This window comes from Carettochelys insculpta, chromosome 13 (assembly GCF_033958435.1).
Source record: "Carettochelys insculpta isolate YL-2023 chromosome 13, ASM3395843v1, whole genome shotgun sequence".
NCBI lineage: Eukaryota > Metazoa > Chordata > Testudines > Carettochelyidae > Carettochelys > Carettochelys insculpta.
Window position 1 is genome coordinate 3,858,491 of NC_134149.1, and position 278,962 is coordinate 4,137,452.

A 278,962-nucleotide genomic window follows, 5' to 3' on the forward strand; every position below is an offset into this window, starting at 1 on the left:
ACTGGAAGACGGCCAATATAACACCAATATTTAAAAAAGGCTCTAGAGGAGATCCTGGCAATTATAGACCGATAAGTTTAACATCAGTACCAGGTAAATTAGTAGAAACACTAGTAAAGAGTAAAATTGCAAGGCACATAGAAGAGCACGAATTGTTGGGCAAAAGTCAGCATGGTTTCTGCAGAGGGAAGTCGTGTCTGTCTAATCTATTAGAATTCTTTGAAGGGGTTAATAAACATGCGGACAAGGGGCACCCAGTGGACATAATATACCTAGATTTCCAGAAAGCCTTTGACACGGTCCCACACCAAAGGCTTTTATGTAAATTAGGTGGTCATGGGATAGGAGGAAAGGTCCTTTCATGGATCGGAAATTGGTTAAAAGACAGAAAACAAAGGGTTGGAATAAATGGTAAATTTTCACAATGGAGGGGGGTAACTAGTGGTGTTCCCCAGGGCTCAGTCCTGGGACCGATCCTGTTCAACTTGTTCATCAATGATCTAGAAAATGAGGTAAGCAGTGAGGTGGCAAAGTTTGCAGATGACACCAAGTTGTTCAGGACAGTCAAAAGCAAAAGGGATTGTGAAGAACTACAAGGAGATCTCAGCAAACTGAGTGATTGGGCAGCAAAATGGCAAATGAAATTTAATGTGGGTAAGTGTAAGGTAATGCATGTTGGAAAAAATAACCCAAATTACACGTACTACATGATGGGGTCAAATTTAGCTACGACAGATCAGGAAAGGGATCTTGGAGTTATAGTGGATAGTTCTCTGAAGACATCCACGCAGTGTGCAGCGGCAGTTAGTAAGGCAAATAGGATGTTAGGAATTATTAAAAAAGGGATCGATAATAAGACAAAAGATATCATACTTCCCCTATATAAAACTATGGTACGCCCACATCTCGAGTACTGCGTGCAGATGTGGTCTCCTCACCTCAAAAAAGATATATTGGCATTAGAAAAGGTTCAGAAAAGGGCGACTAAGATGATTAGGGGCTTGGAAAGGGTCCCATATGGGGAGAGGCTAGAGAGACTGGGACTTTTGAGTTTGGAAAAGAGGCGATTGAGGGGCGATATGATAGAGGTATATAAAATCATGAATGGTGTGGAGAAAGTGAATATAGAAAAATTATTTACCTTTTCCCATAATACAAGAACTAGGGGACACCAAATGAAATTGATGGGTAGTAGGTTCAAAACTAATAAAAGGAAATTTTTCTTCACACAGCGCACAGTCAACCTGTGGAACTCCTTGCCCGAGGAGGCTGTGAAGGCCAGGACTCTATTAGGGTTTAAAAAAGAGCTTGATAAATTTTTGCAGGTCAGGTCCATAAATGGCTATTAGCCAGGGATAAAGTATGGTGCCCTAGCCTTCATAACAAGGGCAGGAGATGGATGGCAGGAGATAAATCACTTGTCTTCTGTTCTCCTTCTCTGGGGCACCTGGCATTGGCCACCGTCGGCAGATGGGATGCTGGGCTTGATGGACCTTTGGTCTGATCCAGTATGGCCATTCTTATGTTCTTATGTTCTTATGTTCTAACACAAATAGAAATAAAGAGTTTTGCTGATTAATCTTGAACCATGTTCTTACTTTCCTTCGCTTGTCACAGGGTCCAAAAATTATGACTCATCCCTTTTGTGTCCCGTAATTCCAACGACAACAAAGGAGTTCTTCATTTTGCGGAATTCTTTTCAGGGCTGGCTTCAATGGACTTACTGGAGTTGTCCACTGGCTTAAGATCTAGAATTAGCCCTAACGTAAAAAACAGTGGGTATTGTTAAAAAAGGTGCAGGAAGCTGCAGCTGTGTTGGTGCTAACAGAAGCAGTGGTTGCTTAGTCACTTCTGAAAAGCAGGACAAAAAATCTTCACCACAGTTCAAAACCTCACTGAGGCCAGGTCTACAGTAGACATTAAAGATGATTGTAGATACACGAGTCTTGCTACGGCAATTGCTAGAATTGACTCACAGAGAGAGGTCAACAGGAGAAACTTTTTTTGTTGATCTCCCTTACTCCTTATAATATTGAGGCATACAGGGACTGACTGTCAACCCCAGACAGTTCAATTTCGTGCATTCTTACCAGGCATGCGAAATTGAACCCTAGAAGATTGACTCTGACCGGGTCAATCTCACACATAGTGAAGACATACCCTTAGTACAGGAAGTAGTGGGGCCTGGAGTTTGGAATATTTTTCGAAAAGGCCATAACTTCAATATCCCACGCTTAGCTCTTATTGTCTACTTCATTCTTTTCAAAATTACCACTGTCTCTTAATGACACAATTCCCAATGAGTGTTCACAGACAAAGAAAAAATGACCTAAAAGTAAAGATTTAATTAAATTTTATTTATTGGTTCTATTGTTAAATTACACAATCGAAGTCAGTAGATCAGTTTGTAAATCTACACAAGAAGACAGCAATCTACAGTGGAAATCAGTAGAATTTATATGTTTATGACAAAATCTTATAGTCTTATAGTCATACGTCCCCTATATACAATGAACAGTATACACAAAGAAAATGCAACTAGTTTTTGTAAATCATGCACACCACAGCATAAAAATGAAATGAATCTTCTGCAGCAGGCCCTCCGACCGGCTTCAGTGTATGCCCTGTTCACAGAAATGCCTTTCGGTTTCAGGAGTGGATTATTTTCCCCCTTCAAAACCAAAATACATTTGACACACCATATTGGCGAGTGGACTTCTGCATAAAAAGAATGCACTGCATGTGAAGTTATTTTATTCCCCACATGGCTACGATAATTCATTTTATTCTTCTCCAGTTTTCTCAGTCAACACCTCCACCAGAATGTCTGATGTAACAGGACCTCTCGACAACTCAGGCATGGCGCCCCAGAGGTGAGCTGTAAAGCCTTCGAATTTCATGTCTCCTACCTTACTGGGACATCTAACATTACAGATGAGAGGATATAACAGAAATCAGCATTGGGTGCATCATACATATTGGAACAAGGCAGGCCATGTTCGGACAGCTTCCCTCTCTCAGCAATAGCCAAGGCACAGGGGCCGAGGGTGGGGCTTGGTGGGGGGTCAGTTGAGTTAACACAAGATTACACAAAATATAACAAGCACATAAATTGAAATTGCCAGTTAGTACAATGCTTGAGAGCATGGTGGTCTACACATAAAATTTCTAAGCTTGCCTAATTTATAACTTGAATCTTTACAGTTGTTTTGCATAGAGATTTGTACGATCAAATCACATTTCTTGTCCTTACCCCTGACGTCGTCACCCTGTGGCTTCCAAGTTAAAGCTAGGTGCTATTGCCAATAAAAGGCACCCTCTAGGCCTGATCCAGATGAGACTGGGTGACAGGAGTACTTTCAGAATGATCTTGAAACCAAGAGCCTCAGCAACATCTTTCTTGAGTCAGGTACTCATCCCATTTTACTGCACAACCTTCTTTTACTGTATAACTATGGCTATATACTCATATTTGTTGCAATCTCTTATAATTGTCTGCAGTCTGTCAGCACTAAAAAGGGCTCTAAACCATTAGAAAAAAAGAGCCTGATTTTTACATTCCATAGTAAAGAATTATTAAAAAGCAAGTTCAAGTGTACATCTACGTCAATTGCTCACGAATAGCCAAAGCAATTATTTGAAAAATGTTGCCAGGATTTGAAATGGTTTTATTTTTGTTTAGACAGACACCATAGAAACATTCACAAGATAATTTTTAGACAGACTCTTCCGCCTTAAATTACCAAATATTCAATAGCAGTTGGCAAATGCAACAACATGTATTCCAAGGGTCAAGAAAAACATTTATATCTCAATACTATACAGAAGTACCATTGTGAGAAACTACATGAAACGAAGATATGCCATAATTTTTCAGAATGTCTAAAATTATACTGCCATGAAAAATTCTTAAAATAGTGCCCTTAACACTGACTTTCCATTCAGAAAAGTGTAGTGTTGCTTTTCTAACATGAGACAGACCCGAGTTTAAAACTCTTAGTGGCAGGTAGAAAAAGTTTAAAATATTAATTATATGTATAACTAGATAAAATTATTTCTATTCTTTTTAAAAGCCAATATTACGCACAAAAGGAGTAAATATTTTCCTCTAAAACTTTATTCATTTCAAATATTTCTTTATTCATTTATTTATTTCAGTTTATTTCACTGTTTTGTAACTTGGTAAATATTGCAAGAAGTTGGGGGCCTTAAAAATACATAATTAAACTTACAGAGGAAAGGTTTCGCACATACGCTTTACTATGTGTGTGCATTAATCACTTATTACTAGAAAATCAGCTTGCTTCCAAGGGAGGTTTAGGAATGCATCACGTTGGATACCAACACCCCATTTTTACCCACGATTAATTTAAGAACTTTTATTTCCACATGTCCAAGCGACAATTCTCAGAGAGCTCACCTGTCTTTTGTGTTTCATAAATAATCCAACAAACCTAAAAAGGACAATTTAATTATACGTTAAATTTAAGTTTTCCACATACAGTACAACATTTAATGCAAAGGCAACATTTTAACCTCTTTTGCTTCAGATATTTAAGAAGCATAATTTGTTTGGACTAACATTGTCTTCTATGATTCGTATGGTTTTTGTTTATGGTATTCAACTAGTCTAACTTAAAAGAGTTCAGTGCCCATTACCGCCACTGCTCCACATTCCCTATGTAATCAGTCGTTGAATTGTCCTCACTCTGTTCTTTATTGTGGGCTTGTTTTGCCTTCAGGATCTTCCGTTGCTCCTGGCGCTTCCGTCGGGCTTCCTGGTGTTCCTTCTGTCTCATGTACTGATACCTTTGCAAAAAAAGGTCTTTTGCATAATCGTACAACTCCATGTCTAAAAAATTGAGGGTCTCGATCTGTTTTTGAGTCTGCTCATCGATTTCCACACTAGAGGCCCTTGTACTATTATACTGTGTGAATGGCGCAATGAAGTTCATGTTAAAAGTTTTTTCAAACAGATACTGAGTCTTCCTCTGAAACTCTGTAAGGCCAAAGAAAGCCATACGTTTCAGGTTCTCCTTTGCACTGTCTAGGAGAACCTTGTTTCTTTGCTCCTCTGGCATGACAGACAAGTTGTAACATCCAACCAAGCTCAGGTCAGACAGCATGCGGACCTGCCGATTATTGGCCAGATTGTACGGACAATCCATAAATTCCTTAAGAGAACAGCCTGACCAGTCGTCCCCTGTGTAGCAACTTGGTAACTCTTCAGTAGTTGGCGATCTTCCATCACACACGTGTAAGGAAGCCTTCCACGTTGCTCCTCTCTGGACATGTCTCCATTCACTCAAATATCGGGACACGGGGTCACGCAGGATTGTAATGTAGTAAAAGTTCCTGAGAAGGAGGGGAAAAAAAGAAAAGGTGTTTAACTCGGTGGATCTCTGGAGACATTGCTTTAACAGCCACAATCTAGGGACGTTCGAATAGCTAGTTAATAAACTTCAGAAATTCTAAGGAAAAGTGTTTTGCAAAACAATAAACCTAAATCCCTGATGGGAATGTAAAAGCTACACGGAAGCTCTTCTCTCCACCTAATCTCCCTACTTACTATGAGGTTCGTATTTAGAGACAAAGTATAATTTATTCTGACTTTACAAACAGTGCTGGATGGCCCAGATGCTAAATTCCTTTTTGTCGTCCACCGACACACAGCAAAATGTGCCTCTTCCCTGACTGGAGGGGAGCATTTACTACGTCTGTGTCTACACTAGGGATTGATACCCAAGAATGGCTGCTAGTGGGCAGGCCTGCGGAGAGCAATTTCAGGCCCCGGGGCAGGACAGTCAATGGGCCCCCATGCACACACAAGCCAGGCCTGCACAGACACAGCCTGCCTCACATTTGGGCTGTCCATGCTCTGCTGAGTGCGCTCTTCTGGTGCAGCCAGGGCTTCTGCATGCCTGTCTGGTAGGGCCGCCAGCTCTTTGTGCAAACACAAAGCCACTTCCCTGCCCCTGCCCCCTTTCCTGAGGCCACATCCCTGTTCCAGCCCTTCTACGAGGCCGCACCCCCCCTCATTCCACCCCTTCTCTCCGTTGCTCACTCTCGCCCATCTGCTTTCCATCAGGCTTGGGGTTGGGATGTGGAGGCAGGTGCCGGCGCTGGGAGGGTGTCTGTGGGGGGAAGGGGAGAATGGGGAGATGCAGGCTCTGGAGTGAGGCCAGGGTTAGGGTGTAGGCGGTGGGCGGCACTTACTTCAGGCGACGAGTGACTGTCACACCCCTCTGGCAACATCTCCTAGGCAGAGAGGCCAGGGAGTCATTAGCTTGCCACTGCCCACAGGCAGTGCCTCCGCAGCTCCCATTGTCTATAGTTACTGTCCAATCACAGCTGCTGAGTCAGCACTTGGGTAGGGGCAACACATGGTGCGCCACCTGCTGGGCCACAGGTCATGCCAGCCACTTCCAGGAGTGTCGTGCAGCAGGGGCGGGCAGGAAGCCTGCACTGCTGGTGCCAGTGGCAGCTGGGGGCTCCCAGGCCCTTTTAAATCATCCAAACCCCTAGGCAATTCTTCACAACTCCCCTTGGTGCACCTGCTGCTGGGAGCCATAGTGTAGACAGCACTCTGGGTGAGTCCCGTGTTTTCCACCACTGTGTCAAAATGGCTCGCTTCAGCACAGCAGGCCCCTGTGCAGAAAGGGGTGTAGCAGCTGGCATATCTCCCCTGTGCACAGCGCTTCTGGAGCCATCCTAGGGGTGCCTCCCAGAAAGCTCAATGGCTCTTGATGCCAGTCGCAACTTCCTGGAACTAAGTAAGAACTGATCAGACTCTCAACCCAAGTCACCTTCATTCAGTCCTGGAGGAACATGTATAACCTCTAACTGGAGTCTTGCTGCCTGGGCTGTGTGGGAGTGTGTCTAACTTGTCTGGCCATGTGTCTTTCACTGGGGCTTCTGCTGCCCTCACACCACCCATCCTCAGTGGAGCAATACATTCTGGGAGCTGACTTTTCTGATGAGGGGAATTGCGGCTGATTCTGATGTGGGACACCAGGAGCCAGTCAGAGCCTGACAGAAACCTGGGAGCCAAAGGGAGACTCCAGCACAGTCAGAGAAGAACCAAAAAGGCTTTGGGGCTCATCTGAGCCCAACGTCCAAACCTTCTAAGATTCCAACACTGGAGGAAAGGGTCAGACCCTCCCCTGATCAGTACCTTGGTACCTTGGCTCCCCAGAGTGGAGCAGGCACCAGCAAATGCGATATTCAGTGCCTTACTCTGCAGTGTTTGCACACAAGAAGATGTGTTTGGGATCATTACAGACAAACATGCAGTTTGGGGAAGACGTTAAATTAAGTTTTAATGTTTAGTAGCTTAGTGCTTTCTTTAATACTGTCAAATATCGGAGGGGTAGCCGTGTTAGTCTGGATCTGTAACAGCAACGAAGGGTCCTGTGGCACCTTATAGACTAACAGAAAAGTTCTGACCATGAGCTTTCGTGAGCACAGACTCACTTCATCCATGTGCTCACGAAAGCTCATGGTCAGAACTTTTCTGTTAGTCTATAAGGTGCCACAGGACCCTTCGTTGCTCTTTAATACTGAGTGCCCTCGTTCATGTGCTCTGGTGCAGGCAAGCCATTCATTCATCTCAAATAACTACATACCTGTGACGGACTAATAAATTGAATCCTTTCAATTCAAATAAATGTGTTCCTTGTACAACAGTGACATCTTCTGGTATGACGGAGGTCAGCTGTAGCCAGCTGGGTCGCAGGATATTAAAAGTGAGGTTGTATCTTGTGTTGGATCTCCTTCTGTTGGTGAGAGAGAGGGAAGATTTCAAATCACACAGAGTGAAAGAAGAGCTCTGTGTGGCTTGAAAGCTTGCATCTCTCGCCAGCAGAAGATGGTCTGCTAAAAGATACAACCTCACCCGCCTGGCCTCTCTAATCTTCTGATCTTGTAAGTTATAGTCCACAAGATGCTGCCACAGACACAAGCCTTTAATTTCACTGGAGTGAAATAAGCTGACAGGCAAGGCTTCAACAAAGGAGTCATTGCACGATATATTTATTTTGGTCTAATACCAGTGCACCAAAAGGAAACAGGAAAAAAGATAAGTAGAGGAAATTAAATGATGCATTATATTGCTCTGGAACAAAAGGATTTTCGGCCGCAGCACTGGTTTCTGTCTTGAGCACCACAATAATGATTATGTGCAGAAAAAGAATTGTTCATAAGAAGCACGAGCTCCTGCTTAAACATATATTTTGTTAAGCAGTAAAAAGAATGGTGTAAATAGCATGAAAGCACAGTTTTATGTGCTGCGCTGTAACAGCAGCAACCAGAAAGTGCTACAGGCTGGATTTACAGGCCACTATATCTATGGGACACTTTAAAACTGAGTGGGAAGAGAGGTTTTTCTAGTTGGCCTATGATAGATATGTCATTGCCCCCACGGAAGCGCACAGGGTGGAATTTAAGCTGTGAAGCTTCAGGGACAAGCTACGCACAGTATCGACTTATGTACTGAGATGTCAACGATAACGGTAGAGGAGGAACAGTTGTGCTTTACAACAGAGACACAAAGAGGCACAGCAGAGCAGGCAGCATAGTGAACCCTGTGCCCAGAGCCCGGCTAGCATTAAAACCAGGCCCCTTTTCATATACTAATGGGCTATACCCTGGGTAGCATGCTTAGGACTCGGCACAAAATGCCGTAGCAAGCTCTGATTCAAGCTGGGCTGTAGCCAAGGTAAATAATCTTCTTTTGCTTAATGGCTGGTGTCCTTCCTGTCAAACAATTATCCCTTCCCTCTTCCTTTTGCTTTTTGCTTGAGCAAACCAGAGGCTGCAAAGACAGAACATTAGCCAGGACTAGCCAAGGAAGGAGCTAAGGAAAAAGGACAACACGATTAGGCAGCCTGCATGTATTGAGTAATGCCCTGGTTGTTTTAGTTCATAGCACCTCATCCAGGGGCATGTCCACAAGAGTTCCTCAGCAGCAGGAATCCTTCTTGGAAAGGACATCTTGAGTGGACTTCAGTGTGAAATGGGTAAAGAGTAACACTGCCTAGAGGCTTCAGAGTAAGCTTTTTCTAAAGCCAAACCAATGAGCTATTAGGGAGCTGAGCAATGGCACTATGACTAGTGTAAGGTCTGGCATGGGCTGGCACATTGGCCGGGGGTAATGAATACCAAGTGTTACCTGACCATCATCCTCTCTGGTGGAGTTAGGAGTGGGAGTGCCAGATCCAAAGAGAGAGTCATCTAGTCTGAAGGGTGTTCTAGGCCTGGCACATACGGCAATCGGTGTGTGCCCTGTTCTCAGTGCTGGTTTTACCATTAAATCAGTCAACCCCTCAAGCTAAAAAATACTAATGCTGTGTACACACACCCCACATCTATATCTGCATTACCATAAAACAGGACAAGCAGGAATTAACCCTACAATGGCTAAGCTGCTAAAAGCCAGCAAGATTAGCAAAAGTACAAGAAGGTACAAGGGCAAGGGTTGATACAAGCTGACCGGCCAAAGGCAATATTTGTACCAATCCTGGAGACAGGAGATGCTGCCAATCAGAATAATTAGAAATACAAGATTACCAGCAGCACCAGGAGAAATCATGTCAACAAATTAAAGCCAGTTGTAAAGGGGGTAGTAGCCAAGTTCAAACAAAGGCAAAGTTATATTGATCAGAACTTCATGCTCTGACAGTTGAGGGGTAAAAAGTCAGAATGGAGTTTAAAGATTTGGTATGGTGGGCACCTTTATGGAAAGCAGTAAGATCACAAGGAATTTCAGATAAAATAAATGCAATGGCTCCTGATGGACCATAAGAACCGGTAAAACATGCTTCAACTGGTTAAACTCAAAGTTTGATGTGAGAGAAAGGGGCATGGAATCACCACCACTTTCGTCATGTTCTTAAGATGGGACATTAAGAATACTATAGACTAGCTGGAAGCCAGGAGGCTGGATGGTCTAGAGTTAAGCTCCTTAGTTGATGCAGATGACATATATTGACAGCCATGTTGGAATTAACGACGATACTCTCTGCTACCTTGGAAAACTGGTGTAGTCAACTTGGACTCACAATAAATGCCAAGATGAAGCGGTTGCATCTTGGCAAAGGGATAATAGATGAAGTCTTGACATGTAGCAGTGAATTCCTGAAACAAGTAGAATCTTAGTTACCTGTAGGAAGATTGATCAGTGCTGATAGTTCCATCAAGGACAAGTATAAAAGGAAAGGAGCCTTAGTGCTCCACAGAAATGGATGAAATTATGGCCTGATAAAACATTGACTGTATTGCTCTGTGGGCTGGAAGTACCTGCATTAAACAAAACAGACATCAGAAGACTGGAGGGCAAGAGAGAAGACAGATGTTCAGAAGGGAGTAGCTGTAAAATGACACAATTTCAAGACAAATGAAAAAAGTTAAAAGTACAGGAGGTGATATCAGGATGTGGGAATCAGCTACAATCAAAAAGATGATGGTGAAGACACCGAAGAAGACAAACAGAGGGAAGGGATGTCAAAGAATATAATGGAAGCACAACTATTGTCACTAGAAGCTGACAACTGACTGGATGGTAGGACACCATAGGCAGAGACGTGACAAAGTTTGGCTTAATGGAAGAACAAGCATAGACCCAAATGAATGGCAATGATACACTTCTGCTTGTGTCCAGAAAGATGTTCTGGTTTGAGAAAGAGGATATATAAATATTACAAAAATATTTTTCAGTGAAAATGGTATGTCATACTTCAGAGTAGAGAGACCATGTAGATCAGGTGATATCCTTTATAGGACCAACTTCTACTGATGAAAGAGACAAGCTCTGGAACTACTGATAGCTCTTCTGAGCACTGTTTAGCAAAATAAGTGCTCTGTGTAGCTGGAAATTTTGCCTCTTTTATAATCAGAAGTTGATCCCAACTTGCTTGCCTTTTCTCTCTGATATTCTCATGCTAACAAGCTATAATACTGCCTCAAACAGCATATTTTATAGTAAAATATGAGCTTTTCTACATACTGAATCCATATTCTCAATTCCAATAATATAGGGTGGTACGAAAATACTATGGATTGCAAATTAAAACACATCATTCTAAACACTGTTTTTCACTTTCACCACTTTGGGCCCACAACTAACTGCTCACAGCCACGGAATTGTCTGCACATTTTTGCAAGAGTACTGGGTTCATGATAGTCGGCAGTGACACCAGAGAGACATTTTCAGCGTGCTCTGTTTAAGGAACTGAAGGCATTTTCTAAGTAAACAAAAGTTAATGTCACGGATTTCTGCTCCTTCAGGACTGAACAAACAGTAGCAATCATTCCATAACTCTCCTATCCCCACTTCACTACTGATGCTTATTTTACTTCTCCACCACAATACTGTAATACTGTCATCTTTCCAACTGGCATCCTTGCTGCTATCAGTATGTGGGATATTAATTTGTTCTTAAGGTTCTAACAGTACAGCTTGATAAACAACAACTAGCCTGTTATTTCTCATTGTTTCCCACAGAAGAAAAGCCACTAGGTGTCATTGTTTTACAGACAATGGCCGGATACAAAAAGTCTGAGGCAGAGTAAGGCTGGAGAAAAAGCATGGACTATGATATTCTTCTTGTTTAAAAATACACATTTAAAAGGAGGGACAAAAATAAAATTAAAAATTTACAGAAACAGAAAAATTAGCAAGTAAAGCAAGAGACCACAGGGAGACCAAAACAGCATCTGATTTCTGGAGTGGAGCAGGAGAAAGGGTTCTGTAGGCAATTAGTCTTTGTCAGGCTTTCCCCTGTTTAAAGTATAGTAAGCGCTAGACGCCTCAGTTACAACAATAACAACAAGAAGTCCTGTGGCACCTTATAGACTAACAGATATCATACTAGCCACAACAATGTCATCTCACTGAAATAGCTGATACTTCCAGAACTGAACCAAAGGTCTTGCAACAGGACCGAGGAATATAGTTTTGCTAGTTCTGGTGTCAAATACATTCATGAATTGCAGCAAGAATAAAAATGTAATCTTTAAATCACAGATGCAAAGCGCAGCCAAACAGCCACATTGCCCATTACAATGATAGCAGGAACTTTTCTCTGGTGACTCTGTATACTTCAAAGGAGCCCCCAGGACCTCCATAATCACCATCATGACAGTGTTAGGGAGCATGCTGTACAAAGCAGCCCCTTCGAAGTATCATTCTGTAAATCCTAATCTGTAGAACAATAATATCCTCTTGGATTGTGTGTGCCGTCATTGTATGCAAAGTTATGAAGCATGACTTCTATGCGTCACTGAAATAGGCTGTGAGACTGCAAGATTCCCACAGCCAATCCTACAGGTACAACAAAGGACCACCCAGAGATGTGCTGATGGTCCTTTAAAGGGACCTCCACTCCTGACCACCATCCCATAGACTTAGGCAATGGAGAATGCCTGACCAATGGGACTCCCCAAGCCTCACATCACAGCAGGGATAGAAAAGAGAGGAAGTGACATCAATTGACCTCTCCCCGTCTCCCAAACCTGGAGGACGACCACTTTGAATGGGGGAAATATGGTTCCAGGCTGGAATGTAGTCCCAGCCTGTGTCCTGAGTAACTGTCACCTGCATGTATCATCTGTCAGGGTGAAATCCAGCTTGATTCAAATCCCTGCAGTGTGTGTACAACTTAGGCTACACCTCTATTATTTCATAAGTAACCAGCTTTGATCTCTGCACTTGCTTCATAGAATCATTTAAAACCTGTCTGTCTGTAGCGAACAGACCCAGTTTATATTTTATCCAAAACAGTGCATTTTGGCTGAAGTGCTTGAGAAATTTCAGCTCAGTTTACAAGGGCTAGTGGGTCTCCTCTCCACCCTGAGGGAGCTACTTCCCTAAACTATTTCATGAACTTGCACTGCCCAGGAGGCCTGGTGTAGCACAAGATGGTACAGTCCTGGGGTATAGGACTGAAGCTATGGGAATTGGCTGGAGCCTCACTACTGTTGGTTCACGAGTGGCTGGGAGATCATTCATGTAACTCAGTTGGGTGTGTCCCTGCCTGTGGATGGCCAAGTTCAGTACCTGTTTGCAGCTTACATCAGAATCACCATGTGAGGATTGCCAACAGCCAGGCTGGTGGGTGCTGGAGGGCTCAGCAGGCCCACAGTGCAGGTTCCACCCTGGGGTCCCCATTACACTGCCTGACTGGCTAATTGAGCATATTGCTGCTCCATAATAAAAGGCTGATTACTTTGGAGAACTTCCTATTCTCCTGGCAGGCAAGGAACTTTCCAATCTGCCATTCCCCTAAAATTGGCCATTTCCCTATGTTGGCTTGGAAGAATTGAGTGTTTACTTTTATAGATAATATCAATCGAGGTTTATTTTTAAGCCCTTTCCTCAATGTTTACCTATTTGAATTTTCGCTCACGCAGGAAATTATGAGGGAGCCAGCTGTCAGGGTGTGTGTGTTTGTGTCCAACTAATTATATAATGAGGGTAGATGCTAAGATTCAAAACACAAGTTGTCAACATCACATATCAAAAGACAGAAAATATCCTTAAATCAAATCTGAACTTCTCAAGCAGCATTTCTCTCTCTTTGCTTCTTTGTAAATTTCTGTCTTCACTGGTGGAAATATTTTTTCATCTGTTTGTGTGAAAATGGCATTGCTTGCTGACATTTGTTGATAAAAATCTAATCCTTCCAACCCTACTGATGATGCACAGTTGTGTTTACAAACTCTAGAGGGCTGGCAAAAATATATTCAAATGGTGGAAAATTGTCAAACTGGTGAATTTGCTTCCTTTTGTGTAGGACTGGAAAATAGTTGTGAATTTATCAAAACCATTTTAATCAACAAAAATTACATGGAAAATTAAAATTCTCTTTTGTTTAATCTGTGTGTAAAGTTAAGTCAATAGTTTTTTGTTTTGTTTTGTTTTGCTAGCACTACCTTCCTATCACATGAAAATGCCTTGTTTGAGGAACAACAGATGTATTTAATGTTAACCAATACCATTATTATGAGTAAAAGCAAAAAAAAAACCTAAATATAAACAGTACGCATTGAATTCATTTGGGGGAAATACGTCCAAACAAACATTGAAATGTGGACCCCTGGGGTGTTTTGAGTTTTACTCAACATCTGTAGAGTCTGGAAACTTAAGGGTTATCCGTCTGCCGAAGGGAACTCCAAATGTTTGTTCAGATGGAATGATATTATGGGCCTCAGCTGCATTACACACATCTCTCTCCAGTCTCCTGCTTATCTCTGCCTAGTTTTTCTCTTACACGTGGTCCTGCTTGGGCTTCCTAGGCACATCACCCACTGAAGACAAGGAATGGAAGGTCATCTTGTTAAACAGCAACCAGACCCAATCCCAAATATTTTGCAGATTTTTTCGAAACCCTAGTTTACCTGTGAAAACTTTACTGAAGAAAAAAAAAAAGTAGACCAGTTACTGGGTCACCACAAACTCCTTTTGTTGACATAAAACCTTTTTACTCCCTACACCAACTAGACATGGGTTGATGCTGGTGTCTGGGAACGATCTACTACAACTAGTAAGACATTTCAGTGCTTTGTGATTATTTTTATTACTGTACACAACAGCTTGTTCCTTCAGCTCATCTCTACGAGAACATCAAGCTTTTGAACTTTGAACTGCAATGATGTATGTATCTTACTCCCTCCAACTCAAGAAAGAAACCTACCCTCATGGTAACAACAGGTATTCAAGATGCTCCTGGTTTGCATGAGTATAAACAAAGAACAAAGAAGCTCACAGGTAGCTAAGGTGACCATATCTCCCAAGATCACCTAGGGGACGAGGGTGGAGGCCAGCGCTTCCCCCCTGCTTCTTTGAGCCTCAGGAAAGCAGCAGGGAGGGGGCAGCTGCAGCGCTTCCCACCCACCCCTCTCGACCCTTGGGGAAGTGGCAGGGACCGGGCAGCGGCAGTGCTTGCCCCGCTTTCACCAAGCCTGAAAGAAGGCAAAAGCAAGCAAACCTACTGGCTCCCTTTGTTGCAGACAGCACGTACTGTGCTCTCAGGACAGCGGATGTGCCTGAGCAGCAAATATGGGACAATTAGACCCTTTTATAAAATAAGCTGGGATGCCTTTTTGGCATCCCAAATACGGGACCGTCCCACTGAAAACGGGATGGATGGTCACCCCACGGGTAGCCTACGGACAAGGCTAATTCTGTGGCCAGTAAGTGCCAAGAGCTGGGTTTGACATTCATTTGTTCTTGACAATTCCCTGTGAGTAATTGCACCCTGGAGTAAAGCTGGGGGTTGAATGGTTTAACTGGGGGGAGAGGGAGAAAGAGAGAGCACCAATTCGACACCAGTTGTTCCACTTACCACATGATTTCAAGGTTAAGTATGTTCATTGTGGTACATGGGTGACTTGCTCATGCACTACATCTTACCATAGACAGAACCACCAGAGGGTGGGAGGCTGATTTCAGACTGACATACAGCAGTTTGGATGCTTATTCACACTGCTGGAATCTGCAGCACAGGATTGGATATCACACAATAAACTCTTGGGACTAGGTCTGTCTTTACTTCGCATTCATTCAGTGCACGTAAAGTGGCCCTGATGCCTGCTACCTTGACGTACTGCCACAGTACAAAGAAGTCAACACAATCAGAAATGGCTCTGTGCTGGTTGGAAAGACGGCATAAACAACCCCTCTTGGTATCCAGGTGCTTCCTCCCACGGACAGAGCCAAGAAGCACCTCAATAACTCTCTCAGGGTGTGGCAGCCTAGCCAAGTCAATTTGCTGGGGTGAATGTTGGCTAAGCACTCTGCTACACGGATGTTGTTGGGGATGTAAAATCCCATGTAACGTGGTAACTGGGTAAAAGTTAAGCTTAACCTGTTAACTGATTAAATGAGGCGGCAGGGGGCCTGGCTGACCAGGGGTGTCCCCTTTCACTGAGGCAGGCTGGAGAGACCCTGCCTGCATCCAACCCCGCCCCACTGGTAAATTGTAAGTGGTAAGCCTCAGCCATTTAGGGGGAGGCTTAGCAGTTAACCAGTTAGCAATTAACATCCATAGATGCTGGAGGTAAATGGAGAACTGCCATCACCAGGGCTATCAATTCTGCCTGGGGGTTAAAAGACAGACATTTTTGAAACTCAGGTTGGAATCCAGGATGTCGGTACACAGAGCCCAGTGACACGGCTAACGGGAAGGAGATGTGGCACACAGTCCTCCCTCTGTGTTAGCAAAGCTGTCGTCATCAGTGCAGAGACACAAGCATGCTCTGAGCCCCCAGTGTCTACTACTTAATATGTTATTCAGCTGGGCAGACTGAGCCAGGAGGCGCCTCCTGCAGCGACTTTCTCTGCTAAGCAGACACTGTCTGGTCTTTGAGCTAAGGCCGAGGAAGGACGGGGCTTCTGGCTGCATGTGAGGACAGTGATGTAAGCCAAAAGTTGACTTCTTTGTCTGAGGAGGAGATAGAAGAATGACCGTGCTGGCAGTGACCGCTGGCAGTAAAAAAGACTGCTGCTTGAATGATTGTCCCTTTGGAAAACTGGAAAGCCCCATTAGCTCCCTGGCACAGAGAAACTCAAAAGGACACATTTATCCAAGAGATTGGTTGAGATGAAACCAATCTGCTGCATTCTGAAAGAAGAGTCCGTGGTCACAGATTCCATCCACATCCCACTGCTCTAGCTCAGTGCAGAGATATGGCCCCGAGGTGGGAGTGTGAGGGCAGGGGGTGCGGGGCAGGGCAGACTCTGAATCTTCTTAACTTACAAATTTGAAAAAAAATGGTATTTTTGCTAAACTTTTAAAGTCAGTACACATATAGAAATGGAAGTCTGCAAATGTCTGCACATGGCATAAACCCCCAAGTGATTCTGGTCCTACCTAGAGTTAAGGAGCTCTTGAAAAACTCAGTGACTCAATATAGGATGCAGAAAATGTCAAGTGACTCCTCTTTGTTTATACTAATCTCCTGGTCCCAGATGCAGGAGTCCGCCCCTCTGCAGCAAAGTCTGGTCTTAACTAGGACTTCAGCATGGGCTCAAGTGCTTTGATAAATAGGGACGGGCTTCAGCAGGGACTTAAGTGTTTTGCTGAATTGGGAGCGGGCAGCTGGTTCCTTTGCTTAATGGAATCTATCAGAATTCTTCAGACTTAAGGTCCCGCACCATGGTTGCCTGATTGAGAGACATCTGGATACTGGTGACGTAAGGGTTAGGGTCCGACTCATTGGCATGGCATCTGAGCAAGGCTGAGAGCTCCTGACATGCCGATGGCTTCTCTTCCATTGAAAGGAATGGTCTTCTGAGAGAGTTAGCCATATGAGGACAGTTGGGCAAACTCAGCTCCAGGGTAAGCAGGAATGACTCTACTGGCTTTGATGGTGCTGCATCTGCTCATTTCAAGGCTGGAATCAGCCCTGTCTTTGTAGGCAGTGCTCTAAACAAAGCCCTGCGCACAGACTGCTGGCTTGGCATTGCCGTATATGTTGACACAGCGCTAACAAAGTTTGTTGGATTATACCACAGCTGAATCTCGCTCTGTGCATTTAAACCTCAGCAGGTCAAAAGTCCTCTTGGTGCCAGAGCAGAAGAGTACCGGTCCCTGGCACAGGCGAGAGGGCAGCTGTGCTGCTCAATAGCTCTTGGAAGGATCAGCTGCCATCCAGTAAAGGTGCGAGGCCTTTCATCTTAAACTCGCGCTTGATGGAGCTGTGAGCCAAGGCACTGAGAGACTGAAGCTGAGAACTAAGCACGCACCGTCCACGAATGTCCAAGTCTGTCAGTGAACGGGGTGCTAGCCTCCTTTCCCTGGGGGCAACGGTCCCTCTAATCTTTTCCATCCATGGGCAGATTTTTTCCATCCACCTGTGGAATATAAACTTACATGCGCAGAGGCATGTACACATACACCACCAACGGAAACCAAGGCCTAGCTACAGGCGCTCGGCTCATCAACCGGATGGTGCTGGAATTTCTCCTGGGCTGCTGCCCAAGCAGCCAGCGCACAGGCAACGCTGCTCTCGGGTTATTGGAAAAGAAGCTAAAGCACCTACAATGGCCAATGACAGCATGGCAGGCCACAGCCATGTTCTTAAGAGATATTTAAGAAGAGGTTGGTTAGATGGCTTTCAGGGATGGTCTAGAAAGCGCTTGGTCCTGCCATGAGGGCAGGGGGCTGGACTCGATGGCCTCTCGAGGTCCCTTCCAGTCCTACTCTTCTATGATTCTATGATTCTTCTGCTTTCTTCTTTTCCTCAGATGGATGGGGGGTGGGGTGTAATGGGGTCCACACACTTGTGAGTGCCCCTCTGAGGCAAAAGGGTGCTGGGTAAGGTCTCTTCCTGGTCATCTGGCTCTTTCCTCTCTCCCTAGGTCATTTCCTCTGGATGCTCCTTTGTCTGGTCTTGTTCAGGGTTCTGAGGCTAGGAGCTGACTAGCCCTGTCCGCAGTGCTATCGGTTCTTGTGTTAGGCTCATGGCCAGTCTTCAGGCACTGGACCTGGGCCATATCCAGCTCTTAGCAAAGCTAGAACTCAGAGCTGTCCCTAGCTGTGCTGGTCTCCCAGTCAGTATATAGACCTGCTGGGGTTGAGCTCCTGTGAGGTACTGCCAGAGCCTAGCCCAGCAGCTTCTTTTATACCAGCCCGCTGGGTCCTGATTGGTTGCTGCAGAGACAGACACTCTATCCTGCCTGGAGGACCTCTTTTCTGTTCCTCTCACTGGGATGGGGTGTGGCTAGACCTCTGGCCTCCTGTAGGGAGCACTGGAGTTTAATCTACCCCATCACAAGGGGTACCAAGTACAGACTTCTGTGGGTGCTGCCACAGCTTTTCCCAGCTCACACCTTCGGTGACTGCACTGCCTTGCTTCTCACTCAGCCAATACAGCAGTTCCGGAAGATAAGGGAGAAAAAAGAGTAAGAGAAAATAAAAACAGCGTCCTCCTGTACCACAGGGTTGATTCCACCCATCCTCATGAACATGGGAGGAGTGAGGGAGCAACGACAGGCAGTGCATGGTAGGCCAAGGATGCAGCCTGGGGAATATTCTCTGGCAGGGATCCCCATGAGGGGGGGAAACCCCCAGGGAGGGAGGGGGAGCACCCCAGCTGCAGGACTCCCCATGCCTTAGCTTGGATTGTATCTTCTTGCTAGCCCGGAGAGCGGCAAGCCTAGCACTTGAGAACTGCTTGGTGCTCTAACACAACCTTTTCACTAGTGCAGACCCCCAACTGACTCCCCAGTCAACCCCCCAACCATTTGCAGCCCCCCCATCAAAGCCAATTCTAGCTTCTCTGTACACTTCATTAAATGAAAAAGGAAACTGCAGCTTAGATTTTCAGACCGCAGTTAATAACATTATTGGAAGACGTTCAATTTAAAAATAATTGTTTGTAACTTTGCAATTGATTTAAAACTTATTTTCTATGATCATTTTTATTTATTTTTTTCATCAAGGACTCACTGCAATATCCTTGCAGATGCCCAGGGGTTCATGGACCCTGGGTTGGGAAGCACTTGTCTAACAGACAGGCAAGGAAGCCCCACACCTCGGAGCAGGCAAAAGGACATGGGATCCACACTCCGCAAGGACAAGCATGGAGTCAGAAGACACAATTGCTTTATTAGCCATCCCCATGACAAGAGTGTCTATTGTGTCTGGAAGGGAGGAAACAAGAAAAGCAGCCTGCGGAGAAGAGGAAGCAAGTCACACAGTATATTAGAATGGGTCGGAGGGACAAGTATTTTATTTCCCTGACCAAGTTGGTCCTGCCTGACCTTCATGGAGCTTCTACCCTAGGATAGACAGTGGGAGAGGAGCAGAAATACAGCTGAGGAGTATGAGTACAGTTTGAACTTCTCTCGTCCGGCACCCTTGGGACCTGACTGCTGCTGAAGAAGAGAATTTGCCGGGCTGGGGGAAGGTCAGTATTGTCTAACAGCTTTACCAACACTTCCACTGCTCACTGGGCTCTTTGAAGACATTTAGGGGTAAATTACAGCTAAAAAACAGCACAGAACACTGAGAGCCAGGACTGGTGGCTGGAAACAAACTTTATGGGACCACGGGAAACTTGGGCACACCCTTGATAAGTGGTCATCTCGCTAACTACGCTTATGCTGGATTATGGGTTTTGCTGGATGAGACCATTCCAAGTTGAGAGGTTCAAACTACAGTTCTTCTTTTCATTAAATTAGTGCCCAGAGGCCCTCACCAGGAACAAGGCCCAACTGATCTGTGTGCATCACAAATCTAGATGACAACATGGCCTTTGTTCTGAAGAGTCAGACCAATTAAAAGTTCATAGCTGGAGCATGTGAATTTTCCTGAGTGTGTGCGTAGGTGTAGGAGTGGGGCTGACGTATTATAAGCTCCTGAGGAAGATGCTGTCAGGCACAGGGGACCATGCACCAGGAGAGAGAGCTCTTTACGTAACCAAAAGGATCCTTTCAGGAACGGGGAATTCAGCTAGAATTGCCCAGTGGTCTAATTAAGAGGGGAGAATCAGCAGCCTTCGCATAAACAGCTGAAGGAACTTCTCCGCACTGTCATCAGCAGGAACCATGCAGGGATGGCATCAGTCTCACAGCTAGTTTAAGGCTGTCCTCTAACCAGACACTGGAAACTGATATTTAAATGTACTCGAACCAAGGTTTTGTACCAATGATACTCTGAGTTACAGCCACAGAGACTACATATGATTTCAAGTGTTCTTGCTCCTTGAAGGGCAGGTGCTGAAGCAGAGAGGGACTGATTGACAGAAAGACAGACCCTTCCTGAAACAGCCAGGCAGTCTGTCAGGGGTTCAGAATTCCTGAGACGTGGCTGAAATGAAAGCAGTGCTTTGGGGACCTAGGGACAGGAATTACAGGAGTTGAAGAATTAGTAGAGTCAGAAAAAACAGATGGTTGATGACCAAACATCAGAAATTCTACTCTCGACAGGGCACAATCACTCCCAATCTACTATGTCAAACTGATACCATAGTCTTAGGACAGTAAGCTGTTGCCTCGCATAACTCTAAATGTCAGGTATGCCAACTGGCCCTAGCCCAAGATGAAGACAGCCTTGTTTACATGCAGCACTGACTTCTGTTCTGTTTACCACATACAATTTCTTCAAGCACCAAATGAGCAGCCTTTTTGCTTCCCAATCTCTATGCTCTGTCCTAAACTCCATCTCTTTGTCTAGTTTACACAAACTTAGTGAATAAACTGAAACAGTCAGGAACGTGGAGGTACCTATTCTAATAGCAACACATTGTAAATGAGACTATCAGCTCCCTCTGTGGGCCTTCTAAACCTGCACTAATATCTGAAAGTGAAAAGCTCAGATTAAAATTATGCCTGACTCCCATGGCCCAAGAATGCAAACCTAGTGCAGACAGTCAAAGGAGACCAACGATAGTGCGTGTCCCCCACACCAAGCATTCTTACTTGATGACGAGCCATCAAACTCAGCTATGTCATACAAGCAGCCTGCAGTGTTTCAGTCCCAGTAGATGAGGTTAATTCCCACAGACAGTGACCCACAGAGAATTTGGTTTGTTAATTCTATAAATTATTCCTAAAAAAGCAACACCCTGAGGCCTTTTAGAGGGAGGCGCCTGTTTGGCTATTACCGAAAGCAGGAAGTAATGGTCTTTTAAAAAAAAGTTCACAAAAAACTTTATCACCCAGAGACACAATTAAAAGGACTGAGAATGGGACTGTGGAGTTCTAATCCCCATAGATTTCTTTGCATTTCCCCAGGCAGGTCATAACTAATCTGCCTCAGTTTCCCGTCTTGTAAAACGGAAATACTATTTGCTCACAGGGCTGGGCAGGATAGTTTGAAGGGTCTGGGCCTAAGGAGGTACCTAGAGGGTTTACAAGGCACTGAGAATAAGATGTCAGTACCACCACATTTCCCACAAACATGTTACAAGGTCTTGTATGCATTATGCAGAGGGAATTTCCAATAAAAGAGGGAGCACCATGCTCACAGACTACACTTGCAACTTCCAGTCTGTCTCCTTGTCCACCTGGAGGCAGAGACTGGGAAGATGCTGTTCTAATGATGCCTGTGGCAGATCAGACCAGCAGTCCTAGAGTCGAGGGGCACGGTGAGAACAGATTATTATTGAGGCTCTGTTGCTGGCCTGGAGGGATCTGACATGCAGAGTAGAGCGTACTAAGGGTGCCAGAGAGTGGTGCCCCCACAGAGCTCCCTGTGGTGTTAGAAGAGTGGTATTTTAACTACTGAATGGCACGCAACCCGCACAGCCCAGCTAGTTTACAGGAAGGGCAGCCTTACAGAACAAGAGACCGGTCCTTGACCTCCATTTTATTGGCAGAAATCAGGTGCCACTGTTGTAAGGGGGACCAGAATCAGGCCCAACGACGGCTGAAACAACCCTGCTCAGACTCCATCATAAATGTGGATTTCTCACAGTATCTCTTCACACTGGCTTTTCTGCAAATGCTGAAAATTGAAAAAAAAAAAACCCAACCCCTTTTCAAAAAATTCCTTAAAGCACCCTTGAGGGCTCTTTTTAATACAGAAGCTATCTAGTAACACGCTTTCAGAAGAAGGCACATCACCCTCCCCCACAAGTTAAGGCAAAACATGGTTATCCATAAATTAGAGGATATCATAATTGTAAGCATTTAAATTAAATTCAGCTGCGAGACCCATTTCACTCTTTAAATCAAAATTAGGCTGAGCTGAATCATAGAATCCCTGGGCTAGAAGGGACCTCAGAGGTCATCCAGTCCAGCCCCCTGCCTAAAGCAGGACCAATCCCAACTAAATCATCCCAGCAAGGACTTTGTCAAGCTGGGACTTAAAAACCTCTAGGGATGAAGATTCCACCACCTCTCTAGGAAATGCACTCCACTTCCCTGGTGAAACAGTTTTTCCCAATATCCAACCTAGACCTCCCAGTCTGTAACTTGAGACCACTCCTCATTGTTCTGCCATCCGTCACCACTGAGAACAGCCTCAGAAACTTTCCACCTGCAACTATCCCAAGGAACAGAATTCAGGGCCACATGGTGCCCTTAGTTACATTGGAACAAACCCAAAGACACCAGAGGGCTTGTCTGGCAGTAGAGGAGGGTGGAATACAGATTCTGGAAATTAAGGCCTAAACCCTGCAAGATGCCAACAATTACTTGTATTTCTGTAGTGCTGAGCAATGTTCCCTCTAATTTTTCCATTCATGTGTGGAATATATTTTATGTGTACTGCAGCATAACAAACAGAAACACACGCTGCTGGCTGTGGGTGTTTGCTAATCAGCCGTGTGGCATTTGAATTTCTTCTGGGCAATTGCCCAAGTGCGCAGTTTACAGGGAACATGGGTGCTGACAAGTGGACATGCGTTCTATCTACCCCATTGTGCTAGGTACTGTACAAACATACAGTAAGTGAGAATTTCTCCCCCTATAACTCCCATCTTAAGAACACCTTTCAACTCCATTGATTTCTAAGAGAGGTGCAGGTATGCAGCATCTCGCAGGGTTGGTATCAAAATCTGGATAAGAGCTTCCCTAGAAGTAACACTCCCTTTCTCAGATTTATTGAAAAGTATCTTGCTTCTCCTGAAGCAGCAAGGAAAACGCCATTAGGCTGCTGCAAAACAGCCACAGTCCCTGCTATAAATCAGAGGATATTTACCCCATCAGAGTAAACAGAGTTGCTGGAATTGTTTTTGACTGGTAAGGGATAATTGCGCGGCATACAAAGTCTACACTCCATAAACAGTGGTTTACAGTGATGGGAATTGTGGCAATTTTTCATCTTTCAGAGTCTATTCACCCTTCCAAGAATCCTAATGCCTCATTGATTCATAATATGGCACATAAAGATTTCATTTTTCTTGCACACAGTGATATATTGTGGAGGCAATCCAGGTTGCCACTGAAGAGTTTGCTTAGTAGAAAAATTTGGAGTTTTGACATGTAGGAAATAACCATAATCTGTAAAACACAACTCGTATGCCAAGGCCAACAGTTACTTCGTATCTATGGAACCAGAATTACTATGCTAAAATAGACATTATGCTCTACAACCATATATTTAGTTTAAAAATAATCTGTATTACAGCCCTCTGTATTTTAGCTCTGTCTCCAATGTGTCATGCAAAGCCAGTTATTATGTAGTGGCCAGAGGAAAATACTCAATAACTTTAATACAACCAGTGGTTCAACACACTTCCTGGTTTGCCCTGTAGTTTTCCACTAGAAGACACGTGGTTGAATATAAGAGCATACTCAGTGCCATTAAAATGGAATAAAATATAAGACTGGGCTTTCCTCTCTGCACACGTACATCTTCTGATCAGGTTTAGTGTTCCTGATATGTTCATCTGCCTGCTTCTTTGAGCTAACATGCTAGGATGGGGCAACTGCCCGAGGATCAAATAAAATAAAATGACTTGTAGGCACATATTGTTGAACTGGAGTGAACAATATAAATATATTAAGTTTCTAGGTTTTTTCCAAGCTGCCTAATGCAGCAGAAATTTTTTTGCCAACCTGGACTAGCAACCATACAAACATCTCTGATCTCAGCTTGCTACCCACATCTCTCTCTTTAAGATAATTATGCGAATAGGAACTTATAGAGGGTGAGGTAACCCCTTTTCCCGAGCACTTGTAATCACTTCATGGTCACTTACTCAAATCTTTACCAAAAATAAAATGGTACAGCTATAAATGCCCAACCTATTAAAAAAATTCTACCACCACCATTCTAGTAATACTGCAGCTAGAAATTAATCATATATGTTAACCTAAAAATTGTTTCACAGTACACTACTGGGACTTCTGTCAAGTCAATATTTATTAAACCCTTTGTTTCTATTTCAAAAGTAAATCAATTCTGTTTCATAATATATGAAAGAAAGTTTGGATTGAGTTATAAACTGTAATACTGATATTAATTTATTTTCAAATCATTTGCACAGAGAACTTCATCTTCTGGCACCAACTCTCACACGAGGCAATAACATTCATCAGTTTTGCTGTCAAAAATAAACACACAAAATGATTTAAAGAATGTTTTAAAAAGCCACATCAAGTATGTGATGCTGCTACATAAAGAATTACAAATAAATGCATACTTTTTGTAACCTATGGAAACCTACAGGAATCTGTTTACCCGATCTCTAAAATATTGTCATTGGAAAAAAACTCAATGATTAAAAATGTGTTGGCATTAGTAATTAATGCATTAAAGCTAATACATTCTCAGCCTGATGCTGGAAAATGGATTGAGTTATGGATGAAATATTTACAACAGCAGTCTGCTGCAATTTTCATTAAAGCACCCTTTGATTTCATTTAACACAGCATGATTACATAATGAAGCCTGTTTGACCTGAGAGAGCCAAGTTTATTCTTTTTCCCACCAAGGCTCTTTGATGATACCAAGTAATGGAAAGGTATTCTCATTTAACCAAATTGGAAATGGAATGTATATTAGCTAAGTCAACCAAATCAGGACAATAAAATTAAAACAGGGCACTTAAAACTACACGGATTAAGTCACTTGCAAATATTTTTCTAATCATCACTTGAGGGTTGTGGTTCTGATGATATAAACTCACTTCTCTCCTCCAGGGGAACAAAGTCAGAATTTTATCACAGATAATTAGAAAATTTATGCCATGCTGGATTTGGCAAAGCATTCCTGTTGTCAATAACAAGCTTCAAGAGAAGACTGATCATGCAGTGAGATGCTCACGCTGAATACTTCAACATGCACCTTGTTACAAAATTGGATTTAAATCTTAAAACTGTCCGAAACAGGTTTCACTTGCTGGTAATTCTGAAGAATCCACAGCTTTCACCTTTAATCCTGACTGAGTACAGGTTGAACTTCTCTAGTCTGACATCCTCGGGACCTGACTGGCATCGGCCAAGAGAATCTGCAGGACCATGGGAGGTCAATGCTGTCTTGTAGCATTACCAACACTTCCACTGCCTACTGGGCTCTTAGAAGACATTTAGGGGTAAATTAGAGCTAAACAGCAGCACAGAACACTGAGAGCCAGAACTGGTGGCTGGAAACAACTTTATGGGACCTTGGGGAACTTGATCATAAGCACAGTACATGGGTATCTGGCTAACTAAAATCATGTCAGATTACGGATGCTGCTGGATGAGAGTGTTTCGGGTTAGAGAAGTTTTCAACCTGTATTGTTACAGCACATTGTGAAGCTGTGAGCTTTAAACACCTCCTGCTCATCCAGCGTTCTAGAAAGTTCAGCTACCTCCCCCCACATACATGTACCATCACTGGCTTTCATTTGTGTAGAATAGTAAACTGTGTTTCTAATAAAAATTTCCTCTATGTATTTGCCGTGCAAAATCTAACCTGCACAAGCTTTTATTTGGGACAAGGAAACAAGCCTGTGCAAGTGATCTGAGAACAAGGACACACACAGATTCCCTCACTACTGAATGTTCATCTCATTCATTTGGCAAAGGCATCCCATTTTTTTCTATCCGCTTCTGATCCATTTACCTTGGCCCAGCAGACTTATCAAAAGAGAAAAATAAACCCTTCATCTCAAAAAACATAGGATTAAAGATGGGGACCAGCGGATTGGCTTGTAACCAGATCTCTTTTCTTTCCTAAGTGCAGGAGTTGCACCAGATTGGAATCTGCACTTCTCATGCACACAGTAAACAGGAACTTAGCCAAATACTTCCCCGGTATTCTGGGAATACTTGGGAAAGCAGATGCTCCCACTGACGCACGGGATAAAGAGGGGTAGCAGATTGCACCTGTGTCAGCATCTGATCCTCGGCATTAAGGTTCAAATGATGATTGAGGTCACAAGTGAGAATGAGTTCAACTGCTGCACCCGTCACAGGCCACAAAACTAACCAGTTCAGCACTATCCAGCCTCTCCGCTGCAGACAGCCACGGACCCAACAGCAGCAGAGATCATGGCATTCAGGAGGCTGCCCACCCTACACGTCCCCCTCTGCTTCTCGCGTTGAGAGGCAGAGGCTCAGAACTAGCACAGCTGCCAGAGGCTCTCACAAAGCCCCCCGTGCAAGGGCTGATCCCTGACTTTAATTTCCCTGTAAGACCTCACTGCGTCGAGACCCATCAAAACACCGGACCCTCTCACAAGTGAGACAGCTCAGTCCGCTCCACACAGCCCACAGATCCCAGGTGCCCAGGGGTCACTCAGGCCCTATCTCTGCTCCACCCACACTGTTGCTACTTTACACCACTTCTTCAGACTGCCTCTGCTCTGCCCATCTCCTGAACCCTAGCCTGGGATGCTACCAGCTGAGCCCAGCTCCTTGGCTTGGCTGCACTGCACCCCACACTGGACCATTCTCCAGTGCCCTCTTCCAGCAAGGCTAGAAGACAGCCCATCCAGCATGGGCCAGCCACGCTGAGGTGAGACAGGCTCCTGCCTGGCCTCCCGCATGCCATGAGACCCCATGATGCGACTGGAGAGGCGGATGACAGGGGTTGGCCTCCGTTGTGTTTTCCTCCATCTCGGCCCATGCATCAGTAGACGTTTATGTGCTATTGGTTGGCACTGCACAGGCAATGGGGGCAGGTGCCCTTGAGACACCAAGAGTCCTTCCAGTAACTTCACGGGGCTTTGGAGAAGCCCCGTATGCAGTGCTGCACCCAGCCGTGTCTCCTCTACACCCCTTGTCGTAGGGTCCCCGGCTCCTGACTTCACCCACCTCTGGAGCTGTGTGGGAAGGGGGGGAGGAGGGAGTCCCAAGCCTCAGCCCCCCAGCAGAAGCTGCCTGGGTGGGGGAGAGGGAAGAAGCAGGCCCACAGCAAGAGCCATGTTGGGGGAGGGAAGTCCCAGGCCCCTGGCAGGAGCTGCACGGGGCAGGCTGTCCTCAGTTGTGCCCTCCATAATTTGCAAGGACAGCCCTGAAGCCTCTGTCAGAGGAGGACTCCTCACTCAGGGGGGCAGACAGTAAAATGTTCCATTGTACTGATGGGGAACTGACAGAGGAGGGGAAGTACCCCAAAAGTTACTTGAGTAAAAGTGCAGCTGCTTCCTGGGGTGTACTTAAGTGCAAGTTACTGGTGTCCCTCTGGAAAACTACTTGAGTACAAGTACACGTGCATGCATGCACACACAGGCACGTCGCATCTAGACCGTACTCAAGTATCCAGAAGTGAAAGCAGGTGTGCTTTTACTCAAGTAAGTTTCCTGGGTACTTTCTCCACCTCTGGAAACCCAGGACAATGGGAGATAAAGTCCAAATTTTTCCAAAACTGCCCAGGAACCCTGAGGCGCACACAGTCTGTCAGAGGAGCTGTCCTTCCTTCAAAGCCACGTCCGGCACAAGCAACCTGCCCTGTTAGCCTGGGCCAGAGCCAGGCAGGGAATCCAGTTCACCTGCAAGTGTTGTACTCTAACCCTTAGGACTCACAGTCACTGCACTGGATTTACAGTGCGTCAAGAGACTCTAAGTAGCAGAGACCCCCATATGTAAGTAGGGATGTTGTTTTCATCAATCCACTGTGTACATATGGACAAGGATTGTCTCCTGTACCTGGTATTTGTTCACATAATTCCAGCACGTATCCTTCATGTTGCTTACAGGAGATGACCGTGCTCCTGCTAATTTAGCTCTAGTGGAGTGGAACTACAAGCTCAGAAATCCAAGTTTTATTTTTTTGGGAGGGGGGCAGGGGAGGTGGATTGGTAGCACTAGTGTATGTAGTTTGAGGTCTCTCAGGAAGAGCTCCTATTTCAAAAGAGAACAGCTTTGGAGCAGAAAAATCTTTTCATGCTATATGGCGATCTTAAAACGAGCTGATTGCAGCCACTGATTTTGAACCTCACCTACAACCAGTAAAACGGAACTACATACCTCCTGGGGAGTGGGCCACTGCATGCCAGCCCCATGGTAATTCTACCCATCTGCAAAATTAAGGACACATGGACAACAACCAACAAACTCCAAAAAGGTGTAATTTCAGCATCTTGCTTTGTTCAATTCTTAAGGGTCTAATTGCTCCACGGACACATCTCCTACAGAGGCTAATGGAGGAAAGACAGGACTATCTAATGATACATGGTCCCCATCTGTTACAGGGCTTTTTTTTTTTTTTTTTTCACATTTCCTATAATGTCCGGAATGAGACCAATGACACTACACCCAATTAACTGAAAAATGCTGGGGTTAGGGCAACAGAATTTACAGCTTCTTCCAGAAGAATTCAGAGTTGCCCCTTTTTTAAAAAAAAAAAAAAATGATAGGAAAGAATTTGTAAATGCTCTGCTTGCATGAAGCAGCAGGAAATGTTTCACAATAACAATGCGCTTGCTTATTTGTAACCATCTTTAAAATGATTTTAAAAGGCCCATGAACAGAGACATGTGCTGTCCTTGCATGGATTATTCTGACTAAAAACGTGTATGACATTTTAATTGTCAAGTACAAATGTTACTGCAAGCAACAAAACAGATGGTGTCCTGAATTTTACAGCGTAGCCAGCATATTCCAGATGAAATTTACAGTTTACTCATCAGAACAGTTCAACTCTTGCCTTGTGTTGTATTCTTCCAAGACCTAATTCAAGCACGACAACCAAAGATACAGGATTGGTATCTTTGGAAGTCAAAATAAAATCCACTCATGAGTCGCTTCTTTTCCTACATGAGCAGACACTGTGCAGTTTGCAAGTGAAATGAAATTCAGCCACTCTCACTACATGAGAAAGTCACGAAGAGTGAGGGAACATGGTTTCTTAGGAGAAAGGATTAAGATATGAAAGTTGGCTAAGGTGGCTCCTGACTTTGACCCCAGAAGATGTGATGATCTGGTGCTTTCATCCCAGTGAAAGGCTTCATAAGTGCAGTTGTTTATTGCACTGCTTTCCTCAAGAGATCCTCCATGTACCAGTGGTAATCCTGAAAGTTCCTTCATTTTCTCTTGTCACAATCTCTCGTCCCTACCCTGGGAGCCCCATGTCCCCTGGCTGGATGGGTTGCCCTCTGGGGCCCATCAAGGCAGCTCCTTTGATCACTAGGAGATCCCCCAGGAACAATGCCAGGCACTTTTCCATTGCCTTGAGACTTCGCATTCTGCTGCTCTGCCAGAAACAGTTCCAGCAGCAGGACACCAATCTCTCTTACGTATTGCCCTTTCCTTTGCTGAGGCAAAATAATTTAGAAACAACAACGTGAGAGCCACTTAACAGGTACTGCATAATTCTCCTTCGTGCACACTCTGTGGGAAGAGGGAGATGCTGAACTCCTGCTCCCATGAACAGGAAATACAAGGGAGAGAGTGTCAAAACGGGTATATTCTGAGCAGGGGGAAAGGAACCCCAGTTGCCATAACACCACCGCTGAAAAACCCCTCAGAGCTGGTATATTTCAGTCACAAGCAGTAGTGGCAGTGTGTGGTCAATGCCCCTGTCCAAATGTTAGCGCCCTCTCCCCGCAGTCAGGAATTCTCCTGCGTGATATTGTTAGACAAAAACCTGCAGGATTCTGCAACTGAAAGCTCACCCTGGCAACAACTGACTCTTGTTTAATGTTTAATATTTACGGTGGTATAACAAGACAAGACGTTCCTCGTGCAAACCACGTGTAAAATATGGATGCTATCCTACCACATTAATGGCCTAATTTAGATAGCTGGATAAGAGATGGCTAACAACAGGAGTGAGCTCCAACAATTACATAACAAAGTTTACTAGGCTCCAGGGAGCATTAAGGAAACAAAGGGGATGACTTCCATGCTGTCACTTGAACTTTCCCTGGGAGGCTATCAAATAACCACTGCCCTCACTGAATGGGGGATGGGAAAATTTAACCTCTGCAAGCTTTCACGATTCATTTCTTCATCCAGCATCACCACTGCAAGCATCAATGCAAAGGAGAACCCCTGTCTAGACCTGTGGTGTCATTTCTGTAATTACGCCAAGAAAACTTTTGGACACACATCCTGGTGTATGATACACTGAACATTTCTGCTCACTGCTCTTAGCATACGGCAGCAATAGCTTCTCTCAGTGTCAGCACAAGCTGCACAGCCAGTTGCATCATCTGAAAACGCTCATGTTTTTCCTTTATGCCATATGAAATGCCCCATTTCCTACAATACAGCATGGAGAGTAACAGCTTAGAATCTGTAGCAGCATCTGAAGAAGTGAGTTAACTCACGAAAGCTCATGCTCTAAACTTTTCTGTTAGTCTATAAGGTGCCACAGGACCCTTCGTTGCTGCTACAGATCCAGACTAACACGGCTACCCCTCTGATACTTGAGCTTAGAATCTGGAATCAAGTTTAGTTGATCGGCTGAGCTATTTAACCTAGGGACCGTCATAACCACTGTACACCTGCAGATTACCCAGTTTAATAAAAAAAGTCCTTTTTTTTAAAACCATCTTCACAGGAGGGCTATGAAGCTTGATTGCCGTGATGAGCAGTTACAAAAGCCCCTGGAGACCTTTGGGCGCTAGGCATCAAAAAAGACTGAAATACGGTAATTGAGAGATTTCTCTCCCCAGTTACCTGCTTGTAGAAAGCAATCTGGAACTTGAAAGCACTTACAAAATGGAGAGCAAGGATGTGATCTGAAAAACCACTGGGGCCAAAACAGCACCACCTCAATCACTTGAGCATCCAAACCAAACATCCCAACCGCTACCAGGTTATGAGATAAACATCTGTCAGGGATGATTTAGATGGAGCCTGGTTCTGCTGCAAGGGCAGGACTGGACTCAATGACCTCTTGAGGTCCCTTCCAGTTCCAGTGTTCTATGATTCTATCCACTCGGCTCAGAAATACCACATGCAACAGAAACTTCCTGGGAAGACGTTCTAAGGCCAGTCCCTGGACTCACAAAGACATCTGCTGCTGCTCTGAAACTTCTTAATCCTTCTAGGCTACAGAGCATTCTTCAACTGAGCTCTGCTGCATGCCTGAGGATTATCTGGCAGCATATTTAATCTACTCTGGAGTTTTCTACCCCTGACAGATGAGAAGTTGCAAGAACCATCTAAATCCTTCCAATAAAACGGAATCCAGGAATAAACTGTGGCTTTATTCTTTCTGTTTATATTATTACTCTAAAGCATTGTTGCCATCAATGTTTTTTTTTTATTAAACCAAGAGAGCCCTTCACCATTCTCCAAGAAGCCGCTTTTCCCGCTAAATAACAGCTTGATTGTGGACTCATTCTGGCTGATGGCCCTTAGAGTTGTACTTTGGGGATAACAGAGCTGAAACTTGGATCCAGGTGCCTCCCCAAATGTTTGCTCCAGGAGTGCAGGTGAGTAGTTCTTGCCTTTCCCTAAGGTTGGGTGGGAGACACTCTTATGATGTAGGCTTCCATCACAGTTCCCTCCTATAAGACCTGGATTTGCAGCAGACTCTCTCTCCAATCCTGGGCTGTGCAATGAACACATTTTAGGAGTAAAGAACTCAGAGACTGGTATAAAACAAGCATCCTCTGCCCTCTCCTGCTGCTCTGAAGAGATTTTAATTCCAGGGCACAAACACTTCTTTCCAGTTAGGAATGTCCAAGCAGACAGGATCCAGCATGGCATGACTCCTTCGGCCCTCCACACCACAGGATTTCCACTGCAAAGCAGAGGAGGATGCTAAGGCGCCTTCATGGAGCAGGAACTCCGACAGAATCCACCTTCCGTGCTGCTACTGCACAGCTGCAAAGGGATTCGATCAACTCCAGCATTGCTTCCTCTGGAGCCACGTTACAGGGGCAGGGGACTGGCTGAGCATGATGGCACCACGTGGCTGGGATCAAGGCACCCATCCGTGCTGATTCACTACAGGCCTGACCCAAAGCCAAAGGTCAATGGGTGGAGAACCATTTTCAGGTCCGGGGTCACCGACCAATAGACAAGTCAGCCAGGAGCCAAACAAGTGGGAACCTTACTGCTGTGGTTCCTGACTGTTTGGGGGCCAGGACTATGGGGTCTGAGCAGGAGGGAGGGTGTAGGAGTGAGCTGGGAATGGGTGGGCTGGGCTGGGCAACAGTGGGTTAAAGGAGTGGGCTGAGGGTGGGGGGCCTGGGCAGAAGGGGGTGTAGAAGCAGGCTGGAGGTGTGGGTCTAGGTGGCAGAAAGGGTGTGGAAAGGTTTGCAGTGTGGGGTCCAGAACCAGGGTTCAGGGTGGGGGAGGGGTTTGTAAGGGAGGGTGCAGGAGCAGGGTGTGAGTGGGGTGTCTGGGCAGAAGGGGGTGAAGGGTCTGGGGTGCAGGGTCAGGGAGGGAGGGTGCAGGGGTGGGGTTGAAGGGTCAGGGTGCAGGGTTTGGGAGGGTGCAGGGGTGGGGGTGAAGGGTTTGGGGTGCAAAGTCTGGAAGGGAGGGTGCAGGAGAGGGTGAGGGGTGGGGTGCGGGTGAAGGGTTTGGGATGCAGGGTCTGGGGGGGTGCAGGAGTGGGAGGGTGGGGGGTCTGGGCAGGAGGGGTGTGCTTACCTGCTCACCCCCAGATGCACATGGCTCTGCTCCCTCTCCTTCCGATCCCAGACACCGCCATCAGCTGATCTGATTGGCCGGAATTCTGGCTAATCAGAGCAGCGGTACCAAGCCTCCGGGCAGGCTGTCGAAGACGCTGTGGCTCCCGCTACTTCCCCCAGCTGGGGCGGGGGGGACAGCAGAGAGTAGCAACGGTGTGGCCCCCTACCCTCCGGCAGAGTCCATGACCTGGAGCCAGACACAGTTTGCCTGACCTGGCCCATGAGGCTCAGGGCTCCAATCTCCCCACCCTACCACGGGCAGGAAGCTATGGAGGGGAGCCCTGAGCCTTTGTGTCTAGATCCGGACAAGCCATGGTCCGTACCCAGGCTGGGGGTTCCCCACCCCTGCTAGGATTTGCAGACTCAAGCCAGGTCTGCTCTGGTGCCTTCCAAACACTCTCGATAAGGAGTGAAGGTCTTGAGAAGCTCCAAGTTTCTGGTCCCATCTAGCCTCTGCTTTCAGACTTCTCTGAGGATGAGAGAGGCTGGCCGTGAGACATTATTACTCCTACTTTCTGGGTTTAATTGCAAGGAATGCCCAGGCTGTGCAGACATTAATTCCACTCAATCACAGCTGGGTAGTTTGGAGAACCCTGCCACAGAGACTGCTGAGTTAGCTTTGCCTTTACTTCTTACCCACCTGCCGCCTTGTGTAAAGCAACACTGAAAATGCCCAGATCTCTGTATTACAATGGATCTCAGTATGGAAGTGCTCAGACCAACGAATTATGAAAACACTGACTTGTAATTAAACTATAACCATACCACAAGACGTGCTTCATAGGTTGGTGAATACAGTGTTGACATTCACTCTAAGTTTACTAATACGTTTAGTAGGTGACAAACAGTAGTTAAATGACACTCGTGTCCATATGCTTGGAAGACAGGCTATGGTAAACATGTATATAGATCCCTCAACATACATGCATTCAGCATGTATGTATTTTGTGTTTATGCAAGAGGGGTGTGGGGTGGAGTACTGCGGGGGGGTAGGGAGACCCCACAGCCCCTCGGCTGGAGCAGAGCCAGCCACAAGGTCCCTGGCTGGGAGGTGGGGAGACGGGCAGCCCTGTGGCTGGAAGCCAGTTGTGCAGCACCCGGCCAGATCAGCCAGCTGTGGAGTCCCTGGGCAGGGGATGGGGAGACCTGTAGCACCATGGCTGGAAGCCAGCTGGGTAGCGCTCAGCCAGCAGAGCCAGCCATGGGGTCCCCAGCTGGGAGGCGGGGAAACCCACAGCCCTGTGGCTAGAGCCTTCACCCTCCCTTCCCCCAGCTGCACGACTGTCTGACAGCCACAGGGCTGGTGGAAGGGAGGCAGAAGGCTCTTAGCCTAGTTCCCAGCTCTCCGCTTGCGGGAACCAGGGACCAAGCAGCAGCCTGGTTCCTGGCTCCCTTGTACTGGGAAACTAACCATCCATGAGCTGATCAGTTTCCTGGGTCCCGCAAGCAGCAGGGAGCCAGGAACCAGGCTGCCCCTGTTTCCTGACTCCTCACCTCTCCGGGAGCCAGGCACCAGGCTGCAGCTTGGTTCCCAGCTCCCCTCAATGTGTATGAAAACTCGAGTTACGCGGGGTGTGCGTGTGTGCAGGAATGCAACCCCCACATAACTCGAGGGTCTGCTGTATAGCTCAGAGTGCTGAGTGAGAATGTAATGGAGAAGTATTTTACATTGCATTTGAGAAAGGTGGAGGAAGAGAACTGAGGAGGTTCCCAAAAATCAAACCTTTCCTTGGAGTGTAGGCTGTATCTTCACACACATTTCCTGAGTTACAGCCCTAGTAGTGTGACTGCACATACCAGAGGGAGGAATTTTTTTTTCTATGCCTGCAGATAATGCAGAATTGCAGCTAGCACTGCTGCTGAATGGTGTAGATTTCCGGTTTCAGTAAATCTCTGCTCCTTCATTCTAACACAGAGTATGGGTGCTCCAACCAGCGACAGGCCATACACATAAAGGCTCATATTTTGCTGTCACCTGGGGCTATGTAGTGCTCGGGCAAACCAACAAACCTTACAATCAACTCATTTACCCATTGAGACACTACATTATCTTCCAAGGTTTCCCTAACTGGCTAATCTAAGGCAATCTAATTTCCTCCCCAATTGCATGAAATCCAATAACTAGCGGGTAACAGTATCTTTTCCCATAAAGCAGATTAAGAGAACACAGTATTAGCTAAACAACTCATTAATGCAAATTACACTGAGCTTTGAATATGATGTTGAAACAGCGTATGAGGTAACGTCCTCTGCTACAGAGCACGAGGTTGGACTAGTGCAAATCCAAGTAAAATACGCTAATTTATTTCCCTAATGTATATAGTCTTCTAACTAATAGTCCAGTAAAAGGATGCTGCAGTGCGGTAGAAGGCAAAGAAGGCATGCTAGTAGAACAGAAAATGGCTCCGATAGCAAAGACCAGACAAAGTGACAGTGCCCCCCAGTACATCGAAGAAAGGCAGCTGCCAACTACAGGTAGAAACTCTCTAGTCCGGCACCATTGGGACATGACCAGTGCTGAATGAGAGAATTTGCTGGACCATGGGAGTTCAATATTGTCCAGCAGCATTATCAACACTTCCCCTGCTCACTGGGCTCTTATACAGCTAAACAACAGGACAGAACACAGAGCCAGGACTAGTGGCTGTAAGCAAACATATTGGACCACAGGAAACTCGGCCACACCCAGGATAAGTGATCGTCTGGCTAATTATAACCATGCCAGATTATGTACGTTGCTGGATGAGAGTGTTCCAGATTAGAGAGGTTCAACTTGCTGTAGAATTCAGATGTGAACATGCTGACGCTTTATGTAACGTGGCTTTCAGCAAAACGGCGCTTCCCCCTGAAATTTAAATGCATCCTACTGTCATCTTTATGTGAAAGGGGTGTTGGATGGGTCAGTATCTTGAAACCGTTTGCCCAGACTGGCTGCTGTCTCTCTCTCCTCATCTATATTTCTAGAGAGGAAAAGGCTGTATGATGTCAGCTACTGAATCTCTCAGCATGTGTGTGCGCCAGTGCCTGCATACACCCACACTGATCTTCTAACCCAGAGCATTATTAAAACCCTCTATGTCGATAATAAAACGATTACAGAAGTAGATATTTCTCTAGTTATACCTAGCTGCAGTAAAGATTATAGAACACTGAAACTGGAAGGAATCTCAAGAGGTCACCAAGTCCAGTCCCCTGCACTAGTGGCAGGACTCATCACCATCATCTCCAACAGATGTCTGTCTAACTTGCTCTTAAAAATTTGCAATAATAGAGACTCCACTATCTCCCTTGGCAATTTACTCCAGGGCTTAACCACCTGGACAGTTAGGAAGTTTTTCCTAACGTCCAACCTAAACCTCCCTTGCTGCAATTTAAACCCATTGCTTCTTTTCATATCATCAGAGGTTAGAGAGAATATTTTTTCTCCCTTTTCCTTGTAATAGCCTTTTACATACTTGAAAACGGTTATTGTGTCTCCTCTCAGTCTTCTCTTTTCCAGACCAAACATAGAAGCATAGAATCCTAGGGCTGGAAGGTACCTCAGGAGGTCATCACGCCCAGCCCCCTGCCTAAAGCAGGATCAACCCCAACTGAATCATCCCAGACAGGGCTATGTCAAGCTGGGACTTAAAAACCTCTAGGGATGGAGCTTCTACCACTTCTCTAGGTGATGCATTCCAGTGCTTCACCCCCCTGGTCATGAAACAGCTCTTCCTAATGTCTAACCTGCACTTCCTGCTCTGTAACTTTTATATATATATATACACATATACACACACACACACACACACACCTTATAGAGCTGGAAGGGGCCTTGGGAGTTCATGGAGTCCGGTCCCCTGCTCTCTTGACAGGATCAAGCACCATTCCCCGCCCCATTTTTTTTAAATCTATTTACCCCAGATCCCTAAATGGCCCCCTCAAGGATTGAGCTCACAACCCCAGGTTTAGCAGGCCAATGCTCAAACCACTGAACTATCCTTTTCACAGAAAAATGGAATATCCTCACAATTCTGCCAACTGCTCCCTCTCAGATATGTTCAGCAGTCCACCTTCAAATTCCACTAATGCCACATTTATCCCAACTGATAGCTAAGGCACTGTGGAAGTCCTCTGTTCATATGTTGATCTAGATGTCGCTTGGTCCTGGTCTCAGTGCACTCACGAGCTCCCATCCAGTCTGGTATTCTATGACTCTGTGTAATACTGCATCCATAAAAACAGCGCTATCAGTGACTAGAACACCATTCGCAGTCTGGGGTTCGGCAGACATGTCTCCACTAAAGCTGTCTTTTACTATTTATAGAAATTTTAAGTCTGAGTCCATGTTCTAAAATTATCTTTAGATATTTAGACGGCTCTTGGGCAACGGGTGCACCGAGCTCACTGCCTTTTAATTTCCACGGTAGAATCTTTATCATGTGTTTTAAAGATTAATAATTTAAAACAAGTTGTAATGGGTAAGATTTAGCCTTATGTTTTCATCACTGCCTTATATTCTCATAAATATCCAACATTCCACTTTAGAGGGAAGCCTGAAATGGTATTCAGGAGACAAACTGCAACCAATATATCTTTAATTTATGGGACCGAATATAAGCTCATATTCAAAGGACAGCATTTACTGCCTATTTTTGAATATATAAAATGTTGCCCCATTACAAATTCATCGTTCATTGCAAAGCTTTGTTCTTGTAGTGATGTAACTTATTGCCAGATTAGAGTTCTTAGCACAGCTGAACCATTTTCCATCTCCTCCATTCCCACAAATACGACCCAGAGACAGGTCATGCTATCAATATTGTGCTTACCACACAGTAATATTGCAACATGTCCCATTACAGGTTATGCCTGCAGAGACTTCGTGGAAGCTGGGTTGCCAGCACCTCTTAATAGAATTAGATAATTGGAGGCATGTCATGTAAATCTGAACAAATTGGATTCCCTTGTCATGCACTACTGAATCAAATGGAAAAGAATATTCAATGCTGTTATCTATGGTAAACCAAAGACAGCATCACTAATATTTTGATAATGCAATGTTTAGAAAAAACATTTCATGTAGAACATGGTGCATGTGAAAATTAGCTAATCAAAATACCATTCCAGGCGCAATACGATGCTAACAGTTCAGGTTTTTGATGCAGTAACACCACGCCATTCAAAATTATGATTTGCTGTGCCTTCCACACAAAGTAAGTAACTATGTGTAGGGTGTTAACATTAATACATTAAGCCAAATTCAATAGTGCTTAACGGGACAGAACTCTGTAATTTGGCCTTTAATACGTAAAAGCATTTTGTGTCACATAACATGGGAGAACTCATCAAGTGGAAGTTGTGAAAAAATTGTAACGTGAGAACCATAGCTCTGAGGTTCCTGGCTTGTGCGCTCAGGGCACAGCCAGATCTTCCAGATGTGAGTGATTTGTGAGTCTTACAGCATAAGAGGTGGCATCGATCAGTTGGATACTATGCTCTTTCCTGTGTGGACCAGGTTAACTCTGGCAGCAAAAGCAGAGGGTGTGTTTTTTCTTTTCTTAAAGCGACTCGGGAAACCTCATCTATAATGTTTTATTCATGCACATGATTCAGTTCTTGTCCAAAAAGCTACCAACAAAACACCGATCCTTTGAACTGACTGTGCAGTTGTTACTTCAAATAACTGCAGTCCCTTCTCCTCTCTGTCCACGCCCCCAACACGTATGGATTTGCACCCATACCCGTAGGAATCTGCGGTACAGAGGGTACTGCAGCATCCCTAATTTTGGGGCATCCTGGCCACATGTCCCTGCTTCCCTGCCACCATCCCTGCACCCCTGCTGCCCGGGGTTTCTCCTGCCAGGTCTGCTGAGGATCAGGGCCTTTGCTTCTGGCCTCGGTTCTTGCTTGGCTGCCAGCCCATTGCACAGGGGCTCAGCTACTGTCTCCATCTCTAAGGGGCACTGAGAAGTGCAGACAGAGGTAAGGGGAGTGCAGTTCAGCACCCCGCCCCCAGTCCAAAAATTGTTCCCACACCACTGTTTGCATCATTGGGATACTTGAACTCCAATGGAAAAAAACATCTTCTTCCCACTGCCAAAGCAAAGCTTAGCACACCTGAGAGTCCCTGCTTCACACACATTCAGCCATCCAGGTGAAGGCATACATGTTTGAGAGCATGCCTCAGCATTTGCTCTTTCCTTGACACACTGCTGTCCAATTTTCCTGCTCTCTTCTTCCTTGGCATCCCCTCACCAGGAGCTTCAGTCAGCTCTTTGTGGCTAGGCAACACCAAAAGAGGACCCAGTTCTGCCCGGAATCACAGCCGCAGACTGCCTGACAGAGGTCAGCATGGTCATTGTTATTCATTCAGCTGTAATGCTTTGCCAAGTCAGTCCCAGAGCCTGTAATGCCTGAACATCTTTGGGTCAAATTTTCAGCTGATGGTACTCATTGATGCTAAGGGAGATGGGAGTTATACCCATTAAGATATTGCCCTAAACTAAGGGTATATCTTCTCTTCTGACCATTCATACCTCATTTCCAAAGACTGATGACTTGTGCTAATACCAATTGATTTGAAAAGCCTTTGGGAGATATTATGTGGTGGCTTAAATATTTCCCATACACCATATAAACACAGGAAGGCCGTGCATGCTGATATTCTTCTTGCAGAAGCACAACTGTTTGCTAGATAAATATATTTAAAGTCCCCCTCGCCCCGGAATGTATGTTAAATCTTCGGAGCAGTTGCTAAATAAATCACAAAAGGCAGCCTGCCTTGTCTCAAGAAGTTAGTAGTGTCACAGCTGAATTAAGGGTGTGGGACGAAGGTGTAATTGATTCCTTTATTCCCTCTCCTTTATCAGACTATCTGGTCATTATCTTCAACCTGAGCAGGTCTGCCATGAAGTTACTTTGCTTCCATCTGCAGAAGCCAAGTTCTCCTACTTGGAGATATCGGATTTTTTTTTTTCATTTAAGATTCTTTTGAGTGAATTCTCTGATTAATGTCAGGTTTTCTAAGGGCTCCAATCAGCCCCAAAATGATACTACACGGAACACCTCTCAGCACCAGCTGACAGCAAATCTTGGGTGCAGAGCCCAGCACAAGTCGTCTCTGCCTACTTGTTAACTTGAGTCCATCCTGTGGCCCAGTCTCTGGAGTCAGTACACAAACAGTGTTGCTGTGACATCACTGAGGCTACTAGATGAATGGCCAGTAAGGTCACTCAAAGCATAAATGTCTCTGTGTTCCGCTACAAAGCCAAAGCTCCCTTATGGAGGATACAAATCTGTTGCCTCCCTCAATGGATTGGGAACAAAGGGGATCTATGACACAAATTTACCAGGGCTCACAACCTGCACTATTCCAACCATGTCCTGCTGCAGCAAACATTTCATAGGCCTCCAAATTTATTCCAGGACTCACCAGCGTACGACTACCCAGCTTGTGGAGTACAGCCTCCGGCTATGTCTAGACTGCAGGCTTCTGTTGAGAGAGTGCGTGTCCAGACGGCAGATCTGTCAGAAGAGATCTGCCAGTCAGGAATGTTCTGAAAAATCCCTGTACACCTCGTTCCATGAGGAAGAAGAGATGTCTCCACAGGCCAAATGTCAGAAAAGCCTCTACGTAAATTGTGGACACTCAACCTGAACAACTGCAGTGGAATTATCTGGACGGAAGAAATGCTAACCGGCGTGAGCAAAGGTTACAGATTGGGCCCATCTGGCTAAATTCTTCTCGGAGACAGTGCCAGAACCCGTGTGTCTACTGTGAACCACGACACAGAGGACAACACAGAGGGAGATCAAGTGAGAAGCAGCAATACTGTACCACAAAACCACTGTGGACATTGCAAGAAAGCTAGTTCAATACCCCAGGGCAGCATTTCCCAGGTATGGGGCAGCGTCCCTGCATAGGCAGGCTCATGTGGAGGGGGATGCAAAGATCTGCCCATTTGCCTCCAGAATTGCATTAGCGATGGGAAGGGTTTAGCTCTTATGAGTGCGACGGACGGAACCCTTCCAAACACACCTGTGTGGAGCAGACAACAAGGATGTTTGCCTGGGTTTGCAGATAAACTGAAATGGTTGCTGACATGACCAGGCACCTCTGTTTCAATGGGAGCAGACTCAGGAGCCTGTGATGGTACACGAAACATCAAGAGAGCTAGGTGAAAACACACAGCAAAGGAGAAGTGGCAGCCCACGAAACTCCACAAGGCCAATGAGTTCTGTGGCACAGCTGGTAAAGCTCCCTCTGCTGGACACACTCTAGCCCAGGGTTCTGGGCTCGCGCACTGAGCTCAGCAGAGCCCAGAGTTTTGGGCCTCTAGGCAAACTTAGGGTGGAGACCCCGTGAGCCAGCTGCCTAGCCCCTTAATCAGTGCACCTCCCCCAGGCACCTCCATTTTTTTAAAGCATCTCCAAACACACAGATCTGACCCAGCAAACTCACTCAGATGGCACTTCCCCATCTCTTTTTCCTCACCACTCTGCAGAGTTCCTGGGACTATGGTCAGAACCTCTTTCCCTTCCCTGCTGCACGACTTTGCCACTGGACAGGGAGTATCTGCTCACTCCGCAGCCGTTCTTCTGCTCATCTCCCTTTCCCCTACAAGGGCTGGTGAGAGAGACTATTTTACAATCTCAAGTCCCCTTTGTCAGGGATTCCCCCGATCAGCCTCACCAAGTGAGCTGTTGCTTAGTTGAAAAACGACTTTGCTCTGTATGGTAGTCAATTCCTTTGTCCAAGAGGGGGACTTTCATGTGAAAAGAACCACCAAGGGTTACAAGAAGTTCTGTGGCACCTTATAGACTAACATATTTTGGAGCATAAGCTTTTGTGGGCAAAGACCCACTTCATCATCTTGTATCTGACGAAGTGGGTCTTCACCCACAAAAGCTTATGCTCCAAAATATCTGTTAGTCTATAAGGTGCCACAAGACTTCTTGTTCTCGAAGACACAGACTGACATGGCTATCTCTCTGATACTTGTCACCAAGGGTTAATGACCTTCCATCTCTAGCTTTGGAATTTCAGTTCAATGTGGGGGTCAAAAGACAACAGGGAAGGCAGACACGCTCCCTGTCCCTGGGGAGTTTGCAGTCTGCTACAGATGAACAACTTCCAAGCAATTCACAACTCATGCATCGGCTGATTCCCCAAACCAACAGCGGCATTTAAAAAAGCTACTTAAATTCACTTAATTATGCATCTAACATATGGGCCAGCTTTTACCACATGGCAGGACTTCCTGGGCCTTGTGGAGAGAGATGTACGAGGGTGCTTTAATTTTTCTGGAGCGGGCTTTAGGTTTCCAAGTGTTGCGCAGGCCTACCAGTCCAAAATGCAATATATCATCAGACCACGTACCAAGGGAAAGTTGAATGCAGAGTGGAATGGTATCATTTGCTGGATATGAACTGAACTACTTCCACCGTAACTGAATGCGTATCTGTGGAAAAAAACTAACGTTACAATTTTAAGCAAGAATTCTAAATCAAAGGTTTGACAGCAAGCAATTTGTGATGTTGTACTGTCTATTCAGTACAAACAAGAGATTCATCACATAATAAAACACTACTTTAGAAGAAAAACACAATTAGGTTATAATTATGACCGCTCTAATCTTATGAGGGCAAGAAACCTTCCTACCTCCATAGAATCGTAATCAAGACTCATCAAAGTTCTGTAAGGCAAATAATGTATGCTCTCGGCAGGATGAGTTAATTAATAGGGGAGGGCTCTTTTGCATGTCTCTGCAGCTGTCAGTCTACATGTATTAAATACAGTTATTTCCAAATGCTCAGTAAAAGGATCTAGCACCACTGCAGTAAAAGCCAGTCAGAGAGGTTGAAGCAATTTCACCTGTATTGTATTAGGAGATGTGGATGGTGGTAAAACTACTTTGTAACTGGAATAGAGTTTTGTGCATTTAAAACCAAGCAAGCACAATCAAATCTGCTCTAATCTGGATCCTTATTGCTATCAAATGAGGGAAAATGCCTCAGTGGCTCAAGAAGTGAGAGGCAGCTAACGTTCTGGTATATATACAAACTAATGTAGAGAGAACACAGTGATCTATTTTCCATTGCTGTTGCAACATACCAGTAAGTCCTGGGTTACATTTGATGTGTTAATGTAAGTACTGTATTCAACAACAGATATGGCTCACATGAGCTTTTCTTAATAAAATAAACTATTCAGGCTACCTGTACGCCTCCACATAGCCAGCGTGTTAAGCTTGACTCAATACCATCTCAGACTCTTCCAAGACATATGGCATTCCCTGCAATTGACTGAGCATGTCTGCCTTTTTCAGTGGGACCTTTACTAACCAGGGAAGAGCAGAAGGGACCTCCATTTTTAAAGATACCCTGGCACCTTGGTAAGAATAGGCGCTTGTACAAGGGGGAGGATTATGGCCAAGAACATGAGATGACCAGAGTTAGGTCTGTGTGTGCATGAGAGAGATAGAAAAGTGCTTTGGGGTGGAAGACACAGTCAAGAGGTAAATACTTTTTATATCCCCTTTTTTCAAAATGGAACGGACACCCAGGGGAAACAGATGCAAACCATTCTGGATACCTTCCACTTTCTCTGAAATTCTCTTTCCAGTTGCTCCCTTGATGCCAAGCTCACATAGAAACTTGCTCCACATTCTAAACTTGGACCCCATGGTAAAAACTGTTGACTTTTTATATTGCAACAGCCGCTCATGCACACAGACACTGCACTATACTATCTGATAGGGCAGATCTATAAGGTAGTTCTTGCTTGCTTGGTCCAATGTTTAATCTTACCAGGCAATTTTCCCTGAAATCATCGCTCTCCCCCCTGCCCGCCCCCCTCCCCCCCCAAAAAAAGCTCTCACTTGATATTTTTTGAGACAGGACAGAATTTCTTCACAACTACTGGCAGATGAATGAGGGAAAAGCTTGAAAAGCATCATTGCTCCATGGAATTATAGCAATAATCTCGGCTATTTCTAGGCAGACATATGCATGTATATTGCACGCCCAAGCAGCTCCCATCTTGACCAGGTCCTTGCTGAGAGAAGGTCACATTCCACCTGCAATGAAGGATCGAGCATAGCATGAAGGCAGGAGGACTGCCTGCACATTTCTGAAGATCAACGTGGGAGGATTAAAAGAGGAAAAAGGAGGCGGGGGTTGGGAAGGAATATGGTGAAGAGGATGAGAAGCCAGGCACCTGGGAATAGGATGATTTCTCCAAGCACAAGAAAAGGCAGGACACCCACAAAAGAGAGCTGAAATGCAGCAGGTTAGAAGAGGCCATAGGCAACAAAATCAGGGTTAGGGATATAAAATTAGATTTAGTTAATTAATGGGTTAAATGTTAAATTTAATCAGTTAACCAATTAAATGGAGGGGGGAGCCTTGGGGGTGGTGGGGTGGGGCTGCTCCAGGCCAGCTATGGCTCTTAACTCTCCTATGGACTAAATGATATTCAATCCCATGGCTGGAGTCAGTGGAAGAGGAGTGGCACATGCGCTCTGCAGTCCACCAGGTCTGGTTCCATCAGCAGTGTCACAATAATGGAAACCTATCAGTGAGATACTCAGGGAGCAGCATGCAGCTGCTGCTGCTGCTTGCAGAGCCAAGTCCCTGGACAGATTCATTACAATGCAATGTTCTTTGCAGCAGGACACGGCTCAAAGGCACCCTACGTGGGCGGGGCCATTCCCGGTCCACAGGTGGATGAATTCACAAACAGCACGCTCTACAAAATGTATGTTTGGTGAGGGGTTTCTTGGGAAAGGGCTTTGCCTTTTAAAGGCAGCCAGCCCTCTGGCTGAAAGCTGTGAGCTCTTCAGGGAGCATGGAAAGGCAGGTACTGTGCAAAGGCACAGAGATATTTCTTCCCAGCCAGCTCTCTTCCTGGCCTCTTTTCTTTTCCATTCTCCTCTTCCAGCTTTGAAATGGCGCATTCCCAAGGACATTACACATAACTGTACTGAGCACAGAAAAGCCTGGTAAAGAGAGGCACGGTTTGTTTGTCGCTCTGTAGAGTACAAGACAGAAGGGCACTTCCTGCTACTTTGCTGCCGTTATGCTATTTAGCACCCTCTAACGGGCCTTGTTTTGAACACTGCTTTGGCAGCCTTGTTCATCGGTTGAGACTCACTAGTTACCTGACCAGCAGGAACCCTGGATGTGCGGAAAGAGCTTCAGATTGTCTACAAACACCTGATTCAGAGCGCAAACCGTACTTCAAGGTAAGTCCCTGTCAGAATGGGCGGGAAATGAGTGGCTACATTCAGTTGCGCTGTTATCTGCCTTATTGGGCACTGAGTGTTAGGGCAGCAGAGAGCACTCGTCCATGCAGCAAAAATAGTGTTGTAGAACTACTCTGCAGACCATCGGTTGCTGTTCTCTGGCTGCAACAGAAATTTACACACGCCACTGTAGACAAGTCTGCAGTGTTAGCAACCTAGCGCGCAGCAGGAGAGTACCTCCTAGGCATGCTACACACCGTCCCATTAGCAGCCTTGTATTTACGTGGGACAGATTGTGCTGCGACTTCATTGCTTACAACTGATGGCAGAACAGACAGCTTTGTGCATTCCAGAGATCCTGAATCCCCCCAGGGCCGCTTTCAAGAGGAACGCTGCCCATCAGGCGTTACATTAGGTTTATGATTCAGAACAGATGAAAAGCTCCAAATGGTTCTGCGTGCATGAGTGAGTCTACATACGCACCCACAGAAGCCCATTCGGGGCCAAGAACTACCTTTTTATAAGACTTTAGAACACAGTGGACTTTCCAACCTTCAAGACATACTGAAAAGCTCATTGTACCTGTTTCTTTCCTCTAGTTGCTGAGGATGCAGTGGGCTGAGGGGATGCAAATGGCTATATTTAGGGAAAAATTTTGAGTATGTGTGTTAGTGGTTATGTTTAACTCAGTGTTTGTTAAACAATGTTATGCGAACAACCCACAAGTGTGCCATGAGAGATTGGAAAAATAATTCAAAGTATATATTTTCTGTGATTAAAACCAGATACAAACTTACTTCTTCATTGGCATGGTGCCTGATTAAACTACTTCATTTTGGTTTTGCTGTATATGTTGCTCTTTGTTTTGTTTTTTGTTTGGTCTGATAATTTTTTTGAAGAAAATGTTAGTAAGTGCTCCACATAAATATATTATTGTTCAGTGTTCTGTGGCCTCAAAAAGTTTAAGAAATGCTGTTTTAACCTATGGAATAGATGCCCATAACTTGAGATAGGCCCTTGTAGCTATATTTTATCCATACACAGGAAAATATAAAGGTTAGTTTTCCCTAATGCATGGTTGGTTTTATTTCAACGATAAAGATCACTAGAATTCTAAGTGTGGTCTTCTAACTACATCTGGGAAGATGGGCCAGGTCTGAGTTTTTGAACCAGGAGAGAGGAGGTTAGTTCTTCCTACTTTCCCGTACCTCATCCATTATGAAAATCTGGAAGAACAGTAGCTGAAAGGAAAAGACAGGAGGAGGGTGAGTTAGGTTGGCTGACGGGTGGTGGCAGATTGGCTAAATCTCACTGATTTCAGCTGAGGACTCTCAGGGCCAGGGGCGTTAATGTCTAACAGGTAAGCCTCATCCTAAACAGATGAGTCTTACTGGTTATGGCTAACTGGTAGACGTTGGAGGGGGCCACTGCAGCTGGTGGCACTCCAGTCTGGCTGGAACAGTCCCCATCCACAGTGGTAAAGGGGAGGAAAAGGCATGGCTGTAGCATCCCCCCTGCTGTGGACAGGGGCTACTCCAGTCTGGCTGGAGTGCCCCTGCCTGCCGGGGACTGGGACTGCGCTGGTTGTCTGGAGCGTCCCTGCCTGTGTCATGCCATGTCGCGCCATGGGCTGTGGCTACCATTTAACTGATTAACCAATTAAACAGGATTTTACATCCCTAGTCAGGGCTTTGTACACAAACTGTTCTCTGGCCTGTGGGACGCTTCCCACAAACCCGACTAGCAAAGGATCCGTTTCTTGGCGTATTCTTATTGGGAACTAAAATAGGAATGCCGCCGCGCGTATGGACAGCCGTTACCTATGCTTTGTGAGCCTGCAAGCTGAACAGCACTGATAGTACATGGAAGAGAAACTAAGTCTGCCAGCTCAGCTGTTAGCAGCTGAGCCAAAAGGTAGCTGGCTTCCAGCCCAGAGAGGAGCTGTGCTCAGCTGGCAGTAAATGGGGATGGAAACCACACACTGCACAAGAGGTGCAGTGTGGAATGGAGTCAGCACCCAGGTTACCGCCTCGGGCTGCCGTTCCAACCACGGATAAATGCTCAGCTCATGGCAAGTGGTTTTGAACCGAGGCAGAGACCGGGCTGCTGGCATTCCATGCGAGCACAGAGCGCGCCAGCAAGTCCCTTCCGATCACTCTAGAGTGGCTGATCTTGTCACCGGCCGGGGGATCGCACCTTGGATAATGCACAGGAATCAGTGCTAACTGCATCAATAAAACCCCGGGGAGAAGACTGCCAGCCTGTGCGCACCCATCTCAGGGGGTTACGGCCTGCCTCGGGTGTGCCTCTTAGCTCATTCAGAGGTGGATTATACCTGGCCCTTGAGCGAATGGACGGAAGATATTGAACTGTCCTGAAAGAAACCTGCTTTACCACAGATCACAGAGCTGGTCAGGTGCACGCCCTCAAAAGGGAAAAATTCAAGGCTGAGGTCGTAGTTGTGCCCCTTTCCATGCAAGGGAGATGGGGAGGGAGGCTCACGGGGTCTCCCTGCCTTTGGGATGGGGTGGTTTCACATCCAGGGCCACATGCAGCTAAAAGAGACAGGCCCTTAAAATCCTAACCCTGCCCTAAGAATTGTCACTTTACTGAGCAGTCACGCAGAAATACTGCCCTCAATAAAGCGAAGAGGTGACTCCATCATGGTCTACACAGAGGCGAGGAGCCTCTGGCCTGAGGTTTGTCAGGATCTGAACCGCGAGGCTTGGGGTTAACCCCCTCCTTCTCTCCCTCACCCCCGCAGCAGGGAGTCTGGGCTGACACCCCAACCCCACGGCTGCTCCCACTCCCCCGCCCAGTGAGGCTGCAGTGTGAATGCTGGCTCCCCACTGCAGTGGGGAATCCCACGCCTCATGGGCAAAAGCCAGGCAAGCCGGGGCTGGATCATGCCGACAAGCTCTGCCTGCACAGGGGAAGAAGCGCGGTGCATGCTGATGTTCCTGCCTCCCACCCAGACCCCCCACTCACCTTCAGCCTGACCCTGCACCCTTCTTCCTACCCAGACCCCCCTCACCCACTGCCGCCTCCTGCATGCTTCCCACACACCCACAGCCCACACCCCCATCTTGCTCCTTGGCAGCTCCCCTTTCTGCACAAAATCCTTAATTTTTGACTCGCCTCAGGCCCCATAAGAGTTCATGTGGCCTGAGGGTAAGCCCTGAACCTCGGCCCCTGCTTACCCACTCCCTTCCCTGTGGAGCTGGAGTGTGAGGGGAGTGACGTGTTTGTTGGGTCACCTTTTTTTGGGGGGGAAGGAGGGGACTCACTTGTGTGCCCTCCACACCCCCCTACTGAGTTTTTTCTGTAGGTCAGTGGCCCTGACTCACAACAGGTTCCCCCCCCGGCCTGAGTTTCCCACCCCCGCCCGGTCTACATGGGGCAAGGATGTCTATCAGCAGAGGGGTTTTTAATTTAGCCAAAAAAAGATATAATGACATCTAATGGATGGAAACTGTCTTAGCAAATTCAAACTAGAGATAAGGGGCAAGTTTTTCCAAAGTGAGGGGAATTCACAGGTGGAACCTCTCCCCTGGGAGATGACAGATTCTCCATCACTTTGAAGTCCTTAAATCAAAAGCATGTGCCTTTCGAAAACGTCTGCCAGCACTTGGCTGGAAATTTATGCTCTTCAGGTAGGAAATCCAGGGGAGGGATTGATGGCTGTGTTATGCAGGCGACAGATTCAGATGATGTCACCACAATGGTCCTTCCGGGGCTGCAAATAGATTCAGCAAGCCTAAGGGCTCAAAATCCAAGGGTGGAGGGATTGCACGGCTGGCTCTTGAGAACGACCCTCTCAAATGAACCAGCGACAGAGTTCAGTAGGTGCCTCTACTGCACATTGCCAAATTCCAGCAGTAGTTTTCAAATAGGCACTTGTGGTAGGAGATGCCTTACGGGACAGAGCTGTAGTCAGGTGAAGACGTGCTTCCGCAGAGAGCACTGAGAGCCTTCAGCCAGGACCAGTCTTAGGGATCTGGAAGGGGAGATAGGCGGCTTTTTGCGGGGCTCCCTCAGATGGGATGAGCCACGAGCACCGAGCCCAACTCACTAACCACTTGCCACGTGTGGTTATTTTGGCAACTGAGCGTGGCTCATTGGCTTGAACAACAAACATATTTTCAGAATAATGTGGCTAGTTTGCTAGAGTGGTAGCACCTAGAGCTGCTACTGCTTCAGAACGGGTTGGACACTATGGCAGTAGAGGCACCAGCTAGGAGGGAGCTAGGTGAGCAGCACTATGCTCACCCCTCCTAAAATTCAAAGGGGCCTTAGGCAGCGTTCCTGGCAAGCTGAGTGCTTGGGCAGCTGCCCAGAAGAGATTCAGATGCCGCCCAGCTGAGTAGCAGAGCGCCCACAGGCATCCACAGCCAGCAGCACGTTCCTTCTGGTGGTGTGCATCCACACATGCGTTGGTGCACATAACATTTATTTCACCCGTTGATGGGAAAAAAAATAGATGGAACCCTGGTGATAGGTCCTTTATGGCTAACACTTGCAAACTTGCATTCTGATTGAACACTTGAGAACACTTGCTCGGAGCCAGGAGAGGTCAAAGGCCTCACAAAGCTGTGTCTCCGGAAGAGAGAAACTGTACTTTTGCTTAAGATGCAAGTCCCTGGAGCTCAGAGAATTGTCTCGTTATGGAAAAGGAAGAAAATTTCTCACTTGTAATCATTTCAAAGAAAATATTTTTCAAGGGGTCGACATTTCTCCCAGCCTCTGACTTTCAGCTGGGTTAAGTGTCTCTATCTTTATGCCAAAGGCAGGCTAAGAGAACAGGAAATGCCATAGACATTCATCTCGCGCAAGTCTCATCTTTCCTGTGGATTTGGCAGTTACTGCAAACAACACAGGATGAGCTCCAGAGCAGATGAGTGAAAAATTGACTCTGACAGCACTAATTGAGGCTGAAGTCCCATTTACTGAAAATAATCTGGCATAATTAAAAATTCACAACTGGGGACTAGTTGTGGTGAATACTATACATTATGGGTTCTCTAAAACACTCGAGGAAATGCATACTCTCTGAACTCCAGACCTGTAGCCACAACAGCGAGCGCCGTATTGACAGGGTAATTCCAGCAGAACAGCAATCGAGGAAACCAGCAAAAACTCTACAAATAATGAAAAATGAGACTTACTTGCTAGAAACACCAAGCTTCATAAAAGAGCGCAGGTTGATTCATATCTAATCCAGGATCTTACTTCTGGTAGTCCATTATATAATGTTTCAAAGGAAGATGGATAAAGTCATACTGGCCGTGGTTTATGCAGGATTGTACGCATGAGAAACCAAATCCTGTGATTAGGATCTAGGCCTAGAGAAACTGGATTTCTTTTCACTACCATTTTAACTTACATAGCTACAGTGTTAATTAAAACAACCCACTCATGTTAAGAATCTAAGCACCTTCCCTCTTGCTCCTGTCTGAATTCTGAGCTTGACTTCATAGCTTTAGTGCTGCAGCTTTTCAAGTTGCTCCACAAAGTCTCCCTCAGAGACCGCACCCCCTGGGGAGCAGGGTTGTCTCTGGAGTAACACTCCATAGAAGCTGTACTTCCCAAATTCCCTGTTTCCCTTCATCACTCTCCTGCTTGGTTCTGTTTCCGTATCTCTGAACCATAATGATCTTTGACACTTCCAACATGGAGGCAGTTCCTCAGCTGGTGTGAACTTGCACCACTCCTTGGACATCAGTGGGAATACACCGATTCACACCCAAGAAGGATCTGGCCCACGGTGGTTTTTCTCTATTTCTGCTTCCTTTTCATCGAATTCCTCATGGGTTTGAAATCCCTTACAAAGGCCATGTTTGCTGCTTTACTCTTAGAGCAATTGCTTTATCATGACACTAAACTTCGTCGTCCAGGGATGCCAGTTATCCAGCCCACACCCCGCTTTGGGTTATCCTACAAGGCTCTCAAGAGACTATGCCTCTCTCGTAGGCCCCATAAGATCAGCTCAGAAATGTGATATTTAAAGTGCTTCTCCTCACTGCTGCTGTTCAGCAACTTCAACAACTACTCTCTTCACCTGCAGTTTCTCTAGTGCAAAGCCTGTATGCATAATTTGGGATCCATTTTTCCCCCTACATGTAAGGCAAGTTAGGAGCCAACTTAGGACTCCATCTGCCTGTGAGTCTAACTTAACCTAAACTAATCCAGAGGAAAAAGTCCACTGGCAAATGTTTTCCTTGCTGTTTTATCAGTCACCCATTTGAGATTTCTTTTTAAATGAAAGATTTTAATAAATAGGCTCCAACCTCTGGTAGGGAGGATGTGGGAAGCTGCTTGTGCCTTAGCATGAGATGTGCTCACAGGGGAACAAAAATCTTAATAAGGGAAAGAAAGCTGTGTTCCATACACACGCACACTCATCACTGATAAATTACAGGCCCAAGATCGTTTAGAGTAGCTCACAACTTTCCCGCTAGAAGTGTTTTTAATAACCGTGCTTGTCAAACAGGGGAGATTTAACGGAACTGGAGACTGAAGGTATTAATCTCACGCTCCATCAAAGCACCTCATCCCTGACAGGGCGAACACTTATGGGAGCAAAAGGATAATTATTTAATCATTAGCCACTCTGAGGGCCAATGTATCTCCTGCGGTAAGATTATTTGGATCTCGGCTGCTACCCTGAACTCAGCACTTACTCCTCAAGACCACAAAGGACGTTCCACGCCGATCCAGCTAGACGGTGCATGGCAAGCTGCTGGCCTGCCGTTCGCTGACCAGCCAGCGAGCACACTAAGTTCCCACCAGTGGGGCTGACAGCCACCGCAGGGGTAAGCGGTGTGTGTGTGGGGGGGAGGGCGGGCTTCACATCCCAGGAAGGGGCGGAGCCTCCTGCAGAAGGAGCAGAGCAAAGGGCTGTCAGCCTTTAGCAGCGCCTGAAACACTGGGCCCCTGTGCATTTGATCCCAGGCTTCCCCTTCCTTCACTGGTGGGCCTGGTTCACAATGTTTGAAAGAGGAGCACACTACATCCAAATGCACTAGGGACCTTGCAGTGCATGGTATAGCAGGCTCTTCCAGCCAGCAAGTGTGCAGCAGAGTCACATGGCAGCTTGGTGTGCACCAGCCAGGCCTGGAGACAAGTGCTCAGGTGGTGGATTTCATGCTGAAGGAGGGATCTGTTACTGAAAAGCTCTCCCTTCCCTGCATACCAAACTCTGGGCAGGCCTCATGGATGTGCCTGCCACAAACACTACTTCATATTGCCTTTGTGTTATCCTGTGCCAGAGTTCACCGGCCCCAGCACAGCCATTACGCCTCACCAACACCTGGAGCAGAAGGCCAGCCCACCACAAAGTAAGCCATCAAGAACACAACACAGGAGACCATCAAACGAGACAGGCCCACAGCTGACAAACAGAAGCATCTGCAGCATGCTGAGGCCGCATTCATTCAGATAGCAAAATAAATTCTTCTGGCAGAGGGTGAGCCCAAATTCTCTCAGTCCAAGTACACATTAAAAGGCTGCCTAGTCTCCCTGAACGTAAACCGTAGCGGTATCACGGGAACTGGACGGAACCAAGCCACTCGCCGGGAAGTTGATGGACGTTCAAGAGCAGGACGGAGCCTTAACTTAGCGGCTTCAGGCCCTGATCTGGCAAATGCTTAACTTTAAGCAGAGACTTGAAAAGAAGTACCCGCTTCCATGCTTTGCATAAAACCAATGCATCTGACAAAGTGATTTTTACCTATGAAAGCTTACACCCAAATGGATCTATTAGTCTTTCAGGTGCCACCGGCCTCCGCATTTTTTCTTGGGATTTTCTGGGGTCTTTAAAATGTCCCTTCTCCTCAAATGGACTGTGATTACTGCCCTTAGTTCAGCTCTCACACTGCCCTTTATGGTGTCAGGGAAAGCAGAAAATTCTCATAGGATCCCATACAACTTATCCTTATAAATTAATGGCAAGGATGCTTCGAAGTTTGCCTAGGAAGCATCTTGCTTCAGATAAATCCATATTTATAGGCTCCCCATATATTTTGTGGTGCAGACTTATTTATTACAAGAAAGGCCAATAAAACAAGAAAATATATTTCCACACCTATACTTGAGGCATCGAGCAACAGAATTTGCATAACCTTGAGGCATAATCTCCCAAAGCAACAACTAATCTGCTAGTGATTACCCTGCTGTTTTGCTTTTCGCATTGTACGCTAAAATGAGGTGGTCATTATTGCTCTCTGAGGTTTTCTTAATTGCAAAGTCATATTCCAGCTAAAATAATCATCAGCTCACTTAGCCATGTGTTTAAGGAAACCCATGCTTTTTATTTAACTAAAAGAAGAGAATTATTCTGATTTGTGAAAAACACAGTTGCTCCTTCCAAATACATTTTATAGCCTTGAAACAGCACTTCTGAGATTCTTCCCAATCAACTGAGAGGCTTTCTATCTAACAAACGTTCCATAACAGTTCAGATAAGACAAGCCCCATAACAGTTCAGATAAGACAAGCTGCCACTTCTCCAGCCAATGGAACAACAAGCTAATTGTAAATTCTCTTAGACAGTGTTGAGATTCAAATGCCACCCAGCTGATTAGCAGAGCACCCTCAGCCAGTATCGTTTCTCCTGATGGTGCATACCCACATGTGCCTCAGCGTCCATAACATTTATTTTGCTCTTGGATGGAAAAAAATTAGAAGGGAACATTGCTCTCAGAGTCTTCTACTTGTTGCATAGAGTTGGGAATGTAAAATGGAGAAGGCACAAACAAAACAAACCCCACAAACCCTATCAGACTACAGGATGAAACTCTTCTGCCCAGCAACATCTGCAATCCGGCATGATTTTAGTTAGCTGGATGACCACTTAAGGGTGTGGCCATATTTCCTGCAGTCCCACAAAGTTTGTTTACAGCCATTAGCCCTGGCTCCATGTTCCATGCTGTTACTTAGCTGTTATTTACCCCTAAATGCCTTCTAAGAGCCCGGTAAGCAGTGGAAGAGTTGATAACGTGCTAGACAATATTGACCTTCCAAGGTCCGGCAAATTTCCTCACTTGGCATGACTCAGGTCCCGAGGGTGCAGGACTAGAGAGCTTCAACCTGTAGATTTGCTCTGCATAAGACAAGACTTCACTGCCAGGTGGTGCAGACACTGTTTTATGGAGAGTTAGGCATCAGATTTCCACACTTATCCCTCCGAGCACTTAACATTTCGATTTTTTTTAATTGAAAATGGTGGAATGGCCATCCAGATAATTAGGCCAAAGACACATGACCAAGAGGGTCACAGACAGCATTGCAAGTTCAGATATCTACAGTCCTGTACCCAGCTCTGGCAGCGACTAGCCAGTTCAGCGATCAGTGTGGGCCTGACTTTTCCCCCCTCTAGAAAACAGGGATGTTATAATTATCAAATTACATCTCAGGGATCCAATGTGGCTTACTTGGTACAGAGCTTTGAGAGGTGATCAATAAGAGCTGGCAAATTGGTGTCCATTTCCTTTGGGAACCCCAGGCCCACGTCAGCCTCACAACTTGCTTACAACCCCATGTAATTCAGAATATTTAGGTTGTTAAAGGTGGTAAATCAAAACTGCATTATCATGGAAATGCAATACCAACAAGATTTTAAATTTAATCTTTGCACACAAGATACCACATGTCAACGTTCCACAACACTTTTTGTTTCCATCTCAAGCTGCCAACTTTCCTATATAGGTGTGAAACTGCTAATCAGTATAAAATATGTTATTAAACAGCATGCTTCCTGAAAAAGGCCTGCTAGCTCATATGCGTCAGCTCATTTTTGAAGAGCAAATTATAATAAAGATTCTCCTATAATTTGATTCAGAATTATATGATCATGTACGAGAGTTCAACTAATTTAAAACATGTGAGTGGCTGATTTGTATTATGGTAATCTCTAAGGACTCCAGCTGAGACCAAAGCACCACTGCGGAAACCACCGTACAGACACATCAGGAGTCAGTTCCCGCTCCAAAGAGCTTCTGAGCTAAATAGGCAATCAACAAAAGGTGTCAGGAGAGTCAGAGTGGTGAACTGATTTGCCCAAGGTCACACAGCAGGTCAGTAGCAGATAGGAAGTGAAGTCTCCTCCTGACTTCCTGTCAAGTGCTGTAACCTAAGACTCACGCTATCCCTGTAAAAATTTACAGAATTTTAGTTATCTACTCCAGATCTAAGAGACTCCTTTTTATAATGTACGAACAGAAAACAAACTTCCTTTCCAGTAAGTGTGCAAGCCACACAAAAACCCTTTAGGCCAAAGCAGGGGGAACAAAAGAGAAAATTCATTCCTGCCATAGCAAGGGACACACCCTGGCCTTTAACCAAGAAGAACTGTTAGCATTACAAATTACAATTACCAAAGGTAATTAATGCCAAAGGACAATCAGCTGGCATCAACAAGTACTCATAATGGAACCACATTTGGCACTTTTTGAGCATGGAAACTCTGACCTTTCAAGCCAGATGCTCCCAGGAGGCCAATGGAGGAATCACATCAATCTAGTGCTACAACGTAAGCATTTTAAACAGTGCTAGAACAAGATTTTTTGTTGGACAGGCAGCGGGGATGTCATCACAGACAATTCATGGTACTAGTAATTTTTAGGAAACCAGCTCCATGTTAACCATATACAGAGAGGCAGCAAGAATAGCTGAAATGCTGCCTTTCTAACTAGGAAGTGTATTACAGCAAAATGTAAACCAGTGATATTACTACTAAACATAGTGCCAAAGTAACTCCTGCATCTGCAGTCGGGACATGTGGGTGCCTGCACGGGGCAGGACAAGCCACGCAAATGTCACAGCAACCCTTTTGGAGCCCATCTGAACCACATGCAGCTCAGCTGAAAACACTAACAATAGCAGAGCACTGAGACAGATTCTATAAAGAACAAGGAAGCAAGTGAGAAAGGACAGACATAGGATCATTAGTGATCTGATGCCAAGGAATAGGGATAGGTGTAAAGGGTCTCACTGCTTACACTGCCGAAGGTGCGAGGGTACCTTAGGGTACCTCTATACTTACTGCAGAATCAACGCTTAAGAGATTGTTCTTCTGGGGTTCCATTTAGCACTTCTGGTAGGGACGCACTACACTGAATACTGACGGCAACCCCAACCCCACTGACCCGGGTACTTCTCGCAAGGGAATTTGCCGGGAGAGTTTTTTCTGTTACCTTTCTGCTCCAGGAATCGTGGGGAAAGTCGACCTATGGTACATCGACTCCAGGTAGGCTATTTTTGTAGCTGAAGTTGTGTATCTAAGGTCAACCTTCTCCACTAGTCTAGGCTAAGGCCTGCCCTTAGAGACAGAGAGATTACATGACAATGCGCTTTGGGATAAAGACACACAATTTTAACTCTGTCCTGCAGTTCTCAAGAGGGGAACAAAGGAAGAAATGCATCTGTCTGTAAAGGTAAGTTTCATCATAACCTAACTCTCAAATACTACAATGTCGTAATGATCACGGCTAATTATTTCATGAGGTTATTACAGGGCAAACTTAAGCCTGTTCAGTGCCTTGACTGCATTTCTACACTTTAAATAGTTTGTATTACTTTTAGGTTTAAAAATTACTTTGAATTCCTTTGGTTTGTAAGTCTCGGTGTTTGGCTAACTGCAGCATTCTTGTAATTTTTGTTTTTTTAAATAACTGAAATGTTACTGACACGTGGGTTCAACTTAACTAGCTTCATTGGGACTTTTCCTCTAAAAAATAATTGCGCATATTAGTTGGAGAGAATGTGATGATTCCTTGAGCAACCTCTGATGTCACAATGGCCTCATTTCAGTGTGACCTCAGCTACTGACCTATGTCCATTACTCTACCATGTGACAAGCAGATACCACAAAACAGCTTAGATTAATTCCACCCAAGTTTAACCAACTGTTGCCTCTGAAGTCAACACGCCAGGCAGGGTAGTTTTGTGATACAAACACTGGACTGAGACTCCGGAAAGCTGGGTTAAATTCCTGCCTCTACCACAGGCTCCCTATGTCAGTGGGGACAAATCATGTAATCGGTCTTATTTTTCCCCGTCAAACGCCGAAGCACATCATAGAAGGGTACAGACTTGGGCACTTGAGGAGAAGCAGAGCCAGCTATATGACTCTCTGGCTGCTGTAGTACCACTGATATTCTCCAACTATGCCCTCGTTCAGGCAGTCAGCGAGCCAATTAAACAGAGAAGGGGGTGGCCATAAGCTGCAGTGATCTAGAAGGATCTCCAGACCTACTGGAGCCTTCCCCATTTTCTCACAGGAGACAATGGTTTACACTGGTTGCCCACCTGCAGATGAAAGAAGTGGGGCTGTGTCCGATGACGGTCCCCATCACCAGCTCGCCCAGAGAGGTATGAACTCCCTAGATCAGCAGTCCTCAAACTTTAGCCACCTGAGGAACCAGAGATCCCAGCATGCACTGTGCTGGGCAGCTGCCCAGAGAGAGTCCAAAGCTGCCTGGGCTGTGGGTGCTCTGCTAATCAGCTCTGGTTTTGGTTTCTGCTGCTGGTGCCTGGTCACACTTGTCTCTACGCACGTAAAAATGTATTCTGCACATGGATGGAAAAATCCACAAGTGGATGGAAAAGATCAGAGGGAACCTTGCCGAGGATCCCCATGAAGATTTAAAAATCTTCGTAGCTCCCCAAAGCCCGTCCCCCGCTCAGCCTGCATGGCCCCAGCTCTGAGGTCATTTGTCCCCTGCTCAGCCTGAGGCCCTACCACCACTCCGTGCCTGCTTCCTTCTGCTCCCTCGCTGCTCCCCCTGCAGGGACAGCTGTTCTGTAGCATGCTGGAGGCACAGGGAGGATGGGGGAGAAGTGGATCAGTGGGACCAGCAGACGCCCGCTGTATGCGGGCAGGTCCCCAGGGGTCTGCAGACCCCAGTTAGAGAAACGCTGCCCTAGAGCAGCATTGCCAAGCACCTCCCCACCATGTGTCTGAGCGGGGACAGTGGCAGTTCTGCCCCCATGTCCTCTCTTCACATCCAGCTTCCCTGGTGCTTGTCTTTGAGGGTAAGCGGTGCCAGGCCTGTCTGCTGCCCCCTCCTTCCTGTGTGAAGAGACAGCTCCCGCCCCTCCGAGGTGCCGCCGGGGAGTTCTGAACGGTGCTCACATCACACAGCTGACTTTTCCAGTTTAAAATCAGGTGAGGAGGGAGCAGGGGACATCCTTATTTGCATACCTCCTTGCTGCTTTGTTCCTGGCACACTCTGCAATTGAAATGCAGGCCCTGAGAGTTAACTCCTGTGTGGCCCCATCTCTGGGGTCACTCATCACCTCCCACCACAGCAGCCACCCAGACACTGGGTGCATTTATTCCAGGCCCGCTCTCCCAGCAGTCAGACAAGACAGAAAGCCGATTGCCACTCTGCACGATCCGCCGCCCCAGTGGGGCTCACTCAGTTGTCACACTCGGTATCACAGGCAAATGTCCTCACTCAGCTCCTCAGCAATCTCCTCCTCACTATGCTGAGCAGCAAATGCAGCCCGTAAAGGCCTCCAGACGTTTGCCTGGGTTCACAAACTCGAAATGGAATTCCCTCCATGCTAAAGACGGCTCATGTCATCCCATCTTCCACGGTTATTGGAGCAAGACTGCATAAACTCGGCGGAAGTTGCTTGGAACATGGCTTAGCAAATGAAACGGGTTAAGCAAGGTGCTGCGGTGACCCAGCCGAAACATGTCATGAGTGACAGCGCACCAGGACAGCATATGGTGGCTCACGAGCAGGATGGTGGAAGGCTGTGAGCACCACCAGGTCCCACAGACAGCAAAGAGCCTGCGATGAGAGACATAACGGGGAGCGCAAGACAAACACGTACAGTTACATCCCTCCTCCCCGCAGACAAAAAGCCAAAGTGGAAAGGAATTTGCCAAGTCAAAGTCAGCAAATGCAGCAAGGAGTGCTACTGAAGAGCTAACCCTGGCGTGGCCCTCAGGTTATTTAAACTACATAGTCACTTGTACCACTGGTACTTCGGGGCTGGCCACTGTGATTTCTCTGGGTACAGACAAAATTCAGCTTATAGCCCATGGCTCCTAACGCTGCCATTCCTTCAGTTTGTCCTGGCCCGGGGGCCACCTACCACCTCGCTGCCTGCAAGAAAGCAGCACCTATGCCTAGGTACTACCTGGCAGGTTCTGTGGGGTAACAAAACCACTAACCCAGGCAGACGGGACATGCAAGTGCTTTGAGAGGAGGGTATGTCCTCCACTCAGCCAACCAATCAGATCCCAAATGCCTCGGAGCACTAAATAAACAGAGCTACATAAAACCCATCCCTTACAAAGGATTAGGGAGCAACTACTCCAACAGTGACTTGTACCGGTGCAACTAACAAGCTGTCCTATAGCACCTTTGAGACTAACACATTTGTTTATTAGGTGATGAGCTTTCAGAAGTAAGACCCACTTCCTACTCCACATCTGAGGAAGTGGGTCACCTCACAAGAGCTCATTACCTAATAAATACATTTGTTAGTTTCAAAGGTGCTACAGGACAGCTTGTTACTTGCAAAGCTGCAGAGTAACACAACCACATCAGTGTCTATTGTCCATGTACAGCATGGCTGACAGGGAGCCATCACTTCGCCACGAGCAACTGTGAGGTGCGAGTCACATTTGGAGCACACAACCACTCAAAGACCTAGTGTAAACCACAGCAAAGGGGCTTGTCAGACGTTATTAACCTGAACGGGGGTGGGGGAGAGTTGCTTTGTGTTTTTATTTAAAACCCAAACCAGGTGCTCTACACTGCAATGTAATGAATGTTTTACAAACTGCTTCTCTTTGATGTCAACCTGTGTTGTGACAAGCATCAAACTAGCATATTGCTTGGGCATTCCCATGGTATCCCAGCACAGCTGGAGCAGACACAGTCGCTGGAGCATTAAATTATTATTTTAATAGGCTCTCAATGCCCAGGTGTTAATTTAAAAACAATGTGCAAAGAAGGGGCAAATAGACTGCAGGTTTATTTGTTAAAATGACTGTTTCTAATTTCCCCTCTATTTCAGAAACTCTTTATCCAGCTCCTGAGGACAGAAGTCAATAGACAATGATGTGAAGTGCTTGAGTAGATTTCTGTAGCCTTTTCAAAACATACTCAACACTGTACTCTCCCTTTGCCAGGCCAGGAAACAAAGGCTGTATGTTGGGATAACATTTCTTCATCCAACCTAAATCACAAAAACCATAATGTAAAAATCACGTACTATACACCAGTGTGAATAAGTCCTCTGAGTTCTGATGATCCCCTTTTATTCATTACTATTTGAAAGGTCAAAAGTTTGGCTCCTTTGCTATTATTCCTTGTGTTACTCCCAAATCCTGTAAGATCAAAGCAGCACCTGACATTGGAGAAATACCTGGCTTAGAGCTCACCCGAGGCCTTTGGCATCTGCAGACTCATAAGGATAAAGAATTAATAGATTTTGGGAGGGGGCAGGCAATACAGGGAGAACCTTGGTGAGATGAGACACAGGCTTATGAGGCTCATTATAAGCATACTGCAGGAGTGACCTTCAGCAGGCTGCAAAGGAAAGCAGGATTTACTGTTCATGTCAACAGCGTAATGAAACAACTCAGGGGAAGGCCAGCCTCATCCGCAACTTTCATCCTGTGGAAGAACTTGCCAAGCAAGGCCAATGAGAGGGAGTAGCAGAGAAGACTTTAAAAAAAAAAAATAAAAAACCTTCAGCCTTTTTATTCTGAACTCCCACTTTACTTAAGAAGTCAAATAAGCCAGCAAAACATTTTGTTAAATTAAAGTTACCAGAGGAAATAATTCTCAGAGTTTCACCTTCAGCTTTCTAGTAGCGCCCACGCAGCTGAAAAAATGTTCCCAGAAGCAAACGAACACAGACAAATCTTTCTTTGAGGCCTGGCTGGAGGAACACACATTGAATTCAGCTCAGCATGACTGAAAGGATCAACCACTACAGAAGTCCACCAAAACTATCTAGTGTTGAAAACTAATCTCCTGTCGGCTAGCCTGGATATTGAAAACAAGACAAGTGATGGTTAAAATGGCTGTTCTTCTAGATTTTGAGTTCATGAGACAAGAGAGGTGCACACCCATGTCAAGTTGAAAGGCAGTGGGTGAGAAATGTTTAAATAAGATAAGCGAAAATCTATTTCCAAAGTCCAAAATTAACTACCTTGCCTGATTCTGAACACTCACCAGGCCTTAGTACAACATAACTAATGACGCTGTGCTTGACTTACTTCAGGGTAAGTGTTTGTCTTCTTGGAAATAACCCAGAATAGCTACTCCAGAATAATTATTTTGGATAAAGCCCACATGGACATGCTTATTCTAGAGAAAGGGTGCCTTCTTCTCATTTGGTTTATCCATTTTGAAAGTGGAGAAGCACCAAATGACAACCCTTTCTTCTTCTGTCCAAAGGTGATTGCTACATCACACACAATGGACAAGCAAGGCCTGACAGACAAACAATGAAAAATGGGGTACGGCCTACTGGGGCACTGTTACATCTTCTTCCAAGCAGTCTTCTAGCATGTTGACGTGACTGCTCCCTGCTTGTGTTCAATGTTGCAGCTAACATACCAGACAAGTGTTTGGTGCGTCTTCCCACACCATCTGGGTAATAACACTGAAGTGAGCAATGCAATGCTCTCCAAACTAGTTTAAGTTATTGACAGCAAATGAAAGAGATTAGACTCATGCAGATGTGGGTTTTATATTTAGGGTTAGCGAGGCTGACAACAAGGAAAGGAAGGGGTCAGGTATCTTACCTCATTCTCCACACGTGAGCACATTTTCCCCTCCTTTTGATTCATATCTATAGTGTCCATTTCAGAGAATCATAAAATACTAGAAGGGGAAAGAACCTCCAGAGGTCATCAAGTCCAGTCTCCAGCACGCATGACAGGACCAGGCACCGTCTAAATGCTCCCAGACAGCTATTTGTCTAACTTGTTCTTAAAAATCTCTAATGATGGAGATTCTACAACCTCCATTGACAATTTATTTCGTATTTAACCACCGTGACACATAGGGAGTTTTTCCTAATGTCAAACTAAACTTCCCTTGCTGCAGTTTGACTCCATTGCTTTTTGTCATATCCTCAGAGGTTAAAGAGAATAATTTTCCTCCCTCTTCCTTGTAGCAATCTTTTAGGTACATGAAAGCTGCGATCATGTCTCCTCTCAGTCTATTCTTTTCCAGGTAAACAAATCCAATTCTTTCAATCTTCAAGCTAAGTATGAGTCAACATTGTGTAGCTATTGCAAAAAAAAAAAAAAAGCAAACAAGATTCATTTGCATTAACAGGAATATCATGACCAAGACACAAGAAGTCATTTTTGCTCTATTCTAAGCTGTTTCGGCTTCAATTGGAGTACTGTGTCCAGTTCTGGGCACCACATTTCCAGAAAGATGTCAAGAAATTGGAGAAGAATGACTAAAGAATAATCAAAATAATAGGTTCAGCTACTGGATATATTTGGAACTTTTAAGTTGTTGAAGGCTGACCCCAAAGATGTAAAGATCACCCAGATTGTTGGCCAAATCCTGCCATTGATTTTTACCCAACATTTAAAGACTCTGTTAGGAGATCTGTGAGTAGAACTACACTGGATATGGGTCCTTTGCCTCACCGTGGATGAAAGGTCAATACATCAGAAAAGTTCAATAAAAACTGAAGTCCTAATAGCCACATAACATGTTGATCTCCCCACAAAGTCATACATGAATAACACAGCGACAATCCATGGGACCACGTAAGAACGTGGATATTCTGCAAGCAGCTGTTGACTGTAAGAGTTCACTGTGTGCTCCAGTGGTGAAAATAAGGATTTCAGATCTCACCTTGCCAGAGATTCTGGTGCACGAGGAAGGGTTACATTTGCACGCTTCTCTTTTAACTATTCTCTTTCATCTCCCACTGAAGTGCAAAGAGCTGCCTCCCCCGTGACAAGCAGGCACAAAAGCAGGGCTGCTCAGTGCTATTTCTGTCTGGCAAGGTGAACTTTCCTCCAGGCATACCCAATCCTCTTCCCGTTTATTTAAACTCTTTGCTGATGCTTCTACATATGGCCAAATCAGTAACCAGGTCAAAGCAGGGAAAGACTGGTTCCTGATAACAGAGAGAGAGGTGAGATGGACCAAAAATCTCACCTGCCTGAAGCTAGATTTTCTCTCACTTCCCTATTCAACCACAGGCCTATGCCTACCTTTTGTTGGTTTCACTGACCCAGTCCTCACTTTTCCCTTCAGGATAATGAGATTCCTCTTTGCTAAACCTGCACTGGGTATCTGCAGAATGAGCTGACTTTGATGCACCAGCTAATCGTCTGTAAAGGTTCCATTGTCCCTTCCCTGGAACTGCTAAAGCACCTTTACTGCCACATAAAAGAAAACAGGCGTTCCATTCCCAGTACACACCAATATCACTCTCTATAACAACAGCCACGTTACAGGGTTTAAGCCACCCCTAAAGATCTGGTGCTCACCTTAGCACATGTGAAATGTTGTGCTTGCTTTATAGACAAATGCAGTGATCTAATTTATGTCCCACTTTCAGTCTGATTAATGTGCTCTTATCCAATTAATACAGCATCACAAAACAAAACCGAACAAAAAAATTCCCCACTGCTTACTAATCTGGCTTTGAAACAGTGAAACTTCCAGACAGAGCCACCAGAAAAAGACACTTTAGTTTTCAGTGCTCATTAAAAGCCTGATCCAAAGTCTACTGAAGTCAGCAGAAAGACATATAGCTCAGTGATCAAGCCCTTGAGAGCAAATACAACAGATCCACACCAACTGCAATGACAACAGGACATTAAATTGTATGATTACTGAATGTTGTGAATTATGCCGTAAAAGAACAAGGACACACCACACTACAAGGAGGCCTTGCTACACCGCTGCCTCAGCTCCTGAATCCTGTGAAACAGGGAGAGGCTGTCAGTGATTTGGAGAGCATTATGGTTAAGAGGGAGTGACCCATAAAACATGAATTTGGCTGGGTCCTCTAAGGCGTTTGACAAAGTTCGGACAAAAACAGGACTCCCACCGTTACAATCTTCCAATGCTGCTCCTTTCATGCTGTTTTCTTCATGCAATGCAGTGAACCTGTAGAACTCCTTGCCAGAGGATGCTGCGAGGAACAAGACTTGAACAGGGTTCAAAAAAGAATTAAATAAATTCATGGAGGTTAGGTCCATCAATGGCTATTAGCCAGGACTGGTAGAAATGGTGTCACTAGCCTGTTTGTCAGAGGCTGGAAATGGATAATAGGAGAGGGATCACTCAATTACTACCTGTTCTGTTCACTCCTCTAGGACATCTGGCATTGGCCACTGTCAGAAGACAGGATACTGGGCTAGATGGACCTTTGGTCTGACCCATTATGGCTGTTCTTACATTATGACATGTTCTATATTTGGACCCTTGCAACTGTTAGCAATGCTGTCCTCATAGCACTATGCACATATCCTAGTGCTGTCTCTAGATTGCTGAGAGCTGTCAGAAAAAGATTCGCAAAATGTGCAACGCATTTGCATATCTTTTGCTGACAGTTCTGTCTGGAGAGGCTTTTCCGACATTTGGCCCGTCATGCAAATTCCCTTCCATTATAGAAGCAGGATGATTTTTTTCTAGCTCAAGTGTTAAATTACTTCTCTATAGATCAGCTTGATATCTACACAGAATGCAGGTTTAAAAAAAAGAAGTATGAAAGTAAATTGAAAGCTACTGAAACAAAATGTTATGGATAAAGTTTAAATACTTGGCTAGTTTAACAATATTCATCTAACTCCTACCTATATTTATGATTCCTCAGGCTTCAGTTAACTATTTCCTTAGAATTAAGTAACACTGATTTAAATCTAGTTCAACAGGAAATTGCCTAAGGAAGCAGAATGGAATATGTAAAAGACAAGAAAATTAACAGTGTTACTTGGGGTACAAACACTAGAGATCACATTTTCTTAGATCCATATCTATCTGTCTTTTGATAGACACACACATTCTCACCCACAGCAAATTCCAAGGGGTCTCTTACATGGATTTTTGTAACAAGTCAGTGCACGTTGCTTTACTGTGTGCCTAATTCTTCCTTAAACAGCTGAACTAAGCAAGATGCAACTTTGTAGATCTTCCCTGAAAGCTGGTCTCTGGCCAGGGCGTTTTAAGATTCTGTTGAGGTAAAAATTACAATACAATCAGGTAAAAGGAACATTAATTAGATTGCAAAGTCAAGCATCCTAAAGCTAGGAAACACCAAGTGTATGCTTGCCCATCCCATTCCCGTGCACCGAATGAGGCATGGGTTCTGTGGAGAAAAATAATATGCAGTCATATAATTAAAGCCTGTACCATAATGCATGCACATCAGGAGGCCAGTGTTCCCTCTAAGCTGTGTGCTGTGGAGGCTGGCCAGGAGAGACTCAAGTGCTGACCAGCTGATTAGCACTGTGTCCACAGCTGGCAGCATAAGCCTCTACTGGTGGTGCACATATGCCTCAGTGCACATAAAATTTATTCTGCCTGTGGATGGTAAAAAATTAGAGGGAGCATTGCAGCGGGCTGAATTCTGGTTGCAAAGTTAAATATAAATGTGGAGCTCCCTAACATCTGAGGGCTTGACTTTAAAACCAAAATAAAGTTTGTCTAGCACTGTAAGTAAATTCCCTAGGATTTTTGTAAAGGAAAAAAAGATAAGAACCAATTTCTATTATGTAGTAGTGTAACAACCACCCTCACATCTCAGAGGTATCTGAACCCTTGAACTTCAGCAATGTAGGACAGAATACCACTACGTGGGCTACAGTGCTATGTTAAATGGCAGCAAAGGAAGGCTGTTTAAAGACCAACAAAATGATTTACTCGGTGATGAGCTTCCATGGGACAGACCCACTATATCAGATCAATCTAATTCCCAATGCAGACTGACATTTAATAAGTACAGAGGACCAAAAAAAAAAGGATGTGGGGGGGATGAGTTTTTAATTGCAATTTTTTTTTTGGTCCTCTGTACTGATAAAAGTCAGGCTGTATTGGAAATGAGATTGGTCTGATGAAGTGGATGTGTCCCACGAAAGCTCATCACTGAATAAATCATTTTGTTAGTCTGTAAAGTGCTACATTTCTGCTGTTTTGTTTTGTTGGAGTACAGACTAGCACAGCTAGCTCTCTGTTACTATTCAGCAAAAGAAGGCTGTTATCAAACAGTCAAAATTTTCCATGAGGAAAAAAAATTGCAGTTTCCAAACAACTCTAGTTAAGATCACTTTGGGGAACAGCTGCACATACATCTTTTCACCTTACGGTGTTTACAACTGTATCCTCAATATTACATTATGAAAAAACTTGTATTTCATTATCATTCACTATTAAACTACATTCCATTTAACCTCTCTAAAGAGGCCAGAGTTAGAGGAACTCTAGAGAGGAGGAGGGAAAAGGCATTCCACTAAGAACACTAGTCAGAAGCCTACAAGCTTGCCAACCAGGTCCTAGACATGTCCTGGATTTTATTCTTCCCATTGCCAGCAAATCCCAAATATTTTTATAAAAAAATTTAAAAAAGTTATACTTTAAACTTTCACTGTTCCGCACATGAACATATTACTTGCCCTTCCCTTTATGCTGTCAGACTCAGCTGCGCAAAGGATACCACGGGGTTGTAAATGGCAGGTCTGAGCAGTTATGTGCTTCTTCCATCTCCTTTTAGAAGCAATTAATCAAAAATTCTCCTAATTTCTTTGTTAAACGACGCCATCGGCCAGTTTAGGTCCCACAGCTATCCCTGCACACTCAGGGATGCATATTTTGATATCTTGGAACGGAGGTCTCTCCAGGTGACATTTCAGCTGCATGCAGTCAAGAGCTTCAGGGTGTCCTCTGAATGCTGAACAGCTCCTAGGTAGGATACTGGAGAGACACCACACTAACTCCACTAGGGCAGCTGCAATAAGGAACCAAACCTTTGGTAACAGAGCTAGCATCTCTGTAAGAAGCAGATCAGATCACTCCCAAAAAGCTCCAATGAGAGGGTTCCATTAAAAACCCCAATGAGGAGCAACAGTAAGTGCTTATCTTCTTCTCCAGGAAGGGGAACTATATTAGGCAAACAAAAACATTTCAGTTTGGTCCAGAAACTGGCCTTTCTCTTACACAGATATTTGAACAGGGCCCAAATCCAGCCATCCTTCCCCAAATCACTGTGTAAGGATTTCAGGAGCTTAACCCACACCATGTAAGCATCTCAGGAATTTTTCTGGCCCCAAATACAGAGACAATACAAAAAGAAGCCCTTAAAACAAAAAAGCACATCACAGGGTTTAAAACTGAAAAATGCCCTCCTGTCCAATAGTAACAGAGAGGTCGCTGTGTTAATCTGCTCCTCTCCAATAGTTCTACTAGAGAAAAGAGTGGCATGGATAGGCAGAACCATCTATTTGCCACCACAACAAACACCCTACTGATTCATTACCCCCTACTTTGCTGATTAAGATGCCAACTGGCATCAGAATTCCCTTTACCTTCTGCAGTTCACTGCCAATTGAATGCACCTCAGGAAACAGAAGATAGACCCATTTACGCTGCTTCACACTTTGCGCCTCTAGAAAGCATTACTGATAGCCTCGCACTCACCCTTTAATAAGTGCGGATGGGATTAAAACACCATTAATAGTTCTTATTTTATTAGCAGGCACGAGCTGTGTTGAAGATACTCATAGGAGTAAGTAAATCATGCAGATGCAACTCTGTGAGCTCACTGAGATTTCACGCACACTAAATATTAAAATCATCCAGTTCTTAATTGATGTGGTACTGCAGACTTCCGGCACGTTCTCTCACACAGCCTTTTTCACCAGTTTTGGGTCCAAGCATTAGAGCTCCAGTTTAAGAGACAGAATTAAAACCCATGAAAAACGCTCTGGGGCTTTGGGTTGGGCTGCAGGAGGGGGTGAAAGGTGCAGGCTCTAGCCAAGCGGTGATTACCTCAGATGGCTCCCAGAAGCCACCAGCAGAACCCTGCATTTCCTAGGCAGAGAGGCCACGAGGCTCTACTTAATGTCTGACCCTGCAGCTCCCATTGGCCAGACTTTCCAGCCTATGGGAACTGCAGAGCCAGCACATGGGGCGAGGGCAGTGCACAGAGACTTCCTGGATGGCTCTGCACCAAGTGGTTGCAGGGACATGCCAGCTGCTTCTGGGAGCAGCATCGCGGCCAGACATACATGGAGTCTGCATTAGCCCCACTGCACTGCCAATCAGACTTTTAGTTAGGGATATTAACGTGTAACCACTTCACCCTAAATGAATGAGGCTTGGTGGTTATGGTTAATTGGCACGGGCTGGAGGAGTCCCCGGACCCCAGACATGGGAAGGGTTGTTCCAGCCCTGTGTGGACCACCACACCCATCCCTCCACCCCACTCCGCATTTAACCAGTTAACTAATTAAATGGGATTTTACAGCCCTGCTTTTAACGGTCCAGTCAGCACCATCAGGATCTCTTTTCAACCCGGTGTTTTTCGTCAGATGGAACACACTTCAATTTTCAATAGCCCCGTCAAAGGGACCTTGTGCAAAAGGCAGGATAAACCTACTTTACAGAATGGATGCTTCCCACAGAACAGAACTCATGCCCTAGCTGGCGTAAGTTAAAGCAACAAGTAATGCTCTAATGACTGACATTTCCAGCCATTGTTTAGATGGCCTTTCTACCAGGGCTTCAGTTAATCTAAGCAAGTGGGAATGATCACAATAAATCGTTCTCCCTTTCCTTTGAATTTCACTTTGCAGTGTTCAACGGCATCCTGTAGTGACAAAGATTTACACACACACACACACACACAATAAAGATTAGGACTTTTGTAACCCACAAAATTTCCCTTCTCAATCTGCTTCATGTTGGGGGAAATCCTGCACAAACCAAGGTGCCTTACACCATGGGAATCAATAGGGCAGGCTCTCCTACGAACTCTGACACAATTTCACTCTCATTCACACCAATGTAATTTCATTAGCTTCACTAGAGTTACTGCTGGTTTACAAAGGTACGGGATCAGGCTCAGATCTTGTCCCCATTTGCCTGGATGTTCAAACAGAGACTGATCAAAGAGTGTCAGCTGAACTCAAGTGTCATGCCTATAACATAGGCAAGAATTTCCAGTGTGTCCAGGTTCGTAGGAGACTCACAGATGAACACCACAACTTGCACTTGAATTGGAAGATGACTTTTTTTTATGCCAATTACTGTTTCCACTCAAATTTTTCATGAACCTGTCTTATGCACATTGCACAACCATTATGAACTGATAAATTGCGGTCCACATTTGCAAAAAACCATACACACCCCTTGCACAGAAATTCCTCCTTACAGGCATGTTTACTCATCTAACCAGATGCCGATCAAAGATACGAACTGCTAAATCACCAGGAAAAGCTGGGAATCCCCAACATCCTTAGAATGAAAACCAGGCAGGCTTGTCATATAGTGATAAGAACTTCTCTAAAGGAAAACAGGGTTTAGTTTGTAAAGGACTTCAAAATTTTTACACTTGGAACCACTGCATAAACTTTCCAGAACCTGTAACTTTTTGAGAAATTGGGAAACTTGTTGGATATTTCCTGAATTAATTGCTATAAACCACTACAATAAAAAAGGATTTAAATGAAAAAATTTTCCATAATCAACAGAAAGATGCTTTGGACGCTCACCTTAGCCAAGTATTTTCATCAATTCTTCTTGAGCTAGAGGTCTCTGTGCAACTGAAAACTATTATATAATTCCAGGACTAAAAAAATTCTCCATTTCCTCCATTTAAATAAAACATCTAGTTCAAATATACTATTTTAATTGAAAAAAACTCAACCGAACAGTATTTTTATGGCCAAAGTCTGCCAAGTAAATAATGAAGATCCCTTAAATGATCATTTGGAAAGTTACACAGACTTGCATCAAAAACAGAATGAAAAAACAGAATGCTTTTTTCATGCTTTTAAAAGTGTGAGAGGGCAATTCTGGATTTGTATTTGGATCTAGTCACACTTTCTTCTGCAAGGTTTGAATGAGCTGGCAAGGTGTCTGTTGTCACTCCGTCAGTTTACTAGATTTAAACACTTGTATTGATAGTTATTCCAGACTGGCTTAAAAACTGCACTTGTATTAGCTGACACTACTGTATTGCCTTGCATACATGAATATTAATTGTAACTGCATGGGGGAACAGAACAATTTCTGGGTATAACAGTTCTTGGTCCTCCAAGGTGCCAGATCTTGTAACTTAACTAGCAGGAGTTATTTCAGAATTTGAATTTAGATGGTCAGTGAGTGAAATCATACAGGAGAGGTCATAAGTATCAGAGGGGTAGTCGTGTTAGTCTGTATCCACAAAAAATGAGACATGCATCTGACAAAGTGGATCTTTGCTCACGAAAGCTTATGGTCCAAAAAATCTGTTAGTCTATAAGGTGCCACAAGACTACTTGGTTTTTCAGTAGAGGTCATGTGATTGGGATAAGAAAAAACCCCTGTAAGATCAGTGTTCTTACTGTCTTATTTGTTTTAAACCCATGATTTGCTTGAGCACCTAGGATGTTGTTACTTACTGATCTGACACACATTCTATAGGGGAATATTACATTCCAGTACACACAGCGACATAACCCCCCCCCCCCCCAACATACCGGACAGATTCATATTAAATTTTCTGTAAGTATATCCAAGAATGTTATTCTGCAAGTTACAATGAAAATGACACACTGGGTGCATCTACACTTGCATTCCTCTTTTGAAAGAGGTATGCAAATGAGGCAAATAAAAATGCAAATGAGGTATACATTTGCATATTTGACACTCATTAGGAAGAAGGATTCTTTCAAAGATGGGGTTTACTTTTGAAAGAGCAGCGTCTACACTGGCTTTCTCTTTTTGAAAAAAGCTCTTTTGAAATTAGAACGTGCAAATGAGGTGTCAAATATGCAAATTTACACCTAATTTGCATTTCTGATTCACCTCATTTGCATGCCTTTCAAGAAAGGAATGCAAGTGTAGACACACCCACTGAGTTTTACGAGTGAATCCATGCTCAGGCTTCCTCTACACTACACAGCTTTTAGCAATGCAGCCACAGCAGTGCAAGTCTCACACAGCATCCACACCTCTTTCTGGCACTGGCCCACTTTTAAAAAAAAAAAAAAAAAAAAAGGCAGTACTCCTCCCCCCCACCCCGAATGGCTTGTGCTTTGCTGGCACAAACCACTGTTTACACCAGCACTTGTCCAGCAAAGCTTTTGCGGTTCAGGACTTGTATTGGTTTTGTCTGAAGCACCCTGTGAACGACAAAAGCTTTGCCCCTCAATTGCCAGCCCAGGCAATGCCTAACTCTCATGTCAGTGCTGAGAGGGGTGGCTAACAGAGCTCCTCCTAGACTTGAAGTGACACGAGGGTGAGGGGCTATGCAGTGTTGCGTCTACTCCAAATCCAATGTATGGTTAGTACTGAGCATGCTCAGTAACATCTGTGGAAGCAGCTGCCCTCACTGTGTCCCCTCCCACCACCACTGGCCCCCAGGCAAATTGGGGGGGGTGGCGGCACCATGCACTGGAAGGGGTGGAGCCAAGGGTGGAAGGGGCGGAGCTTAGGGCCGTCAGCCCTGGGCTCTCAGAGTCAAGTGCAGAGCAGTGGCACAGTCCTCGATGGAGTTTCAGAGAGGCCCGTAGCTCCGGTCACAGCTGCTAACAAAGTAGAGCGGATGGTAACCAGAACTCCAGGCCTCTTTGCAACACCAGCCCAAGGGGCAACTGCTCCCTTTCCCCCTCCTCCCTCTTTGGTGGGCCTGCCCCCACCTATTGGCAAGTATGGATTTGTGTCTGGCTCACACTACAACACATAACAATGCAATGGCACAGACATCTCTCGACTGGAAAATTCAACTTCTGCGCCTCCTGGCTGGATGAATGCTGCAGTACAAAGCATAACTCATTTCAGAACTGCTAAATCTTTTGTAGCCATTGCACAAGTTTGCAGCATAGACCTTCAACTGCCTGGAACATTAACTGAACCAGTCCATATCTCAAGTGGTCCTAGGACTCCTTCAATATACCCCTGTATCAGGATGAATTAAGAGAGGTGGATTCGAAAGGCAATCAGAAAAGTTTCCATTCAACTGCTCCAGTTCAGCCTTTCCATATTGGCATATCAGAAAAATAAAATTAACAGAAAACTAATGCACACATGCAAACTTACTCGAAACCAGCTACACACATTCACCAATTTAAATGCTGATTAATTTTCCGTCCTCGCCCACGAGAATATAATTAAGCTGGAGGTTTGGAAATAGGGTTTCACAATAGAGGACATAGTTTTTCCAAGTTTCTGTCTAAGATAGAAAACACACCACAAGCGATACATAGCAAATATAATCTGCTTACAACTCACTGCAGGCCTTATGATACTGCTGGTTATAGGGGAGAAGAAAGGAGACAGTCACCCTGAGAATTAATATTCCTCCAGTCTATAGAGAAACAAATGAGTTTCTGGTGCTGAACAATTAGTATTGCTGTTAATTATGCATGTGGGTCAGAACTAACACCAGCCATTTGGGACAGCTTCCATTTCAATTGTTTTCTTTCTGTTTTGGATAACACAATATATATTCAGACAGCTAAATAAATCCTTCAAAATGCTGATGGGACTTCTTGTTCATGGCAAGTAGTTATGCAAATTGCTAATTACAAGGTAGAGATAATCATAATCTCACACATTTATGCAATCGCGTGTACAACAGGGATAGCCAAAGCAATAGTTACCTTATTGTTTTGGTAGCAATTTGTTAAAATCCGGACACTGGGATATTTCATGCGCAGTAATGCAGCCTGACACAGTAGACAACACAGCTCAAGAAAAACTCTGTCAAGTGTTTTAGAAAGTCCAAATACATACCCAAAGGTATTTAAAGGCTTAAAAGATCATAATTCTAAGAATAAACAGCCATTTCAGGCACCCTCTTGCTTCTGGGAGAAAGAAATACATGTCCCAAAGTAGTTCCATCATTTATAGATTGCTCATTTAAAAAAAAATACAACCACCTCTCCCCCAAATGCACCCAGCAAATGCAACTAAAGCAGCTCTGTGCCCATATTACTGACTTTCCTCAAGAGGCAGGGCCTAGCCATCTGATCACAGGGCCCTCTGCTAGGACCTCCTGAGTTCTAACCTCTGTTCTGAGCTCCCTTTGGGACCTTCAGCAAATTGCAGCTTCTTGGCCTCAGTCTCCCCAAACTTTGTCGACAACACCATTCGCCACCCTCCACCCCACCCCCCAGATAGGAATATTCAGATCACCCACTGCCAGTGAGGCCGACAGCCAGTGTGGGAGACCTGGCTCCCCACCCCACAGAAGGGATGAAGCCTCAGGAGGAAGGGGAGGAGCAAAGGGCAGTAAGCCCCTACTCCACAACTTTAAAGTCCACTTACTGGCTGTAACACAGCTCGTATCTCAGAACACGCAGCCAAAAGGGCTGAGAGAGATTTAGCAAATGCAGTCTACCCTGGCACACTGGAGCCCAGCTGCCGTCTGCGGGGGCTCCATAAAAACACCAAGCGACTGGTTCAGAGTAACTCTCTGCAAAAAAGTACACACAGACGGGCATGTGCCCAAATCCACTCTTCTCGCTCCCTGGCAGGCCAGCAGTTCCCCTGGCAGGTCAGCAATCCTGGATAGGAATTCCAGGCCCCAGGGAAGACTGGCAAACAGGCCCCCAGCATAACCAAGCTGCACCCACATGGATGTGGTCTGATGGACATTTGGGTGGTGCTGTGCCAGCACTGGCTGGTGTCCAGCAAGCTGCCAGCTGCACAGCCGGTGCCTACTTAGCTGCTGGCTGTTCTGCTAGGCATGCTTCAGACAGCATGGCACGGCTCGGACTTCCACGTGCCCCTCTGGTAAGGTTGCCAGCTGTCTGAAGCAGATTTAGTTACGCGGCTCCAGTTTTTGCTCAGGGATGCTCTTGTGTCAGTTTAAACCAGGCTGTTCCCTTGTTTAGCTTGTGCTTGTAAATTCACAGGAACGAGGTAGGAGGTCATATTACGCTCACCATTATTAGCCTCATCAGCTGTTGGGAGGCCATATTCTGACTCACAGTAGAAACTGTCCACAGCACCAAAAGCAGGTTCCTTAGTTTTAACTAACATTTGTTCTGAACTACAGAGATATTTCTGCTTTCTATAAAACACACAAAAAGAGAGAACATCCCCATTATCTTTTTTAATTACTACGTTCATAGGCCGAGATAGATATGAGCGTTCCTTTCCTCCGCATCCTTCATCAGCCCCAGAACGATTCAGCTTTCAGACTGGAGGGTAATGTATGCTCTCACATCCCGTACAAGTAAAACCGGAGACCACTTTCAGGACAGACAACAGGGTCATTTCTTGGACACAAAAGCCAGAATGATGCCACACTCTTGGGCTGCAGCAGTGCATTAGGCTGGTACTTGAATCTCATTTCTGAGCACCTCTACTGTGCTGGTGTATACTGTATGCCTTGTCATTTTAATAAAAAGCTGCAATTTTAAAGACCTCACATTGCTTTTTTATGGCAGCAGAAATGAGGACAGGTTTGCCTCTAAGATTAGAGCTGCCTAAATGACCAAAGGCAGGCTTAGAACGTGTGTGTTTTGCTGCAGTCACAGTACAATGTTAGTTCATTTGTTCTGAACCGATGCACACTTGCTTTGCTATTTTTGTCTTGTTTCCAGGGCCCACTATTACAGCTCAGTAAAAGCAGCATCGTATTATCACTTCCAGCTAAGGCTCTGAGTGCTGAAGCTTCTACCACCTCCTAATGAACCAGCCTCACATCACACAAGGACTATTTCGCCTGGGAGCAGGGCTTCCTTTGACACCGAGGCTGGATATCCTCAAACGCTGCAAGGCGGAGATCTCCATGAAGCAGTCCTGCTCTTGCCCTAATTAGCTAGTGATTCAGTAGAAGGGTCCCAACTAGGCGCACTCATTCTCCATCCCCATGCTGATCGGGAAAGCTCCGAATGGGCTCTGAACTGGAAATGATGGATGCCGCTTGCTTGCACTGTAATTAAATCTCCTTTCACGGAGAACAGCAATCTGCATTCTGACGGGAAAACCTGCCGCATCATGGAAATGGACAAGATGGATTGAATGGACCTGGGAGGACTTGTCAGGGAATTTTTCAGACTACCAATGAGATAGGAAAATGCCGACAAAGAGAGAAGCACAGCTGGGCTAAACCAGGCTGCTTCTGCTCAGCAAGTGACTCGGAACTCAAAAGACACACTGAGAAATGAGGAAGCAAACAGCCTGCACCAGACAGGATTGGTTGAGTCGGACCCTCCTGTTTGGGCTCTTAGGTACAGAGAATCAAAGTTAGATGAGTAACTTACTTAACACCCTTAGCTACCCGCTAGTAGTAAGCCTGGTAGTATAACACGCCCAAAGCGAAGTCCCGCAAGTCTAGCTACTGATCTGACAGCAGAGAACTACACCAGAGCTCATCTACATTGCAAGAAACAAAGCCTGCAGCAGCAAGTGTCAGAGCCCAGGGCAACGGCTTCAGGCTCACGCCATGGGGCTAAAACTAGCACAGTAGATGTTCCTACTCCGCCCACAGCCTGGGCATCTACACCACAGTGCCAGTGCAGACAGACCCTTCGCTCCAATCCAACATGGCAGAGCAGCACAAGCCTGTTTCTTAGCAGTACTGCCCCCTCCCTCCAACTGGGTTCACAGGCCTAAGTACCTTGTGAAATTAGGGCTACATCTGGTCAAAAATTTTCCATCCAAACTGTTTCTCAGGGGAAAGCTGGGTTTGCAGCTACCCAACATTGTTCACTAGATGCGTTTGCTGTCCCCCACGAACCCACATATGTCAGTCTGCCACAGTGCCTCATGGGAATTGCACTCCAGTTGGTTCTACCTGAGCCTGAGGCCCTGTCTGTACTTACTGGGAGACTGACGTGCTGGTGGTGGATCTTGTGGGGTTTGATTTAGGGCGCCACTGGAGGCAGGCAGCCCACCACTGAGCTACCATATTTGTTTTAACTCTATGGCACAGGCCTCTAAATTCAGACCAATCCAACTGATTACAGCATAACCACAAAGATCTGGAAACCAGCGTCACAGGCTGACTGTTCCACTGGACCCCATGTGAGAACACAAGTAACCAAACAGGCAGCAGCAAGGACCCCGTCCTCCCCCAAAATAAAATAAGTACTATATTGCATTTACAGATAGGCACATCGGGGCTGCCTGTCCCCACCCCAGCCCTGCCCCTGCTCCCCAGTCTCAGGGACGCCACTTACAGCAAGACACTGGGGTTTCAGCCCAAGGCAGCTGGAGCCAGCAGAGCAGGAGCAGGGGTGGGCTCTGGACAACTGCTGCTCACCCCCATGCTGGGGTGCACTGTTTTTATCCTCCCTCCCCCACACTCTCTCTGCTCTGGAGCAGGACAGAGCTTAAGAAGGGAGCTGAGCTGATGCAGACTCCTGGCCCCAAGTGGCATTTCAGAGCTAGAGACCATCTCCATTCTGGAGGTGCCACAGTATGTCATGGATTGATAGAGTCCGGCCTTCTCCCCCGGGGGGCAAATTGTTCTCCTATTCTCTGAATTCGTGCAGTAAAGCTGGTCCCAAGAGACAGGTTCAAGTATTGTTGGCAGAAATAGGCTTACCTTCAAGATGATATTTCCAGAGTATTGGGGAATCATTGCGATAAAAAATTGAAGACCGCAGAAGTCCAATCATTGACACATGATGAGCACATGTGAGCAGGGAATATGTGGAAAGAAACAGAAGATACTGGTTGGCAACCTGAACACAGTTTTAGGAACATAATTTGATTACACTAAAGGCAAATCTCTTCCATTCTAATTTCTTAAGTTAGAAATGTTGAGGGGTCACTTTAAAATGAAAATATCGATTTACAATGTTTTTCATATGATCAGATCTCCTCTTGCAGTCATAACTTGGGCAAAGTTACCTCTCAAGTCAACTGAAACCTGAACAAGTCCATGGGTGTTCTGTCTGCTGGATCAGGTCCAACAGCTGAGAATATTTCCAAGAAAGAACTATTAACACTTCAACTATAATTTATGCCCTCTAGCAAGCTGGGCTTCCAGTTCAGAGTTTGCTTTGCTTTTAATAAGATTTCTGTCTGCAGCTAGAAGGCACATTTCAAATCCATTCTTTTTCCTTGTGGAAATCAAAACAAGGCCATAAGAACTTCATTTCAACGCCAGTCTGTTTGTTGCCCATATAACTTTATGTGATCAAGCTGCACACAACTGTAATAAAAACTACTCTGTAAAGCACTGTTTTATAATACTTGAGTACTCATTTAAACAGCCAAGGAGTTTCTCTAACCAAACTGAGTGCAGTGTTTTCCCATCTATTCCTAGAGGCTGACAATCAGAGACAGCTTTCACAGCCCCTTTGTGACTCACATTTTTCCCCAGAGGTGAGTTGGAAGCTCAAGGGCAGTAGATATAAACATTACCTAGCCAACAGATAAGAGCTATTGTGCTTGGAGTAATAAGAGCAATCTTCCTTTGCGATGAATCCTAGATAATGGCTCTTTTGGCTTTTCAAATGTCTGCCTAGAATTTTTAGGTTTTATACATTTTTTTAAAACCCTGATTTTCATTCCTTTCTCTCTTTCAAACACTAAATACATTGCAATGAAATTAACTTCTACAGAGGAAAAAAAATCACCCCCATAAAAATACATGCAGTTCCTTAGAGTGTTGCCATCTCTCACAATTTCACTGCAAGTCTCAATATATTTGGAATTTTTCTTAAGACCACTGCTCACAAAATCATGGCTCAAGGCTCAAAAAAAAAAATCCTACAGGTACATAGAAAGCACCCTGAATTGTGTGTGCTTAAGTACATGCTCAATTTTAAGCAATCCATGGAACTGATTGTGACTCAGGTGTGACTCAGAGTTTTTTCAATGCATGAGACTGGAAGTACGGTGATGGAATACCTACCAGACCGGGGTGGGCAATAATTTTCACAGCGGGGAGGGGGTGCACCCCATGAATTTTGGTACTGGTTGTGGGCTGGCTCTGGACCCCCTGGAAAGGACAGGAGGTGGGCCTTGGAAGAAGGGTTGGGGCTGGGGGCTACAGAGAGAGAGTGTCCATGCGAAAGAGGAACACTGTGTGTGAGAGACTGTGACAGATTGTGTGTGCTGCAGTGTGTATGACGGTGATTGTGCGTGTGTGGCACAGACTGGGTATGTGTGGCTGTGTGTGTGCCAGCTGCTGCTAGTTAAGTTTCTGAGACAAATCTGTCCTGCTTCTGCTGCTCTGCACTCCTGAGCGAGTCACTTACCATCCAGGCTTCACACTGGAGCAGCTCCACTGTGACAACTCCCCTGCCCCTCAGAGATGGGGTACAGGGGCAGGGAACACGCTGCCCTCTTCACAGCTCGCAGGAGAGCCCCATGAGCAGCTTGGCTACTGACAGAACAAAGTCAGGGCAGGGGCAGCCGAGCACCTGCTGCTGGCTGTAAGTGTGCACGCTCTGCTCATTAGCAGGGTAGACTGGAGAAAAATGTTTGGCCATCCCTGATTTTGCCCACCCCTCTAGTAGACGGTCCAAGCCTCTGCTATCCCACAGCCATTGCTGTAGCCACCTTCTGCAAGTACGAACTAGAAAAGCTCAGGGTCATCTAGTATTTTCTAAATATTCTTTCCCCCCTCCCAGCACTTGCTGAGGGAGGGGGAGAACAAATGCTGAATTTAATAGAGAACAATGACCTTTCTTCAGAAAATAATAGAGAACTGTAGCCTTGCTCGAGTAATCTACAGGTTGCTTAAAAACTGGAGGGTATTATTTTGACTAGTTTCAGGCACAGAATCCCATTAGTTTCTTGCCTAGTATCTACAGAGTGCTGTGGGCCACATTTGTTCATGGTGTTATAGTCATTAAGTCAGCAGAGCTCCATCTTCTGCATTAATTCGGTCCCACAAGTGGAAAAGACAAGACATGTATGTGCTCCAGAGTCTAAAAGTAATACTGACACCTTCCACTGGTGGTACTATGGGGCGTAACATGGCTGTAACACCTGCGTGCCCTGTGTGTTCTGAATCTCACAGTGTTTGGCCTTAGCGTTACGTGTACAAACCTGATGTAGAAATGTGGGCAGTCTAAGGTTGTTTCCTGAGAGAGGTAGTGGGATCGTTGCCTATATTCTCCAACAAATTTGTTAACTGTGCAGATTTCTTTATCACTTCAGGGACACACACACCTTTACCCAATCCCTACGGCTCAAGGCACGACCCTGTTAAACTCCTACCCTTACCCAATTCCTAGGGCTCAGAGCATAATTCCCTGTGGGTCTGCAGGATCTGTGCCACTGAAAGAGCCTGACACAATAATACCCTTATTCTCTAACTATTTACAATTATCAAGAAAGCAGAACACAAGACTGGGACTTCAGGAACTCTGTGAGCAGTTCCCACCGATGGCAGGGTGACGTAGTGGCTAGGCTCCCTTGCCAGGGCCTACGGGCCTGGGGTGTGGGTCTTCAGCCCTCATCCTAGAGGCTGAAGGATAAATTTGGGGCATGGCCCTGGGAATCTAGTTTCCCCTCTGGCGGGAGAGGGGTTCCCTGGGGGGGGGGCTCCTCCCATTGTGCCTGGGAGAGGTTCTGAGGCTCTGCCCTCCAGCAGCTGATCCAGTAGTAGCTCTGGCTTGGGCCCTGCTTGCCTCAGAGCCAGCTCCTGCCTCTTGTCTGGTCAGCCGTGAACTGGGCTGACCTCCCTCCTTTTATGCTCCTTCAGGCCTGACAGCGCCTGCAAGGGAGCCGGGGTGGGGCTGATTGGACAAACAAGCTCTGTTTAACCCCTGCTCTGCCTGGCCTTCCTCTCACACCCTGACAGACACACATACCTTTACCCAATCCCGAAGGCTCAAGGCGTGACCCTGTTACTTCAAAATCCCACCCTTAATACCATATTGCTTGTACGGAAGCCTCTACACGAGCACCAGCCACCATTAACTGTGGACCTGCTAGTCACATCCTCACATTCTGTCTAAATTTCATTACAACAGTGCCACACCTAAGGTGACCATCTGTCCTGTTTTTGGGACACCAAAAAGGCATCCCTACTTATTTTAGAAAAGGGACCAATTGTCCCTTATTTTCCGCCGGCAGCCACGGTTGCCCTGTTCCAGCCCTCCTTGGGGAGCTGGGGGAAGCGCCAGGGCTGCCCTGTCCCTGCAGCTTTCTTGGGGCTCACGGGAGCACAGGGGCTGCTGCAGCCTGGGGCTCGGGGAGGGCGGGTAGCTGTCTCCTCTTTCCTGACTCCCTGGGGCTTGGAGGAGCCGCCCCACCCACCATATATCCCTGTCCCAAATACTGTCCTATAGCCATGCCGGACTGCAAAGAAGGAGACCACATCCAAATGCCCTCCACTGTCACCAAATAAAAGAAAGCAGCTCTCAAAATGAGTAAAGAAAAGTTAGTTAACAGCATTCTGTCTGGCAAGAAACTGCTTATCAATAACTGAGGTTGTGGAATCCCCATTCTATCATTGTCTTCACTTTTCTACTGTTTTCTGTCTGATCTCTGTCTGGTTTGTGATGGTTCCCATCTGCTGATTGATTAATTTTGCTAGGTGTAAATCAATTAATCTGGTGGGGCATTATGGTTTGGTAATTCTGTTATAGCAGGCTATGAATGGCTAGTAAAATTATATTCAAATGATTGGTCAAGGTTTAGCTAAGCAGGGCTCAAGTTTCACTATTTAAACTGGAGTCCAAGAGTAGGGGAGCTATAACCCTCATATCCACACCAACATACTCCTTTGATCATGCATTGAAATTGGAGCATTGATGGTACTCGGCAGTTTGCAGAATCACCCTCTTTTTATAGTCAGACTGGAGTATCTGGTTCCTGTTCCTGCTACAGCTCCATTTGCTGTATTTGGGGAGGAGTTTCCAACCTAGCAAAGGAAAGTTTAAAAGTACACACCCCCACCTCCACCCCTGCCCCACCAAAAGACAATGCCAAACTGTCCTTTTTTTTTTTTTTAACTGAAAATATTTCTGATCACTTCCAGCTTTTTAAAAGGCTGAAAAATTGAAAAGAACAATAAGTCCAAACCTGAACTCACTAATATTAACCTGCAAGTATGTACATCTGTGCTTTTGTGCTTTCTTCCTTAACTAGTAGAGCCTCAATGTAACTCGGGGATATGGATCAGTGTTACATGGCACTTCCCATCAGTATCCAGCATGGACCAGAGAACCTAATGATCTAACCAGTGGATCTGGCCATGAAGATCTTGGTCATGTGCTACCTTGAACCAAGTTGTGCAAAATTAAGAAGAACCGTAACCTTGAAAAGGACAATACTGTTATCAGTCTCCCACTTTGCCAAGGAGAATAATTACACAGATTTCACTTACAAAAGAGTCCAATGGTGTGCCATGAAGAAAAGTAGCAATGTGCCAAGTAATGTTTTAAATAAACATACCTATTCTCACTTATTAGTGAGACTAAATAATATGTGAATGCTTTGGGATTTCATTAATAAAGACAGCTTATTTCTTTTCAGAACAAGAAGTCTTGTGACACCTTATAGACTAACAGATATTTTGGGGGCAAAGAAGCAGGTCTTTGCCCACAAAAGCTTATGCTCCAAACTATCTGTTAGTCTATAAGGTGCCACAAGACTTCTTGTTGTTCTCAAAGCTACAGACTAATACGGCTACCTCTCTGATATTTCTTTTCACACGCGTTGAACATTACTCTCCTCAAAACTGCCAGGCTTCTGATGACAGCTCAATGGTTTTCCATCTCCAGAGAGTCACTTTAAGTGGACGACTGACAATAGAAAAAAAAAAAATCAATGGCTTACTCAAATTTTCTTCTGAAAACAAATGAACAAAATCAGCAAGACAGAGACAGAACTGTCCTACAGAAGTGAAAAGCTGCGATTCCGAGGCTATTGCACAGGTAACGAGGACCCTTCCCCCATTGTCTGACCTGCACCCTTTTTAAAAGACTTGGAGGAGACTGGAGTTCCTGGTGGAGCAAATGAAAGAGGCTATGCTGCAAGAAAAATAATGAAACTGACATCACATAAAGGAGCAAAGGAAAAAGGCTGAATACAATTTTACGATGGAGGCATCCTAAAATGGGTCTGTGTCAATAACTGAAATGCACTGAACTTCTGTTACAGCTTATGTATATTTACCCTGGAGGTTGCACTCAGAACTAGGAGAGAAGAAATACTTGAAGAACCACTAACAAAACTAAAGTATTTGCAATGCTGACTTTCTAGTAGCTCTTAAAATTATAAACACAGATTTGCCAACGCTCATTTCTCATGTATTTTCCTGAAGAAATGTTTTTACTGCTTGATTTCAAAGATAAACATAAGTGGTTCTGCTATTCCTTCCATTTACTTCCGGAAAGGATGTATATTCCTGCAGAAATAATTTCAAACAAAGGCACCAATCGTATTTTTTAAACTCAGTGAATTTTTGCATGAGAACTGCTCACCAATATTAGGTAAATGCTTATCATTCTGCTTTGGCTGCTGATATACAATCCTCTGAAAGTATTTTCTTCTCTGTACGTATAGATTTAGTTATAATACTGCCAATTGTGAATTAGCTCAAGAAAATCTGGCCATTTCAATACTGTAATGGTGCCCTCTAGCGTTGTTTTAGTTAAAGGCCTATTAGTATTTGCATTGCAGACAGCGATACTAATGGCTGCAAAAATATTCTTCCATGAATCTTCACAAAGATTAAAAAGCCTCATCTTATGAGCTTTTCATTTATTATTATTTTTAAACTTGCCACTCAAAAAAGAAATATGCTAAGTGACAAATCTGTGATTTACCCCCACCATATCTGGTATCGAGAACTTCCAAAGAACTTGTGTTTACGTTAGCAAGGATGGCACTTCCCAAATTGGTTTGATTATTCAGTAACTTATGTCTGTAGAGATTTGTTAGAGATGAAACACACAATCCACATACATAGTGCACACATTGCAATTATACCTATGAAAGATGGAAAAAATATTACAGAGGACTAAATCTTCCCTTAACACTAACAGGAACTCTCCAAAGAAAAAACAAACAGGAAAACTAAAACATCTGAATCGTGTAAGAACCAAGAAAATTGAAAGGATGGGATCAATTTAAACACATCCAAAACACTTTTTAAACTCATGTGATAACACCCAAGATGACTATGACAGAGATGAAGTTTCTCCTGTCTCCCAGTATTTTTACAGGTTTATTTTGGCAGCATTTGAAGTTCTGTCACTTTCACTCTTTCTGATTCCCCTGTGGTGTAGATTTTTCACTCCACAAGAATGGAAACAACAAAGAGAATCTCAAGGTAAAGGGAGACAAGGGAAATTAGCAGGAAAACTCAGGAAAGTGGGTATTATATCCAAAAGTACTTTTGAAAAACCGAACAGATTTCAAAATTTCTCTAATACCCAGGTTGCTGCAAGATTGTGGGGAATTTCTCCCATTTCTCCAAAGAAACCCTAGACTGAGTGGACCAAGAGATGAGCCTTCCCCGGACTCGGATTTTAGAATGTTGCTGGCAGCTTTCCTTTTTTGGCCAAGCCCATTAAGGTTGTTCTGGTGTGCACTATTTTGTGTTACTAAGCCCAACTGATTTGCGAGAAGAAATATTTCAGCCCTACACTCAGTTCTGCAAAGGGCTACTGCCCACTTGCAGCTGTAAGTTTTTATGCTGACACTTTAGACAGCAGATGGCAAACTGCCAGTGGTGGATACAACTGCTTCTCTCAATACAGAAAGGCAGTCCAGGAGCACTTTAAAGACTAACAAAAAATTTTTTTTAGGTGGTGAGCTTTCGTGGGATAGACCCACTTCTTCAGACCATCGCTATACCAGAGCAGACTCAATATTTGAGACACAGAGAACCAAAAATAGTAATCAAGGTTGACAAATCCAAAAAACTGTAATCAATGCGGGCAAATCAGAAGAGCAGAGGGGCAGTAGGAATGAGGGAAGTCAAGAGTCGGATAAAGCAAAGTATGCAAAAGAGTCCATATAACAACCCAGGTGGGGTGTATGGCGTGTCCAGGGAGGGGTAGCACCTCTGGTCGGGGGACTTGTCATGTATCTTCGGTGCAGTTCATGTACCTTTGGTCCCCACCTGGCACCCAGCTCTCACCTGTGGCTCCAAGAAGCTGTAGCATGCAGCAGCCACACCCTGATAAACCGCTTCACAGTCGGGATAAACCAAGTGAGGGTAGCTGGCAGGTCTGAAGCCTGCAGTGAGATAGGGAATTGCCTGTCCCAGCATGCAAAGTCGGCCCCGGCAAACTGGGCGGATGAGATCAACAGCAAGATCCAATGACCAGGAAGGCAGTTCTGCAGCACTCTGTGGAGAGCGAAGGGCATGACAAGGCACCGAAGACGGCATGGCCATCCACTGCAGCCTAGGAAGTCCCAGCCGTGACGACTTTTCGTACCACTGGAACCAGGCTTCTGCTTGGACTCTTCAGTCACATGCGAGTCCACAACCAATGAGCCTGTGAAAGCTCGAGACATCGTCCGACACGACAGACTACCTACATAATGACCCAGGTAACTGGCATCCCAGTTCAAACCACGTGTTAATGTGTCAGATTTGAATATGAGAGAGACTTCGGCACTCTCTCTTTGTTTCTCTGAATGTTATGGTTGAGGCAGTGGGGGTAAGGGACAAAAGGTGTTTTTAAACATAAGAGGAGAAAACAATGTGGATGTGTTGGCCATATCTGCAATTAAAAATAAACTGACTCTAAACCTCCTTCTTCCCCACTTTTAAAGACCTGGCTTTATTCACATTGCCAAATCCAGCCTGAGGCTATTTGCAAAACAAAAGGCAAGGTTAAGAGAATATTTAACATGCCAGCAGAACCATTCACATTCTCCTCTCATCCCTTCACAGGATGGAGAAGAGCTCAGGACGTACTCTGGGGCATAAATAATGACCAGCTCAGGGATATTGTTAAAATATGCCAGCAGTGCCTGGGCTCCCTCCCGATTCCCAAGATAAATGGGTTTTCGGGTGCTTTGGTCAATGCTGACTTGGAGATAAGCACGAAGCTGATTTAGACGTACTGCCTGACTACAGATTCAAAATGCCTATCGCTTCAAGGAGGAAATTTTCTAGGGAGACAGATTTAACAAGGGCACTATCAACTTGGGATGTTATTCAACTACCCTGTATGCATTCTGCTTCGAGTACAGGTTGAAATTCCCCGAAGTGGCACTCTCTGGTCTGCCAACATCATACTGGACCAGAGACACCAGGGTGGGAGGCTAGTAGGGAGAGCCTGGCTGCCTTGGACAGGGAAGCCCAGGAGGGCTTGTGTGCCTGGCCAGAGGCACAGTAGCTGGAACTGGCCTCGGCGGGGACGGGGCCAGAGCCAGAGCCAGAGCCAGCAGCTTGGCTGGGGCCAGAGTTGGTCTCTGTGGGGCTGGGGCCACAACAGCAACCTGGCCTGCGTCACAGCCAGCCAGTAGCCCAGTTGGGGCTGAGCTGGCGCCAGGTGGCTGTGGCTGCATCTGGAGCTGGTGCCCCCAGGGCCTGGGACGTGTCTGGCAGGCTGGCTGGGGCTGGTGCAATCTCCGTGGCCAGCAGCCCAAAGTGGCCAGATCAGTGTCGGCCCAGCAGGGGCCAAGGTCCAGGTAAGGGGGCCCTGGGACTGGAGTTGCGGTGAGGGGGGGGAAAGAGCTGACAGCAGACAGGGTGACTAGAGCAGGAGACCTCCCTTCATCTGGCAAACTCCCTCATCTGGGAGCAGTCAGGTCCTGAGGGTGTTGGATGAGGGAGGTGGAACCTGTAGTTCCTAACAAGCCACAGATGCGCATTTCATCTTGCTGCTTCCATAACAGGAGCTAGTACCAGGGTTGCTGTTCATGTACAGAAGCTCGATTTTAAATCTTTCATCCAGTGAGTGTTCAGGGAGGCTGAATTCCCACCAGGCCTAGGCCAAGGAATCAGGACCTAGATGAGTGCCCAGCACTGGAATACTGAAGACTTGCAAATGTTTGGTGCATCTCAGTCCAACACTGCTTTGGCATCTGACTAATTCCCCTCTCTCCATTAAGGCTTGATTCTCACTTCCTTCTCACTCCCAGCTCAGGGCCAACTTTGCAAGCAGCACAAATGCTCTGCGACTTCAAATCTCCAGGACTTTGCGAGGACTGAGCACAAATGTTGCTTATGCAAATCTTCACTTTCCCAGGTTTAAACTAGCTCATTTGCTTCTAATCATTAGGGAAACGCCCCTACATATAACAGCTTTCCAACTCGGGGAAAGCTTACAAGGCTTTGCTTGCTGGGGTGCCAAGCACTGAACTATGGGGAACGTCACAATGGTAACACTCACAAGGTTGGACTGGTAATATGGACTTAGCATGGAGAATGAGTGCCAACATCACCCTGGATTTGTTCCCTAATTGTCAGCTCAAAAATAGAAACTTCATTCCCCCGCCTGCAGTGATTTCAGAGCTGGCTTGCAAGCCAACTGGGGAAAAGTGGTGAGCACAATGCAGCAGCACCAGCTGTGGAAGGAAGATACTACAAAAGCAGGCAGTGCATTTACATCTGAAAGAAGTACGTTGAAGAGGACTTAGAAGGATCAGAAGCATAGCACTGACTCTCTGCCTCCGAGGGTTAGGGATCATGTGGCTTTAAAAATGCCAGTCACCAGAAACAAACAGCCAAACACAAAAACCCAGCAGCTACTTCATCGCTCCAATGTCATCCTCCCAAAGTTTGAAACAGGTGAGTGTGTCAATCTACGAGTGAAATGATGTCTCCTGCCAGTGATGTCACTAGACACATGTAGAAAGCAGAACAGGCTGGGGGTGGGGTGGAAGTTCACCACCTCTGAAGTGACGGAGAGACTGCCTTTCACACCTCAGTGAGGCCTAGCAGGACCTGAGCGTGGGGAAGAGGGGCAGGGTGTAGCTGTGGCTGGCTAGAAAGAACCAGTGAGCAGAAATATCAAGGGCAAGGCGGCTGTAAATGCACTAGTGTCTGTGCCTATGGCAGGTCCCAGGATTTAATGCATTTCCAAAGCAGGCCTGGGTCTGTCGAAAGTTATTGTGCTGCTGCCCCAGCATCAGCCGGAATTTGGCCCTCCTGCTCCCCTCCCAAAACTAAAGCACTTTTCCCTGTAGGAAAGATAACAGAAACATGTTCTCTCTCTCTCTCTCTCTCACACACACACACACACACACACACACTCTCTCTCTCTCTCTCTCAATGGATCATCAACAGCAAGTGTCCTTGTATCCATAAGTATCTACTGGAAGATGCATTGCTATTGTTCTTCGGACAGCTTTCTTTCTACTTTCTCCAATGTCTAGTCTACTGTAGTTTGGTTTTATGCTGTGCTATCTAACGGCCATGTGAGTGGATAGCTCTCCGCCATGTCTAAGTCCTCACTCCCATCCATGAATGACATATCAGGTAACATACTAGGCTGAACCGTCTGACATTGCTCTCTGCCAAAACAAGCGCTCTGGCAGCTCACATAAGGGACTTGAAAACCTAAACTGAGAAAGGAGGTGGTTTTCTTTTCCCTTGAGAACTAGCTTTGGGAAGAAGGTATCCAAGAAATGCCAATTGCAAACCTCTTTTGTTCCTGTGACAGTTTTTATTAGAGATGTGAAGAACATCCTGTAAATATTCAAAACTAACTCCCTGCCCTCCAAAAAGTAAAACCACCAGAATGTACGACAACCTAATCAATCACAAAATCCCAAAACATTAACCTGGCAGCCAAGTGTCCCCAGATTAAACAATGCATATGGAAGATGAAACAAAGGGTACATTTCTTTTGTTTTCAAAATGCAAGGAATCAATTAATTTCACCAGATTCCCTTGTAGTGCAATAAAGCCCAGCACAGGGAGAGTTGAAAGAGCACTTTTGAAAGTGCACATTCACAGACTGGGGATTTATTCCCTTCCTGCTTTGTCAAGACTTGGACGAAAGGAGACAGGCTGGAAGTACTGTCAACTTAAACACTGCGTGTGTGTATCAAACTGCTCTGAAAGCAGCAGGGTACACGGTTCAAAGGAAGGGAATAACTGCAACTCCTCATTCTTCTACATCATGGGACAACTAAAGCAAGTGGGAAAGACACTAAACCATGGGCCTGCAACCTGAGGCTCTGGAGCCACATGTGGCTCTTTAAGGACTTCTTTGTGGCTCCCAATGCTATAACTGCAAAATAAAAATGCCCCGCCTTTTTAATTGATAAATGGTGAATGTCTAAAAGCCCAACAATAAACATCTAATATCTAAATAGCAAATGATGTGTGACCTGGAAGCATTGGATAACTCCCCCTTTAATATGTGCAGCGTTTTGTAGGATATGATACCGTACCTGTGTTTTGATCATGTTGCTAATAAAGTCTTGATTTTGAAAAGGGAAAGGAAGTTTGTAGCATTCCTGCTGTGAAGGGCAACACGCATTTTAAGAAAGAAAACAAACTAAATGGGTGTGTCTACACGTGCATTCCTCTTTTGAAAGAGGCATGCAAATGAGGTATAACTTTGCATATTTGGCACCTCGTTTGCATATTCTAATTTCAAAAGAGCTTCTTTCGAAAGAAGAAAGCCAGTGTAAAGGCTGCTCTTTCGAAAGTAAACCCATCTTCGAAAGAATCCTTCTTCCCATTAAATAAAGGGAAGAAGGATTCTTTCGAAGATGGGTTTACTTTCGAAAGAGCAGCCTTTACACTGGCTTTCTTCTTTCGAAAGAAGCTCTTTTGAAATTAGAATATGCAAACGAGGTGCCAAATATGCAAAGTTATACCTCATTTGCATTTTTGATTTACCTCATTTGCATACCTCTTTCAAAAGAGGTATGCAAGTTCAGACGCACCCAGTGTAAGGTAAAATTGGCTTAATTAAAATGGATTTGTGAGTGAAAGTCAGGAAGATAGTAGTACAAACGTGCATGTAAATTGTGAGGAAATAGAATATGTAAAAACTTTGTGAATGCCTTGCAGTAAACATGTATTCCATTACAAACCATTGTGTGTGCGCTGTTCTGAAAACAGGGGTTGCAAAAAGTCTGGTTTAACATCATTAAATAAGAACTTTCTTGTATTCACATGCATCACTGCTCTTGAATTGAGGTTTGTTTGTTTTTTTTTACCAAATTAAAAAAGAAAAAAAAAGGTGGTTCTTGCTTTTGGTTGTTGACCCCTGCACTAAACAGTATTTTCTGGCTCCAGCTACCAGGCAGAGATCAGAATTCCAAAGGGATAACACACCTCACCACGCAGCAGGTGTCATGTGGCATCAATATCAGTGGTTATGATACATCATCTGTGAATACCTTGGTTGTTTCTTTTCAAATCCAAAACTAAATGTTGGAAACCCAGAACGGAGCCTGCTGGTTTGCAAAGGTTGATTCTGCCAAACAAAACACCACACTAAAGGGCCAGAGGTTTATTAGAATAAATTCCAGCCACAGGAAGGACTTAACTTTTAATTAAACCTCTTAAGGCCCTTGTACATAACTAAATATAGAAGTTCTCCAAGCTTAATGCCAGTTTAAATTGCAGTACACAAAAATATGTAATTTGTTTGCATGTCCAATGAACAAACCATTTATTGTAGGTTTCAAAGAAGCCAGGTCATGCATAAGCTGTCTTTACCACAGCTAAAAGTTCAAGCAAAGCAGACTCAAGACTACAGTATAGCAGAAAGAAAAGAAAGGGAACTTCTTGATTTTCCTCCACTTAAAATCCACCAGTCCTTTAGTTTCCAATGCCACCTAACAAAGTTTGAGGTATAAGCACAATCACATACTTCCAGATTCATTTGCATCTGTGGAAAGTGGCCTAGCAAAATGAATGCATCATACGCATATTTGATGGGGCAATTCATCTAAAACTTGCAATTGCAATCCCCGGAGGTCACTTAAAGTGACACTGATTATGATCCAGAGCCAGGAGAGCTCACTAAAACAGCTGCAAAATCAACAACTCCTCTTTCTCATTTGTTCGAATTACAAGTGATTGCCAAATGGCAGCTCATTAAAATAACCAACTGGTAACTTTGTGACAAATTCAGATGGGGAGATCTGAAGAAGTGGGTCTGCCCCACAAATGCTCATTGCCTAATAAATTGTTTTGTTAGTCTTTAAAGTGCTACCTGACTGCTTTTTTGTTTTGTGAAGATACAGACTGAAACGGCTACCTCTCCGTAACTACGCACAGTGAGGCGTAATGTCACCCCCGCCCCACCTTTGTCATAAGAACATAAGAACATAAGAATGGCCATACTGGGTCAGACCAAAGGTCCATCAAGCCCAGCATCCCATCTGCCGACGGTGGCCAATGCCAGGTGCCCCAGAGAAGGAGAACAGAAGACAATGATCAAATGATTTATCTCCTGCCATCCATCTCCTGCCCTTGTTATGAAGGCTAGGGCACCATACTTTATCCCTGGCTAATAGCCATTTATGGACCTAACCTGCAAAAATTTATCAAGCTCTTTTTTAAACCCTAATAGAGTCCTGGCCTTCACAGACTCCTCGGGCAAGGAGTTCCACAGGTTGACTGTGCGCTGTGTGAAGAAAAATTTCCTTTTATTAGTTTTGAACCTACTACCCATCAATTTCATTCTTCTCCTAGTTGAGCAGCTCTGCTCTCTGAAGGCCTCCTCATGAGCAGATGACTGCCCATAGCACCATGTGTGACAACAGCATGTCCATCAAGTAGACAATGGCTTGGTAGGACTGACAGACAGACAGACAAGGCTAGCTTATTATTACTGTGGATAACCCAAGTGGAACCCTCTTGACCAGTCACACAACCTTCTCTCCCAGTTTTGACTCTCAGAGGATAACACGACCATGCTGACATCCACTGACAATTACTAGCACAGGCCAGTGAACTGGGGGTTAATAAAACTTAAGAACCAACCCAATCCACCTACCCTCCCTCCCTCCCTTCAAGAAAGAGCAAATAATTCCTCTCACACAAATCTTTCAAAGCCCTCATTTACTTGTGGTTATTAAATTATTCTGTAAGGTCATGAACACTTTGCATCTATAGGGTCTGTAGAGGGAAATCAGGAAAGGCCAATGAGGTAGATTCACACTCCATAAAAACATTGCCTCTCTTGGTGGAATATCTGCTAACATGAGTTGATTCTTACGGATGGGGAACAGGAATTTAGGGAAGCAGGTCTGGTGGAGGAAGAGGCCAGGATTTCTTTAGATTGTGAGGAGACACACCCCAGGCAGTTCACTTAATTGACAACTATACGTTAGAGGTTGTCCACAAGTTCGTTTACCTCAGGTCCACCATCACTGACACCCTGTCATTGGACACTGAGCTAAATAGGAGGATCAGAAAAGCGACCACAACTCTGTCCAGACTCAGCAAGTGTGTGGAATAACAACAAGCTGTACACTCACACCAAAATGCAAGTCTACAGAGCCTGCATCCTCAGCACCCTCCTTTATGGCAGCGAGACTTGGACCCTGTATGCCCGCCAGGAAAAGAGGCTGAACGTCTTCCACTTGCGCTGCCTCAGGCGCATCCTTGGAATATCATGGAAGGACAGAGTGACCAACACCGCCGTCCTCGAGCAAGCTGGAATCCCAACCATGCACACCCTCCTCAGGCAGCGTCGGCTCCGCTGGCTTGGCCACGTCCACATGATGAATGATGGAAGGATTCCAAAAGACATCCTGTATGGTGAGCTAGCCTCTGGCAAAAGACCTCCCGGACGCCCCCAGTTGCGCTACAAAGATGTCTGCAAGAGAGACCTCAGAGAGGTAGACATCAAGCTGGACAACTGGGAAGAACTAGCAGATGACCGCAGCAGATGGAGGCAGGGGTTACACAAGGGCCTTCAGAAGGGCGAGATGAGGATCAGACAGGTAGCAGAGGAGAAGGGAGCGCACAGAAAGCACACTAAGGACTTGCCAGACACCCACCACATCTGCAAGAGATGCAGCAAGGACTGTTACTCTCATGTGGGCCTTCATAGTCACAGTAGACGCTGTAAATGAAGTCCTCAATTGAAACTATAAAGGGCGCGATTCATAGTCTATGCAGACTGAAGGATGCCTACTACTACTACTATTCAACTCCCAACTTCAAGGCGGAGTTCAGTCAACCATTTTCAGCCATCAGTAGGCACAGCTACTTCCTTCTGCATTAAACATACCACTCTAAATGGAAGAGTTACTCTGTAAAAACAGCCTCATGAAGGTATTGCCTCAGAATGATTTCCAGTGGAACATGCTTGGGTTACAAGCAAAGAGCTTTTCTTTATTGTAGCCAGACGGTTCTGAGAACATAGCCTAGGCCTGTGGGTGTGTTTGTTTAGTTAGCATCCTCAGTAATAACAGAGATTCTGGAAGTTTAATGTTGTATTGCGTTACACTTCTGCAGCTTGATGAAACTCAGGATATTGTCCTCACTGAGAGGCAGAGGTCTGATTATGTGTCTAAAATGAAGACATTAGGGCAGACTTGAAATTGGACCTTAACAATTTTGTTGATTTGCAAGTGTGCAAAAATTCATTTCACTCTCTAAGTATGAGGCTTCTACGCAGCTGTCAGTAATAAAAGTAGTAAAGTCTTACTAGTTTTTACTTAGTCTCAAAGGGGTAGCCGTGTCAGTCTGTATCTTCTCAAAATGAAGCAAGCAGTTCTGTAGCACCTTAAAGACTTGCAGTTTTATTTATTAGGTAATGAGCTTTCGTGGGTAAGATCCACTTCAACATCCACAATCTGTTGATTTCGGGGGTCTTACCCACGAAAGCTCATTACCTAATAAATAAAACTGCAAGTCTTTAAAGCGCTACAGGACTGCTAGCTTCGTTTTTACTTAAGAAAACCAACATGATTGCGAGTGTCCCAGGGGAGCAGGTCACCTGTGAAAGGTGCAGGTATGTCATTCCTACATGGTCATTTTCCAGATCAGAGCCGCTTTATAACTGAATGCCTCTGATTAGTCACGTAACAAGTTCTAGACCCCTGCGCCTGCCTAGAGTGCCATCTGCAGATGTTTAAGGTGGATCTCTCAGCTCTTAACTCTTCCTGTTCTGACAAGTCACTCGCACTGGCAAGTCTCCCGCGGTCCAATTACTAACAGCTTGAGAAACAAAAGCAATCTGAGGAATACTGCACCAGTTTGCATTTTGCCAAGTAGTTAGTGCAACTGGGAATGAAACATCGCAGCATTTTTTCTCATTACCTACAGACTTCTAGAAACCTCCTATGCACAGCTGCACAATCGCAAGAGATCAATTTTCCCCCTTAACATAACACAGAGGCTGTAACTCTGCTCCCCAGCCCACCCTCCTCTGATGCTGCAAAATTTTTAGCTATGCATGCTGGGCCCTGAAAAGTGAGTTCTGACTGCCTGAACCTCCAGTGGTCTATGCAAGGTGGAAAAAAAGAAAAAAAAACCCCGACTGCTGCCCACTCAGTGCCAATGTTCCCTGAAAGCTCAGCACTTGGGGAGCTGCCCAGGAGAGATTCAAATGCTGCCAGCTGCTTAGCAGAGCACCCGGAGCTGGCAGCCTGTGTTTCTACTGGTGGTGCACAGCTGCACATGCCTCAGTGCTCACAGCAAAATTTATTCCACGCATGGATGGAAAAATTAGAGGGAACATTGCTCATCACACACCTTTGAGTCACACTTTGCATTCTGAAGCACTGAAAAGAAATCCAAAGATTTGCTAAAGGCGAGCTTAGCACCATCAACATTAGGGATATTAATGGTTAGCCAGTAAGCCCCATCCTAAAGGGATGGGGCTTACTGGTATGGTTAATTGGTGGGGGCTGGAGCAGCCTTCCCCCCAGCCATGGACAGGGAGCTGCTCCAGCTTCACTGTGGTAAGGGGCACTCCAGCCCAGCCACAGCAGCCCCCATCTGCAGCAGGTGGGACAGGACAGCCCAGCCCAGCCAGGCTGGAGTTCTCCCCCTCCCCACATTTAATCAGTTAACCAGTTAAACTTAATATTTAACCATTTACATTATTAAATGGCATTTTACGTCCCTCATCAACAACATCTCTTCTTTGGGGAAAGCTCGAGAAAAACAGAAGAGAGCAATTCTTCAGTTTGACTGCTGCAAAGCCTTTCCGGACCCACACATACCTACTCATAGGCTTTGACTTTCCATGCAGCACAATGAATACCCTGGATCCATCGCATTAATTAAAGTGTGCATGGGCACGTTTGCGGGTATTCATAAGAGAAATGTTTTATACAAAGTCACACTCGTGAATTTTGGTGGCAGAGGGAATCTCTTAGTTTGCACAATAAACAAGGAGCAGTAACAAGCCTTTATGAAAAGGGAACTTTTGACCCTAGCTGCACACTAGACTTAAGGTCTATAGGGACCATTAGCTCACCTAGTCTGCCTGCGTAACAGAGCACATCAAATTTACAGGGACAATCTATGACCCCTGAATCCTTTCCAGAAGGATATCTTCCATGATACATTCCTGCATTCTGTAGGTCTGATCAGCCTTCCTGCCCTCCCTCCTCCTGGATGTACACAACTTTGCATCTGGCAGTTTGTTAGAATAAGTCCGGGCAGTCAAAGTGATCCACCTCCCTGTGTGTGACAGGCCTACCCCCAGAATTATTCACTTTTCTTACAAGCTTTTTGTCATCCACTAACATGACCAACAGCGGTGCCACACGGTCATGTTAGGAGTTCAGGGCTTAGTGCTATCAACATTAGGGATGTTAATGGTTAGCCAGTCAGCCCCATCCTTAAAGGGATGAGGCACACAAGGGGATGGAAATACACGAAAACAATGACAGGCTCAGCCAATTAAGGAAACAGATCACCTTATGGGAGCAGCTGGGTGAGATACAGGCAGGCTTTCCATTCAGGTTGCTTAAGGGAGCCCTTAAATGACCCTTTGTTTAGTGATAGCAGAAACCATGGGAAACTGCGCTTGAAGAACTACAGTGCCCACAACCCTCGGCAGTGGCTGGCCCATGTAATCAGGAGGGCTTCCAGGTCACTGGTTATATTCCCTTTTTAAAGGTCTCCATCACTCCACATCCATCATGACTGTCTGTATCTGTACCTGCTTTCCATTTATTCCAAAAAGCTAACGAGCTCATCGTTACCAGGAGGAGAGCCACTTGCCCCTTTGGAATACCAGCATAAGAGCTGCTCTCTTCCAGTCTTCTGCAGATTTCCTAGGATGCCAAAATTCAGCGGACCATCAGTCTCTGCAGACAACTTCTTAGGCGTCTCGGGTGCAAGTTATCTGGGCCTGACTTACATTTTGTTTTATCCTGAAGAGAGACTGTGTAGCAGGGCAGCCCTCACACTGAAGCACAGAGCTGATCTCTGCACTCATTTTCTGCATGGCTGACAGACCATACAAATGTAGCTCCTCTCAGAGAAAATGAGTCTGAATAGCTTACGTTAAACATTTTTTCCTTTGCCTGTAAAGCTCCATAAAGGCACATAATGGGGGCAAAATACATGAAAACAATATGGTAGGCTCAGCCAACTAAGGAAACAGCTAATAACATGTGACTGATCCCAGCAAATCAGCCCAAGAGAAATTTGAAAATGTAAAATATGCTGAAACATTTTTACATGCCAATGCCAAAAATAAACAAACAAATAAATAAATAAAAAAGTTGCCTAATAAACTGTATCAAAAGCTTCTACATTTCCTCACATGCTTCCAATTTCATGAATGTTTTGCAAGCTTGAAAAAGTAAGCACATTTTGACCCGCAAAAATGCTTTGCTACAAATATAGCGTCCTGCTTTAATACATAACTTTGCGACAAACACCTCTGGAGAGAGGAAAAGAACGGCCACGCTGGGTCAGAGCAATGGTCCAAGTAGCCTTCACCCCCTCCCACAAAGGTGAGTTCCACAGAGCGACTGTACACTGTGTGAAGAATTATTTCCTTATGTCTTTTTAATCTTCCCTCACATGGAAGCTGTTCCACATGCCTAATTATTTTTGCTGACCTTCTATGTACTTTTTTCAGTTCTAATGTATCTTTTCTGAGAAGAGAGAACCAGAACATCATGCAGTTTTGAAGGGGTGTGTATACTATGGATTTAAAGAGCGGCATGATGGTATTTTCTTTCCTATTACAGGCTGAACCTGTCGTCTGGACCCGACCGGTGCTGGATGAGAGAAATTTGCTAGCCCACAGGAGATCAATGTTGTCCAGCACATTACCAGCCCTTCCACTGCTTACTGGGCTCTGGGAAGACATTTAGGGGTAAATTACAGCTAAATGACAGCACAGAACACTGAGTGTCAGGACTGGTGGCTGGAAGCAAACTTTATGGGACCACAGGAAACTTGGCCATGCCCATGCTAAGTGGCCGTCCAGCTAACTAAAATCACGCCAGATCATGGATGTTGCCAGAAGGGAGAGTTCCAGATTAGAGAGGTTCAAACTGTATTTTCTACCGGTTTTCTTTCTAATGGTTCCTAACATTGTGAGCTTTGTTTTGATTTGAGGTGTTTTGTTTCGTTTTGTTATTTGAGGGTTTTTTTTGGTCTGAGAGTGCACAATAACTTCAAGATCTCTTTCTCAACTGGTAACAACTAATTTGGACTCCAACACTTGTACGTAGAGCTGGAGTTATGTTTTCCAATATGTATTACTTTGTACTTCTCAACTTGGAGTTTCATCCGCCATTCTGTTGTGTAGTTGCCCAATTTTGCAAGATCCTTTTCTACCCTTTGCAGTCAGCTTCTGACTTATAAAATTACTGAAGACAGCTGTCATCTGCAAACTTCACCACCTCACTGTTTACTTCTCTTCCAGACCATTTATGAATGTGTATTTAAAAGCAGAAGGGTAAAGAAATGACTCAATAATATATAATCCATAGAGAACAAGCAAACAAGAAAGCAGTCCTGCAGGTCTCTGGGAATGACATTGTTCACAAATTAACTCCTTTGATGTGGCGAAGTCACAAATATCACTGCTGACAACCACTGTTAGTTAATTCCAGGTCTGTGTAAATCTTACTGAAGTACCATATTAGATACATTTTAACGTGCTATACAAGCCAATCAGCTTTACAGAGCATCACAGGCACTTCATCCCAAAAAGGGTAGCCGCATTAATGTAGTTTGTTATTGTTACAAATTTGTTTTGACAATGAGTAGCAAATATTCTTGAATACAAAATTGAGGCTATCTGCTCCTTATTTTGTGTGTGTGTGTGTGTGTGTGTGTGTGTGTGTGTGTGTGTGTGTGTGTGTGTGTGTATAAAAACACAGGGCAGTCAATGTGTCAGTGTTAGACTACAAATAATTGAACAGCTAACGATTTGATTAAAGATGGACCAAATGGGATGAACTGACTAACATGAAGCTATAACAAACTTGCATTTCTGGTTCTCCTGCCCTAGCACAAGGCAATGATCCTTGGGACCCAATGCTGCAAGGGCATCTTAAACCCAGTATCAAGTCATGAAACACATTCTGATCCTCTACATTACATCCTAAGTAAGGAGCAGTGCAGAACTGAGTTACAACCTCTTGCACAGTGTATGAAGTTATTTACTCCAGCCCTCAAAAGGGCAGTTCACTTTCCTGGGCACCCAACCATTTCTGCCCGACTCCATCCCCTTCTGGCCCACTGTCAAGAGTTAGCCAGAGAGCTACACTAATCTGGCACCAACATCTGCAGAGGTCTGGCACAGAGGCACAGGAAAAAACTTCCCACACCTTTGTGTTTGTTGATTATGACCAGAAGACAACATAGCCCTATGACTGAAGAGGTCATCTGGCTAAGACTCAGGTCCCAATGGCCAGTGTGCTGCTCAGTGAGCTTCAGTCAACAATATTAGGACTCCAGGGCCATATCGACACTACAGCATTATTCTGGAATAGCTTATTCCAGAGTTAATGTTCCAAAATAAACTATTCTGGAATAACACATCCAGACTACAGAGAAGCCCCAAAATAAAGGCAACTTGTTCGAAAATAGGGTGTCCACACACAACAGAGCTTATTTTGGATTACAGCCCCTACAAACACTCTACTGCTATGTGTACAATGCAGTGTTCTTTTGGAATAAACTATTCTGCAATAGCTTATTTCAAAATAGCCCCTATTCCAAAATACCTAGTTCTGAATAGACGCTATTCCTCATAGAATGAGATTTACAGAATTCAAAATAAGACGTCCGTTATTTCAAAATTATTTCGCAATAGCAGTTTTGCTGTTTAAACACTTCCCAAGCTATTTCAGAATAACAACCGCTGTTCCAAAATAACTGTGTTGCGTAGACACACCCCAGATGCTTTCTTGGGGAGCACAACACTTTCAGAGAAGGGCAGCTTTGGACATTTTGGAGCTTAGGCTTGATGAGGTTGAAATTCAAGTTGCGACTCCCTGGATGCAGAATGCCGTGTAATAACACCCATTTATAGATGGAAAAATCTAATTGCCCCAAAGAAGCTTTCACAGTTTCACTCCTTTTCACAGTGCTTTTGCAATTGTCTGCACCATCAACTATTTGTCATGCCACCAATTATATACTATTGACTTAACACCCAGGAGGTTATGGTGACAAGTGCAATATTTTTAGCGCTGAGGTGGTCATACTTGCTGACTTGTCACTAGGAAACCAGCCACCCTCCACAACAGGTCTGAACAAAATGCTTTACATGCACAAAGACTTTCAGAAGTCTGCACGCTAACTCGGAGGTATAGGAATCAGCACGATAAGTTTGAGTCAGGTTTTCATAAAGCTTCCCTTTTCTGAGGATGCCCTGGAGAATCTACCTCCTCGTAAGGTGGCCTGGCATGCCCTTACCTGATCATCTGGAGGTGGGGAAATAGAAACAGGAACGAGATAACTGACAGCCACCCCGGAAATGCCATATTGCGAGATCAACCACTAATCTACTGTGCCACATTTCTTAGAGAACTCAATGAAATGCAGTAACTGCACTGAAATTGGAGCTGAGGAGCAAAGTGATTCTGCAGAGCAAATAACTCTCTCATACTGGCTGTTTCTATGCCCTATTGAACAACCAGCAGTTTATGAAAACAAAGTTTCATAAATATATTTTCAGGCTTCCCACTAGACATTTTCATCATGTGCAATAACAGGGGAAAAAATCACTGGGTTGACTAAACTTGTCTGAAACCCTTTCGCAGGGCATAACTCACACTCCATCTCCTGCTTGTGTTGTACTACAGCTATAGGAATGTGACAGTAAGGCTATGTCTACACTGCAGGGCTTTTCAGAAATAACTCATTTCACTGTTGTTATAATGTCAAAACAAGTTATTTCTGAAAAGAGCGTACACTCTGACAGAGCATTTCAAAACTGAGCGTTCACACTAAAGAGCCCCATTTCAGAATAAGAGCAATGATGGGAGGCTGCCCTGGAGGCCAATTAAGCCATGATTACCTCTGCTTAGTACACACTGAGTCAATTTCGAAATGGGGTTGGGGGCAGTTGGTGAAAGTCACTCCTGTTGGTGGAGTTACTATTCCGACTTAAATGCCCTGTTATTCCAGCACAACAAGCTTTGCAGTGTGGGCACAAGGGTTTTTCTGGAAAAACAAAAACAAAAAACAAAACACACCCCCCCCCGTTCATGTAGCCAAGTCCCTAGGTAAGTTTGTTCTATGGCTGTGCCAAGCTGAAGGGGGTTTAGAGAAGAGTGACAAAACAGACAGGAGGCGATGACCAGCACGTTGTAGACTCAAGCCCTGAAGTGGTGTGTGAATGGAATGTACTCAGCTGCTTTCTTCACGTTCACGCCCAATGAGCCCCTGGACAGCACAGCCAGCAGCCTTTGGGCAGCCCAGAGGGAATGAGCAACTACTATCCTATGGACTGAGGCTGCCTGATGGACAAAGCTGGGGGAACCATGGACTCCAAAAGCTGGGATTCTCTCCCCTTATTTGAGGCCAGTGACATATCCCACCATATGCCTGCAAAGGTCAACTAAGCGGTCAGAGAGGCAGGGCGGGGAATAGCTTTTCCCGTACAGACATCTAATCTGATATGCTTAAAAAAAAGGGGAAAAAATTTTCTTGCATCTTCTGGAGGGTAGAAAGGACAGCTACCATTAATAATTAACAAGTACAGACAGAAGGTCGCATGGGTGTTACATTTGATCCATATCGCTATGCAGGTGGATGGATGGTCGTTTCTTATTTTCCAAAGATGACTTCAAGGGACTCACACTAATGGTGAGAACACTCCTGGCGGCATCTCCTGCTGGTCACTCTGGGAATTAGCTCTGACCCTCAGCAGGGTGCCACCTTCTGGCTGGTGTTCCGTCTGTCACACACAATTAATTGTCCAATCTTATCATCAAAAGTCAAGCAATGGAGCGCTCATGGAAAAAAACGGGGCCTCCTTTCAGCTGCCATCCTGCAGTGAGCTCAGTGCAGGTGAATTCCCATCCCCATGTAGAATCATAGAATACTAGAACTGGATGGGACATCAAGAGGTCATCAAGTCCAGTCTCTTACCCTCACGGCAGGTCCAAGCACCATCTAGATCATCCCTCTTAACTAGTTATCCAACCTCTTCTTAAATATCTCCAATTATGGAGATTCTACCACTATCCCTGCAATTTATTCCAGTCAAAGCATAAATAATAGGGGTCAAAGTCAGGGCCTAAGTCACCAATACAAAGGAAGGAATTCATACAACCTATTTATCTGCACTGAGCAAAGGTACTCTGTTTCATTTATGGTTTTAACTCAGTCTCAGGCAGTCATACCAATAAACACGGACAGTTTTTTTGTAAATAGCAGTAGAATATTTGTACCTTTTAACTAAGGCTTTCTTTCCTACTAGCAAGCATCAAGCTTTTACGCAAAGTTTTGACACCCATCTATTTCTTTGCAAAGCCGCTGTATTTCCTTGTTCTCATGACAACTATCCTGGCTTACCACCTCCCCTCTCCTGCACCAGGCACCTTTCCCAGAGTTGCAGAAGTTTCTGCCTTCTTAGGAAGTGAAACAAGACACCAAATTGTGGGTATCACACTCCTCTCCAGCAGAACACATTACCTGCCTCCATGACTCATCTACTGTCTGGCATGGGAGTAAACTTGACTTTCCTCACGATAGCAGGATTCTTGCCTAGCAGCACACAGCACCAGTACTAGGAAGACTATTTTTAACATTCCCATCTCTTTCTTCAAGTTAAATTCCAGTGAATCGGAGTAAATTAGTTGCTGTTCTGCCTGAGTCGGGGCCAAATGCTTATTAAACAAGCAAATATTCCCATCACCCTGCTACAGCTCAACAAGAAAACAAACAATTCATAATTTTAACAGCTATTTTAGGGCCTTTCAGGATATTAAAATCTCTTTTAATTGGATCTCTATGAAAAGTGATTTAAGAAAGAGGTCAGAATTCGGTAAGCAATAATTATTCTGAACTAGCCTGCACACATTTTAAATAACTTCTGGCCAAAACAGAAATCTGGGATAAAGAATTATGTTAATTTCATCGTGTATTAATGTTCTGAATTCAGTTTTCTGCCGAAGGAAAACCTGACCTAAGCATCATTGGGATCTGAAGGTAAATACAGATCCCTGAGAAACCTCCAAGATAGAGAGAGACATACTTGGGGTTATGAAAGACAATTGCTAGCAACACAGGGCCACCAAACATAAGGTATCTAGGAAGAGGAAGGATGGTCATAACACTACACTTCTCTATGGAAAAAAAAATACACAACCATCTAAATCCTACATGCCACAAGGGCTCACACCAGAGGCAACATTTGACTCTCCCAATAATACTATTAGTCTATTCAGCTACACACTTGGCCTGGCAGAAAAGTCTGTCCTGTCTCAGGAACTCTTTTTCTGCCCTACCATCCTGCACACGATAAAGTGCTGGAGTGACCTTGAAGCCTACGTCCACCATCTTCAACTCAGGGAATATTTCCACCACACCACTGAATGCCACACTAACTCCAGAGACCACTCTACCAATGCTAAAGAAGGACTCTGTTTGGAGTCCACCTGTCAGTTGAAACAACAGACTGGGTTTCCACATCGAGTGCTTCTGCTGATCTGAACAAGCTGAAGTTGTGGACAAGAAGCATCACTTTCCCCATAGCACGATGCCACCCATAGTCTCAGAAACAACTCTGGCAATGTAATTAAAGAGTCTCACAAAGCAGGTGCTGTAGTCACCATGGATAGATCAGATTACAAACTGGAGGCTGATAGACAACTGTCCAACTCTACCTTCTACAAACCACTGTGATCCTCCTAAGTACCATCAAAGGAAACTATACCGTCTGCTCAAGAAACTACCTGATGAAGCACAGGAACAAATCTTCACAGACACACCCAGAGCTCCAAAGTGAAGAAACAAATTGACAGAGCCAGGCAGATATCCAGAAGTCATCTACTACAGGGCAGACTCAACGAAGGACAGAACAGAATGCTACTGGTCATTTCTTACAGCCCCCAGTTAAAACCTCCACAACACATCAAGTATGTACAACCCATCCTAGATGACAATCCCTTCTTCTCACAGACCTTGGGAGGCAGGACAGTCCTGTCTTACAGACAGCGCTCCAATCCCCTTACAGACACACTAGCTCAGGAACCAATCCCTGCAAAACCCCATTGCCAACTCTATCCATGTACCTACCCTAGTGACACCATCATAGAAGCTAATCACATCAGCCATACCATCAAAGACTCATTCACCTGCACATCTACTAACATGATACATGCCTTCATGAGCCAGCAATGCCCCTCTGCCAGGCACATTGGATAAACTGGACTGTCTCTATGCAACAGAATAAATGGACATAATTCAGACATCAGGAAGGGTAACAAAACCAGACATCAAGAATGGTAACAAAACAGTGGGAGAACTTTTTTTACCACTCTGAACATCCAGGTACAAACTTGGAAGTTGCCATCCTGAAGCAAAAGCCTTCCAAAACAGGTCCCCTGACTGAAGGAATTAAGAGTATTGGTAATCCCTTAAATCTCTTTTTCAGATGTTTCTCTCCTTGGTGCTGCAGATTCCTAATGCAGTTCTACTCATTGCTCTTAGTATTCTGCTTCTCTCCCCCAGGATAAATGGTTCCTTCTGTCTATCACTAGTGTTATGGAATCTGTCATAATTTGACTTGGGAACAAAGTATATTAAGATAAGAGTCTATGTCCAATGAGGGCAATGGAAGGACACTTAAAGCCCATTAGGCCATTAAATCAAGCTCTTATAGCTGTTGAGAAGAACCAGCTCTACAAAATACACCCGGTCCAGTTGCACACCCCTGAATCCTTTGATTTATTAAATTAGATTTCTGTGGAGACAGATGGGTTAAGAACGTGTAGCTGATGGATCAAAAGTAGGAACTGCTTCCAAAGAGAAAATAAAAATCTCCCTTCGCTGAGGATTTTCAAGCTTGCCACCCTTGCAAATGTCGTTGTTCAAGATTTCTTATCTGCTTAATGTTTTTAAGGCATCATCCCAAAGCAGGGATGGTTTCTGCAATACAAAGGCAATGCCAGCAGGCAAGGAGTTAGCCAAATCATTTTTGCATCTAGTTAACAGAGCCAAACACTCAGAAGACAAGGGTGAGTTAATATCAAGCTCTGGAAATTTCAGCTTCACTCAGAAATGCAGTATGGAATAGCTCTGGTAGGTAGCCTGTGTGGGCATACTTAGTTCTTACTCCACTCCATTCTCCAAATGCCCCACTTATAGCAACAGGTATCAGTTTGAATAAGGATGGAATAAAGTGGAGTAACGACTGAGTAAAGACCTAAGGATTTGACATTAAGAGATTACCCTAGGTCGTAAGATCTCTCGGCCAGGGAGCAATATTGTTACTCTCTCTCAGGGTATGCCTACACAGTACCTTCATTCCAGAATAGCTTATGCTGAAATAATGCTGCTACCCACAAAAATGCATTCCAAAATAGCACTTAGCTATTTAAAAATAAATTGTCTGAACACATAAAGCTTATTTCAAAATACAGCCACTGGATGCACTATGGCTTATTTTGAAATAGGCCCTATTCACTGTCTACACAACACCTATTTCCAAATAGCTACTTCAAAATAGGTCGTAATAGGCATTATTCCTCATGGAACGAGGTTTACCTATTTCAAAATAAGCCAACTGCTATTTCAAAACAGCAGCTGCATTGTGTAGATTCTCACAAAGCTATTTTGAAATAAGGGCTGATACTTTGAATTTTGCTGTGTAGACAAACCCTCATATAATACAAAGGGAATAACAAGTGGGATTCAACGGGAGTCAGTTCTGTTCAATATCTTCACCAATGATTTAAATAATGGTTTTGTTTTTTCATGTAAGCCCAAACAGTGGTTGGTCCTACAAGGATATGTGGCCATGCCGCCTGGTGCCGAAATCCATCTTGAATTTGGTATTTTTCCATTGGGATGGGGAAGGTTAAACAAAGACTCACAGTCCTGGGGAAATTCTATTGAAGGAATGGGAAGCAATCAACGATTGTCTTCAACTGGCTTTTGAAAACTGCCTCCCCACTCCAAGACAATACAAAAGAAACTGTTAGACCTAGAGCAGAGAAAAGATCAGCTTTGACTTGAATGAAGTTATCTAAAGCAGGAAGAACAATGAGAAATATATTGGTAATGAGCTCTCTTGGGCTACATCTACACTGCATTCCCCTTTTGGAAGAGCAATGTAAATGAGGGAGATCAAAAAATGCAAATGAAGTGCTGATTTACAAATCTCATGCAATCATGTTTCCAAAAGAGGCTTCTCCAAAAACAAGAACAGCCGTGTAGACAGGGTTCTTTCAAAAATGGCATTTTTTTCTCCACCTATAAGTCTGTTTTTGTTTTTGGAAAAGCCTCTTCTGGAAACGCAGGCATGAGATTATGCAAATAAAGCATGATATTTGTAAATCAGCATAGCGTTTGCATTTTTGATATCCCTCATCTGCATTCCTCCTCTGAAAGGGGAATGCAGTGTAGATGTAGCCTTAGTGTTTTAGGCTTCCTTGACATATTTTGTTTATTTTAGCTTAGTAACCCACTCAGATCCACCTAATTTATCAAGCCTCGTGTGAATAACTGTTAACTGGGGTGGATGGAGCAACCACTGTGCATGTCTCTCTTTCATTGATCAAGGCAGTGACCCTTAGGAGCTCTCTCTTTGTAAAACTGTCATACAGAGTGAGGTGGATTTATCTGGGGATCTGGTCCCTTTTGAGGGCTCTCCTCTCGGGTGCTGATAAATCCCTAGAACTGAGCTGAGCTGGTCTAACATCTGTGTTGCTCTGCTAGGAGGCTGTAACCCCACGTCTCTGCCTTGGCTGGGCAAGATCAGAGCTTCTGGCCCAGCAGGACAGGGGGGTGAGGTGCCCCAGAGGATGGGTAAGTGGGCTCAACGGCATGACTAGCACACCGGGTAACACTCTCAAGGGGATCACACCTTGTGATCACACCCATCACATTTGCATCCTTCCAATCACTCTATCCAAATCAGCACATGCACTTGCAAGTGCCTGAAAGCCTTTGCTTTCTCCTCATGGTAAGATCAAGTGAATCTCTTACACTACTGCAAAACTCTGCATTCCCTGAGACAGTGCACTGACACAGCCCCAAGGAAGCTACTGATTAAGACAAATATCGTTGAAGATCTCTGGTGGAACTGCAGTAGCCACCAGCCAATGAACCCTGCTGAACAAACCCAGAATGCTTTGTTTTATGTCAGATTGTATGACAAGCCAGGCTCCGAACACTCCATCCACTGAATGCAGTTTGCTTGGTTTTTTTGATGAAACAGAAGGTGAGACAAGGGACAAATTAGGGATTCTGTCAGAAAATTGACTTCATCAGGCTGACCCTTTGATGTTACTGAGGCAATTTTAAGGATATGATAAAGATCAGGACTAAACTACGCGGCGTCACTTGAAAAGTCCAGCGGTGTGGCTACCTGAACATTCAATTTTCCAGTTAAATTTGGGGTTGATTCTTTATGTCAGACCAGGCTCTAATGAACAAAGGCTTCTCCCACAAAGGTGCTACACTCCCTTCTCCAGAATCACGTGTTTGTTGATGGCACGGATAGAATTAATTTCAGAAGACCTGTCCCCTTGTTTAATGTCACGGTATTAACTCCATATCCATTGTCAGAGCGCAAGTTCAGTGAACGGAATGCATGGTATGAGGTTCTTTATTCTGGTATTTTGCACGTCAGAGACAAAAAAAAAAAAAGCATGCTTCTCTTTGAAGACATGCTTCCCATGGAACGAATGCTAATTTGCTTATCTTGTGCTGCACGAAGAAAGCAAGGGGAGAGAAAAGTTCATAAGCAAACAACGGGACGGCTGAGCAACCTCAACTATCAGGATTTGAATCAAATCCCCCTTTGTGCCAGAAGAACGAATATAAAATGAAACAGTCAAGGCACTGTAGTAATGCACATCCCTCTGCAATGGGCATGTACATTACTTATTAAGAAGCACAATATTTGATGGCTAAACAGCTTTCATTGTGGAAAGACACAGGGTGCCATCAATAGTAGCATTAAGGGAAAAAAATACACATCGATGTCAGCTTATCAACTACAAAGCTGCAATTAAAAGCTGCCAATCAAGAAAAAACTCAAAATGTTACATCTGCTCAAACACATATTGCATTGCCTTTGAAGGGTTCACTTTTTTCGCTTCACCCTTTGCTCAGTTTCACTGGTTTTTCAAGTTACTTGTAAGCATTTTGACCATCTCCAGAACTCAGCATATTTCCATATCACCTGAGCTTAGCATTAAAAGAACTACAGTAAAACCAAAACCAACATAGTAGCCCTGCATCCCCTTCACACTTCAATGCTAGTCCTGAAATTTAGAAGACTTACGTACAGTCATATGGTTTTGAGGAGGAGAAAAAGGAAATGGCACAATCCTATTAATTAACAGAAACAGAGTGACTAACTACTACGGGGACAAATGCTTCCATGAATTGCCAGGGCAAAAGATCCCTAACTGCACAGTATTTCTTTCTCAGGCCTGACGTTGCTGATTTCCTTTCTTGACTTTGGTAAGGACTAGACAGGTGTAAGTTTGACATCCTTTGCAGTCAGCAGTGCAAAATGGAATTTTGAAAGGCAAATGCAGACTCCAGAGGTATGTATGCAGGCATCTAGGCGCGCGCGCGTGCGCGCGCACACACACACACACACACACGGCAGCTGGGGTGATGTGCTTTGTAAGCGGTTGGCCCTAACACAAGTTCACGTGTTCTTTGGGGGCTGTCTTTCGCTAGCACCTGTCGGAGGTGACATTAAACATCAGTTGAACACTACAGGCGTGCATCAGGCCAGGATATGCAAATAAAGGTGATTAGCCATGGGGTGGCTGTGTTAACTATTAATAAATGTGCATTACAAGGGTGCTGAAGGCCACAATAGGGCCCAGCAGCCTAGGTACTGGACAAATAAAAATAGATAGCTCCTTGCTCCCTACCCCCAATGAAGCACCTCTAACACTGTGAACTCATTCATATGGTTTCAAGCCCTCATTACAGATTATTTTGCAGTAGCATTTAGAGACCCCAATAATAATAGACCCCATTGTGCTAGGCAAACAGTACTCACCCACAATGATGGTTGGGCCCAGCCTTACAGCTGACGCATCCATCTCCTGACATAGGCACCAGAGATAACACACCTGGGTAACATCAAAAGCACCTGCATTTGCGTCCTAGGCAGTGGCTCAGCACACTTGTTCCGAAGTTTCCCATGAACATGATCAGGATCACTATCCGTGAAGAGAGACCAAAAGTGGACAGACTGATGGGAGCTCAAATGGATGTGTGTGTGTACGAAATGGGAACACCTGACCCAATCTCAAGCACTGTGCTAGGGAGCTAATGGAAGCCGCTTTAGCAACAATTAAAAGCCGTTTTGAAGAGCTAATTAGCTGCATGCTGGGGCTTGTATCAGCCAGTTCTGCTTCGATTTCATTTACTGCTCTTTGCAACTACTGATGCAACCAAAACAAACCATAAAATTTAATTAATTAAAAACACGAGCGGGTAAGGCAAAAGGGCACAGACCTGTCTGTGAAGTATTTCGGCAGCTCTAATTACCAGAATAGGGAGGAAAGAAAAATTCATCTTAGCCATTTCCCCTCCCCCCACCAAAATAAAAGCCCAGGGAAAAGCAAGTGTGAACACCATCAAAGCTTTCCACATACAGCTTCGGGATCGCTGAGAACATGGAAGATACAGATCCTCTGAAATCTGAGAGTAATTAAAGGGCAGGGGACTAGACTAAAAACACTCAAGAAATAACAGACCACTGATCAAGGGAACACAGATAACACAGCCCACAGGGGCGAACTGTGGAATTCTTAGAAGGAAAAACAGGCCAGATCTTCCAAGGAGCTACACAAAATTCGTATCAGCTGAAGTCGTCCAAGTTAGCCTAAGGCTCTGTCCCCAAAGAAACAACTGAAGAAAACGCCACACTGCTGGCAAGGGAACAAACAGAACACGGCCGCAACGAGCTAAGTTCCACTCCTTGCTACCCTGCTCTGAAATCCAGGGGGGCTGCACTGCTGTAAAGACTTAGGACAGAATTCGACCCACTAGTTATCAGTCAGGTGGCAGAGATCCCAGGGAACTTGCTCTCGCGAGAGAGGCAGACACTAACCGAGTACAAGGCCAGCTGAGAGTCTCCAGAGTCCAGGCACTGGATGTCCTTCCTACAGGACCAACCTCGCGAGGAGCTACAAGCAGGCAGGGCTGCGGGCTGGGAAGGGCTCTGTGCGTGGGTGGGGGTAGATTTATTTTTCCTGCTGGCTCTGGCTGCCACGCTGGCCTGCAGCGGGTAGGTTTGCTTGCTGGCTCAGTCTCTGCTTTGCCGCCATGTTGGTGGGGCTGTCCAGGAGCGTGCCCCCACAACAGGCTTGCATGTGGCTTGCTGATTTTAGCAGGTAAAGAAGGGGAGGGAACTGTTTGCCCGTGGATATGGGTCTGCTTGCCAGCCTGCCATGTAGCAGCACTGGTGCTGGCTCAGCGTGGGGTCTGCCTGCTGGCTCTGGCTCCGCTCTGCCATTGGTGGTGGGGTAGGGGCAGGCCTGGTATGTGCCTTGCAATATATTCTTCACACTTCGGCCCTTTCCTCCAGTTAGCCATAGGCTCCTCGTAACCTCAGTCCAACCCTAGGTCCAGGACAAGTTTCTAATGCACCTTTTGGTGCAGACGCTACACGATTGCCAGACGAAATAACGGAGGGGCTCGGCTTTTGTTCTCAGAGGAGCTCTTCTGAAGTGAGGCTTGTCTGAGGTTATTTGGTGGGTGTGAGCAGTGCCAACCAAAAGGGAACCTGGCTTGTTGGTCAGCTGGTGTTGCGGAGCCAAACAGGAGGGGCACATTTTGGGTTCGGTTTGAAATGGGCTCCACTTGGTTTTTTCAGCTCGTTTTACTCTTTAATCCCATGAGAGCTGTCACGCCAGGAACCCGACCAGGCGCTGCTGCACCTCACTCCCAGGGGCTTGGAGGAGGAGGGAGGACCGGGGGAAGCCCTTCAGCCCTGGGAAGCCAGGCGCCAGGCACAGCAGCACCTGTTCTGTTTCCTGGCTCCCGCAAGCTGCAGGGAGCAGGGAAACTGACCAGGCGCTGTTGTACCTTTCTCCCAGCTCCCTGCAGCTGAGTGGGAGCCTAGAAAGTGACCAGACACTGCTTAGCCTGGCTCTAAGCTCCCAGGGTCTTGCAGGAGGAGGGTGCCCCTCCCCACAACTTACACAAAATTTGAGTTACATGGGGGTTGCGAGGAATACAACCCCCATGTAACCCGGGGGATTACTGTACAATTAGCAGTGCACTAACATTCAGTGCCTGGAAAAAAAAATAAGAGACTAAAATGACTGGATTCCATTTCTACAACCTGTGTTGAGAAGGCTTCTGAATTTGATATTGTACCAATCACTTTTTTTAATGACTGTAATATGGTTGCAGCAATATGTCTGGTTATGAAAAAAATTAGCAGGCACAACATAATACTTGAGTGTTTATATCATTTCTGCTTTTTTTCTTAAACAATTAGGTCTATACTGGCTGTTCCAAATTACCACCATTAACAAACGTCTATTATTACTTTTCTATGACCTGCCACATCTTATTTGCAACTCCGCGGCAACAATTTGAATATCAGCCCATGATTCATGCAGGGCCTTACCGGTGACTGTTCTCACTCAGTGTCCGTCAGTGCTGTGGTACCGTCCAAGGAGCTGGGCCCGAGCAGAACTGTTCACATGCTGGTGTGTACAGGGTTCCCGGTCAGACAGCAGCTCTGGTATTGCTGGGATTGCCCAGCAGCTGTGTGCTCTGGGGAAAGGCTCTGAAGAGGGTTGGGGGTCTGGAGCGCACCTGCTGCTAACCAGTAACGTAAATTAAGAGCTGACTGCCAGGTGGGAAGCGTTCGGGAGTTGGCACCTAAGTCAGCACATGCAAGTCTCTTTCCCTCTGGAAGCTGGGGCTTGCGGGGGGACAGGGTTGGCAAAGGTGACCAAGTGCTGGGCACCCCTAAAACCACCACACACACCAGTTCTAAGTGGGGCTGTACATGGCCGGGGCTGTTGTCAATGGGGGGATCCACAGGGGGAAGCTGCCCAGTGGCCCAGAGACATAAAAGGGGCTGGGCCGGGCCAGGCCACCAGGAGAGCCCCGGCCCCGGGCTCTTTAAATTGCTGCCGGAGCCCTGCCTGCAATGGTCCAGGAGGTGTTGAGGGCTGTGGGGGAAGCCTAGGCCTAGCCTGGCCCTTTCTGCCTGCAGCCCAGCCCCTTCTGGGGAGCCGGAGCTGACCCCTCCCCTCCACCTTGCCCACCACCCACTGTCACCAGCCCTGGACTTGACGCAGGGTCTCCACGTGCTGTCTGTTGCCATTGTTACTTGCACGTGAGCTTGCGCATGAGCTGGGGAGTCCCACCAGGAGCTCCCAGTGCAGGCCCAGCTTTAGTCTCATGCCACCCCTTTGCAGAGGTGTGTTGGCCCTACCTGCCCAGCAGCACTACACAGAGCAGCCGACAAGGACGTGGGGGTTTGATTACACCCAGCCCGTTCCAGCATGGTGCCTGGAGGCATGGCTGCCCTGGGTAATGCGCCCAGCACATGGTGCGCTGGCACCAGGCTCCTCAGGCTGCAGTGACTGGGGGCCACTGGGGAGAAGAGAGCGCTGATATTTCACTTTTGCCAACAGAAAAACTGATCCTGGATGCTGGGCATCAAAGAGATGATCTTCAAAAAAAGCCAAGACACATGAAGATTGATCCCAGCCCGGATCATAAGCTCACTCCTCCCAGCAATCGCAAGGGGAGACACATCTGGAGAAGTGAGGTCCAGAAACTATCCGTTTGGCAAAGCCAGCCATTTCGATTCCATCTCTGCCAGCGTTCTCACAATCATCATCAGTTGCAGCTTCCGGGCTGTTTTTTCCAGTTCCCATTCAGCACCGAGCAAGAACCACCACTGAGATCAAAATGTTGCTGCAACAGCTCCCAAACCTGATTCTTCTGCCTGTGTCCTGATGACTTCTGAAGGAACCCTCATAACCCTTATCCGTGCTGTTCTCATCAATGCGCCTTCTATGTGCTAACGCCTGGTATTGAACACATTTATTTATAGCAACTGTACTGTGCCACCCATTTAAACACATCCACATTTGTGAATAAAAGGCACACTTTGAAGCATCAGCCTCAAAGTATGAGGCCAGAAAAGCAATGCAAAGCCAAGTCAATGTAATCCGTCATTGTCCCTTTGCCCCTGGTACTTGCCCTACATTCATAGAAAACTTCAAAAACACTTTCTTCCAAACACTCCTATCAGCAACAGAAATGAATCCTGTATTTTTTGGCTTCCACTCATTGACCAGCAGTGGAACAATAATGTGAAAACACATTTAAATATTTGTTTCATTGACTAAATTTCAAGTACTATCCCCTATCCTTGAACTCCCTTGCCAATATTTGGAGAGTTTACTGCCAAGTTTTCCCTTTATAAATATTAATAATAGCTAATTTCTCTTTTTGCCAAAAATGCCATACAAAAATGGAGGAGCCAAGAAATCACAATACAGAAGAAACTCTCAATGCAAACAATAAACCAACAGAAAAAAAGAGAAAATATTCTCCAATTTCTTTCCACTGCAGCAATCTGTTAATGCAACTATAATAAATTAAAAACAACCCAGGCTGACAACATCCCATTCATGTTATAAAACTATCACTAAAGCTCATCTTGTGCCCATGGTCTTTTGGGCATGCGCCTAACTAATCTCAAACATCATATGCGAATGCAAATCAACACAGATATTTTTACACTGGATGAAACAAAGAGGAAGCTCCATTTAACATACTTGTTGGCTGTTTCTGTCCTGGAAAGCCCTCTGTAGCAAATCCAGGAGATTAATTTGTATGCTTTATCTCAAAGAAAAATGTTAACGTATAATTTTAAGAATAATCCACTGATAACCATGACTTTGATGTAGTATTTTTAAGATTCCTTTTGTCTTCTAGTTATTGACTTAAGGTACACTTGGGGGGGTCAAGTTTTCAAGTTTTTCTTTGCACTCATGAATGTTTGAAACTTATTTTTAAATGAAAACATGGTGACATTCTCATGACTCCAGAAACTGGGACTTTTTGTGATTTTTTATTTTTATGGAGTTGTCAGCCCTGCAGACGAGGCCTGATTCTGCACTGCCTTGCAATTTTTGAATGTGTGAGCCATTGATTCTGAGTTAATTTGCAAAGTGGAACACCAGCATGACATGGAGAATTTGAGAATTCTGTGTTGATGAATATTTGAAATGCGAGTTGATTGGCTCCTCGTTATGTACAGGTGATTTAAAAGTTGACTTTCTTGTATGTGCTATTTTGGGCGACCTGACTCAGGATATTTTAACTTCTGGGGCTGGCAATGCCATGCAAGTTTATTATTCATATCTGTTACTATTGCAATTTCATCCAAATCCCAAATAATTACAACTGCAGTTTTCTTTATGACCAGCCCAAGGGTTCAGCTGAATAAACCCCAAATTTTAAAACAAGCCACTAACACAAAATCAAAATGATTACTATGGACATGATTCCACAATCCTTCCTCACAACGAATAAAGCTTAAAGCCATAGAATTTCAACAGATGCATTCCCTGGAATGGTTATGCTTAGAACAAGAGTTTGCAGAGTATGCTGACGGTATTTGACATTGTATTATGCTGCATAAACACACCGTGGGTGCATATTTTTTGGACAAAATGTTGGATCAGTATGACCCAAAGGATAGAGAAAAATACTCCATAACAAAATAAGCTTAAATTTTGACCTCTCCTTGTGTATTCAGTTTCCCAGGGGAGCTAGGAAAGGTAATGACTGAAGTAACAAATATCAAAAGCCATGGAGGTGTTATATCTAGGGAGAACTGCAACATTGGCCTTACCCTTTCCCTGCAGCAAGCACAGGACTGGTGTGTCATAAGCCTTACATAGAGGCAAGGAACACTTTATTGGGATAAATCTCTGAACATAAACTCAGCATAATGATAACATACATAACTGTGGCATTTGATCAAGTACATCTCATGTTTATTCTGCAGGAAAACCTAACGGCTGTGCTACCTATCTTGGTTACGTGGACAGGCTGTGGGATAGAAAAGCAGGTGGGTGTTTTTCCTTCCATAGCCCCTTAAAAGGATCACTTTTCTTTTCAGACCCTAAGATCAAGACATAGCTGGAAGCTCACCCCATTTAACAAAAATCCTGCATTCAGCTTGTTAATTACAAGAAGGAATAACCTCCTCATAGCCCATAAGAAGTGATGAATTGCTATGCTGCAAGGCAGACAGATTGTCAGGAGCAATCTTATATCTGCAGCTTGCTTTACAGCCATAGATACTTCAGGTGAGTACTTTTGTTTTCTCAATGAGCAACTTTCCACTGAACTATGCCAAACTTGCCCCCTCCCCACCTGCCCCCAAAATAAATGCAGCACTCTTCCCTTGAGTATCCCACCCAGAAATGAACAACACTGTCTTCAGGCCCTCACCTAGTGTACTCAGCAATGCACATCCTGTGCTTTTAAAATGAATGCTGCTCCGTGTCCTCAGATAGCCCCACACGTCGGTGGCAAAGCTCAGCTGCCCACCAGAACGATACCTATTGCTTATCAATGGAGAACTTGTCTGAGGGAGTTTCTGGCGTGGAGAAATGTCCTGCTCTGACCTAGTGGATGCACACAATGGAAAGGCAGATGGTGCCGTCTGCTACTTTCTGCATTTTCAGTAGCTTGTGAAGCCAAACAGCACGTACCCCACTGGGGCTGGGGACCCGGGAAAAGCTCGTACAGCCCCAGCACTTTCAGAGGTAGTTATTTCTGTTGCAGTTGTGCCAAGAAGCCTTGGCCATCGTGCTGGGCACTGAGTGTGTAACCCACACACCTCCTGGTTTGGCTCACTGTCCCATGTAGTGGTGCTTACACAAAGACCGACTGAGTGTCCTCTACAGCCTCAGCTGAGAGCCAGCTGGCTCTGAGCTAACACGGTAGAGGTCGCTACACTAAGCTCTGAGCAGCCCCAGGTTCAAGTTGGCCTGTTGGTGATTACACAGGCACACACACACTGAGCGCGTGCCTGGCCCTTCTTGAGCTAAAAAACGGACAAGATGGGCAACGGGCTGGAGGGAAGAGGAAAGCGCTCCCAGCCGCAATGGCTCACGCAGGGCCACCAGCCGGACAGGAGACGCTGGGACCAGAATCCAGGTCTCCTGACTCCCAGCCCTGTGTATTATCCTGGGCCTATGCACACAGGTGATGGGCCAAAGTCAGCAGCCAGGCTGCCTGACAAAGTTCACTCAGGGGGAAGAGGCAGCACATGCTGTCTGCAAGCCCCATGGGGCCAGTTTTTGCAGTTGGGCACCTCAGGAGCCCAGCCCAGACTGTAAAGCCACAGCAGAAGCACGATGGGGGACTGGGGATCTGGGTTCGGCACCAGCTCTGCCATAGCTTCTGTGAGTGACCATGGGCAGGTCATTTAATCTCCCAGTGGCACGGCTGGCTCTGGGGATAATGCCCCTCTCACTGGAGCGGTGCTTGGAAGAGAAATGTGTGAACTCTTTGTAGGAGTCCGGGGCAGAGGTAGTGGGGCACCCGACTCCTGCTGACTTCTCCTGACGCTCCTTGCAGCCTCCCAAGAGACGCCTAAGTACCAATCTTCTACACACTCCTTGACTCTGCCGGGAAAAGATGGGCCTGATGGCGCAAGTTACACAGAAGCGGTGATGAGACAGAGCAGCTGCCGGCAGAGACAGCACTAAGATCTCAAAAAGGCAGAAAAATCATGGCAAAGTGGATGTGTCACAACGTCAAAGAACCAGGCAGTAAAATCAGTCAAGGCACAGGGCCAGTCACCCAGCAAAGGGGAGTTGGCAGCAGAGCCCTTGGATTAAGCAGGGTGCACAGCAGCCATGTACCCCTGGGGCCAGCACAGGATGGCCTTTCTCCAGGACACAGCACCTTGAGTCCAAACAACTGCCAGGCACACGACGGCGACGACCAGGCTCTCTTTGGCAGCCAGCTCAGCTCTTCCTTCACATCTGTGCACCAAACGCTCCAGGCAGGCTGGGCTGGAATGAACACAAGCAGCACTAGTGACCTCGGGGAGCACAGGGGGGCAAGCGTGTTACCTTCACCTACGTCTATACTACCACTTTTGCCAGCGTATTGCTGGGGGGTGGGCATAAGGCACCCCCCACTGATGCCAGTCGCATGGGCGGCGCTGTCAATGAAGACCTACTCCTGCCAATGCAGCAGCCGCCATATGCTGGGGAGGACTGAGCGCGTCGACAGGAGAGCATTCTGCAGTCGGCATCGAGCATGAACACTGGAGCGCTTCTGGCAGCTGCATCGCTGCAGCCTCGGCATCATTCCAGCCAGGCAGCACGTTCGGAAGCACCGAGGGAATGTCCTCACTGCTGAGTTACCGGCCCAGGCTAGCCCAGCCCACATGTGAGCGGCCATACTGCCAAGCCCTGGCACACTTCCAGTGCCCTCATGGGCACTGTGCTCACCCTGCGCGGGTCGCAAAGACTGCCAGGGTGCAACCCCTGGTCCTGGTGCTGCAGGAAGCTGAGCTGCTAATTCTTCCTCAGGGAATTGTGAGCAATCACCCGTCCTGGGTACACCAGGGAATTGTGGAAAGGCACTGATACAATCACCCTTCAGCGATGCAGTCTGTGGGCCACCTCAGCCAAGCAGCCACTCCCCCCAGAGAGCTGAGCCGACTCACCCCGAGCGGTTGGTGTGCACGACCGAGGAGCCTCAAGAATCACGTGGACAGAAGAGAGAGGGAGCAAACTCTGCAGTGAAGAGACACAACTCTCTCTCTTTAGCGTTTCCGTCTGCAGAGTCCAACACCCCCGGCCTCTGACACAGCCACTTCCCCTAGAACTCGGCCAGCCGTCTCTCCGCAGCTCATGGGAAAGTTGCCTCGGGCGTGCCAGCAGAGGGCAAGGAGAGAAGCAGGTTACCAGTGGTGCTTCCTGACATCTGAGCACGTTACCTACAGCCTCAGCTTTGAAGTTCCCGGCCCTGGGGTAAGAAGCGCCAGTACGTGCAGCTGAACTTGGCCTCACCCTTTCAACTTTGATTCAGACTGACAGACTTTCTGCACTGATCGACTCCCTCTGCTGCTAGGCTGGTAAAATTCTCCCAGGTCTGTTTCATGGACACAGAAGGGTTTAGCGGCAGCGCAGGGCCAGCTGCTGAGTCAGGTCACCAGGCCCAGCCACAGCAGCCTGTTAGTGAGGGAGAGATTGTTTGAATGAGGGATGCGTGGGGCTCAGCCGTCACTGTTTCACAGCTCACGCTTCAAGCTTCCCCTTTCCGAGAGATCTGACAGCTTCTTTTCAGTCTGAACGGGACCAGTTTTCCCACACAGTTATTTTTAAACAAAGACAAGCTGCCACTGTCAAAATAAAAGTGCGCCCCCCACCACCTCCCCTGTGCTGTACGTTCTCTAGCCAACGGCCCCGTTTTCACATCTCGGCTGAAACCTGGAAACCTGTTTCTCCAAGGCATGCCTGTGCTCGTTTCACTGGGATGGCTCCTGCGCCCAACCCTGGCTAGTCCCCGGTGAGTGGGGGGCAGAATTTGGATGGAGTTACCACGTTACAAACCCTTCTCCTTCCTCCTCACAGAACTCTGGAAGGTAAAGAGCCAAACTTGTGTACGAATAGACAGCACAGGTGTTGCCAAAACTGTCCAGAGCAGCGTTGGGGAGGGGTCTCATGTTGGTGCAGAGTGGCAAGGGCAGGGAGCAAAGCTAGTTATGCTCTGGTGTCAATCTGCATAAATCTGCTACGCTTCACCCTCCCTTGAGAACTTCTGCCCTCCCCATCCCCACCCAGGCCCTCTTGGCTGGCATGTGAGCGTGAGCCTTCTGCTAATTACACCATCTATTTCAAAGCTTCCCTGCTGCTCTGACACCTCTCTGGCTGAGCAAAGACGGTGTCAGTAAGGGAGAGAGCAGGCTGCCACTGCTAATGGCTTTGGGAACAGAACTGCAGCAGCCCCTGGGGTGCAAGCCCCACCCTCAGCCTGGAGACTATATTACACTTCCACTTGTTACCTATCAAAGCCCAGAGTGCCAGCTCCCCGCTGGAGGAGAAACAGCAGTTGTCTAGTTCAGTAACACAGGATCTGGGTGCCTGTTCCCAAACACAGGATTTATGCAGGATCACTGGATTTCCACCAGGTGCTGCTTCCAAAAGACCCCACTTCACCCCCTGCACTGTTAGGGCAAAAGTCACCCACAAGCGAAGAGCCTAGACTTCAGCAGTGCCCAGATTGCTCTGAACGTGGGTAAGAAAGGTCAGCCAGGACTCTGCAGGTGGGTCCAGAGCTAGACAAAGATGGGCTGGAGATACTGCTTGTCCAAAGAGAGTGTCTCATTGGCAGTGTGGGCCTTTTGGAGATCAGAGCAGTGCCCCATTTCCCAGGGGGGATCTGACCACTTAGCCATCTGCAATCCTGGTCAGCGGGTGAGGAGGGGAGCTGGGAGCAGGCACCCAAGCACGGATGGGAAGGGTAGAGCAGCACGACTTAGCATGAAGTGTGCCCCAGTAAAATATCAATGCACACCCTGCCGCAGCTAATTGCTGCATCAGACATCTGAGCAAACAATGCTAATCACCTCAATAAACAATTACAATTAATGCTACGCGGATGAGCAAAGCACCATGTTACTTCCAGCAACAAAGCACCTATCTTTGCACAGAGCTTGGTGCAATGACCCCACAGAGCTGGGCTTGAACCTGGGAGCTTCAGCACAAGCATCAATCAAGCTGCCCATGCTACCGGCAGCCCTGCTAGCAAGGAGCAATAGTAGGTTCTTATCTGTTAAGATACACAGGTCCCTGAAAAGGGGAAGTGACACATGCTGGTGCCGTGTGCGTATTTTCCAGCTGGCTTAGTACACAAACGGGGAGGAAACTGTTGTTGGCGAGTTTAGGTTTTTTTTCCCCCACTTTTGAAATGTGCTTCTTATGTCCAGAGTTCAGGCAGGAAGGAGGGAGGGGGACGCACTTTGGCTGTCACCATTTTAGGACTGAACATCTCCAGCAATGTTCCATCTACATCTTCTGTTCGTGCATGGAATAAATTTTGTTATGTGCACCAACGCATGTGCGGATGTGCCCCCCCCAATAGAAACACATGCTGCCAGCTGTGGCGGGTGCTCTGCTAAGCAGCTGGGCAGCATTTGATTCTCTCCTGGGCATCCACCTAACTGCTCAGCTTACAGGGAACAGCGGAAAAGGCACAGCGATGGGGAAGTGACACACACACTGATGGCCTGAGCCGGGCCCCTGCTATGGGGGGTGAGCACTTTCATCTGTCCATGGAATGAGCTAGTCCACAAACCCAAGGCGGGAGCAAAACATCACGATTGTGTCTGCAGAGCTGGGGATGCTGTCCTCTCCCTAGTTTTGCACAGACCTTGGTGGCCCAGAGCAACTCCCCCTGGAAAGGCCCAAGAGAGGTGGCCTGGTCAGGAAACCCACAGTGCAGCCAGGAATTTTACCCTGTTTTGAAAACACTGTTTTCTGTTACAAGGCCCTGTTAAATCAAACATTTTGTGTTGCACTGAATTTCCACACACAGGGAATCAATAGGGTTTTGATTTAGTAATAATGAGAACGACAGCACTGCTCGCTACCTGTCAGACTTGTAACAAACGGTTGTCGTTTGCTCTCAGCTCTGACAAGGAGACATCTTAAGTCAGCAGTGGCCTGCTACCACAGTGAGACCTGCCATGAGCTGGGGAACAGGACAGCATGATCTAATAGGTGGGACTCAGAACCAGACACCTAGAGACCTGGGGTCTGTTCTCACCTCTGGCATTGATGTTCTGTGAGACCTTTGGCAAGTCTCTTAAGCCATCCATGACTCAGCTTCCCCTTTGTGACATGGCCATAACACATGTGGTCAGACATTGAGTCGAGGGAGGAGGCGGGTGCTCAGCTGAAAAGCACTGCTTATGCGCCTGGGTACACCCATCCATTAGGAAGAGCCCTTGCCCATCTGCAATGAGATGGCAGAGACAAGGGAACAAGTCTCTTCCTGCAGCAGAGAAGACAGCTCTGCCAGTCTGTCTGTTGGGAGACAGCCCTGCACCAGCAGTGTGGAGGGCAGAACCAACTGGAGAGCTTGCCCGCCATAATTTCCTTGGCAAGAGGCTGTAGCTCAATAGGAGGAGGGATGGGGTTCCATGGACAAGGTAACAGCCCAGGCTGTGCACCATCCCCAGCCTCGGCTCTGTCCCCTCCCTTGGCGCACGATGCTCCCTGTAGAGCAAAGCCTGGGGTGACCGGGTCAGTACTTCAGAAGGGGCCAATGGAACAGAACCACCTAAGCATGGAGGATCCCTTTAGCAATGGGCTCTAGGGAGGTTGATCTGATCCATTCTCACCACCAGACTCACTCCACTCTGTCACCTCTCTCCCTCACCACAGCTCACGCTCCAGAACCTGCTCCCCAGCTGACTGGCACTACTTACACCAAGAGGTTTTACAGACTAGACACACATGGCAGCAACATGCACCCAGCTCTGTGGAGCTTGCAGTTGGAACAATACTCTGCACCGCACTGTGAGGGTGAGGGAAGGAAATTCTGGCTGAGGACACCCACTGTGCATTTTAAAATTGTCACCCTTCACAGCAAACAGGAAAGTCTGGAATGATGGAGGCCAAGCATAAGCTAGAGGTCAGGTCATTTACACATTTACTCTCTCTCTCTCTCTCTCTCTCTCTCTCACTCCCCCCCCCCAAAAAAAAAGGGGATGCTGACAAAAATAAGACACACACACACACACTCTTAACAAAAAAGGGATGATGATAAAAAGAAAAGCAGGGCGTCACAGGCACACACTCTATATGAAGTGTCAAACCCCACACCCACCTCTGCACCTCTTATCAGCTGCTGGCATTGTACGTCTGCAACAAGCAGTATGCGATTTAAGAAAACCTAGTAACGAAGCTGCAAAACAATGGGTTCTGCACTGAGAGATTCATCTGGTTCTTCATGAAACGACACCAGACAGCTTAATACAGACCGATGAGGGCAAGACAACTCAATAAGGAGGCTCCTGGAAGAGACTTCTGCATTAATTAAACAAGAGTGACAGTGCTGTAATTTGAACTGCGCTCAAGCCCTTGCAGACGTCATACAGCAGGTTGCTTGGGGAGCACAGGATGGATACATGATCAATCAAGCTGTGGAAAAGCGTAAGGAAGGTTTGGATTCCAGCTGAGGGACATGAAGTCTTCTCTGTGGGATCGTCTCATTAGCAGGACAAAGAATGGCTCCTGTACGCTAACAAGCCATTCTCCCCTGCTCGTCTGTGAAGAGACACAATTTCCCAGGCACCAGAGCTTAGCATGCAGCCACTTCTGGTCACTGGAGGCATTTACTGGTTAGTTCATTGTTTATCCATGTGTTAAACTTTCCACATGCAAATCAGCACTCCTAGCTGGGGGATTATAATGGGGCAGCCCCCACCACTTGGGTGCGTCTCCTCTGGCTGAGTGGGTGCACCTCCACTCTCTCCTGTCTGAAGCCCCTTCGGCAACTCAGCCCTCCAGAGGAGTCACACACACCCTGTGTGCAAAGGACACAGACCCCGTCTGGGATACACCTTTAATGGGTGCACTCTGAAGTGTTCCCCTTCAGGCTGTCCCCCACTTTAGCAGAGAGCTTATACTTCCCCTCCTGGAGGCACTGTTCTCAGCCTCACCTAAGGGCTTTATCTCAGAGTCCCAGAACAGTCCAGCTGTCCCCAGTAAGCTCACCACACAGAGCTATCCGTGGTGCTGCTGCTGTGTCAGCCAGCCAGTGACCTGGCCTGCACATATTGAAGTCTATAGAGGAACTGGCTGCTGCTCTATTCCCCAGCTCCTTTTATAAGTCCTTTCTGGCCCCTGGTTGGCTGCTTCCTCCATTGCCACTCTAGCCTACTTGGAGGACCTCTCTATTGCCTTTTCTGCGAGCGGGCGCAGCAAAGCCACCAGCCTCCAGCATGGGGGCCTCAGGGCCTGGTCCATCCTGTCACAAGGCTGCTTAAACCTCCCTGACAGAGTAGTGTTGTGATGGGGCGTGCAAACCCTAAATACAACAGGAATGGGAAATGAGCTGCTGGGGACCCAATCAGCCCTGCCCCTACTCCCCCCCATAAAACTGAAGCAGGTTTCAGTCTACGAGTGAGGAGCTAGGAGGAGAGAGCAGATCCTGAGTACCCACTGCAGAAGAGAAGATGTTTGGAGCAGGAGCTAGACCAAAAGGCTGCCTCTATCACACCTTCTATAAGGGAAGTTTATCTTTCTTCACATTGATTTTGAGTTTGGATAACCTGGCATGGTGGGACCATTGGGCAATCCTCCCCAGGAGGCTACCCAGAAGGTGTTAGCATTGAGAACAGCTGAAGACCAGGAGGGAAACAGAGGCAAAGTCACTGCTACTCTGATTCACACCACGAGGGGGGTGAATGGCCACAGGAGCACTGGCCGTTTTGCTTAATTGCATTTCACATGGTAGAACTTCAAAGGAAAAACAGATAGATGGGGCCGGGGGTGGGGGGGAGAGGAAAGACTCAGACCAGCTCCTTCTCCAACACCCAAAGCGATTTCCAAATTAAATCTGTTCATCATGGGCGACATGGCAACTTCTGGTTCATTCATTTCTAATTAATTACATATTATTTTACTCAGATCAGGTGAACAATGTTTGACTTTATATACACAAAAAGCCAAGTACCAGACTCCCAAGATTAGCACAGGACTTTTTAAAAGCTGTTGCCTCTTTCGTTTTATGGCTCAACTCTAGCATTTCCTAGACAGAGAAGAGCCCCAATATATCCTAGAGCCTGGTGCTCAATTAGCATCAACAAAAACAAGAATCTCAAGTGTGTGCTTGAGGAAGTCCCTATGGCGTGATATACCAGGTATCTCAGGATTCTGATCTCATTAACATGCTTCCCCCAGTACAGCCTGGGTACATCCAGAGTGCGACATCTGACAAAGCCATAGGCCAACCCAACTGGACTTTTGCTGTCTCTTCCACTTACATTTTCCCTCCCTCTACAAACCCCAAAGAGCCCACCCTCTTCTCTGGTTCATTGGGGCAGACAGCCAAGGCAGCCGTTTTGGTAAATTCAACCAATGCTATTATTTTCCCTTGGACTGAGCTGCGTGTTTGCTCTCCATGCTGCTGCTGCTGCAAAGGATCACATGGAGGAAATAAAAACAAAGCGGGTGGAAAAATGGGTTTTAACACTGAGACTGGAAAAAAGGAGGTATAAACACTGCAGATGGCCACATGAGTCTTACATCATGATGCTCTGTTGCCTTCTCCAGACACCTTGGGAGCTTCCGGGGAAGCGGGAGGAGGAGTGTGGACAATCATACAATGCTCTATGCCAGAGCCTACGTCAGTGCTAAAAATGGGTATCTATTTTCCTGGCACAAATAAGGCCTATTAACTAACGCAGCATCGCCATCAGAGTAGCAGTAAGAACACATCTTTAAAGAGACAGCCACTAGAGGGCAACATGGCTCACATCTGAGAAGATCAACTATCCCATCCGGTTCGGAGCAGAGGAACCTCACGCTGTGGCATGTTGTACTAGAACAGGTGGTGACCGTTCGCTGTGTTAATCAGGGCAGTATTACTCCAGGAAGAAGGCTGTGTCTTAGGCAGTGTCCCCTGTAAGCTGAGCACTTGGGTGGCTGCCCAGGAGAGATTCAGGGGCCACCCAACTGATTAGCAGAGCACCCACAGCCACCCACACTGGGTAGTATGCGTTTCTGTCGGTGGTGCACATGCAATTTTTATTCCACCCATGGATTAAAAAAAGAGAGGGGACGCTGGTTTTAGGTTTCAGCAGGCAGGTAATCAAAGCCAGGCTGACAAAGCGTCAGGACATCCAGACACACAAGTGGCAGTACCGGAAGGGAGAGATTATGATTGACACCCCACCTCCCTAAAGGCAAAACTGTTGATGCTATTTGTGTGTGTAAAGAGGCAGACAGCTGCCGGTTGGGACTTGCAAAAGCACCTGAGCAGGTTAGATGCCTGTCACTGACTTCACAACGACCACATGGGTGACCCTGGCACAAAAGTCAACTTCTCGTTGGCCTCCTTTGCACCACCTACTTCACAGGCATGTTCTGGGCCCTAGCTAATTAATGAAAGGGTGCCAAGTGCTTTGCGCTCCCGAGATGGAAGGCTCGTAGCATAACCTAGAAGAAAACAACAGAGGCGATCACTGTGTAATTGTGCAGAGGTCTGTGAAGTCCAGATCCTGGCATGCAAAACAAGCTAGCTTTAAAAAAGACTGAGAACAAAAGGCTGAAATCATTAACTTACAAACAGACAGGGAAGGCTCAGAAGCATAAATCATAAGGAAGAATAGCATGGATGAAAATATGCACCCAAAGCCAACAGCGACGCATTCAGCACATTAAAAGATGGAGCACAGTCATCAGTTCAAAAGAGGCTCACGAAGCGACAGAGTAATTACTGCTGCTTAACCACACAAGTTCTCCTGTATATCTATCCACACAGGATGGATATTAAACATCACCTACACCTCTTCCTGCCACCACCAGAGACTAGAAGCATTGGAATCATCCTGCTGAGCACGAGGTGCTTCTATCAAATCCCTGCTCACAAATTATCCTTTCTGCAATGGCTCTCAAAGCTCCTGCACCTTCTCCCCTGCCCACACCCCTACCCACACCCTGCTCCTACACTCTCTCCCTGACCCAGACCCCCACCTGCCACTCCCGCACCCTCTCCCCTGCCCACACCCCAGAGCCCCACCCTCTCTCCCTTCCCGATCCCCCCCCCCCACTCTCCCACTTTCCACACACTCAACCCCTCGTTTCTGGCCCCACCCCACACCCCTGGGGAGGTCCCATAAAAATCTACTAGCCGCAAGCTCCTGAAAGAAGTATATCCAGTCCTGGGGGTAAGCCCTGAGCCTGGGCACCTCTCGCCTACTCTCCACTCCCAAAGGGCTGGAGCTCGAGGGAGTGAGATTAATGTCTTTTCCCTGCTTCGCAGTTGGGGGCCACACTGTGAGGAGTTTTTTCTTCTTTTCCCTTGGGGGCCAGGTCAGTGAGGCCTTGGTAAGTTTTGCTTCTCATTTGTGTGTGGCCCACAACTGATTCTTCTGCAGGCCAGTGGCCCTTGACACAAGTTTCCCTGCCCCTATTTTAGGCCTTAACGCCATCTATCAGGGATTACGGAAAAACTATCACAAGGGGCAACTCACCCCACGCTTGCCTACTCTGGCGCCATTCCAGTAACTCCACAACACAGCAGCTGGCCAGGACGCCACACCACTTTCTTTTTAGCATCATTATAATCATCAGGGCTCAACGTCTGCAACAAGAGGCACGGTCACATCGGCATTCTCTGTGCTTCCTTCACAGAATCACAGAAGGTGAGGAGGTCACCTAGTCCAATCCCTGCTCAAAGCAGGACCAGAGCCAACTCAATCATCCCAGCCAGGGCTGACAAAGCAGCAGCATCAGCCCAACCAGCCGCACTTGGAGGGGCTGCTGCTCACTCCTCCATAGCAACACAATGGTGACAATAGCAGCCCCATTCCCTCCCACAAATGGCTCCGTGACAGCAACTGAGGTTATGTTTGAGTCCAATTAAGAGACATGCCCCCAGAAACACACTAAATCAATTTGTGTGGAAATATTCCTGGGGTCAAGCCCTAATCGTGAGGCTCATTTTCAAAAGTACAGCTGTGGACGTGACCTTCACAGCAACTCCCCTCTGCCAACCACCTCGCAAGAAGTGACAAACTTACACACTTCTAATTTTAAAAATTTAATTTGGAAGGACCACGCCCCAAAAGGTAAAGAAAACAAAGTCCCAGGGTCAAATTTCTACAAGTGAAGGATAATCACAGAGCAAATGTAAAGGCATTTGTTTAGTTTGGCCTGCTTGACTGTGCTGAGTTCATGCCTTCACACTTAGACCCTTGCTGTCAAGGCAATTTTTGTTCCAGTGATACTGGTTATAAATATGGCAATTTTTAAGAACAATTTTTAAAATGCTCAAGTTTTGTGGGCAGTAAAAGACACTGCAGCTCTCCTTTTCCTTCTACGTAACCCACAGAGCACGACCGAAATGTTCTCGTGGTACGATTGGGCCTGAGTTTCAATCTGCTGCCAGGGTCCCCCTTTTGACCTGCGGCACTAAGATGACAGAAGTGGAAAGAACTGCTGAAGCATGAAATTGGTTTAAAATGGCGAATGGAAGAGCCATTGTTGTCCCCCACCCCCACCGATCAAATAACATCTAAAAACACTGACAGTCAGTCTGCAAAGCACCCCTGAAATCTGATCTGCACCATGGTTTCTCATTTGTTAATTTCCTGTGCAGAAGCAGACACTGTAGGGCAGTATAAGGTTGCCTGCAAAGCTTTCATTGAACTGAAATGTCCATGGCCAGCTTGGCAATCCTCCTTGCAAGGGAAGGGACGATACCAGATATCTTTCGTTACATCTGCAGCATCGAAGAATGAAACGTCAGTGCTGACGTTTTGGAAACACCTTGCAATGCTGTTCTGTGCAAGGGCCCGTTCAAATGAGAAGGGAAGAACGGCAGCCTAACAACCAGTGCTCATTGATGTTGGTGCTGAACTTCCATTCCCAGCAATGTTCCACTCATTCCACCCACACCTGCACAATTTCTTAGATTTGAACGAGACAGCAAGAATACCAGCTGCTTACTTGCAGGAAGAGTAGTGGGACTTTGAGGAGTAAAGGGACTTTGAAGTACCCGGCGGTAAGCCACGGTGACATGTAAGCCAGCACTTCGAAGTTGCAGGGGAGAATTAGCTTAATGAAGTAATGCATACGCAGCGCAGCACTTTATTAATAATCTCCTGACACCCTACTTACCATGCTCCCTTCGAAGTTGGGAGCTAGTATAGACACAGCCCTAGCGCACTAAACAGGAATATGCTTCATAGATCTAACTTCACATACAGGAATCACACACACACACACACACACACACACACACACATTCAGGGGATCACAAGCTATTGAATGATAGGTCGCAGGCCCTGATTTGCATAAAGCATATTCAAGTTATACATATTTATATTCTAACACACTTCCATAAAACTATGCAGGACGATACTTCACCACAATCCACCTTTTGTATAACGGGGGCCAGAGGATTTTCCCCAAGATCATTCCTGGGCCAGATCTTTCAGAAGAACACCTAGTCTTGATTCAAAAATGGTCATCAATGAAGAATCCAGCCTGACCCTCAGTATATCATTCCAATGGTTAATTACCTTCACTGTTACAGATTTATGCTTTATTTCCAGGTCTGAATTTGCCTAGCTGAAATGTCCAGGCACTGGATCGTGTTACAACTTTCTTTGTGAGACAAAAGTGATGGAGCAGGCTCAGCCACATCTCAAGAGCACCCACCGTTGCTTTTTGCATTATTAAAACACACACATACAATCAACTCCTCCAAGCAGTACAGAAAAGGTCCTTCCTGCCATCCAAGACTTTAATGAAGTTTGACTTGTTTGCAGTGGTCTTTGTTTATAAATAGTCCAAACTCATAAATAACTTAAAGCCAGATAATGTTTGGCGCAATTCAATTACAGCTGCAGCATTTAATGCATTACCACTCTTTAGCTTGTTTCAACCAAGTACTGTCTCGTAACCTGATAATACGCACTCCCACTGGGAACAGAAACCTTGTGCTCCAAAGAACAAGCAGGATTTTGCTAAAATAGAAGAGGTTTTCATACCAAGTTACTGCATAAATAAGAAATAACCCGGAATGGTCAGAAAGAGCAGACTACACTGCTGATGGTTGTGCTTTGTAGCTAGTCCACCAGGACCCAAACTCATCTGTCTGATAGTGTGATCAGCTGCTAGAACACAAGATGTCTGGAGAACTGTGAGCTTCTTCAGAACATAAAAAACTTACAAGTAACCACATCCATCAAGTTATGTCTAATCACACCATTATGCAGTAATTAAGAGACCCTGCTGAAGTGAAGGTTTCTAATAGTTTAATTATCTTTGCAATATATAATGCCAGGTTAAATGCTCCACAGCAGAGGCTCCAACAAGGCACTTACCTGCATCTTCAGATACTTAAATATCGTCGAAAATGTGGCCTATAGCCTTCAATTTCTTGTATTTACTAGATCTCTCACTGTTGCCCATCTGGTTTTCAGCAGCAGACTGAAAGAAAGCTCTGAATGAATTAGTCCAAATGAAGAAAATATTATCTCTGTATCTGTTAGCTAAGCTGAACCCACAAGTAATTAAGGCAATTTCTTTTCCTTTTGCAGACAACAGAAAGTACTTACTTCTGGAAAAATGTAAATAGCCAAAAGTTATGCCATTGTGAAGACTATAAAGACAGGATATTGTGACATATGTATAAAGCTTGTGTTGACCTCAAAAGGTGAAGATATTTTCATCCCGATTCAGTAGACAGGTTTAAAAGACATGCTTTTAATGTATTAATATTTGAGGAGGGCAAATTTTTTTAATATAAATTGCTCTAATAGATTATAGTAGTTTAACCCCCGTCATAACTTCAAATTTTGAGCAGATTTCTTTTTTAAAAAATAAAAACAGATTTAAATAACTAATTTAAAGAAAATATCTATTACTTTAAAGCAATTTTACCTACACTGGATAGGAACAGCCACATGATTCTGAATCTTCTGGCTACTATCACTTTAAGCTAGGCCCTTGCTATTTTTAAATTCACTGGTGAATTGATACTCATGAGTATTTAAAAGTGAAACCTCAGAAAAGCTGTATTGGAAAAAAAAAAGTTCAGAAACTTGTAATAGCAAATTCATCAAATGGTGGCTGCCAGACCAAGCATTGCCCTGCTAAAAATTCTGCTATTGTTCTTTTCTGTTCAGTTGGAGAGACAATGCTATTGTTAAGAAGGAACTAATTAAGATTCCTATGCTGGTTTCAGAGTTCCTCTTCCAAACACAGCGAATGCTGAATCCGCGGCTTTTATAGAACCAAGATGGGTTCTGCTTATGTATTTTTAACTCCAGTATATTCTGCCACTCAGTCTTTTTTTCATCAGAACTCAGTTTAAACGGGAAGATCTCTTGCCAAGAACACGTTCCTGTACCGTTACAATCTGACGGCATGTTCTACTGCTTCTCCCTCACCTCCGCTTGGAAGCTGATTTGCCAAGCATTCACCCTATTATATTTGCACATCGTGAAAATTATTGTTTTTCACTGATTGTTTGTCTGCAGGGGCTTAGCTACTGTAAGACAACCTGTCTATTTAATGCCTTTCAAAGCAGTTCTATTCACTGTATTATCACCATGGAGGTTTGGACAGTATCCAAGGGCGACTTAAGTTTAGCTACAAAACCGGCTCACAAATTAATAGTCTCATTATTTTAAAATAGCTGTTTGCACCATGCCTAAGATGTAGCCTCCAGCCTGTACTTGTCACATTAAGAGCTCTGGTTCACATGGCACAGGGAGAAATGCCCCAGCCCACAGTAGAAGACACTGGCCACGTCCTTCCCTGACTTTCCTCTACCAATCCTGAGCCCCTGGGCTCCCAAGACGTTCCTCTATACGGTGTACTTGCCTCCTGCTTTCTAACTGGGTAAATAACCATAATTTCCCTACATCCTATCCGCCAGGAAGACCTTGTGACGAATCCAGACGTCTGTGAGGCTGTCTGAACACACATGCAGTCTTCAGCAGGTGTGGCTGGGGTGACCCCACGAAGCCACAGTATCAAGTAAGGTGTGCAAGCAGAAACCCATGGAGTTTCCAAGCCCTCTTGTGAGGAATCATGTGGGCCTCTCGGGCTCTCTCCCTATTCACTCTCTTTCCATCCTCAGTCATCCTTCTCCCCTCTCTGAGCTCCCCGTCAGTGGCCGCCCAGCAAGAAGAAAGAGAAACTGCAGAGGATCGGAATGGTTCCCTCAGCAGGCACCACCAGAGCACAGCACAGGTGCTGGGTATGGCTGAACATGAGACCTGTGAATTCTGGCTGCTGTGATTCAGCTTTGAAACCTCTGAGCCGGTGCTCCAGGTAGCTACACTGTGCAAAGCCTGTCAGTGTAACAATGGGGGTGATCGTTTATCCTGCTATTAAGCCTGGAGTGTCAGCCATTGTGCTTACTCCTCTGTTTTCCAGGGCTCCCAAGGGGTGAGGCCCCCAGTAACATTCACCAGAGCTGTACTTAGTCTTCATGCACAATAAAATATTTACAGCCTAATCCCACAGGGGTATCTCTGCCTTCCTTCGGCAACTTTCCAACGCACTTGAGAAACTTAGGCCAGAATATAAAAAAGAGGAAAAAACACCACCAAAGCCTTGGGGGAAAATTTAGCAGGACATCAAAAAAAAAAAAATCATGCTGGCATTGGCTTGACAAGAAAGTAGCAGCCCATTTGCACCCTGGTCTTCCCCCTTGAGGCTGAAGTGCATCAAACCAGGTTTGATCTTTTGTCCAGCACACGACTCCCCCAGCTCCTGATGATTGGTGCAGTCTCTAGAGAGGGCTGCGCTGCTGCCTGCATGATTTTAACATAGTGATTTACTGGCGGGCCAACCCAAATGACCTGCAATCCACTTCCCTGGGGCTGAGAGGTCATTTAGTCACATGACAAATTGGAATAGTAGTAAAAGCTTTCAGAAAACCCCTTCCTGTAGCTGCCATAAGAAGATCCCAGTTCCACTGTCAGACTTCAGGGGCAATATTCTCATGCAGAGAAATTTTCCACCCTACTACGTCATCCGAAATAACCACCAGCTACCAGACAACAATATGAAATCAAAGATCAAGTGTCGTTAAGACCTCTCTTATTAAAAAAGAATCTTGCAGAGCTGAACCCAGATGAAACTAACAGGGGTATACACACATGGGTCTTCAAATGCACAGGTTCTTACACGTATCTTTTGTAGGTCCCTACTCACAGGGGCTGGGTCTACACGGCACTCCACCCAGTGCCGCTGCCGGCAGAGCTATGCATAATGAGCTTCTATACTCCCGAAGCTCATTACCACAGTCCCGCGAGAGTTTGGTGTTGGCAGAAGGGGGCGCTGGCACTGCAGAGGCCATGTGGATGTGCTGCTGCCAGCTAAAGCCCCCTGTCGCCAGTCCCTTATGCCTTGAGGCCACACGGCCTCTGCAGTGCCAGCACCCCCTTCTGCTGATGCCGTTTGCAATCCCGAGAAGCTCACTTTGCAGAGCTCTGCTTGCAGCGGCACTGGGTGGAGCACCGTGTAGACATAGCCAGGATATCTTTTGTAAGGAATTTGAAAATCAACCTATAAAATTTAATAGAGGATCATTTTCCTGCTAACAAAGTCTTCAAGCTGGTAAAACAACACACCAGAGAGGTTATTAGACTACATTAAATCCTATAGAATTTTCCATAAGGGGTTTATTGCATTGAAAATAAGGTGAATTTTCTAGGCTTTATCTGCACAAAGAGCAGCTGAAGTATTAATTCGGCAGCAAGTACTGCTCTTATGATTCTTTAATGAGATTAAATTAGTTAAGGAGTGTCAAAGACACCTAGTTCTATTGTGACTCATGTGTGACCCTGCCAAAGGGTTTAGGTAATTCACATCATGATCAAGTCCTTGATCCATGGTCCTGGGATCTTCCTTGTTGTCCAATTAAATAAAAGTGTCTTGTGTCTTTCAAATCCTGGCACTTAGGTACTAGCTCACCTAAGCAACTTCTCTAGTTCAAAGTAACAGATCCTGGCTTTAGAAAATCGTGCATTTCTTTGCATGCTGCAAAACATACCATAGAAATGTTGCTTTCCTAGACACTTTACAGAAATAGATTTCATTTGATTGGATGATTTAGGGCCATAGCTCATAATGTATTTATCTTTTACACAGATCATCTCTGAAAGGCAAATTGAATCTTATAGCATTGCAATTTGATTTGCAACCATAAATAGTCTCTCTCTTTATAATAATTAGAAAATATATTCAATTTACTACTTTCATCTTAGGGCAATTACAACTGTTTATTAGTTACAATGCACATTCTTTTGGAGCCATGAGTCTCATTTCATGCTAATCATCACTGTTGTTTGGGTGTTCTCTTCTCAAAACAAAAGACAGCAATACATAAACCCGTAAACAGCAATGCTAAAGGAGAAAAAGCAAATGAAGAGGCTCATCAGAACAAGATAAAAAATGAAGATGATCTTCCACAGGCTAAATGCTTTCTACAAAGCACCAATTGTAAGAATTTATCCCTAGGACTAATGTCACGCTGTTAATAAGAATTTGCCAGGCACTTCTTGGAAGCTGCTCAAAAGAAATGAGCAAGCCTGGTGGGATTTCACAGATGGGCTGGCTGTATGAAAGAGGGCATCTTTGCACAGCAATTCTGCATGACGTGGCTGGATGTGACTGTAGGGTGTCGGAGCATTAGGATTTGTGTTTAGCAGAGACCTGCTTCCCACGGGTGGTTTGTTCCTTGGTTTAAGAGGTGGAAGGATGCTGGGTACATAGAGAAATGGGATTTCAACAAATGAATTCCTTGTCAATCTATTTGCTCCCTCTCAAGCTACAAAGAGAGATCGTTTTGTGTTTGTACCCCACCAAGCACACTATGGTCCTGGTTCACCACTGGGAAGACTAGTGCTACTCCAGTAGCAATAATAAAGAATACACTTACTTTAATTTCTAGCACACACTCTTCCTTAAGCCCATTATAGTCTTTCCACCTCTTTGCCATCTCACCTATCATTTTACCTTCCATTCTTGCTCACTCCTCCTTGATTAGAATTTCCTTTATCAAACACAGTACCAGAAGTGGACATGGCCCTTGTAGAACAGAAATGAGACTCAACTCAGGGAGTTTACAGCCTGAGGCAGGGATGAGCTGACTTTTTACACCCCTGCAATTAGCAGGGCCCCTGCAACCTGTCTACTGTAATCCAAATTGACATGAAATTTTGGTTCTGTTCATATAAAAAAAACACACCCTTTTGACATGTGTAAGAAAATAAGTCTGTCAAATGTACCAACTTTATTAATGGGTATATCCGTGTGAATATACACCCACAAAATCAGGAATGTATTTCCAACATTTTAAATGCGAGGGATGAGCCTAAGGCTCAGCAGCTGATTGTGCTGCACCCCCCATTATGAAATGTCACGCCCCCTGAGGGAGCCAGCCCCATCCTTTGCACACCTCTGGTTTAAGGCATAAAAATATTAAGCACCCAAAGTCAGACAAGGCACAGGACAAAGGCCTTCAGAGACTATAAGGAATGAGAATGGAGAGGACAAATTCCTGGAAGTCAGAAGTCCTAAAGAGAAGTGCAGTTAGTCACATCTAACTACTTAATATTGGTAGGTGCAAACAAGCATTTAAATATCCACTGGTGTTTGCACTGACTGAGAACTCCAATTATAAGAACAGGGTAGCGTTATCAGGTGCAAAATGAGCTCTGTGTATTTGTAACTCCCCTCTTCATAACTAGTGGGAGCCGAATTCCAGCTTAATTCAATGTTTTCTGCTAAATTAAAATCAATGTTCCCCTTTGATCAATGCCTGGTTGTTTCACAGTGGGGATAGAACCTGTGAATTTATTTAACTGATCCATACATTTAAACTACCCAAAGCCCATTGCAAGAAGCCCAGCAAAACCTTTGATAAAAGCCACGTCCCCTGAAGGCTGACCTGCTTTTCTGCATGCGCTGCCATCCATCTTTGCTCAATGTCCTTTTTTCCCTCTCCAGCCCACTGAGGTTACAGCAAATCCTTCACTATTCACAGCTTGAAAAATAGGACAACTTCTCTCACTACACGCAAGGTCTCCGAGAGGCTGCAGGCTGACTAAGATTTTAACCCCACAAAGGTGCAGGTCCCCTGGAAAGCGCCATTCCACTCCGGACCCCAGGCAATGCAACACACGCCAGGTAGCAGAGGCTAAGCAAACATACCACCTCGAGTTTAGTTATAATCCTCAAGAGGGTCAGTGGTAGTTGAGGAGGTGAGGAGACCGCAAAGCTCTGACAGCTTTTGGGGCTAAATCTCAGGGGTTACACCAGAGCCCTTCATGAGGGTGTCCTGGAAACACCCCACCTCTCCATAGGGAGACCCAGTCCCAAGCTAACTTAACCTCATCCATGCACCATTCTACATGTGCACCATGTATTGGCCACTGGCGTCCCCACCCCAGTGTACTGAACCAGGTCTGTAGGCCACTGTGGAGTTAGGATGGGGCTTGGTTCCACCTCCTCCCTCTTTTGGGCAAGCTGCTCCCTGGAGAAAGACCATGTAAACCCTCACTCCCTGGCACGCAGGCCCTCGCCCAGTCATGCAGGATTTGTGAGGGTGGTTTTTTGCTAACAGCCTGGGCTCTGGCACACATACTCCCTTTAACCCCATGGTGTCCAACCCATTTGGAAGCAGCCGCCAGCACAGTGGTTACTGCTCTAGCAAACGGCTCATATTATTCTGAAAAATATATTTATTGTTCAAGCCGACCAGCCACGCTCAAATCGGCCAAATAGCTATGTTGGACCCCCTGGCTTTAAGCCCAGGCACGGGGAGGAATGCTATTAAGCACAACCAAGTTTCCATCTTTTTGGTCAGGATGAAAGGCAGCCCTCTTCCGACCTCATCTGCCTAAAGCAGGGGTCAGCAACCCCTGGCACGGGCACCAAGAGTAGCAGACAGGTGAATTTTCATCAGCACGTGAGGTGGGAGCTCAGCCTCACCTCTTCTGCCCCATGCAGCCAGGAGCTGGCTCAAAGCCAGGCCACCAGTGGATTAACAAAAGACCAGCTAATGCGACCAACCGCCAGCTGAAGGGTAGAGCTCTGCATCTTCGTTTCCTTATTAATGAAGTCATTGTGCATAGGACTACTAGTGACTTTAAAATATCACCAGTGCGCCCACCGTGCACAGAGGCCAAAAGGTCAAATTTGGGCACTGCGCCTGGGAAAGGTTTCTGACCCCTGATCTAAAGCATCTGTACAATGCTTAGTCCAGTTTCACTCCAAATGAGAAGCACGTCCTGAGCAGACAAGGAGGCAGCGGCTCAGATGCCAGGACGACCCCACCGTCCAGAATCAGTCCTTGCAATGCGCGTAATATAGGAACCAATCCATGGGTAGCGAGGTAGCTGCTGCTCCGAGGCATGCCCCAGCGGCTCCGCTGGCCTCCACAGGAAGAGATGTCCTGCAGAGTCGGGCGCCTGAGGTCCAGGGAACACGCCATTACCTAGCAACCAAAAAGGTTCTGCCACAAACCACCAGGCAATCCTGGTTCTTTCTGAAGGGCAGCTGCCTGCACATTTGCATGAACCCATGAGGTTCGTTACGAGACATTTAATACGTTCTCCATATTCATATACACTTGAACCTCTGTGCTTTGGGCGCACCCAATCCAGACACCTGTGGTACAGACCCTACCAGGAGGAGGGAGCGGCTCTCGCTGCCCCTGGCAGCGCAACCACACACTTCTCCTGAGGTTTTATCCCTCTGCTCCCATAGCAGCAGGTGGTGGTGGTGAGTGGACCCACATGTGGCCTCAAGAGCAGGACAGCAGGTTAAGTGCCCCAACCCCATGCTCCTGGCAACCAGATCCCGCGGCACCGCCCCAGCCTGGAAAATTCTTTAATCTGTCACACCGTTTCCCAGTCTTGCCAGATTAAAGAGGTTCAAGTGTCTTTTCAGAAGAACGGGCTGATCCTCCACTCTAATTCGCCCAACAATTGGACCGCTTGCTTTTCCCCCACCACTACAGAATCCCAGGGAGTGCTGAAGTGCTGCACATATAGAAAGGGACAAAATATCCGTGTACACGATAACCCTGGGAATCGGATACAGTCATGCTTATCCTAGCACAGAGAGTTATCCGCCTACAGCTCCCCTCCCCCGCCGCTGCACAAAACCTCTTCAGCTTAACAGCAAGACGCATCTCATTCTAGAGATGAGAAACTAAAAGATCACATGGGAATTGTTTCCATTAGGGAGGTCGTAACACCTCCTGAGGGGAAACAGAACAAAGAAAATATAAGCAGCGGAAAACAAGACAAATGCAATCCACATGTTTTTAGTGATTGAGATAGGTAACATCCACTGACTAGACTAGCAGCACACGCGGCCAGATGTGCACATGGGAAATCAAAGGTGCAGCCAATATGCCCACACCTGGTGAGCTGTACCTTGGGGGAAGAAATATTGGTCTTTAGCTATGTTACCATGGGCAAGTGCACAGCACAACAATGTGAACGCTGCAAAATGAGGCCATAGCAACCAAAACAAAGCTTTGACTGGGGTTCAAGTGCAGCTGACTAGAAGCAAGTGTCCACATCGAAAACCACCAATTAGTACTACTGATAACCAGTACTAGTACTCTGCCGTTCACCTCCACAAAGCATTCAAGCATACTTATCTTCCCAAGGTGCTTGCAAGGGAGAACAATTTTACCCCCCAAGTTACCAATGGCGGCCAGAAGCATAATGTGGATTGAGCCACTTGAGGGATGGAATGCAAGCCCTATGAGCAAAGGCTAAAAGAACTGAGTCTAGTTAGTTTGGAAAAGAAGAAATTAAGGGGAGGCTTCAAGTACTTGAAAGGATGCAATAAAAAGAGAGAAAAGTTGTTCTCTCTTGCCCCAGAGGGCAGGAAAAGAGGCAATGAGCTCAAATGACAGCCGACCAGATTTAGATTAAAGCTCAGGGAAAAAACCTCTCAACTATAAGAACACTAGGACAACACAACTGCCTAGATCAGGGGTCAGCAACCTGTGGCTATTTAAGGAGCCACTTGCAGCTCCAAGCACTGCTGCTGCTGACTCCTCTTGCAGCTCTGGAGGCTGCCACTGCTTCAACAAAAATATTAAATTCAGTTGCCCGCCGTTAAACCAACTGAATTTGGGTTTTTTGTTTAAGCAGTGGCAGCCTCCGGAGCAGCTGAGCAGTCAGCTGTGGCAGGGAATCCTGAAGGAGGAAGCTGTGACAGGGCTGAAGCCCCGAAGAGAAAGCCAGCAGGGCATAGAAGTGCCTGCCTGCACGTGGGTGAAGCGCTAAGCCTGCAGGAGAACTGGGAGCGGGGGGCAGCTGAGCCTGCCCTTGCAGGAGCTGTGCAACTCTGCCAATAAGGAGGCAGTGGGGAGCAGCTGGAGGGAGGTGGCAGCCAGTGAGAAGCTGAGCGCATTGAGGTGAGTTAAACCAGGGGCTGAGGCAGGTTAGTCCTGGGGATGGGGAGGGCAGTTTGGGGCTGAGGTGGGTTAAGCCTGGGGATGGGGGGGTAACAACTCTCTAATCTGTGCACACTGTTCTTAAAATAGGGGTGATAAAAAGCACAGTTTGACAGTACTCACTAAGGACTGTCGCGTATTCAGCTGCACTGCAGCTCTCGAAGTAGTGATTTTGGAACTGAATTCGAAAAAACGGCTCTTCTCGTGATTTTGGTTGCAGACCCCTAGCCCAGGGAGATTGTGGCCTTCTGGCTCAGGGCTGTCAGTATGGCAGCATTTGCAAGCACCTATTCCCAGGAGCATTCAGTACAATAAAAACCCCAGGCCCTGCCTCATGCAACCAACAAAAATGAACTCGCGGATGGGGACGCAGAACAGCAACGCTGGGCGGAGACCCACCTCCTACGAAAGCGGCATTGTTCCATCCTCTCAATATCATTACACGATGAAAACCTCAGGAGACGAATATGAACAACAGGCCTCCGGATCAAAGCACAAAACTGAAGAGGCAACAATGCTACAAAAGATGCACGTGCTCAAGGAAAGAGGATTTCAAAAGGCCAACTCAAGGCACAATAGCAGCACTCGCACTTCGGAACTGGGATTCTTAGGATCAAAGAACTCCCCTCATGGGCTTGTTCCGAGATGGCTCCGCAACCAGCAAACAGCTACTCTGCCTAAGGAGCACCTACAAATATGGAAGTTTCACCTGAATATGAAGGCTGTGATGAGGCCATAAATTCACACTCCTTTATAAGAAGTTAAATGCTAAGGCAATTACTAAAGCAGCCGCTGGGTTGCATTTACTACTAACGCAGTCCTCAGATGTTTTACACAGAGCATCCTTGGGATGTTCAAGAAGGTGATGAAGTGAGTGGATGCCATTTCCTGCTGATGGATTCTGTTGTAATTACTCCTTTGAGCCTAGAGATTTTTATTCCAGGAAAGGTTTCAACACAGCGCACCCATTGTTTCATTACTTCTGCTGCATGCCCTATAAGATACATGCAGATTTTAATCCCTTCGCTGATGGCATTTTAAGAATGACAAATACATCCAGTAACCAGGAACACAAACAAGCAGCCAAAAACAGGCAGTAGTTATTAATCAAACTAAATAAAAGAAAAAAAAAAAAGAAAAAAAAAATCACATCTTTCTGCCACTTTACAAAAAGGCTAACAGACAGAGTGCTGGCTAAAGGCCTAGTGGTCCAAATGAGGTCTGCTATAATGTCTGAAAAAGCTCCCTGGAGAGATGGGTATCCATCCATCTCTGAAAATGCTCTGTTTGAAGACACTGAAACCTTCTGCAGGAACTGCTCTCACATGCTTGTAGCTCTTCATGTTCCTCAGAGTACAAATCAACATTCAAAATCCCAGTTCTTTAACTCTCAAATGAAAAGAACACTCTGCTTAATTGACTACAGACCAGATTCCATTTCCAAAAGTGAACATGATTTTTCATTTAAAAAAAAAAAGTTTAATAAGCCTAAAAAAAAATAAAAAAACCACAACCAAGCAGCGTTCATAAGGAACCCATGAAGTTCTAAGTAGGTAACCTTGCATTTTGCTTCATACACAAAGTAATGAAACTCCAGGGTATTGAAAATTCATGCTGCTATGGAGAAAAATAGATTGGGTAGATATGGGGAGTGCTCTCCTTTAGCATAAATGAACATCAACAGGACGCAAGAATGCAAAGCCAGCATGTACGGCTGGCAATAATTTGCAGTGATTACAGACCAAAATGAAATGTAAAACAACGTCCCAGAGTGTCAAATTAGTGCACAAGTCATGAGCAACATAAAAAACATAAAAAAACCTCATAACTTTCAATAAAATTGATTAAAAGCAAAAGCAGACCCATCTTGTTATTCAAATGAGTATGTGGTTTTCCAGTTACACAGGCATTCTGTCTCCCTCTCAACTGGTCATAGAAACAAGGAGAACTTTGATAACGTTGGGATGATTGGGTCTACGCGGTTACCCCCATTGTGAGTACAACTATAAAAGTAAGTCCAAAAGATGTCACAATAACCTGCAACCCATGTTGATGGGAAAAGGTGAAAAAGCAGAGTGCACAATGCTGTTAGTCCAAACAAAATGACCTACTGGCATAACTCAAGGGTGTTGTTACGATCACACCCAGCGCGCAAGAAATCAAATTGGCTTGTAGGAGACTGGCCTAACTGGAGGACAAAGGAATGAGATGATGGGCTATCCCATGCACAATTCCCTTTTTGGGGTCCTTAAATAAAGATGCTGGGGAGAAATATTGGCTACTGAAGAGAGCTTCTTAATCTTCTCTGCCACCTGGGCCCCGACCTTCACATTCTGACCCTGAGCGACATGCTGAATAGACCAGGCACGAGAGAGAAAGCCAGAGGTCATTGCTACCTCTGCAAGCTCCAACTGGCTCCCAACCACCACCCGGGGATGTATGGCTGTGTCACACACATACCTTCCAGCGTCCTTTTCCCTACCCTCTCCTTTTTCCTTCAGAAGGAATGTCTATACTTATCGGGGCGAGGGGAGGTCATTGCACCTCAATCGATCTTCCAGGGATCGATTTTCCGGGCTCAGCCATTGGCCCTGGCACTCCACTCCGCCCCACAGAGTTAGGTACATCATCACGAGCCTGAGGATCCCCGATCTACACCAGGGAATAAAGTTGATCCTGATAAATTGATTCTAGCTACACTAATAGCATGGCTAGAACTGCACATCTGGGATCGACTTTGATACTTACTGTAGACCAGGCTTAAGATGTTGTACAAGACTGTGCATTTCTCAACACTTCCAAAAGCCTGTCAGCAGAAGGGTAGATAGAAGCAGGGCTTATCAACCTAATGCTGAAGTTGTGGAGTGGCTGATCAGATCATGTGCTGGGCCCTTTGTTTTTTCAACAGGGAGGTTGCACATTACAGTCAACACCAGAGACACAAGTTGGGTTTCCTGCCTCAGCTGTTCTTTCCTCGCCCCTTGTATGTGTGGTCGCATTAAGATACACAACTCAACAAGCCATAATTTGAGCTTCTCTGCCATCTCCACGATGGGAGTAAACGTTCCCATCGACTTCCCTGACTCCAAAGGAGGGCAGAAGCACTGGCGCTGAACGGGGCACCTTGTGCATTCCATTTAGCTCATCCCTACCAGACATGCTACATCGAGCTCCGAAAGGTCGAACGTGCCAGTGTTACTCTCCCTCATTGGGAAGACACCTCCCAAAGGAAATGGCATCGGACTTCAGTAGCAACTCCAGCACATCTTAACTAACCCTTCCTCTTCTCCTCATACAGGGCTGTTGTTGCTGTCTTTGAGCCCATCTGCAGGATTGCTCATGGAGGGGTTTTCTTCCCTCTAAAAGCTGTTGCTGGCCAAAGGGACCAGGAACAAGGGAGGTTGCTAGAATGAAAGCCTTACTTACTTTACACATGCAATGATTTATCTGGTATTCTCTCTTTTCTCTAACTTTAATAGCTGGTTAAGGATTATGAATGGAGTATTCGCCCTGATACTAGGCCGACTGAGATCTGTTCGCCAAACCCGGAACCTGGTTTAACACTATGTTATGTTGGATGGTGACTGGATGCTAACAGTGTTGACTCTTTGGGCCTATCTATCTATTTTATGGAAATTAACACCAGGGTCTTCACTAGAATAACCCTCACCACACCCACACGAAGAACTAGTCCCAGCTGACAATCAGACCAATTTACTATAGGGCATGTCCTTGCTTTCTTCTCTGCCACGCACAGGGTCAGCCACTCACTGCTGCCTTCAAACCTATTACTCCCATAGCAGGCAAAACCCAAGTAGGCATTATAGAGATGATTGCTATTAAGGTAGAAAACACCATGAGAGGTTGTTGCCTTATTTTAACTATTATAAAAATGCATAATATAACCAATGCTAAGAAATCTTAGAGCTGGCAGGAAACTGGTTAATGGGCAAGACTTTGAGGCTAATGCCTGCACTGAGCTAAAGTCCATTTTTCAGGCATAAATTATAACCTCATCTCTTGCAAATCCATTACTGATGAAATCCACAGCGATTATATCCTTGACTTCAGCGGGAGCTGAGCTGACGCATAAAGAAAGATATTCCAATTTGGGAAGATGTCCTCTAAGCAAGCCCAAGACAACACAGCGGCATACTGTTGAGGCAGACATGAAGAGAATGAACTACAACTGGGATACACAGGAGAAAACAGCCAAAGACAGACAGAAGTGGAGGGCCTTCGTCGCTGCCCGACATGCCAATAAGTGTAACAGGCTCTAACCAACAAAGTCACCTCTAAGCAGCAGTTCACAGACAGTATGTTAAAAATGCAGGTTCTATGAATATGCAAATAATCCCCTCCCCCAAACCTTGGGGCCTAAACCTAAACACGACGCAATACATTCGAATTTATTAACATCAGTTTTGTAACTCTGGAATTAAGTTCAAATTTGGCCATCCTCACCACCCCACGTGGGCCTCACGAAGTCAGCTTATTGCTGCCACGCTCTAATTGGCAAACATTGACTGGTGCATTGTAGGAACCTATCCCACAATTCCCTCATCGCCGTAACATTCTGGGTGCGCTCTCAGGTCTTTGACTTCATCTTCCCACGTTGCATTTTCCTCATTCCTTCCCACATTAACCAAACATCCTTTTTTCCGGTCAGAAGGAAGGAGAAGTAGGGCATCCACAGAGATGGCAAAAAAGTTTACAGAAATGTCTTTGTTCTGCAGCTGAATTCTCAACTGGCCACCCACCGAGTGTCCCCTGTCCCATGACTGCATCTGATCCCTGAAAATAACATAGGGACCCTCAAAAGCTTGAAGAAAAAGAAGATAAAGATTTTCAAAAAAAGAGAGTTGCTAAGGGGAGAGTCTTTGGCTTACCGGTGCACGACAAGGCGTCTGTGCAACAGCTGTGTTCCCAGCTGGCTCCCCCTCCAAGCCCCTCAAACAACTTAAGGAAAAGACTCAAGAAGAAAGAGAATAGAAGAGTGTCGGAAAGAAGACCTTTGGCTTCCCTCTTCGCTACACAGACATTGCAAACACAGGGATTCTTGGTGAGGGGCTACTTGCTAGGGGCGTGGTGGAGACTCACAGGGGAGCTTCCCCCTGGGCAGCAGAAAGCCTCTGAGTATCTTAACAGCCATGGGGACAACTCCCACCAGCGGCAGCTAGCACCCGACACTGTTTTCTGCCGGGGGAGACTTATCCCAGTGTCGTAAAGCTACTGAAAATATTGCTGGTGGTGGGACAGTTGCTAGAGACGTGGGGTGGGGTTCAGTAGCGGGGCTTCCCACTGGTGGCAGCAAGCCCACGACTATCATAGCCACTGGGAGAGACTCCCCGCCCCCCAGTAGCAGCAAGCACCACTGGTCCCATGGTAGGGCCATGGGGGGGATGGGGGGGCCAGTTGAAGTGGTCTCCCAACTATCCTAGCCGCTGGGGGAGACTTTTGCCCCAGCAGCTACAAGCCCCCAAAATTCTTTCCTGCCCTTGGAGGCCTAAACACACTGGGGGGGGGCAGGTTTAGGGCTGAGAGGGGTTAAGTCATATATAAGACTTATTATGGGGGTCCGCAAAATTTTTGAGCATTTAAAAGGCTTCCACGGCCAAATAAAACTGGGAAACACTGCTCTAGCTCAATGGCTTCCATCTCCCTAGGGCAGGTTACAGCCCTCTCTTTAGATTCCATTGTTGCAGATCTAGAAACACTTTCAGTGCAAAAGGGGAATGAAGAGTTGATGGACGCTCAAAAAAGGTTTGACGTCAGTGAGATAATGTGGAACATTATAAGGAGTAACAAAAATAGGGCAAAAACCAGAAACCTATTTTAGTGAAGATTTTCTGAGAGTTTTCAGATTTTTTTTGGTGATGCATTCAGAACAGATTGTTTTTTCTTTTAAGCTTCCAAAATTTTTCCTCCAAATTTCTCCCTCCTCATTTATTTTATGTATATAAATAGAAAGCATTGCTGAAAATACTTCCTTTACTAAACGTACTTGAGTCATGATGAAATCTGATCGCTCATAGGAATATTTAGTATTTAAATAGCTACATTCTATACATGTATGCTGTCCTATAAATCTCTTATGTTGAGCAGCTGTAGGCACCAGGGAATGCAGAGATTCCTGCAAAGGTGAAGCAATACTCCAAAAGAAGTTTCCGTAGCAGAGAGCTGTCTGGAGACATGTACCGTTAGGAGAACAAGGTGGCACATTAGATGAGTAACTCCCACCCTGACTCCAAAGACATTAGCCCATCCAGACACTTAATGAGAGAAGGAGGTGGCAGAGCTGGAAGGCAAAAGGATGGGGAAGGCAGGTGGGCACAGTTTGCTGAAGAGCTGGTGCACAGGTCTCACAGCCACAACACCTAGAGGAACAAGAGCTGGCTTCGGTGTCAGAATGCCTCAGTGGGTCAGGCGGAGTGAGGTACATTGAAAAAAAATCAAACCACCACCAGATGACGACAAGGCAGCGAGACAGTCTACATCACTGCCCACAGGTGCAGGGTACAAGACAGCACAGCAAAACAGGAGTGTCGGACATGGGAGACAGAGCAAGTGACAGAGCTCCACCTCCCTGGCTGTGCTCCAAGGTAAGATGCTCACTTCAAAGGTCGGAGTTGGAAAATCAAAGAGTGGAGGGGAGGGCCAATCTGCTGTGGGCTGGCTTTGTTCCAAAAGGGTCACCCTTGGCCCTGCGATATACATATCTCAGAGCTGGAAGGGACCTCGAGAAGTCATCGAGTCCAGCCTTCTACCCTCACGGCAGGACCTATCACCATCCCAGACAGACTTCTTTGTTTTTTGGGGTTTTTTTTTTTTTTTTTTAAATCTAACCTGACCCAGACCCCTTCAAGGACTGAACTCACAACCCCGGGTATACAAGGGCAATGACCAAAATACCAAGCTATCAGACAACGCACACAGATTCCCTGCCCGAGGCAAGACGGACTGGGGTAAGCAGTGTTTGAAAGTCAGGCACCAATAATCACCGAGCATGGAAGTGTAATGCCACTGCTAACACACCACCTGGCTACATAAGTCAGTCGCAAACATGCTGCCGGCAGAACCCAGGCTAAGCACAGTGCATTTCAAAGGAGGGAATCACTTGAACAGTTTGCAATATGATCTGGGACCAACTACTGAGAGACATGAGCATTATAGGAGTAATAGTCTTTTGACAATATAGACAACAAAACAATCTGGCCATATACTGCTCTCTAAGCTTTTGTTATAACAATACTCAACAGCATGGTGCCTGAATACAATATTCCGGAACATGGTGAGCTGAAGCTGTTGAATAAACTGAGGAATTGTTATCAATATTATTACACCTGCCTTAGCAGGGAAACTTCAGTATCAGCGTGATCCATCCATTGGTTTCGGGACTTCCAGCTTTCTATGGAGTGACCTACAACCTCTCCCAAACAACTAGATTTTGCATTTGGAGTCTTGCTATAACTGCAAGATGCACAGCTCCCAAGTTGCTAAACCAGGGCTGGAGAAAATCCAGCCCATTAGCTGGATCCAGCCTGCAGGTGTAGCAGGGCCTCAGTCTGGCTCTCTGCTCCCCCCCCCGCATGCCACTCATGCAGGCTACAGAGTCCTGTTTGTCTGTGAACAGCTCTGGGGGGCGGGGGGGGCGTGTGGAGAGGCTGCCCATACGGTCCCCGCCTGCAGCAAAGTCTTGCAGCTCCCATTGGCCAGAAAGTAGCCGACAGGAGCTGCCTGTTTGAAGAACAGGGCGCATTCTGAGTACCCTTCCCCCCAGCTCCCCTGGGGCTCACAGATACACATGGCCCTGCAGCAGCTGCTCCGAGCTACCTAGCCAGGGCATGGAAGGCAGCAAGTCTTCAGGGCTGCTGGCTGGGAGTTACCTAGCTAAGCATCTCCTGGCCAGGGCCTGCCTCTGGCACCCCAGCTCCTCCCTCCACACCCCAGCCCTCTGCTCCCAACTCCTGGCACCCCACCCAACATAACCAAAATGCTCAGCCCCCTGCCCTTCCCCCATACCAATACTTCCACAGACCCCGCACCCCAGTCTCTGGCCCTAGGTCACAACCCAAACACCTGCACCCCCATCCCCTGCCCCAAGCTCCCTTCGTCACCCACCCTCCACCCCAGACCCTGCACCTCCTCCATTAATATCATGGAAGAGTGCGGCCCTTGACCACTTTCCAAATTATTGGCGCATCCACGCTCCCCCGGCATCAAAAATTATTGCCCTCCTGCGCTAGAGAGTCCTCTTGCCTATATGAAGCAGCTCAGGGGAATACATTATTCCTTTTGAAGTCAGCTGCAATTTAAGGGAATTAAAGTGGTTTAAATATTTTTCAGATAGTAACCAATTCCATCTGGAGAGTTGGCGTCACACATAGCTATACATTTGAGAAGAGGCCAGCAGATGAGGGGATTGAGACTCTTCTTTATGCCCCTCCAATGTCCCTGAGATCTGTCTCTATTCTGCGATCTGCAAAGAAAATCTGAGCAGGGTGGAGCTCTTGATTTTCACCAGCTGATGTGGAATTAAGATTTGTGGTTTGTTCGTTTTTTTAAACTTGGTAGTGAAATTGCCAAGTTGCCCTGCGAGCTTTGGGAAGTCAGCCACGACAGCTGTTGGTGTGCAAATGAGGCCTCTGGCTAATGGAAAGATCTAACTAGGAGGATCTGGTATATAGAGGAATAGGCTCCGCTTTCTGTGGCAACATTCAGGTAAGGTGAAGAAGAGGCCATTTCTTTTCAAAAGAATAGATCTGGCTAAGTGAAATGAGAAATTCATCATTCCAAACAGAGATAATCTGTATCTCTGTGGGTGTGGGTGCGCACACGAGAGACAGAGAGAGAATAAAAAACTTCCTGCTTCTGCTTTTTTCTGAGCTTCTGGCGAGCCGTTCTTCAAATTCTGTTTTGGCCTTTGTAATTATATTTTTACACTTCTTTTGCCAGAGTTTATGCTCTTTTCTATTGTACTCATTAGAATCTGACTTCCACTTTCTAAGGGCTACTTTTCTGTCACTCGGTGCTTCCTTTACTTTTTTATTTAGCCACGGTGGCACTTCCTGTTCTCTTTTTATGATTCGTTTGTTTCTTGAGGCATACATGTAAGTTGGGCCTCTGCTCTGTCTTTGAAAAGATCCCACGCAGCCTGAAGGGACTTGACTTTTGGCACTGTACCTTTTAATTTCTGCTTAACTAACTTCCTTTTTATCTACTTCCCCTTTCTGAAACTAAACGTTGCAGTCCGTGTGGGCATCATTCACAGCAGGAGAGGGAACTGCCCAGCGCTGAGCCTGGACACCTGCAAAGGAGAGTTCGGGGTGAGCAAAGGCTCTGGAGTAGGGCCTTCTGCTAGTATCCTGTAGCCCTCCGCCTGAGTCTGACACGGAGGTAATGTTGGAATGGTTCTGACCGGTGTACAACAAATAGCTTAGGGCCCATTCCTGCTCCTGCTGGTGCCAAAGGCAGAAACACAGGTGATTTCTGGGGGGCTTCACCTGCCTGTGGGTCTGCAAAACAGTCTGAGCTCACCAGTGCTATGCCAGTAGAAACAGTAGGAGTTATGCAACAGTGACTCACACTACATGGAAGACAGGTACTGCGCTGCTGTGAGGTGGCAGAAAATTTTAAAATGCCATCCAGGCAAGCACAGCACCATGGACACAGAGTGTACGTGAGCAGTGGCTTGGTGCAGAACTGCATCACACTACTGCAGAGGAAACCTCCTTTACCCTCCCTTATCGTAGCCCTATCGGCAGGCACGAAGAGCGGGCTTCGAAAACTGCTCGGCCAAGCTCTGAGGAAGGCGGTGGCGATGCTTGTTTCTCCCTTCCGCGGCATAAAATCCACAAACGCTCTTCCAAGGGGAATGATGGAACTGGGTCGTAATCAGAGATGTGAAAATTCTCCCCAGGTGGTGCTGAGGGCTGGGGAGTGGGAGGGGAGGGGGCCGTGCTCCAGGTGATGGTGGAGAATGGCTGCCCCGGCCCCTCCCCTTCCAGAAGCACAGAGCCAAGCCCCCACCACCCACCTTGTCCAGAGGCTCAGCCAGGCTGCCAGCTCCTGAGTGTGATAATACATTTCCTATTGTTACTTAGCAGAGCAGCGGCTCTGACAAAAGGGAGGAATTTCACCATTATACCTGGCGCAGCCTGAATGGGCATCACTCAGAGGAGCACAGGGAACTGCCCAGCTTTGAGCTCAGACACCTGTAGGGCAAAGTTCAGGGTGAACAAAGGCTCTTGAGTAGGGCCTCTGTTTTCAGGGGAATTTCACTAGTGCATCGCACACTTAGCCCTGCACTCTAGCCCAGGCAGAGCTCACACTGGTTTCACGGCACTGCTCCCAAATGGAACGTGCAGGATTGAGCCCCGTCGGAACAATGCAGTGCAAAAGGATGCTTTAATGCTGAGCCAGACAGCAGTGTGGGTCACTGAATGCAGCCCCAAATCAGCTGAGCTGAGACCATCCCAGACAAGCGTTCGGCCGACCTGTTTGGTTTCTTGCAGCCTACGGCTATGCAATATACAAAAGTTCAGCAAGTGTTGGAGCAGGCCTGCCCGTGCCGGGGTGCCAGGGGCCAAGAGGGCAGTTGTCCCTGGGGCTGTCGCTTTGGCTCCCACTGCTGCTACTTCAGCAGCTCCAGGCCCCTTTGAGCTACTGGGGCAGCACCGCTACATCACTCCAAGCACCACCAAGGGCTGATGACCTATGCCCCAACCCTTCCACTTTCGATCCCGCCCCTTTCGGCGCCAGACAGGGCCCACTCCCGCCTTGTCCCAGGGCCTGTCGGCCCCACTGGCTGGGAGCGTTGGCGAGCTTTGTATGATGACTTGGGGTTTCTTTCTTCCCTCTCTGTAGAGGGACTAACTCTGGCTAGAGCCCATGTCTTTGACAGACTGAAGTTTGTATACCACATAGCGCGGTGCAGCTCTGGTCTTGGCTGGGGTGTCCAGGCACTATGGTAACAACATGGACTGCCTTATTTTAAAGCCCCTGCTATGCATCATTGTCAAACTCCTCATAAAACACACACACAACTTTCTCTACGATGGTATTTTGCCCTTATATTGCTTAGTAATTCTAAGCCCCTCACATGTATTCTTATTTCCCTTGTCGCTAGGAGAGCCGGCTTGCCTCAGTCTGCAGGAAATTCCCCATCTGCAAAAATTACAAGAAAAATGCTTCAGGAGCAGAATGGGGGAATGCCCGAGAAGTTTTACAGCTACTAGGTAAGTTCTGTATTTTTTAAATTAACCTTCCACTTGTCGCTAGAAACATGCTTCTTTTAAGAATCAATTGCATGCATCCCTCTTTTCCAACAATTAGCACTGCCAATCCTGAGGAAGGAGAGAAATAAATAAAAAGGCATTTTGCATTGTAAAAATCCATCCCCTGCTCCAGCACCAAGCATGAATGAGTAGATAGTGAAATTCTCCAGTTAATTATGCTGAAGTCACTATTCTTCTTTTAGAACCACTTGAGCTTCCATCAGGTAGCAACTCTCTCCTTGCTGGCTCTTTTGAGCTGAAGTTTAAAAATTTGCCCTTAGATTGATGAAAATGGGAAGTGACATTTTGAGCATAGAAATCAAGTGGCTGATTGCAGTGGAAGGGCAAGAAAGCAAGAGATGTGTAAACACCAAGTTTCTAAATTAACTGGGGTCCAGCACCACAGACAGCTATCACCACTAATAAAACCTGCTAACAAAAACATAGATGTGACCAATTAGCATTTCCCTCTAGTCCCTCAGAACACTGATAATCTTACCGCTTCCTCTGTAAGACACAGAGACTGTGTGTGAACTGTCAATCCATCCACACCACCGGAACTGATAGGTCACTTAATTAAATATCCCCCTGAATAGTGGAAGGAATCCTATGGGGTACAGCACAATTTCCTGGGCTCCTATTTCAGATTTACTTTCATTGCACTCTACACCAAATGTGTCCCTAGTGAAATCACATTTTTTAAAGATATCTATAAAGAAACTGCATGGGGAACAGCTAAAGTAATAGAAAATAGGATTACACTTGGGAATAATTCCATCATCTAGATATCTACAAGAGACATGCAAATGGCCATTTGCTGTGTAATGAATAATACAGACCCTGTTACGTCCCTTTTATGGGATGCAATGCTTGAAAAGAGGGTCTTGCAATCAAAACTGAAGCCTGCTTTAAAGATGAGTTAATATATTCCAAACATCCTATTCCACACTGTGGGGGTGAGGAGTTTTACTTAATTTAAAAACGTACACGTTCAGTGAAACTTTTTAAAAAAAAATATTTAACTTACATCATTTGCTTGTTTAATTCTGGGAATTGCACAGGGGCCACAGAGAACACTATTAGCCAGATCAACATTTATTTTGAAGTTCAAAATAATTTTAATTATGCCTTTTCTTAAAGATGCCCTTGGAACAAAATCTTTCCCTGGGAAGCATTGCACGTTGGCCATGAAAATCAGTGTTGACAGCTATACCTTTACAACAAATGCACTGCCAGATGAAAGCAACCAAGCTGTCGTATGAAAGCAATCATCCAAGCTTTCAGAAATGAAACAAAGCAGTGACCTATCTGACAAAAGACATGTCTTGGGCTGGATGTAATGTAATGGGAGTGATACTTATTCCACTGGCCAGCAATGGACACGAAAGAAAGAGTCTGCTCAGATGTAAATTCAATTGACACGTTCGATATCAGCTGCATTAGGAATAAGCTACTTTAACTGGCATGCGGTTCCAGGTACTTAACAGTTTTCACCATCTCTCTGAAAGCTGCTGAATTGAAACTGGGATTTCAACAAACACAGTGATGTGCCCCATCCTGTAGCTTAGCAACTTGTTTTTATTTCTTAAGGCTTTTCTGAGGGGAGGGGAAGGGAGGGAGGCCAGCTCTGTAGAAGTGACTGTCACCTTGTGTTTCTTTCCACTCCACTGATGGGAGGAGCTATGACCATAATCATGACCTGTGAGGAGTCTATATCCAAGGCCACAGGCAAAACCACTGACTACCAGCCAGCGGCTATTCTTCCTCTCACCCACCCCATCTCTTTTCAAATTCCCTGCCCTTGAAGACACAGCAGAATGCATGATGACTAGAAGACATTCCAAGCAGACTAAATGCATTAATTTATTACCAAAAGCTGAGACAAAGATGGTCAGAGACCCATTTCTCCCTGTTGATCACCAATTTCTTGTCCACATCGCAGTTCTTGCTACGTAATCACTGGTGTCTTCTGAAGAAGGCAAGAAAAACACTTCTCTTCTCCCCACACCCGGAAAAAAAAATGCAAGCAGCTTATCCAGGCCATAGACATCTTTACTTACTAGACAGACCAAAGATGAGAGACTTTTAGCAGTGGGCTTTATGGTGGACTAAGAACATCCCAATTCATTTGCAAAGGGATACATACATATTATCATCAACAGCCTTAATATAACATGCATAGATATTAACTAAGCTGTAAAATCCATTAAAAATCTGCTTTTCCAGAACTATTTACCAATGAATCAGCAGTTGAGTTAATTCATTATTCAGCGGGCTGGTTATTTACAGTGTATTACAGCTTTGTAAATTATTTATATGTGCTTGTCTCTGTCTGTGCAGGATTTTCCCTTATGAGAAGAAAAATGTTTATCGTCTCCCACACAGGGAAGTTGTTTCAGGCAAAGGTAGGATGTTAGAGCACATCTGATGTTATTCTCAAGCTTTCTTCCTTATCTGTGTCCTGTTGTGTCTTCGCGCTCAGATACAAATTCAAAAAGCAACCTGCTATGACAGAGCAATCTCACAGGAATCCAACCAGGCAAGTAAAAGGCTTCTGGGTGGAAACCAGAGATGTATTTTATTTTTCATGACCACACACCTTACGTGAGTCTTTATTTAGACAACACCAAACATGAGGCAAAAGAAAGGGCATTCCTACAGCAGAGAGATGTCCAAGGCGAGTCAAATCTCTAAGGGAGCACATGCCCAATCACAGCTGTAACAACAGGTTAGGGTAGTTAAGCACCGGAAGAAATAAACTGCCTGGGGATGTTGTGTAATCTCCATCACTGGAGGTATTTAAGAGCAGGTTAGACAAACACCTGTCAGGGATGTTCTTGGTCCTGTCATAAGTACAGGGGACTGAACTTGATGACTTTGCCAGGTCCCCTCCACCTCTAGTGTTCTGCAATTCTCGAAGGCTTCCTAGTTGCTAGGTACAGACTAGGTTTTAAAACTGGCTGGAGATGTTCCAAAACCAGCAAACGAAAAACAGGCAGTGCCCCTGTCTCAACTCAAAGGTTAACGGCAACTCCATGGGAATCTCTCCATCGACTTCAATGGGCTTTGGAAAATGGCAATTAGAATCTTTCTACACTTTACGTGACACGTATTGAACCACAGGGCAGAAAAGCCTCAAAAATGCACAGCAGAGGGATCTTAGACAACATGCTGAATTAGGGAGAGTTTTGCTACTAACTATAAAGAAGCCAGGATGTCACCTCTTAGGTTACATGCAGGCTTTTGATTCTTCATACCGGGTGCCAGCCAGCGGAAGCAAACACCTGAAGGCTTGAGATCATCACCTCTCACCTGGCAGCTCAGACAACTACAGCTGGAAGTTACAACTGTGCAGTGTATTCCTGGGAGGCACCCATCTGGCCGCATGCTAATCCAAGGGAAGGCTCCTATGCCCCTACCTGAGACAGGTACCCCCTCTGCCTTGTGCCAAATGGCGGTGATAGGATTTTACTCTGGACTTTCAAGGCTCCTAAGAGAACTTTTGCCAAGTCGCTAATCTATTCCTGCAAAGCTCTGCTTCCGGCTTGCCACTGCTGTGTCCTGTAGTTATAAAACAATCCTGGTGGTGTTTGCATCTACCCAGTGGTTCTTTGCTCAGCTTCAGGGCCTGCCACAGGTGTTTAATGAAAAGTGATTCCTAGCGTGTTACTTCTTATAGCTGTGGCTGTTGCTCTTCACCTTCACTCACATGTATCCCAGCTGGTTTTCATCTTACTGGCCAACACTGGACACATACGTGCAGCTTTATGTACTTGCAAAAGAGGCGGCACTGGATTTTATTGTGCACGCTTCTTTGTGTACCAGTATAATCTGTGATGGGGAAATTTATGTGGATATACTCACTTCTGTGACCGAAAGCAGCAGTGTAGAAATACTGTGCATCTTTGATAGAAGATACTTTGATATAAAGTAGAAATGTTATAGATCTTCAATTTTATGGTGATACCAGAATGGAGGAAGGGTGTGTGAGACAGAAAATACAGTAGACTCCCAATTTACGCGAGACATACGTTCCCATGCACTCTCGGCTAATCCAGATTTTGAATAAATCAGGGCGCTTTTTTTTCCCCAGAGGAATGCACGTTTTGCAGTTGGGGAAGCAGCAGGAGCATGAATGGTAAGTCCTGGGGTTGGGGCAGGGGGGCACTGGGGAGACGTAGAGGGGGCAGGAAGGTTTGAACTGGAGTCGCACGCGGAGGGTTTGACCTGGGTCTGGGAGAGCCCACGGCTGCTGCTTCCCTGGGGCTTGGTAAAGCTGGGAGGAGCCACCACCCTGGTGGCTGGGGCGGGGGTGAGCTGGATCCATGCATGGGTGGTGAGGGCTGAACTGGGGCCACAGGGGGCTGCAGCGGTTGAGCCAGGACTAGGGGCAGGATTTTGAGTTGCACTTAACTTGTGTTAATGCAAGTTAGGTGCAACTCGAAACTGTGCATTTGGAGGGTTTACTGTATTCCTGAGCCTTTGTAGAGTCACTCTTTGAAATAATGGTCTGGATCACTGGACAGGGTAATTCATTAGGTATCTTTGACTTTGCGAGGCTGACATGTAGTGGGAAAACCTCCGGTGAGAAACATATGAGGATGCTACTTGTGCATGTGTGTAGAAAAGAATGCCATGGGGTGTGAGAGAAGCCACTGACTTCAGCTGTGGCGCTTCCACAGCTCCTTTGAAAATCAGATCCCCTTCTGTTTCAGTGTGTAAGTTTACGCACCCAGGTTTGAGGCGTGCCTGAGCCAGAGTTCTCAGTGTGTAGCAGGCCCTGTGCATGTGAGTGAGGGTAGTCTGCCAGCCTAGACTGTGACGCTTCCTTAGCTTCTGCTGCGGATGTAGCTAAGAAGGGTATTAGGGTTATTGGCACATTTCACTCAAGATGCATCCCCATCCTCCTTGAGACTGAATGCATTGCTGTGTCCGTCATGCATACAGACTTTGGCCTGGCTCCTGCAGCCCTTCACCAACGCAGGATACTGACTGTGACATATTTAGCCAAGATCTGTCCTTACCATAGCGGTTGAATCGTTGCCCCTGAGGGCAGCATGGAGAGATTTACTGTCAGGCTTGGTGCCAGGGGCTGGCTGAGTGGGAACTACCATGCTCAGCTCTCAGGTTGGGTTTCGGATTTAATTTATATTTCTGCAGCTGCGTGGTTGTTTTCTAACGCGGAAGGCCATGAAACCTTGACTCTTCTGAAATCAATAGCACTGACTTCAGTGAGACCAGGAGGTCATCCCTAGCGCCTTCACTAATAACAGTGAAAATTACATGATGATGCTCCTGATTCCAGCAGAGCAATATGTGGTAAGGAAATCTGGGGAATGCTTTCATCAGAGCTTTTTAGGCAAAACTTAAACCCATCACCTTAAGCTTCATCTTTTAGCAATAAAATACTGCTGTCAATTTTAGGAAAGCTGTTATGCCAACAGGAAAAGAAAGGAGATGAATTTTGAAGTCCTGACCTTGAGAAGGCCTGGAGAAGAGAGAGCTTTGTTCTTTTTGTGACACTAAAATCCTGGGTCTTAATGCCAAAAAATTGAGATTATCCTAGCTAGACTTTTAAATGACAAGGGAAGATTAGGGAAGTGCTGTCAGATTTAGTCAGTTTTTCAGTGACTCTGCCTTCTGACCAAGTTTCACACACGGTCTGTGCATGAGACCAGACCCCTCCCAGAGTGCAGAATCCACAAGGTGTATATCTCAGTACACCACATCTGGTGTCTCCCTAGCCCTCCTGAAATTCAGTCTTTAAAGTACAGTAAACCCTTGAGATACATGCAATCAAATTGTGCGTGTCTCGGGTTAACACGACTGCTGCCCCTGACAGGAGCTGTTTCCAAGTCCCCAGCCTAGCTCCCAGCTCCCCTTCACTTGCAGACCCAGGAAACTGACCAGGGGCCAGCAGCCCTGGTCAATTTCCTGGCTTCAAGGTGTGAAGGGGAGCTGGGAGCCAGGCTGCCCCTGGTTTGCAGCTCCCCTCCACTGACTGGAACCAGGAAACTGACCAAGGCTGCTGTCCTGCTCAGCTTCCCAGCTCTGCAAGGGGAGTGGCACTGGGAGCCAGGCTGCTGGATGGTTCTCAGCTCCCTGCCCCTTGCAGGACTCTGGAAACTGACCAGCTCATGCCTGGTCAGTTTCCAAGGTCCCCTAAGCAGTGTGGAGCCCGGAACCAAGCAGCAGCCTGTCTCCTCTCTCTCCGCCACTTCGTGGGACCCAGGAAACTGCCGCTTGATTCCCATCTCCCTGCAGCTTGGGGGACCTGGGAAACTGACCAGCACATGGGTAGTCAGTTTCCTGGGTTGCGCAAGAGGCAGAGAGAGAGAATCCAGGCTGAAGCCTTGTTCCCATCACCCCTTAACTTGTGTGAAAATCTGCGTTTTAGGAGGTTGAACTTGAGGTTTTACTGTAGTCCTGGCCCTGGTAGAGGGCCATACCCTAGGACTTCCTCCCTGGAGACTCTCTTCTTGTGGCTGTCCTCAGAGCCAGGAGTTACCCAGAAGTGCCTTCTTAACTCCCTTGATCCCTATGCTCTTTTTCCCCAGACAGTAACTCTGTTCTCATCCTTTCAGATGCAGACAGCAATTGCCTGATGCTCTGTTCTGCAGCTCCTTTTGCATGGCCCTGTTGGGCCCTCATTGGCTGCTCTGAATGGTTGCTTCCACCGTAGCCACTGTAGGAAGCTTGAAGGACTTCTCTTCTGCTCCTCTCGGTGTTGGCGTGCAGGTGGACTCTTAGGCCTCTAGCTGGGCATCTCTGGGCCTCGTCCACTTTATCACAGGGTGCCTGCAAGGTCCCAGAGCTGGCGCTAGTGTTACTGAGAGCAGAATGGAGGAGGCCAGGCCAAAACTCAAGTTGATTGTTCCATATGAAGATGTGAATTAGCTATCCAGGCTCCAGATGTACTCAGATGGGGACTTTGAGCAGCTTGATTTCTACTCAAAGGAGCTCTTTCAGAAAGGAATTAAAATCCCTTTCATTTTGAAAATCTAAACTAAACCATAGACACCAACTACTTCTTGTGTCGGACTGATCACTGTTCTTTTAGAGAACTTCAGAAACAATCGCTATTTAAGTTCCCTGTCAGTTTCAGTTTAGCACTTGCAAAGTCCATTGTTCAGATGTCCTCAGAGGAAACCTGGCCTTGCAGCGATATATGTCAAATGCAGATTTCTACAATGAAGACTACTTGGGAAACACAGAGAGCATTAAGCTAACTCCCTTGCAATCTGTTTCACATTAATTTAAAATTATTTGAAAATGCTAATGAAATATTGAATTAAAATGTAATTGCTGGGCTCAAGCAAGGTTGTTACACTAAATCTCTTAAGATGCTGCTTCCCTGACAGCATATTTCAGCTGTGTTTATTGCCAGCGAAGCAATTTTAAGCACAGTAAATTGCCAGCCAGTGGTAAGCAGAGCCCAATCCTACACATTTCTGATCATCTGCCATTCTGCGCTTCAGGGGACATGCGCTGAATCTTGCCAAATTGGGCTCTTTCACTTACTTTTTCTACCAAAATGCAAATTAAAGCACTGCACATAATGAAACAGAAGAACACAGACCACGGATACAGCAGCAAAAGAATGACAAGAGAATAAACCAGACCGGATGAAATAACTTCAGTTTCGCCCAGTTAACAAAAACAAAATGCAGTAACAACAGATGCAGAGTATGGTCACGTACGGAGCTTGGGGCCACACAGATTGAGCTGTCACTGTAAGCTCTCTGGTGGAGCTGCTCTAAGCCGACAGGAAAAAGCTCTCTCATTGGCTTAATTACTGCAGGCCCTGTGAGCGGCAGTGGTTATGCTGGTGGGAGAAGCTCTCCCACTGAATTGGCGCTGAAGTTATTTTTGTGCATTTTAACCAAATTCCAGTTTACGTACAAATAGAGCTTGACACAAATCAAAGTAAAACACTAATGCTCTAGTGAAGAAGAAAAAATGCATCATTCACCATTTTCTAACAGAAACATACCAGTTAAGGCTGAATGTATGTATGTTAAGCTATGGAACTGATTAAATACATATGAATAAAGCAGATCACGCTGGTTAGCAAAAAAGGTCCACTTCCAGGGAAGGACTATTTACTTGCAAATCAACTTATTTTAATGGCTACCGACCAATGAGAAACAACATTTCTTTAAATTGTGGTTTCCTGCTTGCTGACTTAACTCCTGATGAAAACTCCTGATTTAAATCTCTGCACTCTCCTAGGTGCACAAGTTAATGCTCTACATTTCAAAGCTGAAAAAACAGGTACAAGGGGGAGGTGAACGTCGAATGTTTGGCCTCACGGCACAATGATGCTGACAATCAAACCCCTCCTGATTTGAGGAATGGCTCTAAAACTTTCTGTGGCCAACGCCCACTAAAATTTTGAGTCTGTCTGGAATTTAAGCCGTGGACTTAAGGCCAGGGATGTTTTGCTGCAGTGAGCTAGTGTGCATGTGTAGCTGCACTTTGTACCTTCTGCCAGCAGAATCAATAGCCACAGGAGGCTCTGCCAACCAAGTCAGAGTCGTTAACGTCTCCACTCACTTTCACACTTGAATACTTTCACACCAAACAAGACCAACAATAGCTCACGCAAACCAGCAAACCTGCAACATGCTTCATGGCCTGCTCACAGGAACGGCTCATCCCACCCTCCTCTCACTATAACTCAGAGTGGCTCCTCATCAACCCATCAGCCAGCCTCTTCCTCGCACACCCATTAGTCACTGCCTTTGCAGCACCAGAGACAAACGGTGGCACCAGCAGAGCACAGGAGCGAACTGCCAGGACCAGGAATCCCTCCCTCATTAGATAAAACAGAGTAGCCACCTCTCATTGAGCCCAAGGCTTCCGCATCAAAGCCCCTCCACGGTCTCGGCTTCTACAGCATTGTCACACGATGACTCCGGGAGCCATGCAGATGGGTCCCACGCTGGCCAGCTCAGCACCAGCGCCTGGAACACCAGAGGGCACCGTTCCAGTGAGCCAGTTTCCACCGGAGAAGTAGAAACATCTTGCTAGGACAGGGGTGCACACTGGAGGGGGGGGGGCATGAAATTCCATAAGGGGGGCGCAGAACAATCAGCTGCTGGGTCTCAGGCTCATCAAAAATGTTGAAATCTGTGACTGTTTTTAAGTCTGTGTAGTCACACTTCTATACCCATTGATAGAGTTTTGACACTCTACATTCTTATTTTCTTACATTTGCCAAAAGTTTGTTTTTTGTTTTTTGTTTTTTTTTTCATATGAACATGAGCAAAATTTCTGTTGGTTTGGATGACATTAGATAGGTTGGGGTGGGGGCTGCTAACAATTGGGACGAAAAGTGGGGCCCAATGTAAAAAGTTTGCTCACCCTAGCTTAGAGGTAAAGCTAAGCCCATGAAAATGACTTGGCTCTGTAATTCCAGCAGACTTGTATGGGAATTCTAAAACTCTTCATCTATCTTAGCAAGCCGTACAGCATGGGAATGAGGACGGGCTGTGGTAATAGGTAAACTTGAGCCCATTTCTACAGGTATGGCATGATTAAGAATTTACTTGGATGTCTCACATCCCAGAGGCCTGACATTTATGAAATTAGCTTAAGCAGGCTCCTAATATAATAGATTTGGGAGTGAAAGCAGTTGAAGACAAGGTCTGTTGGGCTGGTTTGCACATACTCCTTCAAACGGAGGTGACAATTCAATCAGAGAAAGCACCACACTGATGTGGCTTTTATAAGACTGTTTGATATTGAAAGACAAGGAGTATTGCTAGGGAACAAAACCAGAAATATGCTGCAAATGCAATTAAATTTTCATAGTTTCCAAATAGCTGGCAAACCCCAATAAGGATATTCAACCTGGGCGTGAGAGAGAGGAAAATCAAGTGTAATAATTTACACCTTCAGGAACAGGGTGCCCCATTATTCTCCCTCTGTCGAGTATCTCCTGCTTGAAATATACACAAACCCTCTTGCCCTGCCTGGTCACTGCAGCCACTAGAGAAGATTCAATCCGTCTTCAAGAGGGCAACACAGCTCTGCGTATTCAAGCCTTGTTTTGTGAACTATTCCTCAATTGCCAAGTTGGGCACTTTGGGATGAAATTAAGGATTCGCTCCAGCTGGCTTTCTTCAATAAATGGGTTTGTCACAGCCAAAAAACAGAGGAGACGAAAATTACAGGAATCAACGTACTTCCGGGGCCTGCAGTAATCTACCAGCTCAGGTAACAGGCAAAAATCTTTATAGCAATGGAGCTTTACTTAAAGTTGTACATTAGTATAGTGGATTTTATCATACAATTATTCTCCTTGAGAGAGATGCCAAGGAAACAGCAGCGATAGACAAATAGTTATGTATGATCGATTACTAGTCAGCCTGAAGGATGGTAAGTGTTGAACAGAACAGACTGTTTTTTCACCAATACACCAGGGTTCAGAAGATGGAGACTTCAATAGCCAGTCACCAGAGTGTTCAGGATAACAGCCACATCTGTCCTTCTAACCTGTGCTCTGCAGATCCCAGGCATCCGCAGACTAGGTCTTGGATTTCCAAAGGGGTACATGCCTCCATTAGGCATTTTTAAGGGGTCTGTAAATGAAAACCGCTTGGAGGCCAACTGTGTCTGTGTGTGCGTATCTGTCTCCCCACCCTGAACATGCCCCAGCCTCTCACCCGGCCTCTATCCCTGGTACTCGCCTGGGAGGTGAGGATTTGGGAGCAGCTGCTGCTGCCAGGCCAGGGTGGGAGGGAAGGTGCCACTCAGAGCCAAGCTTCAGCTGCCACTACTGACCCGTCTTGCCCCCGACAGCAGCGCGTAGCTCCCTTTAGCAGCAGCAGCTGGAGCTCAGCTCTGAGTGGGGCCACCTATTGCCTCTGCTGGCTCAGAGCCAAGCTCTAGCCACTGCTACTGACAGGGGAGTCGTTTCCTGCTGCCCAACCCAAGGCAGGAGGAGTCAGTAGTGGCAGCTGGAGCTCGCCTCTGAGTAGCAACTTCCCTCCCGGCCATGGCCTGGCGGTGGTAGCTGCTCCTGGCTCCTCCCCTTGGCCGCAGCTGGAGGCAGCCCAGCTCAGCCCCACCCCCCTTACCGCCCTGCTGGAGCCACCACAGAACCTCCCCCACGTCTTCCCAGGAGACACAGCCAGACATTCGCATGAGCCGTCTTTCTGTCATCTGGGAGAAAGTTTTTTTTTTCCCCCCTATCTGGAGAGAGGTATAATACCCACCAAGTCTCTGGAGGACAGGGGCGATCCTCCTCGCAGCTAGACATGGGCAATGCACTCGACGACGTGGCATTGTCTTCATGTTTTACATGAACATTCACATTAAAACAGCTTTTTACTGAGACCTGCGCACATCAAAACAATTCCCTGACTTGTGACACGCCACACTGCGCGTATGGCTCCCCGACCTCCAAACAGTGCTTTTTTGCAGAGTTAGCCTAGCACTCACTCAGGTCTCCTTCCTAAAATGCTTACCAAATGCCACACATCTAATACAACGTGCCCATAACAATACATACTAACTGCGCTGAGTCCTGCACAGAGGAGCCGTGTTCAGCCCCCCAGCCCTTGACATCCAACGTACGCAATAAAGTCACGCGCTTCTTCACAAGGAACTCTCCCCACCCATCAGCAGATGCTTAAAATGACACGATGAATACAAAACCAGCCAGCGTGGGCACTGGCGTACCACGAAGCGGCTATGGCTTGCCTTCCCTCCTGAAAAACCACAGCCTTCACGCCCTGCTTTATCTGGTGGTGAACAAGTATGAACCCCTATATTATAATGTTTCGACACGGGTACAGCCCACTTGGCTGCTTAAGTACTTCAGCTGATAAATAAGCAGCTTCACTGAAAATCTTGGAGATGCTCCGAGCACATGTTAGTTTAACAGAGGGGGGTAATATTTTTGACAGAGGGGCTGGTCATGTCACGATTTTCCTAAGTGGTCAGGAGACACTTTTCCATAGAGGGGACGCAGAAGGGAGTGCAGGGCAGGGGGCTGGGGTGCAGGAGCGAGTGGGGGGGTCTGAGAGGGAGTTCAGGTGAAGGAGGGGGTTGTGACCTTGGGCAGGGGTTTGGGAGGATTCTGGGTGCAGAAGAGGATTCTGGCCCAGGGGAGGGGTGGAGGAAGGGGTGCAGGGTCTGGAAGAAAGTTGTGATAGGGGAAGGGCAGTACAGGGGGTTTGGGTGTTGACCCAGGGCACGTGGGGGGATGGGGCTGAGCTGGGGCCATGGGGGCAGGGGAGTCGTGTGAGCTGGCAGGGGGGTTAACAGGGGCTAACTGGCACCCTAATTTTCTGTAGACTAAATAAGACCAAATCCCTCAGCCTCTCTTTGGAGGTCATGTGCTCTAGCTCCTTCATCATTCTGGTTACCCTCCACTGAACCCGCTCCAATACACCAACATCCTTTCTATACTGGGGGGGGGAGCCCAAACTGAACACAATACTCCAGACCTGGCCTCACCAGTGCCAAGAAAGAGGGGAATAATAATTTCCTAGATCTGCAGGAAATGCTCTTCCTAATGCACCCCAATACGCCATTGGCCTTCTTGGCTACAAGGACAAGTGGGTTGACTCACATCCAGCCTTTCACCCACTGTAATCCCCAGATCCTTTTTGGCTGCACTGCTGCTTAGCCAGTTGGTCCATAGCCTATAACAGTGCTTGGGATTCCTTGCCTTAAGTGCAGGACTCTGTGCTTGTCCTTGCTGGACCTCACCAAATTTCTTTTGGACCAATCCTCCAATTTGTCTAGGCCCTCCACTGTATCAACCTCCTTCTAGTTAAGTGCCATCTGCAAATCTGCAGAGGGTGCATCCATCCCCTTATCCAAGTCATTAATATAGATGCTAAACAAAACCAGCCCCAGAACCCACACTTGGGGCACTCTACTTGATGCTGGTCACCAACCAGACACCGAGCCATTGATCACTACCCGTTGGGCCTGGCCATCTAGCCAGCTTTCTATCCACCCTACAGCCCATGTCCACAGGATGAATGATGGAAGGATCCCAAAAGACATCCTGTATGGCGAGCTAGCCTCTGGCAAAAGACCTCCCGGATGCCCCCAGTTGTGCTACAAAGATGTTTGCAAGAGGGACCTCAGGGAGGTAGACATCTAGCCGGACAGCTGGGAGGAGCTGGCAGACGATCGCAGCACATGGAGGCAGGAACTACACAAGGGCCTTCAGAAAGGTGAGATGAGGATCAGACAGCTTGCGGAGGAGAAGCGAGCCCACAGAAAGCACAGTAAGGACCTGCCAGACACCCATTACACATGCAACAGATGCAGCAAGGACTGTCACTCTCGTGTGGGCCTTCACAGTTACGGTCAACGCTGCAAATGATGATCTCATATGGAACTACGAAGGGCGCGATCCATACTCTACGTAGACTGAAGGATGCTACTATGACTATGACAGCCCATTTATCCTATCAGCACTACTTTAACTTGCTGGCAAGAATACTGCGCGAGACCTTATCAACAACTTTGCCAAAGTCAAGCTATATTAGGTCCACCACCTTTCCCACATGCACAGAGCCAGTTATCTCACCACAGAAGGCTGGTCAGACATGATTTGCCCTTGATGAATCCCTGGTGACTATTCCTTACCATTTAGGTATCATGAGGTCACGTTCTGGAGCAGGTCTAATAGCAGGCACCAGAGAGAGATAGCAAAGCAACTCCATTAAAAGAGCACATAACATGTGGTGCCTGCTTGTGATTACCACACCGGCAGGATCAAAGCAGAGTGCTGCTCTTCCACACCTGTGTTGCCCAACAATAACAGCTGGACTTTTTCACTGAAGTAGGACCAGCTGGAGCAAGGGCAGGCTGGGAGGGAGAGGAAGGAAGATCAGGACTCCCATCTTGGAATAACTAGCAGATATTTCTGCAACACAAGCAAATCTCATGGTACAGCACCAAGACAATAAAAAGTGGGATATGTCTGATGGTACAATGGCCACTTAACCAAATTGGTCAAGTTCAATTATATTGCCGTTTCGCAAATGATCACTGAAAAATAGCGAAGGGATCAAGAACAACAGAATTGGGTCTCCTTCAGAAACAAAGTGACTAGCAAGGAAGAAGGGGAATGTGGCCTTTTTTAAAATTGGCACAAGATCTCCAATGACTGGCAGCCGGTGGTTGGATCCTGAAGAGAGAATGTGCAAGAAGGGCTTCATTTATCAGTGACTGCGTGTGAAGCTGGGCTGAGAAATCATTGCAGAAAAAACTGGACAATAAATGAGCTTAGCTGGCAGACATGTTATATGATGTTATATGATCCGTCAGAAGAATCTCAGCCATTTTGTGCAAGCAGTTTTCCTGACTTTTGATGCTCTGCTGTCATTCTGCCTCACTGTACCCTTGTCAGTCACTAGCTAACCTTGTCCGGGGGGGGGGGGGGGGGGGGGACGACGGCTGGCAAGTGACAGGTTTGACAGCCTATCAGATACCTGGTGATCTACTCTTTTCCTTATCTGATTGCTACCAACACTAAACTGCTGTTCCTCCACAGAGGAGAGCAACTCGATGCTCAAACACCTCAGCCTGAAAGACAGCAAATCGCTTTAGTTGCCAAGATACTTGCTTTGTCCCTTCCATGCATGTTCTAGATTTCCTTGCTTATGATCTGAAATTTCAATCAGTGTTATGTAGGGAAAAACTCCTCTAAAAGCTCCAAATTTATTATTTACAGGGAGGATTATTTTTCAAGAAAGTGGAAATTGGAGATAGAACTGTCAGATGTGGAAGGATGAAGGGGAAATATCCCCTGCTGACAGATGACAGGCTCTTCCTCAGTAAACTTCAACAGGAAACTTTAAAAAAAAAAAATCAGCCTACATAATCTGGATGTTCATCATTCCAGGTCTCAGTATCTGGAAACATTAAGTTCCAAAATTCATTCAGGCTACAGGACACACTACTGTGGAAGACTGACCTGCTCAGGTTTGATCTTCTGGGGTTTCATTTCATACACAAAATGATGCTCCCAGGGGTCAATGTTGACCCCCATATTCCTCACGAGAAGTGAGGAACAAGGAAGGTTGGAGGGAGAAATGCTTCTGTCAAATTCCATCATGTGGACAGACATGAAAGTCAACCACAGATAAACTGATTTTAGCCAAGCAACTGGGGTAACTAAAATTGCATATCGGCAGTCGACTTTCATGTCTAGTGTAGACACAGTCTTAGTCTGGTCACGGGGATGTTCTCTTTGGAACACTGTTGGAACCACACAATCCAGACAGCGTTAGCTGCGCTATGCAAGAGTTACTAAACTTGGACCTGGGACCTCTGGAACTCTCCCTCTCTCCAAGTGGTCGAGGTGCCACTTCACAGGCCAGTGAACCACACCCAGTAGGCGCGTGGGTTATACAAGCCAGACAACAGTTACCTTTTGAACCTCCAGCTGGTGATGGCACAGTTTTATTTCTTGCTACCTTTTCTGTAACTGTCGTACCTCCATATGCAAGAGTGGGAAAAGTACATACACACGTCCATCACCCATGGCTGAAGCCAAACGCGTGACTAGTTCGGAGAGAAGCCCTCCTCTTGTCACCGAGCGCTAAGCTGGCCACAGAGTTACAGCGTATTTCTGGAAAGACAATTTGGCAAAGAGAGCGAAGGAGAGGTGACCAACAACTCTTATATTGCTCTAACCCAAACGAGCCGGATTTTCCCAGCTAGTAGGACTTGCTCATATACTCTTCCACATTCTCATTGCCTGGTGAGTTTACACCAGATTCTGTGCTGGTTTAAAATGAAGAACCTCTCCATTGCCAAAGCAAACAATGTCAGCTGGAAAGTGAAGGTGTAGCTTATTAGCAGCGAGGGCTAGTTATTTAGGCTACATCTACATTACCACATAAACTTGATTTTATTAAATTTGATTTTATAACACTGGATTTTATAAATTTGATTTTGATTATCCTCACCTCCCCACAAAGTCAAGTTAGGGCACCACACTGAATTGACAATCATAGATTGTTGCAGCAGGGCAACCTATCCCACAGTTCCCGCAGCCCTGTAGCATTTTGGGTTTTTTCACTGGTGCAGTATGGGAAGAAGTATGCCAGCAAGTGGTTGGGGTATGTGATGTCACCTTCCCACATTGCCCTGCCCTTGTTCCCCTCCCATGGAAAGCAAACAGCCACTTTTGCAAAATAAGTAAAAGTAGGGAACCCCCGGTGAAAGAAAACCAAGCAGGCTGGCTTCAGAAGGTGACTGAACCACAAAATGGTTGCTCAGTTGCTCTTCCCCAGTAGAAACATCACCTTTAGGTACGACCTTTGCCTGATCAGCCAACTAGCGCACCAGACAGGGGAGTGTCATACTCTCATGCCAGAATGACTCTGGGCCCTAGGCTCTCCCAGGTGACTGTGCCTTCTCAACTGGGCCCCCAGCCACTTCCCCCCGAAACCAGAAATATCCTCCCTGAAAACATGACAGGAAGAGACTCCTGTTTGTGATATCCGTCCCTGCCTCCAGCTGAAAACAAACAGCCAAAGGCATTTTCGTACCATTTTTCCAAAGCCTGCCCTGGACTCAGGCCGCTTGCTGGAGCGCAACCCAGTGATGACAGACTCTGTCAGAGTGCGCTCTTTCTGGGCCAGCCTGCCTGAAGTACAGTAGGATAATAGCACAGCTGAAGAAGGAGTAGGATAGTAAAGTTGAGGAAAGCGCAAACCATAACTAAAACCAACTCCCTCAGGCGGGAGAAAGCCGGCAGCTCCCTGTACTCATGAACAGAAAGAAGACATCTTGTGATGCACTGAGTTAGAAAGGATTTTTGACTTCCCACTTCACTACACAGACATGTCCAACATGGGGCATGGAGCTCGTTAGAAGCTACTTGGGAGATCTGTGCCCTGGAATCACCCAGATGATTGTGCCATCTCAACTGGCCCCCCGCCACACCCTTGAAACCACCCCTCCCTGGGCAGAATGGTAGGACTTCTACATAACCGTGCCAGGCAGGGGAGTGTCATACCACTCTGGGATCACCCAAGTGACTGTGACATCTCAACTCCCTGCCCCATCCCCACCCCCCTTTGATAGCACCTGTGCCTGAGCAGAATGGCACGATTTCTATCAGAAACATCCTCTCCAAAAATATTACCAGAACAGATTACAGCCACCCCTCACATTCAGTGAGGGATGTCACGGGTGAAATTGGTTGAAGGGACAGTTGAGACGTTCCCCCGGCGACAACCAGCCCCTGAAAATCGTTCCCTCCTCTGGAGCCTTCACTGCATGCAAGCCAGGGCATGGTGCTGTCTGGCAGCATGGTCCGCACTGCACTGCAGGCATGTGCATTGATTGGGCTGGGGGCTAGCCACGTGACGTGGTTGGTCAGTGGACAGACCCCGAACTGCATGGCACCTGTGGATAGGGGAGGGCGGGCTTCCCCATGTGAACCACTGAAAAGAAGTTTCTCGACCTCCCATACAAGCATGCTGCCATGTGGCGTGGCTGGGCAGGGGCTGGCACCAATGCAGAAAAAAATCTTGGCCTCTCCTGCTACATCCTGTGCAGGGAAGAAGCCACAACCCCACGTGAGGCTATTTTTTTCCATGGGTAGATGCGATCACCACGCTGATAATAAATAAATGATTTTAAAATGGGCCCAGGCGCCCACTTCAGTTTCTGGGGCTCCCTGGTGCCGAGTTCAAACTAACGGGCTTCCTGTTACCTACTTCTTGTGTACTTGGAGAACAGCGGAGATGGAAGCGGCCAGAGTGGCCAACCATGGGGCACTGTGGGATACATACGAGACACCTCTGGAGGCTAATAAAGACAATTTAAAGAAATGGCTTTTCCACACTAGCATTAGTTCGACCTTTTAAATTTGAACTTGGTGCTACGTCGACTCGCATGGTGGGTGTAATAATAGACCTTGGCACTCCACAAAAATTGACCTAATGGTATTTACAGTGAAGACAGTGACATTGTAAAATCGAGCTAACTGCCTTAAAATCAACTTTACCATATAGTGTATACATAGCCTTAGATTCAGTTTTGATTTTCAGGAGGCCAGCTGGCTGACTCAAAAGGAACACAAGGAGAAGAGTCACTGGGACTAACAAAACGTGCACTCCGCATGCTGCTTTCAGTCATAGGAGAACCACAAACTTACAGAAAGAGACTTGAGTGGAACCACATAAGCAAAGAGAAGCTGTCACATTCAGACTCTCAGCGACACTTCCACAATGCACTGAAGCACATGCTGAGAAGCTAAGCATGACATTCTGAAACTCAACTGAAGTCAACATGCAACACTGGGCTACCATGAGCAGGATCGTTCCTTCATTCTTGGGGCCCTCAAAACCCTCGCCAAAAATCTATGTTCAGACAAGGAATGCGTGTTCTGGCCCACTCCATTTCTAGCATTTGGGAGAGAAGACACAGCAGTGAGCTCTGTTTCAGCAAACAAGCAGTGGCAGTGATTTTGAAATATTTGGGTTTGAACTGTGAAGGTTCAAAAGCATTCCAGCGACACATATATTTTTAATAGTTAGGACCTGAGGACCTGACAAAACTTACTAACAGGCACAGATGGTTCTATCTCAGCAGGCCCATTAGAAATTAGGCTGTTATGACAAGCAAATACATCCTTAAGTTTCTTAGTTTTATTTTCACCAAAGGCTTTGCATTTCACTTTTAGTTTGCAGTCCCTCTGGACACACGAGAGGATCAAAGGAAATAGCAACATTCAGCTAACTGTAGGTACAAAGAAATGTGATTGTATCTAAGACCCCAAAAAATTACAAAGCTTAAGAGTAGTGAAAGATTTAGGTAAGAAACTACAAAGCAACGAATGTCTTAAAAAAAATAATATGGGTAGCTTACATCTCTGTTGTCACCAAAAGGTCTTCTGTATTTGGTTATTTTTCTGTAATTGGCAGTTTGAGTTCTTAATATACTTTCAGGGAGATCATTTGGTCTTTTTTAGGCTCAAAGAGAGGGTTATTTTTAAGCAAATAAAGAGCTTTTTAAAACAGATTTCTCTTTTCCGAACACTGGAACTATACTCTTTTTAGAATGTTCCATGCTTGAAAAGGTTACTGTGGCCTTTCCAAATACCACACACTGTGCATTCTGTATAACATTAATGACTTTGAGGATGCACTGATACTTTCTAGTACATCTTAACCTTTTAAAAATCAAGCCTTCATTGTTTTACCTTAATAAGCAGTTTGTTCACCTTGTGTCATTTATGTCTTGCAAAGGCCAACCTGGTTGAAACCATATATTAGATGTAAAACTGCTTGTCTTGCATGGTGTAGTTTAGAGAACATAACCAAGCAGTAATTACATAAAATGCAACATACTGACTGCTCATCCCTCCCAACCCCACCCTACCATTATAACAGGCTTCTAAAAAATACTGGCCAAGTAGTTGACTTACTCTCAAGCATATTTATCAAAGGTTCCTTCAAACTTTTTTTTTTTTTTTTTTAAAAAGTCCAACTCAAGCTTAGTTTTTATTCACTGTACAGAAGTTCACCAGCCAGCATAGGCAGCAGACGGGTTGTTGGGAAAAATCAATAAGAAATCAACTATGATTAATGCTGTTTGACAATTTTTTACATTAATCACGTTTCCATGCTCTCAAGAAAGAAGTGGAAAATCTATACTCATAAAAGTGTAACCAGGAACATTCTTCCTATTTACCCAGAGATCCTGGGTAAATCACCATTTTTTTTTAAATTTAGAAAATAGCTCTTGTTTAGTAAAAAGAAAACCGGTAGGAAGAAAATAGCTCGTGAACGCCTTCACTCATCTTTAGCAATTTTCGGATGTTGGGTGAATAATGAAGTTGGCCTCTCTGGTGAGCCCCAAACAAACACTAGAATTTATTGCCATCGTAACAAATTAATACAAACACAATGCAAGTTACAATACAGTCACAGTAAAGAATAAAAACAAAAAGCAGTCAAGTAGCACTTTAAAGAGTAGCAAAATAGTTTATTAGGTGGGTCTGTCCCACGAAAGCTCACCTAATAAACTATTTTGCTAGTCTTTAAAGTGCTACTTGACTGCTTTTTGTTTTGATAGTATCTAGACTAGCACGGCTCCCTCTCTGTTAGTAAAGAATAAAATCGCTCTTCTCCAGGGACCACACAGGAAGCAAAGGTTTTTCCATTAGCTTTTACGGCCAATGTCCCCTTGTGGAAACCAAGTTCTTTGCCACTTGAGAAAAAAACACCTTTATAATCCACCAATGGCAATAAAAATGTCTTTGCAAATTCATGAGACTAATACTCCAGAGGCACACTTCCTTCCTTCTACTGCAAATGAAAAATGGAGGCTAACATTGTTCTAGAAGAAAGTACTGAAAAACACACAGAAAAGGATTCCCTATAATAAAAATAATTTGTCTTGCTTGACATTGTGTAAATTTACACCTATGCCAAAATTAGCTACCAGCGCCAAGAAGCGGGCTAAGCATTTCACACACAAGAATGAAGATGACTTCTGTGCCCCAGAGAGCTTACCCAACAGAGAAGAGTCATAAAACCACAGTGTCAAATTTTAATATAGGTGGCATTAAACATTGACTAATTTGCCCAGACTCTGGGATTTCAAAGCAAATTGATTCAAGTCATGACAACCACTTCCCTGGTTCTCTCCACATTAACAGTTGGAACTTTCCAGACCGTTAAGAGAGTGGAAACAAAAAAGCAACTGATACTCCTCTGAGTTAATTGAAGATCACCGTGAATGTGTAAGGTTTTACTTCTCCAGTTTCGTACTTTGTTTGTTAGGAGTGCACAGGTTCTTGAACTCCTTACTCAGGTAATAGTCACTGACTTAGAAGTAAAGATTCCCAAAGGACTATCACACCACAGAGGGATATATAAGCCTCAAAGCACTAAGATATGTTTTTTTGGGGGGGGGGGGGAGAAATCCACATAGCAAACAACTGAATTATAAAGAATTTCACCATAAAAGGAAAAAGCAATTTACTTGTTACTGATTCAATTTCATTCATTCATTCACTGATTCATTTAGCTTCACGTGGGAACACGAACTCTAAAATCTAATAGGAAATTGTCCCCCCGACTCAATTCATTCTTCTGCAAGGTACAATTCTTACAGGGCATTCAGGTGTTGTTTCTATACAAAGCACTGGAAGCCAATGGCAGAAAAGCAACTGTAAAAGAGCACAAATTTGAGCTCTTCACACACCAGGAGTATTTATTCTCTGCAATATCACAACAAATGGACAGAAACAAGAACTGCTCCGACAGCTGCCAGCAGAGAGCCTTCCAACTCAACACACTGATTCAGTGGCGCTGTCTGCACTGACAGGCGTTACCTTGCACCAGCGGTGATCTAAGGGCAGAAGCATCACCATCACATCACCATAGGTCAGTTCCAAGCGGTGCTACCGAGTCAGTATTTTTTGAGAAGGGAAACAAGCTAGAGCATGCTGTATACCTCCTCTCCATTACAGCTTCTCATGAATGGCAGCAGCAACCACCACATGTTAACCCACACGTGGGGCCCCAGACACCATATGTAGTGGGGCCCCATCACCTGCCATTCCAATCGGGGGGGAGCGGGAGGGCGGGGCACAGTCCCACTACAATTGTCCCTCCCTTCTCTCCAGCAGTCCTTACCACAAGACCGCTCCTTGCTTGAATCTAAAATCTTGCTATACTCTCCCTCGTGCTCTGCATGCAGAGACAAGCCTGCCCTCTTTAGTGAGATCTATTGCTTAATTAATGAATTCATTGCCGGCAATTAAGGTGTGTTTGAAAGGGAGATGTATTTTTCAAGCACCAGTTTCTCTCCAGCAAAACTACATGCAGACCATAATTAAGTGGCTGCTTGGTATAACATGGTATGCTCTTCCCGCAATTATGGGGTTTTATTGCTATATATACACACTCCACTCCACACACACACAAAAACTATGTTTGTGATCATAAATTCCTTTGCTCCCAGGCTGCTCTGCGTGCAACAAGATAAACATTGGAATCTCCAGCATGTAAAGATCTTATATTATTTGGAATACAGTACAGCCTTTTTGGAATACGTAGAAACTAAAGGCCCCAACCGAGACCGAGTCTCCATTCTGTGGTTAATCCATGTGCCTGAGAGATCCCAGTCACTAACTGCCTGCCACCTAAACAGACACGGGTGGAAGAAAAGCAGGTTTATTATCCCCATTTTATAGGGGTGGAACAAGGGCAGAGAGATAAAGTGGCTTGCCCAGGACTGCACAGGATGTTTGTGTAACCCACACACCTAGGTGTGCTTCACTGTCCTATGTAGTGGCACCTCGACCACTTACCCAGAGAAGGAATGAGTCTCCCCCACAGTCTTAGCTGAGAGCCAGTTGGCTTTTAGCTCAAACTGTACAGGCTCCTGCACTACAGCTCCAGAGGCCCCAGGTTCAAATCTGCAGTGGTTACATTTGCTACAGAGCTGGGGATTGAAACTCAAATCCCAGTCCAGCTGCTAGGTCTTCCGAAAGCCCGGCTGCCCTTCCCTCCCGGGAAGAGAGGGAAAAAGAGCAAGTCAGGTGTTTGCTCTAGAAATGTGAAGCTCTCCCTCCTGATTAGGGAGGGTCTTCACTGAAGTGCTATAAGGGTGCTAGAGCAGCTGGCAAGTTCTGACAGGCATTGTTCTTCCTCGCTGAGGATGGTAGTAGGGAGAAATGGCTCCCTAACTGCACCCTCTGGTGTAATAACCAGGTCTCCGGATTTACCCTCATTGTGAGCTCAGCTGTGAGGAGTGAGGGAAAGTGCACAAAATATCACAATATCTTATTCTCATGTTTTAGCCATACTTCATCCAACTGTTAATTTAGCAAACACACCACAAGAATATTGCAGAAATGAGGCATTATCCATAGAAAGATTTCAATGTGTTTTCTAATATCTTTCTTACAGATGAACACAAATAATGCACAGATGGGTGAAGTGACTTACCTGGGTGAAAAAGCACGGCAGTGGCAGAAGCAAAAATTTATCTGTCTTATCGGGACCACGGGAGATCTTCAGGGCTGCTGAATAAATTAGCTAGGTATATTTTAAAATAGCTCAGGAGAATGCTCTCTTTCATCTCATTCTGTCGTGCTTAATATAAAATTAATAATGACCCTTATAATTGTTATTGTACCTATAATTAGAACAAATCCCCGCCCCTGCCCCCCCCCCCACCTTTTTAGGACATCCTGTTAACTAGCACTAATTTGTATCACACTGAGTAAAATGTTTACATCTGTCTTCTTGGTAAAGAGCAAATTGTATTTCCCACCCCCATTTTATGATTTGACTTTAAGAGGTTAGTGCACACACTCACTCACTCACTAAATAAATAGTTAAAGTCAAATCATATAAATGAGGGTGGGAAATACAATTTCTCTCTCTCTTTTTGGTAAAGAGCAAACATTTTACTCAGTGTGATACAAATTATTGCTAGTTAACAGGATGTCCTAAAGGTCGGGGGGGGGGGAGGATTTGTTCTAATTATAGATACAAGAACAATTATAAGGGTTATTATTAATTTTATAATTTAAGCATGGCAGAACAAGATGAAAGAATGCCTTCTCCTGAGACATTTTAAAATATACGTAGCTAATTTATTCAGTAACCCTGAAGATCTCCCATATATATGAAATAGACATGTCTGCTAGTGCTGTTTGTTCAAGAACTGCTCTTAAACTGTAAGAGCTATGACCACAAAATGTGGTATGCAGTTTGCCTCTTACCTAAACTTAAACCAAGGCCAAGGTTTGGTTGTGCCTGGAAAGTGGGAACTGCCTGAAATCCCCAGATTTCCCAGAACATGGGAGGGGGAAGAAAGAGGAGGGAGATAAAAGGGAGGGGCACAGACAGGAGGGATGCAATACTGAGAATGGCCACTGGAGGCAGCTGTGGCACCGAGAAAGGAGGCTAGCAGGGCTGGGGCTGGGCCATCTTGCGTGCCATGAGATCTGGGTAGGCAGCCCCTAGAGCCTCGCCCCTACTTCAACAGCCTACAGGCCATGGGGTTGAAGGTCTCCACGGAGAAGTCCCCAGAACCTGGTCCCTGCCCAAACAGCCAGCAGGCCACAGGGCACACTAGAATGTGGGCAGCCCCCAGAGCCTGGGCAGCCCTGGAGCGTACCACCAAACAAGCTGCAGGATGGAAGGGGCTGCCAGAGGCTGGGGCTAGCCCCAAAAGCGCTGTCCCCCCAGACTAGTACAGGGTGGGGGGAAATCAGTTGGAAGGTGGGGTCAGCCTGCAAAGTCCTGCTCCACCCCCAATGGGCTGCAGGCCAGGGCAACCACACTACCTCAAGCAAAGACCTCCTGGAGAACCTGCAGCCCTGTAGGAACAGCAGCAGACCAGTGGGCTACCAGTGGAGTGCTGCACAAGGCTGCAGGACAGGTGGTGCACCTGGAGGCCAGGTCCAGTCCGTACAGCCCCAGCCCCAGCCCCCACCCAACCAGCATACAGCCCTGGATCCCTCCCTCCCAGGAGGAGCTACTGGCTGGAGAGTACTGCCCTGGTCGCACTGACCTGGCCTCTGGGAGGACCTGATGTCACAGTAGCATCACCCTCACCTCCACAGGTGGCCCTGGAAACCTGCCCCCCCCACACCTCCCAGCCCCCTGCCCTAACTTCTGCACCCCACCCCTTGTCTCGAACCTTCCTGCCTTGATCCCTCACCAACCCTCTGCCCTGAGCCAGCCACCCCCTTCATCTGCTCACCCTTAAACAGCCTCCACCTCCAGCCTTCATTTTTCTTTGTTTTTGAAAAATACCATCATTAACAAGCATGCACATTTTTCACTTATTTTCAAAAATTACTTCAGTGACAGAGCCGAGCAATGCCAGGTTCATCTGCTAATAAGCTAAAATAATGGAGGACAGAGTACTGTTGTAGAACACAATAATTAGAGCAAACTGTGCCAGACATTGAAATTAAGTTTAAACTTTCAAAAGTGCTGTTCCGACCTGCCGTCAAAAGCACAGCCTTTTGGTCATATTCTTAAAATAGGCCTGTGAAATCATCTCTTGACATTTCTGACTATGAGTAATAAACCCATCATGTGACTGCCAAAGAAAATTATATCCTTTTTGGGATTAAACCTTCATAATGTAGAACAAACAAGAGCAGTCAAGCTACAGAGGAGTGAGTGAATCTTACATTCATTACTACAGCCTTTTTACAGCCAATACACACAGGATCCTTAGGTGCCCAGTTTTTCACCGGGAAGTTTGGTTGAAAAGTGACAGTGTCCTACTGAATGATGTGACCAAACACCCTAAGTTTGGTTACTTTGGATTGGTGAGGGACGAGGTCAACATTCTAGGGTTGCCACTTTTCAATGCCATTTACGCCATTGCTGTAAATGGGGTCTGGTACTTCCAGCTGGGAAAGTTGGCAACCCTGTGGCCACAACTCTCAACCCCATCTCCACACCTAAGCGGGGAGAGTGGAGAGCAGGAAGTGGATCCAGCATCCCTGATTGGTGGAGTGTCCTGTTTCATCAGCTCTACACACATGGGCTGACTTCTACTTAAATGACTCCTTTTACTATATACTATGTGCAACTTACCTACACCTCACACATTTTTTAAAGTGAATTGGTCCCTAATTAGCAAACAGTACGTGAGCAACAGCTCTTAAAATTTTAACAGATGAAATGACGGTTACGATATCGTTTGCAGCTATCAGAGTTTCTAGGTAAATATTTTGCAGAACTATTTGGGGAACAAACCCACAAACACACTTATTTATCTATTACCAATTGTAGAAGGAAAATGCCAAAGAAACAGCAAGGAAGAGGTGGCTTTTTCCACTTGAAGTATTTGCTACTGATAGCCACACCTGGCCTCACACATCTCCTGACACAGCAGAATTTATCACCTAATCTATCCACTCAACAGGAAGAGACTCAGTGGGACTCGGGGAACACACTCCTTTGTGAGCGTTCTGCTATGGAACTAGAAAAAGCTTAAAACTCTTACACTTATTTAGTTGATAGCTCTTAGAACTTTCCCCCCTTTGTGGCCCCAGGCTCCTCTAATACAGAACAATGATCTAATAGCATCCTACAACTAGACTAGAAGCAACAGATAAGCGCCCCTGAACATAAGCAGCACAAAGCAAGCAAGATAAGGGAAGTGGATTTTTTTCTTTCATTTCTTTTACCGTGGAAGCCTGCATGCACATGTAATGTCCACAAAGATATAACATGCACCCTGCTAGCTTCCACATGCCACCTGAGTCCCAACATGCAACATGGCGGCTAACCCAGACCCATGTCCCTTGACAATAGACGGCTAATCGTACCAAGCTTTCACCCATGCAGATATTGCGCGTGCTGTACACATTGGTAGTATGCACAGCCCATGTAAACTAACTCAACATCACCAAATCCAACTTCAATGGAAGGACATACCCAGTTTGCTCAGAGATCATTGGCTGGGAAAGACAGACCTAGGGAGTGTACTTCAGGGCAGGGTTCCCCCTAATTTTTTCCATTTATGTGCAGATGTGCACCACCAATAGAAATGCATGCGGCCAGCTGTATGCACTCTGCTACTTAGCTGAGCGACACCTGAATCTGTCCTAGGTGGGAACCCAAGCGCTGAGTTTACAGGGAACTCTGCGTCAGAGACTACCAATCACTTAAGTATTTTTCCCTGGATTATAACATTACACACTTCAATAACCGACAGTCTTAAGATAGCATCCTGACAGACATTAGGCTTAGTACAATCCCACATTCTCCTGTTTCCAACCCTGCACGGCAACCGGACAAACTTGCTTTTCTAGACTAAAACTTATCTGACTCTCAACCATATTGGCTTCAGCCAGTTTAACCTCTGAGTTTTTTATGCTGTTGCTGTACAAGAAGAAGAGAGGAGGAGATATTTCTCTGGAATGTTACTTGTGCGTTTTGATTTGGTTTGGGACTTTTTTAGATGTTGGAACCTGCAGCAGTTTGTGAGTTTAAAACGTGAATTGAAGTTGCACAGAAGACAGGTTAGCGGTCAGAGCACAGGCCAATCAGGTGAAGCTGTATGATCATTCATCACATGGCTCTGCAATAAACTGACCAATATCACTATGTAAACATTATCAGAGTGTATTCAGGCTAAGTAACCAGAGTATGTAAATCAAGTATACAGCCTAGTCCACAGCGAATGTAGTTTAATCACCTTTCTACAAAGTAACACTTTTGGAATTAGAGTCAGCTAAATGGGCATGTTTGGATCCAGAAAGAATACAAGAAAATACAAAAATAAAATTCACTACTGTCACAGTTCAAGTCCACTGGGCACAGCCTGTTCTGCTTATTTATAGCCTTTCCTTTCTTCCTTTTTAAACAGACAATTTACCTATAATCCAGTGTGACCTACACCAGCTACAGTCAGTGCCTCTGCTACACTAAGCCTCTGGATGGGCAACACACACCCCCTCCCTCTCCCATCATTTCAAATGGTACAATGAAGTCTTGGAGGTGAATCAATGATGTTCCTTGTTAGCCCAAGAGGGCTTTTCATGTTCACACAATGCAGTTATTACAGTCTCTTTCTATGAACACATAAACTCACAAAAGGCACAGGTACTGACAGGGTTAGAATGTACAGGGCTCTTGCTTTCTTAAAAAAATAACGTTGGCCACTTGAACGTGAAAAATGTAGCATAGTACCTAAAAAGAGAAGAGAAAAAAAAACCCTTTCAATTTGATTTGAGACCAGTTCAGTTCTTTGGACCAAAACCATCCTTTGTGTAAATCAGTGCACAACTCTGCTAGAATTAAGAAAACTGTGATTATTTACACCAGGTCTGAATTTACACTTCTGAACATTTAGCCCCCAATGCTCCTTTCACATTCACATCAGTTTGTAGTCCACCAGGAGTTACCCCTAATTTATGCCAGGCCAAGGCTCTTCAATAATCTAGATCACAACCCTTGAAAGCCAGAGCTCCATTACTTTAATTTGAAACCTGAATCTAAAGCTGCTTTAATACTCACAAGTTGCCAAACCCCAAGGTAATCTGATTTCCAAGCATTAGTCACTCTGAGGGTTAAAATGGCTGGCTAGGAACCAAAATGAAAGGGTTTCACAACAAAACGCTTCTAACAGGCAGGGTGGAGGGCTCCTGACACCAGCAAAGGCACCAGAAAGTAAGTGCTCCCACAGCTTCCTTTGTCTGTGAAATTCCTACAATTGCCATTTCACCAACACACATTCTGGAAGCAGGAGTCCTAGACAAAAAGACAGGTTTATTTACACTGAAATACAATTACAGTAGAGGTTGTTTAATAGATTCCTTGTGGTTCTTACGCCCATAGAGAGCAGCCTGCAGGATCAGGACCTAAGTCACTGCTCTAAACTACGGGGGGAAAGCACAAATTGAGTAACAAATTGAGAGGTTACACTAAAAAACTGGCTGCTGTAGAAGGCTGTATCAGTAACCTTCCCGTGCGAGGCACTGTCTGGCTGAGTTGACCTCTATCTTGTAGTTACACTGGGAGAGTCACTATAGTATGTAAACGCAACAGTATTTTACTTTTCCCCCATATCAAATAAACATTGCACCACCTCACAGGTACCAGAACAGGAATTGGAATAGCTCAGATCTGGTGTATGTCCTTAACTCTTCTAAAGGAGGCTGGTTGTCTTGTAGCCACAGTTCAGCACAGGGGCAGTCAAGCAGTCTATTTGGGGTTCAATGAGCTATCCAGTATGGCCTGGACAAGATAAACGCCTGTGATGCAGAAGAGGAGGAGGAGTTTTGTTGTTGTTTTTTTAAATTTGGGAAAGTAAAAAGGTCACAATTTATGAACTCTAGAAGCTGGGAACAGAAAGCACAAACACACATCCCAGGAACCAAAAAATAAAGGCATTACTGTCCAGTTATTTAGCAAGACAAGTCTTAGGGCTGGATTGGGGGTATTTAATTTTCAAAAATCATTACTGCTCAGCTTCTCATTTAAAAACAGCAGTTACAAATAAATCTCATCACAAACATGTTACCCATACGAATTAATGGCTCTTGTCCAGGGGTCTGCATCCGACAGCTCCAGAGGCACACGTGGCTCTTTAAGGACTTCTTTGTGGCTCCCAACACTATAATTGCAAAGTTTTGTTTGTTTTTTATAAAAACCTCCCGATTACTTTTGATAAACGGTGAATGTTTAAAAGCCCAACAATGACCAACTCATATCTAAGTAGCAAACTACATGTGATCTTGTAATGTTGCATAACTCCCTCTCAGCGTTCTCCAGAGAAGGCTCAGGAGTGAAAGTCAAGAAGACAGTAGTGTACACACACACACGTACATACGTAAAGTGTGAGGAAAGAGAATATGTAAAAAAGTTTGTGAACGTCTTCCAGTAAACCTGTATCACGCAACAAATCACAGTGTGTGCACTCTTCTTAAAATAGGGTTCACAAAAAGTACAGTTTGACGTTACGGTAAACTCTTTCAGATCCAGCAGCCCTGGGACCAGGAGGTTGCCCAACATTAAAATATTCTGGATAACAGAGAGGTATACCTAGCAAGGCATAACACTAAAGAAAAAAAAGATTAGAGGTTTAGAAACTAAAATGTATGCAGAATACTTTATTTACCAACAACAGTAGTACTGTACACTTACACTGTATTTGCTGTATTTATTTATATGTACTTTCACTAGACTGTACTTATCGAAAATGTAACTAAAATGTACTTATGGTTAAAATGCTGGTTATTTGAGAGTTCCAGATAACAGAATGCCGGACATGAAAATGTTTACTGTATTAGGGACCATCTCACATTCACATGCTTCATGGCTCTTGAATTACTGCATTTTTTACTGAGGAAAAAAATGGCTCTTCTTACTATTTCAGTTGCCAATCCCTGCTCTAGTCTGTCCAGCCTACCTACTAGTTCTTGCTTCTTGAAAGTTCTGAGCTTCCAGTTTGTTTCTCAGCAGACTAAGAAGGAATAAACTTGTTTAAAGACAGTAAAATGCTGGACAGGATTGTTTTTGTTCTGTGTTTATGTGGTGGTAGACCTTGGTTCAGCACAGCAGAAGAATTAGGTAAGACGTTGTCTTAAGACAGAGACAATAAAGAAGAAAGGATGAGGGCAGCACAGAAAGGAACAGTGGAGTGGACTTGGAAAGAAATAAGGGAGATGTTCTTCAGCACACATACAGCTAACTATGTTCAGTGTAACAGGTTCTGGGTGTAAGAGAGACCCTAGCTGGGAATGCTTTGAACGAATTCATTCTCTGGATAAAAAAGCAATATGTGTCAAGTATAAGCAGTTCCAGAAGATGATGCAGGGCCTAGTTACAAGAATGAAACAAAGGAAACTGCTTAGTGGGAGAAAATGATGCGGATACAGCTGAGTGGATCAGCTGGTTAGTAACTTCAGTAATTCACTTTGCAACATATCATTTGTCAAGATTCTCTCTATGCCTTTCAGTACAAGTGGGATGTGACAAGTAAATTCCCAAGCTGTTTGTTGGGTTGGATGTTGCTAGAAGAAAGGTTCACGCAGCTAATCTTTAAGGCTTGTTTAATCACTTGTCTAGGTTTATCTATCACCCAAGCATGCAGTACAGAATGGTGCAGTAAGAGAAATCTGGAGTTGCAGCTGCCACTGAGTGTCATTTTCTTATTTTATATTACATAATTCATACCCTTTATTTTGGAACATCACTGCCACACATCATGTACGTGCTACCATAAATCTAGTCCCATTTCATTTCAGCATAACTCAGCTTTTCCAATGGAACCCCATTCTAGACTGCTTTTCGCAAAAAACAGCGGCGCTGGGGAGTTCAATGAGGCTTAATCCAAAAGAAGTGCACTCTGAGCACTATCAGTCTTAGCTTTTTTGGTAACTTGATTTAAATCAATGATTTTTGTTTGGCGATTTAAACTGCCTTGGTTTAAACAATCCACCTAAATCTGGTACAGACCCTGCATCTCAGAGCCACACAATCCAGAAGCTAAAATAGGAGGAGGCTTCTACATTTTCTAGCAAGCTCATTATTCTCCACGAATGAGTTTTGCATAACCCTTGACTGAGGTGATGCAAGCACAGAGAAGGAGGTCAGGTGTATTTACTGCTACTGCCTGTCAATCCAGTTGACAAGATTACTCATCAATTCCAGACTGGTGGAGCCAGCCTGAAGGAATCAGTGTCTACTGTATGAGGCTTTACTCCAGTCAAACCTGCATTAGGACCGCTGCCTACAAACAAACAAACAAACAAAGCACGCGCACACACACACTCCCCCAACCAACCACAGAAGATCCAAGAACAAAAAACCTACAAAACAAAGAGAGCTGCAGGGGAAAGGAATTATGCAGAAGCCATGAAGTTATTGCAACACCCATGGGGAAGCAATTAGCTACTTGACTAGCATGAAGAAAATTAGCATTGAGACAGCAGCTGATCAGTGTCCATCAACTTCACAAGAAAAGGAGCAGAACCCCTGTGCTTACATTAGCCACTCAGCTGTTACCAGTATCTTCAGAAGTACTGGGAAGCAAATTGGAGAAAACCTGCACAAGTAATCAATCACCAGGCATTGACATTCTTTCCCCTGCCTCGGTCTGCCAAACCTCTGTCGGAACATCTCCATTAGCCAGTCAGACAGAAGCCTCACCTTTTTTGGCACAGAGAATTCAATTAATCTGTACGGCAAGAGATCACTAGGTTACACCACATAGCAGGGCAGGGACACCACACTAAGTGAAGTGACCGTTTTCATTTAGATGTTTATCCTTTCGTACACTGGCTAGTCCGGTGAAGTAACAGCCGAGCACTTACAGGTAAAATGCAACACATATCTCAGACACACAGTGGAGTTGTTTACACAGTCCTGAACCTTGTATGTCTTTCCCCGCCCTTTCCTTTCTATTTTATAATGCATTGGACACTAAAGCTATGTCTACAGTAGAGAGTTTCGTGATAAAACCCCAGTTTGGTCAACAAAACTCGCGGCATGTCACATTAACAACGCATTCTTTTGACGGTTGAATCGACAGAACTTGGCACTTTTGTCGACAGACTTCTGCCCCTCCCCCATGAGACGGAACACCTGTCTCAACAGAGACCAAATCGACAAAAGAACGTGTGGACGCTCCGGGGGGCCCGCTGTCGAAAGACAGGGATTCCGAGTCACCAAGCAGCCCTGTCTGCTATCCTTCTGGCTGGCCATTCTGTCGAGAGTGGCTGGGCAGTCGGGCCACACTCTAGCAACAGAACAGATGGCTTTTTCAATCTGCTTTGCTGTCTGGCCACAATCTGTCAAAGATGTTCTGTTGGAAGATATCTTCCAACAGTAATTTCTGTCGACAGACTGCTGTAGAGTAGACGTAGCCTCACACTTTTGAAAGTAGGTCTAATCATTTACCAATTATCCCTTCTCCTCAGCCATCTAACCTCAGTTAGTACCATTTGGATTGCTACAATTGGGTCTGTTCCACTCCTTCCTGGCTCCTTGAATGGAGAAGTCCTTTGGAAAGATAAATGGAGGATACCAGCTTTCTATTTGACCACCAGCCAAAACAGCAGGAGGAACAAAACATGAGATCTCGCTGAATGCAAACCCCTGGGTTTCCAGCTGGGATGATCTTTTTCCTGAGCGTATTTCTTTGATGTACTGCAGACTTCCAAGAGGGTGGAAAGGGAAATTTTCATGGACATTTGCCACAGGCTAATGTAGAATGAAAGAGGAGGAGTGAACTCCATAATTTCTAAAGTTCAGACCCAGAATTCAAAACGCCTTATTCAGAAGAGGCCAGTCATGGTCAGGAGTCTCTGACCTACCTTCACCAAAGAAGCAACACTGAAGAAAAGCACAGAAGAACACTGAGGGGCTGACCTAAAACAGTGCAGAGCAAGGCTAAACCTGGAAGCGCCCTCCTCTTGAAATAGCCAGAGTTCACCCAAAGAGGCTGAAGTGAAAACGACAAGAAGAGAGCCACTTCTGCTAGAGAAGAGCCATTCATTGTTGTTTTTAGAAGGCATTTTCTAGGATATTAGTAATTATTTTTTAATGGACACCAACCCTCACTGCAGCCACAGCTAAAGAAAAGAAGAGATTAGTGGTTAGATAACAGCAACAGAAACTGATTGTGCATTCTTAAATTTCCACCTTTATTAAGGGCTTGTTAAAAAATCTCAGCAAGTTAGTAGAGTGAAGAGAGGCAGAAAAACAAGAGAGGAGGTTTTAAAAAATCCCCATGATTTAGTGACTTTCCTTCCAGTAACAGGCTCCTGATAACGATTCTTGACTGCAAAAATGGTTTACATTTTTATTCCTTCAGGCAACATAGTTCATCAATCCTCCAGTTCCTTCATCAGATATGCAAATGCATGAAAGAAACACGGCGTTCCAGTTTGACACACAGCATGTCTTTTCAACAGCGACGTGAAGAGCTGTCCAGAGAATTACCACTCATGCAGGGTGTTTTGCCAGACAGCGTATGATGATCACAAGGCCGATGTACATTCTTATGAAATCTGTACGCTGCAAATGGCATCCTGCACTGCCACGTGAAACAAAGAGCTGAGGGGAAACCAGGACACAAGGTCTAACATCCCAAATCACTCAAGTTTTGCTGTTTCATTATGAAATCAATATTAAATACAGGTTGACACTCTCTAATCCAGGACCCACAGGACCTGACTGGTGCTGGACAAGATAATTTGACGGACTATGGGAAGTCATATTGTTTAGTAGCATTACCAACACTTCCACTGCTTACTGAGCACTCAGAAGACATTTAGGAGTAAATTGGAGCTAAACAACAGTACAGAACACTGAGAACCAGGACTGGCGGCTGAAAACAAACTTTATAGGACCATGGGAAACATGGCTACACCCACAATAAGTGGTCACCCACCTAACTAAAACCATGCCAGATTATGGAGGTTGCCAGATGAACAGTGTTCCAGATTAGAGAGGTTAAACCAGTATCAGCACCTTCAACCACAAGGATCCCAGAGTGCTTGGCAGACTCTCCACACCAGCCACTTATTTCAATCCCTCTTCTCAAGAGTCACCTGACCAGTGTTCCCTGTAAGCTGGTGGCTTGTGCAGCTGTTCAGGAGAGATTCAAATGCCATCCAGCTGATAGGCAGAGCACCCAGAGCTCAGTTTTGTTTCTACTGGTGGTGCACATTGGCACTTGTTTCAGGATAAAAAATTTACTATGCATGTGGATGGAAAAGATTACAGGAAACATTGTCCTTCATCTATCTTTGCCCCGAGCCCCAAGAAATTTAGGAACTCTTAAGAGAAGCCAGCACACCCCTAAAGTCTGCTGCCCCGACCATCTCATCCCAAAATGCTAGCGCTGTGGAAGCGCCTACCTCAGGGTGAGGATGTAAACACAACAGAAACACTAACCCAGGAACCAACCCCTGCAATAAAGCCCACTGCCAATTTTGTCCACTTGTCTACTCAAGTGACACCCTCACGGAACCGAACCACACCACCTACACCATCGGGGCTCATTCCCCTGCATATCTACTAATGCGATACCTGCCATCGTGTGCCAGCAACGCCCCTCTGCCATGTATGTTGGCCAAGCTGGACAGTCTCAGCACCAAAGAATAAATGGACACAAAACAGACATTCAGAACAGTAACATACAAAACCCAGCAGGAGGGCACAGCCGTCTCCCCAGACACTCAGTAAGAATTGAGAGTTGCCATACTTCAGCAAAACAAAATTTTCAAAAACAGACGTAAGCATGAAACTGCAGAGCTGGGATTTACATGCAAACTTGATGCTGTCAGACTGGGGCTGAACAGAGACTGGGTAGACTCGCTACAAAAGTAAATTTTCCCTCTTTTGGTATCCTCACCTTCTTGTCAACTGCTGGGAACGAGCCACACCCACCCTGACTGAATTGACCTCATTAGCACTGAGCCTCCGCACAGTAACATAATACACCCATCTCTGCACGTGGGCACATCCGTGCCAAACAGAAGTTTCCACTTCAGGCATCTGATAAAGTGGGCTCCAGTCCATGAACGCTGATGCCCAAATACATTTGTTTGTCTTTAAGGTGCCACAGAACTCCCCGTTGTTTCTGCTGAAACAGACTAAGGCAGGGATTGGCAACCTGTGGCTCCGGAGTTGCATGTGGCTCTTTAAGGAGCCACTTGCAGCTCCGAGCGCTGCAGCCGCTGACTCCTCTTGCAGCTCTGGAGCTGCTACCACTTAAAGGGAATTTAGTTTGTTTTAACAGTGGCAGCCTCCGGAGCCGCTGAGCAGTCAGCTGTGGTGGGGGGGAAGCTGGCAGAGCAGGGAGCCCCAGAAGAGGATCTGGCTGCAAGGGAGCTGGTCCACATGGGTGGGGGTGAGCCTGCAGGAGAGCTGGGGAAGGGGCGGATGAGCCTCTCCTGCTGGAGTTGTGCAGCCATGTGCAGAAGGAGGTGGCAGGAGGGAACAGCAGAGGGAGGTGGGAACCGTGAAGGAACAGCAGAAGTATATCAGCTGAGGCAGATAAATCCTGGGGCTGAAGGAGTTAAATCTGGGGGTGGGTTTGTTGGATGGGGGCAAAGCTTGGGGATAAGGGGCAGATTTGGAGGCTGAGGCAGGTAAAAGCCTGGAGAAGGGGGTAACAGCTTTCTAACTGATACAAATAATTGCGTGCACTGTTCTTAAAATAGGGGTGACAAAAAGTACAGTGACGTTATTTATTAAGGACTGTCTCCAATACACGTGCATTGCAGCTCTTGAAGTAGTGATTTTATAACTGAATTTGAAAAAACCACTCTTCTTGCTATTTTATTTGCAGACCCCTGGACAAAGAACACGTCTACAGAGCAGCCTTATTGCAAAATTAGCTATTCCGGAAGAGCTTTTTCCAAAATATCGCTAGTACACACAAAAATGCATTTCAAAACAGCACTCAACTATTTCAAAAATATATCCTCTACACACACAGTGCCGATTTCGAAATAGACCCATTGGGCACACTATGGCTTATTCCAAAATAGGCTCTATTCCCTGTGGCTACGTCTATGCTACAGAGATCTTTCAAAGGAAGCCCTTCCAGAAGATCTCTTCTGAAAGAATTTCTTGAGAAAGAGTGTGTCCACACAGTGCCTGCTCTTTCAAATCAGGCCCCATTAGGACATCTCTTTTGAAAAAAAGGACTTGTGGAGTATGTACATGTGTTTTCTTTCTAAAGAAGCTTTGGGGGGGGTAGGATTCTTCCCGAAATGTGAAAGGAAGAGAGATTTTGAAAGACACCGTATTCTGTCGATGTACTTTCAAAAGAACACTTTTTGTGAATAGACCTCTCCATGGGATCTTTCAAAAGAGCCCCCTTCTTTTGAAAAATCTTACAAAAAGAACTTGCCAGTGTAGATGCAGCCTGTCTTAACAGCACCTATTTCAAAATAGCTATTTTGAAATAGCCTCTATTCCTCCTGAAATGACGTTTACCAATTTTGGAATACGTCAACCGCTATTCTGAATTTATTTTGAAATAGGGGTTGCTTTGTTTAGAGGCTAGCATAATCATTTTGAAATAACTTTGCTGTGTAGATGTACCCTAACAGGGCTACCCCTCAAACGTCTGTTGGACAGCGACATCGGGTGTAGGCTCCATTGAGGATTTTCCCCTCTCTGACAGGAGAATACCTCTCTTGGCCCTTCAACTGAACTCCTCCCCTTTCTGGGCGATTCGCATTTAAAAACAAAGTCACCAAACAGCACGGCCCCTTCCCGAGTCTGGCCAGCCAACATATACCATTCTCTGAATGATCTTCTTCAAGGCTTTGTATCAAGACTATATCTGCTCTTCCAAGCCATCTCCTCACACTTGGGGCAGCACTCTCCACCTTTCTCCACGTTCTTTCTCCAGCCTGTCACTGAGCCTCCTCTGCTTCTCCCCCCTGAGCTGGGATTTACAGGTCAGGCTTGGCCACTCTCAACCTCTTCGCCCTTCCCTGGAGACAGATCTCGAGGAACTGCTGCTATCTTTGGGTTTCTCTTTACCCTGCTTCCTGTCCCAGCATTCCTTGCCAGCCCAATTGAATGAGCAAAGATACAGTTCGGTTATCACATAGCTGAATCCCACTCACATTTCACAGCAGTGTTTACACTGCAAAACTCACAAGGCTTAAACAGCTCTTTCAGGGCAGAACCTGAACCTTTGATTTGGAACCATTTGGAACCTTTGATAACCTTACTTGGTCACAGCAAAACGAAAAAAATCACCCATTGTTATTACTACTACTACTACATTTCAGAAATGAAGCTCCATTGTGTGAGACTCAACTTTTAAAAGGTTAATGTGATTGGGTTCCCATCCTCAAAGAATGGGCAAAACTGACTAGGCGGCTTTATGGGCACGTCTTTCAGCTACCCATACGCATTAAATCACTTAACTAGTCTGCTCCAACAAGTTTTAAAGAGATAGGACACTTTCAAAATACCTTACTGCATTTAATTACTTGGAAATTAATTCTTTTTTAAAAATGCACTTGAAGTGCCTCTTAATTATATGTGATGTGATAAAAACCTGTCATTCTAACTTATTGATGTTAATGAGGGAAACAGAGAATGCACAATAATTATCTCTGACCTTATGTGCAGTGAAATAAAAAATGAACAGGTTAAGTTAAGACTGCTTAAGAGTGTGTGTCTTAACTCTAATTTAAATATAGTTTGATGATGCATGATTAAATCTCAGATTCTTTAATTAGGAAGGCTTTACTGGAACAAGGTGATGTTAACTTTATAGCAGCAGGAATTTTTATAAACCATCTCTGGGAAAAAAAATCAAGCTTAAAAAAAGCCCTCATTATGAAAACACTGTTTTGCTATCCTTCCACAAATCTTTATAATTTACTTTTGACTCAGTAGCTCACTAAAATTAACAAGATGAAATTATTGTTTTGACAGGTTCTAACACTGATGAACAGATTTTAAAATCACGAATCCAGCCTCACCTCATTTCCCGCCCCTCCCCCCGCAAGCTGACAGTTGAGAAGTGAATCATTCATTCCTTCTGGCTTTTTTTTTTTAAACATATTTTATCTAACGCTACAGGGTGCAACTAGCTTCAGTTTCCCTTAGTAAATTCATAAAGTGCCAAACAATGTGCTTTTACACTTGAGTAAAATTAAGTTCTGTAGGAAAGTAAACATCCATCTAGTAAAATCCCACCATTTTTGGCGAACTGTTTTCTTCAGACCAACCTATCCATAACCAAGCAGACCAACAATGCCTAATTCTGTCACTAGAAACACATATGAATTAGAGCCCCGCACACTTACTCATCAGGATGTAAGGTTTTCTTCTGCAAAAACCTAACCTACTACTATGGATAGGGTTAAACCAGGGGGTCAGCAACCCCCCAGCAGAGGTGCCAAGAGTGGTACATGAGTCGATTTTCATTGACGCACGGCTGGAGCTCAGCCCCACCCTTCCCTCCCGTGCAGCCCAGAGCTTGCTCAAAGCCAGGCTGCCTGTAGATTAACAAAAGACCAGCTCATGCTACCAACTACCAGCTAAACAGTAAAGCTCCGCATCCTCATTTAGCTATGAATAAAGCTGTTTTTAGTAGGACTATCAGTGACTTTAAAAAGTACCTCCGGCACTCAGACCGCACAGTTCAGTAGCTTTACAGAACCAGGTAGCTGAAAACATAGCAGCCAGCACCCGAAACATACACAGATGTCTCCATGCAGAACAAGAGCACGTGTGGGAAGAGGAGTATCTTCGGGTACTGTTCTGTGAAGTTGTGTGCGTCTGTGAGAAACAGGCAGAAAGAGAAGGCAGCAAGGAGGCACCAGACACAACAGTAGAACCCTCAAGAAAAGCTTAGAAGGAGCTTTTGGGCTGAGTGATGGCTAAAATGCAGCCTGCAGTGCTGAGCAAAGAAACAGTCTCTGGGTTTTTGGTTCCTGATGCATATCAGGAAACAGGACCATGCACATTCTCCGCAACTGCATCAAACACAGCTGGCTCCTACATCCATTTCTTCTCCTAACTGAAACCACTGTCAGGACTCCAAATGTTGGTTAACCATATGGGTCCAGAAGGGGAACCAGTACAATTTGCATAGGGCCTTTCGACACATAAGCCTTTGTGTGAGCATTCTATGGGTGGGCAAGTTTATTATGGCACAACAGGAAGCTGGGGGAAATGCAAACGCATGGATAAAGCTTGCTGGCAGATATAGATGTGCAAGTCTAGAGTAACCCCACAGAAGTCAATGGAGTCAAATGTCAACCAAAGAATTAATTTGACTCTTATGTGATATTATCAGAGTTGTAGGACCAGAAGGGCCCTCAAGAGGTCATCTAACCAGGACTAAGCATTAGAACAGACATCGGTAAAGCTCTAGCAAGCAGGGGGACTATGGCTGAATGTTATATATTAAGCATAAACACATACCTAACTCCTCCCTAGAGTTCCTGGATTGTAAACCATGCAGGATAAAATCCTGGCCGTAATCAGGTCAACAAGAGTTCTGTTGTGTCGACAGGACCAAAATTTTACTCAATCTTTAGTTTAACTGGTCCTTACCCATATGTACGTCATTCAAGGTAAGGTCATGAGAACCGGAGCAATGGAATGGAGAACTGCTCTCTCCTCTGCACACACGTAAATACTATGGCTCCCAAACACATTAACACACAGACATCGGGAAGGGAACAGAGCATTCGTGTACAGCTCTGAATGCTATAGTTCTTATAAAAAACCCAACACCACAGCCTAGTGAGCTGCACAGTCCAAAGCGTAACTCCATGGAATTAAGCAATTGCCTGCAGATGCTATTACAATAAATAACCAGTGCTGTTTTTGTGATGGTACATGCCAGTATGGTGTACCGCCACCTTTTTTCAGCATGCGGCTGGGAGCCAGAGCCCCACCGCCCCTCCAGTGGGAACAGGGGTTTTGGGGGAGGAGTCGTACTGGCTCCTCTTAAAACACTAAAAAAGCACAAATAACGAACTAGTTTAATGGGGATGTGGGTAACCTGTCTCGACAACAGTGGAATTGACAAAATCTGCACTGGAACATCTGCTGGACTTTAAAAATAACTTTCATCAAGTGTTTTTGGAGCGTTGCAACTGCGTTACGGAGAGTTCAGAAGCCAGTTTTTGGCGGCTGCTGATACACAACTGTTCACACCAGATAGTTACACTGACCTTGGTAACAAAATGGTGCACGAGGGGGAAAGAAACCAAACAATTAGCTAGAGGCTAGAATAGAAATCTAGCAAATTAAGAATATGACTGACGGGAAGAAATACCTTGGAGGACATTACAAATACAGTGTTGAAACGTACTAAGGTTTTAGGCAAATTACTTAATCTGTTAACTCATTTTCTCCATGAGTAACAAGTTGATAACACTTACTTCCCTCCTGAGGATATCAGAAGGTGTAACTCATTAAGGGAGTGTGGGTCTGGCCCACGAAAGCTCACCACCTAATAAAATATTCTGTTAGTCTTTAAAGTGCTACATGACTGCTCGTTTGTTTTGTTAAAATACAGACTAACACAGCTCACTCTCTTCTACTATTCATTAAGGGAGCGTAATGAACTCTGTAATTTCGTTATAAGGCACTTCCATAGCCTTAGGTAGTAAGTATGTGCTTAGAACAGCAAAGTATTATTATCTATTACCGTGTAATAAGCTTTGCCTTTGTCAGCTGTATCTGGGAAATTAAAAGCAAATAAATTGTGCAGAGGAAACTACAGATCCAGTCAGGTCAGCATCAAGAATCCCAGTGTCCTAAGATGTTAGACGTCTGCTGGGAATAGCAAGAAAACAAGCACCTGGATACAACAACCTCCAGCTGGGGAAAGGTAACCTAAGCCAATGCCACTGATGGTTCCTGGAATGCCAGAGACAGCTACCCTGGCCCCCTTTCTGTTAAAGTCAGAAGGTGGAAGGGAAGACCATCAACCTCATTTATCTTATGAGGAACTTTGGAAAGCAATCAGGAAACCTTTGAGATGACTCTGTCCCCACGGCGTGTTTCACTAAGCATTCAGCGAAAGGCAAAAGAGCCACACAGGTGCACAACCAAACATCTCCAGCTTAGCCCTACACATTCAAATGAAAACCAAGGGCAGGTCCTCCATGGGAACTAGCCAAATCCCACAGAAGCCTGCATTTCTGAAGTTCAAAATTAAAGCTGCTTCTTCGCACCAGATCCAGAGTGCAGGAACAAAAAGGCCAGCTCTGAGAAAGGCAGGATTAGTGTAGGGACACAGCAAAGAGACACATCTGCTGCAGACAAGATATCTGCTTTGTAATGGAGTAAATCTCCACTGGAGGAGGTAGCCAAGAGAAGCTGGAAGTGCCCTTTCATCGCATTTGTAAATGACCTGATACCCAGAACACCTGATGTGCCAACAAGCATTCCACAGAGTGCTACAGTTGTCTGTGCGACTTTGCCCACCACGGCTCTGCGCCAAGGGCTTAGTGTAGGTAATGCAGGTGAGTGGGAACCGGCCAGGGGCAAATGTATGGATTCTTTTAGCATGTGCTACAGCATAAGGTAAGAGGGGTATTTTCACCATGTAATTAAAAGCCCAGGTCTCCTTTAATGAGGTGATCCATGACATCTAATGCTAACTTTAGAGGGCTAAATGAAAAGGGCTTGAAAAGTAGTGTTTAGGGCCTATTTAGTTGTTTCCTTGTTCTCCAGGCCTAATGTATGACTACCAAAAGAGCTCAGCAAAAGAGGTGAAGCAGCGGAGCTCACACCAAACGCTGCAAGGGCCCTGAGTTAATTTTGCAATTGTGATATTCAGCTTCTGTGCCAGAACAAGGAGATCCTAGGTGGTGACTGCTTGGCAGCCTAAAGAAAACTGTCTTCAGCAAGTTCTGGTTAAGATCCCCTGTGGGACATCTGGATCTCCTGGTGATTGTTTTCCTTTTCTCATGCTGAAGTCCCTGGAGTTTAAAGCTGACCAGGATTATTTTTTTTTTAAATAATCTCCTACAGGAAGCTGGGATGACAATAGTATTTGCAGGGGAATTCTGCAACAAGATGAACCAAATCTAGTGAAAAGGGTCTATTGAGTTGTAAATCATCATGCCTTAATGGTACAATGAACAAGAATACACCTTTCTTTAGAAAATAACTGAAGTACAAATAGATAAGTTTATTAAAATTGATGTTTTCAATTGAGATTTTCCACTTGGTGAGTTAAATTATTTCAATTTATTGATTCTGTATCAAACATAAAAAACATAGCCTACACTTTCTTCCCACGCCAGGTGTTCCAAAGACTTTCCCTGAATGACTTTTCCGTCCCGGGCCCTAGCTCCCCTTGCCAGGAAATAACTCTTTTATTATGAGCCCCTCTCTCACACACGCACATGGATATAATGAGATCCACCTCCAGGTTGAGCCCACCATTATTACACTGCATTATCACTCTGCGTGACTCAGGGTGCTGGAGCGCTGCCACTGCCACAATACTGGGACAGTTAATTGTTTTTAGTGTGCTCCTGCATTGAGGAAAGGTTTGTCACAAGGGCAGGAACATGAATGTTCAATCTCCTGTTCTATTTCCAGATTATGGTTTGGACTGACTTTTGCGATGTCACTGCAGCACTTCTAGTAGGATTACACAATATTTTCCCAGCTGAACATGGCAGGCTTTCTGACAAATTCTTTACTTTTTATACAGTCAATTGCTCAAAGTCTTCAACAGATACAGGAATTAAGAATATAACTACAAACACCCTAACAATGAAAGGCGTCTGCCATGCTGCCATGGGCCTCTCTCCTTACTGAATGAAAGCCAAGCTGAAAGCAATGGGGTTGCAACCTCACGTTTGTCTCTGAAGGATCCTCCCCAGTTTGTATCTTCACATGGATGACTGTGCCAATACTACATAGAATGCAGGCTTTACTGCCATTTGCTCTAGCATAAGGATAGATGGCAAAGGGGTGGCCGAGGACTGGCTGTGTCAGGGTAATGCTCCCTTGGCACTTATAAGCAGCTTGTTAGATGAAGGTCCAAATTCAGCTTCCTCCATCGCTATGAATGCAGGACAGAGAATGAATGCACTGAAGGTTCAGAGATGACAGGGTAAGTTGAACAACGGTGTATGAGCAAAAGGAAGGGAACCTAAACATCCTGCGGATCAGCACCTGGCCAAATCATCCCTCTTCTGCTGGAGCCTCCTCTCCCACCATTCTGTAATCGGGTGTAGGACAAAGCCGCCTGCCCCCACAAAGCTAAAGTCAAGTGGAGAGGATTATCCTAAGGAGCACCAGCAGATGGTTGCCTGCCATCTATGGTAACAACATAATCATTTGCTTTGATTGCGTCATGAAATGTGTCACTTGGAAGTTGGAGCTGTATTCTCTCATCTCTGCACCCTACTCTTTAAATTAGCGAGATCCCTAAAAAGTGATGGATGGGAAGAATGCAGATTCAGAATTGGAGAGACAAAGAGCTGACTGCTACAGAGAAGAGCACAGGTCTGTTTAGTTACCACGGGAAACAGCCAAATGTGGACCTTTTTGTTCAGCAGCAGGGAATTTTTAAAACTCCCCCATGGATGCTTTGTGATATATTTCTGAGGCTTCCCTTGCTGTGCTGCTGTTCCCTGGTTGGGCCAGTCTAACAACTACTCACCTGTGGTCTTCAGAACATGCAATCTGCCACAAAGCTTGGGATAGGACTTCATTATATGCCACAGCGATACACAAAAACGCCGTTTAGAGAACACAGAACCATATGGTGACACTGGGGGCTAAGCTGAAGATTTCACAGCTTGTCAACATCCATAGTTAAAAGGCATATAAATAGCACTGGTGGTGCAGATACATCAATCTCCTGGAAAACTCAGTTAAAATTCTCACTGGGCCTTCCTATACCAGAGGCCCCTGTAAGCCAGTGCTCAGCAACCTTTATCGCCCCGTGGCTCGCTTCAGCACTTGGTATAATTTCATGGCACAGCCAATATATATAACCCAGTTCCCTCCCACCACCCCTCTGCCCCCAGAGCCAGGCACCCCCATCCTCCCTTTCCCCATTCTAGCTCGACGCCGGAACTCACCAGAGCCGCCGCCACCACGTGCTTCTCCCACCAAGCCATGCGACACACGCACAGAGCAGCATCTGGCATTCCTGGCGCGCAGCTCTGAGGCACGCCAAGTGCCATTTCCTGGCATGCTGGTTGAGAAGCATTGCTCTAACCCACATTATCCATTTAAAAGCAGCAGTAGATTTAGCCAGCATGCACCACAAGTACATCACAAAGTAACTTTTTCAATGAAAAAGCATGAAAGGTTCAGGCGAGTTTTACACGGCCCATATTTCTGCGCAGCTGGTTAGAAGAGGTCTGATCCGAATTAAGGCAGAAATTCTTAGCGAATTTTCACCGTTTATCAGTAAACTAAGGTATTGCTCAGGGTGTATATACTTGGAAGTCTGCACAAACCTAGAACTTCAGGGTCTCTGGGGAAAGGGAATCCTGCAGCCAGAAATGAAATAGTAAGTTTCAGCAACACCAATAAATCATCTTTGGGAAAACGTACTATTTTAAAACCCAGCGAACCTTTTAAGATTTTAAACATACTATTGAATTATGCCTATTACAGGGAAGCACTGTGACCACAGTGAACACCTACAGCCAGCCAGGAACAAGGAGAAGACGCCAAGGAAGAGGAACCTCTGGGATCCTGCCCGCGCTGGGGAATTTGACAAGCACCTGAGAGGGGTGATGTTCCCCTGGGAAGCAGAAGCTCCACAGAAATGCCCAGATAGGCAAGAAGGTAAGAGTGAGGTGGGAAGGATCTCAGAGAAACAGCAACAGGGTGTGAGACAGAGCAGACTGAGGTTGCTAGTCACAAGGTCTCCAGGTGGGAACCCAGAGGAGAAGGCACACACCGAGTCCCTGGCAAAGAAGCACAGGACCTGGAGCTGGCACGTAAAATAGCGCTGAACAGCTTGTGCAGTGGGCCTTTGTTACCCCAGAAGTACAGGACTATACAGGGAGCGGGGTTCCTTCCCACACAGGAACACTCCTTAGCCAAACATCATAGGCTGCCTTCCCCCAACAGTGTCCTTGCACACCAGGAAGAGGCAGAGGGAAGTACCAGAGGGGCCAGAGCTGACCTCCATGGAGGAGAGTGCACCAGCAGCGAGGGATACCGCACTAGCAGCCGGAAAGTAGGGATGGAGGATGCGGGAAGGTGTGAATGGGGCGGTGGGGGCTACCTCCTCCCTCCCTGAGCTTCCTGTGTGCCTGGATTCAGGATATGGCCCCGACTGAGAGTGGAATCTACGCAGAATTTCAAACCTTCCTTTATTCTCCTTCCTTTCTTAAATCCTTAAACAGTGAGGGGGAGCTGAAGTCTGCTTTAAAAAGAGACAATGCCGACTGAGTGAAAAGCGGTCGCCCTGCTAGCCAGTACACCTGCCATAGAGTTCTCCAGCAAGCCTCCCAGGACACAGACGTTCATATTGTTCACCAGTGTCCTTGGGAACACAAGAGGAAGAGGCATTTACATGCAAAAAGCTAAGCGAGGTTTTTCGTAAGAACACTTGGCAAAGCTGCAGCACTGTAAGAAGCAGCTGCACAGCGGGACCTTTACATCACCCCTGTGGAGCTGGAAAAATCCTCCCACGCATGCCAGACTACTTCCCCACACTCTCCCTGGCCTGAGGCAGGAGGCCCTGGTTACAGGGCGGGTGGGACTAGGGAATGGCTTGGACCAGGCACTGTTCTCTCTTCCCATCAGTGCCACTTCCCTCCAGTGGCAGGGATGGAGGGCGGAACAACGGGAGTAGGGTGGGGGGCACAGTCAGGTGTGGGAGCAGGAAACATCATGAAGGTCCCAACCCCCAGCCAACTTCCAGCCACTGCATGGGCACAAAGCTGCCCTGAAGGCTGGCTACCTGGCCATGACAGGATCGCCCCAGCCACAGGGGACATCACCAGTCCTGTACAGACGGGTCCTATGCCACACACATTCAGGGCTGCTGGGGTGGGGGTCATGGCCAGGGGAACACAAGTACAGCTTTTGAGTTCCTGCCCTTCAGCATTCCCCGACTGTTGCAACAGCCCCTTGGGGCTAACAGACAGCTTAGAGCAGCCTTCAGGGCACTCAAGTTACACCTGGGCTAGGAGCTGAGATGTGAACCATCTCTGCATTATATGCTTCTGAGCTGCACTCTGATTCCAAGCTGCCACCACAATTCAGAGCCAAGAAACCAAGCAAGGGAGGGCAGGCTGTGCCAGTCCAACCGTGCCTGTCCCAAAATTACGGTTAACACGAACACACGATGAAAGAATTCTTCAAGGTCAACTTTGAGATGAAAATCCAATTTTATTCTAACAATGTTTGAGCAGATGAGGCAAAAAGCGAATATTCTGCAATCCCATTTTCACGAATCTACTGTACCACCTTCCCCCCAGCCTACATCCACCCTTCTGACACACCCAACAGATTTCAGGGCTGCCGAGAGCTGGGATGTTGCCTTTCAAAACTCAGGGGATTATCCACTGCTCATAAATCCTGAGCCAATCACATTAGCAATTCCTGCAGCAGAGCACAAAATGTATCTCGCAGCTAACCAAGGTGACAATTCCAACTGCCACAAAGCTTCCAGCGGCTGACTCTGAATTACATCCCAGATGTGCAGCTTTCCTCTCCACCATTAATTCAGTCAGTCCTCCACTGTCACAAAAACAATTAGCCCATTTCACAACAAACAATGCTGCACAAACCTCACTAGGCAAGGCACCTGTGGAGGCTTGTGTAACCAACGGTTTCCACCCAGCCAGTATGTAGAAGAACTCTCCTTTTGTGATGTCCAATGGACCATAACCCACACCAAATTAGGGGCTACTAAAAATCACCTGGTCAAATAAAGAGTCTCTTTCAAGCAACAACCATGCAAGAGATCGCACACTGATGTGCATGCCTTATTTTCTCCACTGAGTGAAATCTGGGATGCATTAACAGGTGTGTTGTAAACAAGACACAAGAAGTCATTCTTCCACTCTACTCTGCACTGGTTCGGCCCCAGTTGGAGTACTGTGCCCACTTCTGGGCGCTGCATTTCAAGAAAGATGTGCAGAAATTGGAAAGGGTCCAGAAGAGAGCCATAAGAATGATCGAAGGTCTAGAGAACATGACCTATGAAGAAAGGCTGAAAGAATTGGGCTTGTTTAGTTTGGAAAAAAGAAGATTAAGTGGGGACATGATAGTGGTTTTCAGGTATCTAAAAGGGTGTCATAAGGAGGAGGGAGAAAGCTTGTTGTTCTTGGCCTCTGAGGATAGAACAAGCAATGGATTTAAACTGCAGCAAGGGAGGTTTAGGTTGGACATTAGGAAAAAGTTTATAACTGTCAGGGTGGTCAAAAAGTGGAATAAATTGCCTAGGGAGGTTGTGGAATCTCCATCTCTGGAGATATTTAAGAACAGGTTAGGTAAGTGTCTATCAGGGATGGTCTAGACAGTACTTGGTCCTGCCATAAAGGCAGGGGGCTGGACATGATGACCTCTCAAGGTCCCTTCCAATCCTAGCACTCTACGATTCTATGAAAGTTAAAAGTTAATAGTAAACTTTGACCTTAATGTTTTTCCCCATAGAAGAGTCCTCAGATGCCTTGAGATTTCAGTTGTATCTCTAATGTTGGCTACCACAACATTGTCCCCACTGGCTTAAATAATATACACTATTTTCTGAGCAAAACAATCACAACTGTATGCCACTCCAGCTTGCATAGCTAATTATATCAATGTCATGCAAGAAGACCCCTCTTCCAGCCAGATTCTGATTTCAGTTATTCCACCACTGTCTTCAACAGAGCTACAGCAGTGTAACTAAGACCAGGATCTAACCTATGCTAGCACATCACACAGGAATACATCTATTCACAGATACATACTAACCCACAATAGCCGTGTCTACACGTGCACGCTACTTCGAAGTAGCGGCACTAACTTCGAAATAGCGCCCGTCACGGCTACACGTGTTGGGCGCTATTTTGATGTTAACATCGACGTTAAGCAGCGAGACGTCGAAGCCGCTAACCCCATGAGGGGATAGGAATAGCGCCCTACTTCGATGTTCAACATCGAAGTAGGGACCATGTAGTCGTTGCGCGTCCCGCAACATCGAAATTGCGGGGTCCTCCATGGCGGCCATCAGCTGAGGGGTTGAGAGACGCTCTCTCTCCAGCCCCTGCGGGGCTCTATGGTCACCGTGTGCAGCAGCCCTTAGCCCAGGGCTTCTGGCTGCTGCTGCGGCAGGTGGGGATCCATGCTGCATGCACAGGGTCTGCAACCAGTTGTTGGCTCTGTGGATCTTGTGTTGTTTAGTGCAACTGTGTCTGGGAGGGGCCCTTTAAGGGAGCGGCTTGCTGTTGAGTCCAGCCTGTGACTCTGTCTGCAGCTGTGCCTGGCACCCTTATTTCGATGTGTGCTACTGTGGCGTGTAGACGTTCCCTCGCAGCGCCTATTTCGATGTGGTGCTGCGCAACGTCGATGTTGAACGTCGATGTTGCCAGCCCTGGAGGACGTGTAGACGTTATTCATCGAGTCACTACATCGAAATAAGCTATTTCGATGTAGCGTTCATGTGTAGACGTAGCTAATATGACATTTCTTGACCCTCACAAAACTTGAGCAAATGGGCCTTTTGCAGGAAGCTTACCCATCCCAGGAGTTTATGGCATCAGATGAGGAGCTGGAGAGTATAGCAGCAAACTGAATTTAAAGATGAGATTTTCATGAAAACATCATTAGTGCCATAATCGAAGGAAGATGAACAAAGCAGAGTAATTAATAACAGATAGAGGAGGAAAATGGCCTCTAAATGGAATGCCTTCGCAAAGAGTTTCCCAATGTGCAGCCTGTTCATTTTTAATATTTAATGCTTTAACTTTCAGCATCTCCAAGTCAGCACCACCTAGTGAACGAAAGGTGTCAGTTTAGAAGACAAGGAGAGAGAGCCGTGTTAGCCTGCATCTTCACAAAACAAAAACCAGCCATGTAGCACTTTAAAGACTAACAATTTATTAGGTGATGCGCTTCGGTGGGACAGACCCACTTCTTCAGATCTTCAGAATTTTTCAAATCTGAAGAAGTGGGTCTGTCCCACGAAAGCTCGTCAGCTAATAAATAATTTTGTTAGTCTTTAAAGTGCTACATGGCTGGTTTTTAGGTTAGAAGACAGGCACTTGCCAGAAAGCTATCATATCAAATCAGCCAGCAAGGCTGCTGGCCTATTGTAACCCCTTGAGCAGAATCTGCTAACATGTTTTACACATAACCAGATCCTCCCATAATCCTCATTCTCAGAAATCTTCTCTCTCTTTGAGCTGAGATTTTCTTGGCCCTTTGAGCCCTGTAGAAAATGCATTCAGTGACACGAAATTGAGATTCAAACCCAAGTTCAGACCCCAGAGGTTGAACATACAGTAAATCCCCACTTACACTGCTAATTCGTTCCAAAGGTCACCGTGTAAGTTGAAAACCGTGTAAGCTGGGGAGGGACTGGGGCCCTGGGAGGGGGCACGGGGCTAAGCCTGGGGTAGGTTAGGGTTGCAGGGAAGGTGCAGTTGAGCCAGGACGTGCAAGGGGTTGGACCCAAGCAGCAGGAGGTTGGGGCAGGGGAGGGGTTCAATGGGAATGCACTGGGGAGGGGCGCTGGGGGGGTGGGGTTTGGAGCCCTGCATGCACTAAGTCAGCTGCGCCAGGGGTTGAGCTGGGGCTGCATGGGGATTGGAAGGGTTGGGTCCAGGTCTGTGGGGGTTGGGGTTGGGTGGGGCACAGGGGGTTGGAGGGGAGCCCCAGGCATGCGGCTGGAGCCCCCCGCTGGGGGATGTGAGCCAGGGCCACGGGGGCGGGGAAGGTGGTGGGGGTTGAGCTGGCAGGGGACTTAATGGGGGTGCAGGCGCTGCTCTGGGAAGGCAGGGAAAGGCAGGCTAAGAGCCCCTATCTGCCCGCAACTGGGGGAAGCTAGGCAGGCTGAGAGCCCAGCAGCTTCACATTGGGCAAAACTGGCATTAAAGTGAGTTTCATGCGACGTGAAGCTGCGTAAAGCGAGGGATTCCCGTATGCCCCGGGGGTCAGCCACGGAAGAGCGAGCTCATGTACTCCGAGACCTTACTGTACCTGTGTAAGCTGGGGACTTACTGTATTCAGATCACAGAGGTGCCAGAGACAGCTCCTGCAGCCCCCTGGTGAGTGAGAGAGTCAGGGCCTTGCTGTGCCAGTTCCAGCCCCCAGTTACAGAGGCTTTGCTCTTTAGCTCAAGCTCTGGAAGCCTCAGTTCAATCCCTTGAACGTGCTGGCCAAAGCAGTGGGAAGAACACATGCTCGTCCAGTTTGTGGAAGCCGCTTGGTAAACAGAGACAGCCTACGGGCCCATAGGAAAACTTCAGCTTTCAAATGACTTTCTCGCCCAGGGGACAGCCATCCCCAGCACAGGTGCCAGGCATCTGAGATGGGAGCTCAGCCTCCGGGGCTGCTCTGTTCCCACAGGGGCAGGCCATGGTGAGCAGAGCTGATGTGGGAAGGCAGGGGTGTGCCCGAGAGCCAGCGGCGGGGCAGGCCTTTCTTCACCGTCTAACAAACGCAAATTGCACGCTGCATGTTGCTGCCATGGGGGCTGGGGTTTGGGGTGGGGAAAGGTTAGTTTTCAAGTGTATTTATCAGGAAAAATGCTGAGTGAGGGGCACTAAAGAAGTGCCACGTGTGTTCATAAGGGAGGTGCTGAGACGGAAGCACCCTCCCACCAGCGTGCTGGAGAGATGGAAGAGCCACTCTAGACCAGCGTTTACACCTGGCATTTCACCTTCAGTCCAGAATCCTAGAGGCACCCCAAGCTGCAGACCTCATCTCCTCTTGGAATAGTCAGTATCGTTGTCGTCAGGAGGAACCCCCACGATCATCTCTCTGCCCTCCTGAGGGCAGGCCACACAGGCCAGAAAACCTCACTCAGCCACTCCTGCACCAAGCCCAGAACTTCTACTTGTGCTTTGGCACAGCCTTTGAAAGACATACCCACCTCGCCCGTCACACAGCAAGAACCCACCACATCTCTAGGTAAGAAATCTCCCTCTTGCAATAAGGTCCCTCCGACTTCAGAACGAGTTTCAGCAGCGCACCAATGCCTTGTGTAACGCCCACCAGGCAGGAACGCTGCAAGGAGGAAAAGTCCCCAAGACTGGCCGCTCTTCACACAGTTCAGAAACAATATTTGCACCCACCATCATTTCTCAGCGAGACGGCAAGCGCACGAGAATTAGGGGTGGTAAAAACAGTTATTCATTTAACTGTTTTAACTCCAGGCTCGCCATCAGGCCTCACTGCTATCGTGGGGTCATGCTTCCCGACCCACCGCGGCCATGGAGTCCCACCGCCTGGCCTGCCAGCCCCTCCGTGACCAGGGCTGTCCCATCCTGGTGTGACTGGCTACACCAGAGGTCACCAGTGGGGGCTGGTTAACCATTTATCATACAAGAAAGCCTCATGTTTATCAGTATGCTGAACAGTTAACCATTTTAACATCCCTAATCAGAATCCCAAAGAAAGTTCATGTTAAGAGACTATTTGCTTTAAAAAACTCATTAAGAGGTCATAGGACTTTGCAGGGCTGAGCTCCTACGCTGACAAGTTCCTTGATTTTCAGTCGCCAATAAAGCATTAAGCACAGGAGGTAAAGAAACCTTTCCCTGGCCAATCTGCGTTTGTTTCACTGCTAAAACAGCACTCTATGGAAACCAGCTTGCTGACTCCTGTTACAGTGTCAGTTCTCCACCTTGCTTTAACAGACACATTGAAATAAAGCCAGTCAATGTAATTATCCAGTGCTTCAGGAACACAAAGTAATGCAAAGTGTTCCGTCCCTGAAAGTATTTTCTCTTGTCAGAGAGCATGCAGAGACAAGGTGGGTGAGGTAATCTACAATCTGTTTTAGAAATGTGTGCCTGTCTGTCCATCCATGCGTGTTTCCTCAAGAACCCCTGCTAAATGGTAAGAGCTAGGGCAACCAAATTTGGTATGCTGCTTCCTCTTCTTATAATTCAAAGCAAGGTCGGAGTTTGGTTGTGCCAGGATAAAGGGGTGTGCCTGGAATGCAACTGTTTCCCATCCAACAGAAAGGGAGGGTTGAGAGCACGGACAGTTATACTCAGGCATGACCACAAGGGGGCACCAAGCACAGGGGACAATTATACCCACCAATGACCACAGGAGGGCAGCAAGCACCCCAGCTGGCAGCCACTGGTTGGCAGCATGGCCCCTGTCACCCCAATCTTCCCTGAGGAACAGCTGCCAGCCACCATGAGACCCCACCCATCCCAGGCAGCCCGAGTGGGCAGCCTGTGAAGGTCCCCTCCACCCTGGGCCAGCCCGAAGGAGAAGCCGGGGTACAGGGTGAGAGTGTCCCCACCCCCTGCCCTGAGTTCCCTCTTCCTCCCATCTTCTTGCCCTGACTCCACCCCCACCCTCTGCCCTGAGCCCCTCCTCACCCCAGCTCTGACTCCTGTGTAACCCACACCCCTGCGGGCTGTACTTCACCAGCCCATGTAGTGGAGCTTAGATCACGGACAGAGAGACAGAACGAGTGACCTCTGCAGCCTTAGCTGAGAGCCAGCTGGCTTTGAGCTCGAGGGCTAGGGGCAGATGCACTCAGCTCTCCCAAGTCCCAGGTTCAGTTCTGCCTGCTGGCATTACATCTGCACCCCCCACCCCCTGCCCTGAGCCCCTCCTCCACCTCCAACTCTGACCTCTGCCCACCCATGCCCATAGCCTCCTCCCTGGACCCTCACCAAGCCCCTGCCCTGTCTACTGCACCCCACTCCCACTGCCAGCCCCCTGCCCTGGAGGACCCCACTATGCCAGGTAAGTCTCCTAGTGCCTTTTACAGGAGCAACCTCTGCTGACGTAAGAGCCAAGCTTTCGAGCTCTTCCTCACACAGGGCACTTCTAAAAGCCACTAGGGAAGATCTCAAATGGGTGCAAACAGGGGCAGTTCCACTAACTTTGGTGCTCATTTATGGCAACTGCAGCTCTGGCTCTTTACGATACAGCACGGGCTACCTCCTATCACCCAAATTCTCTCCTCAGAGCTGCAAGCCTGATGTTCACAGAGGAGAGGCTGCTTAGCATGAGACATGCAGGGTAGTTGGCGTAATTCCATTCCATTGCCAAGAGTTTAAAACTCTATGGCTGCGTCTACACTTGCATTCCTCTTTCGAAAGAGGCATGCAAATGAAGGTAACTGGGAATGCAAATGAGGTACAGGTTTGCATACTTGGCACCTCATTTGCATATTCTTTCAAAAGAAGAAAAGCAGTGTAGACACTGCTCTTTTGCAAGTAAACCCCATCTTCGAAATAATGCTTCTTGCTTTTTTTCTTAATGGGTAGAAGGTTTACTTTTGAAAGAGCAGAGTCCACACTGCTTTTCTTCTTTCAAAAGCAGAATATCTAAATAAGGTGCCTGATATGTAAATCTGCACCTCATTTGTATGCCCAATTTCCTTCATTTGCACGCCTCCTTCGAAAGAGAAATGCCAGTGTAGACGCAGCCTATGTGTTTTAACAGAACTCCCCTCCCAGCAGGAAATGTTGCTTCTCAAGCCAATGCAGCACCACCAACCATTCTTGCGGTGTAATCAGATGACACTACACAAAACCATAATATTTTCAGAGCCACAAAGAACACAAGGGCAACAACAAAAAACGCTGTCTCCAAAAGGCGACCCCCTTTCTAAATGAGCATTCACGCAACAAAGGGCTAAGCAAATACTGGCAACCCAACAGTGGGCAACACACTTTCAGACAAGGGAGCTGATCCTCCAAGCCTTGTGCACTCAGTAGCCCAGAGACAGCAGGAACTAGCCAGAATAGTCAATCTAATCCCAAGTCTGCAAGGTGATGCAACTCCTGCAACTCGAACAGACTCAGGAAATCAGGGGTGCTCAGCACCCCAGGGCATCTTCTACAAATCAGACCCACAGCTCCGACCCAAGAGGCTCGCTCTATTCAGTGTCCAGGCTGTTGCCCATTCCAGCACTTCAAGAGCAGAAGGTTGGGGCCTGCAAGAACTTAGTAAATTATCACTAAAGGCTTCTGCTGCAAAAGACTCCCCCTGTCACCAATTCCCAGATCCTTTCAGGGACCCACTACCTCTGGTTCATCCCTTTACAGGCAGTTTGGTTCACTGAATACTGGGATGTCTAGAAAGGGGGTAGAAGCCCTCCCATCCATCACACAAAGGAATACTTACACACATGCCAAGACGAGTTAAACACGTTGCTGAGCTGGGCCACACCACACATAGGCTGCCAGCTGTCTGGTATTGAAGTGGACAGTCCGGTATTTGGGCTCCAGGTCCGGTTTAAAAAAAAGTCAAAGAATACCGGACATGTAAATATCCAGTACTTTAATTTTATTATAAGTTCTCAGCCAGTGGAGGTGCGGGGCCTTTCTGAACATGCATGGCTCTGCAATTGGCCTCACCACACATTGCCCGTGCCCCTGCCCCTACCCCTACCCCGCCTTCCGGCTGCTAGTGTTCAGTATTCTTTGGAGCACATCTGGCAATGCTCACTGCATATTCTTTCCAAGATGCACAGATGCGGCGTCTTAAACCTACCAGGTAGGACTCAACCCTAGAACCCTTAGTCAGGTCAGGGCACAGTCGTGGGCGTTACATGGACATTTTGCTTGAGTCAAACCAACAGACTCGGTAGCGGGTAAGATGACAAACCTGTGAGAATACAGCTGCCTCTCAGCCCTGCAGCAGGTAAGAAAACTAACCCTTCGAAACCGACTTCCTGGCTCAAACAGAACCCTAATATGATTTCAGAAAAAGAAAAAGTTTTCCCAAAGAAATGCTTATGGTGATCTAGGTGTGGCAAGATGCAAGCCGGTCACGTCCACTCATTCTGCCCTTGTAATGCTATTGACTGATATGGAGATAGATGGGCACAGAACCTAGCCTTATGTAACGACAGCCCCATGGCTGCTGAGCAAACTGACACGACTGTGGCTGACAGAGTTTTTTAAAATGCTGTGCTTGCTTCTGACGGTACCCACAAATATATTCCTCTCCTTCCTCATAGCTCTTCAAGTTCCCTTGCCGCAGCAGCTGCATTTGCTGGATGTGACAGTTCGCAAAATCCACAGCCCACTGTGTTCCAGTGCTGACCAATACGCTCAAATGGTAACTGTTGGCTGGACCGACAAGCTTGCTCATAACGTCTTCCATTACGCTCAGCTCCATCCCACTGGAGCGCTGCCATAACCAGAGATCCAGAAGGGATGCTGACACCCAAATGAGCATCACCTCACTAGCAATAATTCAGGCACCCAGTTCAGCCTCCATACAAACACGCTGCCTCATCAGATGAAAGAGAATTTAGCACAAACTTTGAAAGCTGTCTGTGTACCAAAACACAGGCAGTAAGCCAGGCCAGTAGACTGATGGTTACTTATATATTTGTCCCAACGTGCAACAAAAAGCACCATGACCCAATCACTAAGCAGTGCGCATGAACCGCCAGAAAGCATTTTCCAGCCACTGGATTTCTGTAAAACTGTAATGTCTTCTTGCATGTAGCAGCAGACTGCACATCTCACAAAACGGCAGATGACAAGACTCTCTGCACAGCTATACTGTATTCCCCAGTTAAAATTCAATGCTGGCTAAAGCCCTGCTTTTCGGCTGACCTACCCGACCATCAGCAAGCTACAATCTCTTAAATCCAGCAGGTATTACCCACAAGCTGTACTTCGCTGATACCCTATAAATCTAACTCAGGTTGGAAGCTACAAGCACGCCTGCGTTCCTGGGCCTGCTAATAATCCTTTGCAGAACTTCTGGTAATACCTCTAAAAACCTATTAACACAAGACACTGTGCAAGACAATTAAAATTTCATGGTAAGCAAACCTCTAAGGGTGGGGGGCGGGGGAAGAACCAGAGCTGCCACTTCTGTTTGATGTACACCCAGGCCTTCTGCCGCCACCCTCTCTCCCACTTTAAAGCAGGCGCTTATAGGGTTGGAGACTGCTCTAGAAAATAGGAAAATGGGTCAGACATACCCAGAGGACATCTGTAACAGCTGATGTACCTGTTCTAGAACCAGTGTCAGTTTTAACCAGCAGTACTCACATACATTACAAATGTTTTCAAACGCTGGGGGATGCACATGATAGGCCTGAGAATTCAGTCAGCGTTGGCATGAGAGGCAGCGCACAGAGCATGTGATGGGAACACAGGAAACCTGGTTTCAGTTCCCAGCAGGTCAGTACCACAGCTGGGAGGGCATTAGCCACATCATGGGCCTCTGTCCCTCAGTTGGCCCATCTTTAAAATGGGGAAATAATCCCAACTGCCCCCATAAAGTGCTTTCAGAGCTCTGTGGGGAAAGCCCTATGTAACAGCAAGGTATTGTTAGTCACGGGAACACTTTGGGCAGGAGCTAGTTACCTCTCCTTCTTCTGTGTGTCTTTTTACAACTGAGTCCTCTCCATTTTGAACAGCTATGGCTCTAAATCACTCATGCTGAACGCAGGAAGCTAGCTGGGCTGCCAGCTCGGCTTTGCATTTTGTGGACATGACATCTAGCGTCACCAGACACCTAGCATCTCCTGCCTATGATCTGATCCAACCAACAGGTATCTGTTAGAAGTGTGAGCAGGTTCTAGTATTTATGTCTGGTTTTTCATTGTTTGTCATACCTAAAGAGGTCATTTACAATGTCATCTGTATCTGGTCTTTTTGTAATCGCTGGAAGGTGAAAATACCGTGTGTTATTTCCCCAATGTAAATGGCTGTGAAACAAAAAAAATCCCCCGAGGCATTCTCTCTTACTAAATTCACGTTTTTATCACCAGCTATCTCTGCTATAAAACCTGCCAGCATCAAATGCTCACTCTAAATACTGGTACAATATATTGGGATGTATACAAATACAATGTACCTTTCCATATGCTAGCTCTGCAACCATCTGTTCCTACAGACCAGCGTTCCCGTTAATTTTTTCTATCAATGTGTGGAATACATTTTGTGATTTGCACCAACGTACTGCTCCACAAGATAAGTTGTCCGCCACTGTTACTCAAGATGATCCAGTCTTTCCACGAAGACATGAGAGGAACCGTCCAATACGATGGCACGTTATCGGATGCTTTCAGCATCAGGAGCAGCATCAAACAAGGATGCGTCCTCCTTCCGACAGTGTTCGGGATCTTCTTCGCACTCCTCCTTAAACACACCTTTGGATCTTCAACAGAGGGCATCTTTTTGCACACAAGATCTGACGAGAAATTGTTTAATCTTGCAAGGCTGAAAGCTAAATCTAAGGTGCGGGAAGTCCTCATCAGAGATATGCTGTTCGCAGATGACACTGCTGTCGTGTCACACACAGAAGACCTGCTTCAGAAGCTGTGGATCGGTTCTCCAAAGTATACAAGGACTTTGGGCTTTCCATCAGCCTAAAGAAGACAAATGTACTTGCTCAGGACGTTGCTGATTCTCCATCAATCAGCATTGACAACTATACGTTAGAGGTCGTCCACGAGTTCGTTTACCTCGGGTCCACCATTACTGACACCCTGTCCTTGGAGACTGAGCTAAACAGGAGGATCGGTAAAGCAGCCACAACTCTGTCCAGACTCAGCGAGAGAGTGTGGAATAACAACAAGCTGTACACTCACACCAAAATGCAAATCTACAGAGCCTGCATCCTCAGCACCCTCCTTTACGGCAGCGAGTCTTGGACCCTGTACGCCCGCCAGGAAAAGAGGCTGAACGTCTTCCACTTGCGCTGCCTCAGGCGCATCCTTGGAATATCAGTGTTCAACACTGCCGTCCTCGAGCAAGCTGGAATCCCAACCATGCACACCCTCCTCAGGCAGCGGCGGCTCCGCTGGTTTGGCCACGTCCACAGGATGAATGATGGAAGGATCCCAAAAGACATCCTGTATGGCGAGCTAGCCTCTGGCAAAAGACCTCCCGGACGCCCCCAGCTGCGCTACAAAGATGTTTGCAAGAGAGACCTCGGGGAAGTAGACATCAAGCCAGACAGCTGGGAGGAGCTGGCAGAAGATCGCAGCAGATGGAGGCAGGAACTATACAAGGGCCTTCAGAAGGGCGAGCTGAGGATCAGACAACTAGCAAAGGAGAAGCGAGCCCACAGAAAGCACAGCAAGGACCTGCCAGACACCCACTACACATGCAACAGATGCAGCCAGGACTGTCACTCTCGTGTGGGTCTTCACAGTCACAGCCGACGCTGCAAATGAGGATGCCAAACGGAACAACCAAGGGCGCGATCCATAGTCTACGTAGACTGAAGGATGCTGCTGCTGCTGCTGCTGCTGCTGCTGCTGCTGCTACTACTACTACATGTGGCTGTGCACCATCAGCAGAAAAACACGCTGCCACCTGTGGGCACTCTTCTGAGCAGCATTTGACTATCTCAAGCACTCAGGTTAGAAGGAACACTGGTACAGACTCCCATCCAAGAAGAAAAGTCTTTTTTACTAAACTTGCTTTAAACAAAATCTTTACAAACAATTTACCTCAAACCATTTATACACAAACATCTACCACGTCCACGAGAAAGTTACTGTTTATAGCAGTAGCACATACAGGCTCAACGGAGATCAGCATCTCGCACACAAGGCGCCGGGAAAACAGACACAAAAACAGATCTTTCCTGGCTCAAACAGATTACCAAGTAAATGGACCACACCGCAATCTGAATGGCCCAAACAGCTGACTGTTGAGAGTACACACAGATTTGCTCAAAGTGATGCAACAGGTCAGTAACTGAGCAGAGAATAAAACACAGGCCCGACAACGTCCACTGCAATGCCATCATACCCACGAGGCCACACAGTCTGCTCTACAGGTCAGAATCAGAAGGAGACACACCAGCATCTCCTCGAGAAGAGACGAACAGCTGCCCCTTTAATTCAGTCATCCTTAAGCAGCCAGAAAAGAAATAGTCTCTCTTTTCAGTTACATCACTGAGTCATTTATGCAAACTCTAATCAGCTAATTTCCAGTCAACGTTACCTTTGTGCTATGTAGCATTAAACACTGCATTCTGCATTTCAATGGTTGAACAGATTCACAGAAACTACTTATGTTTAGATGTTGAACAAAGCTGATGAATCAACTGTAGTTTTCAACTCAAGAACCATTAGCTAAGGGAACAGCAGGATATGGCTTCCTGTGCGAACGATGATTTATTTTAGTGCGCAAAATCTGAAAGTCTTTCGATTTAATTCATTTTGCTATTAATGCTGTTAGGGTTTTTGTGCAGCTCACTCAACCTCCACGGGACAAAAGAGAATCGTCAAGGTTCTCACTTGTTCACAGTACAGGCTGAACTTCTAATTCAGGACCTGACTGGTGCTGAACGAGAGAATTTGCCAAACCACGGGAGGTCAATATTGTCTAGCAGCATTATCAACACTTCCACTCTTTGCTGGCCCTTTAGAAGACAGTTAGGGGGTAAATTACAGCTAAACAACAGCACAGGACACTGAAAGCCAGGACCAGTGGGTGTAAACAAACTTTATGGGACCAGGGGAAAATCGGCCACCCATGATAAGTGGACATTCAGCTCACTACAATCATGCTGAGTGACAAATGTTCCCAGACTCCTGTGCACCAGATTAGAGAGGTTCAACTTGTACTTTCACTGGGTTTGTTTTCTACAACATAAGTGGTATATGCTTCCCAGCTCAAGCAAAGAGAACTACACTAGCACATGCTACAAGAGCTGCATAGTTCTGGGGGGTAACACAACCCCAGCTCAGGCTAGTCAGTTGAGTACAAACCTGCCAGGATTCCAGAGTAGTGTTCTAACTTTCTCCATCCGTGTGCAGAATAAATTTTGTTATATGCACAGAGGCACGTGGAGATGTGTACCACCAAGAGCAACACATGCTGCTGGTTGTGGGCATCTGCGGGAATTCTACTAATCTGGGTGGCTGTCCAAGTGCTCAGCTTGCAGGGATCTCAGCCCCTGGGTACCACTTGCACAGCTGGCTCAGATTGGTCTTGGGCCACACCATTCTTTTTAGCATGGTAGCTCAAGCAGAGAGCGCGGTTCTGCCTGTATGCGCTGGAGACTAAGCTATAAGCAACAGCACAGATTAGTACAGGGGTCGGCAACCCTCCAGCACAAATGCCACTCTTGGCACATGAGCCAAATTAGAGCAGCACGCAACAAGAGCTCAGCCCCGCTCCTTGGCAGGGGAAGGGCCAGACCTGGAGCCCCTGCCACAGAGCCAGGATCCCACCGCAATGCAGGGCTGGGGCCCCTGCCGTGGAACCTCCTCCAAGGCAGGGGGCAGGGACCAGAACATCTGTCACAGAGGCCAAAGCTGGGATCGCATCGGAGCGGGGGGCTGGGACCCTGCCAGACAGCAGGGCTGGGACAGGGGCCATGCTGGAATGCAAGGCCGGAGGTCCCCGCTGTGGAGACCGCGCAGGGCTGGAGTCCCTGCTGGACTGCGGGGCCAGGTTGCAGCGGGGCGGTAGGGGGACGGTCTTCTGTCCTGCAGGAAGCCAGGTCTTGGGGCTTTAGCCCAATGGGAGGCAAGTGCAGGGGCTCAGGGCTTCAGCTCCACTCCTGCTGAAGCCCCCAGACCCAGCAGGGTCCCCCCCATGGGTCTGAAGACCTGAGCCTCACCCATCCCCTACCCAGATGTCACCAATAAATCTTCTCTTCCAAAATTGTTGAAATATGGATTTATTTCCTTAGCTACACGCACTGCTCTGATAGCATCACGGTTACAAAAGTAGAGCCGTCCGTCCGAGTGTAGTCCTGAACATGCTCTGGAAGAGCCCCCCCATTCTCCCACAGGCACCAGTCGCCCTGTGCTCGCCGTCCCCACCACAAAGGAGCAGGCCCTGCTAGTAAACAGAATAAGAAAATTACTGCCTAGCAATCAAAACTCATAACTGTCCTAGCAATGAATTTGTATTTGATGTCTCCAGCTTGACCTGTTAAACAGTAAAGTTCCTCAGTGTCCAAAGAGTACAGCTCTGTACCAATTTATTTATTGATTAAACTGTTGCAAGTAGGACTATTGGTGACTTTAAAAGTATCACTGGCAATTGGGCATATACATAGAGGTCAAAAGATCAAATTTCTGCATGCCGCCTCCGAAAGGTTGCTGACTCCTGGGCTAGTGGTTCTCAACCAGGAGTATGCATACTTCTGGGATACTCAGAGGTCTTGCAGGGGGCACATCAACTCATCTAGATATATGCTTAGTTTTACAACAGGCTACACAAGGACAAACTAAAATTTCATACAATGACTTTTCTGTGCTGTTTTATATACACTACACACCGAAATATAAGTATAATATTTGTGGTCCAATTGATTTATTGCACAGTCATATGGTAAACATGAAAAAGCAAGCTTTTTCCCAGTACTAGTGTGCTGCAACAGTTTTGTATTTTGAGGTCTGAGTGCATAAACAAGTGGTTTTTAAGGGAACTGAAACTTGGGGTACACAAGACAAAAATCAGACAAGGGAAAGGTTGCGCAGCACTGGCGTAGACAACCCACTTTCTTCTTCCCATCCACTATGCAGACTGGACCAGCATGACAGCAGGGAACACGCCGCGTGGCGGGTGACAATGTTTGACAGAAGAAACAAAGGCTACAACTCTACTTTGAGATCCAGACGTGCAGATCCCTGCACCTGCTCATAACCCTGAAGTCAAGAGCACAGGATCAGGGCTCTTAGTTACTTAATGCCCTCTTTTGCAATTGAGCCAACAACAAGTGAATGGTTGTCCTCAGCATATTATTGTCATGGGGAAGTGGAAAGTCATTTCATGCTGATTTCCAGTGAAGTACAAAGAACATTCTGCATAACATCCTTGTTCACACCACAGGAAGTGATCAGCCATGGAATGGACCAAGATTACTTCAGGGAACAGGTTTTCCAGAAGCCTTTGCAAGTAGACAACAAAAAAGAAGGTAAGAATGCACATATTAAGCGTCTCATCCCAAACTTGATTCACTTAAAAAAAAAAAAAAAACAAGTTTAGATTTTCTACAGTTGGTTAACTTCCCTCATACAGTTGCCAAAATAATTTTTTCCCCATGTTCAATTCCACAACAAATGAGGGAATGTGAAAAAAGATTTCTTCAGCTCTGATCAGGAGAAAAGCCATACACTATTTTCAGTAGCATTTAGCATCAATTATTTGTTCCCTTACACAAGGTCCAGCCTCAGAAGATGAAACAGGGCTACAATATTTCACCTCCCTTCTTTGGATATTTAGACCATGGATCTTATTCAACAGATAGTAGTGTATCCATGGCATTTTAAAAGAGAGCTACAGTAGCTGTTTAATCTCTGTGGGAAGCCAGACGATATTTTACTTGCCTCTTATCAAAAGGAAGAAAAGAGCGACTGCTCTTCAGGCTACTCAGACTTCCAAGAGTATCAGAATCTAACAATCCTTTTGATTATGGGAAATTAAGAGCATTGCATCCAAGATCTCATGAAAGATCTCTCTTGCACAGCACTTTTACAGAGATGAGCAAGACTGTTTAATGCTGCAATATTATCTCTGTTAGCAGCATATATTTAGTTCATATCTCATCAAAAGCAGGATGAGCTGCGGGAAATAGGAAAAAGTATTATTTGAGTCTCATCTTAATGAAGCTTATGACATACAGGTGTCTAAGCACTTTGCTAATGATTTTTCAAGGCACGTTGGAATAAATAGAGATTTTACTCACAGCTGTATACCTGCAAAACAAATATTTTAAATGAATTCCAACTTTAAAAGAATAAATTCATTAAAAAAAAAGAATCAAATTAGAATAAACACCAGGTGCTTTCAAATTGCCATTAATGCAAAACAGTTTTATAATATTCTAAACTATCCAAAGAGGTATGTCCATGCAGGGTGAAAGAAAAATGGCAACATTGTCAGTTAAAGTTTACTAAAAATCTTCTGTCCATTTCAATAAACAGCAAACAAATGTTCAACATAGGGGCTTTCCCCCCCCCCCCCACTGGAGAAGACGTGCCAAAGAAATTATACATACAATGTTTGTTCCAGTAATATAAACGTACATACAAAAATATTGCTGTGGCTTCATAGTGTCACATTAGTGAGTGTAATTATCTTCCATTAATTTTACAGAGTGTTCATAGTGGAAATTAAATCATTTCTTCGTGTCTATTTAAGAAGAACTTTACTAGGTTAATCATTCATAAATAACAGTCTGCTACATATTACTCATCACAAATATGATTCATTTCAATAATGCCTGAATAATTTGGTGCTGCCCTATTACTCTCAGAACACACTGCACAATTGCCAGCATCAGCAAATCAATCTCAAAAATAATCAGCTTCTAGTGCCTACTTCCTAAATGTTCTTCCCCTCCAATGGAGAGATAAGAACAACAAACAGCTCACCGGACAAAGACAAAGCTCTTGGCCCAGCACACCTCTTACTATTGTTTTATCTTTCCACACCCTTACATCCCCAGAGCCATTGGAAATAAGTCTAGGTATCTTCAGAAATCACTTGTGTTCTTGGCTTCAAAGGGGAGACTGCTCACAATTGCATCTTACAATCAGAGTCAAATCCTTCCTCAGGCAAGAATCCCACAGGAATTCCACCACCATACATTTGGCTTACAATGGAATCAGGCCCATTGTGTCTTAAGGCGGAGTCCTAGGATGTTTATGTATTGCTGGTGTCCCATAAAGAAGATGGGAGTTGTATCTGTCTCAGTTTTCTCACATGGCAATTCTTATCGCCATTTAATGATCATCCTAGCTTTTTCAGCCTTTCAAATATTAAAAGCCAATGCACCAGGATAATTTCTAAAAAAGGCAAAACAGCTTTCAGGAACAGCAGCGATCTCTTTAACTAAACAAAACAAAGACAGCACCATATTTGCAGTTCAGTGGTTTGATAAGCAAGGAGACAGACTTTTGCATGCTATCTTCCTGGCCATGTCAGAAAGGATTCCAGTGTTAGAGCGTACTTACTGCACGATGGATCGGCCATCACAAAAATAAGGAAACACAACTGGGGCTTAAATCAGAATGTTTCTGCCGATGAGCATATGTTCTCATGCCGACGTTAGCAGCAGATTTTTGTATTACTACTCACTAATCATTTTAAGAATGATTCAAGCACCACCAGCAGCCTTAAAAGAAATGAAACCAGAAAAGCTTTACTGAAAAAGGCCAACATCTCAGATATTTTCATTTCTTTTTCTTAAGAAATCTGCAGTCGTTCAATTAAATTATTTGACAATACAAAGAAAGAGAATTAAAGTAAACACTACATAAAATATCCTTCCAACGCACCGAAGGCCCAAGTTAAATCCTCTCCCTAAAATGTGGCTAGCACAGACAAGCTCTAAGACAAGTGTATGTTTAATTGCACTGTATATACTGGTTAAACCCAATTTAGTTGTATCCACAGTGCTGGAAGAAAGGTGTAATTATTCAATGCAGCGCTTTACAGGAAACCAGGGTCCAAAGACAAGTTTGTCCTCCATATTCAAGAGCCTTTTTAACCGGGCTCAAGATAGCCTTGTTTTAACATTTTAAACCCATGTGATTTTGGGAAGTCCCCTTTCCGGTTTGATTTGCTACAGTAGGTTATTATGCCACTTTTGCATAAAACTGCAATGATCTCTAGGAGTTCATTTGGACAGGTGATGTACTGAAGTACTGTCTTTATTATTACAGTTGCTGGAGAAAGTAAATTAATGCAGAGGATTGCACACAGAGGCCTAATCCATTTGATGTAAATCAATGCACTGCACATCTAAATTGTTCTGCTTTCCTTCAGAAAAGTACATTGAAGTGATTCATTAGGCACTGAGCTGTTCACAAGAAGCAGACCAATTCTCTTAGGCATCCCAGTGCATCTCTGCTAGTCAAATTTAAAAAGCAATCAAACCTACTAAGTCCTTTTTTCCAACATTTACTTCAGTGGAGAACATGATACTTAACAATCCAGATTACATAAATGAGAGGCAAATTAATCTCAGTTAATACAATGCCAGAATTGACGCTTGAGTTGTAAACCTTAAAGCTGCTGATCTCTTACAATAAAAATGTGTCTATTAGTGATGCTCTTGAGTTCAAAGTACATTTCATAAACCTATAGCACAGGCTGACAAATTCAGAATAATGGCAAATTATAAATATGCATCCGATGCAGAGTCCGTAGGTATTTTGAGCCTGTTTAAACTGTCGCTTACAGTGGCATTTTAATATTTAAACCACTAGCAAAGCACAGAATGGTATCTAAAATACAAAACAATGTGTTTTAGTGCCACACTATTGTTTAGTAGCATCTGTGTTTCCACTAGTCTTGACTGAGGACCATCAGAAATCATAAGCAAGGTTGTTTTTTTTTTTTAAGAAGTCCTTTTTAAAAGCGCACAATTAAGTTGCGAAACCAACAACCAGATTGGTTAGACCTCTCCAAGAATGTGAAATTTCAAAACAAAGTTAAAGTCTGTAATCAAGACCACAGAGGTCAGCTCTGGGGACTGTAAAATGGGATTAAGTTAACATTAACGAACAACCAGAGAACTTGTATTTAAGAAATAATTTCACTCTCAGAAGGGCAGTTATCAGTGTTCTTTGGTGCTTGGGCGGGTGCCCATAGGAGGTTCAGGTGCCACTCAGCAGCCTGCTTTTATAGTGGTGGCGCACATCCACACATGCCTTGGTACACACAAAATTTATTCCATCCATGGATGGAAAATGTTAGCAGGAACACTGGTAGTTATGACATGCAATATCAGCCCCATGGTCTCATAAGCAGCCAGGTCAGGCCTGCTCTGTAGTTGGATGGAGACCACCAAAGAAACCTTGACATTGCAAGAAGCACTATTACCCTCCTAGTACCCACACCAATGCCCCAGCTGGAGCAACTATCATTCAAATGAAACATCAAACCCAAACCCTAATCTGAGATAAAACCACGGCACTGCCTAACTTTGCAGGTATCAGTTTCTAGATTGACTCAAATGCCCTCTTATATTCTTCAGTCTCAATACAAACGCTCTCTTTTTAACAACTGTGCCACTGGATTTATTGCCGTCAACTAGCTAGGTAGATACTTTCCATAATAATTAGCTGGGCTGCAGCGGATCTCTCTTCTGTGTCTCTCGCACACAGTTACTTTGGCCTCCGCTTCAGTTCTCTGTGCCAAAAACTGAATTGGGGCTCTCCTAAGAGAGATTTTCACAACTGCTTAGTTGTCTAAATCATCATGCAAATAAATCAAATACAAAGTCCTTTTTTGAGATATTCACAGTGCTTGTCTCAAGAACAGGCACGTCACACCTGCCCTTTCTCAACCCGAGCCCCTTCCGAAAGGGTTCAAAAGATGCTAATGAGGTGTGTCCATGAATATGCAGTGCCTCATTAGCATAATGGTGGTCACAGCGATTCGTAAGTGTGGCTTTTCGAATTGTGCACTGCCCATGGAGACAGGGACCTTCCGAAAGGACCCCCCGCAGTTTTCGAAAGCCCCTTCTTCTTAACACCAGATAGGAAGAAGGGGCTTTCGAAAACTGGGGGGTCCTTTCAGAAGGTCCCATCTCCAGGGGCGGCGTGCAATTCAAAAGCCGCACTTTTGAATCGCTGCGGCCACCACTGTGCTAATGAGGCACTGCATATTCATGGCAGTGTCTCATTAGCATCTTTCAAACCCGCTCATTAACATGCCCCTTCCAAAAGGAAGGGGCTTGTGTAGACCCAGCCCTCATGTCTGGCCAAATTCCAATTTACAGCAGGACAAATCATCACTTGCTTAAAAATTACTCTGTTGTTCCAACTGAAGAGCAATACTGTTACTGTCCCCTCCCAGAAACCATTTAGCGCTGTTAATAGAACAGCTGTGATGATCCACCCTAGAAACAGCTGCACTCAGTAGTGACTGGGCAGTCCCCACATACCAAGACTCTTGCTCCTTGTGCTCTAAAGATGCACTATAAAATAAACATGGTTGCCTGAAAGCTCCATTTGCGCACAAACGTGTGCCTTTTCTTGCCTTCTCCACCTTTGTTTCCCTTCATTTTCCACTTCCCTCTTCTCTGTTTCCCTCATTCTCTCTCCTTTCTGCCTATTGTTTTCAGTTATCAGAGATCGCATAAGAGACAAAGAAAAGACTGCTACCAAAGCACATTCAGTGTTGGGTCTAAAAGTAACCAGACACCTGTTATCCAGAGGATTAACCCAATTAGCCTGGGGTAGAGAAGATCAGAGTGAGCAGGTCTCAGAGCAAGGCCACTGCAAGAGAAACTCTCCTTGTCAGGCTAGTAAGCCAGGTGCATGGATTCTTGCTAGGTTTATTTCCCTTGGTGCTGCGGTGCCTAAAGCAGTCTGGAAAAAAAAAATGTATGTCTGGAGTAGCAATCTTAATCTGGGAGCAGCTGCTTTGGCAAAACAGTGACTCAGATAAACCCTCCGCAGCCTCGCACTTAGAAATACAGGTTGAACTGCTGTAGTCCAGCATCCTCGGGACTTGACTAGTGCCGAACTAGAGAATTTGCCAGACCATGGGAGGCCAGTATGGTCCGGCGGTATTACCAACCCTTCCACGGCTTACTCGACTCTGAGAAGACATTTAGGGGGTTAATTACAGCTAAATAACAGCACAGAACACTGAGAGCCAGGGCTGGTGGCTGGAAAACTATGGGACCGCGGGAAACTCGGCCACACTCATGATAAGTGCACCATAAAGGTAACTAAAATCATGCTGGGCCACAGATGTAGCCAAATCAGAAAGGATCAACATGTCCTTTTTTGCTGGGACTGTGACTCCCCACCCCACTTAAACACACCAGCATTAATAATAATTTCTGCTTTGTGGCATTTGGTAAGTTTGGCACCTCCAATTCTACCCCTGTGCCACATTCCCCGGCCCCAACACAGCCTCACCACTGTTACAGAGAGACTGGCTCCTCTCTGAGGCAATATTTCTCCTTCAGATTCCCAGAAGGAGGCTTACACTGTACACCCTTCTGTCCTGCCAGGGGAAGAGAAACAGATTCAGTGACACTGCTGGCTGTGCAGTCCTGTGGGCCAGACAGCTAGGCTAGCAAAAAAATTAACAAAAGTACATTCTGAGAGAAGAGTGACTCTCTGTGAGTAAACGAGTCCCCCAACACCTCCGGGGGTTTGCTAGGTATCTGCTTTACAGCTCTCTCCAGTATGCACTGACTCCTAAGAGCATTCATCTTTCTATACAAAATGGACAAGAATTTTCTGCAGAGCAACTGGTTCCAAGCCTATTTCCAAGGATGACAGGATCTAGTACCAGGCACCTAAGAGGCTTGTTAGAAATACTCCAGAATGCAATTGCTCAGTTCTGTATTTTGATCCAATTTATCCAGCAACCCTTGGCTCTGCTGGCAACCTTCAGTCCAGTATGGCTCTTTCCTTCCAGGGGCTGCCAACTGCCCCCACTACAAGGACTGTGACAGAACCACAGAGAAACCTCACAAAATAGCATGCTTAAGAGTAAAGTCATCAGCGTCATTCCAGACAATATACGGGTTGACATAGTCAATATCGAAAACAATTGTTCTGCTCTCTTGAACTGTGCATTTGTAACTTTGACTTTTCTGTCTCTCACTCAATTCAGGTACAGGAATGGGAAGTGCTTCCCCCCACAAAAGAAACAAAGGATTTGGTCAGTTGTAAGGGCAACCAATCAAAACATCCAAACCTTTGATGGCTGCTAGCCAACACCGTAGAAATAAGGTGCTAGCATCAGAGAGTTTCTGAAATACAACACCTGTTAAAGCTGCTGAGCTTGCATCCAGGCCAAGAAGTTTCCAACCCAGGAACGGTATAAAGCTTCCGTCCCACATAAAATTTCATGATCTCCAGTAGAATGTGGCAAACTTATTTCTCACTCCCCCTTCTGATCTGAGCTTCTACAAGCTTAAGCACCTACTTGCTCAGGCCCTGCCGGGCTGGTATTGCATGGGATATTGCCTCTATCAGAAGCAATGCATCGCAAACCAATAGCAGTTCTAAGGTGAGATAAAGCCACAGCACCGCCTAGCTTTGCGGGTATCAGTTTCTACATCAGCTCCAATGCCCTCTTACGTGCTTCAGTCTCAACGCAAACACTTTATTTTTAACAACTGTGCCACTGGATTTATTACCATCGACAAGCGAGGTAGATACTTTCCATAATAATTAGCTGGGCTGCAACAGATCTCTATTGTTTGTGTCTCACGCTCAGTTACTTTGGCCTCTGCTTCAGGTGTCTGTGCCAAAAGCTTTGAGACTTCCCCCGTCACTCAAAGTGACCCAAGTCCATCAGGCAGCCCTGATCAGGAGAAGGTACATTTCTCCCTTTTCACCATGGAAGCCAGAGAGCTCGGGCAATCCCTGACAAAAGGTGGCACCACTCCTGCCCTGAAACATCTGCTCCAGCCCCACGCAGCCTGGCCAGGATGCCCAGCAGCCACCGCCTCCACCCCCACTCATGCCCAAGACAGCAGTATCCCCTTCGTGTGGGGCAATGGGCTGAGGTGCTGCATCCCAGCCCAAGAGGCACGGTGCCAGGGTCCCAGTGCTGTGACCGGGGGGGGGGGGGAGGGGGCTGGCAGCTCCCTGAACCTCATGCACCTGGGGAGCAGCAGCGTGGAAGGGCTGCAGCCCAGGTGTTGGGGCTTTCTGGACAGAAGCTGGGCAACAGGGGCTTGCAAGACTGCACAGTACTTCCCCCTGTGCTCTCCAGGCTGCACCAGGAGCCCGACATTGGCACACCTCAGCCCTTCTCTCCCGGGCTGCAGCCCCACACACCTGCCTGCAGATGGCTCTGCCTCCTGGCAGCCGAGCCACAGAGCTCCGTAAGACCCATCGTCTGCACCACCATGGGACAGGTGCCCTATCAGAGAGGGCCCCCTCCCTAGGAAAACTCCATTGGCACCCCTGCCAGTCCCAGACAGATGCAACTGTGGGGAAGAGCACCACAGCTCCTGCTTCCCCACAGCACCACTGCGCCTGCTTCAGCAGCAGCTCCACAGCACCAGAGCAGCAAGGAGCAAAGAGAAGCTGCTGCAGGTCTGTGGGGAAGCTCTCAGAGACAGACGCTTCAGCCCCTAGCTCCCCCAGTGGGCACATGAGAGGGGCCCTCGGCCTTCCAGTCACTGAGGCCAGCTGGGGGCAGAGGCTCCAGGCAATTCCCCCTCCTGCTCCACGAGCTGCAACATTCCTGAGGTAAAGGGGTGGGGAAAGGGGAACAGAGACAGGAGAGGGGAAGGAAGACGTGCTGGACAATACAGGGAGGGAGGCGGGCAGAGGAAATCTGGCATCAGGGGAGGAAGAGAGAAGCTGGCCCTGAGGGGAGTAGAGAACACCGAGAACGATTGGGACCCAGGAGGAGTGACAAGCCGTTCCCTGCTCCGCCCCATGCACGCCAGGGCACGGAAGGCTGGAGAGAAAAAGGAAAGAAACTCGAGTTGTTTTGGGCCGCGGAGGGTCACCAGAGCTTTCTGGCTACTGAACAGCTGCCAACAGGCAGCACCCTGGGAGCCAAAAGTAACTCACTACCTCCATTATTCTATCCTCCCACCAGCCCACCCCACCCCTTCAGCAAACAGCCTCCTCACTCAGGGCTCCCGGTGCCCAGAACAAGCCTCCTCCTTCCAACGAACAGGCCAAGCCAACACATCCCTGCTCTCTGCCCCCGAGGCATCAGAGGCGGGCAAGGCGTTCCCCCGGCTAACTGGCTTCACTGGTGTCTCTTGCAGCCCGTGTGCCGAGAACGCAACATCGCCTGCCAGCTCCAGTTAGCCCACAGTGCTGGGTTTGTGTGGGGAGGTGGGCGGGAGCCCCAGCGTGCTAAAAAACCTTTACTTGCTGAAGCTCTTCTGTGGAAAGACATGAAGGTTTCCTCAGGGCAACTACATGAGAATATCTGTTAGTCTTATAAGGTGCCACAGGACTTCTTGTTGTTCTCATTAAAATACTGCTGTTCCTCCAAAAAAAACAAAGGGGGGGGCGGTCGGTGAGCAGCAAGAGCAACACACAAGCTGGAAAAAGGGTTGGTACGGTGACTGGGGGCAGGGACAGAGCAGCAGACAGGAAATGGAAAGCGCTAGCTGACATTGGGCTGGTCGAGCGGAAGCACCTCCTCAGAGCCATGACGAGGAGGGCTTCAGATACAGCTTCTGTTGGGGTGGGGGACAGGATCATCCCAGTGGCACTGAAGCAGAAGGGTCTGAGGACAGGAGAGCTGGAGAGAGGATTCCAGTGACGAACTGAGGAGACTCTAGCACATGCGAAAGGAGGGCAACCAAAATGAGCAAGGCCCAGCTGAGCAGAACAAACAGCCTCTGCCAAGGGGGGTGGGCACCTCTATGGCTGCAAGGCTTGGACCAAAGGTTTGCAGCCACAGAGCTGCAGGGCATGAGCGCTCAATCCCACTCACACTGCGTTTCTGTGGTGACAAGTCTTTTAAATGCTCTGCAGTTTCCCTTCCCCTTCTTCCGACTCCAGGTGGAGATACTGCCTTCTGTTTTCCCTTCAGGACTAATTCCATTATCAGGGAAATAATTTCCAAGATGATCCACATAAGCTCTAAAGCTCTCTTCATTTTCATTCAAATGAAAGTTCTCAGATACACCACAGCCATTTTAATAGGCCTGTCTGCAACTTACGGGTTTTCTCTCTTATGTAGCCAATTAACCAGGACTCTTCTGGGACCTCATCAGACATCTTGTAGCTGATCTAATTGGATCATACCTTTGTTGCTAGGCATTTGGCCCCATGTCTTAGATAATCACACACCACCCGTTTGGATTTTGGATCTTAAATCAGGGACAGACAGACAAAGAGTGAAGCATCAAGGCAGTAATCTAACCAGCTGAGAAACAAGCCTACTTTTAGCAGGTTCCCAGCCCAGAACCCTCTCCTGACTAAATACAGATGCAGCCTAGAATATTAATTGGAACAACAAGCAGCCACGTGGCCGTTCTCAGGAATTTCTAGGGAATAAGAAAACAGCTGAATGTGTTGGGCAAATTCGGACCAGATGTACATGTGTGTAATATCATTACACTAAGAATCTCAGACCTTTTGTATTAGTATCATTAGCCATATATACCTACCATTTACCCGAGCTGTGATCTGGGGCTGATTCTGGTTCAGCCCACATTTTTACTCTGAGACTATTCACTCCTACCCTCAGAAGTACATTGGGCAAAGCGCATACCGAATTATTATTAGTACGTCTCCAGCACCTCTCAAAACAGAGATTCTACTCCATCCAACATATTTTTTATATTTTTGTCTGATACCAGTGCTCAGAACTTTGGCAGAGGTCAGTTAATAACTCACAAGCTGCCAATGCTCTAGCACCAAATAAATTAACGCAACATAATAAAATCAGGGGGTGGGGTGAGGTTAACAAAGGGACTGGTTATTGAATATATCTTTTGCATCCCTGTATTTTTAACCTTTAGAAGTTACAGCCCAATTAACTGCAAGTCAAGACATTATTTGGGAGAATAACTGTAACTATTAAGCAGGCTGCATAATGATTATTTAAAACAACATAGCAACATTATTTAGAACTGCTGTACCATGCTGGCCTCTGTAGTAGTATCAGAGCTTTGCGTGGGATTTCATCCGCTTCCTTCACCACTCAGTTTAGGTCTGGTGGCCTGTGATCAATCACCACTCCGAAATCACATGTGATGTAGATGTATTTTGCAGTGCTGAAGACTGGAGAATCCACCCTGTTTTGAACTATCTAGGGGTATACACATACACAAGCCAGCTCATGTTGCTGTTTTGAATCGGAGGGTATTCAGTAATTCAGCAGGAAAGACACAGGAGACCAACGACAAACCCACATGTAAACACTCACCCTACCCTTGATGGAACAGGATAAATATCCAGGTTAGATCCAGACTGTTAATTTGCAGCTGAGCCCTGGCTCATACAGAACAGGACCCAAATCCTATATGTGGCTGTCCTTTGTTGGTGGGGGGGTGGGGCGAGTGACCCCTTGTTGTGCTTTCTCCACACAAGCAGCAACACATATTTTACAAAAAACGTAAAAGAAATTCCATAAGCGGGTAACTCAGAAGTTTCAAGATCCTGTAACTCTACAACAAACACACTGGTGGTACATTCAGCAGGAGAGTAATTCATTCTTAATGTTAATGAGATTATATGAAATTTACAAGCAGTAGGGAAAACAAAGGATAAGATTCTAACAGCTAAAAAGCTATTTAGCCTCATCTTGGATACAGGAAGATAACGACACTAACCAGTTTTCTACTAGATGGCAGTGTCGTGTCACCCTATATAAAACAAATGGTAAAAAGAAACTGCATTTCATTTCAAATGAATTTGTGCTTAGACTTGACTGTTCAGGGGGTACCGCACATTAGTCTAATTGGACATCAACCTTTAATTCTCTGAGAAATTAGAGGCCAAGATATCAAAGAAAAAAGACTCCATTACCTGCTCTTACACACTAGGCCATATTCCAAACACTTCCATAACATGTTCCAACCTACTAACATACAACCTCTTCACCGTGTCACAACTGACTATCTGTGATGTAATCAACAGATCTTTGACAGCATCAGGAACAGGTCATCTGTCACTGTTTGGCAAGAGAACAATTCAGCCGATCACTATACAAGGAGACAATAGCTTTTGAATATCAGAATGGCAGTGGGTCAAGCTGGCAAATTCAGAACAAGGTACGCAGCTGGAAAAAGTGTTAGAAGTCACCAAAATGCTGAATGTAAACCCAAATCCAAAATAAGCAAAGGTAGAGGTGAAGGACAACCCTAGCCATAGCAAGTACAACATCCACTGATTAAAGTAACCTCGATTTGCATAGCACGGTAGTTGTTTCTGGCAAACTCAAGGCACATAAAAAGGCTGCAGCTCACAAACATGAGGAAAATAGTAATATTTATGGTCTAGTTAGAGGCAATAGCACCTTTACAAGAAAGCAGCTCAGTATACTAGGGACACCTGCAAGAAAGAACAGCACTGAGACCACAGGACTGATTTTAAACATCGAGGGTTCATGGGGGAGCAGAAGGGCTCAGGACTTTGGGGGAGGGAATCAGGGCCCGTTTGAACATTAAAAACAGGGAAATTCTAACGACCAGCACCGGTAACTCTTCCACTTCTCATCAGGCATTCTTTAGAAGGGCCACAGCCAAACCTGCCCGCAGCAGAGCATTTCAAACACACAGCACAGCCGGGGGACGGTCTTACTCTAGTCAGCAATTCCATGGCAAGCTCCACTTGCTGCACAGTTCCCCCACCAAGTCGGTTTCGAAGGGGTCTAGCCCTTAAACACCCCAAGCTCTGGAGGCAGTCGCAGGGTGGGCCCACACTCCCCTTTCTGTTCCCAGCTGAGCTGTGTGCATTTACACCAACGCAATTCCGGCTGCCAACCTCCCGCCTCGGCTGCCTGGAGCTGTCCTGCCCCTTCCCGCGTGCAACCGTGCCAGCTCTTGAAGGCCGACAACCGGGTGAGCGCCGCCGGGGAGCCCCTCTGCAGCGGGGCGCAGAAGCCCTTCCCCGGCCAAATCCAAGCATGCTTTGGCGACCCCTCCAGGTGACTCAGGAGCACCTGAGCCGGGCTCCCCGGCCCCCGAGCGGCCCTGGGCGCTCAGCCGCCGCAGCCGCAGAGGGGGCTGTTGCAATGGCTGCGCGGACCGGGGCCGGGGGGGAAGGGGAGCCGGTCCCTTTCCCGGCACGGGGAGGACAGCGAGGCCCCGCGGCTCACCTGGAAGGCCTGCGCTTGCCCTCCTTCCTGCTGTCCACCACGGCCGGGACGCAGTTGGTGAGCTCGGTCCAGTCGGCGTGCAAGCCGCAGCTCCAGCCGGTGGAGAAGCGCGAGAAGAGCCAGGTCTCCCGCTTGCCCGGCCGGTGGCAGGTGCACTTCTTCTGGCCGGCGCGGCACTCGCAGGGCTGCTCCAGCTGGATGTTGCGCACCAGGTGGCGGCCGAAGGTGGTGCCGCCCGTCTTCTGGATGTGCAGGAAGACGATCAGGTCGTCGCCCTTGATGTTGAAGTCCACCCGCCGCAGCAGGTCGCGGCCCGAGAAGTTGAAGCGGGGCACGAAGCGGGCCGGGCTCTCGTCCTCCGCGCGGTAGGGGTCGGCCAGCCGGGGGCTGACGGCGCGCAGCCGCCGCAGCTGGCACTCGCTGCCCGGGCACACGTACTGCAGCGCGATCACGCCGAAGAGGAAGAGCAGCGCCAGCGCCAGCAGCAGCTTACTGGAGCGCTCCTCCATGGCGGCGGCCGGGCGCCCGGCGCATGCTGCGCTCACTGCCCGCGCCCGCAGCACCCCGCGCCGCCCCGGGCCCCGCGCCGCCTGCCCGCCGCCGCCTCCTCCATCGGCCCGCTTCCCGGCAGGCTCCGCAGCGCAGCCGCCGGCCGAGCCTCCCCCTCCGCACCGGGCTGCACCGAGCGCCTCCCCCTGCTCCCGGGACCCGCCCCCTCCGGCTCCTCCCCCTGCGCCCGGGAGCCTCCTCCGCCGGCGCCGCTGCACCGAGCGCCTCCCCCGCTGCTCCCGGGAGCCCGGCGCTGCCTGGACCCCCCGCTCCGCGCGCCGCGCCCGGGGGGACTGGGGGTCGGCCCCCTGCGCCGGCTGACCGCGGGGCGGGGCGGGGGGTGCCCTGGCAACTCTCAGGCAGGGGCCCCTGGGCTCAGAAATGAGCAGCCCGCTGCTCCCGCCCCCCGCGGGCTCCTTCCTTAGCCACCCGCAGCCCAGCCCCTACCTCTCCCCTCGCCAGCCTTGCACCCCCGGCCTCTGCCCTGCCCTGCCCTGCCCGCCGCCCCTCGGCCTCTGGCGCACGGACCGACGCTCCTCGCACTCCCCTCCGCACACTGATGGGCCGGGCTGGAGCAGGAAGGGCTCCGAGGTCAGAGCCCGAATCCCAGTGTGACCTGGGTCAAGGCCCAGGCAACGCACCGCCGTGGGCGCAGCCCAGGTAAGGGGCCCCCAGGCTCTGCCGCAGTTCCCAGCCCTCCACTCCAACCGCTGGCCTGCAGCCAGCACCCCAGGCTTAACCCTTCCTTGCCAGGGGCCTGCTCACCTGCAAACAGCCAACACAACATTAACGCCTCTGAACGGTGGCCCTGAATCAGGTACGCTGCTGGGCAGCTGGAGACGCGCACCACCAGATTTTTCCTTTCATAAGCCGTGGCACCGGGGGCTACAGCGGATCCCCTAGACTAGCCGTGGGGACAGCGATTCCATTTAGAACAGCGCCTTTCCTGTAGGAGCAGTGTCCTAGCGTCTCCGTGAAGGCAGAGTCCTGATCTCAGAACACCCTGGTGTCATACCCTCTGTGGTGCTGTGACTCTGGCCCCTAGGGTCAGCCCCGGCCTGCACAGCAAAAGAGCAGTGGCCTTTGGGGTTTATATACACCTATGCTCTTGGCAGTCAATCCCCAGGGCTGTTTGGAAAGCTCATTCAAAGCCAACTGCTATGTCAGGAACAGAGGGACTGATAGTTTTCATGCCCCCTGTGGCAAGATGTAAGGGGGGCCCCCAACACTGTATCCCCATAAGGGAGGGTCTCAGGCAGAAGGGGTGGGGCCAGGTAGGTGGTCTTCAGCACCACCTGGACTGGGGTGCTAGGCCACCCTCACCCCTTACAGTCACATGCTGCAGTGCTCTGGCAGTGATTTAAAGGGGCCCAGGGCTTCGACCTGGAGCCCGGGGCTCCTTTAGATCACTAGGCCTCAGGGCAACAACTGTTTGCTCCTCTTGTCAGCAGGCCTGTTCAGGGACCTTTGTAAATGTCCATCATCTTTGGGTATATCACCATCCCGATCATCTCACAGAACTCATTTGCCAGCGCCAAACTGGTTAGCTACTGCCTTGTAGCATTCTGAGATAGTCAGCTCTCAGATGGGTGTAGCTACTGGACCCACATGGCCTCCCACAGTAGCGGCACTGGAGTGCAGGGACAGTCTGATCACCAAGCTCCAGGAAGGTAGTGTTCCACGTCCCAAATGCCTGTCATTGCAGGTCCACACAGACAAGGGGATCTCCTCCGTCTGTGCTTCTAGCCCTGCTCCAGAAGTTTTACTCTACAGAGGAGGAATCTTCAGCTCTGGCAATAGGTATGAACAGCCTGAGTCAGAGCTGGCAAGTCAGTATTCTCCTCCAGGAGATGCCTTCAGCCTCCTCCCCCCCACCTGCCCACACGACTGCTTCTTCTGTTCTTCTACATCTCTTCAAACATGCCATCCAACCTCGATCCTATGGCAGAGGGCCACTTACCTGTTCCTTGCAGATTTCCATGAATGCTCAGGCAAGCTGGGAGGTAGCTCTGCAGTGTGGATACAATGAATGGCGCTCTTACCTGTGTTCCTCATGGTGGAGTCTCACTGCTTTGAATCAGGGAGCAGTCCTGTAAACAAAGAGTCCCTATTTCAAAGCCTGATTTCCTTTCACCACGTTTCTGCCATACCCACTTTCTCTAAACAGAAGAGTCTCAATCTTTGTTTAAAAGAAAAAGTCCAGTGGCACCTTTAAGGCTAACAATTTTTTCATGGCATAAGCTTTTGTGATTTGACATTCGCTTCATCAGATGCATGAAGTGAAAGATGAAGAAGTGAGTTCCAACTCAGGAAAGTTTAAGCCACAATAGAAGTGTTTGTTTTTAAGGTGCTACTGGACTCCGTGTTGTTTTTGCTGAAACGGACTTACACTGCTACCTCTGAAACCTGTCAGTCCTTGTAGTCTTTACCTGCACCTAACCCCCATTAGGACCCATCTCTGAATTCCCATTTGTTTTTCTGCATGATCCTTTTTGTGATAAAATGCCAAGGTTGAACCTCTCTCGTCCGGCACCCTTGGGACCTGACTGATGCCAGAGGAGAGAATTTGCTGGATTACAGAAGGTCAATATTTTCTAGCCCATTACCAACACTTCCACTGCTTGCTTGGCTCTTAAAAGACATTTATGAGTAAATTACAGCTAAGTAACGGCACAGAACACTGAGAGCCAGGACTGGTAGCTGGAAACAAACTTTAAGGGACCATGGGAAACTTGGCCATACCTATGATAAGTGGTCATCTGGCTAACTAAAATTGTGCTGAATTACAGAGTTTGCCAGATGAGGGAGTTCCAGATTAGAGAGGTTCAACCTGTAGTACCATTGTTTTACACAATGGCATTAGAGCATTTTCAGTATCACTGTCTGTTTTGGTCATCCTATCTACTTCCTTTGTGCTTCCTTTTTTTGAACCTTGCTGGGCCCTGAGCAGAGTTTGTCACTGAATTGCACACAATAACATTCAGCTCTTTCCCCCTCCTAAGCAGTTCCAGTTAATTTACAGCCCAGTAATGTGTATTTTGTCTTTCAGCATGTTTGAAAGCACTGGGTACAATTAAAGCGTGCTATAAATAAAAATAATAATAATAGGGACTCTGTGGACTTATCACTGATTAAAATCTTTTGTAGATTTACATGCAAATTATATTCAGCCCTCAGACTCCTGGCCTGGTGCCAATGAGGCTTACATGCTGGTATGGTTGTGTTCCCTGGCTTGAAGGGTATGTGCTGATCACAAGGAAAAAAAATCACCATTTACCATTCTATTTGCAGAACCACCTATACTCTGGAGTAGGAAGGCCCAGGATATAGTTACATGCCCTGACATACCTCATGTTGAATTCTCTCTCTCTCTCTCTCTCTCAGGAGTGACTGCTGTAGTTGCACTTAATTACCAGGGAAACTTGTGCCCCCAGTGACCTATCAGCGAACTTTAAACTTAGGCCTGGTGCTGGGAAGGATTTTGTTTGTTTTGTTTGAACCGGAGGATCATTAGCACAGCATCGATTCTGGCCTCCTTTGGTTTTGCTGCAGTATCCAAGCCTATGTATTTGCTCTCAGGACTTAATGGAAGGGACAGAGGTGATGACTCTCCAAAAAGATTTCTTCCCTCAGTCGTTCAAGGTAAATCCTCTCACTAACACTCCCATTCCCTCTCAGTTGCTTAGCTTTTGTGCTTGTGATGCCTTAATTTCACCAGCTAGCCTATCAATCTAGAGCTGAATTTCTAACATAAGCAAGCAGGAGAAGCAACTTTAAAAACAATCTACCAGACCTTTTTCCACTAGAATGAAGGTGAAGAAAACCGCAGGGCACAGATCCCTTTTCTGCTCTTCACCTTTAAGTAACTGCATTATTTACATGCAGCATTCTGCAGAAATGGCTGGTTTTTATCCTTGAGTGCCTTACCCCATCTTTCTTGACTTTCCAGTTGTCTCAAATATTTTGAAAACATTTACGCTCACAAGAACAGGCAATTTTGTCACAAAGATTCTAGGCATGAAACTACTGAGCTAATTTGTTTTTAGCTATATCTTTCTCTCTCCAAAATGAATGAATTGCACCATGCAGCGAAAATGCTCAGTTCAGAAATGCAAGCTTTAAAATTATAATGACGTTGCTGTGCTCTCTGTTCATCACTCTCATGCAGGAGTTGATCTAAAAAAAATACATTTGCTCTCCAGCTTTATTTATTTTGCTTTATGAAACAACAGAGATGTGTCCTGGGTTGAAACTGACCCTGAATGCTAATACAGGAGAATTAAAAGGCAGGAATAATGGAGGCCTAATGTTGGCACTAAATTAATATATACTATAAAAGACATGATGCATACTGAGTTGATGATCCCAACAGAGCCATTATTTTGGAATGGGCTAAACAAACAATGATCCTTCTTTCACTGGTGACAGATAGTCTCCATTTCACTGCCTTCTCACCCACAGTGAAACACGTGTCAAGGAAAGCACTGTTTCCCAGCCAGGGTAGACACAAAGCAGTCTACACTGGGGCTGTTTTTGCAGAGAAAAAACAAAAACAAAAACTTTTTTTCTGGGGCTGGAGGGGGGACAGCCTTGCATCCACACTGCAAAGCTTGTTATTCTTGAATAAAATGGCATTTAACTCGAAATAGTAACTCCACCAGAATGAAGGACTTTTGCTGGCACCCGCCCCCACTTTCAGTTCTGAAACTGAGTCTGTGTATAATAAGCAGAGGCAATTATGACTTAATTGGGCTTTAGGGAAGCCATCCCATCATTGCTTTTCTTTCAAAATTGGGTTTTCTAGTGTGAAAGCTCAATTTCAAAATGTATTTATTTAAAATATTTTTATCCTGCCTTTCTATTTAAAATATTTGAGGCGGCTTACAAAATTTTAAATATAAATATACATAAAAGATTAAAAGTACAAAATCCCAAAACCTACTAAGACATCTCAAGAGGAGGGACACACACACATTAGTCCTGAGCTTGTATTTGAAGTTTTTTCTTCCATTTATTTTAGCTTCTTCTTTTTGTCTTTGGAGGTGACTAGACACCTTGGAAGAAGGGACATCTAAGGGTGAGCTCAGAAGGGGAAAGAAGCAAGGCTGGGTCAGAGAACTACATGCAAAACAGCACAAGGAAGAGAATGAGGGGGAGGCGTAAAAGAAGAGTGAATGGGTAGCTGGATGTTAGGAGGGGAAGTGAGAAAAGGGGGCAGAGAGCAGTAGGAAGATTGGCAGGAGATGGGATTGTGCAAATACTTGAAGGCCTGAGCCAGGATTTTATTACTGCTGTAGCTAATAACTTTTCAACACAGCATCCCTCATCCCAAAGGCTACATCTACCCAGGCAGCCTGTGTCAACAGAGGTCACCGTCAAAAGAGAAACCTTGGCAGTACCTCTGTCGACAGATGGCGTCTCCACACACTGAAAGAGCAAGTCATTCTGTCGACAGCAGCCAGACTGCCTGGCCCTCTCTAGACAGAATGGCTGCCCAGAAGCTCTGCAAACAGGGCTGCCTGGGGAACTGGAAGCCCTCTCCTCTCTGTCGACAGAAGTGTCTACATGGGCTCTCTGTCAACAAAACACTGTTGACAGAGGCATTATACCTGATCGGGAACAGGGATAACACGGCTGACTGAACAACTGAGTTTTGTCGACAAACTCTCGACAGAGCGCCTTAGCCACGCAGACACTCAGCAAGTTTTGTCAACAAAAACTGCCCATGTAGACACGGCCTATATAGAGTCACAATTCTTATAAACTGTTCATAAAAATCTTCCGTGCATGCAGAATTGCAACCACTTCTGGGCTATGTCTACACTAGCCCCAAACTTCGAAATGGCCACGCAAATGGCCATTTCGAAGTTTACTAATGAAGCTCTGAAATGCATATTCAGCGCTTCATTAGCATGCGGGCAGCTGCGGCACTTCGAAATTGACGTGCCTCGCCGCCGTGCGGCTCGTCCCGACAGGGCTCCTTTTCGAAAGGACCCCGCCTACTTTGAAGTCCCCTTATTCCCATGAGCTGATGGGAATAAGGGGACTTCGAAGTAGGCGGGGTCCTTTTGAAAAGGAGCCCCGTCAGGACGAGCCGCGTCAATTACGAAGTGCCGCGGCCGCCCGCATGCTAATGAAGCGCTGAATATGCATTTCAGCGCTTCATTAGTAAACTTCGAAATGGCCATTTGCGTGGCCATTTCAAAGTTTGGAGCTAGTGTAGGCACGGCCCTGGAGTGGGAAGAAGCAACCATTGGGCAGGACACCACAAAGCCCATGGAAAGTACAAGTTGAATTTGAGATGGGGAGACTGGTGCTGTACAAACTGGAAGTTGGCCAGGGCAGCAGAGTTCACACCTCCAACTCTTACGAAAAAAATAATGTTCAGGTCAGTGTAATGTGGTCTCTGTCCTTGCCACCGGTGCTTCAGTAATACCCATAATAAATAACAAATGTACTGATCAGTTGTCACAGCTAACAGCTGGCACCTCCCATCCCCACAATACTTCTTGATTCAGAATGGCTTAATTGCAGATGGTAAATTGGACAGTAAATTAATAGGTGAGAATTTCTCTCCTAGGACAAGTTCACCCTCTTCTACAAACAGAGCTGTGAAAGAAGAGGGGAAGTTCCCTCAAGTTCCTCTTCAGTTTGTCACATACACAGGGGTTTGATTCATGACCCAGGATTCGCTGGGCACTGGCTGCAACATAACATACAACATCAACAGGCCTCCATCAGAGTAAACTTTTGGTTATTCCTGTGTACTTTTAAACCAGCCAAACCCAATGCTAATTTTAAGTTCTCTGTTCTTAGCTATATTTACTTTTCACTCACAGATCTATATACTGAGAAAGGTTTTATATGGGCCTGATGAAGGAACTGTCATTTGGAGGCTTAACCAAGCTTCTGAACAACAGTCAAATACTAAACAAATGATACAATCACGTCACCTGCCATTCTTACACCTGCAAGAAATTGGTTGAGAAACCGCTGAAACACCAAATTCCCTTTGCTGAGGACAGCCTGAGACAACTCCCGGGAACAGACTCCATGTGGATGAAAGGGGCTTTTCAAGTGAGAAGTTGGGGTGATTTCACCTGCCCCAGCAGCTGTTCCCTTGCCTGAATTCCATTAATATGCGCATTAATAGTCCTAGCATTAGAGGCCGCGGCACACCTGCCACTGAAAGAGCTTGCCAAGGGAGGTGTAAAAGTTTCCTTCTTTGGAGGTACTTTTGAGCAGATTAGTAGGAATTACATGGAGTCAACCATGTGATCTGATTAGCATTTACATGCCCAGTATCAATTAGTATAGAGTTGTTTTGCTGTAATGAAAGTATATTATCTTTCTTGATTGTCCTTTCAAATCTCTCTCCTTACCTCTTATTCTCTATGTGCTCCTGTGTTCCCTGCACTGTTTTAAGGTTTTGAGCTGGGAGTCACACACACAACCCTCCAGTTTCTTCTTACCTCCCGCACAATGTAAGCCCTGCTCTGTCTGACCTACTTTGAAATAAAACTGCACTATTAGCAAAGTTACAGTAGATAAGAGCCTACCTCATGGAACTCAGAAGTGTGTTCAGCAGTAATTTCTCATCAGAGAAGCAGGCTGTAAAACACCCATCAAAGTATCCATGGCTTCTATTTAAGTTGCATCTTTCCAAAGCCAGGGGGAAACAATTTGATGATGACATGAGTTTAAGCAACAAGGAGCCAGCACACAATTAACAGTTTGTAATTCAGGCCTTGTGTCTCATCTGAAGTCAGACTGGTGGGATTTGGCCTCCAAAGCTCCTGTGAGAAGCAGTGTTTTGTCATGCGTGGAATAATTTTATGTGCACTGAATTATGTGCAACTGTGTTCCACCCGTAGGAAAAAAAGAAAAGCCCAGCTGTGGGCACTCAGCTAATGCTCTGGGTGACACTGGAATCTCTCCTGAGCAGCCACAAAGCACACACCTTTACAGGGAACACTGGTGAGAAGCCTTCTCCCCACATAAAAACAGCACCCGTTTAACTAAACTGATTTCCCAGACGTGGCCTACTCTGAAAGGTAGGTAAACCCTGCTATGTCACTCAGGGGTGTGAAAAATCCACAGCCCTGTATGGTGTAGTTAAGTGCATGTAGCACTAGGCTGATGGATAAATTCTTCTGTTGACCTCGGTACTGTATCTTAGAGAGGTAAACAGGAGAACCCCCCACATCAGCCCGGGTAGCAGCTACACTGTAGCAAGTAGCATTTCAAGTGAAAACCCTAAACAGGTCTAGCGAAACCCCTGAAATCTCTTCATGTGGACAGGCTTGTATCAGTGGAAGAGTCACTAATATTGATTTAGCTTAATTTGATGCAATGTCTGCAGGACAGCCAGTACCAAGGATGTTGTATAAACATTTGTTTAATGAAACTGTCACCTGATCCCAGGAACACCAGCTCAGAATCCATCTCACAGGAAAGCTTGGGGAGTAAGGAGTTCTTGTGCAAGTAAGGATTAGCATTGCAGGACCAGGCTGCGCAAAGTTCCAGCTATTACCTGCTCTGGATTAAAATAAACACCAGCTCCCTCCCTGCCCCCCAGAAAAAAAAAAGACTATTAAAGCAAATGGAGCTTAGAGCTTGGTTTCCTACGCAGAAGCTCAGCTCTGTTGACTGGCTGGTTCCGATGCTTGCCTGCCCATCTTCACACAGCAAGCTGATTGTCTAATGGAACTCATACACTGGTTTGTTACACAGCAAGGTTCCCCAAACTGATTTGGCAGGGATAACAAAAATAAATACACATGAGGCAGAGGCAAAACTAAATGATCTTTCCCTCTTTCGGCGTCTGCAAGGTGCTGTCTTGCCAGCTGCCAGACTCCAGCTATAATAAAATCAAAAACAATACCAGAGTTTCACTCTTCAGATTAATCATTACACAAATACAAGGCTCTTCCAAAGCCAGCATCCTCCAGAGCTAGCTCATCTGCGCTTCTGTACAAAAAGCAGAATATTTGTGTCAATTTGTATATTGGCTCTGAAAGACGAATATAAAATAATTCAGTCACTGGATCCTGAAGTCACTAAAGGGAATGGGACCACTCCCATTGGCTGTGTATTAATAAATAACAGAATGCTGACCTGAGCAATGTCTTGCTGTTCCCTTGGAACATTTAAGACCCATGTTATTGTTTAAATCCTCAGCAGCCAGTAAAAGAAAAAGAAGGAGGGGCAAGTTGGCCTCTTCTGGTCTGAAATTCTATCAGGTCAGGTCAAATGCTCTGGGGCCAGATTTTAACGAGGTTGATCTTTTGGCCAGGGACTGCATTTGCATTATCAAAGCATCACCCTGCTGTTTAGATCCACTCCTCTGCCTTGGGTATATTTGCTGTTCTTCTCCAGCAGTAAGGCTGTAGAAATGCCCTGCAGCTCCTGGCTTTCAGGATTCTTGTGGTGGGGTTTGGCCCAGGTGTCCCAGAGTGACCAGGAAAATGCTCTGGAATTGCTGCCTAAGAAGGCAGTCAGGAGGTCAGGCATCAAGCCTCCACAGCTTCAGCCTTCCTGGCTCTGACCTTGGAGCAGTCAGAACCCCATTCCCATGTGCTCTCCACAGCCAGTCTGTCTGGATGGGACTCCTGGGGAAGCCAGAGGCCTTGCATCCCAACTAGGAGCTGACAGCCTTGCTGGGCCCCTGGGCAAGGTGTGTATGTGGGTGGGGTTCTGGGCTCCTGGAAGGGGTGGGACCTCATGGGGAGGGGGTAGGGCTGGAGCAGCCATCCCACAGCGATGCCTGGACTGCCCGCCCAAACGGCACCGTCTGGAGTGCACTGTCCAGGGCTCTTGCTATTTCCCAGCCGCAATTTAAGGGGCTTGGGGCTCCAGCCACAGCTGCTGCCATAGTAGCAGAGGTGGTGGGTGGGAGCCCTGGGCCCCTTGGAATTGTTGGGGGCAGGTGCTCCTTTTACTCCCCCACTGGCGGGCCTGACCCCACCCCAGCGGCCCACTGTGACCCTCAGCCAGCCCGCAGCACAAAAGGGGTTATTAGTCAACAGAGATACAACACAGAACAGGAAACAGGAACACTCGGTAAATTCTAGCTTTCGGGAGGGGAGCCCCAAGGGAGCCCCCGGAGCCCCAAGGCAGCTGAGAAATACCCACTTCCAGCCCCGGCACACCTCTTTGTCCTGCCTCTGGGGCAGCGTCCCCTGGTTGCCTCCCTTTCCTGGGTCTCAGGTTACCAGGGCATTGGCCACAACTTACTGTGCCAGCAGCGGGAGCCACCTCACCTGCCCTGAAGATCTGGGCCAAATCCACACACCCTTGTTTACACCATGTAGGAAGGTATTGGTGCAATAGACAGGTCCACACAGCTTTCATGCACGATCGTAAAACTCACACACCGTAACAACGGGGGAACACCAGGATATTTCCTCACATGAGGCTCAGGAGATAGAGATTTATTTTGTCTCCCTGGGTATGTTGGCCCAGCAGTAAAGGACCCACAGGGATGTCCTGGATCAGCTGACTCAGCCTCACAGGGCTCAGGGTGCAAACTGCAATGTAGCCGTTGGTGCATGGCCTGGATCCCAAGGCCTTTGCCACATGAGTTTTAGAGCTGGGCTTCAGCCTGGGCTGGAATGGCTGCCCTGCAATCTTGGCCTAAGCCCTAGTCTGACTGGAGCGCTGCGATTCGCTGCTGTGGGATTTAACTGCAGCGTGCCCATGCCATCTCCTACCCCGGTTGCTTTTTGTAGCTTCTCAAAGAGCATGCCAAAGTGGCATAGAAAAATTGGTCGTGCACTGGCAGGGTGTGGAGGGGTTGCAGCAGGAGAGCCACTGGTCAGAGGCAGCTGAGGGGAGCCAATGCAGGAATCGCTGTTCTCAGAGGGTCAGCAGCACACAGCCATCAGAGGCAGTGGCCGTCCTGCTCCAGGGCTGTCCAGCACTCCGTTGCTGTCCTGCAGGTGAACACCCATCCCCCCACTGCTGCAAGGCAAACCCGTCTTAGGTCCTATGCACCCCAGGGGAATGGGGCACCGGCGTTGCATCATCACCTGCAACCTATGGCCTTTTTATTGTAGAGCGGTTGTGATCTGCCTCCGGTGAGGAGCCAGGGCACAGATCCCATTTCCAGCTGCTTCTTTGAGATGCAGGATGGAGCCTTGCATTCTGGCAGCTGAGGAGAGTGCGGCATATTCTCCCTTTATTTTCTTTGCTAGAACACCTAGTGGGGCAATTGCCAAGGGTACCTAGAGCTCGGGAGAGGGGGTCTTTCTTTCATCTGATATAATCAAAACAAATCAATGAACTCCAGAGGGTTGGTCGCAAGCTGTTCCCCAGCTGCCGCAGGGGTGGGAAGAGTGCGCTAGGGGGCTGTGATATTGTTTCTGCTCCAGGACTGAAGGGAGTGGGGAAACCAGAGATTTTAAAATAGTGGTAGGGACATTGCCCCCATACACCTTCACGCAAGTGCTCACACAACTATTCACCAGAATGCCGCTTTCTGCCAATGCCGCCTTCTAAGCAGAGAAACCGTTCACCCGAAGCTCTGCAGAAGACAAACAGCCAGGGCCATGAATATCAGCACAGCAAATCCAGTGCTTTTACTCCAGCAAATGTGCATGAGTCCTTTTCTGCAGCGTTCACCCAGCTGTAGCCATGAGAATCCAGGGCAGGATTTAGCCCCAAAGTGCTAAATGAAACCTCTTTAGGGGTCATTTATGCAGAGACTGCTCATGTGCTGGGTATCCATGTGAGAGACTGTTCCATCCAAGGAGGGCTAATAAGAAGAATGACCATCAGCTGGATTTGAACATGAGTACAACTGGCAGTCGATTTCCACAGGCAGGGTTCAGGGAACATGCATTAGTATGTTGGTTTCTTTGGTCTCTCCTACTGTTGGCCAAGGTTGCATGACAATATTCTGTTGCAATTCTGCTTCCTTCTTAGGCACATCTCTGCCATTTCTTTGGTTCTTTTCCCCATCCCATAAGTAATCTATCAGCCTTAGCTGAACAGAGAATCAGCCAATTAGCCCACCTCCATTCTTCCCCAACATGGGATTCCCAACCTGTGGGTTGGGACCCAAACCTGGATCACGACTAGATTTTCTGAGGGTCTCCAGCTTGGCAGCTCCAAGCTGCATGTGGCTCTTTAAGGAGCCATTTGCAGTTCCCGCCACTGCCACCACCATGGCTGCAGGAGGGACCTGGGCATTAAACCAATTAAATGGAGTCCCATTTCAGCACAGCAGGGCAGGGAACTGCCCACACTGCAGGTGGGGGAAGGGAGTAGGAAGGCTGCAGGGGGCCAAGGAAAGGAGGCAGCCATGGCCCATCGAAGAAGCTGCAGGAGAAAGCAGCAATGCTCGTGTGAAGTAGTTATGGGGGGCATTTTGGGGCTGCAGGGGGTTTAAGCCTGGGCATGGGGGGCAATTGGGGGCTGCAAGGAGTTTAATCCTGGGGGTGGGGTTTGGGGCTGTGAGGGGTTTATGAAAAAAGAATTTTCCCAAAATGGGTCATCATCTCAAAGAGGTTGGGAACATCTGGGTTAGACCCAGAGAGCCAGATTCTCAAACAGTGTGTCTCCCAGTGAGTCCCTTATGGATCAGACCAGGATAAATGATTCCTACCTGCAGGGCTGGTAAGATGTGCGGGTGTGACACCGGGCACTTGCATGTAACATAGAGAAGACAAATAGCTTACCAAAATATTTTCTGGCATGCCAAGAAACAAGCTGTAAATGATCCCATCTGTCACTTTCATCTGCACCTTGTTCCACTGGCTGAATTGTGCTCATTAAGATTAATTTCTAGCCAGTTTTTACCTTTAGGCTGCTAGATGAGTGGTGTTTGGGCTTCTTTGACAGCTGTGCTGGAAGAGCAAAAGAATGTGTCTTATGCTGCTTTGCAATTGTATGAAATTGCTTTGACCTTCCAAAAAGGAAAACATTAAATTTAATTCCTTCCTAACCTTTCCTCTCATGGAATTATGTAACTGGACAAACCCTCTCCTATACAAGAATATACCATATGACTGGCAGTCATAAAACCTCCTTTTATTACTCACCATTTCAGATCTCCCAGGCAAATATCTGGCCCCTTAAAGTTCTGCATTGTAAAATTTTGCTGTTTTGCAAATGGTCCAAATGTATCTACTCCTTTCCTGAAAAGACATATGAGAGATTTGTTGGCGTCTTTAGCTCATAACCAAACATGACTATATACTGTGCACTTTCCATACCAGATTGCTCAGACACAAAGAGAAGTCATATTTTCAGACGTATTTCACAATTTCAGAGGGGAGTGTAATTAGCAATTGGAACAGTTTACCAAGGGGTGTAGTGAATTTTCCACCACCAGACATTTTTAAACCAAGACTGGACATTGTCAGTGGGGCCTCCTAATACACAAATGGGGCTCTGACACTACAAACAATCATTTATGCTCTCGTTCAACAGTGATGTTAGGTTATGTCTACACTGCAGCCCTATTTTGAAATAAGCTATTCTGGAATAGCTCAGTTCAAAATAACAATCCTATGCACAAAAACGAATTTTGAAATAACGTCGGAGACACGATCTGTTTCGAAATACAGTCATTGGAACCCATTATGGCTTGTGTCGAAATAGAGTTATTCTGTGTCTTAACAGAGCCTTTCTTGAAATAACTTTGGGTTTGTAAACTCATAGAATCCTAAGATTGGAAGGGACCTCAGGAGGTCATCGAGCCCAGCCCCCTGCCCAAAGCAGGAGCAACCCTAACTAAATCACCCCCGCCATGACTTTCTCAAGCTGGGCTTTAAAAACCTCTAGGGATGGAGATTCCACTACCGCTCTAGGTAATGCATTCCAGTGCTTCACCTCCCTCCTGGTGAAACAGGTTTTTCCAAATATCCACCCTACACCTCTCCCGCTGTAACTTGAGACCATTGCTCCTTGTTCTGTCATCTGTCACTACTGCACCAAGTATATTAATTTTGAAATAGGTGTTATTCCTCCTGCAATGAGTTTTGCCGATTTTGAAATAATGCACCTGCTATTTCGATTTTGTTTTGAAATAGAGCGTGTGTAGCATAGATGCTTACAAAGTTATCTTGAAATAATGGTTGTTATTTTGAAATAACTCTGTAGCATAGCTGTAGCCTTCTTGTGCTATTGCAGGTGATATTTAATGGTGTGCAGGAAGTCAGACTAGATGATCATCATGGTCCTTTCTGGCCCTTGAGTCTAGGACTAGAGGCAGAGCCATGGGAAAACCAGAGGAACAAGAGTCACTTTTGGAGCATGCTTGTCTCTTCTGAAACAGGCAAAAACTAGCTGCCTCCAAATGCACTACCCAGAAAATGAGGACATACTAGTTACACAGCTTAGGCAACAGTACATGTGCCATGTAAACACACAACATTCTGAGTTAAGACATCCAGTCCAGGCCCTGGTCCTGAACTACAAACACTTAGTCATATGCAGAACTTTACACACATGGATATTTCCCTGAGCCACAGACCTTATGTGCCTGAGTCACGTTCCACATGTGCAGAAAGCTGTGTGCAAGGCTGACTCCTGATTCAGAAAGTTGCCAACGGAACTAGCTCCTCACATGGTGCAAATCACTGGAGCACAACTAAAGTCAATACACTACAGTAGTCCATTATCTCACAACTTTTGGCAAACTGATCACACAGCATAAACTCCAATGATTTCTTTTGGGTTATACCGAGTATAAATTTGGCCAGGCTGGAGCAATTAAGAGCAGAGCAGAAACCTTTACTCTAAATTGTGGTGCCTTAATTAAGATTTTGGAGATGATGTTAGCATCAGTAAGTGCTAATATAAAAACCCAGGATAACATAGTTTTTCACAGAAGGAATCCTCTGTAAAAATGTCAGTCGCTCCCCCAGATACATTCCAAAGCGCAGGACTGATTTTCATGTACACCACATTCTAAAATGACGATCAATCTCCTTTCAGTTGTTAGCACATATGCTAACTCCCCTGCCTGTCTAATGCCCAGTAGCGTGAAGGATCAGGAACACTTGTACATTTCGTACGTTCCTGTCAAAGTGTCCATTATGGAGCAACTCTGATTCCCAGGGCTAGGAGCTGGCAAGCTCACTTAGGCCAAAGGGAAAGGAAAGCTCAAGAGGAACAAAATAGTCCCTGTGAGCTCTTCCCTGCTCTCACTAGTGGATAATAGCTGGTGGAACCTCAAAATTATGGTCCTACCCACATTCTTCTCCACCCCGCCTGGCCTGCCAAACACCCTGCCACAGGCAGGGACAGAGAGACCAGTGCAGCAGGGCTCTGTGGTGGTGGCTCCTGGGTGTGATTCTGCCACCCTGACTTTCCTCCTCCCATAGCAAAACTAGACAGACTGAGCTACGCTTGGGCCCTTGCTTTCTGGCACGCTGGGAACAGTTGAACAGTGGCACACCCAGTCCTGCACACAACGGCTCACATGTGTCTCTCCACTCCAGTGAGATTACTCAAGCATGCCCTGGCTTGCAAGATCAACCCCACAGGGCTGAGTTGAGCAAAGCATTTAAATACGTGCTGCACCTTAAGCACGTGAGTAGCTGAGCGGCTCAGTAATACCCTTTACCAGCTGCTTTATTGTAAGCATGTGCTTAAATTTATTCCATTCAGGAAAGCAGTTGAGGAGGTGCTTAAGTCTTACTGAAGTCAGTGGGACTTAAGGATGTGTTTAAGTGCTCTGCTGAATCAGAGCTGATATTTGGCATGTTCTGGGAGTCCTTCTGGAAATTCCAAACAATATAAAACTAGCTATGTATTTTTCTGGCCTAAGAAATCAATTATAATTTCTAAATCCAGCTAATTAGCCATCTAATTTTGCAGCTATATGGGCTTATTGAGTCTTTAAAGGAAGGCTGTAATATGAAGTGTCTTGATTGGTAGATTCTTTTGTATTATGTTTTTAGTAATGGTGTAGTCTGAGCTTCCAAAGACATTTACAAAACTGTGGAATAAATAAAATATCTATTGTGAAACCCTTGATTTTAAGTGGCAATCATGTAGTTCCCTTGTGACCCTGACTACTTTAAATTCTAATATTTTAAATCTACTGAAGCATATACAATTAAATTTGTGGTTGACGTATGTTACATGCAAAAAGTAGATCCATCCCTTGTCTGTACTAGTACTAATCTAACACCGTAAGAAAGCTACAAAAGGACTTACTAGTCTGCATACATCTTTGACAAACAGCAACTACAAATCCTATCCTCTGATTGGCTGATAACATCTTCTGAGCCATGTGTTATTGCGTAATTAATTACTCATGGTACATTATTAAGTCCTGCAGAATCTTCTATAGCCTAGACTGATATTATTCTGGCACACATTTTAAAAGGATTACTGTTAATTAATTTAACTTGTCTGCATACACAACAGTCAGCTAAACCCTCCATTGTGCCATCTGCTGTCGTTTCAAACATGCAAGGCTTTCAAACTGCCATATAAATAGAAGCTGATTAAAGCTATCTACTGAAAAATAAAATAATGAAAAAATTAGCTTTCTTTTTAAACTTCCCATGAACCGCATTATGAGGCAGGAATTGAGCAAATCTTTAAATGGCAAGAATGATCTATTAGCTACAATGGTGAATTTTTGAAAAAGTTCATACTATTTCTAACTATATTGTGTGGGTATTATACATATGTAATTCCACGTCATGGTTCCCCTGTCTATTTGCTCAATGGCTATTTAGCATGGCCATATTCTTTTGTGCACCAAGAATGAGATCGCTCAGGGGATGTGTAATGAGCTATAATATGCTCTCTGAGGGCTTTCTCCCAAATCCATTTATTTGACTCCAGCTGAGGCTGGCAGATGTTGCCATCCATGTTACCAGCGAGTTGGTGAGCTCAGTGCAATTCCTGAAAAATAAGAGGACAAGGCTCCAAAGAAAGGCAATCATCCCTAGAAGTACCAATGAAATCCCCTTTCTGGCTACTCTAGCAAAATCTCCCAAGATTGAGTGGCACGGAAGTCGAGGATTAGGAGGCTGACGCTCTGAACTCTACTCCTGCCTGTCTCACTGGCTGACTTAGGTGAGTCACCTGGCCTCAGTTTACCAATCTGTAAAATGCTTCATAAGGTGCAGACCATTGTAAAGTGTGTGGAGGTGCCTGGAGTAGAGGTGTGGCTGTGTAAAAGCAATGCATTACTTATTCCTATGTGGATGTGCTCTGTGCACAGAGCTGCGGTCTCGTCACTGAGGTCCAGGATCTCCAGCCCACTCTGTCATGAGTTCCACGTATTCTGGTTGGACGTGGTGAGCATAGAATCCTCTCTGTCGGATTGAGCCTCCTGTGCAACACTGGTGGAGAAGGTGCCCCTGCCTCCTGCACCACTACCCATCCCCACCTGGCATCAGGAGAAGGAGTGAGGGGTCAGGATGCTCCAAGGACAGAGTGGGGGATGAGGGCAGGGAATCACTGTGCTGTGTGTATTCAGCAAGGACATAAGGCCAGTTAAGGACTTCACACTGATGCTGGGCAGCACCATAGCAAGGGCAGGGTTAAAGGGAATCCAAACTACCGGGATCCCCCAACAGGGGAGCTCAACCATGAGCGGGATAGTCTGCCACTGTTCAGTGTGCAGGGACCCGTGAGTGCACCAGAGGCGATCTAGGATGGGAACAAGGTGCAGCTGAGCAGTGCCACATCTGATTCCCCACTCAGATGAGCTCTGTGGCACAGATGGCAGCAGTGGCAGAAGTCAGAGAATAGTTCAACTTCCAGTCAGGGCCAAGTGGCTGAGGATCAGGGAGCCACAACCATCCTTTTGCTGCGGCCGCTGTCTGCTAACAGGAAATCAGGGTCAACAACCATATCTTCTTGGATGCACATGCAAATTCTTACTGCTGCTAATGGGCCCAGGTGTATTTGTCATGTCTGTAGCTAAAGAAAAGTTCCTAGACTGTGAGAAATGCAAAGACTATTTTAAAACCAATTTTTGAAATGTCTGCATTTTGCCAATGAGGATTGAGATTGATTCAAAAGCTCTGTGAACCTTGCACAGGTGGCTGGCTCCACATATACAGAGAGCCAAACCCTTTTATGGCTATCATGGCCTTGATGCAGATTTTCAGCTGGTGTAAATAAGCGTAGCGTGACTGAAGTCAAGAGAGCCACATGGTTTTGTACCAGCAGAGTTAATTGCCAGTTGATATAAATATTTGTGATTAGGTAAGCAACACGGCTGATGTGCATGGTTCTGTACATGCAAGTCAAAGACAAGGACCCATCCCCCAGCTCCTCAGGGTAATTCATAAATACATACATCATGAGATAACACAAACACCTCCACGTCTTTGGGAGCCAGAACACTGTGGTGTCATCCTTCAGTGGTTTTGTGGAGATGCTCATCCAAGAGGCATGTGTAACTTTGCCATGCTGCTTCCCCAGTTAGCACTGCCCACTTTCGTAGCTGAGGGATGGTCCTGCGATGGAGTCAGGGTTGCAGCAGTACTTTAAACAACCACGACTTGTCTCCAAGCAGCCACTCTGCTATGATGGTCGCCAGGAGACATGTGGCTGGAAGCCACTCAAGAATCAAGAAGCTGTCATACCAGAGGGATGAACTGGGTCACTAATCTGCTTCTCAGGGTATGTCTACAATAGGCAAAGTAAATCAACCAGAGATATGCAATTCTAGCTGTGGCAATTGCATAGCTAAAATTGACATATCTGTGCTTGGCGAACTTGGCTATCTATACAGGGGAAGGTTGATGAGCGAGTTTCTCCCATCAACCTCCCTTACCCCTTGCGCCAGATCTTTGCTGGGTGGCAGGGAGGGCAGAAAGTTGGTAAAACCTCCTTCCTTAGCCCTAAAATAAATGCCTCTTTCTAGAGTCAGTTTTGTGACCCATCTTTCATTTTCAGAACAGCCAACAGCTCCTCTGTTCCTTTCATTTGCATGCTCATTTGTTCAGGAGTCACTCTCCGAAGTGCCATGTGCTGAACACCATTTTTTTCCAGGCTGCCAGCCAAGCAACTGCTCAGGCAAACACTGATGCACGCAGAGCGCTAAATCTTGGATGCATTACATTTCAGACAAAAGAAGCTGGAAGAGAAGTAGCGGTTTGTGTCTAGACAAGGATTCAAAAAAGAACTAAATGGATTCAGAGGATCAGTCCATCAATGGCTATTAGTCACAACAGGCAGGGGTGATGTTCTTAGCCTCTGTTTGCCAGAAGCTTGGAATGGGCAAAAGGAGACAGATCACTTGATGATTCCATGTTCTTTTCATTCCCTCTGGGACACATGGCATTGGCCACTGTCAGGAAGTAGTACTGGGCTAGATGGACCTTTGATCTGACCCAGTGTGGCCATTGTGTTCAGTAAAAAAGGCAAGTACCACGGTAAAGGGAAAAGCAGCTCCGCTACAGCTCAGGATGTGTCTGGAGTCAGGGCTTTGGTTTGGTCCCATCTCTAGCACTAGTGATTGTGGGTAGAAGAGTTCTTTTAGGAAATCCTGCCTCTGCATATCTTGCTTTCTGACAAGAGAGATGAGGTGTCTGAGTTCAGCACTCAGAAAATAGAAACCAATATTTTATCCAGTTCTCTTTGTTGCTTGAAGTCTGTAGTTTGGATAGGAATGAAAGCTCTGTGCCTTTGTAGATGCTGAACATTCAGAGGCATTCAAATTATTTGCCAAAGTGTTTGCAGAACCAAATCTCCTTTGGCAGGTGTTCTCAGTTCTTTTCCTGCTGCCTGGCTGAGTGAGATGCATACAGTCAGACTTTCTATGAAATATTTGGAGGGAATGTCAAAACAAACAACCCTACTATTGGATATTAGCTCTCAGTTTGATTGGTGTCAACTGTCAGGAGAAGATTATTACAGTAACCGCCCTGATGAACAATCTAAAATAAATGTAGATAAAATGTATTGTGCTGGGTCCTTTATGTTTAAGTGCAAAGGCTTCTGTATTCTCAGCCACTTATGCCATATGCAGTATAAACCAGAGCAAATAAATTCAGATGTAGCCAACATTTGATACACTCTGTAAAAGCAAGTTATGCACGTTCACATTTCATTCTAGCTAGATCAAAATTAGATGTTTCCCCTCCATCATCTGAATGGATACACTAAATGCTAGTGATTTATGACAGAAGCCAGAATGAGCACCATTAGAATTGATTAACCTCAGAGACTGGTGACCTACTTACAAGTATATAAATATGATTATAATCGTGTGGTGAGTAATTTAACTTTCTGTAGGACTTCCCCATAATGCTGTAGTAATGCATAAGAACCGAAAACGACTGAAGGTTTGATCCTGTGCCAGGTGCTGGGTACCAGCAGTTCCCATTGAGGTCAATGAGCAACAAGGGTACTCGGTGACTTTCAGACTCAAACCCGGTACTGAACAATAGCCTTTCCCATCTCTGTACCATCAGCTGGACGAAAGGAACCATTGCACTTCCCGGCTGTGAGGACTGACGACACACTTAATGGGTGAGCTTTCGTGGGACAGACCCACTTCTTCAGACCACAGCCAGACCAGAACAGACTCAATATTTAAGGCACAGAGAACCAAAAACAGTAAGCAAGGAGGACAAATCAGAAGAAGATAATCCAGGTGATCACCATATGGATGCTAGCTCATGGGGCTCAGGGTTGCCTGGGAAATTACCTGGAGGACTCTGGAGCAAGGTCAGGCCCCCTTGCATGTACTGTGGTGGAGGAAGCCACAGGAAGCAGAGTGATCCAGCAGCCTGCTCTGCTCTGCCTGCCGCCTTCTCCCAGACCTGTTGCTCTGCGTCACTGCCACAGGCCCTGCACCCTCACAGATATGGTCCTACTTGGAGGAGAAACATATTTCCCTTCCTGCCCCGGTGTCTTAAGAGAACAACTAGGTGAGCCTGCACGAGCCCCCTTCTCCAGTCTGTGGAGGAGCCCACTTCTCCAGTCCGACTCGATGAGCAGCGCATGGAGACAGACTCTTGCCTCTCCATCCCCCTTTAGGAGACAGAGAGACAAGGTGGGTGAGGTAATCTCTCTGCTGAGCCTTCTGCTGGTGAGAGAGAAGCTTCTGAGACACATGGAGCTCTTCGCCAGGAGCAGGCAATCAGCCTCAGCTCAGCCTCTTTGGCCTTGTCCTCACTGCTAAGAAAAGGTGGGCTCAGATGCAGATGTGTGTGAAGAGAGGATACAGGTGGTAAGCTAAGCAAGGTCACCTATTGGCAGGGAGGTAGCACTGACTCACCTAGCTACCAGGAGGTAAAATCAACATCTAATCTTGCCTTCACCGTGGTTTTACCTCAGGATAGTTCACACATGGTAGTTAGCCTAAATTAAAACCCACCTTTTTCAGCTTGGAAGACCAGGCTTTAATGGCACAGTTAGCGGGTCCCTTACTCCTGCTGCTCTGATACAAAGGGTGGCAGGACCAGCCCATGCCCACATTCAACATCCAGGAGACAGGAAATGGAGCAAGAACAGACTTCCCTGAGGCATTTCATCATTTCCAGTCTATGGCCTGACCCGGAGTCAGATGGGGGATAGCAAATACAAACAAACTGACTGGGACAGCCCGGAACTGTTGCAAAGTTCTCAGTGACAAATGGGACAAAGGTCTGAGCTGGTAAGTGGGACAAGGTCCGGCCAGAGGACTCCCCCAGCATGGGTGGTGAGGAATGGAGGCAAGGAAAGGCGTTGCTTTCCCAAAACTACCTGCACTATCTGGCCACCCAGGAGGGCTAGGGCCAGGGCACAGCAGTGCCAGCCCTCCACTTGGCCAGGAAGGATCAGGCTGAGGTGGGGGGTGTTTGGCTTCACAGGGATGGGGAGGCAGGTAAGGTGGCAGACAGGGTGGGGCCTTGAGGTGGAAGGGGCAGGGCTGGGGTTTGCCTTCCCCAGCTGGGTCTTCACCCATGGCCCTTGTCCTGCAGAGCAGGGAAAGGGCAGTCCAGAAAGAGTAAAAGGCCTCCTAATCAGAGGTGGAGCGCTGCAGGGCACTTAGGAGCAGCTGGCCAGTAGCTGGCCCAGGCAGATTGCAGACAGCTCACTCCACAACAGGCCTGCTGGGGGCCTTTAGAAACCTCCCCAGTTACGAGGAGGCGGTTAGAGGACTCAGACACCAACACCCAGAGCTAGTGACACGGTGTGATGGGGTTCAGGCGTCCCCAGACTCTGCGCCCCGTCCACAGGCAGGAGTGACTCTCACTCAGCAGGAGAACAGAGGGTTTATTAGCCAACAGGGCACAGAGTCTTACAGAGGAGTCAGTACAGCCGGCAGAGACAGCCCGTCCAATCCATGTCGGGGAGAGGAGGCCCTGAGGGGCCCCCGGAGCTGGGACCTTGCCCCCTCCTTGGTCTCTCTCTCTGTCCCAGCCCAGACTAGCTGCTTGCCAACTCCCAGTTCCAATTCACACCCCTCAGGCTCCACCCCCTCCTTTGTCTCCATTCCAGAGGTGTCACCTGGTTGCCTGGGTTACCTTCAGCAGGAGCCCCACAGCCTCTGTGAGCCAGTCACTTACACATGCGGATCCCCCACTACGTCACAGGCAGAAGGTACAAGCAGTTGTAGAGACAGCAGGGGAGGCGTCCCCGAAGGACTGACTGGGCTCTCCACCCCAGAAACAAGCTACGAGCCCATACACCTGGCAAAGGGGGAAGGCTGCTGGCCAAACAGTGGATGGGGGAAAAGGGGCCCTTGCCACACAAGGCAGCCAGGGGTGCAGACTCTGTAGGAGCTTTGGGGCTGGTACCTTCCTGGAAAAAGACCACTGGGTGCTCAACGCTCACCAGTTCCAGCTGCAGCTGCTCGATGGCTCCCTCAAGCAACAGTTTGTGGTGCCCCCAGTTAGGTGATAAGATGGCGGATGGTGGAGAGCAGTGAGTAGGTGGGGGCTAGGAGAGAGGATGGAGCAGGGGCGGGAAGAGCAGAGTGGAGGCAGGGCCTCAGAGGATGGAGCACGGGCGGGGCCTCAGATGCATGGTGGCTCATCCCTTGGGAGAAAGAAAAGTTCAGCACCTGAGATGGGAGAAGTTCCTTATACACACGTCAGTACTGATGCTTGTGGAAGCCAGAAAGCCTGGCTGCCTGTGACAGCAGTGGAGAAAGGAGAGAAAATCAGTCCATAGTTTGCTCCGAGGCTAATAGCCACCTAGAGATGAGCCTGACCAGAGCCACGGGGATGGCACAGCCTGGAACTGCATCTGTTCAGAAACACAGTCCAGAGACAAAGCTCACATATCACCTTTACTAAACCTTGGTGCCAAGCCAAACCCACACCCTGCATCCAAACAGCCCAGCCTCTGGGTCATTTCAGTTATCCTCTGACACTTGAACAGGATACGCCAGATCCAGAAAAGAACATACTCCAAATTGCTTCCAACACCACTTGTACTCCCCGTCAATGTTTGGTTTTCTTAACCACTCAGCAGCATCCACCCTGATTATACAGGGTGAAATGTGCCAGTAATATCTAAATGGTATCCCCCAGCATGCTACTGGATAGGAGCTACTGCTGAGTCACTATGCATTTCACCAGTTCTCCAGGTGACCTTTGCTAGTATCTTCCCACTTAATTCACACAGAACCCAGCTTTGTGGACAGAGGCTGCACTGATAACCTCACACTAACTCACGCTAATGCTCTGTGGAACTGCATTGCAAACGAATGACTTACGTGTGATTAAATATATTGAAAGGCCGTTGTGAATAATTTAAATTCTATACAAATTCCAGAGCTACACAGCAAATGAGGAAATCTGCAGACGCACATCAGTGCAATACAATCTATATGAAAAGGTGTGTCTGTGATTAAAGACACTATGTCAAATTCACTTGCAGCCCCCTGGGCTTCAAATGCCGGTGAGGATTTTCCCACGCCGAGTTTTGATAGCCATGACCATTGAGGTGGGAAGCAGTTAATGAACAGAGGCGCTGACCAATAGGAAATGCTTGAAAAAGAAATAGAATCAAAGCACTATAAAATGAAATGCTCATTATAAAAGCAGAGAGTCCTGTGGTGAATTCCTGGTAGTGCGGAAATCAAAGAGAGCTTTGCCACTGGCTTCTGTGGGGTTGGAATTTCATTTCTTGAAGGGCGTAAAGTAAGTCGCAACAGCTCTTTGCTCTCACGATGTTCCTGTTCTCAGACAGCAAGATCTATAAGCCTCCAACTACCAGCCAAAGATCTGCTTGGACCCTCTTATGGTCTTTCCAACACACCTCCTTCCCCAGATCAAGAGGGGTTCTGCATGTGGAAGGAGGCATTGCTCTCAATGTGGTATAACATCATGCTCCCTCTGGTGTCAAGCATAGGGCCAGATCCTGTATCATGGGCTCCAGTGGGCTTTGGATTTATCCATTACCCAGGCTCATCTCTACGCTCCTTCGGGCCTCCTTAAAACAGACGGTGGCATCTCTCTCTTTAGGATCAATCAGCTGCTCTGATCCAGCCTTATGGGAGGAGGCACAGACAGGACATGACAAAGCCACAATCAATTACCGGGCTTTCTGGAGAAGAGCGTGCAATGGCCTCTGTTTGGGAGCAAAGGCAGCAAACACTGCCGCCCAGCGTGAGACTGAGCACGCGAAGGAGTGAGTGCACATGACTGCTTCTGACTTTTGCAGGCACTCTTCCAGAGCCTGACAGTTGCCTAGAGATGACTGACAGATTTCTGTGTTTTATGCATGTCTTAGCCGCAGCCTTTTCCATATTAACGGAACTAACCGGGGTACTGTAGGTGCTCAGTGAGCCCTTCAATGAAACAGTTGGGGACTCTGGGTACATCTCTTCTTATCAGGAGATTGATCCAGTCTGGGTTGACTTTCCAGGGTTCGATTTAGGATGCCTAGTGGGGACACGCATAATCGAACCATCAGGGCTTGACTGTTGATCCCTGTACTCCTCAATCTCACAAAGACTAAGAGAGGTTGATGGGAGAGTTTCTCCCATCAACTTCCCTCAGGGAAGATGGCCAGATAAGTCGATTCTAGATAAGTCGATTTCGGCTATACAATTGTCGTAGCTGGACTTGCCTGTCTAGGATCAACTTTCAGGTCTAGTGTAGTCCCAGCCTCAGAGATCAAATAGGTCTATGACAGCGCTGTCCAATAGGACTTCAAAGATCACCACACTTGTAGTTGTTGTCTTTCCATATTCACCACATTCGTCCCCCTCGCCACCAAATAAATACCCTTCCACTTCCCCAGAGCCAGGCACTCCCAGCCTCTCCCCCGTTCTAATTTAATGCTGGTAACTCACCAGAGCCACCACTGGATCTGCCAACGAAGCCGCCACCACTGCCGCCACATGCTTCTCCCACCAAGTGGTGGGGCACGTGTGCGGAGCAGGTGGACAGCACTCACTGCACGCAGCCTTCAGGAGGAGACGCATTTAAAGGCTCCGAGAGCTGCATACGGCTCGAGAGCTGTATTCACCACACCCCAGTGTCCTGTTTGCCACATGTGGCGAGTGGTGACTGTATTGGACACGGCAGGTTTAAGATATTTTCATGGTCTGCAAGGCTAGTATCCAGTATTGTCACTACCGCCCTTAAGGAATGCTTAAGGAAAAAAAAAAGCCAAACCAACACTGGTTAAACCTTTTCTTGGCGGTAGTGACTTTGTTTGTTTGTTTTTTACACCTCTGTCATTTTAACTGCTCTCAAAAGGTTCAAGATGAGTCAGAGGTTGAGTATATGCTGCTCTGTAAAGAACAACTCAGTGTGGCTGGGTATCTTGTCTCCGCCACCTAACGAGGTTGACCCAATAAGAGGCATTACATCCCCCAACACCGTCTCAAACAAAAGTGTCAGGAGAAGATATTCAGGAACATAACGATGTTCCTAGCACATAAGCCAAGCCAACTACTTTGACTGCCTAACTCAGTGTATGCCAAGGTAGCAGAGATTGTGCTACCAGACACTGTACCGTTAGGTGGCTCAGCTTTGGAACAATGCAGTCTGGAGAGAGCGCTAAATAAAGTGTCTCTCTTTCAAGAACGATGAGCAACTCCTGAACACAAAAGAGGCCGCCAGGTCAGAGGACTGTGTGTTGCACTCCTCCCATGTGACGTCTTCTGCACATCTGCCGTGAATGGGAATGGCTCAGGAGCTACACTCAAGGACTGTGCGTGGTCATGAAGCACTACCCCCTAGCGAAGTGACTCCTTTAAATAACAGGAGCAAAAATAAACACTCAGCTCCTCGGTTCTGCTGGTGGCCGCTCCCTGTCATCTCAATGACAGTGAGATGTGAACAAGTCATGGCTAACGTCAGTCACCCTGGAGTCTGAAGTCAGTGGTGTTCCACCTAAGATGAACTAAGCTTAGATGGCTCCTTAGTTGTGGTTCAGAGGTTGTTGCCAAGCCACGGGGTTGTTTCTCATATAGGCCACTCATAGCTTCACTCCTATGCACCGGGAGTTAAAACGGAGTCATTGCGAGTTCATGCCACATCTGTGTCCTTGTCATTGTCACACACACATTGCCAGACTCCCCAATTCTTCTGCTTCTGTCAGCTGATCCTCTTTCAAGCCACCTGTTTTCAGCCCTCCAGTACCTTTCTTTATAGGCCTGAGCCAGCTCCCACTGAAGTCAGTAACAAGACTCTCCATTGGGTTCAATGGGTGTTGGGTCAGGCAGTAAGTCCTCAACCCTCACTTTCTGTTCTCTGCCTTGACTTCAGAGAAGCCCTTCTCTCCAGTTTTTGCTCTGAAAACAAAAATGACTGAAGGTCTAGAAAACGTGACCTATGAGGGAAGACTGAAATAAAAGAAAAGAAAATACTGAGAGGGGACATGATAACAGCTTTCAAGTACCTAAAAGAGGGTTACCAGGAGGAGGGAGAAAAATTGTTCTCCTTGACCTCTGAGGATGGGACAAGAAGCCATGGGCTCAAGGGAAGTTTAAGTTGGACATTAGAAAAAACTTCCTAACTGTCAGGGTGATTAAACACTGGAATAAATTGCTGAGGGCGGTTGTGGAATCTCCACCATGGGAGATAGTTAAGAACAGGTTAGATAAGTGTCTATCAGGGATGGTCTCGACAGTACTTGGTCCTGCCGTGAGGGCAGGGGATGAGATTCTGTGACTCTCAAGGTCTCTTCCAGCTCCAGTATTCTATGATTTTATGAATCACATTGCAGGAACAGCAGAGCACATAGTGTGGGACAGACTAGACTGAGCAGCTGTCTCAGTCTCTCTACAGTGTATAGTTACTTTGCTTTTCTTCTGATTTGTTTGGAGTAAAGATCAGTCTGCAGTGACATAACCATAATTTCACACTGGCCACAGAAATTGAGAATTACTTGTTTCGAGTTGAGTATGAAACTTCCGACAGTAAACCCTCGATATAGCAGACCCCATTTAACCAGACATTGGTAATAACAGATGTCTGCTATCATCCCCTCAAAGGAAATAGGATCATTGCTGCAGCCATGGGATCCCTGGCCACAGCTGGGAGAGCTGCTGCTGCAGCTGCCAGACCTGTCCCCGTCCCCCTGCCACTGGGATTGCCACCACTCCAGGATCTCCCCCCTGCTTGGATCAGAGCCTGAGGAGCCCCCGCACTCTGCCCTGAGCACGAGCGGCTCAGAACCAGGACGAGCCCCCATGCTCAGCACAGAGCATGGAAGGCTCAGAGCCTGAGGAGCCGCTGCTCTCAGAATAAACCCTCAGATATAATGGACTTTCTGTTTTAATGGACACCCCTCCCCTGCATTAGTCCGTTATATCCAGGGTTTACTGCAATTATTCACCAACATTCAAACGGTAAGTGTGCCACATGAATTATTACAGTGCCTAGAAAAGTGCTCCAATGGCGGGGTTATTAGCAAGAAAACAGGATTTGAGTTGAAAAACATTAATAAACCTTAAAGCCAACAGCTATCGTGGTGATTGATCCACTATTTAAGGGTATGCGGCTCAAGCAGGATGAAGCAACAGAAAATCTAGTGAAGGAGGAATGTATTGAGAATTCGAAAGGAAGGCTGGCAGGTTGTAGAGGGCAGAGGAAAAAAGTGATGCTGTCAGGTTCAAAATTGTTTTTTAAAAGTCACCATCTTTTGGCTGACTAGTTAAGGAGCTCAGCTACAGGGTGACCCTCTGTACTCTCTCATTTGGCAACATCTGTAACCCTGCATGATTTTAATTAGCTGGGTAACCGCTTATGGGTGTGGCCAAGTTTGCTGTGAACCCCATAAAATTTGTTTCCAGCCACCCGTCCTGGCTGTCAGTGTTCTGTGCTCTTATTTAGCTGTAATTTACCCCAAATGTCTTCTAAGAGCCCAGTAAGCAGTGGAAGTGTTGGAAACGTGCTGGACAATATTGACCTCTGGTGGCCCAGCAAATTCTCTCATCTGGCACCAGCCAGGTTCCAAGGGCGCCAGATTAGAGCAGTTCAACCTGTAAAACACAGGTTTGAGTCTCGCTTGATCTCACACTGAAAGGCTACCTTCAGTCAGCCAGTGGCACATGCCTGATCCATTGAATCAAAGGTCGTCAGGTGTGATGGCCACATCACTCCCTGATGTACTGTCAGCAAAGAAACTGATGTGCCTAAATTGTGTCAGCCCATGAGCCATTTCCTGGGGCGATCTTTTTGACTTTCCCATATCACCTCTTATCCCATAGTGGATTCAAAGTCAAATAACGTAACAGGCCTAAAAGTACTCACCACTTACACTGTCTGCTTGCCTTTTCCCTGTCACTTACCTGCAACAGTGAAAACAAGTCAGTTCCATGTATGTTTCTAGTCAGTTTTGCTGTCCCTGGCAAATGCTCCCAGGCAGAAGTTGCAAACACAGCAACCTCTTTGTTGTTTTTAAATGACTAAAAACAGGATTAAAAAGGAAACTTCAGCACTCATTGCACAACCAATGTTTTATACCTAACCTACCTCCAAATGGCCTACCAGACAGCATTTCCATGTGCAAATTGTACAGTCCCTTCCAAAGACAGAGTGCCTCTCATATCAAAACAAAAAAGCAGTAAAGTAGCACGTTAAAGACTAACAAAATAATTTATTAGGTGATGAGCATTCGTGGGCCAGACCCACTTCTTCAGACCATAGCCATACCAGAACAGACTCAATATTTAAGGCACAGAGAACCAAAAACAGTAATCAAGGAGGACAAATCAGAAAAAAATGATCAGGGTGCGCAAATCAGAGAGTAGAGGGGTAGAAGGCGGGGGAAGGTCAAGAATTAGATTAAGCCAAGTATGCAAATGAGCCCCTATAGTGACTCAGAAAATTCCCATCCTGGTTCAAACCACGTATTAATGTGCCGAATTTGAATATAAAAGACAGATCAGCTGTTTTCCTTTCAATAGTCGTGTGAAAATTTTTCTTCAGTAACACGCAAACTCTTGTCATTAACAGAATGGCCACTCCATTAAAATGTTGACTAACCACCTCTCATATGTTTTCTTTGGTACCTCACATGGCCCTCTGAAGAGCAATAGGTTCTAGAGAATGCTGCAGACACCCCTCTTCTTACTAAGGGTCAGGCATTGCCATAGAAGACACTTGACTACTTGGGGAATAAAAGCAGCAGTGGATTGAGAGATTAATGAGGTTCAGGAGAGATGTGAGAGCGCTGATAAAAAAAGAAAGGACTCTCCAGATTCTGTGGCTGTCCAGTTGCTCCCATTGCATTCAGCATTTCTGCAGAGAAATCATGCTTCATTCAAGGGCCAAGATGCCTCAGCCTAACTAGGCCTGGGTGACAGCCCAAAAGCCTCTCTTGTGTGGCAACAGCAGAGGAGGAAGGGATGGGAGCCAAATTCCCAACTCACCCCATTCCTTTCATCTCATCATTTTTTAATTCTGCACTGTACCTGATTACTGCAGAGCCAGATACCAGGGGCTTGGATCCTCCCTTAGCCACCTAAGACCTCTATGGATCTTGGGAACAAGTCCTAGGCAAAGGCTGCACCCACCTGGTAAGGCAGCAATACACATCTCATAGAGCTGGAAGGGACCTTGAGAGATCATTGCACCATCCCTACCATTTTAATTTTTTTTTCAAATCTAGTTGCCCCAGGCTAAGGATTGAACTCACAATCCTAGCTTTAAGCAGGCTAATGCATAAGCCACTGAGCTATTCCAACCCACTACAGCTCTTGCCTTACCCAGAATGGACCATTGAAGGTGGTGGGGGGCTATGAGTTTCCAGAGTGGCAGTAAATTGCTGTTCCTCTAGCACAAGAGGAGGAAATAGGATTCTCCAGGTCACTCATCTTCCCAGGTCTCCTCCTGGGCTGTGATCCTGCCTGTAATTGTCAGCCAACATCTGCAATCCAGGCAGCACTATCATCACAGTGAAAAGTTGCACTACAGGGTGTCAAACTCATTGCAGCATTTTCTCTCTCTTGCCAGTTTATTATTTCTTTTAATTACTGCACCCAGGCCTATTTCCTCCAAACCTTTCTAGGAAAAGCAGTGTAGAAGGTTTGCAAACCCCAAGCAGCCATTTCTCTCCTGCTGGCGAGGCAGATGCTAACATAAAGCATAACATGTCCATACATCTCCTGCCTCAATGTCTTATGAAGTAAAATAAAAGCAATCTGGTTGTGAACTGATCCAAAGCCAATACAACCTTTCAGAACACTCTACATTCGGTTGCCGAAGCTGATTTATATTATGCAACCAAAAGATCAGTATGCAAATGTGGAGTAGGGAAGATCATCTTCCTGACGCACTGGCCCTGTTAGCAGACATTTATTTTTGCATAACATACAAATAAGAAGCCCCTGGCCTGCAAAATAGCAGCCCCCAAAAGATCACCTCTGGACAAGCTGAGAATGGGTTGTTTTGCAAGGCAAAAATTCAATTTATCACATTAATACTGGCCTGCAGTTTTATAGCTGTTTAGATGATCGCAAGTGGTCTCTAACAGTAACAAACTAAGCGTAGATCTTCATTAGCCAGGAAGGCTGATACTGCTGCAGTCGATCTTCTGGAGTCTGACTTAGCACAGGGCTTCCCCATTAGTACGAGTAGTCTGGTCCATTGTTAGGAGCAAGGGAAGTCATGCCCATCGACTTCCTGCAAATGAGACAGCACAGAAGCTCAAATTAAGGTAATTAACATAGCTGGAATTGCATACCTTAATTCAACCTTCCCATTTAGTGCAGTCCTGCCCAAAGCTTCATAAGCCCACTGGACTTCTATGAACTGTTATCATTCCCATTTCACAGATGGGGTAAGTAGAGCACAGAGGATGCTTCCTACCATGCTGAGGGAGGTCAACAGCATCTGCTTTACATCACCTAGCACAGGGGTTGGCAACCTTTGGCTCAAGAGCCGCATTCAGCTCTTTAAGGAGCCATTTGCGGCTCCGAGCGCTGCCACTGGTGACTCCTCTTGAGGCTCTAGAGGCTGCCCCTGCTTAAACAAAAAAGCTAAATTCAGTTGCCCTCCATTAAACCAACTGAATTTAGTTTTTTGTTTAAGCAGCAGCAGCAGCCTCTGGAGCTGCTGAGCACTCAGCTGCGGCAGGGAGCCTGGAAGAGAAAGCAGGCAGGGCGGGGACCTGCCTGTGCTGCAAGTGGGGGAAGTGCTAAGCTCACAGGAAAGCTGGGGAAAGGGGTGGCCGAGCCTGCCCCTGCTGGAGCCATGCAGTGCACGCTGAGAAGGAGGCAGCATGGGGAGTAGTGGAGGGGAGGCAGCGGCTGCCACTGTAGAGGAGCAGCATCATCTGAGGCAGGTTATTCCTGGGGATGGTGGGATGGGTTTGAGGCTGGGAGGGAGCCTGGCGATCGGGGTTTGGGGCTGAGAGGGGTTTAGCCTGGGGATGGGGGGTGGGCTTGTGGGATGAGGAGGTAAAGCTGGAAATGAGGGTAATACTGTTCTAACTGGTACAAACCATTGTGTGTGCGCTGTTCATAAAATAGGGGTGACAAAAAGCACGGTCTGATGTTATTTATTAAGGACCATCTCGTACTCACGTGCATTGTGGCTCCTGAAGTATTGATTTTGTAAGTGAATTTGAAAAAACGGCTTCTCGCTAGCACATCCCTGGCCTAGCACGTCTGGGGCAGATCTGAGTCCAGAATCCAGAACTTCCAACCCCTAGATCTGTGTTTTACCACAAGCCCATCCTTAAGTAAAAGGTAATTGGCACATCCTTATTTCCAAGACAAAAGCAAGTCTCTCTCTCTCTCGCTCTCACCCTCTCTCTCGCTCTGTTTTTTTTTATTTTATTTTTTTGAATAGAGTTGCTACAATTGACATCTCTTGGCACAGCCAAGTCCAAAGTTCTGTTATTAGATTTCATGGTTAGTTTCCTAGGTTTAGCAGCTTTTCAGCATGCAAAATAACATCTCTGATTCCTGGCACTGCAGTCAGACTTGGAGATAATTGCTAAAGTAAATCAGAAAGGAGGGCCAGGAACCCAAGAAAAGCCTAACGCCAGACACTTTCAAAATTGTAAGAGAGAAAATGAAATACAAAATGGTCATTTCAGGAAAGGGGCCATGAAATGAATTTATAAAACATGTTACTCCAGATTCCCAGTTTGCTCTGATACCACTCGACTCAGTGTGAATCTGCCAGGGACTGGCAACCGTTCGCAATAAAATTCTGCTGGAGTGAGGCACCTTCATCTCAGGCTAAGATCCCTGTGGTGCTGAGTGCCTCTTAGGAGGTGCTGGACATCTGCAGCTCCGGATGGGTTTGACAGGCTTTGAGAGTGAGGATGAGCCTCTCCTAGAAGCAGTTGGCGCCCCAAAGCTTTGGGTTCTCCAGGGAGCAACTGTAAAACCCATCACTGACGGGCACGTGTTGTGATGCTCCTGACAGGAGTTGCACCTGACGGCTGTGAAAGTACTCGCCATTCCCAAATCAACATTACACATCTTTCTATCCTAGTGTTACACAGGCAGGAAAATGCATATCCTGAAACCTTGTCTGCCATGGGAAAACATGGTAGGTTCATTAATTGCTGTTCCTTTTTCATTGGAGGGAGGCAGCTGGCTGCTCACCACATGCCATCTTAGATAGCCATTAGGTGGGTTTTGGCCCCACTGAAGCCAATACAAAGTTTCCACGGACTCCCGTGGGATGAGGATTTTGCACCTAATGCCTGCATGGGCCTGATTCTCACCCGCTGAAGCCGGTGTCATTCCATGGTGCGGCATGGCATGGCATGGCATCACACAGAGGGGTAACTGGTGCTGCAGAGCAGAATCCCCCTTCCCAAAGTTTAGCACTGTTGTGTTGTTTGCACAATAGAGCCACAGAAATGGGCTTGGGCCCAAACATGCAGCTGCCCCCACTCCTCACCTGCTGTCCCACTCCTCTGGTCCACAGTGCACAGGTTGCCGCACTCTGAACTTGTTTCACTACACGCGTCAGTGACAGAAAATCCCAAATCCCTTGTCCCCCAGAGCCTTGTCTGGCTGCAGAGAAAGCCAGTCTGACCCAGGACACGCCCTCCGGAGCAAGGCAGACTGGTCCCTCACACAGGAGAGACAGGAGTTATTTATTGAACCCGAGGGCCAAACTCTGGCAAAGGCCAGTCAAAGGGGCCAGGCAGAACATCTGCAGTCACCCTGGCCAAGCTGTTCTGCTCTGATTTGGCTCCATTGCACAGGGTGCAGGCGCTGCTGCGCTTCTGGGATGGGCACTGTGGGAGCGCTCTAAGGGTGGAGCCTACAGGCTGGTCTGCAGCGCATCCTTATACGTCTACGGCCCAAGACTCAGCCATTCAGCCACAGCCGCCTTTGCACTGCCTTCTTCCCCTGCCACGTGCCTTGTTCCTGTTACCTACCAGGTTGCTGAGGCCCCTGTGGCAGGGGCTTACACTACTGTCCCAGCACTGGCCAGGATGTGACTCTGAAAACGCAGGGCTTAATTGCAGAAGTGTTTTGCTCGACCTTCCCCTCAGCAGACTCTGTGCTCATAACTCCAACCTCACAGCCAGGCTGGGGAATGGATGGCCCAGGGGCATGCACCAGAATGCGCGAAAACACCACCTAGGTCAAAATGTATATTGTAGAAAAGTCAGGCAAGTCCTTGGCAGCACCTTCTTGCCGCCTCCCCGAACGGATCCTGTGTCCTCACCACCGTCCATGCCTTTCACACATACACAGTACTGTCTGTGCATGGGGCAGGCTCTGGGCCCTGCTCCAGCTGCTTTAGGCCATGCTGGTGAGGCAAAATAACTGGACATTCAGCTGAACTGGCTTCCTGGGGTTTCCTTTTGGGGGACATCAAGGGAATCCTTAGGTAGAGTACAACTGCTGTTGTAATTCCAGGCCATTCACTGTTGGGTATAGCTAAGGTATTTCAATGGTCTGTTGATCCCTGAAGGCCATCACAGCTTTTTATGGGTCATAGACAGCTGACAGCAAGTTAGGGCAGCCTTTGGGCTACTCTATTCTACCCCAGGGTTCCCAGGATGCGATGTTATAAAACAGAACAAACCACTCAATCGTCACTGGGGGGTGGGCTAAGATTTTCATGGAGCTGTTGGCCATCATGCAGCTGGGTTGTGAGAGGGGTCAGGTCACTTGCGGATATAACTGTTTTTCAATTAGCACAAAAGACTGCCCCGATTGGCTGATGGGAGCCATTGCCTTCCCCACCCCTGCCTGGGAGTGGATCTGTGCCTGATCATCCTATTCTTAGGATCCACAAAAGCTCATTACCTAATAAATAAAACTGTTAGTTTTTAAGTAACGGAGAGAAAGCCACGCTAGTATATATACTATCAAAACAAAAAAGCAGTAAAGTAGCACTTTAAAGACTAACAAAATAATTTATTAGGTGATGAGCTTTCGTGGGACAGACCCACTTCTTCAGACCATAGCTATACCAGAACAGACTCAATATTTAAGGCACAGAGAACCAAAAACAGTAATCAAGGAGGACAAATCAGAAAAAAAATGATCAAGGTGAGCAAATCAGACAGTAGAGGGGCAGAAGGCGGAGGGAAGGTCAAGAATTGGATTAAACCAAGTATGCAAATGAGCCCCTATAGTGACTCAGAAAATTCCCATCCCGGTTCAAACCACATGTTAATGTGTTGAATTTGAATATAAAGAGAGTTCAGCAGCCTCTCTTTCCAAAGTAGTGTGAAAACTCCTCTTCAGTAAGACGCAAACTCTTAAGTCATTAACAGAATGGCCCACTCCATTAAAATGTTGGCTGACTGGTTTGTGGATCAGGAGTGTTTTTATGTCTGTTTTGTGCCCATTAACTCTTTGTCTAAGAGAGTTTGAAGTCTGTCCAATATACAAAGCATCTGGGCATTGTTGGCACATGATGGCATATGTGACGTTAGCTGAGGAACATGAGAATGTGTTAGTTTTTAAGGAGGCCACAATGCTGCTTGTTTTACTGTAATCTTACTTATTAGCCTTCACAAAGAACACCAATGCCCCAAATAAGAAATAGATTTTCACCAGATCTAGCCCCCTAACACCACCGTTGAGTCCCTGTCTGTATTTATTTCACAGACCTTATTCCAGTCCCCTTATGTCATTGAGATAAGCAGTCAGGAGAGATGTGTTTTCCAAAGTGATGTCCCCATTCATCATTTCTTTCTCACTGCTCAGCCTGATTACATTTAATTCCAGTAGCGAGAAAGCTGGCTGGGCCCAATGAGCATATAAGGTTAAAAAAGCAATGCAAATGAAGTGCCGGCTTCCCGGAGAAATGCCTACGGAAGACAAGCTAACAGCATTCCTTATCAGCACCAAGGCTGTGTGCTAGCCTCCTGATTTCCAAAGCACACTTCAAGCACAAATGAGCCATTCATCAAGATCAGCAGGTACAATTCCTCTTTAAAGACATGTGAGTAAGAGAAGCCACCTTCTCATTCAAGGAGGAAAAGCCTTAAATATCAGTCTTGTCAGATATTAATGCTGGACTTAATTACACGTATGGATCGGGGAGTGCAGCTTTTCACATCACAAGCCCTTTCCTGCCGAACTTGACCCACAGAGAAGTCGCTTTGTTTTCACACATTTCCTTTAATGTCACAGGCTGGGTGCCTGGGCTGCTCCAGGATCCAGCAACAGGAGTAACAACAAAGGAGTCTTTGTGCGGCCAGCCACTGAGCAAAGCTGTGCTGGAGAGCAGACTGCAAATCTACATCAAGGGGCCTCTGTGCCTTTGCTGCTTGTCCCTCTGTCCAGCCACCACCCAGGAGGGAGGAGTGGGTATATGGGCCTGGCACCTGGCCCCAGAGGCAGACTGGGCCAGAACTCTTCCAGAGCACAGGCTGGTGTGCTGGCAGACAGGACTTACGCCTCTCTTTGGAGAAGTCACACTTCTTCCCATGCCAGCTGCACGGCGCCAGCCACTACGTGGCACTAGGCCCAGCCCCTGCAGCTGGGAGGCCACACATTGAACATTCGGGCAGGTGCCCTGCTGCCGACCCTAAAGCTGCCAGCTCTCTAACCACACGAAACCGAAGACTCGAGTCCCACCCCTTCCCCAAGGTCTCAGCTCCACTCATTGCCTCCTCCCCACAGCGGCTCCTGCTCTGCCCCCACACTCCTTCATGGGGCTGGGCCGGAGGGTTGAGGTACAGGAGGGGATTGGGGCTGTAACCCTAGGGGCAGGTTCTGGACTGGGGCCAGGGGCTGGGGCACAGGATGGGGTGTGGGTTCTGGGAACAAGGAGTTTGGGGATGCAGGAAGGGGGTGGGGTTGAGGGATTCAGAGTGCTGGAGGGGGCTGCAGGTTGAGGCAGGGTTGCTGGGATGCAGGAGATGTAAGGGCTCTGGGCTGGGGTGCAGGCTCTGGAGTGAAGCCAGGGATGAGGGCTTTGGGGTGCAGGGGGGCTCCAGGTTTAGGGAGCTCAGGGCTGGAGCTTGGGGTGCAGGGTTACCTTGAATGGCTCCTGGTTGGCAGTGCAGTCTTTGTGCCACGCTGTGCTCTGCAAGCAGCTAGCAGCCCAGCTCCTAGGCGGGATGGGGTGGGGTGGGGTGGAGATAAGGTAGTCTCCTGCACTGCTCTCACCTGCAGGCACCACCCCCACAGCTCCCATTGGCTGCCGTTCCTGGCCATTGGGAGTGTAGACACAGTGCTTGGATTCCCCTGGCCTTCCTGCCCGGGAGCTGGACCTGCTAGTGCATGTCAAGCCCTGCGCGGGGCCGGGCCAAGTAGGAACGAGCCTGCCTTAGCCCTGCTGACTGGAATTTGAACAGCCCAGTTGGAGGTGCTGACCCGCACCACCAGGGTCCCTTTTCTAGCAGGCGTCCCAGTCAAAACCAGGGGCTTGGTCATCCCATCACAAGGTGACTCCCCCTTCCCCACACAAAACAGAGTGGCCCAGAGCCCTGGCCTAAGGAAGGCTCCCCAGCCATCAGGCAGGGTGAGAGTCACCCTTCCAGCCCTCAGTGGATTGGCCCTGTGCCAGGGGCTCTGCAGAGATCCCAGGCCCCAGACTGCTGGCAGGACATACAGCAGGTCTATGCATTTCCTGGGGCCACTGCTCCATCCTGCCTGAACTAGAGCTGCCACCCGGGGATGCAGCCTAGCCAGGGTTTGTCACAACCGGGCCTACGTGGGCTTGGATGCCGTGGTCCCAGCCCCTGCCTGGGACTGGGCAGAGCTGGTTTGTAAAGTCCCAGGCACATCTAACCTGCCCTCTCCTGTCCCATCTCCGCTGCTGAGCCACTGGGAGGCCATGGTTGGGTAAGCAGATGCCATGACAAGAATATTTCACCTGCGGGTCTCCAGCCCCAGCTCACCATTGGCAGTAGGAATATTTCCATTTGCTCCAGTTGCCTGTAAATCAGGGCCACAGTGCACAAGTGCAGAGGGGGAGACACCTCCCCTGCACATGCTCTGCTGCTGGGGCTGGGTACTGCTCCATTCCCTACTGCAGCAGCATTCTCTGCGGCTGGTGCAAATACACTCAGGCTGGACTGGCCTTGTCTTCAGTATGTGGCAGCACCAAGACTTGTCCAATCTGGATTTCCTCTTCATGCCCACGGGAGTCCCTCCATTGTCATTGATGGGAGCCAGGCACTTTGACAGTCCTCCCCAGCACACACCTACAGCGTTCCCATGCTCTTCCACTGGTGGTGCACACCCACACGTCTTGGACCTATAACAAAATTTATTTTGCACATGGATGGAAAAAAATAGAGGGAAGACGACTCATCTCTCCCCATTCCCCACAAACCCTTTTGAAGCATGGCCCCATTCTCCTTCCAGAGGCCTTAACTAGCCTCTCTGCCTTCAAACAGACAGAATTCTAATTCTTTCCTTTGCACCCATCAGTGACAAGCCCAGACCTTCCTTCCTTACTTGCTGCACCCGCCAATGACAAACAAGTTTATGGGGAGCGAATCTTGCAAGGAGAATGGAGGTTTATTAGTTTTTCGACACACTGGCACCCAGCATGTTTCCAGAAGGAACTTCCAGCTAGGAAAGGTGATTTGCATATTTACTCTGATCAGGCTGCAAAGAAACACAAAGGAAATGAAGTTAAACACAGGAAGCAGGCCAAACAGGCAAACAAACAAGCAGAAATGAGAGGGTTTGATCAAACTGACTAGCACATAATAAGCTGGGCTTACAAAAATGGATATAAGCAGAGCCTTCTTCATTAAACAAAAAAGAGGAGCTGGCTCCCAGTCCCTCTTCCCCCACGAGCAAATCCTGCGGCTGGGGCTGCTGAGGTGTCGGTACTCAGTACTTGCAAATACTGCACAAAAAAGGCACTGTGTATGAGCAGCATTGACCTGTCCCCAAAGGGCTTTGTCTGGCAGATGGGTTGCTCAGAATGGTATAGGAGCCAAAACCCCTGAGACGGGGACATGAGCGCTGCCAGAGGAAGCATATCTATGCTCAGCAAGAGACGAAGGCTGAGTACAGTGTTCCCTGTAAGAAGAGTGCTGGGGCAGCTGCCCAGGAGAGATTCAGGTGCACCCCAGCTGATTAGCAGAGCGCCCACAGCCAGCTGCCTGTGTTTCTATTGGTGGTGCACATCCACATGTGCCTATGGGAAAAAACAAACCAAAAAAAAACCAAAACCCCACCATCAACCAAACAAACCAAAACCCCAGAGCACTAAGTCGCCAAGTCCATCGGGCTGAGAGAATACAATATTTCTGTAATCAAAATGTTAACGTGGGGTGGATGAGCGACAGAGCCGGGAGATCAGAAGGCTTTTGCAATGCTAGCGGTGTCCAAGAGTGATAAACAAAGTTACGAGACAAATAATGGAACCAGCAGTAAAGCTCTCTCTAATTTTTTCATGCATGTATAGAATAAATGTTGTTACAGGTGCCAAAGCACGCATGAGTGTGCATCACCGGTAGAAACACACACTGCTGCCTGTGGCACTCCGCTACTTAGTCAGGCAGCACCTGAATCTCTCCTTGGCGGTGTTCAGCTTACAGTGAACACCGCCAGCAATGTGTGTGTCATACTGTGAGAGTGTGAGAGGAAGGCCAGGCAGGGCAGGGGTTAAACAGAGCCTGTTTGCCCAAGCAGCCCCACCCCGGTTCCCCTGCAGCTGCTGTCAGGCCTGGAGGAGCATAAAAGGAGGGATGCCAGCCCAGTTCAGGGCTGACCAGCCAAGAGGCAGGAGCTGGCTCTGAGGCAAGCAGGGCCCAAGCCAGCGCTGCCACCAGATCGGCTGCCAGAGGGAGGCGCCTCAGAACCTCCCCCAGGCACAAAGGGGGGAGCCCCACCCAGGGAACCCCTCTCCCACCAGAGGGAAGCTAAATTTTCGGGGTCACACCCAAACTTAATTAGCCACTTGGATGGGGGCTGAAGACCCACACCCCAGGCCCCTAAGCTCCAGCAAGGGGGCCTAGCCACTAGGCCACCCTGCCATCAGTGGGACCCGCTCACAGATACGGTTAGAACAGACTGTCCAGGCAGAAGGGTTGAATTCAGGTAGGTAAAATGGACCCAGGCACCAGCCCTAGGTAGTATGTGTATGTTCTTATACAATGGTAGACCTTTCCCAACACTGTGGTATCTGGGATCCTGAAAGCATTTCCTTTTCCAAGTCACATCTCAGAGCACTTTAAAAATGTACCTATACACAGCCACAGAAGAATCACTTTTTATGCCCCTGAGATGCAGGCATCCCCGGGAAGGCACAGAGCAGCTGATTAACAGCTTGCCACTATTCCGCATAACAGTCTAGGACAGGAAGTGAAGCAGAATATGTTCGTCATTTGAAACTAAAAGGTAGGCAGAATATAATTGCAATGACCCAGATTGGAACTGTGCCAGGACATCAGGACTAATGGCCTTGCTCCTGGAAAAAGTGCCAAGGGATTTTTAATGATCACAAGTGGTCAGGACCTTGGTTTTATGTCTCATTGGGAGGATAATAAAGTAACTTCCCATTTATTTTTGGGCCCAAAGGATACCTGAGCCAATTGTACATGTCAAAGGGCACAGTGACTTAGACATGTAGATTCCTTGTTAGAAATATGGCAGAAAGCTCAGAGAAGTGGAAGTGACATTACAGTGAAATCAAGGAGATGCAACTGATTTTATGAGATGCCTGTTAATATTTCAACTTTTTCTGAATCGGCTATGACTTTAGTGACATTGCTCAAAGGAAGGTGAGTTCCCCCCCCCATGAGTTATGTGTGCTGTGAAATCTCTTTGGAGGGAATGAGTTTATAAAGCTATACCTGAGATAATTGGCAAGGATGAGCTATTCTTCCGTGAAGGTTACAGAGTAGGTTACAAGAGGTCTTCATTTTAAAAATAAATAATGAGAAATTAATAGATCATGCAGTCTCAATCCCAAGGCAGACGATCATGATAAACTGGAAATGGCCAAGCAGAAGCTCGCTTTAAGCTACAGCCAGGGGGAGCAGACATGAACCAGACTCATGGGGGTTAGATGAGTGCAAATAGAACATGACTCCGATGATAGCTATTAAAAAGTCATTGGGATCTGAGCTACTGGTGACTACCTTATCCTTAGCAAAGGAAGTGACTTCAGAATCTCAGGTGCCACAGCCTGTTTACATCCTTTGGTAAATACAGGGAAATCACTGTGGTCATTTTGAATAGCCACAGTGTCTTTAAATGTTGGCCAATATTTATGTTTATAATTACATAATTCTTTCTCTGGCTGGACTTCTTCCATAATTCAACACATGGTAATGCCTGTGTCACTTCTCACTTCAGCCAGCCAGGAAGACATTATAGAGGGAAAGTGATCGTGCCTTAGAGAAGTTTTCAGACAAGAACAAGAATTGGCAAGGTCTGTTTTCTGGGGCCATGAAGCACATATTGGCCTGTGTATGGGTGGCAGGGCACTGCTGGAATGGAGAAAGCTCTGACAGGCTATCGATGAGAAAAGTGTAGTTTTCAGGCAAAGCAATTTGGGTAACCAAGTGAAGACAGCTGCATGGATCAGTATTGGAATCAGATTAATTAATTTGTATCATCAGTAACCCAGAGGAAGGGAGATAAAGATGAGTGAGGCCATTCACTGAGGGGACAAACAAACACAGCAGTCTGTCACCACGGAGTGTGATGGCATCTAGTGTGGCTTCGGAGAGAAGAAGAATGATAAGCATGTATGCTATTTAGATGAGAGAAATATGAACTAATGAGCATAAAAGCAGGGGCCCAGTGGTCACAGGCAACAAAATGCAGTGATTAATAATGGGATGAATGCAGACCTTCAGCACAACATCAACAACAAGGAGAAAAGCAGGTTCATCTGCAGTCGCCAAGCAACATCAGCTGATAGTTGGGAAATGGTTATAGCTCCATACTGGGAGCCAATCATTATGAAGAGCTTCTAGGCCTCCTGTGCGGAAAGGGCCTGGTAGAAATGGTGATGGCAAACCAGGGGCAAAGGATATAGGTGAGGTATGCCACATGGAACAGACCTCACGGGGTATACCGTGGCTATCAGAGGCCTAGCCAGGATAACTTAGTCAAGTGGATGAAGGAAAAAATATTGTGAGGCCCTGCAACCAGGTGTGCCTCACAGCTGCCGCACCTCCTGCTGATCCCTTGGGAATTAGCTCTTCCAGACTCTGGAGCACCCTCTTCTGGCTGGTGTCTCACCTGCTGTTACTTGTCTTTTGCTCTCTGCCATCTGCATCTCTCCCAGACCACGGTGCCATTCCCTCAGGGTACCGCCTTACCACAGTGCCCCCATGCTCTGGGGTCCTCCCCTCCCAGGGAATCCTGATCTCCAATATCCATCTTGCCTCAGTGAACCACTGCCAGTTGTCATCTAAGCCCATACCTCAGAAGTAAACTGCAGTCTGAAACAGCCACTCATCATTAGCCAGGGGTTGGACCTGCTGCCTTCTCCTGCCCTGGCTGCCTCCCTGCAGTTCTAGTGCCTTCAGGCCTCGTCTCAGGCCCTGCAGTTTGGGAGTGGGACAGGGCCAGAGCTCCTCCAGCCCTGCTCTGTGTTAGGAAGCCCCTGTAGCTTCCCTGGCAGCCAGGTCCTTCCTGCTCCACAGCCAGGGAAAGAATCTCTTTCCTGCCCCTCCAGGAGCCTTCATTTATACAGCCCTCAGCAGGGCCCTAATTGGCTACTATATGTAGGGTGACCATATTCCCCTGGGCTAAATACAGGACACCCTGGGGGTGGGAGGGTGATACCTACCTGGCACCTGAAATAGGGGACCATCCTGGCAAAAATGGGCTGGATGGTCACCCTACTCCGGCAGTGGCTGCCCTGTGGGGGCTGCCAACCTGCTTGGGGGGTGGTTCTCCCCTGGCTGCAGGGGACAGCTGTGGCTTCCAGCTGCCACATGCCTTGCGGCACCAGGAACGGGGCTGTGGCCCCGCTGTGGACCTCCCCACGCCGGTGCTCCTCCCAGCTCCCCCAAGCTGTGTGGAGCAGGGAGCTCGGTGCAGCCATGCGGTCTGGCTCCCGGATCCCCCTAGCTCTGGGGAACTGGGTGGCAGCCGTACTGATCTATGTCCCAGCTCCCCTGAGCCACAGGGAGCCAGGAGCCAGGTGCAGCCTCTCTCCGGCACAAATAGGAGCAATTAGCCCCTTAGTTACAATAAACCAGGTGGCTTCCTGGCACACAAAATACGGAGCTGTCCCGCTAGAAAGGGGGCCGATGGTCACCCTAGCTAAATGCTGCAGCTGTTTGCTCTTCAGTCCTACCCCTCTCCCGGGGCTGCGTTTAACCCTTGCAGGGCCAATGTGTGGCAGACTGGCAAGTCACAGGGCTGCTTGCTAACTCAGAAGAGAGAACAGCCTCAAGTGGGCTTCTTTTCCTTCCTTCTCTCCACATAAATCAGTGCTTCAGTCGTAAAGTGAATGGGAACTGGTCTGCACCAAAACTGGAGGGGCCAGTGTTAGCACTGGTTGAATTGAAGTGGAGCAAGTGTGTGTGCAGCCAAGACTTAAAAAAGGGGTTCCCCCTTCACAGTGGGCACGTACCTTTCCCAGGGAGTGTGGCAATGGTTCTGTGAGGGACCTCCTCTTCTCATTTGCACACTTGCCTTTCTGCTGGTTTCATCGGGAGCCATATGCCAAGACGCGAAGGTGCATTGGCTTCCAGATTCCGTGGAAAGTGGAGAAAGAGTCAGGGCAGTGATTACACTGTGCTTGCTCTCTCTGGCTGGAATACCCAGCACCACACCGTTCAGAGGTGTGAAGGGGGCTCGGAGAAAAAGGTGATGCTGACCATTGGTAAATATAAATGCAATAGGTGGAAAGGGAGGTGGAGAAATGTATCTGGCCAAAATGCCAAAACCATGGCAAAGCTGGACTCTATTTCTGGAGCTAAAATGAGGTCAAATACTGTCAGGTTAAGAACATAAATGTCCACGCTCAGGAGGAAAGTCTCTTGTGATTTCTGATTCCTGGCTTTAAATTGTCACTGAGTAGAAGGAAGGAACAAGACAGATGCAGAAATAATTATTATCCTGGCAAAGAAGCTGTTTTTGTATCCAGAAGGAGAGTTATAGTGACACAGCTGTCTTCAGGATAGAGTGAAAGCATTTTTTCCATGTTACAGCTGAAACGGCAACTAATTTGCTTGATAAGCTTAAACTCACCTTTATTTTAAAAGAGCAAAAGAACTTGCAGAATATATTGTCTGACCTGGCATTTACCAGGGAGAACAGGATATCCATTTTGGAAGCAATTCAAGGTATTGCCCTGAGTCCTGTCACTGTATCCCTTGACTTTATTTTTTTCTTTTTCTTTTTTTTAAAAGAGCTGCTGGGCATATTACCTCCTAAAGGAAAGGATGGCTAAGCATCATTGCCAGATGCTCCTAACTTTCTCAAAGTGTGACCTTCGGGGCTGAAATTTGGTACAGTATTTCTAAGTAACAGGGAAATTTTCTCCTGAAAATTTCATTGCAAGTAGTTGGACCATTTTTAAGCACAGGAGACCTGGGGGAAATGTAGCCCTTCTTTCACACCTACACGAAAGCATGGCACACGGACCATGGAACTTCCCTGAATTGTCTTCCTATTTGAATTAGAGCAGAGTCCACCACAACCTTGCCGGGTTAGAGGAGGCTCTGGAAGAAATTGATAAACTAAACAATAACAAGTCATCAGCACTGAATGCATTCACCCACGAGCTTCAAAAGGATCTCACAAAACTAGGTGAAAACAAAAAGCAGTAGCACTTTAAAGAGTAGCAAAATAGTTTATTAGGTGATGAGCTTTCATGGGACAGACCCACTTCTTCAGACCATAGCCAGACCAGAACAGACCCAATATTTAAGGCACAGAGAACCAAAAACAGTAAGCAAGGAGGACAAATCAGAAGAAGATAATCACACCTGAATGCATTCACCCACGAGCTTCAAAAGGATCTCACAAAACTAGGTGAAAACAAAAAAAAACTGTTTTTGGCTCTCTGTGCCTTAAATATCGGGTCTGTTCTGGTCTGGCTATGGCCTGAAGAAGTGGGTCTGTCCCACGAAAGCTTACCTAATAAACCATTTTGCTAGTCTTTGAAGTGCTACTTGACTGCTTTCTGTTTTATTAACCATTGGTACATCACGGGAGGAGGCGGAATTATTTGCAGCCGACTGAAATCACTGGCAAGTGCTTGTTGCCCAATGTGCCCAGATGCACAGGTGGACCTAAGTCTAAGTCTAAGTGAGCGAGTCTGAGGCAAAGTCTGTTACAATTGAATGTTTAAAGAAAATCATTTGCCGAATTCTCCCAGCTCTATATATCAAATGCATTGGGTACAGTCATTGCTGCTGAAATGAAATGGACTTTTCTAATGCGTCTTTTAGTGGCAAGAAGAAGCCAAATAAAATGTGCAGGGTCAAGTCAATGGAGCTAAGCCACTTCACACGACCTGAAAACCTGGTCTTGAAAACAGAATTAATTTTAAGTACTCCTGAGTATCATTCTCAGACAGTGCTCAGAGCAGCATGATAAAATATATCTAATTCTGCCAAGTTGTTTTGCGGGATGACCTGTCAAAATATAATTAGATTGTTCATGTGTTGTTGTTATGGTGAGGTTTTGTGATCCTTGAATGTCAAGCTATCAAAGAGCTAACCTAACCCTTGGGAGAACACTGTTAAACACCTTGGATTATTTATTATGGACAATGCTATTTACATGCATAGTGCAAAAGCCTATGTACCAAGCTATGCATGAAAGGGAAGCAAAGCGCGCGCACACACACACACACACACACACACACACCCCCCAAATCACCACAATAAAAAAATCTTTTCTGATAACTGCATCTCCTTAACAAATAGAAAGAGTAGCAATTCAAACACATCTTCTTGGCCAAAGCATTTGGTTGTGACCATTTATCTTAAGATTTGATCCTTTCAAATGGCTGCAACAGTTCCAGCTGGCTTTTGGCGCCAGACCACCAGAAAACCACAGCATGTATGTCAGGATAACACAGAAGGGCCAGACGAGATTGCAGAGCAGAGCTGAGAGCACTAGCTGAGAAGCAGCAGAAGATGATTTATGGGAAAACAATGTGTTTTAAGTAAATAACTTTCCACAAAAGCAGAAAGTGGGCTGGGGAAAAGTTGATCAGACAAAACAAATTTAATGCAAACACGTTTTAACAGACCAAGCGTTGGTAAGGTGATTCATGTATTCATACCTGAATATCAGTGACATCAAAGCCTAGAACAGTCAACTCAGAAGGTAAAGCGCAACAAGAGCGTTGAGCCCCACCCCAGGATTCAAAGCGGGACATGCAGACAGGTACCTAAACAATGAACATTAATGTGCAACAAATAAGCACTGAAACAACAGTCTACTAGAGCTGCAATACTGCAACCACACCATCAGGGCACAGCCATCAAAGGGTTTAACCCTTTCTCCTCCTGGAGCAGGGTGTCAACCCTTCTTCACAGTCATCCTCAGCCCATCCAAACCTGCCTACTGCAACCTCATCCAAAGCTGCCTACTGCAACTTTCCAAAGTTTTAGCAGAGTGAGACTATCTGATACATGTTGATAATCAGTTCCTTTGTCCATAAGTACTCACTGACTGTGTAAGAGGGGCCGGGGTGGTGGGAGGTGTCTCCCAACTGGCAGTGGGGGAGAAAAACACAACCATGATGCTCCGAAACTTGCCTATCATTGGACCTGAGGGAGGAGGAATGAGTGTGAAGAGTTGAAACAGCAGCAGATGATAGTTCTTGCCTTTAAACACATAATAGGAGCAATCCAAATTGCAGTCACATTTTCCCTGGCATTGCATTGATACCCACAGCTGTGCCCTCTGAAGCAGACTGTGACCTGTTTTATTCATGTACTCACATCAAGTAAAACGAGCCAACTCTCTTAATGCCCTGTAGTCTGCAGGAAAAGGGGATGGGAGCTGACCAATGCAGCCCTCCCCCTGGGGCAGTGTGGAGCTGGGAGTGACTGAAAGACAACAGATAATCATTTGTTTATATAAGATGGGGCAGGGGGCAGGATAAAGCTGGCCAGACACTAGATTGAATTGACCTAGAGTAGAAGAAAAGCTCCACAAAACATTCACAATAACGCAAAAAAAGACACTGCAGGCTCAGATGTGTCCCATGTCTATCATAACCCCGCCTTTCTCTTACCTTTGTCAGCTTTAGCTATTCGCATGGAAGCTCTTCCGGACAGGTGCTGTCTTTTACCACAGGTATACACAGCAGGACTACAAGCTGGCCAGCTGTTGAATCTCAGTTTCATTTCCCCAAATACCAAGCAGTCCTGTAGCACCACAGGGCCTGACAAATTGATTCGGTCATGAGCTTTCATGGGTACAACCCACTTCTTCAGACGAAGCGATTTGATTTTCGGTGTTTCATGCTGTAACAATGTTTTCACTTTTGGATATGGAACCTAAAACTGAATTTTATAAATGTGATTCCCATTGAGGGGAAACTTGTTGGTTGTTGCTTACAAACTGGCTGTTTAATAATTTGTTCCATCTCAAATGTGGGCTGGCTGGCTGATACTTGTCAGGTGCCCTTTGGTCCCAGGAAACTACAGGCCAGTCAGCTTAACTTCAGTACCAGGAAAGATAATGGAGCAGGTAATTAAAGAAATCATCTGCAAGCACTTGGAAGGTGGTAAGGTGACAGGGAACATCCAGCATGGGTTTGTAAAGAATAAATCTTGTCAGACTAATCTGATAGCTTTCGTTGATAGGATAACGAGCCTTGTGGATAGGGGAGAAGCGGTAGATGTGGTATACCTAGACTTTAGTAAAGCATTTGATATGGTCTCTTTTGATATTCTTATAAAAAAACCAGGCAAATACAATTTAGATGAGGCTACTATAAGGTGGGTGCATAACTGGCTGGATAACCATACCCAGAGAGTAGTTCTTAATGGTTCTCAATCCTGCTGGAAAACTATAACAAGTGGGGTTCCGCAGGGGTCTGTGTTAGGACCGGTTCTGTTCAATGTCTTCATCAATGATTTAGATATTGGCATAGAAAGTACGCTTATTAAGTTTGCAGATGATACCAGGCTAGGAGGGGTTGCAACTGCTTTGGAGGATAGGGTCATAATTCAAAATGATCTGGATAAATTGGAGAAATGGTCTGAGGTAAACAGGATGAAGTTTAATGAGGACAAATGCAAAGTGCTCCACCTGGGAAGGAAAAATCAGTTTCACACATACAGAATGGGGAGAGACTGTCTAGGAATGACTACAGCAGAAAGGGATCTAGGGGTTATAGTGGACCACAAGCTAAATATGAGTCAACAGCATGATGTTGTTGCAAAAAAATCAAACATGATTGTGGGATGCATTAACAGGTGTGTTGTGAACAAGACACGAGAAGTCATTCTTCTGCTCTACTCTGCACTGGTTAGGCCTCAGCTGGAGTATTGTGTCCAGTTCTGGGCACCGCAGTTCGAAAAAGATGTGGGCTTCTTTAGTTTGGAAAAGAGAAGATTGAGGGGAGACATGATAGCGGTTTTCAGGTATCTAAAAGGGAGTCATAAGGAGGAAGGAGAGAACTTGTTCTTCTTGGCCTCTGAAGATAGAACAAGAGGCAACGGGCTTAAACTGCAGCAAGGGAGGTTTAGGTTGGATATTAGGAAAAAGTTCCTAACTGTCAGGGCGGTCAAACAGTGGAATAAATTGCCAAGGGAGGTTGTGGAATCTCCATTGCTGGAGATATTTAAGAACAGGTTAGATAGATGTCTATCAGGGATGGTTTAGATAGTACTTGGTCCTGCCATTGGGGCAGGGGGCTGGACTCGGTGGCCTCTCGAGGTCCCTTCCAATCCTAGTGTTCTATGATTCTGTGATTCTCTTTTCCAAGGCATAATCTGTATTTGTCCTTTTCCACTTGATTTGGACCTCACCCGTCCTCCTCACAAAGTTAATCCATAATGGTTCCAAGCACTGGTCTACACTACACATTTATGTGCATATAACTGTGTTGCTCATGCATGAGTGTGGGAAATCTGCACCCCTGAGTGCCACAGTTATAGTGACCAACCCCCTGGCATAGCCAGTGTGATGTTGACACCAGGGCATCTCCCAACCATATAGCCACCATCTCTCAGGGAGGTGCAGTACCTACTCTGGTGAGAGAGTCTCTCTTGTCAGCTCAGGTAGCAGCTTCACTAAAGCTTTGTCTACACTTGTGGGTTTTTTTGCTGCCATTAGCCCTTTTCAGTGATGACTAACAAGCATTCAACACCTCAGAGTTCGTCATGTCATCAATTATGAGCTTTCCTTTCCCACGAAGGAAAGGACCTCGACTTTCCTTCATCTTTTTCTTTCTCCAAGGCTACATCTGCACTAGCATTCCTTTTTTCGAAAGAGGCATGCAAATGAAGGAAATTGAAAATGCAAATGAGGCACAGATTTATGTCTGGCACCTCATTTGCATATTCTTCTTTAGAAAGAACTTCTTTCAAAAGAAAAATAGCAGTGTAGACACGGCTCTTTTGAAAGTAAACCCCATCTTCGAAAGAACCCTTCTTCCTAAAAAAAAATAGGAAGAAGGATTCTTTCAAAGATGGGATTACTTTCAAAAGAGATGCATCCACACTGCTCTTCGTCAGTTGAAAGCAGCTTTTTCGAAACAAGCATATGCAAATGAGGTGCCAGATATGTAAATCTGTGCCTCAATTGCCTTTTCGATTTCCTTCGTTTACGTGCGTCTTTCAAAAGAGGAATGCTAGTGCAGGCGCAGCCCAAGCGTATTTAAAGCACCTTTTTAATTGGCTTATATGTTCAGTGGTATGTAGAATTTTGAGCCTTAGTCTCTGATTTTGTCCCTACACGCTTGTGCTATTCTTTTGTACTACTCCGCAGCAAATCCTCTGTGTTTCTGCTTTTTCGGTAGGGTTCCTTTTTGCCGACAGGTCATAAAAGAGCTCCTGATTAAGTCGTATTGGACTCTTAAAAATCTTTCTATCGTCCATTTGCAATTGGATAGTTTGCAGTCGTACATTTACTATTATGTCCTCCAGAAAGTACCAGTTCCCATAAATCCCTTTCTTCCTTTGATTTTCTTCCCATGAAACCCCACCTGCCAGGTCTCTGAGTTTGTTAACACCTGCTTCTTCAAAGTCCTTTGTCATTATTCTGCTGCTCTTACTCCTTCCTGTTCTCAGGATCATGAAATCTATCATTTCATGACCCCTTGCATCCACAGTGCCTTCCACCTTCAGATTTGCCACCAATTCCACTCTTTTGGCTAGAATCAAGTCTAACATGGCTGTCCCCCGGGTGGCTTCCTCCACCCATCTGAAAGAAGAAGTTGCCCCCAGCGCATTCGAAGAGTGTATTGCTCACTTTGCAGTTTCTGACAGATATCTGGGTATTCAAGGTCCTCCATTCTGACCCATCCTTGTGTTTTAGATACTTTTGTTATCTGGTTTTGAAGTTCCTCAGCCAGCTTCTCCTGAGGTGCTAGGCTACAGTGCAAGGCAACTGGTCATAGGGTATGGGGGGCCACTGGCATGTGGTAACCCCCTTCAGCTTGGGTAAGGGCTGGGACAACCGCCTCCGCTCAGGACCTGCCTCTCCTTGCCCTTGCTCCACCCCTGCTCCACCCTCTCCTCCTTGCTCCACCCGCCCCCCATCCACCTCTTCCTCCAACCAATGCAGCCTGGGGGAACAGCAGGGCTGGTGCCAGTAGCAGGGGTCCCATCCCCTGCCCCCTGGTCATTGCATTGCACAGCTGGGAGAGCAAAGCTACAGGCCCACCTTGCTCCACTTCCCCTGCTGTCGCTGGTGAGTGCGAGGGGCTGGATCCCTTCTGCAGGTACCAAGCACACCTGCATGGCTTGTCCTCCTGCTGGCTGCTGGTCAGCTGCTCCTGCCCATGGCATTGGGGGTGGGGGGCAGGTACATGCAGTAGGACCAACAGCCACTGTGGGCCCGGAGGCAAGGTGGGGTGCCCAGCTCCATGCCCTAAGACAGCACTGTGGAGGGCAGTCAGCCCTTAGCTCAGACCAGAATATGGCACTGGGTCCTCCTGCCTCCTGGCACACCCACAGCCTTTCAAAGAGTTCTGGGGCTCAGGCTGCAGATTCTACCGCAGTAGCAGGTTTGGCATGTGCACCCCTCGTGCCCCTCCATACATCAGCGCTGTCTGTAGCCCATTCCTACCACGGCATTGCCCTGGTCTTTTTCCTCCCTTTTCATTGCACGCAGAGGCTTTCAACTGGTCTGCAAGACAGGGCGGGCAGAACCCTCTAGGCCTGCCTTAGGCAGAGCACCCCCAGAGCTGGGCAATGCTGGTGAGTCACTAGCCTGAATCAGGGCTGCGCCTGCTGAGCCTGTCCATCTGTCTGTGTGCGCCTGGACAGAGAGGGTGAAGATGGATCTTTGACAGCAGGCGGCATAACAAACCAATGCTGTTCTCACTGAAGTACGAAGGTGGGGAAGAACGGTAATTCAACAGCTTCCCTAGAGCTGGGCAAATTCTTCACTTGTGGAGACAAGTTCTGGGGCAAAGATTTCCTGCTGCAGAGCTGCTCCCACTCTGTATTCACATGTGACATTTTGCAGGGACACAAAGACCCATGGGGGCTGCAAACACAAGGAAGACGCCCTTACAAAATTAAAGCCACCCTGGGCACAGTGTTGCCAAAGCGCGCTGGTGCTGAGAATCAGGAGGTGGAGGTGCTGTGTACATTGGCCAGTGTTTGGGCATTAATACAAGCTACTCAAGAACCCAAAGGCACATCTCAGGGCAAGGCAAAAAACCTGGAACTGGAAACCACCCGTAGGAAGACATTAAGGTGACAGTGGAGACTGGCAAAAGGTGTGACTAGCACTTTGAGCCACGGGCACAGTAAAACACCTCCTGCAGCCCCCTGCTTGCTGGGTGTCATACAGAGGACAAGAGACATTTCATTACATATTCTCCCCCTTAGCAATTTATCCAGGTTTCTGCTTTTTGGAACTACACATTTTGAATGAATTGATTAATCACTCAAGGCACGGCGCTGAACTATGAGACAGCCCAGACTTTGGCCTTCTCTACGCTTACAGCTGTGCCACTGTAGCATTTAGCAGACTTCAGCAGGCCAATGGGAGAGTATCTCCAGTCGGAGCAGGTTCTCCAGCTATGGCAGCAGGAGAAGCCTCCCATCGACAGAGTACTGTCTACACCAAGGCTTGGGTCCATATAACTAGGTGGTGTAGACCAAGCCTCAAACTTGCGTTCAACTACACAGATGAATAGTTCCATGGAATTCAATGTAAAATTAAAGTTACGCATGAGCATGCAGGGTCAGGGCTGTAACGCAATTGCTCCCACCTCTGGGCTATTTAAAAGTCCCTGCCCGCTATCAAGATATTCAGAATTCTAAGCAAATATTTAGACATTTAACTTTATGCTCTATTTAAAGAGCCACTGAGTGTACATGGTCAAAACCTGCAATCCTGTGGAATGGCTTTGCTCCAAAGCTTTAGTACAGGTTGCCTGGCTGCTCTGTCGTTTCTGCAGCCCCTCTGCTGCCTTTTCTCCAAACAGCAGAGTCCTATTCCCTTCTCTTCTCATCTTCTCTCGTTCAGGATGGGCTCCTAGAGTGCTGTCCTCCCTTTTCTTGCATTTGACAAATGGCTGGAAGCAACACTGCATCCCACTTCTTGTTGGCTGAAACAAGAGCATGGGAGATGTCTCAGAAGCAGGGATTCACCTCTAACTCCAGTGTTGTATCTAGCTGGAATTTTCACCTATAAATGAGAAGAAGTAGAGTCAGTTTTCTGGCATCAGTGTTATTCTTTCTTGATGGGCTTGTATCAGAAAAGTAGATACCAAAATGTGGCAATGAGGGGTGTGTGTTAGGGGTACATTGATCGGCAACAACAAAAAGAAGGTGGTATAGGCTGACCCTCTCTAGCCTGGCACACTCTCACCTGGCAACATCTGTAATCAGGCATGGTTTTAGTTAGCCAGATGACCAGTTATCATGGGTGTGGCCAAGTTTCCTGTGGTCCCATCAAGCTGATAGTGTTGATAATGTGCGAGACAACAGCAAGTGACTGTGGGCTGGCAAATTCTCTCGTTCAGCACCGGTCAGCTCCCAAGGTGCCAGAAGAGAGTTTCAACCTGTACAGTCTCAGATCAACAGTTTACGGGCATTTCTCTCTTTACGGTTTTATGTAACTTGGAAAGCAAAAGACCTGTCTACATTGTTGCATAATTTGGGTTACGGGGCGGAATAGAAAGCTCTCCCGTGTGGCTACTACTGGGGTGATCCGAAAGGTTCCTAGTTCACTGTAATGTTGTCCTCTTCGAACAGGGCTGCATTCATGCAAACCACGTAGGGCAATTATAGTGCAGCACAGAGTCCACACTGAAGGCAGCACAAAGATACTCTTTGTAGATGCTACTTTTACAGGAGGGTGAAGCTGTGCAGGCCTCCCTGGGCTTGCCAGCATTTGGGAGTGAAGAGGGGAGGTTGTCATAATTTCATATGGCTGAGCTGGCCAAGATACTAGAGCAAAACTAGAGTAAGACACAAATGGATTTCTAGCTGAGAAAGACGAAGTGCCACTTCTTCTGCCTCAGCCACCCGGCCCTTCAGCTGAGCTGCCATCTTCAGCCCACCCGAGTGTTCATTTGAGACTCTGGGCAGAGACACAGTAAAAGCAGCTCTCCATGTGGGGCTTTGCTAATTGCTTAGGGTTTCGTGTCTGCTTAGGAACTAGTTCCAGATGCACCATGCAATGGGCTTCTCTTCAGCAATAGCCACGGAAACTGACTAACTGTAGTTTCTCTGGAAAATGTGTATTGCAGCTTCACACTGGGAAATGCTGTTTTTAACAGTAACTGATTTCCTCTGTTTCACTTATGCAATTGGTGAGACTAATCTACTTATTGTAGCTCCCAATCTGAGACCTCAGTAATGCAGCATGGAGCTATATGCAGTGGGACAGAATACAGACAGAGCCAAAGGGGCAGGTTTTACTTTGGCATGCCAGTCTGAATTCTCAGCCTTTCTATGGTTTGTAGTAACTTTCAGCCAAAAGCTCAGTGAATGTGACATAGCATTTCAGGTCTTCCCTTAGCCTTATGCTAAATACGGATAAGTCATCATTTAAAACATGGTAGTTACAGGTCTCTCCGTGTTTCAATTACAAAACCCTTTTGCAGGGATTTATAACACAGTTCCCGCTTTACGCCAAGATTTTTTTGCTCCTTTGAAAATCTCATTAACATCTATTGATGGAGTAAAAAACACAGTGACTTTTTGTGGTTTCAGGTGTTACTTACATATAGAAAAATTATGTCGCAGGCAATTATTCTTTAACGGGGACAAGTCATCACTGACCTTTCAGATTTCTGAAAGAAAATAGGAACCCTCTCTCTCTCTCCAAACTAAGATTTTAAAAGCTCCTTAGAGGTAGAGGCACTAACTTTTCCCCACTATAACCCCGTTGTAAATTGGCAAATTAAGAGCAATACATTCTCTTCTCAGATGTTCATGGCATCTCTAATCTCCGGTATATTTCTTTGCTTATGTACAGGTGATTCCCAGCAAACAATGAGGGGACTACATGCTAAGGCCCTGAGCCTGTAGAAACCTATGTGCTTAACTTTATACATGTGCGTGGCACACAGAGTTCAATGGGCTTTGGATCAGGTCTGTGGGAGAGCCGATATCCGAGCTGAGGTTCAGCTGATTCCCCTTCCCTATCAATATAATGGCCTCATTACGGGTTGGCAAAATGCACAGTTAGACCATCTTAAATCATTAGATAGTTGCAAGACAAGTGTTGTTGTGGTCTACCACTAAAGTTCCCTTTCGGAGGCTTGGAAGAAGAGATACAGGCGACAATCACCTTAAAGACTAACAAACTTATGTATTAGGTAATGAGCTTTCGTAGGTAAGACCCACTTCCTCAGATTCATCCTTCTGCAGAAGCTTACCCTTGAAAGCTAATTCCCTAATAAATAAATCTGTTAGGTGCTACAGGACTGCTTGTTTTTTGTCAAGCTGCAGACTAACGC

General features: G+C 46.4%; 1 protein-coding gene across 1 annotated transcript; it reads right to left on the reverse strand.

Annotated features, from left to right (window-relative positions):
* Window positions 1-4,101: 4,101 nt before the first annotated feature.
* Window positions 4,102-224,247, reverse strand: HS6ST2 (heparan sulfate 6-O-sulfotransferase 2). The gene is made up of 2 exons (XM_075007632.1): window positions 223,602-224,247; window positions 4,102-5,355 (listed from the first exon to the last, which is right to left on the reverse strand). The coding sequence occupies exons 1-2, from the start codon at window positions 224,108-224,110 to the stop codon at window positions 4,656-4,658; spliced, it is 1,209 nt and encodes a 402-aa protein (XP_074863733.1). The 5' UTR covers window positions 224,111-224,247; the 3' UTR covers window positions 4,102-4,655.
* Between the last annotated feature and the right edge of the window lie 54,715 nt (window positions 224,248-278,962).

Excerpts from the sequence above, each read along its gene's own strand:
- HS6ST2 (XM_075007632.1), bottom strand. The coding sequence starts at position 224,110 with ATGGAGGAGCGCTCCAGTAAGCTGCTGCTGGCGCTGGCGCTGCTCTTC. Across the intron at positions 5,356-223,601 it reads GGCAAGCGCAGGCCTTCCAG|GAACTTTTACTACATTACAA; the intron begins GTGAGCCGCGGG and ends CCTCCTTCTCAG.